General features: G+C 47.6%; 7 protein-coding genes, 2 non-coding genes and 1 pseudogene across 19 annotated transcripts; 4 read left to right on the forward strand and 6 right to left on the reverse strand.

The window, feature by feature from the left end:
• Window positions 1–11949: 11949 nt before the first annotated feature.
• TRNAK-CUU (transfer RNA lysine (anticodon CUU)) lies at window positions 11950–12022 on the reverse strand. The gene has a single exon. It is a non-coding gene; the product is annotated as a tRNA-Lys (tRNA).
• A 2191-nt stretch (window positions 12023–14213) lies between these two features.
• Window positions 14214–14285, reverse strand: TRNAE-CUC (transfer RNA glutamic acid (anticodon CUC)). The gene has a single exon. It is a non-coding gene; the product is annotated as a tRNA-Glu (tRNA).
• Window positions 14286–19360: 5075 nt separating this feature from the next.
• LOC102572610 (zinc finger protein RFP-like) lies at window positions 19361–33432 on the reverse strand. The gene is made up of 6 exons (XM_014594474.3): window positions 32922–33432; window positions 29596–29691; window positions 26842–27072; window positions 24535–24557; window positions 22728–22840; window positions 19361–21442 (listed from the first exon to the last, which is right to left on the reverse strand). The coding sequence occupies exons 1-6, from the start codon at window positions 33339–33341 to the stop codon at window positions 20928–20930; spliced, it is 1398 nt and encodes a 465-aa protein (XP_014449960.1). The 5' UTR covers window positions 33342–33432; the 3' UTR covers window positions 19361–20927.
• Window positions 33433–34388: 956 nt separating this feature from the next.
• Window positions 34389–54033, reverse strand: LOC102572377 (zinc finger protein RFP-like). 4 transcript variants are annotated; one of them, XM_059715004.1, is made up of 8 exons: window positions 53745–54033; window positions 51132–51576; window positions 48710–48805; window positions 46098–46283; window positions 43997–44019; window positions 42672–42787; window positions 41715–41789; window positions 34389–35475 (listed from the first exon to the last, which is right to left on the reverse strand). In XM_059715004.1, the coding sequence occupies exons 2-8, from the start codon at window positions 51546–51548 to the stop codon at window positions 34961–34963; spliced, it is 1428 nt and encodes a 475-aa protein (XP_059570987.1). In that variant the 5' UTR covers window positions 51549–51576; window positions 53745–54033; the 3' UTR covers window positions 34389–34960. The 4 variants fall into 4 exon arrangements, with proteins under 4 accessions (XP_059570987.1, XP_019351145.1, XP_006260906.1 ...); XM_006260844.4 differs by having other exon boundaries at window positions 34397–35475; window positions 46098–46328; XM_059715005.1 differs by having other exon boundaries at window positions 35333–35470; window positions 46098–46328.
• Window positions 54034–58368: 4335 nt separating this feature from the next.
• Window positions 58369–71164, reverse strand: LOC102571318 (zinc finger protein RFP-like). 3 transcript variants are annotated; one of them, XM_019495602.2, is made up of 8 exons: window positions 69506–71164; window positions 68336–68431; window positions 65229–65459; window positions 64268–64290; window positions 63639–63754; window positions 60505–60534; window positions 59258–59797; window positions 58369–58546 (listed from the first exon to the last, which is right to left on the reverse strand). In XM_019495602.2, the coding sequence occupies exons 1-7, from the start codon at window positions 69923–69925 to the stop codon at window positions 59283–59285; spliced, it is 1431 nt and encodes a 476-aa protein (XP_019351147.1). In that variant the 5' UTR covers window positions 69926–71164; the 3' UTR covers window positions 58369–58546; window positions 59258–59282. The 3 variants fall into 3 exon arrangements, with proteins under 3 accessions (XP_019351147.1, XP_019351146.1, XP_059570990.1); XM_019495601.2 differs by having other exon boundaries at window positions 58369–58603; XM_059715007.1 differs by lacking the exon at window positions 58369–58546 and having other exon boundaries at window positions 58681–59797.
• A 6855-nt stretch (window positions 71165–78019) lies between these two features.
• Window positions 78020–86953, reverse strand: LOC102572149 (zinc finger protein RFP-like; annotated as a pseudogene).
• A 73-nt stretch (window positions 86954–87026) lies between these two features.
• Window positions 87027–115022, forward strand: LOC109282846 (uncharacterized). Of its 2 annotated transcripts, XM_059715008.1 has the most exons (7): window positions 87027–87397; window positions 106315–106479; window positions 107343–107452; window positions 112740–112901; window positions 113340–113495; window positions 113859–113962; window positions 114599–115021. In XM_059715008.1, exons 2-7 carry the CDS (start codon window positions 106422–106424, stop codon window positions 114672–114674), a joined length of 666 nt encoding a protein of 221 aa, XP_059570991.1. In that variant the 5' UTR covers window positions 87027–87397; window positions 106315–106421; the 3' UTR covers window positions 114675–115021. The 2 variants fall into 2 exon arrangements, with proteins under 2 accessions (XP_059570991.1, XP_059570992.1); XM_059715009.1 differs by lacking the exons at window positions 87027–87397; window positions 106315–106479 and having other exon boundaries at window positions 106496–107452; window positions 114599–115022.
• Window positions 115023–116645: 1623 nt separating this feature from the next.
• LOC106739275 (E3 ubiquitin-protein ligase TRIM7) lies at window positions 116646–124877 on the forward strand. The gene is made up of 9 exons (XM_059715010.1): window positions 116646–117898; window positions 118535–118783; window positions 119019–119535; window positions 120081–120176; window positions 120996–121226; window positions 121433–121455; window positions 122166–122281; window positions 122504–122563; window positions 123078–124877. Exons 3-9 carry the CDS (start codon window positions 119089–119091, stop codon window positions 123590–123592), a joined length of 1488 nt encoding a protein of 495 aa, XP_059570993.1. The 5' UTR covers window positions 116646–117898; window positions 118535–118783; window positions 119019–119088; the 3' UTR covers window positions 123593–124877.
• An 8687-nt stretch (window positions 124878–133564) lies between these two features.
• LOC102561204 (butyrophilin subfamily 1 member A1) lies at window positions 133565–173964 on the forward strand. Its single transcript, XM_059715012.1, has 16 exons — window positions 133565–134344; window positions 144240–144391; window positions 145213–145560; window positions 147214–147495; window positions 153022–153126; window positions 153420–153440; window positions 156617–156637; window positions 157101–157121; window positions 159768–159788; window positions 160250–160270; window positions 162911–162931; window positions 163394–163414; window positions 166049–166069; window positions 170681–170701; window positions 171517–171543; window positions 173145–173964. Exons 2-16 carry the CDS (start codon window positions 144295–144297, stop codon window positions 173663–173665), a joined length of 1569 nt encoding a protein of 522 aa, XP_059570995.1. The 5' UTR covers window positions 133565–134344; window positions 144240–144294; the 3' UTR covers window positions 173666–173964.
• A 58287-nt stretch (window positions 173965–232251) lies between these two features.
• Window positions 232252–250011, forward strand: LOC102574474 (butyrophilin subfamily 1 member A1). 5 transcript variants are annotated; one of them, XM_059715017.1, is made up of 10 exons: window positions 232432–232949; window positions 236374–236525; window positions 237266–237613; window positions 239171–239265; window positions 239373–239452; window positions 241718–241822; window positions 243026–243046; window positions 244743–244769; window positions 246468–246500; window positions 248080–248218. In XM_059715017.1, the coding sequence occupies exons 2-10, from the start codon at window positions 236429–236431 to the stop codon at window positions 248129–248131; spliced, it is 858 nt and encodes a 285-aa protein (XP_059571000.1). In that variant the 5' UTR covers window positions 232432–232949; window positions 236374–236428; the 3' UTR covers window positions 248132–248218. The 5 variants fall into 5 exon arrangements, with proteins under 5 accessions (XP_059570997.1, XP_059571000.1, XP_059570999.1 ...); XM_059715016.1 differs by lacking the exon at window positions 248080–248218 and adding an exon at window positions 248951–249089 and having other exon boundaries at window positions 232433–232949; XM_059715015.1 differs by adding an exon at window positions 248951–249039 and having other exon boundaries at window positions 232433–232949; window positions 239171–239452; window positions 248080–248233.
• Window positions 250012–263038: the final 13027 nt, after the last annotated feature.

The following is a 263038-nucleotide window of genomic DNA, read 5'->3' on the forward strand; positions in this document are numbered from 1 at the left end:
CCATGAAAAGCACACAGTAGTATTGTTAAATGAATTACTGCTAAAATGTAGGTATAAACAAGGGCTCATTCATCACTAGCTGTCAATTCAGTTTAAGAGTTTGGGCCCTCATTCTGATCAGTTTTTAGCACTGATGTTTTTAAGCAGGGTGCAGCAGGGGTAGCACTTGACATGTAGAGCACGATGAAGAAGAGAATGAAGGCAATGGTCACCTCCCCCTACCTGATCTAACTATGGTCTTTTGATGGCCATAGCTCATGAATGCCCCATACCCCACCTTTGTTTCTCCTCTCCCCACCAAGGGCTGAAATGCAGCAGGGGGATGTGGCCTCATTCTGAGTAGAAAGAAATCCACATTTGAAAGCACAAGTTAGAACAGGTGATATGCCCAAGGTCACTCAGAGAGTCTGTAGAACTGCACTCCCTGGGCCAAGGTGTCCATCAGCCTTCTCATGGACCTCTCCAGGAATGGTCACCCACCTTCCTAAAACGGCTACTGTATCCCATTTCAGTCTCCTGCACTGTCTTCATTTCCACTCCCATGGGTTGCACCCCTGGGTGTAGGAGGTCTCTACTTGCTGGGACTCTAGTCTTTTGGATCCAGTGAAACTATGGCCTCAAGGAAAAGTTCAAATCCCTTCAAGGTGAGGTGGGTCTAGGAGCCCAGTTTCCCATGTCTCAGGCAAATGCTCTGACCACTAGGATATTGGGCCAAAGGCAGACAGCTTTATTTGGTGTTTGAGTCAACTTCAGCACTATCAGTGGGAGTTTCTTGTGGTTTTTGCCCACCAGCAGCTGGGTCTCTTGAAGACTGTTTGCAGTATGCATGTGTGTGTGTATGTGTGTGCGCATGTTTGACAATCAGTTTGAATAAAAAAATGAACTTAGGTTGGAGCAACACATTGCATTACCAGTGACTACTTTGAGTCATTTCTAAGCAGCAGCATAACTAGGGCAGGGCAATTGGGCAGCTGCCCTCAGGCACTAACATGTGGGAGAAGGGCAGAAAAAAACAGCTGCAGCCACAGCTGTGCAGTCATGCCAACTACATGGCAACACCTGGAGTGCATTGCTGCCCTTGGGTGTCACAGCTGCCCTTACTGCCCTTGCTGCCCTTGTGTCACAGCTGTGTTGTTATGCCCTTACTTCAAAGCATCCCTGTGAGCCTGAGTGGAGACACTGGACCCTAAGAGGACAGCACCAGCTGGATTTAGGTACATATTGAGTTTTTAGGGTGCCCATTTAGTTTGAATTGCTTAGAGCCCTGCTATGGGACTCCAGTGGCAAATTGGATCTGGCCCTATACCACTAATGGATGTTAGCAGTGTGCTATAGACATAAACCGTACGTGCTATATACGAGTATAAGCACAACAAAAAGTGTTATTGATAGTTAAAAGCAGCCTATCGACCTGTTGGAATCAACAATGATACAAGACAATTGGTTGAATCATTTATTAAAATATCTATTCATCCCTTTGATCAAGAAAATCTTACTATATAGTGTCATACTGAACCACACTGTCATTAATGGATATTTTACTCATAAGAACACATTGCAACAAGGTAGGGGAGGTTTATTATCCCCCTTTTTAAGGTTGGGGCATGAAGCATGAATTTGAATAGGTGATATGCCCAAGGTCACTCAGAGAGTCTGTGGCAGAGCCAAACAATTCATCAGGGGTCACCTGAATCACCATCCAAGGCCCCAGCCCTCGAGTAGCCTTTCCTCTGCTAGGGCAGACTTCTTTGCCAGTTAGGTCCACTTTGCGTGCATCTACATGAGACGCTAATTGCTCAGTAGCCTGATAACACTGTACAGCAGCATGCAGAGCAAAACCCATGCTAATACGCTACTGCACAGTAGTATTAGTCTACTATACAGTTAGCATTACTAAAATGCCATGCACTGGCACTACTGCGCAGTAGCACCTGTTACTGCACATGGATTTAGTACTTGCTTATGCAATTACTAAACTCAATGTGCAGTAACTACGGCACATTAATGAACATGTAGACGCACTCTTTGGAATGCACATACTAAGGTAAAAAAATGTGTACTAAAAAGTGGTTTCCAGCCTGCTGTATTTACCATCTTAATTTAGAAATGAGACACAACAAATAGATACAACCAACAGACAAGGACTGTCCAAGGTCACAAGTGACATGGCTGTGATCAGCATGATAAGTTTAGATGGCTATAAATAGGACCGTCTTGGAGGAGAAAATATAGACCCACGATCAAATTCTGTTGTTAGTAACATGTATACAGCTCCTTCTGCTCAAGGAAAGTAGGGGTACATAAAGGGCCAGTCACTATTTGACCCTAAGAAAACAACAGTGGGTGCAATAGAAAGTTGATGGAACTTAAGCCCCCAAGGCCCAGAATCACTAAGGTGCCCAGTTTCTATTTCAGCCTATAATGAGGGGCCTAAATAGAAATTATGCATATAAATACCATAGTCAATCTGGCCCTCATGACTGAAGCACCTGGGCCTCATCTCTGGGGCACAACCCCCTCTTTCAAAGGAAGAGAATGGCGGGTGTTTTCTTGGAGAAGTGAACACAGTGCTGGAGTATTTCCAGGTCTTTAACAAGGAAAAAATTGTGTGGATTTACAACAGAGCTGGCAGAAAAAGATCCATAATCTTCACCCTCCCCACCCCTTGCCCTAGCCCCTGCCCCTGCCCCATGCTCACTGAAGAATAGGAGCCAGAGACAGCTGGACTGTTTCCTTAGCCCCACTCCTTGCTCTTCCCTTCTCCCAGAGCCTTTAGTTGCAGAAGTCAGTCTCACAGCAGGTGTATTCAAAAGTAAGGTAAGACTCAGAATCCGCTGCCCTCATCTTGCCACAGTTCAGCTCTGATGTGCAACTTAACTCATCAAAGAGATACAGGTTACCTGAGGAGACAGAGAAAGCAGAGAGAAAACTCTCAGGCACAGATTGCAATGGTTACTTGGGCTCCCTGTGTTAGTGACTGTTGTAGGCAGGCAAAACCACCACGTTGCAAGGCTCCAAGGCCCACACACCATGTCTGCCCGCTCCCTATCTCTTCACGAACATGGTGTGAACATACCCAGCGATGTGCAATTCCATGCAAGTAGTGACTAGGATTTCCTATTCAAAGTGGACCCTCGACAAGAGTCGCAGGATTAATGACTGACCGATACCATTGGGTGCTCACGTGGCACTGCATTCAAGCATCCCCAAGGGATTAGAAACATCAGGCTGCATAAAGGTTTCTATCTGCACTTTATCCTATGTAAGGGAACTGGTTACAATTGACATTCTGTCATCTTTTAAGGTTGGAATTTTTCATTAAAATGTTTCAGATTTCGCAAACTTTCTCACGTTTTTAAGGATTTCAGAAAGAACTAAAAAAAACAGAAGAAAAGGTAGATTTATACAGTACAATGACATGAAGAATCCCGGGTTCAAAACTAGGCTGAAACACAAACTATTCTTGTTTCAGACAGAGGTGATTCTGGCTTGAGCAGCGGATTGGGCTAGATGACATCCCACAATCACTTCCAGCCCTATTCTAATATAATAAAAGGCTTAGTCTGTCTGTCTGTGTGTCTGTCGATAACACTTTTGCCCAACTGTGCATGCGCTGATTGACTGTGCGGACTGGATGGGTGGAGGTGGGGCGAGCTGAGTTAAAACGGGAGCCCCTCTATGGTCACCACCTCCTCCAGCAGCTTCCAGTGTGGCAGCTCCCTCCACCTCTCCTCCACATGTGGCAAAAACATAAATTGGCACAAGCATTTTACAAACAGTGGGGCCAGCTGAGGCAAAGCCGGAGCCCCTCTGTTGTAGTGGGGTGAGGCTCAATGGGAGGGGAAGGACAGGGAGCAGGGTCGGACTTGAAAGGCAGGGGCAGAGGGAAAGCGGGGTTGAATCCAAACCAAGGTGGAGGGGAGTGGGATAGGGTTGGACCCAAACTGGGCGGGAGGAGTGTGGGGAGGGATCAGACCCGACCCAGGGGGGAAGGGGGGAGAACAAGGTCAGACTTCAGGTCTGGGGGGGAGGGGGGGGGAACAGGGTTGGACCCAAATGGGGGGAGGGGGAGGCAGGGTCAGACTTTAATGGGGGGAAGTGGGGGAACAGGGTCAGACCCAAATGGAGGGAGGGGAGGTGGGCCACAGTCAGACCCGAAGGAAGGGGGGACGATGGGCAGGGTCAGACCCAAAGCTGGGGGGGAGGTGTGGAGTGAGGTCAGACCCAAACTGGAGCAAGGGGGAGGGGAGGCCGGGGGGGGGGGAAGTGGGGTTGGACCCGAAGGTGGGGAGGGGATGGAGCAGGGCTGGACCCAAACCGGAGGGGAGGGGGGCAGGGTCAGATCCAAAGTGGGGGTCACACCTGGGGGGGGGGCTAGAGCGGGGTCAGACTCGAATTGGTGGGGGGGAGGGAAGTGGGGGAGGATTGGACCTGAACCAGGCAGGGAGGGGGGTGGAGTGGGGTTAGACTCGAACCAGGGAGAGAGGTGGAGGGGGGAGTGGCGTCAGACCCAAAATGGGGGGGCTGTGGTCAGACCTGAACTGGGGGGTTGGGGGGTGGGGTTGGACCCAAAGTAGGAGGGGGGGCAGGGTCGGACCTAAACTGGGGTGAGAGGGGGAGGAGGGGTGGAGCAGGGTCAGACCCAAATGGGGGGGAGGGGGGGAGGCCAGACCCAAATGGGGAGTAGGAGGGGAAATGAGTTTGGACCTGAACCGGGAGGACAGGGGGCGGGGTTGGTCCCAAAGTGCGGGGGTGAAGGGAAGTGGTGTTGGACCAGAAGCAGTGCCGGGGTGGGGGGCAGACACAGGGCTCTGTCACCACCAGCCCCTTTCCCCCTGTCATTCTTGATGGGCAATTTGCTAGTTTTTCTATGAAAAGGAAAGGAAAGGAAAATTGTTTTGCAAAATATCTCCATTTTTTTGAAGTTTTAGTTTTGCAAACTTATTGTCAACTTTAGTCACATGGTTACAATATGTGCATATAGGTTTGTGTGCATGTATGTATGCATGTCTCTTAGATATATGAGTCATATACTTGCGAGAGGCAAACACAAACATATTACATACATACATACATATATATATATATATATATATATATATATATATATATATATATGCACACACAACTCTTTTGTTGGTGCTAAAATAGTGCAAATTTAAAAATACTATTAAATTTAGCAGTGGATCTGAAACTTGCCAAATTAATAAATAAATTACAGCACCATGAAACCATATTTTAAGTTCTGCTTTTTAAAAATAAGTATTTTTTGTCAGCTGTCCTACACACATGTACAGTAAAGCTCAGAAAGGTATCATCACTTACAAATGAGACAGCAAAATCTCAGTTCTACAAAAAGATCCTTATTTTATGCAAAAATGCTTTATGTCATGACCTATGAGTATTTCCACTGATTCTCTGCTTATGGGTTGAATTTGGAGCCATGTTTGAGAGGAAAACAAATGACACTTTGTCTCAACGAACCTCATTTTCACCATCAATCCCAGTCCTATTAATCTAAACAAAATTTCCCTTTAAAAAATGCTGTTGTGATAAGGACAAGCATCTACATAGACAGAACTACATATATAAATATTTATGTCTTTGCAGTACGCTTACCAAAAGAAGATTTAATGATAGCACATTTTTCTCTTTGTTCACACGTTGTTTTATTTTGGCCCAGAACGCAACCCAGGATAGCAACCTTGCGTTTGCAGATGTTGCACTGAAGTGCTTCCACTACATTGGATTACAAAAGGAACAACTCAGAGCTTGTTCTTACAACTAGTGAAGCCATCAGGTTTTATGGTTGGGGTCATAGCAGCTCCATAACACAGGGCTTGCACAACTGGAGAGAAAAACGCTGCAGCTGGTGACATACAGATTGCATTTCATACTCTGGCCACTAGGGGATCACAGACGGTGTCTTCATTTTCTTGGACCCCTTCCTATATTTCACATTTCTGTGTAGAATCACTGCACAAATCTAACTATCTAGATACTTTACATACTTTATATGCCCTCCCCCAGTACTGTCATTTTTGAATACCTCACTTCAAGTTTTAATCTCACAAAACCCATATGAAGCAGGGAAGTAGTATTTTACCAATGGGAAACTGAGGCAAAAAGAGATTTAGACCCAGCTCTATAAAGGTATTTAGGAACCTATTTCTGCAGGGTAGAAATAAGCACAAGCATAATGACAACATTCAGCTTTCACTTGTGTAGTCTGTTTTGCTCAGAGTGGTGGTGATTTTTCTATACCAGTATAATAAACTGGTAACCAGTATAATAAACTTTGCCTCGGTTAACTCTAGAGGTGCTTTGGCAGTAGAATATACCAGCATCCTTACACTGGTGCAGCTGTCCTAGTGCAGACATGTTAGGCCTTTTTCTATTTTGTTTTGTTTTGTGGAATGAGTATCATAGCCAAAGGTTTAGCCTAAAATTTAGCTACTCCTAGGGCATGTCCACACGTTCATTAACGCACCTTAGTTACTGCACATTTAGTTTAGTACTTGCTTAATGAAGTACTAATGAAATGCGCAGTAACTAGAGTTACTGTGCAGTGGCGATGGCATATGGTTATTTTGTGACACTTACTGCACATGAGCCAAATAACACTACGCAGTAAACTGTTAGCACGGTTTTTGACCACCACGCTACTGCCCAGTGTTATTAGGCAAATGCAGAGTAAGTGTCTCACGTAGATGCACCCCTGTTGCTACAAACCCCAAGCTACCATGGGAGCTTTTCTTCACTTCAATATAACTAACTTTTTAAAATAACTATAAGGAGGTACATGTTTTGTTGACATCAGCATAATTACTAAGCATCTTCACAATGCATTTGAATGATTAAAGCTCATATGCACTAACTGGGCAACACATTATCTAAGCTGAACAAACTTCAGTTTTGTAGTATCTAAAGATGAACTCCTGGGAAATAAACATTTACATTTGAATGCAAATTTGTTTCTAATGTCTGGAGCTTTTAATATTTCAATGACAGTGTTGTTGAAGTGATGCTGTTGCTGTGATGATCCAGGGAATATGCAAGAATTCTTGTGGGTGTTATCTTTTATTGCACCAGCTGCATGGTTGGGATAGATATAAACAAATTTTCAGGAATCACAGTACTCTTCCTCATGTCTAAGGGAGAGTAAGGTCTTCCTCGGGTCTCTGCTTTCTGCTTGTCTCCCAGAGACCTGAAAGAGGACACCTATAGCTGTCAAGATGTCTACTGTGGAGCTAATTAGGCAACTGCATGAAATATCTTGTGAAAGGACACCCTGTGATACCCAAAAGCTTGTCTATGTCTATCCCAAGCGTAGAGTTGTTCAAATAAAAGAGATCACCTGCAAGAATGCTTGCCTCTAACTATTTCAACTGCTGTGCTTGACTTACCTACTGCAAAGCACAAAACTGTGGCCAGTCCCAGGAAAATAATCTTCATTTCAGCAGAGGGATGATGAGTCAGGCGCCCTGAGAAGGTATAAGAAGAACAGCTCACAGGATCCCTCCGAAACCAGCCTAGGAAAGCAGAGCTTCAGTCCTGCTTTCTAGCACGCCACCAGCTCATGTGATGCTTGCCCTATAGTGGAAATGGGGGGGAAGGGGGGATATGAGACTGAAGAGAAAACTGCTCCACATATTTCAAAATACAAAATCACTGAGCCTAACTTATACGCTGGCATTAGGAAGCTCCTCAGGAAGAAATAAAACTGCACAAAAAGAAATCCTGCGTAAAACAGCCTGGTTCCACTGAAGTTAGTTGTCCAGAAGTCAGTTTACACAGACCAAGGATCTGGCCCTCTCAGCTCTGTTATGCACCCTGCTATGACTCAATAGCTCTATTGATTTGTGTTTTAAGATAAGCAGCTTCCTAATCACCTTTTCTGGCCTCAAACCCCACAATAAATATAGGCAAGCCAGACACACCCAGAAATGAAACCAGACAAGCAGATAGTGTATTCAATCATGATTCATTTAGCTTTGTGAAAATCAAGCAACTAGCTAGAACCCACCATTCTTCCTTCTCTACCTGCTAGCAAGGATTAGATTTTGAATAACCAGCAATTTTCTTCCTTGCACTTGTAGTACTGATAAGAGGCAATCTAGATTCACAGATTCAGGGCTAGAAGGGACCTTATGAGATCATTGGGTCCAGTTTCCCTGCTCTAGGCGGAAAAGTCTGCCGGGTCAAATAACCCTGGCAAGGTGTGTGTCCAGTCTCCTACTGAAGATCTCCAGGGTAGGCGTCTGCACCACCCGCAATGGGAATCTATTCCAGTCTGGTCACATGAACCAGGAAGAAGTTTTTCCTTATATCCAGTCTGAATCCTTCTAGGAGTGTATGACAATTGCTCCCAGTTTTCCTCTGAGGTGCTTTGGTGAATACTTGTTCACCTAGAACCTGGATTATCAGTAGGCAGCCACCAGTGTCCAGTCTATGAGCAAATACAGATCCATAACTCACAACTCTGCCCTATGCGGGGGCGACCCTGAGATTAAGTCTCATGCCCTACTGATTGAGCTAGCCAGGCACCTGCAGCTATACTCTATTTGCTGTGCTTAAGTAACTTTTCTTGAAGTGCTGCTTCTCCTGTTCCTACCTTGGTTTGCATGATGAAGGTGACAGTCAGATAAAGGTCCTCTCCTTGCTGTGACTGTATAGAAGTAACACTCTTTTAGCAGACCTGACATACAAACTCCAAGCATTACTTAGCTAGAACCCAACATAGGGGAAAAAAGCGCTTCAAGATAAATGAAAGACTAAAGAAAATAGAGAAATGTATTGATAGCTCATGACTTTCTCTTACCCTGCAACATCCAGTCAACGGCTCAGAGCACCTACCCTCTCTAGGTTTCTCATTGCCTTTATAGATGCCTTTCTTCAACGCCATTGAGCGTCACACATACAGCATGACCCCAAAATTATCAGGTCGTTCAGTCCCTGTGTGGGGAGGTTGTTGGGTTAGAACAATGCCTTTCCTGCACCTGTATAAACACCTGCCCTGGACTGCACATAGACATAGACAAATTGACTCTATTAACATAGACAAATTAACTCTATTATTGTGCCTTCACCACAGCAATAACTCTGTCTTATTCTGATGTTGCCCCTAATCCACCTCCTGTTCACATACAAACCCCTCTGCCTTTGGTTTGGTGGTATTCAAAGCCCAAGTCACTGACTTGGCTGTGGTATAAATTAAGACACGCGGGGCATGTCTACACAAGACGCTAAAAGCACAGTAGATTAATTCTACTGTGCATTAGTGCATCATGGCAGAAGCTGTGCCAATGTGCTAATATGTGGTAGAATTAGTCTACTGCACATTACTGTGGCTTTAAAAGATGTGCACTGGCATTACTGTGCAGTAGCACCAATTACCACACATTTAGTGCCTGTTATTACAGGCACTAAACTTAATGTCTAGTATGGCACATTAATGCACGTGCAGACATGCCCACATACTGTTTTTCACATAGGGCATGTCTACATTACAGACAGAAGTGGACTTCCCTGCCTGTAGACCTAACCCTATTCAATGGGTTATCAACAGAAGGCTGGTTGGCATCATGGGTTCAGCCTGGGACCCTGGTACTTTGTCTGGTTACCTGTATGGAGTTATCTGCCACAGCTATGCTGGCAGGGGTACTGAAGCTACCAAGGTTAATGCAAGCTCAGGTAGTCCTGCAGATGCTGCAATCCCGCTTGCATTTGCAGTGTAGACACCCCATCCCCTCACCCCCAGACTTGTCAGGAGCCTACTTCGCAGTATAGCTGGTCAGAAATTCTCCAGCCTCCAGAAGAGTGTTTTTTTTCCATCAGATATATATTTGTGTAGAGGTGTTTAGATGTCCAAGTTGACAGCAGAACCCAGTAAGGACTCAAAGCCTGCCTGGTGTCCCACTGTCTGGCTGTCTTCCCCACAGCCTGCCTGGCTAGCCCTTGGAGAACTTATTAGTGGTTCCATTTCTTTAGCAGCCCCTGGCTAAATGATGAGAACAAGATGCCAGAGGTTTCCAGGCTCTCAGTGCTTCTAGGGTTCATGTGGTGGGAGTGGAGAGCTCCCTGATTCCCTCAAGGCAGGAAGGTAGAGAGGGTTTTCCTTAACCTATGGCTCCATTCCCTTTCATAAGAACATTTATTTCAATTTTATTTCAGCATCACAATCATCCACAAAATGAAATTGCCCCTACTTCTCAGTGATGATCCAGCCAGAAAAGTCACAAGCGCACATGAGCCCTACTAGGGGGTGCCCAGTTAATATAGTTAAGGCACATCAGTTCTCTTTGCACGAGTTCTTTGATTATCCCAAAAGAACTACTGATTTGCATGGGTTCCTCTCTTGGAAGATTTCACCTTGCCTGCTTAGTAGGAAGTCACCTTTTGTCACAGGGGTGGGAATTCAAAATTAAGGCTGAAGGAGGTGAAAGTATACTGGGGAGGGTGGTAGCAGAGGCAAAGAGAATATGCATTGTCCACTGTGGAGTACTGCCAGAAAACACTAGAGGATTAACTGCATTAACTTCCAATTGACCATTATGTTCTAGAGAACCTCATCATTGAAACAATCCTTTTGTGAAGACAGATGAAGGAATTGAAGCCAGAATTGCAGACATAGGTTTTTTTCTGCAGGAAATGCTGGCTTCTTTCAGATGCCCTGGGGCCAGTGAGACTAATGAGAGACATGAAGTTACTTCTCAGGATAGAGAGGAGCCATTCGGGATGGGGAATGACAGACTACATCCCTACTACAGAATCATATCAGCTAGTGGGTCCTTGTGTGTTTTCCATTATGACCTTACCAATTCAACTTCTCCTTATCTGTTTCCTTTGGATAGTCATGGGAATGAAATTTGAGAAGAAGTTAAGACCACTTGGGTCTGCTCCTCCTTGCTATTCCAGTACATCCACACTATTCCTAGCCTTAACCCAGTTGTCCAGAGAAAGGCAAAATAACCCAAAGATCTCTGTCTCGAGTTGTGCTGGAGAATTTTATCCCCACTTCAACCATGGAGGTTTCTTCTTTCCCAGGTATCAAAGAAAGAAGCCCCATAGTGAAGTGTTTCTTCCTTCTGAAAAGTAGGGATATCATGTAATAAACAAACACTGGGTTTTTAAATGTCTCATAGGAATGCAGAAAGCAGTGGTGATATATATTTACTGGGCTAACTGTATGTGGGAGAGAAGTTAGACAAGATTTCAGGCACGAAGCACCCTTCCTCGGACTGTGTTTGGACAGGGAACGTTTTTATTTGCATGGGTTTTTTAAAATGTAAAAAAACCCCAATTTAATATTTAATTTCTTAATTTTCTTGCTGTTTATGGATTGAATACACTAATGAAACATCAAAATAATAACGCCCCTCCCCCCCCAAAACCCAAACAAACCCTACCTAAGGACTCCTCCTTGAAGCATGTGCCTCCTACTGTTGGGTTGCTGAAGCCAGTCTGTGCTGTGTAGATTGTCAGGGAGAGTTACCAAGGAATTAAAAAAAACCATCTTTCTTTCTTTCTCTCTTACTTTCTCTCTTGCTTTCTTTCTTCCCCCCTACCCCTCAAGAGGTTGAGCCCTGAGTTGATTCATCCTGCTGAAACGCTCTCCATGAAAATGAAAAAAGACCAGGTGTGTGGAGGTGTGGATAGTGAAGAAAGAAAGTAAAAGAGAGGCCATATATTAGTGCATATGTTATTGCTTCCCCTAGCTGGGGTAAAATACAAGTATCTCTGATTGCCCTGGGTGGAAATGTCAGTTCAGAAGATATGGGACTTTTACATCTTTCCCTTTCTTTTAAAGTACTGTGTAATACCACTGACACAGTCATTTTAATACCTCAGACACTAATTTTCTAAGCAGAAGAGCCATCACATGCCAAGGTGACTTTAATTTCTCAAGAGAGAATCAAGCCAGAAGAGTACATGCAGCAAGAAAACTGACGCCCAGCATAGGGCTCAAACCCACAGCCCTGAGATTAAGAGTCTCATGCTCTACCGACTGAGCTAGCTGGGCCCACCGCATGCACCTTTTTGCAGAGGCTCTCATGGGGCTTCCTAAATGTTGTTACAGATTTTTTTGAAGGTTTTTGTGCGTCTCCCCAGTGAAATACAATCTGAGCTGAGCACACTGCACCTCCCCCAACTTTCCTCTTCATTTGCCCAAATAAAAAACCCAGCATGCTCGGCTTCCCTCTACCCACACATCAGACCATCTCTGATCAGCTTCCAGCTCTTCTGGCTGCAGAAAGGCATGAATCTTGGAAGTGTTTATTTTATTTATGGAGTGATCTCAACTTGGACTCTTAAAAATGCCTGCTGAGCTAAAGCAGGCACAGCCCAAAGTTCAAGAGCATAAAGAAGGGCAGGATGTCTTGCTTGCTACTAGGGTGTGCTGCCAGCAACAGGCTGCAAGCAGCAAGCCAGGGGGTAGATAATAAATAGTACCAGCAGGAACCAGTGAGACTGAAAGATCCGGTGGGTGGGCTGGGAGCTGGGGGAAGTGCAGGGCTAAGTGCTATGAGCTGCTTATGCTGCCTCCAGGAGCAAGAGGACATGGGGGGGGAAAAAGCAAGGAGAGATCCTGAGTACCTGGATTCCAAGTCTGACAAGTTTAATGGGTGAATAACAACCCTGGTGGAGAGCTGAGATGAAGAAAATATTACTAGGACTTTTAGGCACAACAGCATGGATCAAAATGGACCAAAGTGGACAAAAATATGACCAAATATCTGTATTAAAAACTAAATCAAATAACAACCCCCAAGATTCATATGGGGGGGGGGGGAGGACTGGTGTGTGTGTATGCCTGTGGGTGGCAGTCTGTGTGTGTGTGTCTTTGTGGGTGTGGTGGGATCTTGGGGGGGGGGTGTATGGCTGGTGGTCTGTGTGTGTGTGTGTGGGGGGGTGTCTGTGTATGTATGGGGGGTGTTTGTGTGTCTGGGGGTGGGGTTGTTTGTGTGTCTGGGGTGGGGGAATGTGTGCGTCTATATATCTGGGGGGGATGTATGTCTATGGGTGGTGGTCTCTGTGTGTATCTGTGGCTGTGTGTCTGTATGCATCTGGGGGGGCGTGAGTTTGTGTGGGTGGGGAGGTGGGGATAGGGGTTTGTTTCTCTGTGTGTCTGGGTATCTGCATGCATCTGGGAGTGGGGGTGCATGTGTGTGTATCTGTGGGTGTGTTTTTGTGTCTGTTGGGGGTGTGTGTGTGTGTGTGTGTGTGTGTATCTGGGTGGGGTGCATTTGTGAGTGTATGTGTGTTTGCATCTGTTGGTGGTGGTCTGTGTGTGTGTGTGGGGGGGTGTGTAAAATGCTGACTAGCTGGCATGCATGAAGGATGTATGCGAGGGGCACAGATCAAAGCCCTCCAGAGCAGCAAATCCAAACCTCAGCATGGGTCAGAAATGCGCCAGTGCATTTGCACAATGCCCCTGACAGCTTGAAAAGCACAGGCCCAGCTTTTCACTGGTCATGCATGACACAGGCCTGACATTGTTGTGCTCTGGGAATCGCTCTTTCTATATAATGTAAGAACACAAAAGAGCTGCCATTTCCTGGATCAGCCCAGACTGTGACAAAGACATGCTCTGTGCTACCCGCTGTGGCCGGCTCTACTCCAGAACAGGCAGTAATTGAGTCACAGCTAAAGGGGAGAAAAAGCAGAGGCCCTGACAAGCCCTACTAGTCATGACAGTTTGGGAAACTCTTATGAAGTCTGTATTTTTCTGAATAAATTGCAAGCTGATTAGACAAATGTGGCCCCTGAGGTCTCGGAAACACGTGGCACTCCTAGGAACCAGGTCTGGCATAGGGACAGCCTGAGCATCCCAGAGATGCAGCGCTGAGCTGTCATCTGGTCCAGCCTCCTGCCTGAAAGGCAGGATCAGCCCTGTCCGAGCTAGCTAAAGCAACCACCAAATGTAAAAGTGGGGGGAAATTTTGATAATGATCACTTTTGGCAACCAGCCTGACATTTTCTTTAAACGGAGCCTACTTGTGGGGTTTTGGGAGGTGGGGTGGGTGGGTGGGTGGGTGGGGAGGTTGTTTTATTTTGGTTTATGGGGTGGGCTTGCCTTTGGATAACATGAGTGGGGAAAATAGCAACAGAATAGCTCTTGAAGAGGGGAGAGAAGTTCTCCCATTTCTGAATAGGAAAGCGATTCCTTACTGCTCCTAGTTCCCCCGTATGTGGGCAGGAAAAAACAACCCTTCCCTGACCGGGAATCGAACCCGGGCCGCGGCGGTGAGAGCACCGAATCCTAACCACTAGACCACCAGGGAGGCCGTAGTAGTGCCTTTTCACCTACTGCACTCAAGCCTCGATTGATCAATCCTTGCTGCTGAAGTCTTCCAACTTTTCCCCTTCAAAGTGGAGAGGAGACGGAAGAGTCAAGCCACAGGCTATTTGCTACAACACGAATTCAGCCTGATCTGTATTCAAGTTCTCATTTTGCTTCATAGTCACCCGTGGGTGATCACAAAATGAAGGCAAACATCTGCAAAATGCAACCTCTACTTCGTTTTGCATTGACCCATGGCAATGCTCTGATCTATAGGGGCACAAGAGATCCCTCCCTAAGCTCCACTGACCCTTGGCAATGTTTATGGGAAGGATCTCTTAGGGAAGACCAGCTGCAGGCTGATTTGTGTCCTAGGCACTGAGGCAGGTGTGTTTAATACCACACACTACCAGTTTCATCGGTAGAGAACCAAACGTGTCTTTTGCTACTCAAGAAGCAGCCCAATGTCATTACTTCTTTCCTAGGGGTGCAAGCGCATGTAAACCTGGACTTCCTCTCTTCCCCTCCTGGGGTGCCCCAGCCCTGCCTGAAACATGGGTTGAGGTGCAGCCAGCTCTGTCCTTGCAGTGTTTCCTCATCCTCTTCCAAAGACAAATACTAATGTCATCTTCTCTCTGTGCTGTAACGCTCCTTGCTTGCCTGTTTACTGGTCTGGTTTCCTGAGAAAATGTGAGAGGGGGTAAGGAGGGGGTTGGGTGAGGAGAAGGAATCTGCTTGGCTTGCTCCTTGGGGAGCTGCAAGACTTTCATATTGGGGACTATGTGAGAAGCAAAGATTTCTTAGAGAGAAACCTTGTATTTGAGCAACTGTGTAGTGGGGATACAGTTATACAAGCTTTGCAATGCAAGACATTCTTCATCAGGTGTGATCCTGACCCAGTCAGACCTGGTGAAGAATGTCTTGCATGGGAAAACTCATGCAAAACACAAGCTACCTAGCTGGTCCAATACCATATATCACCCTAAGAAATCCTTGCCTGTTCTAGATCACCAGGCCTACAACATCACTCTTACACTACTGCAGAGGGGATTAGTCAGACCACAGGGTCCCCTGGTGGAAGGGGAAAAACACTAGTAACAAGCATCCAGGAATTCATCTGCTTCTTGTCTGATGCAGGCATCAGAAGGCAAATTTCTAGGGGTGAGGTGGCGCTGCATAAATGAAATGAAATAGGACTACAGTAATTTGGACAATATTCTCCTTCTTCCCTTGGCCCTCACAGTCTGAGCAAGCACTGAGTCTCAGCAAGCACTGCTGAGAATGCCAGATGATATGATTGGTTATGACTTTCTGAAGTTGGGTGTCATGACATGGGGCAATGAAGGGAGACATTCAGCACCAGGCAAACCTTGCAAGACCTTATTCAAGTGAAAAACATTTCTATGAGCCAATGCACTGCTATGGCAAAACCTGTTCCCTGTGTGTTGCTCCAGTCATATCTGCATAGGAAGGGTTAAATGCCAGGTGAACCCAGGATGCTATGGGAGATATAGCCCCCCTCCTCATTCCCCCCCCCCCCCAGCGGCAGACATGCTGCAAAGGGTAGCAACTCTCTCTCTCTCTCCCAGCTAGAGTTGCCTTGCTCCTTCTCAGGTATTTCCTTCTTTGGGAGGGCAGGAGGTGGAGGAGAAGAGGGAAACCCCCTCCCCCTACCTCCTTCTGCTGTACCATATTTTATTCCCTGCTGGCCCATGAGCTCTAGGTGCAGGGGACTAAGCTCCAGGATGGTCCCTGCAGTCTTTCTCTACCCAGGGAGAGTCCCTGGTGACATGGGTTCTGCCCTGGGGTGTCATATAGGAGAATGGCAGGGATGTTGCTACCTCTGTACAATTTTGGGAAAGCCTTTGAGGCACCCTTAACATAAGGGGAGGAACATCCTATACCATGGTGGTGGTAGGAAAAGAAGATCAAGAACACCCAGATACTATCACACAGCTAAGCTTCTTAGGAGCACCTGGCCTCTTCTGCCAGGGGGGCTCCCAGTGACACATTCCCCCACAGCCCAGCTCTGCCATCACTTCCTTGCTCATCTCCCTGAGGTGTGGGCCACAGTAGGAAGTTTGGTCAACCAAAGTTGATGCCTTGCCATGGTTTTGTAGGCATCAACATGTATACTTGATACACTGTTAGGGACTAGGACATGTGCAGTTAGGGAAGGTCATCTGGTAATTTGGTGACTGACAAATTCAGTCACCTCAGTGATTTATCAAATTGGTTCAGATAAACAAGGTTGACCTATACTTGGGTGGCTTAACAGGAGGTATAACAGCTCCTGGACTTACAGGGAGGGAATGTGCTTCAGAAGGCAAATTGAATAGCCTGGAGATTTTATTGCAGAGACTTGACCAAACTTCCTTTCTTCAAGAGACCTCTATCTTATGCCTAAGAGATAACGGCAATGCAAGGTTTCAGAAGAAGAGGGTGGAGGAAATGGCAGAGATAGGATACTTGGTTGAATTTCCAGGTACATGGGTTTGTGTTCATTTCTTTACTTTTCATTGACTCTTCAGAACATGTGGGGGATTAATGTAGTTAAAATAATAAAAGTTGGTCCAATAACAGATATCATACAAAAAGCCTTGCCCCTTAGACATTTTCTGGATGGCTTCCACAACGCTGCAGCCCTGCTACAATAAACATAAATCAATGATCATTCATTGCCTCCCCTCCTAGTAACAAAATACATTGCCCCTGCTTTGACTTAGCAGCCAGACACAGGACAGGCTCTGAAACAAAGAGAACTTTATGATTTTTATCTCCACTTTAATGCTTAAGGTTTTTTGGGTCATGAGGGGGCTGTGTTGCAAGGAAGGTCACTTAGGTCCACTAGAGCTGCCAGGGTGGGAACCTGGGGGGATGGCTTATTCCATCAATGAAGAGAATTCCAGGACAGAAAATTCATGTATAGGGAGAGATAGCTAGCCACCTTAGCCTACAGTCAGGAAGAAGGCAGGAGAGAGTGGTATTTTAGAGAGGCAAGGTTCTTTGGGTAGGTGTGATATATTTTATTAGACCAAATGAGTAGCTGGAAAAAACTTCTTTGCAAGCTTTTGGGCACAATCACCCTTCTTCAGGCAGAGAGAGGCTCCCTATGCCTGAAGAAGGGTGATTGTGCCCAAAAGCTTGCAAATAAGTTTTTTCCAGCTACTCAGTTGGTCTAATAAAACATATCACACCTACCCAAAGAACATTGTCTGCCTATGTCCTTCAACCAACACAGCAACAACAAAAAACCCAGCATACTTTAGATTAACTCATTCAGAATCATTTGATTTTGTAGGCAATAGCCTACCTTGTCAGATGCTCTAAATGGACTTGCAAAGTCCTACATGAAGAAGGCATGAACACTGATTTGATATAATCTCCAGAAAAACACACAAGCCTATAGCAGAACACATTAACTTCCCTATATTTTCCACCACTGATCTCAGAATAGCTATTCCTGAACAACAAACCTCTGAAAACAAACTTGAATATGAAACTGCAGAACAAGAAATCATCCACAGACTGGACTGTGTAATGTATGGTCTCAGCAGACACTTGGGTTTGTATCCCATTAACTGGATTATTTCTAACAACCCCTATGTTTTTATTATCCTTAGCGTTTATAATCCCTCAATGGGTTAATTGCTTTAGTCCCTTTTTCTTTCTTCAACTCACATTCATCTCTCTGAAGTGTCCCCTCCCCTTATACTCTTCTCCCTCTTTCCTTTGCCTGCAAGTCCATTCATAGCATTTGATGAAGTAGAGTGTCTCCTAAAAAAGCTTATGCCACTCTGAATTAATCTGTAAAGGGTAAAGTTACACATTACACTTGGACCATACACAGGGTCCATGCATTAAATCTTGGTAACTCATGTTAAGTGAGTGTCTTAGTGTTATACCACTTAAGCAAAACTCTGGGCCATGTTACCTAGCTTGCGTTAGGGTAAATTCAGTTTGCTCCACAAATATAAGCAACTTGCAATCCTTTAGCATCCCAGGATGCCCTGTTCCCCATCCCCTGGTCCCCAGAGCAGGGACAGAGCCCATGTGTCCTGGCTCCTAGACACACCCCTGCTCTCCAGCCCTCTAGTGGCAAGTCAGAGTGGTGCAAGCAAGAAACGGTATTAACCCTTAAAGTGCGACTGTTCACAGCACATTCTTCCTTTAACATCGCCTAACTTTCCATAGATTTAGCACGGTCTAGGTGTAACATGTACTTCACCCTTAGACAGCATTACCAATCCATAGCGGTAAACACATTCTGATCTTTTGTCGTTTTCTGAGTTATTTGCAACAGAAGAATCCATCTATTATTTTAATAGTCAAAAAAGAAGTGCGAACAAAGAGCTGGCATTTCCTGAGGGGGAGGGGCGAGTCTAATGATGAGTGCATCAAGTTTAAAAAAGGTTGAGAAACACTATTTTACTGGGTGCTGAGATTTGTCACCTAATAGGCACCTAAATACCTTTAAAGAGCTGCTATTCCCAGGTATGGCTCAAAGATTGAAGTTTATGATTCACAGCTACTCCTCTCCATTGTGACCCTGCTGAGAACAGTGCCATCTCTGTGCCTATGCCCATGAAGAACTGTGAAGAAGTTCTTCCATTAGGAAGAACTTCTTCACAGTTCGAGTGGCCAAGGTCTGGAACGGGCTCCCAAGGGAGGTGGTGCTCTCCCCTACCCTGGGGGTCTTCAAGAGGAGGTTAGACGAGTATCTAGCTGGGGTCATTTAGACCCAGCACTCTTTCCTGCTTATGCAGGGGGTCGGACTTGATGATCTATTGAGGTCCCTTCCGACCCTAACATCTATGAATCTATGAATCTATGATTTGTTACATCTTCGCATAGTGAGGTTCCCTAGTTTTAAAATCTAGCTCTTCAAGCCAAGACCTTCAACTCCAGCAGCCTGCACACAAGAGTTATGCGAATGTAGTGCAACAGAAGCACTTTTATTCCTAATGAGAGAAAGTGGCTGCCGATATCACTGTGGTTCCCATTTGGTACAGCCTACCTGGATACCAATAAACACGCCAATCAAAAGCAACCCAGATACCACGAATGAAACCGGTATGATGGCTCGTGTGTTTATTGTTGTATTTTGCCTTCAACAGAAAAGACAAGGGAACATTTTTGCAACTCCAAAGACATTTTAAGACAATTTATTTTTTGTTTTGTATCATGAAACACAGGATTTATTTGCCTAAAAATGTAAAATTTTAGAAATAATAATAAAACAAAACTGCTCAAATCTAGAAATAATTCATTTTCTCCTTCCCTTCCAGCTTCTTCCTTTCAGTTCCAAATGAACATGAACCAAACTCCTTTGATACTTGGAGCTCTCTGATCCCTTCAAGCCCCTGCAACTTTGCTCTGGGCCGTGTTTGTTAATATTTCAGAGCCAAAGCCAGCAGATACAATCTTCTAGTTTCAGAGATGGCCCCAAGCCTACAGACTCCCTCCTATCTCCTGCCAGGCTGATCCTGGGCCTGGAGACTTGGGGCTTCCCATGAGAAGGTCTACCCTCTTGCAGTGTGGGTCTGGAGAGCAACACCATGGCCTAAATCTTTCAATTAATTTTTGCCCCTTTGTTGCTGATTCTTTTTTCTTTTTTGCTTTATCTTTACTAACTCTATCAAGCTAAAAAGTGTCTCATCTCCACTGGGCTTCACTTAGAGCGAGCTCTCTGGAGTTACACAGCCGGAAACAGAAAATAAAAAGGAGAAATACAATGTGATTATTGAATCCCAAGAAACACAGGAAAGAGGGGTGTACGAAAGACAATATAAAACTAAATGAAGAAGATTGAGAAAAATGAGTCAGGAAAAAGCAGGCCCTTTCTTTTATCTGAATATTTAATGTTTTCATTAAAAATCAAAATACCTTGCTGGCTGTCTTTCAGACGGCCAAATATTCCAGTTCAAAATTTCAGCAGCCATTTGTCTCACAGCTCATGCCTGCTTTTTTAGAGTGCATATTAGAGAAAGTCATTTTGGATGGAACCTTACGTCTTGTCTGTGTTACAAAGGCTTTGGTGGCACAGTCCTACCAAAAAAGATTTTCATTGGCAAAACCCCTTAGGGGAGACAGAGGAGAGGATTTGCTGGCATTGTTTAATCTCTTCTATGAGCAACATAAGCTGTACCAGAGTCTCTCAAATCAGGACGTGTGTATCCCTGGGGTTATGCAACATACTTCTGTAGGGCATGCAAGAAGGAGGAATGGGAAAGAAAAAGAAGGGGAAAAGGAAATGGAAGAAAAGGGAAAAAGAGAAAGAAAACGAACAGCTCTACATGATGTGGTTGGTTGTTGCAGAGCTCATGGTATCATTGTAATGACATAACTTTTTACTTTTTTTTTCTATCTGTGGCACAGAAGCTTAGGAGCATGCCGCAGTATATGAAACCTGAGAAGGGGTTACCCAGTCCCTTAGCATAGTCCTATAACGGGTTTGTTTTATTGGTATCAGTGATCCCTGCATGAGAGGTGAGCTGGCATTGTGATGTTGGTTACAACAGTGGTTTTTTTCTTGTTGATTTTTTTTTTTTTTTTTAACCATTCCTAGAAGACGTGTCAGAAAAGTCATGTGCTGTAGACTCACCCTAAACATATACCTTTCAGAACCATGCAGCCCTGTAATTTAGGGACACAGTCGGAAGTGGGTTTTCCTCCCCAGGCAGAGTAAAGGCAGGATTCTCTCACCCATGAAAAAGGCTGGAGGGTAAGTAAAGATAGGGGCCTCATAATTGCCATTAAAAAATACCACCTGCCCCTCTTCATAGTCCACATAAACCCCAACCACCCTGAGGCTCTCAACCAAGGGAAGCAGGGTTACAGGAGAGGTGAGAGCTTGGTAGCGGCTCTCACATTTCCCCACAGCCCAGATCCCCTCCTCAGGGTTAATGGTCATTCTCCCCTTCCTCCTAACAGATTCTTTTGCGACCCCGACAGCCCAGGCTCCTTCATCCAACACCTCCACCTCCCAGTAATATTTCCCAGAGGAGAAGCCCTCACAGCCCAACACACAGCGAGAGGAATCAAATCTTTTCGGGTTGTCAGGCACGTGCCGCCGAGTGTCTTCCCATCTTACGTCCTTCCCGTCCTCTGATAGAACTAGGCGGGGATGGGCTGTTTCTGGATCCAAAGTCAAGTTCACTAGGTAAAAAAAAAAAAGCAAGAACCAGAGCATCAGCAGCACAGCTCAGTCCTGGGACGGGTTGGGGCCATTCCTCACCCTCCCTAGCAGCCCAGTGCAGGCTGGGACACTCCCTGATCTCCTGCATCTCAGGGGCTAGATCCCAGGGAGCCGCTTCTCTGTTGGGGCTCCTTTCCTGTTGCAGCTCCCTGATCCTCCTGGTTGGGGCTACAGCACCAGGGAGAAGGAAAGGAGAGAGGGTACCAACAAAAAACTGCCTGCAGGTCTTGGTCATGGGGGCAGGGTAAATAGGGAATAACGTAATTCGGGGCAAAACGAGAGATCAGGGGTGGTTGGTGTTGGTGGCTGAGGAGGAGGGACTCTGCTGCTCATGGGGAAACAGAGAAAACAAAGCTAGTAACAATTGTGAAGTTTTTAAATGAAAGAGCTTAAAGATTTCTTTTTCATGAAAAAAAACAATTTTAAGTGGGTTGAAAATGTTATTTCATAGATTTCATAGACATTAGGGCTGGAAGGGACCTTGGAAGATCATCAAGTTCAGCTCCCTGCCCCAGGAGCAGGATGTTATCTAGAGTCAAGGGATCCCAGCAAGATAACTGTCCAAACATTTCTTAAAGGAGTCCAGAGTAGGTGCTTGCACCATCTCCGGTGGCAGTCTGTTCCAGGCCTTGGGAGCTCGGACAGTAAAGAAGTTTTTCCTTATGTCCAGCCTGAAATGGTCTTGGAGGAGTTTGTGACTGTTTGACCTTATCGTCCCTTGGGGTGCTCTGGTGAATAGACATTCCCCCAGATCCTGATGTACACCCCTTATATACTTATGGGAAGCCACCAGGTCCCCCCTGAGCCTGTGCTTTTCCAGGCTGAAGAGTCCCATGGCTCTCAGCCTCTCATCATAAGGCCTGTTCTCCTGCCCTCTGATCATGTGCATGACTCTCCTCTGCACTCTCTCAAGCTTTTCCATGTCCTTTTTAACTTGCAGAGCCCAAAACTGGATGCAGTACTCCAGCTGTGGCCTCACCAAGGCTGAGTACAGCAGGAGGATGACATCCCGAGATTTGCTTGAGAAGCATCTATGGATGCAAGGCAGAGTTTTGTTCACTTTATCAGCTGTGGCATCACATTGGTGGCTATTTATGAGGAAAGTTACCTAGTTCTTTGCATGATTCCGTACTTGTGCCCCAGTCCTTTACTGTTATTTAATGGGTTTCACATTCACTTGGAACTGGCCGGAGCACACCTCCTCTCACAGTCAGAGGCATCCCCTTCCTGCTCTCCTTTCCCTACCTTGGAAATCCCTCCGCACCTCTTCCAGGTCAATATTTGCCTGTGAAAAACTGTTGATTTTCTCTTCCAGCTCCAGGGAAGTCTCCAGTGGCTCTGGGATCTTCTCTTCCCACCTGGAAGGAAATAGGCTTTTTCAGTTAATTATTGTTCAGGCCCATAATTATTCTCTGTGCCTCACAGTATCTATCATCTCTCAACATGCATTTCGTATTAAGAAATGACTGTTGTTGAAATCCTGAATCCACTGAACTCCGTAGCAAATTCCCAGTGGCTTCAGTGGAGTTGAGCGTTCACCCAGGACTTTTGTGCATACAGACCTCAGTTGAAGCTTCACTCCAGGAGCATCACAAAGGGTGCAAGCGTGGGCCATGAACCCCAAACACTGCCTAAGGAAGGGTGCTGGAATTTAGTAGGGGTGGGTGGCCATATGCCTCATCCTCCTGCCCTTCCCCTCAGGCTTTGCACCTTCCATGCAGCAGCTCCAGCACTCAGGTGCAGCACTGGGCACACAGGGCGGGAAGGCAGAGCAACAGTGCTGGCCAGAGATTTGCTCCCAAGGGAAGCCACTGCCATTGGGGTATCAGTTAACCCTCTTGCCTCCTTTTTTTGGCTGCAGAATTTTGACTTTTAAATCACAATTCAGTATACATTTTGGTGGCAGCTTCCATGTCAACCCCTGTCGCAGCAACAACTTGCCCTGGCCACTGCCACTGCCCCATGAGCTGCCGCTATCCAAGGGGCAAAACTGCCCGGTTATGCCTCTGTTTTGCCCACTAACATTTCATTAGTATGTTTAAAATATATCCTGGTAGGACCCATCTGAACCAGAGGCAATAACAAGCAGAGCTTGCACCTTGGGCAAACCCTGCAGGACAGCAGAGTGGGGGTGGAAAGGTGAGGTGCTGGGAGTGGGGTGGGGAAGTCTTCCCCACTCTGTGGACTTAAAATAGGCCCCAGCTGCTGCTTCCACAGCATAGTCCGCACACCCGGGTTACCACTCTTACAGCAGCAGTGGAGTGTCCGTGCACCCGGCTGCTGCTGCAACTGCAGTGCCATGGGGCTGCTGCCAGACTGCAGGCTCCACAGGCATCATTTTAGTACCCCTACTAACGTTAGCACCCAGGGATACTGCTCCTCGTGCCCACCCCTTGTGATCCCAAGGCCAAATCCATCTCTGGCTTCCCCCAGAAGTTTATTCCTAAGTGGCCAGTTTCACAACAGTTTGTACTATGGACATCTGAGTGGTAGGAAGCGACATGAGAGATTTCCACAGTGGGTCATCCAGAAGTTACTGGATGGTAATGACTTCCCATCACAGCTAATCTGTGTATAAACCTAGACAACTGGAGACAATTTATTTTTCTTTATATTTTTAAAACAGCTCCTTTATTGAGAGGTCTGCCATGCATTTAGAGATCCATTGTTCCTTCCCTTCTGTCTTAGAGGAAGGGACACTCAATTTTCCTGATTAAGAAGGCCCTGAGAGGGGTTATCAAGTCCCAACCACCTACTTTTGTCTGGGTCAAAAGGGCTCAGGTAAGTGGCTTTGGTGGGCATCACACATGACAAAATTAAAAGACCAAGAAGGAATAGGAGTGGGGCCCCTTGGTAACAGTGATCCTGTCCCATGAGCAGCCTATTTAGATCAAAAGGTCTTCAGACCATGCATGGTTCTTTTGTTATGCGTTTATACAGCATGATGGAGCATTACAGACCTATGGTTTCAGGCCTCAAGGCATTACCGCAATACAACTAAATGCTATTCATAGCACAGTAAAATGACAGAGGGTAAGAAGGAGCCACATACCTGCTCAAAATGCTTCTGCAATCCTGCAAAGGCAAGTAAGAGAAGGAATTTTACTCCACGGTGAAATCAATGTGATTGCTTGCTTTGGTGTTAACTGAGCTTTTGAGCAGGACTGGGGAGAGCTGGATGCTGGTCCTTGCTGGGGAACTCAGTGTGGGGCTTACTTCACCTATTTGATCAACTATAAAACAGAGATTAGTAATACCAGCCTGTTTTGTAAAGTGCTTTGATTTACTGATGATGACAGCTGGAGGGTACTGTAAACTATGTAAACTCAGGGATATGCTTAGTAACTAATTGCTAAGTCATTTGTACTCCTTCATATCGCTGGCTCTTTTAATCATAGACATGTGATAATACAGCTGCTAAGTAGGCCTGTTTTTACATGTACATATTGCAGGGCTGGAATTTAGCCAGACTACCAATGCTGCTGTGCTGGTGATGTAGGAATTGGCACATTTGTGCTTCAGCTCTTATTCTTAATTTATTTCTCAGCCAACACAAAACGAGGCTGGAGACTACCAGAAGATTTCTAACCACTGGAGAATATATATTGCCTCTCTTGGGTTATGCCAAAAAAGAGATAGCATTACATCTTGAAGGAAGCGTGGAGTCAAACAAGGCAAAATGTTTAACAGAAACAAAAAGAACCATAGAATAGCTATGAATAGAAATCCTATGCTTAAAAAAATGGTATGGTATTAAGGTTGTATGACGACCACCTGATCAAGATAGTGGACACGACCCTAGAATGCTAAGGGAGGTCAGACGAGCAATAAAAGCAGGAAATATGGTAACAATGAGTGACTGCAGTTATCCACCTATAAAAATCTCTTCTGGGAGTGAGAATGACATCGAGCGTCTGGATACTGCTAATGATTGCTTTAAGAGCAACTAATCCTGGAACCTGCCAGAGAAGCAGCACCTCTTGATTTGGTCCTGAGCAGCGCATACAGCCTGGTTCAAGCATTACAACTGAGGGCAAGTGAAACTCGGGCATCCAAACCCCAAACCTCTGGGCTTGGGCCTGCACATAGGATGCCTGCCAAAGAATTTGGAAACATATGAAGCCCCAGGTGGAGGATGTTTGCCAGTAGCAGGGCCACTTATGGCTCTTGACTGACTCATGAATTTGGAATTGATTTGGCTGTTTTGGAACACGGAAAAAAAAAAAAAAAGGAAAAAAAAATCAAATCAAGCATTATCCATCGATGAGCTGTTCTGTTACAGTGACCACAATAGCATCAAATACAACTCCTCTGAAGGAGGGAACAAGCCAATAAATCCACCAGAGCAGTATTTAACATTAAAAAGAACTACTAAAAAATGAGGACATTTGCAGGAAATGAGTGTGGCAAAAGGCCTTGGACCAGAGTCTTCCACTCCCTCACCATCCTGCTGTTTGGCCAGATGTTCCTTGCCACTGGTTGTAGTTTTCTTGCGACAAACCTTTTTGGGACTAGTGCAGAGTTTACCTGCCTTTCCATGTGGACTGGGATCCCAATATAGGGTCAATGACCTGAGCAGATCTTTCCGAGCCCTGCCATGGGCAGGAGAGGGGCTTTAGATCCAGCTCAGGAGGACATGGCATTGCACAGGGGGAAGTGTAGGATGTACAAATCTGTACATGCGTCTCAAAATGCCATGAGCACAGCTAATTTTAGCCATGTCTGTGGTACTTCCCACCAAGAGGGGAGCTGGATTTGTACCTGTGAGCACATCTAAACCAGCCAGGATGCCCCCGAGCATGCCCTGACCACCCCTGCTTGCATGCTCAGAAACCCTCTGGTGAAACCTCTCTGAGGATCTCCCCATGGTTGCTCTCAAGACTTCAATCTGCGGTGTGTTTAAGGGCAACTCCTAGGGAGGAACCTAGGGTTTCTTCTTGGGTTATTCCAGATTTCATGTGTGCAGAGCCCATACCTAGGAGTGTGTGGGGCCCAGGGCATAATCAGCCCAGGCAGGGCCCAGTGTGGGGCGAGCAGAAGGAGCTTGGCAGCAGCGGTGGTACATGGCAGCACCTATGCAGCACTGACTGCAGGGCCCCCCAAAGCGTGGGGCCCGGGGTAGTCTCCCCAATTCATCTCCCACCTCCCGGGACAGTCCTACATGTGTGACATGGAGCAGGTGAGTGGGGTGTGCTCAGGCATGTCCCAGCTTGGTCACCCTGGCACTACGGTGTACATATGCCCTTATATGCTTAAGTACCTCTTGGAAGCCCAATGGGTGAAACCCAGGAGCCTTGGAGCCCATCTGACAGAATCTGACATCCCTTTCCTTAAACCTAACAAAGAACTCAGCCCTGACCTGCAGGAACTCAACTGCCGGCTGCTGACACTTCTCCACCACTTCAGTGATCAGGTCATCAAGATGGGCAATGTCCTCAGAGAACTGGGCAACTCTCTCATCCCTTCTCCTCACAATCTTCTCTTGCAGGGCATCCAGGCGGGCCACCAAGAGTCGCTCTTGTTCGTGCATGAAATGGTGCAGCTCTTCTATTTCACACACAATCTTCACTTTCTCCGTTTCTAACTCTTCCTGCAAGGAACAGGCATAGACAAGGAAGTAGTAGGAACTGGGGACATGAAGAGGATCAGGGGGACATGTGACTGAGCACTTTAAGCCCAAGTTTTTGGATGGTCTAATTCCACTGTTTTCTGCGTAGATGTCCCCACTCACACTAGTAGGAATCAGGCTGTGCATAAACAGAGAAAATGTATGTTAATTGTACATGGTTCATGCTCTACAGGAGCTTTTCTAATGCCAATCAAAAATGTATTTTCCTATAACTTCCCACTGGCTACAATGGGATTGGTGTACGTTGTGCCTGAAATAACAGAGATAGGCCTTTATCCAGATCCTTGAAAAAGGGTCTCTGAACTGATGAAGAGATGCTGGGGAAGGTAAAAATGAAACAAATTAGAAAAAAAAAAGAGCAGTAGATTAATCCTCCCCTTCCTTTATGTATTAATTATGACAATCCTGGAATCCACCCAGCTGACAGGGACGCTCAGATGTCCATGGGGCACACAAGAACATACAATATATGGATTTTTCAAAGGACAGCAAGGACACACATGTCCGGGTGTGCCACTATGCAGTACACTCCACACACTAGCCTGCACCCCCTGTGTGCAACTACAGGAACCAGGACAGTGTAGCAGCTCTGACAGTCCATTGCAGCACTGCTCTTAGGGGCTTGGTCCTGGCCATGCTCAGTGCTTTTCTAAGGTAGCTATAGACAGGATGGGCATCACAGTGGTAGGGAGGGGGTGTAGGCATGCTCACAAGCCAGGCCTTACTGTCACCACCCTGCATGCTAGACAGTGCAGAGTGAAAAGGGGATGAGGCGGATGTGGGGTGGGAAGGAACAGAGAACAAGGAGCCTCTCTTAAGGTCCTAAGACAAGTGACATTTTGTCATATGACTGGCCCCCTAAAGCACTCTACAGCCATGTCCTTACAGAAGAGCACTGCTTCAGAGCACTTTACAAGTACCCAAGCCCACAACAATCTGAGCCCTCATTACGTAAGGGCTCAGCTGGAGGCGCTCCAAAGCAGAGCAACTTCATTAATTTGTGTGTCAGCCTGCACCAGGAGCAGCCCAGTCCTGCTTCCAGTGGTGTCAAGGTGAAGGGGGCTGTAATCTATCTACCCCATTCTCCAGCAAAGTCTTGGCAAGCCTAGGTTATCATATTTCCAGTTGCAAAAAAGAGGACACCTGTCATGCAGGGAGAGGGGGATATATGATTTTGTGGGGGGCAGAAATATGGCAGTACCTTGCCCCTGCCTATTCTGTTGCCTCACTCCCAAGCCACAGCCCACAGCCCTGCCGGTGCCCCTCACTCCTGATTCTCCCCCACTCCCCCAAACCCTGCCCCTGCAAGCACAGGCACTGGCCCCAGTGCTACCAGGTCAGCTGCACAGCTCCCTGCTGCTCCCTGCCCACCCACTTCCCCTGCTGGAAGGGTATGCATACAGCACGCACCTCCCCTTCCCTGCTGCAGCTCCGGACCTGCCCCCCATACCACACGCATGCAGACACAGAAACACACAACCTCAGGCCCCCCACAGACTTACCTGTATCCAGCTGCCAGCCTGCTCCCACCCCCTGCCTGGCTACGTGACGGCCGTGTGTGTGCCCTGCCTCCAGTCACCCTGCCCCCAGCCTCAAGCAGCTCCTTGCTGGGGCAAGCCGGGCGCAGAGCAAAATCGTGAATGTTTGACGGTATTTTAAAAAAACACCCAGACAGATTGGAGGATCTAAAAAGAGGATGTCTGGGAAAACCTGGATGTATGGTAACCCTAGGTAAACCTCAGACCGAGCTCCCTCCGCTCCCTTCCTCCCTCCCATTCTGAAGATAGCGCCAGGGCTGGGAGGGGCAGGGCTAGGGCAGAGCAGCTGTGGACTCATAGCCATTCCAAACTGCAGCAAAATCCCCTAACCCCTGGGACCTAACAGCGAACATCTGTTGGGTCCAGGGGATGCTGTAACTCACAGTGCTTTCTACAAAGCACCATGAGTTACAGCGGGGAGCTGCATGTCTGTCAGCACCCTTAGGACTTCCTCAGTTAGGCCACTATTGTTGTCCTGTCACTGCCTCAGCAGATGCGTGGTCCCTAGCTAGTGCCCCTGGTGGGGAACAGAAAGGAGATCAGCTTGTGACCCTCCAGCCACTACATACTGCACTACAAGCTCCCCTCAGGCATCTATGGCTGTATTTTCCCAGTGGTGCTCAAAGCTCTTGGGAATTTGCCTGAGTCCCAGGGCAGGACAGGGAGTCGCTCCACCCACAGATGAGTGGGGGTGCCTTCAGAAGTGAACATGGGCAGACATTCATGGTCTTACCCAGTAACACATGGGCATAGAGTGAAACGGTCCCTCACCCCTTGATTCCCAGAATAGCAACTGCTTAAAGGTAGACTGAGAAAAACAAGGATTTTTTATGATCTCTCGCTTCTCACATTTCCCAGATCATTGTGGATACAACAACATCCCAGCCCTGCTACAGGCAGAGAGAGAGAGTACCCCCAAGTACTGAATATGAACACTGGCACCTACCAGAAAATCTTGGGTTCTTTCCTCTTCTGTTTGTCTTTCTCCCAGGAGCTTCTCTCTCTCATCTTTCAGAACCTGCAATCGGACCTGGATCTTTTCCTGAGCAAAGAAATAATGTGGGTATTGACCTCTGTGGGGTTCTCCCCCTTGGCTTGTGCTGGGTGGAAAATTTTGGCCCCACAAACAACAATTTGGTAGCAAATATGCAATGGAAGTTTTAAAACTGATTAAATTTGGCAGGGAAAAAAGTCCCCATATCGACAACAATTCTGTGACAAGGCTTCTCTCCAACAATTCACTGGAATCTTTCAGTAGTTACTGATAGCATAGCCCCGGTCTTTTATACTCCATAAAACTCTGGCCTCTGAGAAATCAAGATGTTTTTGAACAAAGAAATGAATCATTTAAATACATACCATGGACAAGAAACAAGTATGTTCCTTGCTCACTAAAGCATTTTGGCACATATTTTATTTTAAGCAAGTGAAAACACTCATTAACTTCATCTACAGTTAAACATCTGTTTATCACTGTGTTGAATTCGGTCTCTTTTTTTCAGCTGAGCCAGTTTGGCTCAATACACAGATTCTGAGGAACGTAGTTTTTAAGCAGAAATATTAGCATATCACCTTAATTTTGCTCCCAGACATTAATCAATAAGGCTGAGAGAGGAGATCAGTAATTTTTAGTGATTATACACATAAGCACCTAAAGTACCCCAGGAAATTATTTATTTACTAGCCAATTGCCCATCAAGAATGACAGAGGGGTGGGGGCAGGCGGGGATGGAGCGCTGCCACCCGCCACCCTGTGCCACTGTCACTTCCCAGGATTGGTGGGGAGCTTGCATCCCTCGTTCTGTGCTGCCACGGCTCCACGTCTGGACAAGTGCAATCCCCCCCCCCCTTCCACATCCGGCCCTGTGCACCCCCTGCCACTTTGTGTCCAACCCCATGCCAACCCCCGCGCCATGCTGCATCTGGCCCAACACTCCACCGTCCACCCGCCCACGTGTCCAGCCCTTGCCCAGAGGTGGATTAATGTGGACTGGAGCCCTGGGCAAACACAAAATTGGAGGCCCCCTCCCCCCATGGGAGTTGAGCAAGCGCATGCCCGCCTCTTCTCCCTGCCCCTCCGTCCCGCTATGGGCAAACATACACAAACACACCGACACACAGGCATGCACTCAGACAGACGCACACTACTTTTACTCAGTGCACATGGACACAAATACAAACATATACTCCCTGCCAGGAACACAGATGCACGCACACAGACACATCCATGCACACACACAGGTGGGCACGCATTCTACTCATCTCTCCATACATGGACACACAGAGACAAACACACTCTCCCTGCCTTGAACAGACATGTGTATGCACATGCACGCACGCATATAAGTGCACACACACACACACACACACACACACACACACACACACACACACACAGAAGCAGATGCATACAGATGCCCTGATGTGCATAGACAGATACACAGATGCATGCACACAGACACACACATGCACAGAGAGGTACACAGGCGCACTCATGCGCAGACAGACACTTGCATGCACACAGACACAGCCACATACCTTCTCCTCCCAGGACCTCCCCTCTCTCCATCACGCTGAGGTAGCCCCCTTCCCTTCCCCCCACCCCCACGGCTGTCTCGCTCCCCACCAGCCTCTGTTGCACTGAGTGGGAGGGAACTGCTGCCTGGCTGTGTCCCTGCAGCCGTGCATGTGTACAGGACCGGGCTGGCTCAGACTGGGAGCACCACACCGTGCCTCTCATATGGGTAGCAGCACTGGAGGGGCAGTTATAGGGGAATAAGGTGAATTTTGGGGCACTACCCCTCCCCCCCAGCACCACTGCCTGCCTTGCTGTGCAGCACAGGGCGGCACTCTTGGCCTGTCCACCCCCCGCGCTGCGCTGCATTGCCAGCCAGCTGGCTTGGCCCCTGCCTGCTCTGCCAGCCCCACTGGGGAAGGGGTCCCCTCCTGACTTCAGAAAAGCAACTACAAAAGCCGGGTTTTTAAATGTGGTGCCATTTTTGTCTCCCTGCTGGGAGACAGAAATGTGCCAAATTTGAAACTGCAGCTTTCACTTTCTTACGAATCAGGATCCCAGGACCCCAAACTGATGGACGTCCCTTAGCTCATGCCCAGCTGGCCTGTGTATTAATCTGCATGTGCCCCCCTGCCCAGCCTGCTCTGCTGCAGCAACGCCCTGCCCGTCTTTTTTAACTGGCACTCCCCCTCCAGCCTCTGGCGCGGCTGCTTCCTCCCCATCCACTGTTGTGGGGCGAGGGGGGCTCTCTCCCTGCCTGAGGAGGCAGAGCCTGCACAGCCAATTGCTGCCGGCCTTCTCAGCAGCACATACTCAGTTGCCCAAAAGCTTGACAGACAGACAGACGGACAAAGCCATTTATTATATTAGAATTGGTTCTACGCTGCCTTTCCAAAAAGAAGGCTCATGGCAGCTTACAATCAGGGTGGATAAAAAGCAATGATTTGAAAACAATTGGATTTCTTTTTATTTAAATCATATTTTTAAATTTAATCAAATTTTAATTTTTTTTAGGATACTTTAAAACAAACAAACCCCCAAACCTATATAAAGATAGTTTTAATTTAAGATATGTTAAAGCTCTAGTATCTCATCATGGGATAGGGATTATAACTTCTAATTATATACTATTTGAGACAATATATTCATGTAACCTTTTTGGAAAAGTTTTATAAATAGGTCACAACAGGCCATCGACCCAATCTTAAGGGGGGCCAATCTTAAGGGAGTTCCCAGAGGTTACTCTATAGATTAGTAAAGATTAAAGAAAACTACTCTATGCAGTGTGACTAAGCGCTCAGTCTAGAAGATCCCATGAAGCAGCTCTGTGATGCTTAGTTTTAGTTCTCAAACTATGGATTTATGTCTCCAGAAATAACAATCCTTGTTAACAGCAATATATGGAGATAAGAGACAACAGACCCACCCATTAGCCCTCTTGTCTCTCTGCAAGTTTGTGTACATGGAGTTCAGCCCTTACCTCTCTCTAAAAGTGCAAAGTTTCAAGAAATTAAATAAACAACAACAAGAATGCACTTTTTGTAGAACACAATGATTAAATCAAGGCTTCTGACCATGATTTAAATCTATTTTATTTAAATCATGGTTTGAATCGATTTAAATCAATTTGATCAAATCCACCCTGCTTACAAAAGACAAAATAACTTGCAAAACTAGAAGTTGACAGTGAATTTCCCATTCCATGCAAAATTGTAACTTCAGCCCCTTGCCTGTTACAAGAAACTGCAATATCCTACCTTGTAGTCCTGAGCAGCTTCCCCTATGGGAACCACAGCATGAGCTTTGTGAGCCTGAGACTCCCTGCAAATCAAGCAGATGGGGGTGTGATCTTCCTCGCAGAAGAGTTTCAGAGATTCCTGGTGTTTCTCGCACACTTTCTCTCCTCCTGTGGCCCCTCTTGCTGCCTGCAAACTCAGCTGTTTTGCTATTTCAATAATTTTTGCCAACTCTCTGTTTGGCCTGAAGTTTTTCTGCTGGGCAGTTTCTCTGCACCGAGGGCAGGAGAAATTTGCATCTGATTCCTCCCAGTTCTGAGTGATGCAGGCTCGGCAAAAATTGTGCCCACAGTGGATAGACACGGGGTCTTGGAAATACTGCAGGCAGATGGAGCAAGAAGCTTCATCTTGGAGACTGTCTACAACGGTTCCTGCATCCATGTCCTCTGGCAGAGAAAGAGATAGAACTGACCACCGGTAAGCTGTCGAGTCTGAAGTGAAAAGGCTTATTTTGAAAAGTTGTTATTAGATCAAGACCACATGAAGAACAGTCCTAGCTCTATTAAGTGCTAGCTGTTTTGAGACTTTCAGTTTTAATCAGTCCCTATTCTGGACGGAAATGATTTGCATAGCGGTGTAGTTTCTTTTGTTGCAAGCCTGAACATGGATAAGTTAGTTACTAACTTCTCGGGAGCAGTCTTTGAATCAAAGGGCCATTTTTTAGTAAACCTTTTCCGTTATATTATTTTCCAGTATAGAACTGAGCACTGATAGGCCTTTTTACACCTATTTAAAGTGCAGTTTGGTAGAGGAGTCTCTACTACTGTCTAAAATTAATATAAACATACCTAGAAGTCCTACCCTCAGCAGGGATAAATCAGGCCAGCTCCACTGGTGGCAGCCTTAAAAGTACAGGCCAGATGCCATCTTTTTTTACTGCTAACTGTATGGTTTCATGTTGCAATTAGCCCCAGCAATTTTACTGCATTAAGCACCAAAACTGGGCAGCTCATTCAACTCTGAGGTCTGTTTTCACGACGGAGTTTCCATCTCTGCAGCTGGGCATCCACTTTGGGGCTAACGTGTGTGTGCTGGGGCAGCAGCATGCTTCTGCACAGCTGGATGCAAGTTCACACTATGACCATCTGTACTTGCACCACTCCAAACCTGGGACTACACCAGTGAAGACACTCTGGTATTGTCTCCAACAACTGGGCTGAAGTACCCAGGAGACTGCAGTCCTGAGAGTGGCGACAAAGAGAGAGCCCAGACTAGCCTCCGTTGGCTACATATAGGGACTGCTCTGGATCTGAGTACAACATCACAGACATTGAGCCTCACTGGCACTGGTGCAATGTAAGATGTGATTTTATGATTTCTAGTGGGGTTTGTTTGCCATTTTATGCCAAACAAACCACACACACACGCCATCCTGTAGGTGTATAACGAATGCCCAGATGTAAGATACAGATGCACCCATTCAGACTTGTTTTTCACCATTATTTTATGAAAAACTCCAACTCCCAACACACCTTTGTCTAAAATACAGCCATATAAAAAGGTGCAATTTTACCTCTTTTCTGCTTACTTGCCATCAAAGTTACTAATAATCAGCTAGATAATTTCTATGTCTATTTAATTTTATCTAGAAAATAAAGTCCTTCATAAGCCACAAAAGCATTGCAATTCAAGGTCTTTATAGCTCTAAAAATATGAAGTTCATTCACAAAAAATTCCCAATCATTGTGAGAGTCACAAAAAGGAACATTTATTGGCTTAAGAAAACACTCAGATATAGAGACTAATTTTTTCCCCCCTGCCCCGACTAAAAGGTTCCTCTTCTCCATCTCCTACGCTCCCCCACTTCACCGCAGTATCTTTAGCGGCTTCCAGACTCTCAGAGAGAAGTAACGAAGAGTTTGGCCTTACCCTTATCTAGCCTCATCTCATTCTTCTCTCTTGTTCACAGGGGTCAGAAACACATTTCTGTCTCCAGGAACACAGAGCTGGCATCTCAGAGGTTACAGGAGACTATTTAAGGGTCTGAACTGGGATACTTACTAGGGGCAGAGGTCAAGCCGTGACCCCTTCCCCAGCCAGAACCAGGGGCAGATTCTCTCCCCAGTGAAAGGGGCTGGTGGGAAAGCAAGGATCAGGGCCTCGGTATCAGCATCAAAAAATGACACTTGGCCTCCTTCACAGTCTAGATAAACTCTGATCTTCTTGGGAAACCAGCTCAAGGGCAAGGAGGTGCGAGGAGAGGCAAGAGCAAAATATAGCCTTCCCCACTGTCCCACGGCCCAGATCCCTTCTTCAGGGTTAAAGTCGATTTCTCTCCTCCTGCTCACAGACTCTCGAGCCACACCAACAGCCCAGGATCCACATTCTCCGACCTCCACCTCCCAGCAGTATCTTCCGGAGGTGAAGACCTCGCAGCCCAGCACACAGTGAATGGGATAAAATCTCTCAGGATTGTAGGCCACAACTTGCCGTGTGGTTCCTCGTCTCACACTTCTGCGATCCTCAGACAGGATGAGGTTGGGATGAGCTGTGTCTGGATCTAGAGTCACCTTCACTAGGAAAAAGAACCAGAGCGTCAGGGGCAGAACTCAGCCCTGGGGGAGGCTGGGGCCATCCCTCACCCTCCCCAGCAGTCCCACGTGTTGGCTCGAACACTTCCCCTCCACCACTCTTCTCCCACAGAGTTGAGTCACGTCTCTGCCATACTAAACCAAGAATTTATTAAAACCCAAAGACTGCATATTCAAAGTTAATCCCCAGAGGACAATGAATATGTTAAAAGGTCTAAGAACTGGGAGCTGGAAAAAAACCCCAGAGTGAGAGTAGGAGGCAGGGGAAACCCTGAAGATTTTCTGCATTAGAAAGGAGGCCTGAGAGAGAAAGCCGTTTTAGGCAGGCAGGAAGCCATGGGCAGCAGGGGAAGTGGCTGAGCATGTTTTGTGAGCTGGGGGGATCTGGTGGAGCTGAAGGAACAGATCAAGGTTAGTAGAAACCAAACCACAAGTCATCTGCCTTCCTAAACACTGATAAGCATCCAAAGACTTCCCAGAGAGGGGCGAGTTAGGCTGGGGCATGCATCTCAGAAGCCTGCTGCTCTCCATTACTGCCCTACATGATTCATTTACACTTCCTTTAAAGAGAAAGCGCAAACAATAAGAGTGATGCTGCAGCCATGATGGCCCAGAAATTATGCAAAAGGCAAGGATTTCTTGGGGTGGTATCTTTTATTGAAACAACTATATAATTGGCATGAAGTTAGACAAGCTTTCAGATGCAAGACATTCTTCCTCAGATCACCGGAGGGAGGTCATCCGAGGAAGAATGTCTTGCATTCAAAAGTGTGTCTAACTTGATTCCAACTACATTGTTGGTCCAATAAAAGATAGTACCCTAAGAAATCCCTGTCTCTCTTTAAAGGAAAGAATTGTTGACCTTGTTGGAAAAGCTTGAAACCATTACATCAGGAAATCCTTGTGGAGAGATGGTACGCATGATTCATTGATTGGGGATGGGCTGTATCGTCACAGTAGGGGCAACCATTAGAACTAACTAACTAATTAGAACCAACTATTAGGACCATCACTACTCCAGGCTCCCCATATACTTCATAGCCATGTATCAGGATACGTGCCTGGGAAGTATTTGGGGGGGGGGGGGGGGTTAGAGTAGTGATGAGCCAGATTTACTTTATTTCTAATTTTTGGGCAGGATAACAGACCTATAAGAAACAGGCAAAATTATGGTTCATTGTGACTTAGGAGATCAAGCTGATGTAGGTACCATGCCAACTGGGTACTAAATGCATGATCAGGGAATGCACCTACATAGCTACCTATGTGTTAGTTAATACATTTTGGAAGACTCTGGACCTGCATACCTATGCATCTATCCCCTCTGTCAGCAACCTGATCTCCTGGCTGATGGCAAATAAAGCTCATCTGGTTATATTTATTGTGTTTGTCCACCTGAACCGTGTTGAAGTAGGAGCTGGGAGGCCCTTGGGAATGATAACATCAGAAACTCTTTGCAGTGCCTTTCTGTATTGGGAAAGTGTTTGCTTACATCTATCATACCTTCCTGGCAGGGGAAGCACAGTGACCATGTAGGCGGGTGACCCAGGGGAAGGTATGGGTCGTTTTGTTCAACCAAAAGTTTGCTCAGGGACCCTTGTCATTTGCCCCAGCATGCATACCTGGGGCAGGCACTTTTATTTTCCCTTTTTGGACTTCTGGTGTCTGAGAACACCAGAAGATCCAGATGGCGGCGAGCTACGCGGAAGCAGCCAGGAGGGCTGCGGCTTCTGGAGAAGTTGAAGCAAGGCAAGCAGCAACAAGACTGAGCAGTAGAGCATAATCTGTCCGATTCTGAACAACAGGCAGCCCAACGCACCCCACGAGCCTCCCCAGTGACATGCCCAGACAGGAATTTTCCAGGAAAGTGCTGCAAGACCTATTACAGGTAAACAAGGCTAATTTATTTTACATGATTTACCTAGGCTCCACCTTGGAGCGGAAGATTGGCTTCAGAAACCCCGCCCCCAGGGCAGATCTCTGGCACCACCTCTGGAAGCAGGAGGAGGATCCTGGGCTGGCTAATCTGTTTTTGGTTTTTTTGGTTTTTTTTGGTTTTTTTTTTGGGGGGGGGGGGGGGGGGGGGGGGGAAGTGCCCTGGGGAAGGCATAGAAGCAAAAGACTATAAAGCTGCAGTTTTTCACTGCAGAAATAGAGGAGGAGGACATTTGATCCTGGCTGAGTAGGCACTGTGAATAGGTGGGGTCTGTTGAGGAGGAAAAAGATGGAGAAAGAATCTGAATGGGAGCGTGGATAGCAATGGTCCAGCAGCTCTGACTCTCGGACACCACAAGGGCCTGATTTACTATTGGGAGCAACCCAAGTTATGCCACAGATGCGGGGAGGAGGGCCACATGAGGAAAGATTGTAAAGTGGAGATCTGTGCAATGTGCCAGGAGAAAGGACATAAAATGGGAGCCTGCAGGAAGGCATGGCACTACAACCTCTGCGGGGAGGAGGGACACCAACTTAGAAAATGTTCCAGGGCAAAAGCCAATGCAAGCTTTCAAGAAGAGGAAGAGGATGACACCCCCTCGATGCTCTCTGAAATGACATATCAGGGTGATATCGAAGAAGCTAGCTCCGGGGAAGCAGAGCAAGAGAGAAAGGAGAAGGAAGAAGGGGAAGAGGGCTTATCAGAGACAGAGACCCCCATGCTATCTCTAGAAGTGGGGGAAACCATCAGGCAGCTGAAGGAGCTAGCTAAAAAGGTGGGCTCCCGGCCAACCCTGGTAGAGGAGCAAAGCGCAGAGGAGGGAGAGACAGAAGAAGGAGCAATGGAGGCGACTAAAGAGACCCCCAAGGCAGGGATCCAGCTCCTGAGGGAGAGGTGGACGAGGAAGAGAAAGGTGAAAACTCCAAGCCTCAGACCCACCCCTGAGTCCGAGCAGGGAATCTGAATATAAGTGACTGGGAAATAATCTACAGTCAGAGGAAAGCACAAAAGAAAGCCAGACAGGGAAAAACCCACCACTCTCCTGAAAAGTAGCACAACAGGGCTTGGAAAAGCAGTCACCAAAGATATGAAAACAAGAGGCACAAGTTAGAGGTTCTGGTTGCAAAGGAGGAAGCAAAAGCAGGAAGCCTCCCCCCCTCCCCACTCCCTCCCTTTGAACAGCCAGCAAAATGAAGAGGCTCCACATCGTATCAGTTAATGTTCGAAGCTTTGCTGGGCAAAGGCAGTGGGACCAGATCTGCCAGCCCTTGGAACAAACAGAGACAGACTATCTGCCTGCAGGAACGTGGCTTGCCTAGTCAGATAGCCAGCTATTTGTGCTCCTAACACATGGAACAGCTGTGCGGTCGGGGGGCAGATGACAACAGGGCTACTGCTGTCCTAATCCTACTGAAGAGAGACACCATGTGTCCTCTGCAGCACAGCAAAATAGTTGCAGGCAGACTGATGCAAGTCACCATGGAAGCAACTGGGATAACTTTCAACGTGTTGTGCATGTACATACCAGCCCATAACACAGCAAGGCATGAGTTCTTAGAAAACACGGCCAAAACAATGCTGAGCGGCTGGTGGTAATAATAGCAGGGGACTTCAACTGCATCATCAGCGAGAGCGACAAAGTCAGCAGTGCCCAGAGGTTTGGCATGGACAGATCCTCTAGGCAACTGAACAGAATGGTCCAGGAGCAGAGCCTGGTAGATGCTGGTAAAGAAGCCCGAGGCCCCGGGGGGAACTTCATATGGGTGGACCCCACAGGGAAAAACAAGACCTGGATAGACTTTGTCTGACTCCTCAAGGAGTGGAGGGCAAAGGAAGCCCACTCCACACCTGGCTGTTTCTCGGACCACTGCCTCCTCACAATCCAGGCTGAGCTGGGAGGACAGCTGGAAAGGGGCAGAGGGGTGTGAAAGCTAAACACCAGTCTGTTGGAAGACAAGAAGACCCAGCATAGGTTCAGAGAGCAATATGCCAGCGGAGGACCCTAAAGGCCCTGTGCCCAAACCAAACAGTGGTGGACCAGCGTCAAAGGCAGGACCAAAGGCTGCTTCCAGCAGACCAGCAAGAGGCGAGCTTTCTTGCACAGAAGGCAGCACGAGCGCCTGACCCATAAGATGCAGGTCTTGCATAGGCAGGCAGTGGCGGGCTGGGGTGTGAGGGAGGACATGTAGGAGGCAAAGACCCAGATTGGTGCCTGGTACCAGAAGAAGGCCAGGAAAAAGATCTTCCAGGCCAGAGCCCGGGCCCAATGGGTAGAGGAGCAGGAGGAGTGGTCTGCTTACTTCGCCAGGCTAAAGATGAGCAAAGAGAAGCCCATAACGTGTGTGAAACAGGGCGCAGGAGCGGTGCACCGGTCGAAGAAGGGCATGCTGAACGTGGCAGCCGTCTTCTACCAGAAGCTGTATACCATACAACTGGAGGACCTGGGGGCCAGGCCGCTGGAGTGAGAGTGGACACTGGAGGAGGTTGAGAAGACCCTCCGGGGATTTAAGAGCAGTAAGACTCCTGGGTCGGACGGCCTGCCCAAGAAGTTTTATGTGACCTTCTGCGACTTGGTGGATCCCGACCTACTGGAGCTCTTTCAGGAATGAATGCAGGAGGGGCGCCTGGGGGCTGGGATGGACAGGGGCCTCGTGACCCTCCTGTATAAGAAGGGTCCGAGGGAGGATTTGAAGAATTGGAGGCCCATCACCCTCCTGAACTTCAACTATAAACTGCTGGCCAACATCTTGGCCAAGCAATTTAAATCTGTCCTAGGTGCCATCATCCACAAGGACTAGTGTGTAGTACCAGGATGCCAGATCCACAGAGCCCTGCTGCAACTGAGACATGTGCTCCAGCTGGAATAAGACTGCGGGCAGAAGATGACGGTGTTGAACCTGGACCTGGAAAAAGCCGATGACAGAGTGTCACACTGGTTCCTCTTCGAGAGCCTGCAGAAGATGGGCATCCCTGCGACTTTCAGCAGCTGGATAAGGACGCTGTACATGGATATAAGCAGCAAAGTGCTGGCAAACAGTTTCCTGAGCAAGGAGATCGCAATAGAGTCAGGGGTCCATCAGGGCTGCCCACTCTTCCCAATCTTCTTCATCTGCACCACTGAACCCCTGGCTCAGCGCATCAGGCAGGACCCTGGGATCCACGGAGTCCAGATCCCTGGGGGAAGTAAGAAACAAGCCAAAGTCCTGGCCTACATGGATGATTTGAACATCCTGTGCGGGAATAAGTGTGCAGTAGAAAGAGTCCTGTGGCACGCATGGATTTACAAAGTGGCAGTGGGGGCCAATCTCAGTGTGAGCAAAAGCACCTGCCTGGCCGTGGGTGAGCTCGGGGACCTGGAGTCCCTGGGGGTCTCGGGTCCCCGCGAGGGGGTTAAGATCCTTGGGGTGGAATTTGACCTGGTGCTGTGTGGAAGGACGGCCTGGGAGAAGGAGGCCAAAGTAAAGCAGAGGTTGAGTATCTGACCCCCAGGGCCTGAAATTTAGCAGTGGCATTGTTAAATGCTGCTGTTCATCCCACTTCCAAATCTGTCCACTGTGGGCAGCCCCCACGGGTCAGATGATGTGGCTTCATGCTCCAGATCCAGCCTGCAGGGCTTCCCACAGGCTCAGAAATTTGGCAATGGGATTAGTGGTAGCAGCATTACTTGCTGAGGCTCTGAGAGCCCAGGCAATTAATGCTACCACCCTCATCCTGCCACCAAATTTCCAGTCCCATGAGGGGCCAGATGATGTGGCTCTGCAGGCCAGATGTGGCCCACAGCCTGCGCCTCTGACACCCCTGAGCTAGTGTCTGCAGCACTTATTTAGGAATTGAGACACCCAGATTCTAGGGCAATGATTCTCAACCAGGGTGTCACAAGATAAACTCAGAGATTTCAAATAAAAATATATTGTTAAAAACACCCTGACCTTTTGTGGTCTTTCCAAGTTCTTTGCAACAGAAGAACTGCTCTATTATTTTCTGTATCATTTTTCTGTAGTCAAAAAACAAGCAAAAACTAAAGAACTGGCATTTTTTTGAGAGGGACCTTGAGTCTGAAAAGCTTGAAAGCCACTGTGCTAGGCTCTCCTCAATAAGAGAGGTTGAACCCACAGCTCCCACTTTCTAGCAAAGGGTCTTCCATAAATCACTAGGCTGCAGGGCCCAAGGTATTCCCCAGCCTTCCTGTTGAAGCTAGTTCTCTGGGCATCAAGAGGGAACAATATGTGGGAGCAGAAGGAGAGCAAGAAAGAGGAAGCTTAATTTGGTTGCCCAGTGAAAACTCACCCTTTCTATAGACTGGTTTTGTTTTCTTTTCCAGAGACCTACTCCAGTCTTTCTGTAGTTCTGATAGCAGAGTTTCTGGAGAGAAGGGAGAGAGAGATGATGTTTCCATGCTGCCATATTCATGACAAGTTTTAACTACCTGGCACAAGCAATTGCAGGAAACAAAAACTAATTACAGAAAATGAAGTGAAAGCTGTAGAGATGTAATATTTGGCAAGGCGATGTCTTTAGAAGCACAGGAAAGATTTCTAGGAAGGGCAAAGCATAAATAGAATCAAAAGCAATCTCTGAATTTCAATCACCAAAAGGAAGGGAACCTTTAAACAATTTGATACCTTAATTTGTCATGCTATTAAATAAACAGCAATAGCATTTCAAAACCCCTGTACAAAGTGTGTCTGCTTATACTTATTGCTTGGCCCTGAAGAAAAGTATTGCTCAGAATGCCTATGTGACTGGGGTCTGGGAGACAGCATGTTTAAGCTACTGTGGTATGGTAGGTATGGTTAGTCTCAGCACTGGTCCTGGTGACATGATGCATTTGGGGTGTAGGGCCTATTTCCTTGATAGGACAACAGATCTAAAGCCTACGTACCAGACTGGTGAAGGGAGGAAACAACAGTCTAACAAGACCCAAAGCAGGTTAGAGCTCATCGGGCCATGGTGATTAGACCCAGTGTAGTAGAAGGGGGCTGTGACCTCTCTATCCCCCATTACTTAGAAAAACATGAGTAAGAAAACAGATCACACTCGTGCAATTATTGATTCTGAATAATACTTTCCTTAGCCTTGGAAAATCCCCCCATTCCTGTCCCTGATTGAGGAATTACAACTTAGCATTTACTCTGACTTCACTTGTACATGAGCATCTAATCACAAGTAACTGGACAATTCCTATCAACTCTCACAGTCACATGTGCTCATCTCTTTTTCCTAAGCCAGAAGCCCTTTTGGTACCTGTGACTTTCCCCAGGATCTCCTTTACGGCAGTATTTTTCTGGCACCAAAAGTCAAGTTTGTTCTTTAGGTCAGGAGAAGTCACCTCTGGCTGCTGGCATTTCCCTTCTCCACATCTAGGCACAAAAAAAGGTTGTTCTAATTATGTGCATTTACAGAATGATTTCACTACTACACTCCTGAGAGGAAACCAATGTCATCTGATTTCTCATTTGTGCTGCCTTAAACTTCTTTAAAATGTGGATCAAACAGACATTCTTACCCTTTGTTGCACCACATGAAAAGAAAATCAGTGGTAAAACAAAAGGTAGTAACAGACTCCGCTGTTTTATTGTGGCAGGCATCTATTACCTTGCAGTGTTTTCCCCACTCAGACAACCCCGGGAGACTGGCTGGGTGAGGAAAATGCTATTTCCCCCACTGCCCCAGACCCACGCCATGGGGTTAAGGCAGTAGGGAAAAGTGTTGCCACTCAGCCAGCTGCGTGGGTCTGGGACAGCGGGGAAAGCAGGGAGATCACGTTGTTCCTTATCTTGCACCAAAGGTGGAACAATGGACAAGGTATGTTTTTTCACAGGGAAGCAAATCAATGGTGTGTGACACTGCAGCACCACTAAATTACTCCATTAAGTGAGGTCTATCTGTGTTTTACAGACAAAGAGCAATGATAGTTTGGCAGTGTCAACTGAAGCTTCCCTTATAGCGTTTCATTAAGGAGTTTCAATTGTGATCCACTGAGGGTTAAGAAGGGTGTTCAGACCCCCAGCAATAAATCACTGTTTGGCCTCCATGCTTTGCTGGCAGGGAGGGTCCCTCGGGTTCTTGCATTGTAAACTTCTGCCCCTGTGGACCTGGAGTGAGAGCTGGTCTCACAGCAGCTCGTTCCTCACAACTCTGCAAAAAACCTCCGGGTCTCAGAAGTTTAAACGTACAAGAAGGACTTAAAGTGTCAGGAAATCCTGCTTGTGCAAACAGACATGCAGCTGCAGCGCGTGAAAGGGGAAAAATTGTGATGTGTACATGAGCCCAGAGACTTCTGTCCACAACTGACCGCAGCCCTACCAAACCAATACTTTAGAGGTGAAAGGCCATTGCGCCATTCCCAGAATCCTGGAGCTGCAGCCAACTTTTGGAAGGAAGTGAAAATAACTTGAAGCTTGTAGGAAACACAGAAACCCTCTGTGCATGAAAAAGGGAGATTTCTACCCGAGACGTCACCTTTCCCAACTTTTCAGTTGTTCTCAAGAGGGATTTTTAAAACAAGGCGTCCCAACCTATTCCCAGAAAAGCTAAGGGAAAAGAGGGAGTGAGAAGAAATCACATACCTGCTCAAGGTACTTCTGATGTCCTAGAGGGGAAGACAGAAAAAGAAGCTCAGGCCCACATGCCAGACTTTAGTTTCTCCCATCTTCTGTCGCATTCTGAGCACTGTGCTAGAGCTACGTACATTTTCAGAGGTTTCATGTTAATCTCCAAAAAAAATATTCAGTTTTGGGGCACCTGAAACCATTCACAAGGTTGTCCTCAATTCACTGAAGTTTCAGCCAAAATGAAAAATATTTAAGGGGTGGGAGATGGGACAGTGAAGAGGGTGTTTCATCATTTACCAAATGAAACTTTGAATTTTTTTGGTTGGATTCACAAGGTGGATTCATATGGTGACAAACAAAGAACCCAGCCAAAGGAAGAGGGGAGGTATGCCCCCCACCTAAAGCCACATCTCCTTCCTAGATTGCCCAAACCACTGGACTATTGGCTATTACCTTTGTTCGACTTAGCATTGAAATATTTCAATGCTCTGGAACAAGAACTGCTTCATTGTAGACATGGAGAAAGACCCACTCCAGAATATCCTCTAGCCTTATGGAAAGTGTAGTTTCAAAACCCTTCTCTGCAGCAGGTAGTGAAGGGTTTTGAACTAGTCTACCCTCCTGAACAGCATGTGCCAGAGAATCGCATGCATTTCCCTTGCATTGAGCCCAATGACTTATTTGAATATAGCATCTTCTAGAAAAGAATCCAGTCTCAGTCTTCAAGAGATAGGGAATTCCTACTTCCCCTAGGAGCCTGTTATCCTTTTTGCTGCCCCTGCAGAAACAGTTTCGGTGGTACTTGCTCCCTCTAGTGAAACACAGTTAAAGTCACACTATAGGCCGGGCATATTTCCCATTTCTCTTCTGGAAGCTAAAATTAGCCACTCTCCAGTCTGGAAAGCTGAGAGGCATACAGGGGCAAGCAAACTGCACACAAAGTTATGGCATAACCAACACTATTTTGGACACAATACATTTGTGTGTGCACTTATCTGCATGTGTAAGTGTATGGGGTTTGGGCTGTAGGCACAAAAATTATAAGGAAGCCAACTAAGCCCTATTTCAAACTGACACAAAAAGAGAACTTTTCTTTTAATCTCCTTGTGGCTAAGATAGTTGAAGAGGATTCAGTCCCTACCTCTACCACAGAGTCCCCATGTGACTGTGGGCAACAACTGCATCTTTCTTTCCCTCCATCACCAATTTCCTTGGTTGGATTTTCAGGGCAGGGCCTGTATCATATGTTCAAAGTTGCACCTATTTAATTAATCCTGGGTGTTTTTTAGACTATGTCTTTACAGTGGGACATATCTATTGGTGTGGATGAACCTCAGCTGGCAGGAAGAGATTTTCTGCAGTCAGCGCTAAGCTAGGTCCCCTCCCCAAACCACAGGAACCATGTTTGGTCAGCCAGGGCTGCTTCTGCATCAGAGGTTTTGGTTGCAGAGTTGCATTGGTTGTGGGTTGTGAGTGCTAGCTCTTCACTGTTTGCTGACATAGCTGTGCTGGCAACTTATGTGCAAAGGCTCTCAGTTAAGCCAGGGAGATATTAATTTAGTTGCAATGTATTCCTTATGAAATTAGGTACAGTTAGCATAAGATAACCAGAGCAATAGCATTTCTGCTGTGCTCTTGTGCAGAGTTATCAAAGCTAAGTTAAAACTTAAACTAGTACAACAGGGAATAGACCAGAGCCATATAATACATGTATAATATTACACACACAAACATGAATATATACATTAAATCTGCCTATGTCCTTAGACCAACACAGTTGCAACAACCCTTAAACACAGACACACGCATGCAGTACAAATAACCATGAAGCCCTGAAGTCACATGTGTCTGCTAGTTGTTACTCAAACATACACTCTTTGATGTAGGCACCAATAATGTTATTGCTATTTTTCAGGGCGCTAGCTGAGCTCGGAGCTGTAGGGCTGCACCTTACAGGCTGTACACGGAGAATTCTTTCCAGATGTCAAAATGTGGGGAAAGGGAATGTGACCCTGGTAACATACCATCCAGCGTCTAAAGTAGGGGATGGGTCTTTTGCGGACGCCTCGAGTGACAGTTCAGGAAGGACTCTGGGATCTCTCCCCCACAGTCTTACCTGCAGGAGATCACTTGCTGTCTGCTGGCATTTCCCCTCCATCTCCCTGATCAATTCACCAAGCCGGGAAAACTCCTCTGAGATTTTAGTGATATTTTCCTTCTGCTTCTTCACAACCTCCTTGTCCAGCTCTTCCATCCGGGCCAATAGGAGTCGCTCTTGCTCATCCAGCAACTGGCACAGTTGCTGAAATTCAGACACAATCTTTTGCCTTTCACCATTTCTCTTTTCCTTCCGTGAGCAAACACAAAGAGTGAAAGAGTGAGTCTGCAGCCTGAAGAGACCCACAGCGTATTCTATAAAACCCTGATGGCACAAGGGGGGAATATTCCTCACAGTTTCTAATGTTCAACATCGTTCCTTGGAAATCTCCTTTATGGATGACAGAGAATTTTTCCTAGATGTCCCTGGAGGATGCCCACTGCCCCTCATGGCAGAAACATCATGGGGGCAAGGTCTGAGACCCACAACACCATCCCTACCAGGAAACTGCGGGTGCATCTACATATGCATTAACACGCTTTAGTTGATGCACATTAAATCTAGTACCTTTGGGCACCTATACACATACTTTTTTGTCCTGTGACATGCCGGAGAGCCACCACTTTGGAAAAGACTTGATTAATCAAGTCTGCTCCGCATGCGAGTTAATGCGCACCACGCTGCGCTGCGTGCAGTTGTATAAGTGGCGTGCAGAAAATGGTGGTGATGTGCTTTTGAACTAAAGCACCTCTAATGTGTTTTAGTTCAAAAGTGCACCACCACCACTTTCTCAGCACTGACGTGCATTTTGCCACTTATAAAAACTGTACATGTCACAGCGCCAGGTGATTTTCAAAGTGTCTGGGGCTGCTGTGCTTGCATATGTAAAACTGCCCTCTGTTATGAGGTACTAGGAGAATGTGCATTAGCATGTCTTAATGTACATTAACTAAAAAGCATGCTTTTTACAAGTGATGCTTAATGCACCTTAATTTATTTTAATGCACATTAAGTAAAGAGCATGGTTTTTAAGTGAAGTTTTAATGCACATTAAAATATATGTTATCACACATTAAAATGCATGTATAGACACACCCACATTCACTCCCTGCAGGTCCCACTCCTGGCTACAACCATTTTCTCTCTCTCAGCTGCACAGAGGGCCAGCTTCAAGTGTAAGTGTGGAAGGCATGCTTGCCAGTACCTAGCTCAACCTACAGGCTTCAGCACTTTGCTAAGAAGCAGGAGATGAAGGTTCAAACCTCATCTGGGTGAGAGGGGACTTGCACCTTGGTCTCCCATCCCCTGCATAAATGCTATAACCATTAGGTGATTGAGTTAATACCAGAAAGCTAGACACCTCCGGTATCAAGCAGTTGCTAATTGTGACTAATATTTCTAGGAATTCCCACACCTGCCTGAAGGAAATAGGATCATAACAGGGTACAAAGAGAAGAGCAGGTCCCTATGAGCTGAAGGACCTAGGGACTTGTGCAGGGAGCGGGAAGTAGGATCTAAAATTGACATAAGTGGCCCCAAATGTCACTTGTCTGGCTCAAGTGAGCTGCATAAGTGCTACTTGCCACCAAAAAGGAGCTGGGTTTGGGAGTGTCATGTCTCCACCAGAACTCAATGGTGGGACCCCAAACGAACATTAGTTATCCCCATTGCAAGAAACGTATACTTTTTTGGTTGCAAAGACACTTTTATTCACTACCATATGCTCCAAATCAACATAAATTATCTTGGGAAGAAGCAAAAGCCAGTGGTCAATAACTGTGGCTGTATTAAGGAGTTTGTTTTAGATAGATAGGCCTTATCCCTAAGAGATCTTCATACAGACAGGGGCAGAGGGAACAGCTATGCTGGCTGCCTCCCTGCATACAGGTAGACTTCTGGCAGCAGTAAGTACCTCAAAAGTACCTTTGCAATGTAGCAAGGCAAAGGAATTTGGGATGGCAGCCCTGCCCTGTTGTTTTCACAATGCAGGGCAGGCCATGCTCCCCACATCTGCTCTCCTTCACAGTTGCTGAGCACAGATCTGTTCATTTGTGTGCAGCTGTCACAAAGATATTTACTCTAAGCTTAAGCTGAAAATTTGCCTCTCACAGCTTAGCCCAGTGCTGTCCAAATGGCAGCCTTTGAGGGCAGTTAACATGCAGGCTGCAGGCCCTGGGGGCTGCCTCTCCAGCTGCCATGCAGTGAAGGAGAGCAGGGGAATTGCAAAGTGCTCGAAAAGCTTGTGTAGCAGGGGGCTGTGTGCTGACACTGCAGCCAATGTGGCATGTGTTGCTGTTGCAGCCTGCCTATAATGGGAGGGTAACCAAACCCCCACAGCATGTGGTTTGTGAGGCGTATGGCCTCTATCTGCATCAAGGCTGGGCAACCCTGGCTTAGCCTATTCATGCCTGTCATCTCAGAAACAGTTGTGAACCACAAAAAAAATTAACACCTGCAGAGAACCCAAGTATGCACATATAGGAAATACTTACAGAGTCATACATACACAGAGTCCCAGAGAGCCAGCCATAGGTATGGAGAGGACAGGAATAAAGAATCTCTACCATGAGATGCCCCACTGATCCCCACTCACTCCTAGTTTATACTGGTCAGTGACAGAAGACACTTACCAGGTACTCCTGGATTTTTCTCTCTTCAGCCAGTTTCAATCCCAGGAGCTTTTCTTTTTCTTTCTTCCTCTTCTGCAATAAGTTCTGGATTTGACCCTAAATGAAGAAAAATACTTTGTTTTTGTTTTTTTCCTGGCAGGCAAGGAGCTGGGTGGGTGGACCTCTTCCCATGAGGAAGAATCCCAGCGTGGATACAACACAGAATCATAGACAAAGAGGGTTGGAAGGGACCTCAGGAGGTCACCTGCTCAAAGCAGGAACATCCCAACTAGACCATCCCAGACAAAGCTTTGTCTACCTAGGTCTTAAAAACCCTCCAAGGATGGAGATTCCACAACTAGGCTAGCCATCATAGAGGACAGTCCAGTTGCCCTCTATTGATACGAAACCGGACGCCTTTATGTCTTCTATTTTTCTCTTGAAGAGAAAAATATAGGACACAAAGGCATCGGGTTTTGTATCAAGAGGACAGAGTAGCAGAAAGCTGGAATATCCTCTATGATGGCCACCCTATCCACAACCTCTCTAGGTAACCTGTTCCGGTGAGAAGGTTTTCCCTAATATCTAAGCTAATCTTCCCTTGCTGCAACTTGAGACCATTGCTCCTTGAGACGTCATGGATTAAATATTTGCTGGCACACTTCTACCAGCAGGAGGCAGCCATGTACCTGTGCGGAGCCCCTTGACAAAAGTAATTCAGCAGTAATTCATATGAACTCTTTCACTAAGCAGTCATATTGACAGCGGTAAGTCTGCTCAATGCACCGTATCACAAAGGACTGTGCACAAGCACTGCCCGGCCTCTGCGTAGTCCAGATGATTTGGTCCTAAGAAGGGCATTAATGCCTTACTGGAATTGAAGGGAATAACACAGACAAAATGGGGTTAATTTTGCATGGTATAAAGGGTGTACACACCATGAGGAAATCCCTAGTATATGGGGGAAATTGCTGGTGACATGGGGCCAACAAAAAGTCCGCCATCCCCATCACAGCATCCTGCACTATACTCGTTCTCAGCTGCTATAATTACAGGCAGAATCTGGGTGCAATCTAGAAGAGTCCCTGGAGTTGGGGACCATGTAGGCCCCTGGGGGAGCAGAGACCAAAAGGAGGTGGAAAGATATTGTATGGCCACTTCTACCCTCCTTCTCAGTGTTCAGCTCTGCTAGGATGGAGAGGATCTGTCTCTGTTTGGTTTAATACACAAAAATGGACACACCCTGAAGGGCATATTGCAGATGGAGGGAACTGTGGGGACCTCCTGCTCCAAGTCTGCTGTTGACCTACCCCGAGTTTATATCCATCTTTATAGACTGCAGTGTCTTCAGGGTAGGGACCTACATGCATGATAACACAACACAGGCTTGCTTGCTCTAATTACTCATGCTAGGAAATCATGAGGAATTCACTTGACCCCATCAGCATGGGTGTGATGCCAACATCCCTGTAATGCAGGCAAGCCAGTAGGGGCAAAGCAGGGCCCTCAGCTACTGGAGCAAGCATTGGACCCAAGTGTATGGTATTGCAAGAGTCGGGGTCCACTATGCTCTGCTCTTCCTGCCACACATTAAGCCCTCTTCTGGGGGCTACGGGGACTGCAGGGCAATGGGATTTGCAGCTGACACCTCAATGAGATGCAAAAGGCGGGTATTTGATTTATTAATTATTTTGCACATACTTGTTTTCAGGAACTAGACCCCTAAGTATTAGCCAGGGGGCTTGTTTTCCTCTCATCTTAGTCCAGCCACGCTCCTTGCATCAGGAATGCAAATGCCTTGCCTGGCAATTCCTGGGCTGTCAGGGATGCAGCACGAACAGCTTTAGGGTTGTTAGTTTTAGCCACATTAGTCTGAGGACATAAAACGACATGGTTCTTGGGGTAGATACTATATCTTTTCTTAGACCCACTAAATCACTGGAAAAATTGTTCTTTGCAAGCTTTCCAGGACAAACACCCTTCTTCTGGTGTAGGGAGAGTCTGCTGGAGTTTTACGTGCTCTCCTCGGTAGAATAGAAGCCAAATGCAAACAATTTTTCCAATGTTTTAGTTGGTCTAATAAAAAATATTACATTTACCCCAAGAACCTTGTCTATGTGAACAGCTTGTTTTTGGTTGCAGCACTAATCCTCTTCATTTCAGCACTGTTGGTGGAAAGGGTATCTTCCAACTAGTTCCCCAACAGCAAAGGCTATGCCAGGGAAAGGACTTTGGGCTTGCAGAACTGTGTCTACACTGGCAGAGCTATGTCATTTGGGGCTATGATATTTTTCCATACTCCTTCCTAACCACTGTAGCTAAGTTGGAAAGAGAGTTAAGTGTAGACCCAGGCTCAGAGATGTTCCAGTTCCCCTGGGAGGAAAGGGCATACTACACTAAGGGAAAAGAAATTAAATCTTTCAGGAGCAGGAATATTTCCTACTTTGTATTTCTGGGCAGCCTCCTCCATGAGAAGCACAGTGTGAGACCTGTGCTCTGGGGATCTCTCACAAACCACGCACACAGCTTTGCCATCCTCTTCACAAAATAGATCCAGGCTTTTCTGGTGTCTCAAACACAGCTTCCCTTTTCCTCCTTTCATACTCAGTTGTTTGATTTTTTCTAGGATATTTGCCAGGTCCCAGTTTGGCCGGAGATGGCTTTTCCAAAAGCAGGTCCGACAGCTAGGACACAACAAGGGCGTAGAGTCACCTTCTGCCATTTGCTCACAGTACTGAGTGATACAGGCACGGCAGAAGTTGTGCCCACACTCTATGCTCACTGGGTCTGTGAAATACTCCAAGCAGATAGGGCATTTGGTTTCCTCTTGAATGTCCCATTCGGGAATTGCTGATGCCATGGCTGCTGAGATCTCTGGAATGACAGACCTGACGAAGAAAGAGACAAGGTATGGTTGGGTTGGGCTAGGAGAAGAAAGAAACAAAAATGAAGGCTGGAAACAAAATCTAGAATGGCAAGAGAAAGGAAGGGTGCCCCTCACTGGAGGGCAGTAGCATGTCGAAAAGATGTGGTTGTGTTTGTCATTTGGCTCCTTCTTGTTTTACTATAAAAATCCCATAAGCTATCTCTGTTCCACTGCAAATTGCCTCCCTGATCGTTAACGTTCAGGCTGCCACAGTCCTCAGCTTGAGCATCTGGTAGAAGCCCTTGGGATCCAAGAAAGCAGTAGCTCGAGGGCACCAGAGGCTCTAGGGCCTCCGTAGAGCTTGCAGAGTAGCAGGCAGACCCTGGGGAGCTCAAGATTTCAGGGAGCTTTCTTTGTTCATTCTCTGGGCCCCGCATGCTCTGTGCAAGTTGGAATAAACTTCTGCAGTCGCGCCCTGAAGCCTGGGGCAGTGAGATTTCTACAGGATAATTTGATGAAGTAATATAATGGAGGATTTTGTTGGATCAATAGAAGGGTGGAAACGTTTAATATCAAGGCCATTTAAATCTTGATTGCAGTCATTTCTATGTTTTAAACCATTGCTTTAAATCAGATCGAGGCTTGGTAAATAGTCTGTGGAATTCTGCACCGTTACAAATTTAGATTAAACTGTGTGATAAACAAGATTATTAATGCTCTGTGTATGCATTTTCTTGCAGGGGGTAGGGGTATAAAGCTTATTTACATTTTAGAAAACTACTGTAGGCACAGAACAAAATCATGGCATTAAACCCCCATCCTACAAATATGCAAACAGGAGAACTTTTTACGCAAGGAGAGTTATACTACTCTTGCCAAAGTAATCATTTGTATGTGTGTTGGCAAAGGAGAAAGATGAAATGTTATGAAAAACGTTTCTATTTGAGCATACAGTCTATGCTTTTGAAATAAAATCATGTACGTCTAAGTACAACTTAGACATCTAACAAATGTATTGTGAATTTTTTCATATCCTGGACTGATATTTTTAAACATAGGACCTTAATTTCCTAAATCTGGTTTAGGAACCCATTGGGATGGGGTTTTTGAAACACCCAAGTGATTCAATTCTAGAACATGAATCCTATTGAATTGAAGCACTGGAGAACAGCCTGGTGAAAGCATGTCAGCTCTCCCCACTTGTGGAAGTTCAATCAATGGGAAGTTTCTGTTGGTTGCAAATAAAGCAGTGTCTGTTTGCTGATCAGTTTTGTGTTTGAGTTTGTGTAAGCATTTTGATGAAGCCCTGGTCGTCTCTCTATGGCAATTAAAATGTTGACTGAAAAGCTTCTTAGGAAAAAAACCCAAACACCACCCTCCATATAAAGTATGAAATTCTAATAGAATTTAGGAAACTAAAAAGAAAAGGATTAAAAATAATGTATCAGTATTTAAAAATCTAGAGCAGGTAGAAAATAAAGGAACAACAGGAAAAAAATTCTCATTTAAATCTGAATCTGAAAATTGCCTTTTCTTTTCCTTTCTATTATTAGTGAGTAAATATTCTTAAGTTAGGTCCTCTGTCCACAGGCAAGTCCCCTGATTGTGATGCCCCTGAGCTAGTTTATACTCAGCCCTGTTCAGTGCAACCTGCCCCAGTGATCTCCAGTTTCTTAGGAGGCTGCAGGTTTGTTTTCAGTGTACGGCATAGGGGTAGTTATAGGACTGGGGGAGGCTCAGGAGGGAAGTAGATTTCTTCCCCTAGGAGGAATGTACCTTTCCCCCTCCTCAGTACGGACAAAGCCAGAGGTGATTTTACATTGTAAAATCTTACAATGTTCTCCCTGTAATTGATCTGATTCCTTTATTATATAATCAACTATAGACTATAATAATGGAAGGAAATAAAATAATCCATTAAATTATGTATAACAAGAACCAGTAACACATGGTAGGGATTACTGTATACGGTATATCATTTCTTATAATATATGCATTTCTTATATAATGTATTCTCGCACTGCATTGACTATAGCAGTCCATGAAAACACAGGGCTCTAAATATGGTCAGTCTGACCCAAAATACTAGATAAGGAGACAGATTCAGAGATGCTAGTACCTCCCAGGAAAATAGGTGACAATTTTCAAATTTGGAGATAAAACACACAACACTAGAGCGTGAATTCCTACCTGGTAGCTCTGGGGTAGTGTCCTCGCTGGTAGCTGCAGTGGTCTGACTACCAAGTGGTCACACATCACAAGGCTGTAGGTTTGGTCACGCTCCCTCTGTTTTCCATACTCTTCCCCCTCCAGCTGGTCTGGTTCCTCTATGGTCAGCTGTTCGAACCTGTTCTAGGATGTTCCTCTGTTGCTGTTTCTGAGCCTGTGAGATTTATGCTTACAGGCCAGGTCAGGTCAGAGCCGGATTGTGCTCATCAAAAAGTCCCAGATCTCCTTTGTGTTACTTATCTTTTCTTCCTGCCTGTAAAATACAGCTATTAGTTCTATAATGTTTCCCAGTTACCTATTTGGCCAAAAGTTTCTATGCTCAGCAGTTCTGCTGCCCTCAGGACAGATGTTTTGCATCAGTCCTTCCCCAAGCTGGGTGATGCTGCCTTGACAGAAGCTTTGCACATAATCAATAATATTATATTTACCCAAATCCAGGACAACACCGAATTTAAGACGACCTCTCAATAATTAGATTCTATCCATGGAGAATTATAACAAATTTATAGTTGTCCATGTATAGAATTTTCTATATATAAAACATCCAATTTTTGGAGAGTCATCTGAAATTCAACCCCCACACCACCAATGGCCACTTTTCCCACACCAGTGTCTCTTCGCTCCCCACCCCATTGCTTTCCCTGCTGCAGCAGCAGTTCTGGGAGGGCAATTATATGGCAGACTATGTCAGCACCCTTTTCTTTGGATTTGGGGCATGTCCTACCTTTGTTTACCTTTCAAATAGCAAAGCCATTTGCCAACACAACTGGTAACTCACTCCATTGTTGGTCTAGCTTCTCCTCCCTCTCTCCCCTTCCTGTTAAACCAACCACTGCACACAACCCTGGATACAGCCCTAAGATAGGCGATTTTTTAAACTTTACATTATTTTGCTGATGTCTGCCCTGGTCAACAGGAAGCATCAACTAACACAAGAAACACTTTTGTTCTGCCCATGTCTTTGTCCTTTCTCTGGGCAGCTGCTTTTTGCTAAGGAACCGCTGCATGGGCGTTTCACCAGGATACAACACACTGCAATTTATTTTTACAGTTTTATAGCAGTCACCTTGAGAGCTCCTGCAGGGACCTGACCAGATTTCACTTGGGGAAGCAAGACTGAGAAAGGGGGATTTATTTTAGATGGGCCAAACCCACAAGGGTCAGGGATTTAGGTTTCTCTGCCTGTGCTATTCTGAGGGTGGCTGTATTTTCATTAAGGGGAGAAGCTTTTTGTATAAAGCTCAGCGTTGGTCAGGAGAATATGTAATTATTGAAGTCAGGGCCTGTGTTTAAATTACTGGGGGATCTCTTCCTTCTCCTGAAGTGTTTGGACCAGTGAGTACTGTGGTCTGGGTGGCAACTGGCTCTTACCTTCAAAAATGTAATTACACCCTTCTGGGTCCAAACTAGTGTTTCATTCATTATTACTGTTTTCATTCTACAACCACTTCATTACAGGGTAGAGATTTGGGTCAGGGTCCCATATACATTTTTTTGACTGTATGTATTAGGGTTGATACCGCTTTTAGTTGCTGTTGCAGCTTTGCAATTGGCACCTGGTATTCAGTATGATTATATTCCACATATTTTGGGGGTTCCAACACTACCTAAACAGCAGCCTGGGTTTTCTGGCACTCCCCACCCCTAGAGTTTACTTGCAAGGCCGTGTTCTCCCTCTAGCAAGCTAGTTCTGCTGGCAATCTGCCAATCATTATAACAAGTCAGCCATGTGTTGCTGAGTGTTAATTAGCTGTTGATCTAAATTAACCGATATTTGCTGAGAATTAGCCAGTTGCTGCTGAAAGTTTCAGAGTTTTCTTTTTAAAAGCAGGTCCCAGCTGCTTTATTTTTTTGTAGCCATTACAAACCTTGCAGTGCTACATTTTTTTTTTGGCTGTAGGTTTGGTTTTAGTCTGTTTTTCAGTCCCCTAGATTCATTTACTCCATCAATCATGTAGCTGACAAAATGCATTTGCGGTGTCAAAATCAATGCTTTTCCAAATTAAAGTAGGGCTTAGATTTTCCAGCTCCAACAATTTTAAATTCTTAGCTATTGAATCCACAGCCATTATAGCCCACCAAGGTAGTGACACCATCCCACACAGGAGCCACGCTTACAGATAAACTTCTGGAACCCAGGAAGAAAGGTTGTGACCCTTTAATTGCCTACTCACTATATAAACCTATGGCTCTCTCTCAAGCCCATCCAGGGTCAACAATTTGTTATTCCAAAATCTTGGATTGGGGAACTAGAGGGCTGCTGAGACAAAGAGTGCTGAAGAGACAGGAGGTTACACCCCACTAAGGTAGGTTTATTCAGCAGGTGGCACATATTCCCATACCTAGAAATGCAATAGTTACCTTACAGCAAGTCTTGCTCCCTGGCCTATTGATCAGGCAGTCCAGAGTCTCACTGGGACATTCAGGGGCATAGTCTAGTAGTCCAGCAGTCTATTTGTCCAACAACTCTTTTCCCCTAAACTTTTTTTTACTGCCTTTTGTTACTTGCATATTCATTATTTTTACCACAACTACTGCGACTGGTCCTTTATAGGTTATCTGATTCACTAAGTTTTTACTATCAGGTATTTTTCTAAAGCCTTATAAAAGCCTCATAAAAATTTGAAGGTCTGTTGAAGAAAGGAAGTTGGGCCAGGGCTTTTTTGTGAAATCTCCAGGCCATTCAATTTGCCCTTTGAAGCATATTCCCTTTCTAACCATCCAGGAGATTCTTCAGGTCCATTTAAGCCACCCAAGTACAGGACAGCCTTCGTTATCCAAAATGCTTTGGAAAGCCTTGGGGTGGCCGAATATATTTGGGTCCAACACGGAGCAGTGAGAGCCCAGACCTGATACCTTAAGTGCCTCGTAGCCCCAAATCCCCAGCCTGGGTTAGAACCGATCCATCTTTTCCTCCGTAGACCTTCTGATAACCCTCAGAGCCCAGTAACCTCCCACATCCCTCACCACCAGGTAACATCTCCCCAAGGTAAATCCCTCACAGCCAAACACACACAACAGCATCAGAGCTCAGTATTGCTGGGCAGATGCTGCATGGATCTGCTCATCTAGCACATTTTGATTCTCAGAAACAGCGTGCCACATCTGGATCGAGGCACATTCCCTAAAAGGGAAAGGAGGAAACTGGAGGATCAGGACAGAGCCCAGCCCTGCAAGAGGCTGAGGCCTTTTCTAACCTTCCCCCACAGCCCTATGTTAGTTGGGACACTCCCTGATCTCATGCCTCTAGGCTAAAGGATCATGCAGATTAAGTGGTTAATAATAACAGCTACAGCACATTCTGGAGCTGCAGTTCTCCTTATCCTTTTAAAACATACATTTGTCCCATCTCACTAGATGGGGTAACAGGTAGATAAGTCATCATGGTGTCTCCAGGTTTAAATTAAATGAATGTATAATACAGCCCCTGTTGTGCCCAGCTGTGCAGAGCTAGAACTGCAGGTCTCCGCTGCAGAGCAGGAATTTCCATGGACAGGGTGGATCTAAAGTGACAAATGTCTGAGACATAACAGATACTCCTGGCTAAGCCAGAGGAGAAATTATGTGGATTTGCTTGAAGAAATATGAGAAATGTTCATGCATTTTAGCTATTAATTCACTGCCTGTTCTGGGAAAAGCAACATGGCAATTGAGCCAGTGGCAGTTCAGATTTCAAGGGAGCTGTAGGAACATTGTCTTTCTTTCCAGAATATGCAAAGCTCTTGGATCCTGAGGTGGGTCATCAAGTACCAAGCAGCAGCTCTCCTAGGCTGGAGACAGGTGTTGCCTTTGCTTGCAATCAGCCATGTCATAATATGCTGTGGCACTACCGAGCCATTTTGGTCACTGCCAGCAGCCCACAGTCTCCAGACATCAACTGCAAAAAGGTGACAGGCACGTAGATTTCATAGATGTTTGGGTCGGAAGGGACCTTTTAGATCATCGAGTCCAACCCCCTGCCCTGGGCAGGAAAGGGTGCTGGGGTCAGATGACCCCAGCCAGGTTTTGTTCAATCTCCTCTTAAATCCCTCCAAGGAGGTATTGTTAACTACTAAGCAGTTGTGGTGCAACAAAGGGCACATGACTTCTGAGGAGAGGCTGAGGGAACTGGGCTTATTTAGTCTAGAGAAGATGGAGGAGATTTAATAGCAGCCTTCAACTACCCGAAAGGGGGGGGGGGGTATTAAAGAGGATGGAGCTGGACTGTTCTCAGTGGGGCAGATGACGAAACAAGGAGCAACAGTCTCAAGTTGCAGCAAGGGAATTTTAGGTTAGATATTAGGAAGAATATTGTCACTAGGAGGGTAGTAAAAACACTGGAACAAGCTAACCAGAGAGGTTGAGTACTGTCCATCCTTGAAGGCATTCAAGACCTGGCTAGATAAAGCCTTGTCTGGGATGATCTAGTTGGGGCAGGTCTTACTTTGAGCCGGAGGTTGGACTAGATAACTTCCTGATGTGCCTTCGAACCCTAATTTTCTGTGATTCTAGAGGGCTACCATTCTGTTCACTTGGCTTCTGTGCCACCATAAAAATTTATTATGGTGGCACAACATCTCTATCTGCAGCTCTAGATACTCGCCTTTAAACACAATTCTCTCCTCTCAGGTCCTCAGAACAAAGGTGTCCCATCAAAGGTTTCATGGCCCAAATACCATACAGAACTTGAACTCATAGAAGACCCTCCGACACCCTTTCCAGTGATATTAGCTCGTGGAATGATGCCAGTATTCTTTATGGGGATTTCCTGCAAGAGGGCTTCCCTGTACAGGAAAAGCAATTGTAGCAGTTGCTCAAGATTTACTCCACATGTGGCAATTCTGTTCGGAGTCCAAGCCAAGGCCAAAAGAAGTCCAAATAAATAAATTAAGACTAGCAGATTGCAGAGTACCCAAACTCGATTATAAAACTTCATACTTTAATAACCATAAACTGAGGCTCCCACAAAAACATGGGAGGACTCTTAAAATAAATAAATAAATAAATAAAGTAGCGTAAGTTGAGCTAAAGATTCATGTTTAAAGCATGGACACAGTTGCACCATTCAGGATCAAATGACGAACTCAAAAATTGTGCTAAATCATACTTTCACGTCATCATTTCCAAGGATCACGACAGACTGCCCTACTGCTCATTTCTTCTGTTCCATAGCTTTTCTCTATCGCTCTGCACCCTCCATCTCTGCCCCTGCTTCCCAAATATCCTCTTCTCCCAAAGTCTCCTCATTGGGCTCAACAGAACTGCAGCCTTCCAGGACCACAGAGGGGATGGAAAACAAGCACGCCCAAGACCACGCGAGGCAATTCTGAATATCTTGCCTGCTCTTTGTGATGTAATGGTGAGGAGCCATTGCAAGAATTTAGCCTCCAGGGTGATAGAGCAGGGAACCACAGATTAGATAAGAAATCTGATGATGAACAGAGGCTCTCCCAAGTCACAAATGGAAAGGACAGAAAATATAAAAATCTCATTACCTGGGCACTGAAGACAGTTGATCGCTCAGGGGTGGAGTCTGAGCCAGGATCCCCCAACCCAGAACCAGGGGAGCATTCTCTCCCCAGTGAATGAGGCAGGGGGAAAAGAGAAGATCCAGGCCTTGGTATCAGCATCAAAAAATGCCACCTGCCCCTCTTCACTGTTGAGATACACCCGGATCCTCTTGGGGATGCAGCGCAGGGACAGGAGGGTTGAATCAGGGGCAGTGAGAGCCCTGAGCTGATCCAGCGATCTCTGCACGGCCCAGATTCCATCATCAGGGTTAAGACTGATCCAGCCCTTCCTCCTCAAAGACTCTCTGGCAACCCCCAAAGCCCAGATACTTCCCGCCCCCACCTCCACCTCCCAGTAATGTCTCCCAGTGGCAAATCCTTCATGGCCCAGCACGCAGGGCACAGAGTCGAATCTCTGGGGGGTGTCAGGGAGATGATGCCGTGCGACTGCCCATCTCACGTTTTTCCGATCTTCAGAAATGACGAGGTGAGAGTGAGCAGTGTCTGGATTAAGAGTCACTTTCACTGCGGGGAGAGAGAGAGCATCAGGGTCAGAGCTGAGCCCTGGGGAAGGCTGGGGCCATTTGTCCCTACCAGCCCTGTGCTGGCTGGACACTCCTTGATCCCTGCCTCTTGGGGCCGGAGCCAGGCAGGGATGTCACTTCAGCCCCCTCTCCCATACCTCCCTCCCCTTCTGCATGTCCCCCCTGTTGGTACTGCCCCACTCTCAACAGCAGAGCTGGGGCAGAGGGGCAAGCAGGAGTTGGGCTGGAAACAAGGCAGCAAAGGTCAGGGGGCTGTTGGGGAGATACCCCGAATCAGAGGGAAGGAGGCAATAGTGCTGGGGACAGAACACCAGGCCAGGGCCAGGAACAGGCAGAGGAAGGGCTAGGATTAAATGAGAGGAGAGATCCTCTCCCTGCCTGTGGGGAAGGGGGAGAGAGGCACTGCAGGAGAGGACACACAGCCCATGAGGATCGGGAGAGGTGGAGGAGGCAGTAACTAAATGGACAACCCTTGCCCCCCACCTCGCCAGCAGAGCCATGCTGATGGGAAGCCTGGATAGGGACTCGGGGGGGAAACAAAACATAAGACTAGTGGAGGGAGAAAGGCAGGCTTGATCTCCCCACTGAGGTCATGAGGTCAGATCAAGATTTTTCTGATAGGATAGGTGACAACCAGAGAAATGTCAGCCCAGCCCCTCCCATCTCTCCTCCTGCAGAATGACTTACCTGCTTTCTGCTGCTTGTTCATCAAAACATCTAGAGACGAAAAAAGAAAATATTTCATCTTACCAGACTTTTGTCTAATACTCGACTTGAATAATTGATCAGTTCTTATTGTGGGAGACCAAAGGGAGGGGACGCAGATTGACAGAAATAAATTCTGAAGTATGCAACATGTGAAATTCTCCCATATGCAAGGGATCTAGCATGAGGCATCTGCTCCACTGCACTCAAGACAGACAAGTACATGTGCGTCCAAACAGGTATTTAGACTTGTTGGACTCTCTGCAAAGGAGAGTTTCAAGAATATTTTGACTGAAAATAAACATGACTAAGAAGAGGTCAGGAAACGCATGGCATCACCACGGAGCTTAAAATACATCCAAATTAGAGGGGACTTAGAACACACAACTGTGACAGAATTGGGCCCTGGCAGACATAACATTTGTGGTGGTCTATATGCCAATTTCCCCATCACAAAAAGCAACTGGTCAGATGTTCAAGCTGTTTGGGATAAAAAATAAATAAATAAATAAAATGGTGAATCTGACCCCCAAATGGCAGCTCTGCAATAAAAATGGCAACTTCTGTGTTGCAGCCAGATTTTCCACAAATGTAAGATTTGAGCAGGTTTCCTGTCCACCAATATCCCACAGCCCCCCACCAATTCTTCCTGTCCCAACTCCTCTGATCATTGGAGGTTTGTAGGGAGCCTTACACCATGGCTTCCTGGTAGCCAGGGTGATGAGCTGCCTGCAACCCTGGCACGCTAAAAGGGCTGCTGGTGCTTGAACACCTGGTGCCTAAAGAAGGGTGCTTGTTCCCAAAAGCTTGCAAAGAACATTTTCCCACCTATTTTACTTGGTCTAATAAAAGGATATCACATCTACCCAAAGAACCTTGCCTGCCTATGTCCTTAGACCAACACGGCTACAACCAACAACCTAGCAGCTCATTACTAATGAGAGTACTGGGCACTTTAAAGAGCTCCAAAGCAGCCCAGGAGCCAGGATCTCTTAAGGGCTTGCAAGCCTGCACAGCTCACTGGGCAGAGAGGGCTGCTTTACAGCTCTCCATTTGAAGAATGTGCCTTTGTGCCAACTCTGTTGCACTCCAGCCAGGGGAGTGTGGAACACTTGCTACCCATAGCGTCTTAATTTATTTTATGGTGCTACACAATTCATAGGCAGACAAAGTTCCTTGGGTGAATTTGGTATCTTTTATTAGACCAACCCAAATGGTTGGAGAATGGTTATTCATAGGCATTTGCAAAGTCAGCATGCCCATGTTGCAGTCTCGGCAGCACCCCATGGTAATCATGCAAGGCATTGCTAACCTTTGAAGAAGAATGAGCATGTCCTTCAGTAGGCCAGACTCAGGCTGGAGTCACAGGGGTAATTCCACATACAGTACATGACAGAGCCCTGTCAGATAATGTGCTCTCTCTTGCACCTCAGGCAACCCCAGCCAGAGTCTGGCCTGCTGAAGGACATGCTCGTTATTGTTCAGAGGCTAGCAATGCCTTGCAGGATTACCATGGAGAGTTGTCAAGACTGCAACACTGACACACTCACTTTGCAGATATGTCATTGGTAACCATGCAGTGAGCCCTGGACAGGACTGTGTCAATTTTCCAAGTATGGTTTCTTACTCAAACACTTACAAGGTCTTGAAAAATTTCTCATCCCTTCTCCTGTTCCAAAAGCACAGATGTATTTCTCATGCTTTTAACTTTGGCTATTTATCCTCTTCTAGTCATGGGTGCTTCTAAGGGCACCTTTCAGCTTAAATATGCTTTTCACCCAGGCCATAAATGTCAAAGGCCACCCACCACTGGCACTTGCTTGGTCTTCAGGAAGTAGTCAACTTTTCTTTGCAGCCAAAAGCAAGACACTAATTATGCAGGTGGTAGAACCACCTCTAAATTGCTAGTCCCCCCCATCACTTGAGCAGTGCAAATAGGGCAGCTGAAGCCAGACAAAATTACAATAAGGAGTGGACTTTTTACTTTCATTTGGTCTGAAGATTTATTACTTTTGTTTCCTGCCCAAAAGTAAGTTATTTCCCTCCATCTGAGCAGTCTGTTGCTTATTTATTTCTTCATTCTTACAGTTTCTAAAATTTACACCGATTATTTGTCTGGTGCTTAACCTGAAGTTTCAAACTCTGCTCTGTCTTTTCACCTTTCCTTCCAAACTCCCTCATTTGCCCATCTGCTTGTTTTTCCTCCCAAACCCTTGCACTGCACTGTCCAATTGAAAAAAAAAAAGTTCCCAGCTTAATAACAATTAATTCCCACAAAGCTGCCAACAGTCTGTGCCCAGGCTGCACATGTCTGAGGCCAAAGAGCTGTGGCCTGGAAGAAGGAAGGACAGAAGCCAACATACAAGGCCTCACATCTGAACCTTCTTACTTCCCCCACTTCCATCTAGGGGACACATGACTGACCTACACATACTATAAATTCCTTTCCTGCAGCTAGGACAAACCTGTTTTCTAATAGCTAGGTATCACTTGGCATGACTGATGTTACTTGCAAGTGGCTGGCATGTCCCTCTATGATATTAGGAACTGCCACTGTCACTGGACAGTTGATCAGCCAGTGCTAAACTGGTTGGTCACTGACCTATATTTGTCTGGGTTGCCATTGTGTAGCAACTTCCAGGGTTTCCTAGAATGGCTCTTCATTAGCACTAAAGGTGGGGAGCCAAAATGGGGAATCCCTGCCATACTAGGCTTTGGCCAAGAAAAAAAAAAAGTGAAGTATGGCAGACAACCAAAACGACTTCCTGGAGCACTAGGGAGGCCACAGCAGCACATAGTGGTGACAACATCAGCACGCAGGAACACTGAGCTTGCATGAGCCAAAACCAGACTGGTCTCCAGGATGTAAGGAACCATGAGATGCGTCTTGCAGTATGTGGGTGGGTTTAGCATGGCAGTATCAATAACTCAAAGGCAGGCAACTCCATCTGCAGCAGTTAGCAAGGAACAGGTCAGAGCATGGCACCCTCAGAAGGGGCACAACTGCTTTACAGTCAAATGTGTCCTGCATTAACTACTGAAGAGCCAGATCCCAGTTCCTTCCATGGATCACAGAGACAGGCCTTGGTTTCCTTCCCTGGACCCCTCTTTGGTACCTTGCATGATTCTCAGAGCCTTGTTTCCAACCACCTCTCTCTGAGACAGTTTCTGGAGTCTGCGTTCGAATTCAGGAGAAACTTCCACTGGCTGCTGAATTTTCCCCTTCTCACACCTAGAGAGAGGAAGAGGAGCACCTAATTAAAAGTGTTCTATTGCAAGTTATCACTTGTTACATCATTATCATTTCATAGGAGTGTCCCATTTGGGAAACCAACTGGTGGGAGGTGCCAGGATATGCAATATATCTAAACATCTCCAAGGGTAGAGTCCAGGCTAAGACAGTACAAGGTTCCTCAAATTGACACAGTAAATTAATTAATTCTATCTCCACTAATTTTTATTTTTTTTTTTTGAAAGAGAGACTGTATGTAGCAGACAGGGATTAGACAGAAAAGCCAAGTGACAGTGCTAGTGTCTGTGGAGGTAGAAACTTGTCTCCATCTATTTGTGATGAGAGAAGTCACAGGGAAGTCACTAGCTAGACTTCTCCACCCCTGCGTAGGGCCCAGGTGCGGACATTTAACAGAAGACACTGCCTCACACTGTGCTGTAGAGCTTGGGGAAGTAAGGATGTAACATGGTGTCCAAATCCCAACCCAGTGCATTGAAGTGTAAGGGCATGTACCTGCTCAAGGTGTTTCTGATGTCCTAGAGGAGAGAAAGAACAAGAAGTTCAGTGAAAAGTAGCAAGATGAGATGGCCATCTCTACAGTGCAAAGAGCTTGGAGTTTGGTCACAGCGTGGTCTCAGCTGGGAAAGCAACTCACAAACCTAGGGCGCCTGTAGACATGCTGGGAAGCTGTTCCAATGTGCTGTAATTACAGCACATCAGAACAGACTTGATTAATGATCAAGTCTGCTGGAGCATGCTAATTAGCATGCTCCAGTCAGCCTCTGTATCTTGTGCACCAGCATCTCCATGCTTCAAAATGGTGGTGGGGGCACTTTAACTAAAGCTCATTCAATGAGCTTTAGTTAAAAAGCTCTCCTGCTGCTGTTTTGAAATGCGAGGATGCCGATACAAGATGCTGCAGGCACTCAAATTAAAATACGCCCACCCTCACCGCACACGTAAAAGTGCCCCTAGATAACAGATAGCACTCAGCCAAACAAATCTGATCTATACTGAGGAAAGACTCTTCCCAAATACTGGGACTCTTGTCACTGCTAATGCTACAATTCATGAGCCTAAGATAAAAGGCCAATCTGAAGACTTAAAAAATAACATTCAATCTATGACTCATGGGCCAGAGCTAACCATTTCATTTGAGGCTCCCTTATCCATGACCGTTCCTGTTGCATGTATTGTGGCTACCCCGGCTGCAGAGCTGCCCTGCTACTGGGGAGTTCCCCAAGCCACATGACGTAGATCCAGCACACAGGTTTGGTCATCAGGTGTGATCCAGCTGTGTACTGATCCCATGCACTGGCCAAATGCAGCCCTCAAAACTAGATGGGCTGGGTTAAAGAAATGGAGAACTTGCATTTAAACCACACAAGAGTGAATTACTCTTCACTCAAGACACCCAAAGAGGGTGATTTTGAGTTTTGAATTCTGGGCTCCTCACCTTAAAATTATCTCCTACCTGCAGAAATTCACTTGCTGGGTGCTGGCATTTCTGCTCCACCTCCTTGATCAGGTTATTGAGGTGGGAAATCTCCTTGGAGAGTTTGGTGACATTTTCTTTCTGCAGTTTCTGAAGCTCCTTGTCCAGCTCTGTTAGTTGGGCCAGTAGGAACTGCTCTTGTTCCTGCAGAAACTTGTGAAAAGCCTCAAATTTGGATGCAATTCTCTTCTTCTGAGTTTCTATCTTCTCCTGAAAGAAACAGAAAGCCAGGGAAGAGGCAAGATGTCCTCTGTCTCTGTGGGCCCATTTCACAGAGTCCTGTGTGCAGGTGGGAAAATTCTGTTGCAACCCTAGAAAATTCAGCACTTGATATTTTGACAGAAATTTCCCCCACTCTGATGAGAAAGAAAGGTGTTATAGTAGGGGTGCAGCAATAGAGATTTTCTTGGCCGATGCACTGATTATTAGCCAACCACGTTGGCAAGGATGATCCAATAACCGATATTTAGTAACAATGCAAGGCATTTTAAACTACTATAAATACACCTTTTTTGGGTGCACTCCAGCAGCCTCCTGCACCTCATGTATCAGTGTTCCCATGCTTAAAAATGGTGGCCACCATTTTTAAGCGGGTGGACACTGACACGTGAGACATGGCAGCATTTTAATTAGAGTGACTTTTGGCACCAGTCTAATTAAAGCCCCCCCACCCCTGGAGGACATGCAGAAGTGCCTGTGCCAACAGCAGCAGGTGGGCTAGCTTAGCAGAGTTTGCGGCTGGCTGTGCAGAGCCCTTCAGCCTCTGTTCTTCCACATGATGACCATGAACCCCAAACGGTATGTAGCTGCCTGAGCCTGCCCAGCAGGGCTGAGGGGGAAGGTGTGAGCCTTCCTGCGTGCCCAGGGCTGGGTGGTCTCTGGGCCTGGCTCCCTGTTCTGCATGGGGCAGGGTCACGGGACCATTCCAGGCCTGGAGAAACCAGGCTGCACCTCCCCTGCAGCTGTGCCCCAGGTCCTGGGAGCTGAACTCCAGCAAGGGGAATGGCCCCTTCTCCTCCTGGTGCTGCCACTGCCAGGGGCAGGGGCAGGGCAAGCCCCTGTGCCCTTCAGGTGAGGCTGAATGGACCCAGCCCCGATCCTGGGAAGCGAAGAACCTGGCTGGGTTGAGGATTTGGGGGAGGACTCCCCCCCACTGCACACAGCAGGGAGGGGGGTGCTGCCTTGACCCCTGGGGCATGGACCCCTGGCACTGCAGGCTGAGCTACACTGGGCTAGGCTGGGCAACTCTACCCACCCCTCCCTGTCCCAGTCACATCTGTGCAGCGTTCACCACCTTTTACAGTGCCCATCCTGACCCCAACCCACACTCTGCACCATGCCAGCACCCAGGACACCACACCGGCTGCTGCATACCAATCCAGCCCAGCCCACTGGTGAGGGGATGGGGGTGAAGATGGAAAATGGTTCGGGCCCCTGTATCTGGATTGGGCCCTCCATGCTCACAGTCACCTCAGGAAATGGGAGGGAAACCAGGTGTCTCGAGGCCCCACCCCATGGGCAAAAGGGAACCCAGGCATGTAGGGTCCCGGCCAGAAGACACAATTAATCGGTAAACATTATCGGCTACAACAGCCAAAAGAAGCTAACAGCCAGTAATGTCATTTCCCTTTCATCAGCACCAATCTGATAGGCAACCAATATATTGGTGCAGCTCTGTTTCCTAAAGTTTGCCCATTACCCCCAGTTTTTCTAGCTGAGGCATCTTCCTTCCTCCGCCCTCCCAACATTTGTCTGTGATGTGACAATGAGCTATGGCAATCCCATCCTTTCCAATAGAAAAGGCACAACTCAGAGCTAAGGTGGCTGAAACTTTCTGAGCGACTGCAAGGTAGAAATAAAATGCAACCAAATACAATTAAAGTCTTAATACAATAAAGCCTTTAATGGTAAGGTCCTGAGGTTCACATAAGATGGGGAAGTGCCCTATGCACTATATTACACTGAACTGAAATCAGTCTCCTAAAGTATATGAAGTCCTCCTTTATGAGAGGAAGGTAGCTAGTCACCACCTCGCACCCTCCAAAATGTTCATCTTTGGACAGATTCAAACTATGAAAAATTAAATACAATTCAACTACAAGGAGCTGAAATCCTGGATAACAAGGCAATGCAGTACTGGGACCTTACCTCCCTCCCTGCCCAGCCACAATGCCTGAACGCTGCTCCCTTCCACTTGCAAGGCTGTTAGCATGCAGCTTCAGCTCTACAAGCTCCAGGTGCAGCATGGTCCTAGGGCATCCATTAGTATTTGTCCTGACACACAGACCTGGTGAGGGGTCAGAAAGGCCCTTTAGTAAATTGTAAAGTTTCATACAGATAGATCCCAGCCACTGGAAATCCAACTGGATAAAATGAGTTTGAGCCTGATCAATTCCACAGGTCGAATCCCAAGTGGGGGGAATAAAAAACAAAACAAGAGAGGAATTCCCTGTATTAGCATCCCCACCTAAAATTTCTTCTTCAAAGGGTCTAAAAGGTGCACCAGCAACCCTGTGGCAGGCCCTCATGCAATGCAGAAATTGAAAAACAATTGCTGTAAGATCCAAATTGGAGTCTGCAAGTGTGATAGTGACTCTCCGCAGACAAACACAGCTGATCAGCGATCATTGGTAGAGTGCAGGGCTCCTCCAAAAATATTCAGAAACAGGCAGCGTGGGCAGGTACAGACTGAGGGCAACAGTGAGCCCAGACCAAGGAGGCAATACCAGAGGCATTTGGGGAGGGTACAGAAGTCCCCACTTCTCCTAGCCAGGACCTGACCATGCCATTTCTGCAAGCCCCGAGCAAGAGAGAGACTGGGTATGCATCCCTGATGGAGGAGAGGAAGCAGAGCCACAAGCCCCCTTGCCCCACGCTTGTCAGAGGTGGCCAAGATGTTTCCCTGTAGTCCCCAGTACTGCTGAGAACTCTTTGGGGTTCTTCTCTGGGACACTGCAAGGAGACATGGGCTTGATCTAGGCCCCAGAGAGGCAAGCAAAGGCAAACAATCCTAGACACCCAGACCCTTTCCTCCACACTGCTTTCCCCTTTCTTCTTGACCCTGCTGAGGAAGGAGAGACACCTACCAGGTACCTCCAGAACTTCCCTTCTGTTGATGCTTGAATCCGCAGGAGTTTCTCTCTCTCTTCCTTCAGAGTCTGCAGTCGGTCCTGCACTTGTTCCTGTGCAAAGAGTAAGGAATTTCATTTGGGAGTTGAGGAGCAGCTGCACTGTCACAGGCTCAGAGCAGACACCTATCTGGTTCAGCGTGGGCTGAAACTCTTCCCAGCTGTCGCAACTCAGCAGGAGGTGATGACTGCACCTGCCTGAAGCCCAGTGTGCAAGCCTGCTGGGAGGTGCAATGTGAGGACAGGGGCTGGGAAGGGGAGGGTAGGTTTCTACTGTACCTGGGAGGGTCAGGAGGGCTAACACCTTTCAGACTGTTAAGAGACAGACTCTAGCCCAATGATTCTCAACCTGTTTAGACTCACAGCACCCTTTGGAAAATGCCAAGCTTTCACTCATTTTTGGACCCAGGACAAATAGAGCAATTTTTCAGTTGCAAGGAATTCAGAAAGTTCATAGCATTAAAAACATTTTGATCTCTGGTGAGCTCCTACATAAAACCTCTGGATTTATGTTGTGAATCACCTAACACTGCTAACCTTGTGACACACCACAGCACCTTGGAAAGGATCTCATGGCACCCTGCCAATCACTGCTCTAGCCCCTCAGCAGAAGCACCGTCCTCTCTGCAAGAGCACTGCCTGCTGCTGGGGTCATTGCCAAGGAGAGAAGGGGTCAGGTGTTGCTTGTGCATCTAAATCTGCCCCTGTACCTGCTCCTTGAGAAACATCTTGGTCAAGGTTGAAATTAATCCAGAGATAGCAGGGACAAAAGGGGAATAGTTTAATCAAAGACATGATTGGTTACTACTTTCTTGGCCACTTTCTGGTTTTTTTAATTGTGCAGTTGGTACAGCTAAAACAAAAACTATTAAGACAAGAAATGGCATCACCACATAACAAAAAAAAAAAGGGGGTCCCTCACTCTCCCATTAGATTGAAAGCAAAGACCTGCACCACTAGCATGACAATTCTTAAGGGGAAAAAGTAATTAAGAAAAATCTGAATGAAATGAGTTCAGGAAAAACAACCTCAAAGAGGTCACAGTCCAGAAATATGCAACAAACATCCAGGCTACAGCCCAATAGTTTGAAATTCAGCCTTAGAAATTCATGGCCAGCAGTGCCTTACCATGTACTCCTGCGCAGCCTCCTCAATAGGAACCACATTGTGAGCTCGGTGAGTCTTAGATCGATCGCACACCACGCAGATTGGAGCTTGATCCTCCTCACAGAAGAGTTTCAGGGGTTCCCCATGTTTTGTACACAGTGCCTCCCCACCTCCTGCTCCTTTTGCTGGCTGGGAACTCAGCTGTTTGGCAATTTCTGCCACTCTTGCCAGCTCCCGGTTGGGCCTGAAGTTTGTTTTTGGGGCAGCTTCTCTGCACTGAGGGCAAAAGAAGATGGTGTCTGATCCCTCCCAGCACTGGACAATGCAGGCTCTGCAAAAATTGTGCCCACAATGGATAGACACCGGGTCTTTGAAAAGATCCAGACAGATGGAACAGGAAAGTTCATCTTGCAGATTTGCTGCCAGGGTCTCTGCAGCCATGGCTCCCAGCAGCTGGCAAGTAGGGAATAGTTTTGTTTTTCTGTGCACTGGAGTAAGAAGGGGCCTTTCCCTTCCTGGTCCTTTTCTCACTGGTAGGAACTGAACTTGAGTCCCCGCCCCTGCCTAAGGCCCAGGTGTGACCCTTCCTGTGCAAGAATCAGAAATTACTCCATAGGGGAGGAGCTAGGATGCAACTGGGGGAAATCTAGGAATTTGTTCCTTTTTCTCTAAGTTCACACCAAAGCTTCTTGACCCTAAGACTGAGAAATCTCTGCAGAATTCAAAGTGCCAAGAGGATTTGGGAACATGCAGCAATGATTTGGGTGCTTCCTATCCCATTCAACCCAGGGAAGTGAAGGGAAATTCAGCCACATGAGGAAACAGCCTTGATTGGTGACAATGAGATGCAGCTGCAGGGGCTGTCTTATACCAGATCTCTGCTCCTTTCCAGTCTCTTTTTCTCAGTACTTCAAAGCAGATCCTGGTGTGTTAAGTCTTCTACTTAAAGCCATGGTCTGCCCTGCTCAGTGCTACCACATGGCTGCCTGGGTCTGCAGCATTGTACTGGCAATTTAGAGCAATGTAGGTTTCAACTCTCTCTGTGTACAAGTGTTCTAGAACTTGGGTCCTTACGTGAACACCCAAAATCCTAAGCTTTTGGTCTGAATCACAGATGCATCTTCCTTCTCCTGGTTTCTGATAGGCTGTTATTTTGGGACTAGCTTAAATCAGGGGGTCATTTTTTCTTTCCCTCTGTAGAATCATAGAAAACTAGGGTTGGGAGGGACCTTTGGAGGTCGTTTAGTCCAACCCCCATGCAGCTCTCCTGTATTTTTAGTGGGGAAGTTCCCTGTGGTGAAACTGAACTCAACTCATGGTGAGTATACAGCTCTCCCACTTATCCTGGGATTAGTGTCACTAGCTTTGAATGCTGGTCAACCACAGGTTGGGGGATTTGTGTTGCGCTCTGTACATAGCAGACTTTTATTATATTAAAATTTTGTCAATCAAAGTGTGAAGACTAGCCCTATGTCAAAAGGATGGACCTACAGGCCATGAAGAAGCTGGACAGGATGTATCCTACCCTGCACAGTGAAGCATGAGGGAGGAAGAGAAAAACCACCTGCCTGCTCAAGGTGCTGCTAATGCAGGGGTCGGCAATTATTTTGGGTGGAGAGCCATTTACTGAGTTTTGGCAAGCCATCAAAGGCCTCATGAATGGCAGCCAGAGGCAGATTAATATTTTCTATATTTTTAGGGGCCTCATGGGCCAGATAGTATGGCAGGCAGGCTGCGTCCGCATTTTCCCACCTCTGTGTTAATGTCTTAGAGAGGAGAGAAAGAACAGGAATCTCAGTGAGAACTGACAAGGAAGAGAAGAGAAGCTGGGGCCGAGCCACACCGGTTCTCATTTGGGTGGGCTGGAGGTGTTACAAGCAGACCTGTATAAAACAGGACTTGGACAATAAAATCTGATCTATGCTGAAGAAAACATCTCCCTGGATCCTGAAACCCTGCTAACACTGGAATTCGTGAGGGCAAAACAATGGCCACGGTGAAGAGTTAAAGACATGGATAAATCATGAAGTTAAACTGCACAAAATATAAACCACATCTAGTGAGGGCTCTCATGGAGTTTACTTCTGGGTCTCCAGGCCTCATGATTATCACCAGTGCCGCTGTGCCCGTCTCCCACTTTTTCCTTTTACCTGCAGAAAGACTGAGGCCAAGGAGTTCAGCTTTCTCCTAGGTACTGGTAACCAGCTCTCCTGAGCAGTTGAGCAATGGCCCCACAGTCCCATTTTTTTCTTCCTTCTGTTCCCTATGAACCTAAAGAAGGACTTCTTGTTCTTGATTCCCGTTGCTAATCTAAGTTTGGTCGCTGCTTTAGCCTGTCTTATCTGTTTCCTGCAAATGTGGGCCATTGTGGAATAGTCCTCCTCGTGGCCTGCCCCAAGCTTCCCTTACTTATAAGCCTCTTCTTTCTTCAGAGGACTGTGATTTCCCTGTTTAGCCAAGGGGGCTTCCCAGCCCTTCTCTTATCTTTTCTCCACATGGGAATAGACTTCCTTTCTGTTTCAAAGATTGTGTCCTTAAGGAACAACCACTCTTTGCCTTCAGTCCCAAGTCCTGCAGCACTTGCCCTACTAGATTACAATGCACACTGGAAAGTATGAGGGCTAGCTCCTCCTGCTTGTTCCCTGTGCTTCTGCTGTTAGTATATAGGCACCTGAGTCCCCCTGCTGAGGCCCTTGTCTTCCTCTCCCACTGAGGGAGAACTATTCCCTCAACTCCTGCATAAGTGAAGCTGAGGGAATAATTCAAGTCTTCCAGTGTCCGTAACTGCAGGGCTTACTTGTATGTTGGTCCCTGGACATGTTTGAGATTGTGTATCCCCATCCCCCAGCAATCTTAGTTTAAAGCCCTGTCCAGAAGATTGGCCATCCTGGCTGCAAACAGGGACTTACCTTTCCTTGTCAGGTAGATGTTGTCCCTTCCCAGGATTCCTCTCTCTCTGAAGTGCATGCAAGGCTCTGGGGGATGGGCTTAAGGGGCCCAGGTAGTCTGTTCTGTGCTCCCCTTTTCAGGTACATATGGAACAGGGGAAGGATGCATCAAGGAAGTGAACTGGCTGGTGCTGCTCAGAAGGCTTCAGATTCCTTGATTATCCATTAGGCCACATGGCCACTCTAAGCTAATCTGGATCAAACATTTGGAGAGACATAGACTTGTGGATCCTCCATGACCTGCTGCACCTGAAGTTTATAAAGATGTATCTGCATGGTAACAGCCCCAGAATGGAGGGGCATGGGGGTAGACTTCAGGTGTTGAGGCAGGATGAGGAAGCGGGTATTGCTTCATTGTCCAAAATTTCAGATCTTCTTCCTGACCTATTTATTCCATGACTTTCAAAGCTATGAAAATATGCTTGGAGCATTTTAGCCAAGGATTCAAGTTTTAAAATGTTATCAGAAGTGCATTAGATTGCAATTTATTTCTGCCCTTATGTCTCTCCAAATGTTTGATCCAGATTAGCTTAGAGTGGCCATGTGGCAATCAAGGAATCTGAAGCCTTCTGAGCAGCACCAGCCAGTTCACTTCCTTGATGCATCCTTCCCCTGTTCCATATGTACCTGGAAAGGGGAGCACAGAACAGACTACCTGGGCCCCTTAAGACCATCCCCCAGAGCCTTGTAGTCACTCCCGGCCATGTCTGGGGACTCTCTCTGCTACATCCTGGATGCAAAGCCAACCTCACAGGCTAAGGAATCTGGATGGCAGATGGCCCTGCAGGACAAAGCCCCTCACCATCACCTTATGCTTCCTCTTGGGGGGTGAAAAGGACTTCTGCAGAGGCAGAAGGCAATTTGTGACCATGGCAGGGCTTGACCCTGTAATCTTCTGATCCAAAGTCAGATGCCTTATGCATTAAGCCACATGGCCACTCTAAGCTAATCTCCCTCTAGAGTAATTGTTAAGGAAAGAAGTGGGGTCAGTTGTCGCTTCTGCATCTAAACCCACCGCTGTTCTCAAGGAGGAGGTAATTCCTTAGTCAAAATCAAAATTAATCTCAGACCCAGGAGGGACAAAGGAGCAGGGGCTGATCATTAAAGACATGATTTAGTCTTTTCAAAAACACATTAGGCTTCTCTTGGCTGTTCTCTGGGTTTTGAACATTTGTTGTTGTCAAAACAAAAGTTTTTGCAGCTCAAGAATGGAAATTTTAATCTGAGAACAACATCCTTAGGTAAGGAATATTTTTTTCCTACATTTTCCAAACTAGGAATTCAGGTAAAAGACCTAGGTGACTGAATCTCAAGAAACTCACAGGGTAAAGTCAGGCTACATGACATCTAGACTGACCTTCCGCCTCACAAGTGTATTATTCATGTCCCACAAGTGAGGGCATTGGCACAAGCCAGTGGTTCCTTACCATGTTCTCCTGGGCAGCCTCCTCAGTGCGCAGCGTGAGCTTGGTGAGCCTTGGATTAATCACACACCATGCAGATGGGGGTTTGATCCTCCTTACAGAAAAGTTTCAGGGACTCCTGCTGTTTGTCACATGCTCTCTTTCTGCCTGCTGTGCCTTTGGATGCCTGGGAAGTCAGACATTTGGCGATTTCTATCGCTCTTGCCAGTTCTCTACTGGATCTGATGTTTCTCTCTTGGGAAATTTCTCTGCACTGAGAGCAGAAGATGGTTTCTGATTTCTCCTGGCACTGGCTCGACAGAAATTGTGCCCACGATGGATAGACCCCAGGGCTTTGAAAAGCGCGGGGCAGATGAAACAAGAAGCTTAATCTCAGAGATTCCCTGGGGGGCTCAGCACCCATCACTCCTAGCAGTAGGTGTGTAGGTGACTCCCTTTTTGTATGCCCTGGAGCAGGAAGGGACCTGCTCCTCTCCTGGTCCTTTCTCACTGGCTGAGCAGCAAGGAGCTGTGTGCGAGTTCCTGCTCCTGCCTGGGACCTGCAGAGGGCATGCAGTTTTCCCATTCACTGCAGTGGGTAGCACTCACCTGGCGCCAGCGACAGGCCCTCCTATTCACAAGAGGCTCTTGTGACGGCTCTTCTTCCATTCCAGTGGGGAATCATAGCTTGTCCTAAGGGGTCTTGGTCTGCTTAAAATCCTACTTCCACCAAGTGCAAAAGGCCAAGGGGACTTATCAGGACTTTTGCTGATCTGTAGACACCAGAATAAGGGTCCTCCTGGTCTAATATACTAGGAGCTTGTGCACTTGGTAAGGACATGGGAGACCTTGGGTCTCGGCCTACTCAGCCCCAAGGACTTAAACCCACCTCTTATATATCCCCCAGAGTGTCCTAGCTACCAAGAAGTGGCATAGATCAGGCTGTAAAGACCTGGTCCACTGGCTGGCTAAGAGGGAAAGAGTCCTGAGGGCAGAACAAGGGTAAATAAGCAGTAGTTGGAGTCTGTGGCAGGGGGAGAAGGGGCTTTCTTTGCTCTTCCCTGAACAGACAGATCCCCAGGTTCTGGCCCCTACCGTCAAGGCTCTTTAACCATCTGCCCCAGTCAGACAGTTGGCTACATCCCCTACATGGTTATGTGCAGGCTGTGGAGTTTTCTTCTGAAGTTTTGCACAGAGAACCCCTGCACCATCCCAGAGCACAGGAGTATGCTGAAATGACCTATGCCATTGCATCCCTTTCCTTTTATTAGCCTTTACAGGCTTTCAGACCCCCTCCAGTGTGCACTGCTGTTGAAGCTCTCAGTTTCTCTGTCTGACACTGCAGGGCTGGCGCACACAGGTCTAGAAAGGGGGGCTTCTTTTCCCAGTGGTTCTGCCCCTCCACAGCTGATGCTCCACTGTATAGTGATCAAACCCTATCATCCCTTAGACATCTGGGGCAGAGTCCTCTTTTACCTCCACAAAGAAATGACAGATAGGCAGCTGTTCAATACACTTCAACTCTTTTTGATGCGTATTGAACATTTATGATTTTAGTCCATTGTGCAGCAGACATAATGGTTCACTTCTGGCCTGGTGACTAGAGCACTGGGCTGGCAAGTCAGAGTCACGCTGGCCCCAACCCCCTGCATGGGTGGGTGGCTAGAACCTGGGTCCCCACGTGACTGCTCTAAACTCTTGGCTTTTGGGCAAAGGAGGTGGGATCTCCTTCACCTTGTTTTTTGTGGGCCATAATTTCTGCACTTTCCAGAATCCAGGAGTCATTTCACTTCACCTGTGTAGGTACACAGCTCTTCTGTATTTTCAAGTGAGGAAGCTCATAGGTGCAATCTCTTCCCCACAGACCTCCAGAGGCCAACTCTGATGGACACAGGAGGCACTTGCTAGGGGGGTTGGGTCTAGTCTTTCAAGTGGTCCCATACTGCAGTGAGTACTTGCACTCAAAGCCTTTCCAGCCAGTGCAGTCTGGTCTCCAGTCTAGCTGCACAGAGAGATGCAGTCAGTGGAAGTAAAGGCTCACTTCCCTGCTGCTGGGGCAGCATCCACTTCCCTGAGCCATACAGGCAGCTTCCACCTCACTTGTCCCAGGAAACCTTTCCCTCTTGGCTGGCCAGTGACCTGGCCTCAACAGAAAGGTGGTTTCATATGTGCTGTGTCTGTGGCTTGATAATTAGGTTACTATCTTTGTGGGAGATTAGCCTTCAAATCCACCCCAGGGGAGGGGATACGAGAATTCGTCCAGCTGCTAAGAAAATTGTGGAAGTGTCATTATCTGTCCTAACAGGGCAAAAGATTTCTGCGCTAAGTCAGTACAGTGTCCCCATGCTTACTATAATCAAGGCATCAGATTGATTAATTTGCAAGTGCTTCTGCTGTGCCCAGTTCTGCAGGGCTGTCCGTAGCTTCTGTTTCATGAGGAACTTCCATTTGCCCTTGGCATAAATAGAGAAGCTGAAATGCCAAATACCAATTTCAGTTACCAACATCTATTTCAATACCAAAATGGCTGAACTTGGAGAGAAGCAACATGGGTTTGTCTGAAGAAACCAAAGGGAGTTTTCTTGCATATTAGCTGTCAGTCCACAGCCTGTTATGGGGGAGGGAACACAGCAATCGAGTCAGTGGCAGCGCAGATTTCAAGAGTACTGTAAGATCACTGATCTTCATCTCCAGACCTTGCAGGAGTTCTCATTACTGATATGGGAGGGTCATCATCTAGAAAGAAGCAGGTTTCTTGGATTCTCTCCTTTAAACATAGCTTCTCCTCCTAAGCTCCTGGACTTTTACCTGGGAACTCCTAGTGCAAAAAGACCCACCGAGGGCCACATGATCTCACAAGATGGCTTGATCATTTCCCCTCCTTCTGAGCAGCCATTGGGAATAACCAAGGAACCCCAGAAAAGGCTTGATAGTACATATACCATAGGGAACTTAAACCTCTGCAGACTCTGACACCAGTCTGGGCAAGGTCAGGGCATGGTAAGACATTCTTCCATGCAACATTCGTCATGGGGAGCTTTCTCCTGGGGGCGCCTCTGTACAGGGAAATTCATTGTGGTGACTGTTCAGTACTCACATGGCTGTTCTTCTTTGGGAGTCTGAGTCCTGGCTGCAGAAGCCCACATAGAGTGCAACAGACTCCAAAGTAGACAAACCAGATTGCAATTTTATACTTTATTAAACCATATATGTGAAGCCACACCACAGGAGCAATCAGTTAAGAAAGTAGCAAAAATATGAGTAACCCTGCCTATAATATTCAAGTTCATGGTAACTTTGTGTATTCCTTCTCTGCATACACTCATTTGTATGCAGGTTTGGAGTTTGCAGGCCTTTTTATTTTCACTCTCTCTCCCCATCCTATTCCCTTTACCCCATCCTCCCCATAGATTTATTTGCAAGGAGCTGCTCTCCATGCTACCCAGCTGTATTTCCCAGCTACATGCATGTGTGTAGGCGTGCAGATGTGTGGGTGTGCATGCAGCACCCCATGTCCCGCTCCCGGCAGACCCTTGCAGGCTGGAATGCTGCCTCCCGACAAAGGGAAACGCGCCTTTCCCAATCCTTGCAGATGCTGTGAACCTGGGACAAATGCTGTCCCAGAATCATGCAGCCTGGGATTGAGACTTCCAGTTCCCACTGTGGGACTGCCCTGCCCAATTAGGGATGGGTGGTCACCCTGTTTACAGGTAAAGATCTTTGCATTCCTGGTGCCCTTCCAAAATGGTGGAGTTTGCAGGCACACAAATGTTACAAAGGAAAGCTGCACAAAGGTCACTGAGGGGCCAGCACTCACTATGGACTCCCACTGCTAGAGTGGCCCCTCCGTTCCAACATAGACAGCATGCATGTGAGAAACAGATAGGAGTTACTCAGCAGATGATCTTGCATTTGATTATCAAATCCTCAGAAGGAAAGTGCTTACGTGTGTAAGTCCCTATAGCAGATTCAGATAAAGCTGGGGTTGCATAAACAACCTGAAGAGGCAAGCGGACCCCTAGCAATCGACTCCTGGTGCCTCCTAGCAGTGGTAAAGGTGGCAGACCTCCAGTGGCAGAGCAGCGATGACCTTCAGCAACAGAGTGGTGGCAAACCCCGGTGGTGGCAGGAAGCAGCACATCCCAGAAGCAGTGATGCGGATGAAGAAGCAGCCACCCCCAGCAGCATAATGGAAGCAAACTAGGGCTGGCCTCCCTGCCCAGCACTTGCCGCTTTGGCTGGGTACATGGCAGAGCTCCTGAATCACAGCAGTCCTAGACGAGTCTTCCTTCCTAGCAGACTGGGCTAGGTGTTAGCCCCTCTAGGATGGTCTGGCAACAACTGAGAGAGGCTGTTTGTTAATGGTTTGAGGTTTCGGTTAATATTTAAGAGTTAAGGTTTTGTTTAAGGTTATGCATTTGTTTCTTTCCCCCTTTCATAAACTCTGTTACAGTTAAATGGTGGTTGCAACTGGGGAAATTTGTCCACTTTCAGCCACCCAGTTAAAATTTATTTTCCCAGGTTCCTGGGTGGGAGCTCAAATCAAAATCATGTAAAACCTCCCAAATATGACCCCAGCTCTTGTTCTTCTTGTCCAATGCCTGGAAGAAGGGTTACATGTATAATGATTATTTTAAGGCACTTGGCACAGCTCCACTTTTCACAAATGAATGCAGGGACCTCATGATGACTGCACATCATGAATTTAAACCATCACTGCCAAGAGGTGTTATGAACTGCCCTGCTGCTCATTGTAGTCGCTCTTTCCTCTTCACAACCTTTCCCTTTTCCTCTGCCCTCATTCTCCCCTCCCGCGATCCCTCTTCTCTTCCTCGGGCTCAGCAGAGCTCGCCCTCTGGGATCACAGACAGGAGGAGCAAACAAGGCCCAGAACCCATTAAGCAATTCTGAAAGCCTCGTCTTGCCTGCTCTGTATGCACGGTGGTGCCCCAGTATGGTGAGGAACCATCAGGAGAATTTAGCTGTCAGTCGCAGAGCAGGGAACCACAGCTTAGACAAACCTATGTGTGCATTTGATGGACTGGAGTCCGTCAAGATCACAGAGGGATGGAGACCAGAGGCTAGATAATATCATTACTAAGATGAAGATGGTCGATCACTGGGTCTCGGGTGTGCAATCGAAGCTGGGATCCCTCCACCACCCAGAACCAGGGGTGGATTCTCTCTTGGGTGAACGAGGGCAGCGGGAAGGTGAAGATCAGGGCCTCAGTATCACCATCGTAAAATGCCACCTGCCCCACTTCGCAGTCCAGATATACCCGAAGCCTCCAGGGAAGTGAGGCTTCAGGGACAGAGAGAGCCTGGAACTGACCCCCCCACTGTCCCAGAGCCCAGATGCCTCCCTCGGGGTTAAGGATGATCCTACCCTTCCTGGTCACAGATTCTCTAGCAACCCCCACAGCCCAGTCCCTCCCATCACCCAACTGTACTTCCCAGTAATGTCTCCCTGAGGCAAATCCCTCGTAGCCCAGCACACAGTGCCACGTATCAAATCTCTTGGGATTGCTGGGCAGATTCTGCCCGATATCTGCTCGTCTCACGCTTTTCCCATCCTCAGAGGAGTTCAGGATGAGCTGTGTCTGGATCCAGAGTCACATTTGCTGCAGGAGAAACAAGAGTCACAGCATTGGGGCACAGCTTGACCCAGGGCAGAGGTTGGGGCCATTCCTCGCCATCCCCAGCAGCTCTGTGTTGGCCGGGACACTCTGATCTGCCAACCCCTGCCCCCAAAATGTGTGTACAAGTGCCCTGAGGGCCCGGGGGGGGAAAAAAGTGGGACTGAAGGAAGGAGTCAGTCAGACAGATACGTGCCACGGAGGCAGTCTGGGCTGGGTAAGATGAGCTCCCAGCACAGCAGCTCGTACACTGATATGCCTGAGGCCCTATCCCTTCTCAGCAAAGCTTAAACTTTATGAAAGTTTCTGGGTTTTTCCATCACAAAAGCATCTTCTGTAAGTGAATTTAGAGCCACTCCCTCTCATGTTGAATAAATTGCCACGCTGAATATAAATGGCCCCTTCCCCTTAGCCTTTATCACCCCTGCCCTCCTCCAGATACTGACATACTGGCTTCTTGCAGTTTAAACACCAGAGTGCCTGCAAAGGAAAGATGAGCAATAAAGAGAAAAGAAAAACAAGTGAGAGATCGCATGATGTCAGGTTTCTGTTTTAAGTATCATTCATATAATTAATTGGGAAATTCATCTCTATTTCCAGGAGACAAAAGAGAAGAGAGAGTTCGAGAGAGAGAGAATAATTCTGAAGTACGCCCTGGGACATGCTCTCATAAGCCAAAAACCTAGTGTGAGATATCTGCTGCGACTCACGCTAAATATACAAGTAGAAAAGTGGCTGCATTCAGGACTGCAGCAAAGGGGTTGGGGTTACTCCATGTCTAGCTGTGAGGTGTTAGTGCTGGGAGCTCTCCAAGATCACCAGCTAATTGACAAAGGCTCTGAAGCCTGGGGACAAGCACTTCTGCTGTTTGTGACCCTTTTGCAACCTTCCTCCTACCCACTATCCCTCCCTCTGCCAAATTCAGCCACAGGAGGAAAGAAGGGGTGAGCAGCTGTGTTGTCCCTGGGTTCTGGATAAGGTGCTCTGGCCAGAGACCTCATTGAGCAGGCACCACATAGCCAAAGGGGAGTGTGAATGCACCACTACCCTTCCTCTCCCCTCAGATCTAAATGGGATTTAGTGCTGAGAGAGCTTTGAGAAAGTTCTAGCAGAAAATAGTCGTGATCAGGAAGAGAACAGGAATTCTTGATATCATGATGGAGCTTAATTCCTCCAAGAGCTGTACAGCATTTGTGTTAAGTTCATTCAGCCCCATAGGCCACATGAGGGGTGTATAGCCAGTCTGGAGGCCGGATCAGGCCCACAGGACCAGTCTGATGCAGGCACCGCATGCAGCCTGTGCCCTGAACCATCTATATGTACTGCTTGCACCGTGTGCCAGCTCCAGCCCTACTCTCTGTATGCAGCAATCACCCACCTGGGTCCTGCCTATTGCATTTGGGGCTGGACTGGGCCAGGATGCATGGTTCATGCAGTGTGGGGCACTGGTCTGGGGTGTGTGCTGGTCTGTGCACTGGGTGCAACACAGGAGGCTTGTGTATGGACCTAATCTGAACTAACCCTGGATACAGCGTGCAGGGCCAGTCCATGCATGCAGCATGTTTCCCAGATTTGCCCTGAACTGTGTGTAGCTCATGTAGGCAGGATGATTCAGCTCCATGGCCTGGAGCCAGTCTGTGGGCAATATCTTTGACATCCTCGCTTTATAGGAATTAGAATGCATCACTGTGACAGAGCCAGGTGTGCTTATAACAGCTCTCTCTTGCTCCTTTCATGGCAATGATTCAAGTCTGGCCAGCTGCTAGAGGACAAGTTAATCGTACTTTATTGTTGAGGAATGCTTTGAAGTCTTGTCATGAAGCGCTATCAAAACTGCAATCTGGAGGCACTGACTTTGCAAAAGTCTCACTTGGTAGATAGAGTCTGGGGAGTCTCTCTTGTTAAACTCTCTCTAACTTCCCTATATGTCTCTCAAAATGTGGAGCCCAGAGTTACACACAATTACTGTGAGGCACTTCTCAGATTTTACAGCTAATGCTCCCATTGATGCAGCTCCAAATCAAATGAGCTTTTTTATTTATTTATTTTACGACTGCATCACATTGTTAACTCATGTTGAGTCTGTCATCCACTAAAACCTCACGAGCCCTTTCAGCAATGCTGCCACCAAACTATTGTCTCCCATTCTGTATTTGTGCTTTTGATTATGCTTCCCTAGATGTAGCACCTTGCATTTGCCCAAAATGAACTTTCTCCAGATGTCTCTAGCTCAGCTTCCCACTTACTCAAGATCCTTCTGAATTCTACTTGTATTTCAACTCTCCGCTCCACCATTCAACTAATTAAGAAAGAGGTTCTTCAGACCCAGAAGAAACCCTTGTGGAAATCCCCAAACAAAACCCTCTGTCATTCTCACACCGATCCATTTATAATCACCCTTTTCTTATGGTCATTAAGTCAGCTATCTATCCATCTTATATTGGTAGTGTTGGAATTATGTTGTAGCTGTGATGGTTCAAGGAATGTGAGGGGCAAGGCAACCCTTGCCTATCCATCTTGTAGTAATTTCATCTATTCCACATTTTTTCTTGGCAATGTCAATAGCTTAAGGGCAGGTAACAGTATGAGAGATGGACAGTAAGAGGTGGGTCCGTGTGGTGTTGTCTTCTCAGCACTAAATTCTATATTTGCACTCAGGGGTAGATCTGAGGGGAAGGGGAGGGTAGTGGTGCATTCACACTCCTCTTTGGCTATTTGGTGCCTGCTCAATGAGGTCTCTCTGGCCAGAGCACCTGCTTTCACGCAGCTCCAGAACCCAGGGATTGAACACAGCTGCCTTCAAGAGTGACCCTTTTTTTCCTCCTGTGGCTGAATTTGGTAGGGAAAAGGACAGTGGGTAGGATGAAGGTTGCAAGGGGGTCACGAACAGCACAAGTAGTTGTCCCTAGGTATCAGAGCCTCGCAAAAGCAGGGGCTCCAGACACAGCCTGGGGGTAGACCCATTCCTGGCATCTGCATTAAAAACTGAGGAACAAGATCCCAGTTCCTCCCACCATAACAGACAGGACTCACTTTCCCTCCCTGGATCTCTCTTTGGTACCTTGTATGTTCCTCAGAGTTTTCTTGAGAAAAATATCTTTCTTAGAGAATTCCTGGTGTCTCTTTTCCAGCTCAGGAGAAATTAGCACTGGCAGCTGGATCTTTCCCATCCCACACCTACAAAGGGAAAAAGGATTTTCTAATCATTTGTTCTTCTTGTATTTTCTCCTTTTCCTTTTCCCCTGGAAGTTATGACAGTTCCTGTGAGACTGACACCTCTCTCATCTCAAACGGATGGAGACAGGTTGCCAATATGTCACGCACTTGACACTCAACAACAGATCCTGCCCACGCTCTGGTGCAGGACATGGGGAGATGTGGGTCTAACATGACATCCAGGGAAATATGAGGGTGAGAAAGGAGGAGCTGCCTACCTGCTCAAAGTGTTTCTGATGTCCTAGAAGGGAGAGAAATGAGAGGAAGCTCAGACCGCGTCACCACTGGGCCAATAATGAGCATAACACCCGAAGTTCATTCATCAGCAACTCTATCAACAGTCATATACACCATTCCCTGCTGACAGTGCCCATCTGCTGTCTACATTGGACAGACAAGGTGATCTCTAGGTGTAAGAACGAATGAGCACTGATTTGACATCAGCTCCAGAAAGACACAAAAGCCTGTAGCAGAACCCTTCAACCTCCCTGGATGCTCCACTGCTGACCTCAGGATTGCTATTCTCAAGCAGAAAAATTTTAAAAGCCAGTTTGAATGGGAAACTGCAGAACAAGAAATCATACACAAGCCAGACTACGCTGAGTATGGATTTTTATCCCATTACCTGGATTAGCTTTTGTGTTCCCTTTGTTCCCATGGCATTTTTGCTCGTACACTTCTCACAGCACTCCCCCTCCTTCTCTCTTTCCCACCTACATGTATTCAAATCACTCACTCACTTTATACTCTGCTCTATGCTGTTTTTTCATAGCATCTGATAAAGTGAACTTGGGTTCACAAAAGCTTGTCATCTTTCTCTCTATGCATCTTATTTAGTTAGTCTATCAAGATGAATATTTACCCTGCCTTCTTAAGAATGAGGGGGTCATCTGCTCAATGCAAAGAGGTTGGGGTTTGGGTAGGCTTTAAGTCCTTGGTTGGGTGTGCTGGGGGTGTGTCATACAAAGCTGGATAACATACAACACTCACCCAACAAAACCTGAGCTATACTGAGACAAGAACTGCCGGCCCAGAGGAGTTTTCCATCTACTGACTCCTCTGTGAAATCCTATGATATATGAACTTTCATTTCTACCCAGGAGAACTTTTACAATCTTTTCTCTGATGCCTGATGAAGGGTGTTTGTGCCCCAAAGCTTGCAATTATATATTTGTGCAAAAATCTTATTGGTCTAATAAAAGATATCACCTCTACCATGAGCCCTGAAAGCTATAGGGAGGGAAGCCTCTCCCCAAATGCTAGGATTCTGATATCCTGCTAACACTGCAATTCTTGGCTGTAAAATAAAGGCCACACAATGGATAATTCCTCTTTACATAAAATACCTGCACTGAGGGCTTTAGTGGGATTTGATTTCAGGTGGGGACTATTATCATGTTTGGCTACATTTCCATCTCCACCATCTCCCTCACCTGCAGGAGGTCACTTGGTGGCTGCTGGCACTTCCCCTCCATCTCTCCGATCAGGTCACTGAGATGGGAAATCTCCTTAGACAGCTTGGTGGCATGTTCTGCCTGCATTGTCCTAAGCTCCCTGTTTAGCTCTCCCATTTGGGCCAGTAGGAGTTGCTCTTGTTCCTTCAGAAACTGGTAAAATTCCTGAAATTGGGATGTAATTTTCTCGCGCTCAGCTTCTACTTTTTCCTGTAATGAACAGACAGGACCAAGTAAAAGGCTGGCTGGAGCCATGGAAAGAGAGAGGGAAGAGAGAGTTGGAGGGAGAGACGTCATTTCAGAGTCCTGTACATGCAGGAGGGGAAAGTGATATCACATCCCTTGGAAATACAGCACCTAACATTTTGACAGCAGCTCTCCCCCTGTGGTTCATGTAAGATGTCCAAGGAGAAACATTTCAGTTCAGTTCAAATAAGTCCACTTCAAAATGGTTCAAGTTGCCAGGCAGTGCCTCACACCATCTATTGAGATCTTTAGCCTTGGGTACTTTCACAGCTCTGAAAGCCATGCATTAAATAGATGAGCACTACAGAGCGAAAGTCTTGGATAACGAGGCAATGCAGAGCTGTGACAATGCCTGCCTCCCCACGCTGCCCCACCACCTCAGCTCTGTCTCCTTGTAATTCTGGGTTGTTACTGTACAGTCCCAGCTCCCTGGCCTCCAAGTGCAGCAGCTACATGGAGATCACAGAGCATCCACACATCACTTCCTCTGGCGCACAGTCCAGGTGAGGAGCCAGAAAGACCCTTCAGTGACCTGCAGAGTATTACATCTCTGCCACAGGAAACCCAGTTGGAGAAACTCAGTGTATGGCAGAAAAAAAAGGGCAAAGACAGCAATGTAGTAGAGCAGGCTCTGCCCCACTAGGAACAAGGCTATAACACAGGACATCCTCTCCTCCAAGCCAGCAGCCTCCACACTGGAGCATACAACCTCTGGCTCATTCTCTTTCTGGCCCCATGTATCCCACGTACCTCCCTCCCACAGGGAGGGTGTTGGGGTGCAGTCAGGATGGGAACCTTGGCCTCTGGGGGTACCAGGATATGGCAAGTGCCATTGGCTACCTGCCTGGCTTTGAAGGAGGGGCCAAGCAGGCTTATTTCAACAGGATTGGGCCCTCAGCTCCTGCAGGCGGTTGTAGTGAAGGAGAACATGAAGTGGGATGCAACCCCACCACTTTACACCCCCTAGCAGTGCTCTGCCACTGTCTTTTGCCTGTCCAGGGGAACAGCCTCCAAAGGAGGGCCCAGCAAGGGCCTGAATAGTGGCCAGCTTGTGGTGTTGTGGTCAGAGCACTGCTCTAGGACTTCAGAAAGATGCACATTCAGACCTGATCTGGACAGTGGTGGGAAAAACTAAAGCCTGGATTTCTGACTTGCCAGACAAGTGGCCCTCTCAGGTCCTGGGGGACTGCCCTAGAGCAGGGAGAGATAAGGCAAGCATCTAGCTCACAGAGGGCAATAAGCAGGTGTAAAATCCCTCCCTTTTAGTGGCATGTGGTCACAGCCACAGACTCCTTCCCCCACATTCCCTGAGTGACACTCCCCAAGGGACAGACACCGTTTTTGCTGACCCTGATGGGTAAGAAGAGCAAGCACCTACCAGACACTCCTGGCTCCTCACTTCTTCTGTTGCTTGAAACTGCAGAAGCTTCTCTCTCTCTTCCTTCAGAGCCTGCAGTCAGTCCTGGATTTGGTCCTGATCCAAGAAAAGGGATTTCATTTGGAAGTGGAGGAGTGACCCCATCATAGCAGGGTCAAAACAGATGCTATCTATCTGGTTCAGGATTGACTAAAACTCTCCCCAGCTGCTTGAACTCAGCAAATTGTAATGAGTGCACCAGCCTGAAACCCCTTGGGAAAGCCCATAGGGAGGTGCAATGTGAGGGGTGGGTCTGGGGCTAGAGGATCTCTGGAAACTAGAGCCAAGGTTGAAAGCAAAGAGCTGTGATTTCAAGGTATTTTTTGTAGGAATATTGAAATTAACTAAAATAGTGCAAGAATGAAAACTATTGACTCCTCTGGGAAATCCTATGAAATATGAGCTTTCATTTCTACCCAGGAGAACTTTAAAAAATCTTTTCTCCAATGCCTGATTAAGAGTGGTTGTGCCCAGAGCTTGCATTTAAAGATTTTTTTATTTTTTTTTTGTTGCAAAAGTCTTGTTGGTCTAATAAAAGATATCATCTCTACTATAAGCATGAAACAAGGCACTTCAGAGTCCAGAAATACATAGTACAGAGCCAGGCTATCTGGCACCTTGTCAAACATTGGCCTTGGAAATGCATGCAGAAAGGGACACTAGCAGGTGATTTCCTACCTTGTACTCCTGGGCAGCCTCCTCAATGGGAACCACAGCATGAGCTCGGTGGGCCTTGGATCGATCGCACACCACGCAGATGGGGGTTTGATCCTCCTCACAGAAGAGCTTCAGGGGCTCCTGGTGTGTCTCACAAACCCTCTCCCCACCTCCTGCTCTTGTTTTGGCCTTGGAGAACTCAGCCTTTTGGCTATTTCTACCGCTCTTGCCAGCTCCCAGTTGGGCCTGAAATTTCCCTGCAGGGCACCTTCTCTGCACTGAGGACAGGAGAAGTTGACCCCCGATTCCTCCCAGCACTTAGTGATGCAGGCTTGGCAGAAATTGTGTCCACAGTGGATGGACACCGGGTCTTTGAAAAACTCCAGACAGATGTAACAGGAAAGTTCATCCTGCAGATTTTCTGCCAGGGCCTGTGTAGCCATGGCTTGCAGGAGGGTGTGTAGTGACAGTTTCCCTTTTCTGTGCCCTGAAGCAGGAAGAGGCCTTTCTCTTCCTGGTCCTTTCTCAGTGGCTGAACTGGAGGGAGCCGTGTCTGAGTCCCCGCCCTGCTTTGCTGACAACTGTGACTCTCCCTGTGCAGGTGACAGGATCCACTACAGAGGGGAAGAGCTAGGCTGACGTATCATTGCAGGGGCTGCAGAAAAACACAAGCTTCACACCTAGACAGATCTAAAACAGGAGCCAAGCAACTAACAGTTGTTATGATGATCAACGTTTCCCTTCCTGTTTGTTTGGACTCTAATTAGCCAACCACCAAGCAAAAGCGCTTTGAAGCTATACAGTTAACTAGTAGAAGAACTAGACAGAGCTGCCAGCAAAGTTTGTGCAGTCCAGACCAAGCCATCCTGCCTCCCAGCTGACAAGCGAAGATTCACGCTTTGAGGCTATACAAGAATGGCTTCCTGCCTGCACTGGGTAAGTCTCTGTGCAGCTAAGATAATATGAAGGGCTAATAGCTGATTTTATATTGGGAAAGAGTCTTTTCCTGTTGTGTAGTTTTATAGCTTGTTGGTAGTTATCAAAACAAACCCTTCTGCTGTGTACATGTAAGAAGTAAGTAGGTGGAGTCTCTGCTATTCTTATTTAATGACAAAGTGTAAATGACAATAAAAGCCCAAGGAATGACCTGAAGAGGGGCATATAGTGCCCAAAAGCTTGTCTAGCATCTCTTCCACCTATTCAATTGAACTGCTTCTGTTGTGTCAATTCATAAAGCACTAGGTTTAAAAACCCGCTTTCTAAGTGCAATAGCTATGTGCAAATTGCATGTGTAGATGCACCTACTAAGGACAAAAACAAAACACTGAATAGCTTATTAAGCAAGTTCTCCAGAGGATTTGTGGAAAGAACAGTGTGTAACCGTGAAGTTAGAGACTGTAATAAAGGTAAAGTTAAAAGCAATCTTAATTCTTGCAATTTCTAACTTAAGTACTTGACTTTGCAACCTCCAAAATGTTCCTTTATGGGTGTTTCTTTTTAAAATAGGCAGACAAGATTATTTGGGTAAATCTGATGTCTTTTATTAGAGCAACTCAAATAGTTGGAAAAATTCTTCTTAGCAAGCTTTCGGGTTTAAAAACCCTTCATCAGGCTGAGGAAGCATCTGCAGTTGGTGTGTGCGTTTCTTGGCTGGAACGACTAGCAAAGAAGCCAGAGGCTGGTCTGCATGCAAAAAAGACAGTCAGTAAGATGTAAATTGAGAAGTTGGTGGTTGAGAGACAGGCTGGGGCAGGGAGGGGGAGTGGGGAAGGGGAATGAATGTAGCTGGTAAATAGTGGAGAGGTACCTGGGGAGTCAGATGTCAGGCAGATTATAATGTGTCATAAATCTAATGTCTATATTTAGCCCGTGATTTGTTTGTATCCAGGAGGCTGATGAAGTGAAGTTCATAGGCTTGTCTGTGAAAAGTGTTTTGTAAGTTGCCTTTGAAGATTACAACTGAGAGATTGGAGAGAGAGTGGTTTTCTTGTGAAAAATGTGCCCCCACAGGTACCTGGATATTCTTGTCTTTGATAGATTTCCGGTGTGCGTTCATTTTGGTGCGCAGTTGCTGTTTGGTCTCTCCTACATATTTTCCCACAGGACATTTGGAGCATTTGATTAGATATATTCCATTTCTGGAGGTATATTTTTAAAATATAAACACCAAGGTGAACAACAACCCTTGTTTCATGTAAAAAAAACTTTGAAATCTTAACTACATAAGTAGATTATGTAGGTGCTTATCATTTTTCCTCCTGTGAAGATGGGAAATTATAGTAAAACTAGCCAAGTGCCCATCAAGAACGAGAGGGGGTGGTGCTGGGGTGGGACAAAAGCCCATGTTGGGCCCCTACCCTGCGCTTCAGGTCTGGCCCTGCTTTTATGTCTCTCTTCAGTTCCAGGGCCGGCACCGGCACCACTTCCCCACCCCCACACACCAGGTCCATGTGGTCTGTGCTCCGTTCCCACCCAGCTGCTGGCAGGGCCTGGTGGTGGTGACGGGGTGCCATCACCATGCCCCCTCTCCCCCTCCCTGGATGTTTTTGGTTGGGTGGGGAACTAGCACCGTGCTCCCCACTGTTATGGTGGGTGGGGATGGAGTCCTGTATCTGGCTCCACCTCGCTTCTCGTCCAATCAAGGAGGGGGGCGAACGGGCATGCTCCCCCCACCCTCGCTGCCCCCTGCTTGTCTTCAGGGCAGTTGTCGGGACATGGTAGTGGTGGGGCACCACCACTGTGCTCCCCTTTCTCCTCCTTGCCAGCTTGTGTCCGCGCCCCACCCCCTGCTTCTTGTCCAATCAGGCAAGCAGTTTCCCCACACCTTCCCCTGCACTGCTCTGGGGCTGGGCCTGGGCCTGGGCCTGGGCCTGGGGCCAGAGCCAGGCCGGGGGACCTATCTTCCCCTCCCACGCTGCTTCAGGGCCGGGCCTACTCTCCCCATCCTCCTCTGTCACCACTGCCTGTAGGGGAATAGGGACTGAGGCCTCAGGCCCTGTGTCCCTGCTGTCATGGCAGTTCTCCACTGCACCATCTTCTGGCTGAAGGCTCTTGGAGCACTCTGATTGGCTGCTTCTCAGCCAATAAGAGTGCGAATAAAGCGTTACAGACAGACAGACAAACAGACTAAGGCTTTTATAATATTAGAATAAACCTTATTTGGCTTGCAGCCAAGCAACCAAACTGACTAGAATTGGACACAGATGTCTTTAGCTCGAACTTACTTTGTTCAAGTAGTCTAGTGCCTCTCTTTATTAATAATAGACTCTTTCTGGCTTGGAATATGTGTGAGCATGACTAAACCCAGTTTCCCTCTGTGAGGTAGGAGGATATCATTCTCCTTTCACTTGGACTTTGCATTACTTTGGACAAATAGTTAATAATGATTTATTTTCTGATCAATTTCTTATCACCCCTCATACAATCCCATTGCTACTTCCTCTTCTCTACCAGAAATACCAACACCCTAGTTGCATCTGTCATTTTTCATACTCATGCCACACTGGTGACTCAATTCTCACAACTGACAGTACATCCAGATGTTTCTCATTCTCAGTCATTTGTAACTAATGAACTCCCAGCTTGCTACCGGTATTCTTGTTGTTAGTTCCTGGTGCATAGAGTTCATCTGGTGTTTCTGGATTCAGTTTCCCTAAAGGAAAGATGCAACAAGTATTGTAATCAACTAACCCGATGCTTCCAGGGCTTTCACTGTTTGCCTGGAGAGTCAAAAAGAACCTTCCCTCCCTTGAATGTATAACTTGACTATAATTTGGCTTCTTTCTGTGTTCTGCCTTAGTCTGAAGCATTGAAGAATATTGACTAAAGGTTTGGAAGGGAAACTGGCCTTCAGGGAAAGGGAGCCTACTTGTGCTCTAGGGATACTGAGTCCTCCAGCTTGGCTGGTGCATGTTGCTCACATCCTCAGAATCGAGTTAAACAAGAAAAAGTTTCTTCAAGTTCTGATAAGCAAGGACCATTTTTGCACTTCCTCAGTGGCAGGCAGGCGTGGTTCACTTCCTAGGATTATCTGGGTATATTTTACCTAACAAATCCCCCAGTAGTGATAAAGCCCACATCATGGTTGGCATCCTTGCTTCTCCCTGTAGCATGCTGCAGCTTAGCACAAAGACCAACAAAGGGATCAAATACCCGCAGTTTGTTATTGGGCAATAGTCATGTATTGTGGCTTGCAGTATGTAGGGAGGAAGGACCAGGACTGATGTCTCTGTGGACCCTGTTAGACTGTATAGTTGTTATATGGTTGCCGGTGAGTGCAAGGAGTGGCCTGGAGGACTGTAAAGAACCACCCGGGGTAGAATTATCTTTCTCTTTGTGCCTCTAAATGGTGGTTCCCTCATGTGCCTGGGTGTTTTGGCCCCAACTTTATGCTGGATAGCATCACACATGGACTAAGAACCCATACACAGCTGCGTGCATGTATGTGAGCATGAGCCCAAGAAAAAAACGATGATGGGGTGGATAGTCCTCCCATCTTCTGTGAAGCAGGTATACATGGATTTGTTTGGTGGTGGCTGAACATGATGATTCAGTAGCTCTCCTTCTACCGTCACGGTACTGTCACATTGGTCTAACAATATCTTACCCCAAAGAATTCATGTGTTGGCTGCTGGTGCATTTGCTGAAATTCAGACACATTTTCGTGCCCCTCAGCTTCTATCTTTTTCAGTGAGAAGATAGTAAAATCCAAGTAACACCTAAGTAAAACAGATAGGTTCAGGTCAGGGGCATGGGGTTAGATGATATTTTCATGCAGCATCTTTACACCTGCTCTATGCTCCGAGAATGCAGGTCCGAGAGCTGCTCTAATTAAAGTGCCCCCGGCGTCTTGTGTATTCAGTTTCCTGCTCTTCAAAATGGCAGTGGGGCGCTTTAACTAAAGCTCATTAATAAGCTTTAGTTAAAGTGCCTCCACCACCATTTTCAACCATGCTAATTAGCATGCTCCAGCAGACTTGATTGTCGAGTCTGCTCTGATGCACTGTATTTTACAGTATGTCATAGTAGCATCCCCTCACATCTACAGGCACCCAAGGAGCCCTGCACATTGCAAACACCAGGTGTCTGAGTCCCCTTTAGCCCTTCAGAAGAAAGAATTGCATTTTCCCTAGAGATCTCACTGAAGTAAACTGCTTTCTCACTTGCCTGGGAAGAAAGACAAGCCTTGGCATATGTCCCAAAGGTTGTAACATCTGATTCTAGGCTGTTAGACCGAGGGAGGAAAGTGAATTCCAGTGTCCAGGGACCCGAGAACACCCGACCATCAATTGTCATGGACTCCAGCTCAGCAGTGACTGCGAATCTTGGCTACAGTGCAGGGAGAGAAGTTGTAAGAAAGGAAAGTCCAAGCCATTTAGGAGCAAATGCTTTTACCTTAATCATCTACATGCAGCTAGAGTTGAACCTGGAGCAAAACCTAGTCGGTGGGGGCAAACCTGTTGGGCAGGCATGCCACAAATTTAACTGTTGATCAGGTTACACAGAAGCCAAAGTACTGTCAGTGTTGATACGTTTCACCTATGACGCTACTGTCACCACGTTACACCAGCAAACACACTCATATCTCTCAGCAGACTAATATTAGGCCCATACCGGATACACCCGGCTTCTACATACTTCAGTGAGTTTAGATTTGAGTAACACCTTTCTTCCTTCAGAGAGTTCATATGCATCTGAATTTCTTTCTGGGTAAATTAAAAAAAATGTGTGTGTGTGTGGGGCGGGCAGGGGGAGAGGTAGAATTGTTATTGGCTCCTGTGCTGCCTCCTGCCTTGCTTCCTACCTCTGGCCACCAAAAACCAAGAACATTGATCTCCCTGCAAGACATTTCTGCACTGGTCTGATCAACAGCTTATTTAAACTCCTCCGATAGATGGAGGTGTTGGTTTATGCAAGTCGTTCCAGGAATGCGAACGTGTCTGGTTTCCCCTCTGCATCCCTTGAGAACAGAACGAGGGAGATTTTCCTTTGAACGTCTAGCTTTTAATGTGGCTGGATTCTTTGTTTTCCCCATTATATTAAATGTCACGGCAGTAATGAAACACAACAACTTAGTGGGCTACAAGGTCCTTGTAAGGGTCCTGTGCTCTCAAACAGGAATGTTAAACCAGGGGCGGGTAATTATTTTGGGTGGAGAGCTGCTTCATGAGTTTTGGTGAGCTGTCGAGGGCTGCGTGGGTAGCTGTGCCCCTTGGCAGTTGGCCCATCTCCTGGTTCCCATCTTGGGACTGGAAGTCCCACCTCTCACCCCCAACCTTTGCCACCAGAAGTCTCTCCTTGTGTCCTCCCAAAATACTCTGATGGGGCAGGTGGAGCGGTTGCCATCTTAGAACCAGAAAAAACCAAATCATACGCTAGAAGTCAAACACCTGCTATAACCTATTTTAATTTGCATAAAAGAGGTGATTGTATAAAAACCCCAAAATAAATTCTTAGCCTTGTGTATTGTGGGGGAGGTGGATGGTGGGATGGGGGGGCGGGCTGTGTGAAATCCATCCAAGACAGAAACCCACATTTGCCTGTAGGGGCACATCTCCCCCAAAATGACCATTCTCTGACAGATCTCTCCGTGCTTATCCTCAATGGATGTTTACAAAACGCCTCCAAAAGACATGGCTGTGAATTCAACTTCATCACCGCTCTGGGCATGAAAAATCATGGGCTGAACAGAGACATGAGCTGTCTTCCTCACTACAGCCTGCCTAAACGCCAACCGTACCATAACCTACAACAACACTATTTTCCTCCCCCCCGCCCCGTGCAGAGTATACAACCAAACTCGGAGCAGTTCAGCTGCCACATGCCCTCACACAGGCGACTGACGGGCCCCGGTACCCGCAGAGGAGTCGCCTCATCTGCACGCCGCTTCGCTTGAAAAAGGATCCTGTGTTATCCGAAAGCTTGCTGGAAACATCAGCCCACCTCCAAGTTGGCCTAATCAAAGATATTATTTCATAGATTTCATAGACATTAGGGCTGGAAGGGACCTCGGAAGATCATCGAGTCCAGCCCTCTGCCCAAAGGGCAGGAAGTCAGCTGGGGTCATAGGATCCCAGCAAGATAAGCATCCAGTTTGCTCTTGAAGGTGTTCAATGTTGGCACTTGAACAACCTCCGGTGGCAGGCTGTTCCAAACCTTGGGGGCTCGGACAGTAAAGAAATTCTTCCTTATGTCCAGCTTGAAACGGTCTTGTAGTAGTTTGTGACCATTCGACCTCGTCATCCCTTGGGGCACTCTGGTGAACAAACGTTCCCTCAGATACTGGTGGTCACCCCTGATAAACTTGTAGGTGGCCATCAGATCACCCCTGAGCCTGCCCTTTTCCAGGCTAAAGAGCCCCAGGGCTCTCAGCCTGTCATCGTAGGATCTGCTTCCCTGACCTCTGATCATGCACATGGCTCTTCTCTGGACTCTCTCAAGCTTCTCCACATCCTTTTTGAATTGTGGAGCCCAAAACTGGACGCAGTACTCCAGCTGCAGCCTCACCAAGGCTGAGTACAGGGGGAGAATGACGTCCCAGGATTTGCTTGAGAAGCATCTATGGATGCAAGCCAGCGTTTTGGTCGCTTTACTAGCCGCAGCATCGCATTGCAGGCTCATGTTCATCTTGTGGTCAATGATGACCCCCAAGTCTTTTTCTTCCTTAGTGCTAGCCAGCATAGCACTGCTGAGCCTATAAGGATGCTGCGGGTTTTTCTTCCCAAGGTGGAGAACCTTGCATTTATCAGCGTTGAACACCAGATTCTCATCCGCCCACTTGCTGAGCCTGTCCAGGTCAGCCTGGATCACCCGCCTGTCTTCTGGTGTGGATGCTTTGCCCCAAAGTTTGGTGTCATCGGCGAACTTGGCCAGTCCTCTTCTGACTCCAGTGTCCACATCATTAATAAAGATGTTGAACAGTATGGGTCCAAGGACAGAGCCTTGGGGGACCCTTAGTTCAAAGCAAAAGACTCTGTCTTTCCTAATGGCAATGAGGGCAGTGAAGTGGGATGTAAAGAAGAACGTCCTAGCCCCTGGGGTGGTTCGGCGCCGCACCATCTCCCCGACGAGCACCCTGCGCTGGGCAATGGCTGCTGTGCAGGTCATGCAGCGCGCCAGCAGCTCCCTGCAGAGAGGGAAAGGGAAAAATAGTCATTGCAGCTGCCCCCTGCACCACCACCATGCCCTCTCCCGGCCCCCTGCTTGCTGGACCTCTGCAAGTGATCCCAGCGCCTGGATGGCGGCACCATGCTGACTCCTGGCTACAGCATGGAGACAAAAATCAGGTCCCTTCACGTCCTGCAGAGAGCCTGGGCCATGCCTGGCCTGAGGCCTGTTGGCCAGAGCCCTCCAAAATGGAGGCGCCTGGATAACTTAGGCCTCTAGAGGGTGCCGAGGCTCTCCACATGGAGATGCGGGCGCAGCCAAAGCCAGCTGAGATGCAGGGCACGGCGCTGTGCTAACGCAGGGTTGCCTGACTGGCGTGCCGCGGCATAGGAGTGTGCCATCAGAAATGAACCGGCGTGCCCTGTAATTGTGCCGTGGCAATGAGCTGCAGTAGGTACGAGGATGGGGAGTGCCTTAACACGCGTGCTGCGGAAAATGTTTGTTCATGTAAGTGTGCCTTGGGCTGGGAAAGGCTGGGAAGCGCGGTGCTAACACACGTGTGCTGCTTCGGGACCTGGCGTCGCTTCTTCAGAGCCAGCTCAGGCATCTCGCCTGCACGGCCCGGCACTGCCACGGAGACACGGCCTTCCAGCGCGTTCTGCCTGCCCTTCCCAAAATGGAGGGGCCAGAGAGCCTTGTCCAGGAGCGAGGGGCACTGCCAGGGCTGGGGTGGGCATGGGGCATATCACTGCCCCCTCTCCCACAAAATCATATTCCTCTTTCCCCTTCCCTCCTCCTCTCTCCCCCATGGCCATTCTCTTTTTTGAAACTGGAAATAAGGTAACCCTGAGTGCTTTCAGGCCTGGCTTTTCCTTCAGTTCCCAATGACATGGCATCTGTCTGCCAGAGAGTATCAAGCCCTGGGGGCCCTAACATGGAGAAAATGGCTGCTTTCCATAAGGAAGCGGTCACAACAGGGGTGACCATGAAACGATTCTGGAAAGTTCTTTTCTTTCCTCGTTCTTCCTGCCACAATAAAGCATGTTACTCAGGGCCATGTGGTAGGCGGGTAAAGGCAGTGTTTGCCCAGCTGCCCACATCCAGATTTCATGGATCGGTCTCACGAGACCTCACCAGGCCTTCGAGGAGCTGAGCGATCACGCTGGCTAATGGCAGAGGCCGTGCATTACTGTGGCACGTGCTGCAGAGCAACCTTCAAGCATCTTTTCATGCCACCTTTGCCCCCTCCGTTGCCATTCTGGCTTCAGGCTCCCTCCAGATGGTCTCCCCTGACACAGTACAAATGTCCAGACCCGCAGGGAGCCCCGCGGGTTGGGTTACACAATGCAGTCATCCTCCTGGTCCAAATACATGAGTAGAGCCAATCTTCAGACTTTGTCCAGGTGGCAGGAGAGGCCCTTTGGCTCCGGCCCTTCTTAGGGGGAGCCGCTTAGTCTGCTTCCTACCTCCAAACTCTTCCTTGCCCCAGCTCCAGCTCCTTGCTCTCTCACTGCTTGGGCTTTCAAGAGCTAGTGACTCGCTCACGGCTGGGCAGCTGCCGCAGGGCCGGCTGCCCTTCTTAAAGGCCAGGCTACCTGGCTACACCTGCCTGCACCTTTCTTATGGGGCTGCCCACCTGCCAGCTGCTCCCAGGGCATGCGAGGCCCAGGGCACCTGGGCAGCGGCTGGGCGTGCAGCTCAGGCTTTCTACCTAGTCACACAAACTGCAGCGTGGGCACTGGCTCTGTTCCCTCCCATCCTTTAGAAGATCTTTTCCTTCTCTCCCTGGACTTGGCTTGGCCCTGCCCAGAGTTTCGTGTGACCAAGAAAAGAGCACAACCGCAACCAAGTCACACTCGCTCCCCCTGCATCCCACCTTCCCCCCCTCCCAAACACGCCATGCAGGGGATTGAGTGACCGTCTCAGTCCTGTCATCAGAAATGCATTTCTCTGTCCATCCTTCTGAGACGGGAAGGTGCTGGGGCCCAGGAAGCTGCTCAATGCCTTGCCCAGAGCTGCAGGGCTTGTGCTAATGGATACCAGTAGGAAGGGGTAATGGAGGGGCAGAGTTGATTCTGGCTTTCAGCCTCAGGACAGCACCAGGGCCAGCTCAAGGCTCCTCGGTGCTGTCCCAGACCTGGGACTGACCATTAGTACTAAAACCAAAATAGTGGCTGCCCCAGGGTCACGTCAAGCCTTTGGATTTCAGTTCACACCTGAATATGCTTCCCCCTATCACTGCAGAAGCTCTTCCGACACAGTTGCCCTTTCGGGAAATGTGGGGCTGAACATGGACGCGAACCCAGGGGTTCAGCTTCAGTAGACAAGAGTCACCATCGGATCATCCTGCCCAGCAAAGGCACCAGACCCACAGACACTTGTGGGCCAGATGAGGCTTGAAGCAACTGTCTTTGGCTCCATCAAAGAAGGAGCACTAATAGCAACAACCTACAGAAATTGCATTAACAATGCAGAGAAGAGTTTTCTTACATTTTCTGAATTCACACGAATGACATGAACAAACCTTGGAGCCACTGCTGAGCGAATGCCACATCTGTTTACCTCTCCTTCTCCACTGCCCCCAAATTTGGCATGAAGGAAGAGGTGGGAGTATGCTACCCTTGGTACTCTCATCAAAGAGCACAGTCCCCAGGAAGACCGGTCCAGCAAAGATCTGTGCCAGTCCATGTGTCCATCAGTCCACTATTCTGGGATGAAGATTATCTTGGCTCCCGACCTGGTGACATTAAACAATTGGCTTTTCCCCACCTGAAAGGTAGCCGTTTCTACCCTTGTGTCCTCCTTCCCATGTGGTACCAACCAAGGTCACCAAAGACATCCTACATCTGGCTGAGTTTTGCATTATTTATTACATTTTGGAGTCAAACTAAAAGGGAGGTAACTTAGGTTTTGGGAACAGCAAAAGCCTGGTCCAGGACTGCAGACAAGGGAAGAAAAGGAAAAAATGTTAGCAACAGGCTGAAGCCCGCAGGGGTCAGAGCACCAATGGCTCCAGTTTGTGGTCTCTCTTGTGGCCGTGCTGGCTGCTCACTGAGGTGATCGGGGCTGAGCAGGCGCTGCCTGGCTTCAGCGGTCCCTCCCTGCCAGTGCTGGGCATGCTCCCCCATCCCACAGCTGTTCTGGCACTTTCCAGCTGTGCAGGCCGGTTCTGGTCTCCCTGCACAATAGCATGGAGACTCCTCCCTGTCCTGCAGGGTTTTGTCACCTTCACCCTGATGGGCCCAAACAGCTCATCCTCTCGGGCTCCAAGTGGAGCCTCAGTCCCAGACAAGGCCCTCTCTGGGGAAGGTGCTTGGGGTGGAGGGTATTGGGGGGCTCCAGGGATCTGTACGAGGAATGATTGTGGGGAAGGAGGAGGTGTCAGAGGCTGTAGAGGGGGTCAGTGAGGGAGGAGCCCTGGCCAGGAGAGGACTCAAGGCCCAAAGTGGCTCAGCTCCCTGCTGTCAGTGCTAGCCCTACTGACACCCTCCCTGGCTCCACGTGGGCAGACATTAATGTCCAGACCACACCCACATGTGCCTGTGAACAAGCCCTTCATCTTCCTCCTTCTCTTACCTGAGTCTCAGTCTCTGCCGTAGAAGCTGCTCCTCCTCCTCCCACTCCCACTCTTGTTGTCGCACCTGGAAGTGCTGCTCCACCTGGTGCTCCTTTTCCATCCACAACTGGAGGTTCAACAGGACACAGAACGGAACAAAGAAGGAGTCAGTGCAGACAGCAGCAAGCGACCCCACAGGACACATCCCCACAGACATGCCAGCCACCCCGCCTCACCCCAATGCAGGGACACGTGAGACACACTTAAGTGCCTGTCGATCAATGAATGTGACTGGGGGTGCACAATTATGCACATGGAGACCCTTCTCCAGTGCACAGGGATATGCATGTGTTTGCCACTACACCTTCACATATGGGCACAGACTCCCACAGTGCCAGCTCCTTTGTGTGTATGTACGTGTTTTTACACACCCAGCACCCACTGCCTAATAGCCCCACAAGCCACCTCTCAGCAGATGCACAGAAACATCTACCATTCAGAAGCACAGGGCTGTGTCCCAGGGCTTCACCTTTGTCCTCAGTACCACCAGCTTCTTAAGGCCATGGAGCAGGACAAGGGCTTTCTCCATTTCTACCAGCTGCTGGCTGCACTGGTCCCATTTCTGGATTGGCAGGAGCAGGAAATCCACCAGCTTTGAATGGGGTGGCAGGCATTGATATTATTGACCATCTGCCAGGAAGCAGAGCACAGTCCCTTAAGCACCTTGACATGGCCATGGGCTAGGGTTCCTTCTGCACACTCTGCGTGATCCCGAGGGGATGGGAGGCTGTGCCATCCTCAGCCCTGTCACCAGCAGCCCCAGGAATCAGAGAGCCATGGAAGGCAGCTCAGACTCTGTGCAGTGTTACCCAGGAGGGATGCTGCCTGACGGGTCTGAACTCAGCCTTTCCTGGGGCAAAAGCTGGCATGGGACACCATTAGCTTCTAGGCAGAAGACCAAGGCCACATGGGACTAGTGCCCAATGCAAGGGGCTCCCAGGCTGCATAGTCTACCAATGACTCCTTGCAGTCATCCGGATAGCCGTCATACACCCTGTGCCTCAGTTTCCCCATCTATATAAGCAGACCACAGGCACATGTTTGGAAATGCTCAGGTCATGCCACACTAACCTGGTTTCTGCTGCCAGGTGCCAAACATCTGCCCATTACCCTTGCCCAGTCATGGCGGGGGGAGCTGTTCCTGGACCCAGTGGGAGTGATCCGCGTCCTCCAGGTGGTGTTAGAGGAATGGGCTTCTGTTGCCTGCTGCCAGGGACCTGGAGCTCCGGGAACTGGAGGAAGGGAAGAGATGATTGGGAGAAGGCACTTTGGGGCCAGTCTCCCCAGGCGGAGATTAGCTACTGCTTTGCATTTTGTGGGAAGCAGTGGGAACACTTTCCCTTTTTAGTCGGGAACCCAAAGGTCCTGCGACCCTGGACCCTGCCAAGAACAATCATAGTCCCTGTTCTGCAAGGGAAATCTCTGCTCATTCTGTGTCCAGGTCCTTGGATAGGTAATATTGTAGGGCCTCAAGATACTGACATCTGCAGCAGCAGGAGCTGAAGGGAGAAGGTGAGGCTGAGGATGAGGTTATGGGTAGGCCACGTTTATATAGTTACTTGGGCCTGTATTGTTGAGATCCCACAAAGACAGCGTGGGTGAGCCTTGTCAAGCTGTTTGGTCAGATCTGACAGGAATGAATTAGCGTTAGAAAGTGTAGAGCAGGGCCAGAGGGCACCAACCCTGGGCAAAAGTTCCACTCTCCAGCCTTCAACAATACCTTTGCCCAGGGCACTAAGTTTCTTCTTACACTGAATTTCTCTGTGGGACAAGCCGGCCATTATTGTAGGTTGGCAGATGCCCAAAAATGAGATTAGACAGGGATTCCATTTCAGTAGCTCAAGCTACAGACCAAGAGGTTGCAAAGAACACCGAGCACATGAAATGGGAGAACTTGCACAGACCCAGTGTCCTGCATTGGAAAGCTGCAGGTGACAGAAAACCAGCTTGCAAGACTTTACAAACAGGAGCAAGAGCAACGAAGGAGAACCTGTAGCAAGCCGCTTAAATGTACTTGGCGAGATCCTTGTCTTCTATCCATTCTTTTTCTTTTCCTAACACTGCTCTTATAAACTATGGAAAATCCTATCAATAGGGGATATTAAGAATGACTTCAAAACTAATTGGTACCAATTCTAATATTAAGCTACTGACTACATGAATTCAGCTACTGCCTACATAAATTAACTCATATTAAGATACCAACTAAGCTACCAAAAATATAAATACTAATCACTAATAGTACAAATACCTAGACAACAATAAATAAAATGGAACAATTGAGAAACCTAGTAAACCGAAACACTCTCCTTATCTAGGTCTCTTGGTGGACACCAGCAGAGGTATGAGAGAAAATACTTGACAATGCCTTTTTCTCCCTGACATCACCAGTCTCCACAGGGCAGGGAGGAACTTCTGTCCCAATCTTTTCTCAAGGTTGTGTTGGGACCTCATGAGGCTGCAGCATGTCCTCTTTCCCCCCACCCCTCCCTGCCCGATATCTGATGTACCCTTTTGCACTCCTGTGTCCTCCTTTCTATGTGGTACCAACCAAGGTCAACAAGGACATCCTGAGTTCAACTAATTTTTGAATTATTTGTTCAAACTGGAGGTCAGACTAGATGGGAGGTAGCTTTGGCTTGGGGAAGAGCAAAGGCCTGGCCCGGGACTGCAGGTCCCTCCAACTCTTGTGCCTGCAAGCAAATGGAAGAACAGGGGAAATGTTAGGAAAACACTGAAGCTCCCAGGGCTCAGGGCACAACATCTCCTTTGTGGTCTCTGTGGTGCCCATGCTGGCTGGTCACGGAGGCAGTTCAGGCTGAGCAGGATGCTGCCTGACTTCACCTGTCCTCTCCTGCCAGTGCTGGGGATCCTCCCCTGTCCCACAGCTGTTCTGGTACTTTCCAGCTGTGTGGGATGGCTCTGGTGTCCCCACACAATAGCATGGAGCCCCTTCCCTGCCCTTCTGGGCTTTGTCACCCTCACCCTGATGGGCCCGAACAGCTCATCCTCTCTGGCTCCAAGCAGAGCCTCAGTCCCAGACAAGACCCTCCTTGGGGAAGGTGCTTGGGGTGGAGGGTATTGGGGACTCCAGGGGATCTGTAAGAGGGATGATTTGGAGGAAGGAGGAGGTGTCAGGGGCCGTAGAGGGGGTGAGTGTGGGACCGTCCCTGGCAGGGAGAGGACTCAAGGCCCAAAGCTGCTCAGCACCCTGCTGTTAGAGCCAGCACCATTGACGTCCTCCCTGGCTCCATATGGGCAGACATTAATGCCCAGGGACCTCCCACATGAACAAGCCCTTCTCCTTCTTCCTCCTCTCACCCGAACCTCCGCCATAGAAGATGCTGCTCCTCCTACTCCCACTCCTTCTACCTGACCTGAAAAAACCCCTGCTGCTCCTTCTTGGTCCAGAACTGGAGGTTCAGTGGGACGCCAAAGGGAACAAAGAAGGAGTCAGTGCAGACAGCAGCAAGCAACCCCCAGGACATCCCCACAGATACACCAGCTACCCCTCCTTATCCTAGTGTAGCAACACGTGACACATTTACATGCCTGTCGATCAATGAGTGTGACTGAGGCTTCACAATCATGCACATGGAGGCCCCACTATAGGGCTCAGTGACAGGTGTGTGCTTGCCAGGACACCCTCACATATACACACAGACTGCCAGAATGCAGGCTCCTTACTATGTGTATGTGTGTGTTTGTGTTTATGTTTGTATGCATCCAGCACCCACAGCCCAATAACCATATATGCCACCTTTCAGCAGCCTTTGCTTGGAGAGGGAAGTACCTAACCCGGTACTACCCGGGTTATACATGTATGTGTTACCCAGGACACCCTCAAATGTGTTCACAGACACCCAGAGTGTGGGCTCCATACTGTGTGTGTTTGTGTGTGTGTGTGTGCGTCTGCTTGTGTTTGTATGCATCCAGCACCCAAAGCCCAATAGCCCAATAGCCACTTCTCAGCACACGCACAAACACATCTACCCCTTGAGAGCACGGCCATGCCCTAGGACTTCACCGTTCTCCACAGTACCACCAGCTTCTCTATGCCATGCAGCCGGACAAGGGCCTTTTCCAGTTCCTCCAACTGTCGGTTCCATTGGTCCCATTTGTGGACTGGCAGGAAAGCCCGGCAGCTTTGAACTTTTAAGCAGTCATGGAGACTGCTGACATCCTGCCAGGAAGCTGAGCACAGTCCCTTAAGCACCTTGACATGGCCATGGGCTGAGGATCCTTCTGCAGGCTGTGTGGGATCCCAAGTTGGTGGGAGCCTGTGTCATCCTCCACACTGTCGACAGCAGCCCCAGGCATCACAGGGCCCTGGCAGGCAGCTGAGACTCTGTGCAGGGTTGCCCAAGAGGGCTCCTGCCCAACCTGGCTGAACACAGCCTTTCCTGGAACAACAGGAGGCCTGAGGCACTATTAGCTCCTAGGCACTGGAACAAGACCACAAGGGAGTAGTGCACAAAGCACAGGGCTCCCACGCCCCATCCATAGCTCTGCGAATGACTCCTGGCTGCCATCAACAAGTCCCTCATGCAGCCTGTGCCTTGGTTTCCCCATTTATACAAGCAGACTATAGGCACATGTTTGGACATGCTCAGGTCATGCCACACTCACCTGGTTGCTGCTGCCGGGTGCCAAATGTCTGCCCACTACTCTTGTCCGGTGCATGGGGGTGTGGAAGCTGTTCCTAGATCTGGTGGGAGCAGTTCGCTGGCTTCCAGGTGGCGTTAGTGCTATTGGCAGCTCTTGCCTGCAGTCATGGACCTGAGGCTGCGGGAACTGGAGGAAGAGAAGAGATGACTGGGAGAAGGCACTCTGGGGCCCAGGCTCGCCAGGCACAGATGACTTACTCCTTTGCAGTCTATGGGGAACCAGCAGGAGAGATTTCCCTACCTAGTTGTGAACCCCAAGGTCTAGCACCCATGGATCCTGCCAAGAACTATCATAATCCCTGCTCCTCAAGGGAAACCTCTGCTCATGCTGTGGCCTGGTGCTTGGATAGGTAATATTGCATTGTGACCATATTGTTCCATTCAGAGGCACAGGGCCATGCCCCAGGGCTTCACCTTTCTCCCCAGCACCCCCAGCTTCTTCAGCCCTTGCAGCTGGACAAGGGCATTTTCCATTTCTGCCAGTGGCTGGCTCCGCTGGTCCCACTTCTTGATTGGCAGGAATCCCCGGCAGCTTTGGATGCTTAAACACTCACTGAGACTATTGACATCCTGCCAAGAAACAGAGATAGTCCCTTAAGCACCTTGAAATGGCCTTGGGCTGGAGGTCCTTCTGCACACTCTGTGGGATCCTGAGGGGACAGGAGGCTGTGCTGTCCTCCACACTGTACCCAGTGGTCCCAGGAATCACAGTCCCCTGGCAGGCAGCTCAGGCTCTGTGCAGGGTTACCCGGGTGGCATCCTATCCAACCAGTCTGAACACAGCCTATCCTGGAGCAACATGTGGCATGGTTCACCATTAGCTCCTAGGCATACAACCAAGAGCATGTGGGACTAGTGCCGAATGCACATGGCTACCAGGATCTATGGTCTACCAATGACTCTTTGTAGCCATCAGGATGTCCCTCGTGCATCCTGTGTCACAGTTACCCCATCTCTGCAAGCAGACCATAGGCATATGGGTGGAAATGCTCAGGTCATGCCACACTCACCTGGTTGCTGCTGCTGGGTGCCAAACCTCTCTGCCTATTTCCCTTGTCCAGCTTTGGGGGGGTGCGAGTGCTGTTCCTTGACTGGCGGGAGTAGTGCTAAAGCTTCCCGGAGGTGTGAGCGGGATGGGCTTGTTGTGCCAGCTGTCCCGGACCTGGAGCTCCGGGAACTGGAGGAAGGGAAGAGAGGATTGGCAGTCTCCCCGGGTGGAGATAACCCACTCTTTTGCTGTTTGTGGGGATGCAGCAGGGGCACTGTCCCTATTTTATGGGGAAGCCCAGGGTCCTGAAGTCCTGGATCCTGCCAAAGACTATTACAGTCACTGGTCCCCGTGGGAAAGCTCTGCTCATTCTGTGGTCGGGTGCTTTGAAAGGTAATATTGTAGGGCGTAAATCTACTGAAATCTTCAGCAGCAGGAACTGAAGGGAGAAGGTGAGGGTGAGGATGAGGATAGGAATGATCCAGCATTTGGATGTCTAGAGCGGGGCCAGATGGCACCAATCTTGGGCAAGTGTTGCACTCTCCAGCCCTCAAGAACACATTTGCTCAGGGCACTAAATTTCTCCTCATGCCCCTGCAGACAGGCCGCTCATTATTGCAGGTTGGCAGATACCCAAAGTGTGATCAGACAGTGATTCCTTTTCAAGTGTCCAAGCTACAGAGCAGGAGCATAGAGGCCTACACTAAACACATGGAGAAGCAGGAGGAAAAAGGAAGACAGCGACATACTAGAAGAGTCAGAAGAGACTCACAAACAGCAAGAGGTTGCAAGGAACCCCAAACACACGAGATGGGAGAACATGCACAGACCCAGACAGTGTCCTGTATCAGAAAGCCTCAGGTGAGAAACAGAAACAGCGTGCAAGACTTCCCAACTGAGAGCAAAAGAAATGAAGGAGAAGCCCTAGCAAGCCATTTACACGCACTGGGCGGGATCCTGGTCTTCTGTCCATTCTTGTTTTTTCCTCATGCTATCCTTATAAACTATGGGGTGTCTTATCGATAGAGGATATTAATAATTTCTTAAAACTAATTTCCACTACAACTAATATGGAGCAATGGACTATATAAATTAACCTACAAACTATATAAACTAACTAATATTAAGTTACTAACTAAGGAACTAACAACATATATCCTAATCGCTAATACTATAAATAGACAGTGAACAATCGATATAATGCTACAGCTGGGAAACCTAGAAATACTAAACACTCGCTCTCGGGGGATACCATAGAGGTATGAGAAAAATGACTATGTCTTTTTCCCTCCCACATCACAAGTCTCCACGGTGCTGTGATGGCACGTGTCATAAAGTGGCACATGTCAAAAAGCAGCCCGTGTCAGGCCCTGTACCTGGGGTTTCCAACCAGGCTGCCTTGGATATCCATTTTATTTTTCGAGTGTACACATGCATCTGAATTTCTTGTGTGTAAATAAATAAAAAAGGCAGCAGGGCAGGGGGAAGGGATAGTTCTCATTTTGCTGCACCTCCTCCTCCCTTCTTGCCCACAACTGTCCCATAAGAAAGGAGAAAAATTATCTTCCTGAAAGACATTTTGCCTTTACATTTGATTTCATGGCTGTAAGGGCTTGCCAGGACTTCTCCTTTATTTCTCCTGATAGTGGTTGGAAAGTCTTGCACACTGATTCTCCTTCTCACCTGGAGCAGCTTTGCAGTTCAGGACAGTGTGTGCGTCTGTGCATCTTCTCCCATCTCATGCTTGGTGTTTCTTGCAATCTCCTGCTGCTGTGAATCTCTGCTGGCTGTCTTTTGGCCTTGTGTTGTGTTATTTTTCCTCTTGCTTCTCCATCTGTTTAGTGTAGGCCTCAATGCTCCTGGTCCTAGCTTGGGCTCTTGGAATAGAATCACTGTCTGGCCTCATCTTTGGGCAACTGCCAACCTGAAATAAGGACCAGCCTCTCTTGTAGAGGCATAAAGAGAACTGCAATGCCCTGGCATAGGTGTTGTTGAGGGCTGGAGAGTGCACACTTGCCCAGGGTGGGTGCCCTCTGGCCCAGCTCTAGTTATGCTACTGCTGAGTTATTCCAACCAGGTCAGACCAAACTCCTTTAGAAGGCTCCCCCTGTTTCCGCAGTCCCATGTGGGATTTCTGGATGATACAGGCCTGAGTAACTATATCAATGGGACCTCCCCTGGTGTTCATCCTCTCCCTCTCGCTTCAGTTCTTGCTGCTAAAGATGGCAGTTTCTTCAGGCCCTGAATTATGACTTATCCAAGCAGCCGGCCACTGAATGTGCAGAGCTTTCCCCTGCAGAGCAGGATTTATGATAGTTCTTGGCAAGAAACAGGGGTGCTAGACCCTGTGGTCCACAACTAAATAGGGAAAGTGCCCATACTGCTTCCCTACCCATTGCAAATGCGTAGATCATTCCCGCCTGGGGAGCCTGGGGTCCAGAGTGTCTTCTGCTAATCATTTCTTTTCTTCCTCCAGTTCCCTGGCTCCAGACCCATGGCGGCAGGTAGGGGCAAGCAATTTCAATAACATCCTCTGGAAGACTGCAGACCAGACTGATTGTGTCCAAGGACAGCTCCCTGCCTATGCACTGGAAAGGGGCACCAGGCATACATTTGATGCCCAGGAACAGCAACCAGATAAGTATGGCATGCCCTGTTTGTATAAAGGGGGAAACTGAGGCACAGGCTGCACGAGTGACTTGCTGATGGCTGCAAGGAGTCATTGGCAGAGGCATGGATGGGGCCCAGAAGCCCTGTGCTCTGAGCACTACTCCCATGTAGTCTTGATCCAGTGCCTACGTGCTAATGGTGCCTCAGGCTTTCTGTTGTGGTGCACCTGCTGCAAAAAGGCACTGCCATCACTGCTGGGAGTGCCTGCGGGGAGTCTGCCACCCACCTCACCACTGACACCGCTGGCAGCGACTGTTGGCGGTCCACAATTGCCATTGGCCACAACCGCGGCTGGCAGCATCTGCAGGCGGTTGCCGACCGGTGGTCAGTGCTTGCCTGCCCTCTCCTCCCCCATTCCTGACAGCACCACAGCTACCTGAGGGTGCTTGCCATGCCTCCTCAGCCTCCGGGGGCACGCAACGTTCATGGGTAAAGCCCTGGGACACGGCCCAGTGCTTTTAAGTGGTAGATGTGTTTGTATATCTGCAGAGAGGTGGCTCATGGGGTTGTTGAGCTGTGGATGTTGGATACATGTAAACACAAGCAAACACACACAGTAAGGAGCCCTCACTCCGGGAGTCTGTATGCACATGCAAAGGTGTCCTGGGAAACAGATGCATTTCTCTGTGCACTGCAGAAGGGTCTCTGTGTGCAGGATTGTGCTTCCTGGTCACATTCATTGATTGACAAGCACATAATAAGTGTCTCACGTGTCCCTGCAGTGGGCTGAGGCAGGGTAGCTGGCATGTCTGTGGGGATGTGTCCTGTGGGGTGCTTGCTGCTGCCTGCGCTGACTCCTGCTTTGTTCCCTTCTGTGTCTCATTGAACCTCCAGCTGTGGATGGAAAAGGAGCAGCAAATCGAGCACTATTTCCAGGAGCGGGAGCGGGAGCGGGAATGGGCGGAAGAGGAGGAGCGACTTCAAAGACAGAGACTGAGGCTCAGGTAAGAGGAGGAAGAAGGTGAAGGGCTTGTTCATAAGATCATGTGGGAGTTCCCTGGACATAAATGTCTGCCCTCATGGAGCGAGGGAGGGCGTCAGTGGGGCTAGCCCTGACAGCTGGGAGCTGAGCCACTTTGTGCCTTGAGTCCTCTTCTGCCAGGGACCCTCTCACACTCACCCCCTCTACGGCCTCTGACACCTCCTCCTTCCTCCCAGTCATCCCTCTTACAGATCCCCTGGAGTCTTCCAGTACTCTGCACCCCAGGCAGCTTACCCAAGGAGGGTCCTCTGTGGGACTGAGGCTCTGCTTGGAGCCCGAGATGATGAGATGTTTGGACCCAGCAAGGTGAGGGTGACAAAGCCCTGCAGGGCAGGGAGACGGCTCTGTACCATTGCACAGGGAGACCAGAGCCATCCCTCATGGCTGGACAGGTGAAGAACAGCTGCGGGATAAGGGAGCATCTCCAGCACTGGCAGGAAGGGCCAGCTGAAGGAAAGCAGTGACCTGCTCACCCCAGACTGCCACAGATAGCAGCCAGCATGGCCACAACGGTGACAATACGGGAGGTTTTTGCAGCATCAACCTGGGTAATTCAGCGTTGTCCTCACAGTTCCCCTCTTCTTCCCTTATCATGCAGGGACAGGAGTCAGAGGGACCCGTAGTCCCAGCCCGAACCTTCCCAATTTCCAAAATCAAGATTCCCTTCCCTTTAGTTTCACCCTGTAGTTTAATAAATAATTAGAAATTCAGTCAGACTCAGGATGTCTTTGCTGACCACGGTTGGCACCACATGGCAATGAGGAAACATGGGTGGAAAATGATATATGTGATGTTGTGGGGCAGGGGGAAAAGAGGACATACTGCAGCCTGTGGAGGTCCCAATACACCCTTGAGGACAGGTTGGATCAAACCTGTTTCTGTTCAGTGATAAAAACAGTACGGTCACAATAGAAGAGTACTGCAGCTTTTGCAGGGCTTTCTACCTAGAGGACACTCAAAAATGCTCACTTTTGTAGGCATGGGCTACCCCAGAGACTGGTTATTCTGCGATGTGTGCCAGGGCATGGCATGTCAGGCCATTTTACTCGGCATGGGACAGAGTGGGTAGGGGTGCATTGCCACCCCTCTGGCTTTACTTGATATGTGGAATGAGCTGTCTGTGCTCATCAGAGGATCAGCGCAGACTCTTGCTGAAGTCACTGCTTTTGTGCTGCTCCAAAGCCCAGAGGGTGAGCGCAGCCACCATTCATCACTCTATTTTCCTTTCCCCAAGATGTGTCATGCAGCAGGAAGTGGTAGGTGGGAAACGGTGGTGCTGCCTTTGACCCTCTCTCCTCACCAAGCACAATCCCAAGGAGGGGGCCAGTCCAACAGAGATTTAAATGCAAGATAGATAGATAGATAGATAGATAGATAGATAGATAGATAGATAGATAGATAGATATTCCTTCCTCTGGTTTATTGTATTAATAGGTTTGTATATAGTTAAGTTCACAGAGTGTCCTGGCTTGGCTCTGTTGGGGAAGAAGGGAAACTGCGTGCAGCCAGCAATTTCATCCCCCAGCACACCTGCCCTGCTTACCTTTGCCTTTGCTTGGAGAGGGAAGTACCTAACCCGGTTCTACCCGGGTTATACATGTATATGTTACCCAGGATGCCCTCAAATGTGTGCAGAGACACCCAGAGTGTGGGCTCCATACTCTGTGTGTGTGTGTGTGTGTGTGTGTGTGTGTGTGTGCTTGTGTTTGTACGCATCCAGAACCCAAAGCCCAATAGCCCAATAGCCACTTCTCAGCACATGCACAAACACATCTACCATTCAGAAGCACAGGGCCATGCCCCAGGACTTCAACTTTCTCCACAGTACCACCAGCTTCTCGATGCCATGGAGCTGGACAAGGGCCTTTTCCAGTTCCTCCAGCTGCCATTTCCATGGGTCCCATTGAGGGCTTGGAAGGAAAGCCCAACAGATTTGACTTTTTAAGCAGTCATTGATACTGCTGACATCCTACCAGGAAACAGAGCACAGTCCCTTAAGCACCTTGCCAAGGCCATGGGCTGGAGTTACTTCTGCATTCTCCGTGGGATCCCGAGGTGGTAGGAGGCTGTGCTCTCCTCCATAGTCAACAGCAGCCCCAGGCATCACAGGGCCCTGGCAGGCAGCTCAAACTCTGTCCAAGGTTGCATGTCCAAAAAGTCTCCTGCCCAACCTGTCTGAACACAGCCTTTCCTGGAGCAACAGGAGGCCTGAGATACCATTAGCTCCTAGGCACTGGACCAAGACTACATGGGACTAGAGCTCAGAGCACAGGGTGCCCAGGCCCCATCGACGGCTGTGCCAAAGACACCTTTCAGCCATCACCTAGTCCTTCATGCAGCCTATGCCTAAGTTTCTGCATCTATACAGGGAGGCCATAAGCAGATGGTTGGAAATGCTCAGGTCATGCTATGCTTACCTGGTGGGTGGGCATTAAATGTACGCTAGGTGCCCTCCTTCAGTGCAATGAGGATGGATGGGCAGTGGGGAGGGAGCTGTCCCCAGATCCTATCGGTGTGGTCCACAGGCTTCCAGATAGTGTTATTGAAATGGGTTGCCTTTGCCTGCTGCCACGGATGTGGAGCTGCAGGAACTGGAGGAAGAGAAGAGTTGGTTGGGAGAAGGCACTCTGGGGCCCATTCCCACCAGGCAGAGATGACCGAGTCCTCTGCAGTTTATGTGTTAACCAGCAGGGGCACTTTGTGTACCTAGTCGGGAAATCCAGGGCTCATCAGCCCTGGATCCTGCCAAGAACTGTCGTCATTCCTGCTCTGCAGGGGAAAGCTCTGCTCATGCTGTGGCCGGGTGCTTGGATAGGTAATAATGCAGGGCCTGAAGATACTGCCATCTTTAGCAGCAAGAACTGAAGCGAGAGGGAGAGGATGAACACCAGGGAAGGCCCCATCGATATAGTTACTCAGGCCCTTATGATTCAGAAATGCCACATGGGACTGCAGAAACAGGGGGAGCCTTCTAAAGGAGTTTGGTCTGACCTGGTAGAAATAACTCAACAGTAGCATAACTAGAGCTGGGCCAGAGGGCACCCACCCTGGGCAAGTGTGCTCTCTACAGCCCTCAACAACACCCATGCCAGGGCATTACATTTCTCCTTATGCGTCTACGAGAGAGGCTGGTCCTTATTTCAGGACCAGTTTATTGTTTATTGGCAGTTGCCCAAAGATGAGAGCAGAAAGTGATTCTATTCCAAGAGCCCAAGCTACCGACCAGGAGAACTGAGGCCTACATTAAACAGATGGAGAAGCAAGAGGAAAAAATAACACAAGACAAGGCTAAAAGACAGCCAGAAGGGATTCACAGCAGCAGGACATGGCAAGGACCACCAAGTATGAGATGGGAGAACATGCCAGAGGCACACACTGTCCTGAAGTGGAAAGCTGCTCAAGGTGAGAAGGAGAACCAGAGTGCAAGACTTTCCAACCTGTCTCAGGAGATATGAAGAAGCCCTGGCAAGCCATGGACTGGACCTGGGAAAACTATTTGCCCAGATGAGTTTAACATCACTTTTTTAGAGCACAGGATCCTTACAAAGACCTTGTTGTCCACTAAGTTTTGCTTTGTTTTGTTACAGCCATGAAATCAAATGTAAAGGCAAAAAGAAGTAATCCAGCCACGGGAAAACCTAGACATTGAAAGGAAAATCTCCGACATCCTGTTCTCATGGGGTCACAGGGAAAATCAGAAATGTTTTGATTCCTGATCCTATGATGGAGCCTAGGAAAATGAGATTTCATGAGCAAGCATCACTTTCTCCAATTATTTGGGAAGGATTTAAATAAATTATTGATCAGATCCAAAGCAAAATGTCTTTCAGGAAGATGTATTTTTTCCTTTTTAGGGGCCAGGCGCAGGCAAGAAAGGAGGAGGAGGAGGGGCAGCAAACTGAGAAATATCCCGTCCCCCTGCCCCGATGCCATTTATATTTATTTACACACAAATACATTCAGGAGCATGCGTACACTCAAAAAATAAAATGGATATCCAAGGCAGCCTGGTTGGAAACCCCAGGTACAGGGCCAGATACAGGCTGCTTTATGACACAGGCTCCTTTATGACATGTGCCCCTTTATGACACGTGCCATGATGTCACCGTGGAGACTTGTGATGTGGGATTGAAAAAGATACTGTCAAGTGTTTTTTCTCATACCTTTACTGGTGCCCCCTGAGAGTGAGCGTTTAGTACTTTTAGGTTTCTCAGTTGCAGCGTTACATTTATTGTTCTTCGTCTATATCTAGTATTAGTGACTAGGATTGATATTCTCTGTACCTTAGTTAGTAGCTTTATATTAGTTAGTTTATATAGTTTGCAGGTTAATTTATATAGTCCATTGCTCCATATTAGTTGTAGTAGAAATTAGTTTTTAAGAAATTATTAAAAGCCCCTATTGATAAGATACGCGATACTTTATAAGGAGAGTGTGTGGAAAAAACAAGAATGGACAAAAGACCGGGATCCCGCCCAGTGCCTGTAAGTGGCTTGCTAGGGCTTCTCTTTCATGTCTCTTGCTCTAGGTTGGGAAGTATTTCACGCTGGTTCTGTCTCTCACCTGCGGCTTTTCGATGCAGGACACTGTCTGGGTCTGTGCATGTTCTCCCATCTCGTGTGCTTGGGGCTCCTTGCAACCTATTACTGTTTAATTTGTGAGTCTCTTCTGATTCTTCTAGTGTCTCGCTGTCTTGCATTTTCCTGCTGCTTCTCCATGTGTTTAGTGTAGGCCTCTATGCTCCTGCTCTGTGTAGCTTGGACACTTGAAAAGGAATCACATTTTAGGCATCTGCCAACCTGCAATTATAAGCGGCCTGTGTCACAGGGGTGCAAGGAGAAATTTAGTGCCCTGAGCAACTGTGTTGTTGAGGGTTGGAGAGTGCAACACTTGCCCAAGGTTGATGCCTTCTGGCCCTGCTCTAAACATGCTAATGCTGGATCATTCCTATTCTCATCTTCACCCTCACCTTCTCCCATCAGCTCCTGCTGCTGCAGATTTCAGTAGCTTTACGCCCTACAATATTACCTTTCAAAGCACCCGACCACAGAACGAGCAGAGCTTTCCCATGGGGACCAGTGACTATAATAGTCTTTGGCAGGGCCCAGGACTTCAGGACCCTGGGGTTCCCCATAAATAGGGAAAGTGCCCCTGCTGCATCCCCACAAACTGCAAAAGAGTGGGTTATCTCCACCTGGGGAGACTGGGCCCCAGAGTCCCTCTGCCAATCCTCTCTTCCCTTCCTCCAGCTCCTGGAGCTCCAGGTCCCAGACAGCCGGCACAACAAGCCCATCCCGCTCACACCTCCGGGAAGCCTGAGGACCACTCCCGCCGGGTCAAGGAACAGCACCCCCCTGCAAAACTGGACAAGGGCGATGGGCAGAGGTTTGGCACCTGGCAGCAGCAACCAGGTGAGTGTGGCATGACCTGAGCATTTCCAACCATGTGGCTATGGTCTGCTTGCAGAGATGGGGTAATTGAGACAAAGGCTGCATGAGGGACATGCTGATGGCTGCAAAGCATTATTGGTAGACAAACGAGCCTCGTAGGCCTGTGAATTGGGCACTAGTCCGACGTGCTCTTGGTCATATGCATAGGATCTAATGGTGCACCACGCCACTTGTTGCTCCAGAAAAGGCTGAGTTCAGACTGGTTGGGTAGGAGTCCACCTGGGTAACCCCTCACATAGCCTGAGATGCCTGCCAGGGCCCTGTGATTCCTGGGAGCACTGGGGACAGTGTGGAGCATAGCACAGCCTCCTGTCCCCCTGGGATCCCACAGAGTGTGCACAAGGACCTCCAGCCCAGAGCCATTTCAAGGTGCTTAAGGGAGTCTCTGTTTCTTGGCAGGATGTCAATAGGCTCAGTGAGTGCTTAAGCATCCAAAGCTCCCGGGGATTTCTGCCAATCAAGAAATGGGACCAACGGAGCCAGCAACTGGCAGAAATGGAAAATGCCCTTGTCCAGCTGCATGGGTTGAAGAAGGTGGGGGTGCTGCGGAGAAAGGTGAAGCCCTGGGGCATGGCCCTGTGCCTCTGAATGGTAGTTGTGTCTGCTAAGAGATGGCTTAAGGGGCTATTCGCCTGTGGGTGCTGGATGTATACAAACACATACACTGTGCCCATCTGCAAGTTTCTTTTTGGAAACTCAGGCATGTCCCTGTGTACTGGAGAAGGGTCTCTGTGTGCATATTGTGCACCCCCAGTCACAGTCATCAATCAGCACGTGCACACGTGTGTCTCCCGTGTCCCTGCATTGGGGTGAGGAGAGGTGGCTGGCATGGGTGTGGAGATGTGTCCTGTGGAGTCGCTTGTTGCTGTCTGCAATAACGCCTGCTTTGTTCCCTTCTGTGTCTCATTGAACCTCCAGCTGTGGATGGAAAAGGAGCAGCAAGTCGAGCACTATTTCCAGGAGCGGGAGCACGAATGGGCAGAAGAGGAGGAGCGACTTCAAAGACAGAGACTGAGGCTCAGGTAAGAGGAGCAGGAAAGTGAAGAGCTTGTTCATAAGATCTTGTGGGAGTTCCCTGGACATAAATGTCTGCCCTCATGGAGCCAGGGAGGGCATCAGTGAGGCTGGTTCTGACAGCAGGGAGCTGAGCCACTTGGGGCCTTGAGTCCTCTTCTGCCAGGGACCCTCCCACACTCACCCCCTCTACGGCCTCTGACACCTCCTCCTTCCTCCCAGTTATCCATCTTACAGATCCCCTGGAGTCCCCCAATACCTTGCACCCCAGGCAGATTCCCCAAGGAGGGTCCTCTGTGGGACTGAGGCTCTGCTTGGAGCCCGAAAGGATGAGATGTTTGGACCCAGCAAGGTGAGGGTGACAAAGCCCTGCAGGGCAGGGAGGCGGCTCTGTACCATTGCACAGGGAGACCAGAGCCATCCCTCATGGCTGGACAGGTGAAGAACAGCTGCGGGATAAGGGAGCATCCCCAGCACTGGCAGGAAGGGATGGCTGAAGGCAGGCAGCGGCCTGCTCACCCCAGACTGCCACAGTTGGCAGCCAGCATGTCCACAAAGGCAACCATACGGGAGTTTTTTGCACCCTCAACCTGGGTAATTCAGCATTTTCCTAACATTTCACCTCTTCTCTCCTTACCTTGCAGGGACAGGAGTCAGAGGGACCCACAGTCCCGGCCCAGACCTTCCCAATTCCCGAAATCAAGATTCCCTCCCCTTTAGTTTCACTCTGTAGCTTAATAAATAATTAGAAATTTAGTCAGGCTCAGGATGTCCTTGCTGACCACGGTTGGCACCACATGGCAATGAGGAAACATGGGTGGAAAATGATATATGTGATGTTGTGGGGCAGGGGGAAAGGAGGAGATACTGCAGCCTGTGGAGGTCCCAGTACACCATGGAGGACAGGCTGATTCAAACCTGTTTGTGTTCAGTGATAAAAACAGTATGGTCACAGTGCAGCATTTTTGCAGGGTTTTCTACATAGAGGACCCTCAAAAAGGCTCACTTTGGTGGGGATGGCTTACCCCAGAGATCGGTAATTCTCTGGAGCGTGCCAGGGCATGGCATGCAAGGCGATTTTCCTCGGCACAGGACAGAGGGAACAGTGGTGCATTGCCACCCCCCTGGCTGTACTTGATATGTGGAATGAGCTGTCTGCGCTCATCAGAGGATCAGTGCAGACTCTTGCTGAAGTCACTGCTTTTGTGCTGCGCCAGAGGGTGAGCCCAGGGGGTGAATGCAGCCACCATTCATCACTCTATTTTCCCTTCGCCAAGATGTGTTATGCAGGAGGAAGTGGGAGGTGGGAAACGGTGGTGCTGCCTTTGGCCCCCTCCCCTCACCAGGCACAATCCCAAGAGATTTAAATGCAAGACAAGAGCTCAGCCTAGCCGAACTTGGTTCCGGGTCCTTGCTTTCACTCTCCAGAATGGATCTCCTTCCTTTTCTTCTCTCCCCACTGAGATCAGAAACGCTTTGCACCAGGATTTGGCTCCTTCTCATTCCCACTCCTATTTCTCTTGCTAGAGCAGGGCTTGGACACCGGTTCCCAGCTGCATCCCCACCAGGGCAACCAAGCACCATGCATTGCTCAGGGATGTTTGATTTCAAACCTTTGAGGAAGTTCCCCTCATGTCGCCGCCTTCTTTTAAAATCTGGAGTTACCCACATCATGAGAGAAATGCTGAGCTTGGATTACACTCCAGAGAAGTTGCATCCCTGCGGGCTGGCTGCCCGGTGGACTCTGAGGCTGGGATCTGGGCATTTCACTTCCAAGCCCCGATTACAGTTTGGGCAAGGTCAGCACTGAGCACAAATTTCTTCCACATGGAGCATGCCTGGAGGCCAGCGTGGAATGGCTGAGATGGGGAAATGGGGTCTCAGTGTCATCCCTGGGGAACATATGCCTCCTACTTCAAGATCAGCAACCATATAGGAAAAGCCCTGGCCTCCGAGCACTGGTGTGCAGACTCTGGTGACATGGTTTTTATTGAAATCCTGTCCAGAATCAGAGATAAACCTGACTGTGCTGGGCCAATACGGCAGGTCCCAGGGAGCAGACACCTGGCACAACTTTCCCTGTGATGAGGGGATGGTCATTAGAAGGGTCATTTATTAGGGTGGCCTAATTTAGTTGTTTGACTTGACCTCCCTCCTCCTCTGGCACTTGAGGACACCGGGAGGGAGATTTTCCTTTGAGGCTATGGACAGAAGTTACTCAGAAACTGATTTAAGCCTGTTACAGAAAGGGTTTATTTCCCACCTCCCCTCTCCCACCAGGGACCACAGCTGAGGTCTGCCTGGCTGGGGTGTAGCACCCCCCCAGGCATTCGCCCCTCTCCGCACCCCAGTGTCAGGGACTGGGCATGGCCGCAGCTCAGCTCTGGGCGGGCGCATGCAACTTTTAACCCTGTGGCTTCTGCCCGGTGTACAGAGCTCCGGTTCCAGCTCCAGCTACTTTCCCCCTCCCCTGTATGAGCTGCTCATCGTGCTGGGCTGGCAGAGTGGGTCGAAGGCAGCTGGAGCTGGAGCCAGGGCAGAAGCTGCTGGGCTGAAGCTCCCCATGGTGCAAGCAGCGCTGTGCAGCGGGGCAGGAGCAGGAGCTGCAGCTGGAGGTGAGGGGAACAGGACAGCCCTGCTGGGCCCAGGTGGAGCGCAGCTTCCTCTCACCTCCAGCGTCTCTTCCCACTCCTGCCCCTGCTGCACCGCTCCGGGCGGCGAGAGTTGAGGGGTAGAGGTAGCTTCAGCCCAGTGGCTTCACGTGCACGCATGCACACAAATACACACAGATGCACAAGCACACACATGAACACACACACACAAAGAGGAGCATATGCAACGATGCACACACACATGAATTCCCAGTCACAGCCGCACACAGATATGTGCACACACACAGATGCACGCACACAGAGACATGTGCACACAAACATACAGATGTGCACAGACACAGGCATGCACACACCACACAGACACAGGCATGTGCACATAGAGACAGACAGAGACAGATAGATATGCACGCCCAGCCACACATAGGAGGGGTAGCTACGGGGGACTAAGGTGAACTTGGGAGCGACTATGACCCCCCAGCGCCACCGCCTGTCTGCAGAGGCACAGTGCAGCAAGGCACTCCCAGCCCAACCCCCCCAAAGCTGATGTAAAGGGAAAAAGAAGGAATCCAGCCACATGAAAACCTAGACATTCAGGCTACGAACAGACATTCAAAAAGCCAGAGCCTGAATTGATTCAATCTTTGCAGGTTAGTGTAACCTGCCTAGATTGAACCAATTTGCAAGGGAATAACAGGAGAAACCAGTTAGCAAACACGATTTTTGGTAAGCTTTCCTTAGTTCAAGTTTCTGGCTAGGGCAGTGAACCAACGAGTACCTCCACATCTGAAGCAATTAGGGCTCGAAGTAGAGATGATTTCTTTTATTAGACCAACAAGATTTTTCCAAAAGAAAAATTCTTCAATTGCAAACTTTCAGGCACAAATACCCTTCATCAGGCATTGGAGAAAATATTCTCCAGGTAGAAATGAAAGTTCATATTTCATAGGATTTCACAGAGGCATCAATAGATAGAAAACTTCTCCGGGCAGGCAGTTCTCCCCACGTCTGAGGCATTCCCTGGCTAGAGCTTTGCCCCGGGCACTCCTATAAATAGGAATGATATTTCTCACTTGCTATTGCTGACCCGGTATGATCATTTCCTTTGCTCTCGCACAGCCTCGGTCACCCGTATACACAGCAGGGCCAAGCTGATGGTTAAAACTCACTGGCTTTTAAAAAATGAGGATAGACAGACATTGGCTGAGGAGACAATGTGTGCCTTTGAATAAAATCTGCAAAGAATTGCCTATCCTGGCACTTGTTGGATTCATTTGAACTCTGAGACCAGAGAAGCTCCAGGACCTGCTGCGAAGTGTGTCCTGGCCTCAGGAGGTGGGTGACGGGTTATTGCATTGTATTTGATCCCTTTTGGTTGGGGCGGAGACTTGGGCAGAAGCCTGTTACATCCAGGAGGTGTCCAGCTGCAGTGATCTTAGTGCATAGGGAACCAGATGTGGAGGGCGAACTCCTGGCCTTTCTCTCTCTCTCAGTCTGTTGAGGAAACCCATCTATGGCCTGGGAAGCCACTGCAAAATCTTCCAGACAACTTATTATTGCTGCAGCAGCTCTAAATAGGGGAAGCAGTTTTGAAGCATGGCCTTAGAGGGACAACAGCAAAGTTCCTTTGTAACACCACAGGGAGCAAGGGACTGGTGGCCCCACTGCACTTAGGGCAGTCGTGTATTGTGGGGGAGGAAGCTGTGCTGGATTCCCTGGGCCTTGACCTTGGTCCCTGAGGATTTCGCCTTCCATTTCCCTGAACAGAGTCAGGGAGGTGATGGTTGTGACTGGAAGGTGGGGTGCACTCTGGAGTTATAGGTTATAGCAACATCTTTGTGCTGGAGTTCCCACAAAATAAGATAATGAATCCTACTCCTCTGCTTCACTGAAGGCTTCTAGGTATTTAAATAGGTATTTTTTTACCACCATCTCAAGAGGCATTTTTAAATAATTAATTTGTTGTTACAGATCCTTCTGTCTGTCTGTCTGCCCACGTATCTGTCTACGGGTCCTCCCGTGTAGTGCTATATCTCCAGAGAGTTGCTATCATTGCCTTCCTCCTACAGAGCTGTAAATACCAGTGGGTACAGAAACTGCCCGGAGCTCTTCTTCTCTGCCAGAGGAGAGACTGAGGGCTCACAGGTACAAGGAGAGCTGCCCATCAAAGTCCAGCACAGCCCAAGCTGCTGCTGAATCCTCCAGGGTCTCACACAAAGGGTAAGGAATAAACTCGACTTGTGCCCAGGAACAAAGGTGGAGGACTGGGATGATGGGAAAGGCCTCATGAAATGGGGAAAGTGGTGGGGTGGAAGTGGAGAGGAGTGGGATGAAGAAGCAGAGCTTGCAGGAGGCAAAAACAGCAGGTTTTACACAGAAAAGCCCAACCTCCCCTCCACAAGCAAGGGGGCCCTTATCCTCGCTACCATTTCCCTCTGCTCTTTTCCATCCCCAGGCAGCTTTCTCCCTTTCCCTCTGTCCCCACCTGCGCAATTTGCCTTCACCCTCTCTCATGACAGAACAAAATGGAAAGGGAAAAGGGAGGTCAGAGACCATCAAATGAAAGAGCTGCCATGGCATCAGCCTCATCATCAGGAACAGAAGAAGGGCAAGAGGCAGATGCCCATCCTCCCTGCCAGGAGTCTCCAACAGAGCATGTGCCCATTACTGGTAGGCTCAACTCCTGCATCTCCCGAACCCGTGAGGACCGTTGCAGGCCTAGAAACGCAGACGTTCCCACCCACAAAGCCCAGATCCGGAAAGGGAATTTCCATCTCAAGTTACAAGTGGCAAACATAGTGGAAAAGATTCACTTGTTGGGTCTGGAAGGAACAGAGAACGTGTGTGTGAGACGAGAGGAGGCGCTCACCTGGCAGGATGGCAGAGAAAGCCCTGGTGTGACATCCGACCCATCCTGCGCTCCCCAACCTGGCCCTGCAGGTCCCATGGAGGAGGCTGCCCGGGAGTGCAAGGTATGGGACATACGTGACCTTGGTTCCTTGCAGCTCTTAAGGGCCCAGCTTCTCTCTAAACTAGCTTAACTTTTTTAATTCAGGAGAGCTGAATTTTCTAATATCACAGATCCATCAATTTTCCCTGCCAGAAAACTGTTTCTCTTAATGGTTTTGTATTACAGGCTTTTCCCTGTGGGTCAGGACTGGGAGCACTGGCCAGGAGAATAATCCTGTGCTTCATTTCAGGCCATAATAATACCAGACAGAGAGGCCCTGATTCCTCAAAGGCAGCCCATTGCCCTTTGCAGGACTGGAGAAAACCCCAATCTGGTGGAACGAAGCTTTCCGGCAATGCCAAAATATCAAGCTTCCCCCAACTCCAGATATAACACAAGGTCTACCATAAAAATCCTTGCACCAAGGTGGTTTTCTTTTGATATCAGCCCAAGCAGGGGATTTTCCCTAACTTGTAGCTAGGCAGCCATGGCATTTCTGAGAGGAAGGAACCTGTCTTCTTTGAAGGACCAAAGTAAAACCCACCCAAACCATTTTTCTTTCTCCAGGAAGAAATTCAGAGCCATTTGGAGGATCTCAAGAAACAAAGGGAAGAGCTTCTGGGATTGAAACGGGCAGGAAGGAGAAGGAGTCTGGAGTATCTGGTAGGTTCCCAGTTTATTATCAGCAGCAAACCCATGGGAGATGTTCCCCAGGGGCTTTGGTGGACGTGAATGCTTGCATGTGGCTGCATTAAAATGCTGTGATACAGGAAGTGAGCACTGATTGGCTGGAGTCTTAATATTTTCTAGCCTGTAAAAAAATAATTGTAACATAACACTCCCTATAAGAGGGCTCTCTGAAATGTGCTGATCACTGCATGTTACGTATCTTCACCCCTTGACGTGGTCTGAGGGTCTGAGATAGGATTGAGAGCCCTGTCCCAACAAACCAGGAATCCTAAAGGACTGTCTATAAGAAAACTGTAATAAAACTCTTACCCTGAAATTACATTAAGTACATACAGAGCTGTTCAATACTAGAATTCTTATTACCATTGCAATGGAAGGAGTTGTTATTACCATTTCATCCTTACCGAACCTGAAAAAATGGAAGTGGTCGATAATAAAACAGAACCTGAAAAAAGTTATGGACAATTAAACCAAAAACTTGAAAAATGATGGAATAAGAACAAATCTTAAAAGGGACAAATTATAAGGTGGTTATAAACTAGACAAATTATGAACAATAACATAGTTAGAAACCTAAGAGAGAAGGAGATTACAGTTCCTGAAATAAGACAGGTTTCTTAGTGTGTAATTTGACTGAATTCTGTAATATTAAACTCACTAAGAGACAGCCAGCCTGATAGGACAAAGTTGTTACCTAAGTTTTCAGAGGTGATAGATGGTTTGAAAGGGAAAGAGGTATGTAATACCTGCTTTCTTAAGTCTGCAACCTGCCCTATGCCCTGTCTGCCACAGAAACAGACGGATGCTGAGAGGAGGAAGATTGCATCTGAATTTCAGAGACTGCATCAGTTCCTGGAGGAACAAGAGCAACTCCTGCTGGCTCGACTGGGAGATGTGGACAGGCAGATTGCCAGGAGGCATAAGGAGCATGCCACCAAACTTGCTGGAGAGATTTCACTTCTGAATGTCCTGATCACTGACATGGAGAAGAAGTGCCAGCAGCCAGCAACTGAATTCCTGCAGGTAAGATGCATTATAAACCCCTTGGGTCCTGGCACCCATAAAGGACGGTTACTGAAACATGAGCCTGGGGAGCAAATGTATTCAAATTCTGGCAGCTGTACATGACACTCAGACTGAAATAGCAAAGTGAGTCTCTTTCAGTGCAGGAGGGTTCGCCAGGAGTGTCGTGTGGGACTGAACTCCCTCTCTTTCTCTCTCCTTTCTAGGATGTGAGAAATACCTGGAGCAGGTAGGTGGCTCCTCTGCACTCACTCTCAATCTGCATTACATTGGGAAGGGGCTGAGAGCCAGTGTCAAACCTATGTTTCCCATCTCCCATCAGGCTGGCATGTTCATCAAGATTACATGCACCCCAGATACAATTATCCTTTGTGGAACATCATCTGGGGACTGTCACCGCTTTATACAAGTCACTGGAAGTCTCCGTCTTAATAGAGAAAAGACTTAAACTATCACCTAAACAAGTGCATCCCCAGGGGGTCTGGCTGCCTTCAGACTCAGGGGCTAGAGCATGGACCTCTTATCTCTAGGTCACTGGTAACACTCATGCCCACGCCAGTCAGGCAAAACCTCTTCCCCCCACCCTGCACCAAGATGCCATAAGTGAGGTGAGCTGTGCAGGTAGGGAAGTCTCAGCCCAGTGTCGCATGGAGCAATACCCTGGGGCAAAGCTCCCCAGGACTAGATTGGCTGTCAGGGGAGGAAACCAAAATGAGATTGATCATGAAGGACTGACTTGACCTCCCCTCCCTCTTAGCCCTGGAGCTGGTCCTAACATACCAGAGGCCTTGGGTAGAAATGCAGCCTTTTTGACCGAAGCTAGTGAGGACATTGCTTCTGCTCTGAGGCAAGGATACCCAGAGGAACTAAACGCAGCCCACTTCACGTAGCGTCTGCCACTGGTGTGTCCCAGAAATAATCACAGTGTTTTGTTCCCAGGTGTAACAAGCTGCATTCACAGAAGCCGACAGAGACTTTTCTCGAACTGGAAAGGAAGCTCAGTGCTTTTTCTCATCACGCTGTCGCCCTCAGGGAGACTTTGAGGAAATGTCAAGGTACTGATGAGAAGTGAGAGGTGTCGTTATAACCGGAGGAGGAGGCAGGCTCAGGCCAGTTTTTCACCTCTCCTCACTGGGAAGACCTGAATCTGTTTTGGTCCTGTTTGCACTTGCTGTTTTATCATCATTAACAACATAACTATGGTAATTAAACAGTGGGAATATCACCATAAACATAACCCCATGAAATCAGACTTCTTTTCCTCTCCTCCCACACAGACACCCTGACATCGCAACTGGACAAAGATTGGGAAAAATCTCCAGGAACCGATGGGAAAAGTAAGTCTCTGTGTTGCTAGTTTTCTTACATTCAGAAAAAGCATCAGGCATTACATTTAAGAAAGAAAAGTGCACCTTCAGTAACATGCAGTTACAAGGAAAGAGTTTTTCACAGAAAAAGGGCTAAGGTCGGCCACACAATCCCAACACCAGCTTTTGTGTCTGGCTCCCCAGCAGACAGGGAAAATCGTCACTGCGCAGGTCAAAGATGTCCTTAACTCTGTCCCTGATTTCTGGCAGACATTTGCCTGCTGTTGTTTTTCCATTCGGAGAAGAGTATAGAGCAGTCCCTGCCCTCAGCTGTCTCCCTTCCCTCCCCACCTCGCTCCCCGGCCTCTTCCATCTCCTCGTCCCAGTTTCTTGGGCCAGTTTGCTTCTCTGCTTTCAGCGCTGCCCACCTCATCCTCGCTTTGGGGCTGGTGCCCTATTTGATGCCCCCATCTTCTCCCTCCTGTCTGGGCCACAGACCGAGCTGCTTCATCCCGTGACACTAACTCTCTGTTTGTCTTTGAAGCAAACGTGACTCTGGATCCAGACACCGCCAATCCGTGGCTCCTTTTGTCTGCAGACCAGAAGTGCGTGAGCTGGGCGGCCGCGCAGCAGGATCTGCCTGTCCGGCACCAGCGGTTTCACTCTTCTCGCTGTGTGCTGGGCTGTCAAGGCTTCACCTCGGGGAGACGCTCCTGGGAGGTGGAGCCAGGGCTTTCTGGGGCCTGGGCTGTGGGGGTCTCCAGAGCCTCTGTGGGCAGGAAGGGGTGGGTGAATTTTTGCCCAGAGGAGGGGATCTGGGCTGTGGGGCTCAGCGGGGATCAGTACCGGGCTTTCACCTCCCCTGTGGCTCCCCTGTCTCTGAACCATGTCCCCGAGAGGATCCGCATCTCAGTGGACTATGAAAAGGGCCTGGTGGCATTTTCCAGTGCTGATCACACAGACCCAATCTTCACTTTCCCAGAAGCTTATTTCAGTGGGGAGAAAATCTTCCCTTTCTTCTGGGTGGGGAGAGGATCCCAGCTCAGGTTGTGTCCCTGAGGCCTGGGGTAATAACCCTAAGGAAGTTTCTAAAATGGGATTTGCCTAATTGTATTTTGTTTGGGTGGATTTTAATTTGGTGGATGTAGCGTTAGCTCCATGCCGAGCACTTGTGAAAATGTGAAGCTGGTCTTTATTGCAGCAGAGGGCTCCCCTGTTCCCATATAGCAACTGGTCTAAACAGTGTAAAGGGTGTGTGAGCCCACGTGTCGCTGTAGTGAGGAATAGGAGAGAAAAGCCGATTGCCTGGCCTGAGGAAGGGTCTAATCTCTCCCAAACCAGTGCAGTGAGGCTGAAGGACTGGAGCAATGAGAAAAGGGAAAGGAAAGTGGTGGGCGGAGAGGAGGAATGTCAGAATGATGCTAAAAATCCCTTTTGTACTAGATTCCTCCCACCATCCATCCACCCTCAGTGATACAGTAACAGCAAGCAGGGACCAGCAGTGGTAGGGAGTCCCCACAGTCACAGGGACACTCACAGAAGATTGGAAAGGGAGTTCAAGTTCGTCCTGGTGAGTACCACAGAAAACACGCCCTGTGCCCATCACATCAAAGACCTTGCCACGAGAAAACTAATTTCAAAAGGAGCGCAGGAACCAGTTGTTTTCTATGTGGGTAGACACCTTCTTATTCTGTGTCTTAGCATTGTTAGGTCTCCTCCTAATGCTTTGTTGATTAGCATTATTCGTATATATGGCAGGTGGAGGTCCAGCCAAGTTAGGCCAGATGTACCTTGTGGTTTATGGCTGTCTAAAGGACAACTCTGCCCTAGGGAACTCATGGTCTAGTAGAAAAGTTTGGGATTACATATTTATTGCTATCCTTTGCTTTGCAGTTCCTGAACCTTTCCCTCTTTGCACCATTGTACATGAATTGTCCTACGTGGTCTGTTACAATAGCTTTTCCTGTTTATCAGCAGCAGCTCAAACATTTCCCTGGTTCTGCAATAAATAACGGCACCTCTTATTCACTTTTGTGTTTCCAGAGTCTTTCCCAGAGATGCTCCAGTAAAACACAGATACATTAGTCAGGTGTAGTTCACAGGCCAGACTTCCCTGAGGAGTCATTTGCAGAGGAACAAAACAAGGGTGAATGCATTATCCCTTGTGGTGACAAGGCTTATTTCCTATGGCTGACATTTTTACTTGCAAGATTCAGTTCACCTCCAGCTCCCTGAATAAAATAAGGCAGTGTTGCCCAAACTGCAGCTATGGAACAGCAAGGCTATGGTAAGAGGCCTGTGGGTTGGCGAACGCCTTTCCCATTTTATTCAAGCTTTCATGATAAAGGTGCCTGGCAGTTAGTCCATGAGAAATGTTCAGTACTTCCACAAGTCCATTGGCCCCCAAAATCTGGAAGCCACTGGGATAAGCTGTATTAACTAATGGAGTTTTTGACAGTGTCTATCCTACAGCTCAAGCAGGCTGTGACAGCGGTATGTGTGATTTTTGCATACACACTAACCAACAGAGCACCCCTGGGTATACGCGATGCATGGGGGGGAGGGGGGGGCACATGCCGCTCCCTGAAATTGGTCATCACCAATGTCCATGTCACAATCTGTGGGAGGTCACTATTTGCCACCCTCCCCCACCCCGCCGATGTCACTGGGGCCACCTGCAGGAGCTCACCGCTCACCAGCACTGTGGCCCCACCACCTACACTGCCGCTGCCACCTACGGGGCAAGTGATGTACTGAGGGGACGAAATGGGAATGAGGCCACAGGGAAGGGAAACTTCATTTCCTCCCTGAAATACAAGGAATGGGAGGGAGAGGGGGAAGAAGAGTTAACCCCCCTTATTTCTATTCACTCTTATTCAAAGCAGTCATTATCATTCCTCCTTCGTCTCTGTGTCCCCAATTTCTTCCCTTTCTTCTGTTTCTGGAGAGCCTGAGTACAGTGCTCATAGGGGTGTTCAGGTCTACTCCTGGTGCATCTTCACAGACAAAATCTCAGGTGTTTCTAATGGAACAGTGCTCTTTTGCACTAGTTGCTGCACAAACAGAGGGGAAAAGAGACAATTTGTTCCCCAGACAGCTTGTGACTGAGGTCTGGGATGAGAGAGGTTGGACACAGGTGTGTGAAGGGGTGGATGAACAGCACTGGGCACCATCATCATCAGCTGTTTGTACACACCGTGGGGGTTTACTTCAGTTTAATTCTCCCTAAACAGAAATGGTGGGTTTTTAAAAACACTGTTTCAAATTAAACCAAAGTAAAACCCTGTGGCACGTACACAAGGGTTGGGGCCAATCCAGGAGGGGCGGGAGGCGGGGCATGCCCTTTTCATCCTTGTTCCACATCCAGAAGTAAAGCAGTGAAGCCACTTTGTGGGTATGGAAGGAGAAACAAATACGAAGAATTATAGCAGGGAGGTGGGGGAAGGGGGGAGTGTGGCATCACTTTCTCATTTATAGGTTGGGGGCATGCAGGCAGGAGATAGGGTGCATTCAGCATCATGTGGGAACAGTACTGACATACTTTGAATGTTCTTGTCCAACCAGCTCAACACAGCTCACCCTGCAGAAAGAGAGGATAAATTGCAGGGTACCATATTTAACCTTAAGTCAAGAGTTTTGAAACTACTGTACTGGGGAGTTTGTACATGCCATGGCATTTGATCCTCATTAATTTACTGCACCTTAAAATTTTAACCCCTGTTATATTAGTGCATCGCGTTTGTGTTTACATGCCATGGGCTTTGAAATTACTTAAGTCATCTGTGTAATTCCCCGCAGATTCCAGCAGAGGGATCCAAATACCAATCTATGGTAGATCACCCACCCCCTGCTCCCACCAGCCGAGTAAAGCAAAATTCCTGACATTTGGTCAGGGCAGGGCTGGAGGGTAGGGCTGTGCAAAGCTTCAGGTGGTGATTCAATTCAGAGGAGATTTGGCCCAATTCGGTGGCCAAATCTCCAAATCCAAATTGAACCAGGGGACCAATTTAAAGTTTCAAATTGATTCAAAGCTGTCCGAATCTTTGGAAAAGATTCAGAGAGCTTTTATGATTTGGGCAGTGCCCGGTGGCTGCAGCTGTGAGCTGCAGCTGGACTCTGAGTTGGTAAATACTAGGGGTGGGGGAGCTGGGGCTGAGGGGGGAGGGGACCATGGGGGGATCCCTGCCAGCCCCCCCCCCCCAACCCCTACCCAATCCTCCAGCTCTTCCCCCATGGCTGACCCGCCCACCCCAGCTCCTAGTACTGTAAAGAAAAGCCCTGGTGCTCAATGGCTGCTGGTGGGCAGGGGGGGCTGCTGCTGGGCCGGGGGGGGTGATCCCAGATGCCCACCACTGCCCCATGCTGCATGGGGGGCTCTGAGTTGGATGGGTTGGGGGTGGAGGGGAGAAAATCTCTCAGCCTCTTGCTCCCAGGAGAAGAAAGTAGATGGATCCTGAAAAAGGGGAAAATTGCCCTCTGAAATGTAAAGGGGGCCTCCATTGCTTTTCTGGTCTTACAATGAACGACGATCATACTATACCACAGAGCATTACAGGCTCAAAACAATGTCACCTTTCTACTGAAGAACTAATACTTCAAAACAATGGTAAAGTGTTCAAGCAGATTTTCATTCCAGATATAGAATTCAATCCTGTTGCAAGGATGGATGCCATGCACAGTTACAAAATGCATGTTAGGCATAGTATACAATAGGGCTGTGTGAAATTTCTCTGGCTGTTTCATTTTGACTCATTTCGAGCTCAAAACAGCAAAATTGAAATGAAATGAATGTCTTTGAAACAGCCTCAAAACGGAACAAGGGCATTCAAAATGTTTTGAAAGTTCTGACGATGTTTAGAGTTTCAAAGTTGATGCTGGGCTTGCCTGCAGAGAAACAGAAAGTAAGGAGAAGAACGGGGAAGAGCGGTTAAGGACTACTCTGATATTGACTGTGTAGATGGCCAGTGAGTGTGATCCATCCCTGAGGTCCCCTCCAATCCCAGTGCTCTGGGGAAGGGACAGAAAAACAGCATAAAAGGCAGCAATGTTTGAACTGGCCGGCTTTCTGCCTTGGGGTCACTTACTGAGCTATCTTCCAGAAGTTCAGCAGTGTTAGACAACAGCGATGACTACGACTGATTTCCTACTTGATAGCCTGGCAAGTGGGATTCTACAATACATTTTGCTTTTATTTTATTATATTCATTGATTGATTCTTTTCAATTTTATAATGATATTGCATACTATCATATAGAATTTATATAGGAAAAAACATATATACATTTATATATTTATATATTTATATTTTATTTACTAGCCAATTGCCCGTCATGAATGATGGAGCATATCTGGGACAGCTTACATGCCCCTCACCACTCCTACGTTGGGGCCGGCCATGTAAACTAGAGGTGGGCAATTATTTTGGGTAGAGGGCCACTTCGCGAATTTTGGCAAGATGGTGAAGGCTGCATGGGTAGCTCCACCCCTTGGCAGGTGCCCCACCCCCAGTGCCATCATGTGACTGGAAGCCCTGCCCCCTAACTTCTGACTTTTGCTATCAGAAGTCCGTCCCTTTACCCCCAGAAGTACTCCTTTCAGCAAGGTGTTGTGCCATCTTGGAACCAGAAAAATACCAAAATGTATTCTAAAAAGGAAACACCTACAGCATTCATGAATCTAATTTCAAAAAATATTTTTGTCCTGATTTACATGTATTTGTGCAGTGTACATAGAGGTGACTTCACAATAGCTTAAAATGAAGTTTTACTCTTGTATATTGTGTGGGGTGGGTACAAGTTTGTGGGGGGCTGTGCGTGTGTGGGTTTGTGGGGTGAGGGAGCATGTGGATGTGTGAGTGTGGATATGTGGGATGTTGATGGGTATACGGTTTGTGGTGGGCTGTGTGTTGGGGGAAGTGCCTAGGATATGTGAAGGGGTGTGCATGTAGAGGTCAGCATGTCTGGCAGTGTGAGGGGAGTATGGGTGCCTGCGTATGATGGGGTGTGTTTGGGATTCATCCTATGAACACACACACACCCATGCACTATGTCCCTGGCTGCACAACCACACCTTCCCACCCAGTCTCCCCCTGGCTGCACACCCACCCACCCACCCACTGTGTCCCTGGATGTGCAACCACAACCACTCATCCTCCCACTCTGCCCCTGCCTACACAACCACACCCACCCACCCAGTCTGCCCCTGGCTGCACACCCACATCCACCCACACACTGTGCCCCTGGCTGCACACACAAGGCACACCTCACACATACCCACCCCACAAACCCACGCACTAACAGGCAGCTCCATGTTCCCCGCTCTGGCGATGAAGCCTGGCCATGTGGTACCAAGAGTGCTGCAGGTGGGGGTGCAGTTGTTGGGGGGTTGGGAGGGCTGGGCTGCTCAGTCCTGCTGTGGCTCCTCCTGGGTCCTTCTGCCCCTGTCTCCTATCAGCTTTGACAGGAGCCGGGGCAAGTCAATACAGTTTTAAAGCCTAAGGACTCCCTCTGCCTCTGACTTCCTGCCTGAGGGGGTAGGCCCATGCAGCCAATTGATGCCCACCTTCTCCGGGTTGCATACATAGTTAACCCCCAATGTTACAGACAGATGGATGGAAGTACCAAGCCTTTTATTATATGAGAATAACAAGCAATACGATTATAATCCAAAGATTATAGAGCTTTGGGGTGGGAAAAGATCTCATAATAAAGTTTTCCTTGTTGCCATCATCCATTCTTTATGGTACTTACATCCTAATGAAATACAGGCATGTGACATAGGAGAAAGGGAGAAAGTGAAACCTCTTTATCTTTACAGGAAGGACAACAAACTATCAGAGTGCTAGCAGTTGCTGAATATATGTGCACAGCTTTCCCAATCAATCATGTCCCTTTGTCCCAGCAGTAAAATTCACATATAAATAGTATAGTCCTTTAACTGCAGAGTTATCCAGCTTCTGGGTAGCTGGCAGCCACAAACCTGGGGTCCACCTGCTCCCTAATTTCTTCCTTTGCTTCATGGGGGAGGAATCTGTATCTGCCCTTTTTGGGCACTGTTTACTCCTCTCTCATTTATGCTACCTGCAGCACCAGTTGGGAACATTTTTCCATTGGCAGGATGGGATGACTCTGCTGTGCTCTAGCCCTCTCAGGCCTGAGGTCTCTCAGGTCCCAGGTAGAAGAGAGCTCCCCTACACCCCCAGGTTCCCCAAGCACCCCACTATCTGCCCGAATCCTGCCAATCATCCCCCCGACCCCGATGCTCCATCCTCCTTCCCACAGACCCCAATTGCTCCCCAAATCATGCTGATCCCTCCCTCCTACAAAGACCCAAGTTTCCTCTGGATCCCATCCAGGGTCTGCTTTCCCCCTTGATTACCCATATCCCTCTTTGTGGACCCAGAGTACCCACTCTTATCTCTCCCTCGACATTGCTTCACTTGCCCTCCTGATCTCACAGATTCCCCTTGTGGACCCCAGCTCCCATCTCTCAGACTCCCTGCAGACCCTGCCTACACCATGCCCAGTCCCTCCTGTGGACCCTAGCTGCCCCGCTGACTGCATATTGATGAGTACCCTTTTTCATCAGCTGACTAATATGTTACATAAGTGTGGATCCTTGGAAAAGACTTTGTGTGCTTACATTTATTTTGTGAGGAATTATTATTTATTTTATTATTATTATTTATTTTTCGTGAACTTCAAAAAAGTAAGGTATGCCTGATAAGGCTGTGTGAAGCTTCGGTTTCTGATTCGATTCAATGGAAATTTGGCTCAATTCGGTGGCCAAATCTCTGAATCCACATTTAATCAGAGGACCCTTTAATCTCTCTGAATTGATTTGTAACCCTCCAAGTAAATTTGGATAGATTTGGAACGATTCAGAGTTTTGGACTTTGACACAGCTTTAAATGTTTTTTTACATACCTCTAGGTAGCAGGCAGCTCATGCACGCTGCAATGCTGGGCCAGATGCAGCGCCCCACACAAGCGTGGGGGCTCCCCAGCAGTTTGGCATCAAACATGGAAATGGACCAGAAGCACTTCCAGTCCAGTTCTGGGCCTACTGGGGTGTGTGCTGGGGGCCTGGCTCATCAACTGGTGCCTCCTGGATCTGGGGGGGCACCTGGGGTCCCCTTGTGGGTGAGCACTGAGCCTCAAGGGCACGGGGGGGCAGCGTGCTCCCCAGTGGACCTGGAAGTACTTCTGGTCCTTTTCTGGTTCACTGCCAAGCACTTTGGAGAACCCCCCGTGCTCATGTGGGACGTATCATCTGCCCTAGCATCGCAGAAATCATGAGGCGTTTCTGCTACCTCAAGGTATGTAGAAAAAACTTGTAAAGCTGTGCGTGTGTCCGAATTGCTGATTCTCCAAATCAGCATTGGGTCTTCAGATTCAGATACAACTGCAGTGAACCTGGGATAATGATCCTAATCAATGAACTGAATCGCTATCCCCGATTCAGGCCGAATCTGAATCAAATGGGGCCTGTTCTGCATAGCCCTAATGCCGGACAGCCTAATGGGATGCAGATTAACATATACAAGGAAAGAGGAAAACTGAATCTTTCCATTTTTGTAGTAAAGGTATGAAACCCATCACAATTACACTCATTCTATAATCACTGCAAAACATTTCATATGTCAAGGACATCTCTCCAAACCAATGATTCTGTCATCTATAAATATTCACAAAATATACATGTTAATTTACTGATGATAGTTCAGTTTGTATGTAGGAAATGGGACATCAGAAACAAAAGAGTTTCTGATCTGTATCTTCTCAAAGGGTAATTTTTACCTTGTGAAGGAGGCATGAAAAAGTAGACCAGGGGTACTCAGTACTCCCTATACACAGCCAAGGCTCCAGTTTGTTAACGGTGCTTCCCATTTAATTCAAGTGGATAGTCGGTATTTAGGGTCATGTAGATTTGGTTCTATAAAAATGGGACTTCAGTGATATGAGTCATATATTTTTGGTTTAACATTGATTATTAAAGAAAATTTACTCCAAAAAGGAGTGAGCAGTTTCCTTGCTCAGAAATCCCATTCTGATCCTGGAAGCTGCATATCTGAGAAGTTCTGTCTCTCTGCTTCCTTTCTGAGTCACATATACAAGTCCCTCTCCAGGTTTCTCCTGGTTTCCTGCTTCCAGGTATATGAGTGTACACACACACACCTGCCACCAGTCTTATAACTACTGAGTTTTCAATCAGAGTAACCCCTGTTAGATTTAGTCAACATTACAAAATTCTGTGTCAGAGCTGTGCTGGTTAGGGGTATAAAGATTACACTAGGTAACTGATGTAGATTTGCCGACAAACTCATTGTGTGGTTACAACTCTTGCAGCTTCTGCCAGTGGAGCCTGTCATCTCTGAAAGCTGCTGTAGTTCTGACACAGAGCCACATCCATATCAGAAGGACCAGCATTTGTAAAACCGCCATTACCATTACCAAATGGTTGGACAATAATTATTCAGCAAACGTTCGGGTTCAAAAACCCTTCGTCAGGCTAAGGAAGTTTCAGTAGTTTGTGTGTGCTCTTCCTGGATGGAGTGAAAAGTAAAGAAGCCAGCGGCTGGGCTGGTATGCGTACAAGACAGGTAGTCAGTGAACATGTAGATTAAGGAATCAATGGGTGAGAGATCTCAGATTCACGCAAGGAACCTTGTCTGCCTATGTCCTTAGACCAACACGGCTACAACCTACGCCCCATTACCATTACGGCAGCCATCGATGTTTACAAATGGGTCCTGGTACAAAAAAGGTTGAGAACCACTGAGTTAGGTGACCTTCAAAGAGAACTTGGTGAGTATTTCTCTTTCCCTAATACAAATCCTTCCACAGTCTTCAGTTTCTTTCTCTCTGGGTGTGTCTACACATGGAAATAAGTGCGACTAAATTTAAGGTGCATTAAGCTAATCTTCATGAAGCGATTTTTGGCAAGTGTCTACATGTGAAACTTGGCACAAAACTTGGCACAAAAGTTAGTCCCACGTGCCTAGTAGCAGGGCAGACCCAGCACTAAACTTAGTAACAGATCATGTCTACACATTAACTAATCAAGCCTAAATTTGATACATGCATTTTGGATAATCAGCATTGGCAATGTGTAGAGGGTGCAAACAGGTGCATGTGCACCCCCTAAGATTAGTGGTGCACCCCCTGAGATTGTCTGCTACTGGTCTCTGCTCACCCCACTCCCCCGCCACCGACACCACCGCTACCGCCAATGCCTGCAGGTGGTCTCCGTGCCCCACGAGCCTTGGGAGGCACGAGGCATTCATGATATTCAGTATGCTATTCTCTGCAGTCTCTCCGATTCCTCTGCCAGTCCCCAGATCCCCACCCTACAGCCAAAATGTACAAAGTACGTGAGCTATTGAAATTACAGTACGGACACTGAACTGCGGCAAAGCAGGGGAAACAAGAAAGCCCTGGGTACAGAAAAACAATCCTCATTATTTTGTTCTGGGTTCATATAATTGTACTGGGTTTGAATGAGACAAGAATTGCTTAAATGTAAACATGTGTACTCATTCACGGACAGCCCAATGCCGTGACTCTTCCAAAAACTTTACTCAGAGTACACAGATATTATGTTTTTGATGGGATTCAGGAAGCACGAGCCTCCACTGAAATACATCAAGAGAGAACTTTGCCTAAAGCCACGTTTCTTATGTAATTTTAGTATTCATCTTTTCTGGCTCAGCTTGACTCTTATCGAACAGCAGAGCTGGGCTGGCCTGCAACCGTTGGACCCACAGCAATTTAAAAAAGCAATCAACACTATACACTTCTGTTATAAATGCAAAGATTATTCATTCCCCAGTCACTAATTGACATAAGGCTCCTGTGCTACAGCTTGGGTCAGCTCTGTAAAGCTCAGTTAGGTTCCTGACCTGCGCCCTTATATGTGTCTGACCCTTAGTGAGTGGTCAACCAACACCTAAAGATTTCACATCACTTTTATGGCTGAGGTCTGTATGGATTTAATGACATGAAAGGAGGGTGTCCCAACTAATCCTTCCACATGCTGCCCCATTTGTGTCCAGTATCACTCTGGTCTTTCCTGCCTTTTGCTGGAGCCAGGTGATTCTCACCCAAGAACCTTGTTGGAGCTGTATTTGCTAAGATAAATTCTCACCCTGATTTCTCTTTCTTTCAGAGTGGAGAAGAGATGTGATCTGTCCAGGCAATGAAAGCTCATATTGAATCAGTGGTCAATGCTCTCTTTCCCTGGGACTTCTGTTCCCTTTTTCCTTTCCAGTCAAATTCTTCGGTTCACTAACAGTTTGTGGCAGGAAGTGCTTTTTACTGAGGTCAATGGACTCAAAATCTCCTCTGGCCGCAATTTCTTGGACGAGCCTAAAACTCTCCACAACACACATGTGACACTCTATTTCCCCTTGTGAGTGCATATGGATTTTTTTAATCATAGAATTGCCAAAAATGTCCCTTTGGCATAGGTAGGAATTCTTTTTCCCTGGCAGCCTGGACAGGTAAGTGCACACGTGTAGTCTGAGCATGTGCAGCAGGGTGTGTGTTGGCCAGGAAGGTGCTGTTCCTTTCACTTTTCAGTGTGACAAATGCTGTCAGAAGAAAACGCACATATTCAGTTTGAAACAACAAGAATAATTTAAGAACTGGACAGAAAAGGCTACCATTAAACCCTATGGCTATTTTACTGCTGGACTTAGACATGGAATTGGACATTTGATATTCTGAAGAACTCTTTCCATCTTTCTTGACAAGACTGAAGATATCCTTGGAGGGCAGAACACAGCATAAAATGTCTCAGCAGAATTGCTCAGGTAGGTGAACTTTGGTTTCAACATTTATATGACCTTTTATGCCTTTGAAGAAACCCCATTTTATAGGTAAGTTAAAAATAAAAAGACTAGATGATTCTTTGACAATTTGTTTTATTATTTATTCAAATAATACATTTGTACATTCAAAATCAATTACGTTAAAAATAATTGAAATTTAGATGTCATAGCAATGACCTTCAAAACTCCAAAACCTCAAAATAGAACAAGCCCCTGCCCTCCCGAAACAGCCAAACTGAATAGAAAGAAAATGAACAAATGGACTGGATCTAAGTTATACAATGTTTTGGAAAAAATGCAGTACAGGAAAGAAAAGACTATCCCAATCTCAGCTGACATCATGTTCCATTTTTATTCTTTTCTTTTCATCTTTTCTCTCTACAGTTTTCATAGTCTGATGGTAGAGTTAAGTATTTTAATATTTTTCTTTAAGGCCAGGAGGAGAAAAATCTTTCCAGAATGAATCAAATTAGAAAACGATCTTTGACTAATTCTGAAATCAGTGGGAATTAGGCACATATTTAAATATTAATAAGTAGGGAAATACATATGTGCTGAATAAGGATCAGTATTTCCAAAGAGGTTACCATTTTGAATTGACTTAACAAATGTCCATGAAGATGTGGAGGGGCGGTTAGCAGGGAAGATTATGATGTAACTTCAGGGAAGATTTGCTGAACTAATGGCAGGATAAGTCATGTTACAAGTGTGATTTAGAGTAGTCTCTACTTTTTAAAAAAAAAGACAGAAGATTGTATTGGAGTATCTCAGGAAAGAGTAAAAAAAAATCCTTTTTCATAAGGGCTATTCAGCAAAATGGACTTTTCTTTATCTCAATTTTTTTTTTTTACAGACTTTTTCAGTTGATTTGGGAAGCAATTCACAACACATTTTTCTGTTGTCACAAGTTAAATGGCAGTTAAAAAACACAAAAATGTTTTTTCTATATTTCCTTGTTTTTGTTTCACCTTTAAGAATCAACTAGCAAATTGTCCATAGTGAATAGTTGGGGGGTGGGTAGGGAGGAGGGTGGTTGTTTCAGTAAGCATTGTGATTGGCTGCCGAGACAACCAGTCAGAGTGCTCATAAAGCATTTCGACTGGGCAGACAGACTAAGGCTTTTATTATATTAGGATAGAGAGGAACAAAGAGATTCCTAGCAGTGCATATTTCTTACTTCAAGAGAAAAGCTAGAAAATACAATTCCAGTGTAAACTGAAGTCTGAGGTGGCAGAATTCAAAACATATTTTTCACCCCAGGATTTTTAGGCAGGTCACAGGAGCTCTGGGGCCTGACTCATGCTGTTTTGAAGACTTGGTGTCAGGAGCCTGTAGGTCCACCTGGGAGGCGTCTCTTCCCCAGCTTCTTGCACTGAACCCGCAGCGCCTTGTGAAGGGCTTGGGCAGGGGGCAGGCAGCTCTGTGGGTTGGCCCTCCTGTGTGGTGGGGCAGAGATGCAGATCGGGCCCTGGGTATTATACAGTCTTTGGCTAAAAGAAGGCAGTTCCTGCACAGCACAGCACAGGAAAAAGCTGCTCAAAATTCAAGAGGCTGATGCAGTGATTGTGTCCCAGACTCACCTTGAATGTAAAACAACTCAGGGTATATCTACACCATAGTTTGTAATATAGGGTGAAGATACCAGATCTAGCTATAATTAAGCTAGCTTGAGTACTGGAAATACTGTAGTGACAGCAGTGTGCAGATGACTCTGCTACTTGGTTAGTCTGAAGAAAGACTGCTTCAGCCTTCAACTGACTCTCACCAATTATTTGTGTAGACTGTGGAGATGTTGCCCCTGCAGCTGTGAAGACACAGCTGTAGAGATAGCATGCATTAGTGGGGATGGTGGCAACTGAGTCTAACTGGTTGAGAGTGGCAGGAGTTTACACAGACAACAGTTTACTTCATTGGATGCTGTGAACAGACTGGCCAAGAGGGGCCTGGGACCAGAGTCCTCCCGTTCCCAGGAAAGGACTGGAGCCACTCAGATGTTGGGGTAAAATATAGGAGGCTGCTCCACCACTTTGTTCACGGTGCATGCAGCCAGGTATGCACGTACATGGGTGTCTACACGTGCAGCGTAGTTATCAAGGAACAGAATTTCCCCCATACAGCAGTTCCCTCTGCCCCACCACCCCAGAACGAAAAAGTCCCACTTGGGAAGAGCACTTTAAAAGCCACAAGGCCAAGGAGTGGGGCAGGGAGTCGGGGTGGGCGGTGATTCACTGCCAGGCGTGCTGCCTGCCCCAGGGCGTGCAGTGTGGGGTGAGGCCCCATGGCCATGTGCTTCCCTCTCTCCCGCTGCACCCACAGCGAGTTCCACTCTGTGTCGGTGCGTCCGTGTCTGTGTATGTGTGTGTGCAGGCATGCATCTGTGTTCATGGCAGGGAGAGTGTGTTTGTCTCTGTGTGTCCATGTGCAGAGAGTGAGTAGAGTGTACACTAGAGCTGTACAAAACATCGTCATTTCATTTCGACGTCTGTTTCACCATTCAAAGGGACAGTGCTTTGTTTTGTCATTTAATTTCATTTGGAAGCACTGTCCCGTTTCATTTTGTCGAAATTGTTTCGCTGTTTCGACTCGTTTCTAGATTTCGCCCATAGACTATAATGGGAAATCATGAAAATGCTTAAAATGTTGTAATTTGTTTGCTGATTAAGATGCAAATTGCCAGGTGGTAGCCTCTTCTGAGGACATGAAGACTGCCAAGTTTCAAGGAGATCGGTGCAGACGTTTCTTGGAAACTGCACCTCAAAGTCATGAAACCAAAATTTGCTGGGAGCAGCAACCTTCTATCATCTGGGCACAGATCCGGGGGCCCATACCTCCAGGAGGGCTGCGGGCTGTGCTGGACTCCTCCCGGGGGTGTGGGCTCCTGGATCTGTGCTGGAAGACAGGAGGCTGTCCCTGCCACCTGGGACCAGCACTGGGCGCAGCCTGCACCCAGCGCCAGGAAGACAGATGCTGCCACTGGCCCCAGGCAGCAGCAGCAGCCTCCTGTCATCTGAATGCAGATCCCATGGCCCGCAGCCCTGGGAGGGCTGTGGGGCTGTGCCAGACTCCTCCCGGGGGTGCAGGTCCCCGGATCTATGCCGGATGAGAGCAGGCTGCCACTGCGTCCTGGGACCAGTGTTGGGCGCAGCCTGCACCCAGCGCTGGGCTCCATGGAGCTCAGCCCAGAGGCTGGAGGCAGAGCCCAGCGCTACGTGCCATTGGGCTGCTGCAGCTGATCATAGCACAGCCCGGTGGCAGAAGGTGAGTAGAGCTGGCGCTGCGCTTCGTTCGGCTCCTCCAGCCCCATGGAGTGCAGCCTTGTGGTTGGCACTGGGCTGAGCTCCATGGGGCTGTGGAGTGACTCAGAGCACAGCCCTGGCTCTCCCTGGCCTCCCACCACCCGGCTGCTTTGAAAATCAAAACATTTCAAAACTTTTTTAATGTTTCGAGTGTCTTCATTTCATTTTGCAGCTGTTTCGATGCTTTTTGTTTCATTTTGATTTCACTGTTTCAAGCTCAAAATGCATGAAAACAGCTTCAAAACAAAACTCTCAGTGAAATTTCGCACAGCCCTAGTGTGCCCCTCTCTGCATGTGTATCTGCATGTGTCTGTGTTCATTTCTGTGCGTGAGTGTGTGTGTCTGTGTTCATGGCAGGGAGAGTGTGTTTGTGTCTGTGTGTCCTTGTGCAGAGAGTGTGTGAGAGAGTGGTGTGCATGCCCGTGTGCGTGTGCCTGTGTGTGTTGTTACCAGATTTGCCTGTCACATTGGGGTGTGATTATTTATTGCAGGTACATTTCTGGGGTCTCTGTAATTCTGTCAATGTGCTGCTTGTGTTACTTGTGTTTTTATACGAAGCTGTATCTCTCCCTTCTGCAAGTCTTTGCCCCCAATGGAGCTATTTTGCAGGACTCGGGTTCAATGGGGCTGGGTTCCTCCAACCACTAAATCAGTCAGACAAATGTACCCACATACACACACACAGATTAACAGAGCCCAGCTGAGTCAGGCCAGATTATTCAGCATTAACAGGCTGACACCCTCATGTGCCTTGAACACAGTTCATCCCTTATTTCATCAGGACAATAATAAATGCAGTTAGACACATGTGCTAACAGAGTATGTCTGAGCAGGCTGGGTCCAATCAGCACTTTCAGCTGATACCCGCATGGGCCTCAAAACTCAGCATATCCCCAATCTCTTGTCATAATGGTCCTAGTACTAACTCCCTTGATGAGCAGACCTCACCGTAGTTTTGGGCGTTACAAGGATCTTTGGCTTAGGTCAAAGAAGCGTTGCTGCAGAACAAATGGGGATGTCAAGGGGAAGGAAGAGTAAGCGAGGTTCAGAGAGAGAGTATAGTAACCATCTTGACCATAAAAGTTATTTATTGCCAGGTATATGCATTTATGATGATAACAGTAGTAACAGCCATACAAGAGAGACAAACAGTTACAATATTACATAGTTTCAATTAGGTATTTGAGGAAGTTTAGCTCCAGTCTGAGTAGCAAAAGTCAGGTTTAGAAAGCTGTGCTTGGAGTAAGAAAGCAAAAGTCATGTTCCTGGAGTCAAAGAGCGGGAGAGAGAGAGAGTTGGGGTCTCACCACTCAGCGAAGCTTGAACCAGTCCAGGTTCCCAGCTGTTTGTCGGAGCTTGCAGACAGGCAGAGTCCTGAGCATGACCTATGGAGGGATGCCGGGCAGAAACTAGGGCAGCTTTTGTATCCAAGGACCAGGACAGAAACTTGAGCTTGAGTAGGGAGTTTTGTAGAGAATGAACCATGGCTCGAGGGAGAACACTAGGGTTGTTCATGGTTAAATGATGGGTCATGTGCTGGATGATAGGAACTGATCACTCCTGGCTGTGGGTGGCATTACTCTGAGGGAGCTCACAATACAGACAGGCAGATTCAGTGTTTTGGGTGTCAATAAAGGCGTCATGACTAGAATTGGTCTGATAAATGCTGAGCTGGGTGTGTGTAGACATGGGTTGATTCACATTTGGAGCAGGGATCCCCCATCATGCAGTGCTCCCCTGGTTCCCTGGTCCCAGAATTCAGTGCGGTCCTCGCCTTGGAATCTCTGTTCTCCATCCTGAATGCTAATGAAGGTGCTTCCTGTCCCATCTCTTATGTAAATGAGACCGGGGAGTTGCTTCACTCTTATCTACCCTTGTCTGGAGGGCTTTAGATGTGTCTCCCACTGCATCGTCATTGTCTTCTGTAAGTCCTTCCTCCAATCAGCTCTTGTTCAGGCAGAGGTGAGGAGGGGGCGAGTCCTTTGGGAGACAGACAGGCTGCGTCCTGTGCCAGGGCTCCCCAAGACCCCCGAGCTGAGCGGTAACAGTGTGTGTATGTTTGGCCATAGTGGGGGAGGTGGGTGGTGAGCAGGGCAAAGAGGCACGCATGTGTCTCCTACCTCCACCCGACAGAGTCTCCCCAGGCTCCCAGCCAGCACCAGGAGGGGAAGAGGCCCCTCCCCCACCCGCCCCCTGTGGCCCAGCTCCCATGCGGGGAGGCGGCCCCTAATTTTGTGTTTGCCCCGGACCCCAGGACACATTAACCCACCCAGTGGGGGAATGGGTCTGGACCTGGAGCCCATCGTTCTTGACAGGCAATTTGCTAGTATTATTATAATTGTGATTCCATAATGGAGAAATAATGAAGCAGAATTACATTTAAATTCGTACTTTTAAAAGAAACACTTATGTATGTACCACTTACGGCCACATCCAGATGAGTGAGCACATGCCTGTTGTGCCGTCTCAAAGCAGTTTGAGATGCTGCGAGTGGCACGCTGGGAATGAAGCAATGTTCCCATACTGCAGATATGCAGCGCAGACTCTAAATGCAATACAGGAAAATCCCGGTATCAAAAAATTACACAGAAGAAAAAAGGTGGCACAGGGCACAGTCCTGGAGCCTGCCCTGAGGAAACCAGAGGCTGGGCCCCCCCGAGAGAAATGCTCTAGCACCCAGCCAGGGCATGTCTATTAGGCCTGTGTGAAGCGGCTAGCATTTGCTTTAGATTTGGATTCAGCTGATTCAGGGGACAGTGATTTGATTCGGTGATTTGAATCACTGTCCCGAACTGATTTGGCCAAATCTGATTTGGAGATTCAGTCACTGCTGATTTGGCTGAATCTCTGAATAAAACAGGCCCCATCCCCTGCCCATTCTCCCAGCCCCATCAATGGCTGCCCTGCCCAGCTCCAGCATCCCAGCTCTTTCTCACCGTGTCCTGCCAGGCAGGGAGGCGATCCCCACTGTCCCGTGCTGTGTGCAGGGCTCTGCCATGAGCCCCCAGAAGCAGCCAGTGAGTGCAAGCTTTTTTTTTTTTTTTAAAGAACTGAGATGCTGGGGCCAGGTGGGGCAACCATTGATGGAGGTGGGAGAGCAGGCAGTCAGGGGGTCTCAGGGGAGCAGGCAGGGGATGGGGCCTGGTGGGAGTTCTCCCATGTTCCTCTTCCCCTCTCTAGGCCCTCCCCGCCTTCCCCCTACTTATTGGCACAGTCTTGGCCCAGCTCCCTGCGGCAGTGAGTGGGGATGGCCCAAATCTCTGAAAAAATCTTTTCTGAATCAGTTTGGAGAGCTTCAAATCAATTTGGACCTTTTTATTGGTCTCCTGATTTGATTTGGATTCAGAGATTTGGCCGCCAAATCAGGATGAATCTCCTCCGAATTGAATCAGCAGCCAAAGCTTCACACAGCCAATATCTATGGCTTCCCCATTCCCCTGCTGCCCCAGCACGCTGCCTAAGCCTTCTGGGGGAAAAAGGAGTGGGACAAGGCTGCAGTAGATCGGACCCAAGCTCTGCCCAGGTAAGCAGGGATGTGGAGGTAGGGAGGACTGTGCGGGTGGAGGGAACTGTGTGTGTGTGTGGGTGGGGAGCACTGTTGTGGTTGGGGGTGCTGTGAGTGTGTGGGAGGGACTGTGCGGGGGTGGAGGGACTGTGGATGGTGGGGACTCCTGCGGAGGGATGGATCCCATGCCCACCCTTCCACATGTTGCACATTCCCCCTGAAGCAGGAGCAGCAGCCATCAGGGTCTTCATGCCCCCTGATGGCAGAGACTCTCAGTGGTGTGGCGCCACCTCAGGCCAATGGCTGCACATGGTGGTGGCACAGCCCGGCCCACTTCCCCTTGGCAGAATCAGGTCAGCTCCTGCTGTCAAGGAGGGCTTCTGGCACTGACAGCAGAAGATGGGACCTTCCTGCATGGAACCAGCCCATTCTGATGGTGCAGAGGGCACATGGAGACAGGACCCGGCCTGGCCTGAGAGCACACAGATTTGCATGCAGTGCCAGAAGCCTGACAGCAGGAAGTGACTGAGTTCTGCATGAGGGCACATGGGTTGGGAGGGGCCAGTGGCACGTGCAGCTGCTGACCTGAGGTGGGACCGTGCCACTGGGGGTCTCTTCCAGGAGTGCGCATGAGTGCCCTAACGACCACTGGTGCTGCTGCTGTAGGAGGCTGCATACCATGCAAGGTGGCGGGTATGGGACCCACCCCTGCCAAGCGGTCCACACGCCCACCGTCTCCCCACCCCCACACCATCCCCCACAATCCCCCCACAAGCTCCAAACCACCCCAAACCCCTGCACAAGCCTGACACTACACCCACAAACCTCATCCCCACAGACTCCCACAATTTCTCCCACAAAACCCACACCCACTCCCCACACCCTTTCCCTGCAAAACCCCACACCCACCCACAAATCTCACACCCTGTGTTTCCAGCCACCAGATAGGATGGGACAGGACCTGCTGTAGGATAGGGACAGGGGCAGCTGCTACACTGCAGTCATGCTCCATGCCAACACTGGTGTTTGGACATGCAGCCTTGGCCTGTGGGAGCACCTCATCCCAGGAATCACTTGGGTCTAATAGGCTGGGGGGAGGAGTGGAGGTGGCAGCAGGGGTGTGTGTAAGAGAGGGAGAGATGGAGGTTGGGGTGAGGGAGAGCTTCAGGTAGAAGAGGCCATTAGTGCTGGGCTTAATGTCCCTGTGCCACCTTAGAGCATCTTGTGCAGGGGGAGGGAAGGGGCTTGACCATCCCGGTCCCTGAGCCCCAGTCAAGGGCTTCCCAGAAACAGCACGGGGATTTCTGGGGCCTAGGCACAGGCATGGGGAGCAGGACAGCAAGGGCTGGCACTGCTCAGAGCCACAAAGCAGCAGGTGGAACAGCTGCAGCTGGACTCATATCCTGGTGCTGGGATGAAGCTGCTGCCAGGAGGGAGCTGGTGGGGGCAGGCAGGGGCTGTGGGTGAGGAGCGAGTGGCACTGGCGGAGCTGTGGGTTGAGAGTGAGGGGCAAGGACAGGGGCAGGGCACCAGCATATCAGTGTTGCTCAGCACCCCACATCCTGCCCTATTTACTGCTGTTCGGTAACGCCTATAAAAGTTGTGAAACAGCATTTTGAGTCAACATGAGACCAATACTAAAATAGCTATTGCCAAGGGCATGTCTCTGGAAGTGGGGAACCTGAAGTTTCCCAGCTTTCAAAGACCTGAGATCCTGGAAGCATATGTCTGCAAGCAGGGAAAGCCACGAAGGCAATCCTGAAGTTAGAGGCCTGATCCTGTGTGGGAAATCCTGGGGCACATGAGACTCAGACCTCCAAGCCCACAGACCTTCTGCCTGAGGTGACTGGAGAGGGTGGGAACCTCCAGGCTGCCTGTGCTCTCCTGCCATAAAGAAAATAGACACCCATCACAATAAAGCAGCACAAATTACTGCTACCCTTTGTAGCAACCACATTGCAGTGTGATAGAATATAGATGTCTATTTGGTTTTGTTTTGGGCCACCATAAAATGTTTGTGCCAGCACAAAGGCAAAAAAAGGGATGTCTGCATTACTGTGCAGGATTGAATGGACACCTAGCAAAAGCCTGTGATCAGTTTTGCACAGCAATGGACAGCCTTCACAACACATACATATCTTAAGTCAAGTCAACTGGTTTTCTCTTTTGGTTGACTGGAAGTTAAAACATTCAGGTTAGGACTTGTGCCAGGGGGAGTAATTGCAGAATAACTATTCCCAGTTAACTCTACATGTCAAAACACTTATTCTGAAGTAAGAATATCCACAGAGGAAATATTCAGGAACACTTTGAGTTTAAACGTTCCCTTATTCCATGTTAATTTCCATTCACTCCATTTTGTCAAAGCCATGACTTACTTTTCCGTTGCCAAGCTCAGTAACCAAATATTTCAGCAGCTTTGGCTGAAGAGTCTTTGTTTTGCAACATTTATCCCATCCGATTGTCTAACAGTAGGGCCCTGGGATAATTACATTATTGTTTGTCAGTTAGACTTCTTTAGGCTTCATGGCCTGCTGAAGATAGAGAAGGATTGTGAAACTATCTAAAACTCTCAGACATCCCAAAACACTATCTCCACAGTCCAAAGCATAAAGCTCATTATGCAGGACTGATCCACACTCACTACTTTTGCCAGAGCTTTTAACACAATACTCTGAAGATCTTGAAGAGGACAAATCTCATGGTGCCTTGAATAGTTATATTGGCATGCAACTGTATCTGGACCCCATGTTTTCTTTTTTAACAGTGCACAGTATTATGATTCTAGATCTCATTCATTTAATAAGGTCTAAAATGTAATGACAACTCTTCATCATCACAAGACTCAACACATGATTGTTCATTTAGGGTAAAAGAGAGAGGAATTATCAGGGATAACCCTGGACTTTCTCCTTCGCTGGCTGATTTTCTAAGGCATTTCTGTTTCGGCATAAGTCCACACTTTCATAAGTTTATTGAAACCATGGTTGTTCCCCTTGTATAGCTTGAACTATGCACTGTCTTCCTGCTATCTAATCCAATACACAAAGGTGATAATTAGCCCTCTGTTCTCCAGGCAAATTCTTTTCTGCATTCCCCTCGTGCTTCTGGATCAAGTTTCAGTGAAGACGATGGCTTCCTCGTTGTGCCAAATCTCCAGAGTCACCACATCACACACTGGTTTACTCACGTTCTGCATTATTCTTTGTATTTGCAAGGTGGAATCAGGTAGGTATCTGCTCCATATTAATGGGTGTTTTGCTGCTGCTGAAAAGTTTATTTAGATTGTTATCGACACAGAGAGTGTCTACACATGCATTTACACCAGTTTAAATTTAATGCGCAATAAGCAAGAATAGACCAGTATCTACACATGCAGGCATTAAAGCACATTAACACTGTGTGTGGACTGACTTGGAACTAAAGTTAGTCCCAAGCCAGTCCACAGACACACAGTTACTCCCCAGTAAGGTGTCTACACATATATTACTGCATAGTAACTAATCGGGCATAAATTTGAAACCTACATGATGCAGAGATGAATTTATGATCAATTTGGCATGTCACCATGTTTACTGCACAGCAAGGGTGTGCATGTGCAGACATATGCCTGTAATGCACAGTTACATACACGTGACATGAGTTTTGTTTTCAAGAATTTGGGGTGCGGTTCCCCATGAATCCCTATACCAATCTTCTTGAAACTTGGTAGGCTTCATGCTCTAAGCAGAGGCTACCACCCCTGCAAGTTTAATCCAAATAAGACAAAAAACAACAAAGTTATAGATATTTAATTGATTCCCCATTATATCCTATGGCCAGATCTTCGAGGTGGCTCCGAAGCTTCGGAGCCGCTTCAGCCGGATCGAAGTGGGACCCCGGTCCGGAGCTCTGGATCGGATCCCTGGCATCTGAAGTGGCCAAATCCAAAGCCAGATTGAATAGCTGCCTACTCGCACAGGCCTAGTATCCACCTTTTTGCTGAGAATCTTGAATTTCTCTTTTTACTTCTGAACTTATTTTGGGGTGTTTCTTGGTACCTTTTACAGCCCTGTTTACAGTTGTTGGACCTGATCAACCAATCACTGCCATTGTGGGGGAAGAGATTGTATTACCATGCCACCTGTCCCCCAGCATGAGCGCTAAGAACATGCAAGTGAGGTGGTTCCGGTCTGAGTTTACAAATTATGTTCATCTGTACCGTGATGGGAGAGATCAGTTTGGACAACAGTTGCCAGAATATGAAAGAAGGACAGCGTTTTGGAAAGACGGCATCACAGATGGAAATGTTTCCCTGACAATTCTCAATATGAGGCCTTCAGATGAGGGGCAATACAAATGCCTTGTTGAGGATGGTATTACTTATGAAGAAGCTGTAATAGAACTGAAGGTCGCAGGTCAGTGGCTTGTCTCAGTTTATCTCTGCATGGTTTTCAGGCTTTTTCTGTTTCCTAATATGCCAACTTCATGTAACTTGTATATCAAATATTTTACGATTAGAAACTATGGGCATTTATACATGTATCTTTTTGTCTCGCAATGTGCTGGAGATCTGCCACTTCACACCAGACTCGATTAATTGACTCTGCTCTGCATGTGAGCTGATGCGAACTGTGTTGTATACCGCATGCACTTGTATAAGGGGTGTCATTTTCATCAGCACGCAGAAGATGGTGGTGGCATGTTTTGGACCTAAAACACCTTCTGTGTGTTTTAGTTCAAAAGCATGTCACAGCCATTTTCTCAGTGCTGACGTGCATTTTGCCACTTATACAACTACAAAGGATGCTGCACCAGTCGCTTTTCAAAGCACCCAGTGCTGTGGCACTTGCATGTCTAAAAATGCCATGTATTTCAATTTTACCTCAGTTGACTTTAGCAACTAATTCATTTTGTTAAAATCAATTTTTGCTCCTTTGAAATCCCAAACCTCAGTTACAGTCCTGATTTTGTTTATTTTTCCATTTAATTTGAACCCTGTTAATTTGTAATCAGTCAGTTCCCAAGATTATTTTTCATGAGCGGCCCTTCTTAGAAAAACCTCAGAATTATTTGACCTCTCGAGTGACAAGATTTTAGCCTGTCTATGATTACGACCTATTTTGCAAGCTTAGACACGGAATTAATGTACAGCTACAATGCCTTTAAATATCAACACTCAGTTAAGGCGGGATGGAGGGCGTGGAGCTCTTCCTCCCCTTTTCCCTCTAGCCTTACCCTATATTTATAAATGGCTGCTTCTAATATCTATGAACTATTCTCTCATTTGTTTTTATTCAGTTTTCTTTGTTTCATGGAAACTTTTGGAAATGCACTGAACCAGTTGTCCTGTGGATTTGGAAGATATCAATTAGTTAGGATTTATGTTTCCATGAAATATACACTTCTGGGAGGGGAAGATTGCTTATCCCCTTCCTTTCACCTTGTTTAGAGTTTGTATTGGTGAGGCAGCTTTGTTTTTACATCTTAGAGACTTGAACACAAATATGTATTATAAAACAATGAATAAATCTGGTTACATTTATTATTACTATAAAATAAAGATATAATGTAATCTATTTGAAAAATAATCTTTAGTGGCAGAAAATTATCTTTCGTGGCAACAAATAATTATTCATTTCTGCCTTGCCATATTCAGGCAACAAAGAAGCACCTTGTCATGTAGTAGGATTCTAACTAGCTGCACTTTGATGGTGGCTAGAACACAAGCTTAATAACTTAGGCTTCTGCTGGGTCCAGAGTCTGCACTTCATACTGTGGTGTTTCAGTCCATGACCATGTTTGAAGCCTACAGTCTTTTATAATGCCCTCATTACCTACCAAAATCCGATCTGAATTACCATAATTTCTTTTTGGCTCAGTGACTTTTGATGATATAATCTTTCAGCTATCACATCCAGGAATATCTAGTTTCTGTAGTTGTTAATAGAAAGTATTCCTTGCTCTGCTATACCCAGGAAGTCTTTACAGCAGGAATAAGATTTCCACAGTCCTTTATAAAATTGGCTATTGGATTTAAGAAATATTAAAAATTACCAATTTTCTTCTAGGTTTAGGCTCTAATCCTATCATCTCTGTGGAGGATTACCAGAATGGAGGGATCCTGGTGATGTGTCAATCAGCTGGGTGGTACCCAGAGCCCCAAGTGCTGTGGAGAAATTCCCAGCGGCATCATATACCATCACTTTCTGAAATAAAATCCCAAAAAGAAAATGGCCTGTTTGAAACAAAAATTTCTGCTGTCATAAAGGAACAGTCAAACCAGAACTTGTCCTGTTGCATCAGGAACAGCCTCCTTGACCGAGAGAAGGAATCAGCAATTCATATATCAGGTCAGTTTCCATCCAAACCCTCTGTGAACCGCCTCCGCTGGAAACCAAGTGAAACATGAGATAAATACACACATGGCTAGCATTTCCACAGGGTCATGATAGAAATTCATTTAACTGTGTATATGCAGTTTATCAGAATCTTGATTTTATCTCAGTCAAACTTCTGAAATTTTACCTTAAAAAAACTCATTTTTTTCCTGGCAGAGACAGTCACTCAAAACATCAATGCAGAATATTTCTATAGTCTCAGGTTTGCCTCAGTGAATTTTTAATAGGTATTTTCACAGCATCTATCTACCCATATTGATTTATTTGTGAACTCTTTAAGGCTTTTTACTGCACTGAATCATTGTTCATTATTTGTCATAAAAAAATGAAAACTAAGTTGTGTGTTGTTGCTCCTCTTGTAAGAGTACTTTTACAAGAAGTAGTTTTTTAAATATAATTTAAAAATAGTTACAAGGGGAAGTAGTTTTTTAAATGGTCTTTTCAGTAGCAGTTGTGCTCCAGAGGCATTTTGCCCTTGCCTACACACTCATTGAGTTCACTGATTCAAGGCATAAATCTATATATTTGCCTTTGCTGGGGATTTTGACTGGGGCTCCAGCATTCCTGCTGGGGCTTAACCCCCCAAAATCCTGGGGTCTTGCCTAAGGTCAAACAAATTGATATATTTGGAGTCAAGGATTTTTATCCCCTGGTTAGATTGGTATGGACTGTTTGGGATCTATCTTCATCTGTAGTAGCAGGGCATGGCCCTCTTCCTTGGGTCTCTAAGCATAATTTAAATAAACCTCAGAGCAGTAAGACATTAGCTGTCACTCCTCTCCCCACCCCCTCCCCGGCCTGTTTTATCTAATGCAGTTTAGGGTGTTATGTCTTGTAGTTGAGTTAGGGTCAACACCGTAGCCAGGTGGGGGTGAGCCGGGAGATCACCCTGGGTGCTGAAGTGAAGGGGTGCCAACAGGTGCTGCCCTCCCAGGGTGCGGCATGGGACAGATCCATGAGCAGCTCATTTTGGGGGTGCAGGGATGGGGGAAGTGTGGCTCCTGCTGCTTTGTGCACTCACCGGCACACTTGTTGCTGTGGCACTGCTCAGGGTTGACTATAGGTTTTCTAACAGACTAGACAATAGGTTTGTACAGGACAATTTGGATATAGAAGATCCTACCTCAGGCAGGGGGCTGGGCTAGAGAATAGGGCTGTGCAAAATGTTGCTTCCAGTTTTGTTTTGATGCTGTTTCAACTCGTTTCAAGGTTGAAACAGAAAAATCAAAATGAAATAGATATGGTCAAAACAGCCTCGAAACAAAATGAGGCAATTCAAAACGTTTCGCCATTTCAACCATGTTTTGATGTTTTGCCGATAGGCTATAATGGGGAAAGATATAGTAGCCTATAACTTTGTCATTTCTGGCCTGATGTTGATGAAACCTGCAGGAATGGTAGCCCCTAGTAATGGCATGAAGTCTACCAAGTTTCAAGGAGATACATGCAGGGGGGTTGGGGAAACTGCACCCCAAATTCATGAAAGCAAAACTCATGTCACGTGTATGTGTTAAGGCACAGCGGGGTCAAAACTGCAGGCCTGCTAGCCCCTACTGAGGCCATGAATCCTGCCAGCTGTCAAGGAGATAGGTGCAGGGCGGTTCTGGGGCCCTGCACACCTAGCTGGTGACAGGCAAAACTTGTGACATGGGTGCTTGTGCAACTGACTGTTTCAGTGTTGGTGCAGAGGTGGGTGAAAACTGCAGGCCTGCTAGGCCCTGCTGCAGACAAGATGTTGGCTACAAAGGCCCAACTCGCACGATCATCATAAACTTCTAATTTATTACACAGATGTAAAAGTCAGATCATAAACCTTGGGGCTGATCCCCTCAAACACACACACACACACACACTCACAGTAGCTAGCTATGAATACTAAGCACCCGTGTCAAGATGCACCTATCCCCAAGTGCTGCAGTCTGCCGTCGATGGCCAGTCGAGGCTTCTTTCAGCGCGATGTCACTTCAGTAGGGGGCTGCAAGCTGGTCCTTCTGACTGGACAGGCAGGGTGCTGGTCAGGTCAAAGAAGGTGCCATTGGGGTTAATTCTTCACTGCCTTTTACCCCTCTCTGGCAGAATTTGGTGACTCCCCAATTCTCGGGCTTACCCAATCCAGGGGTTGTTGACCTCATGGGATGTCTTCCTTGGTGGCTGTGGGATGGCAGTTGTCAGCCCCAAGGGTCACGTCCATGAGTACATGCAGTCTTGGGAGTCGGTTGATGAATTTTGTTTAATTCACTGCTGTTATTAATAGGGCTCTGGGAGTGGTTGATCTGGGCGTATTCAGTCCCAAGAGTCGGTTTCCAGTGTTCATTAGTTCAAACCAGGGCTTCTGTACCTTTAACAATGAAATTTGAAGGAGATCCCAGCTCCGTATTGATTCTTTCCTCTCCTTAGTCTGTGGTTTCATAGGTGTTAATTCTTGCTCATTAACTTGTTATTGTAGTAACTAGCTACTGTGTTATGCAATCAGCTATGATTCACTCAGGGACTCCAGTGCTTGGGGATAGGTATATCTTGACACCAGTACTTAGTATTCATAGTTAGCTACTGTGAGTGTGTGAGTGTTTGTGGGGATCAGCCCCAAGGTTTATGATCTGACTTCTGCATCCATCTGATAAACTAGAATTTTATGATGTTCCTGGGAGTTGGTCCTTCGTAGCCAACATCGTGGCTGCAACAGGGGCTAGAAGGGCTGCAGTTTTCACCCCCCTCTGCCCCAAGACAGACACAGTCAGTTGCACAAGCACCCATGTCATGAGTTTTGCCTGTTAGCAGTTAGGCATGCAGGGCCCCAGAACCTCCCTGAACCGATCTTCTTGTCATGTGGCAGGCTTTGTGGCCTCAGCAGGGGCTAGCAGGCCTGCAGCTTTCACCCTACTACGCCTTACACACACACAGTCACTTAAGTCATGAGTTTTGCTTGTCCACATCTAGACATATAGTTTCCCCCAAAACCCTGCACCTATCTCCTTGACACTTGGCAGGATTTGTGGCCTCAGCAGGGGCTAGCATGTCTGCAGTTTTGACACCCCCCTGCCCTGCAGTATATGTAAAAATATCCTCTGACTGAATGATACATAGAAAAGTTGTACCACCTTGCCTTTAGCCTCCATGAGGTTTTGGTTTAAAGGTGCTTGGATTCATACTAGCAAATTGCCTGCCAAGAATAGCAATGGGGGCTGGCAGGGACGAAGCAGTACATCCAGCCTCGCACCTTCCTGTTCCCCCACTACGCTCATCTAACTCCTCCCTGCTGCCACCTCAGGTGTGACCCCACTTCCCCCTGCCCCACCGCTGCATTGGGTGCGATCCCACTGTCTCCCCACCCCCACCCCCCTGCCACATTGGATATGATCCTGCTGCCTGCCCCACCACCTCTCCACATCCTGTGTGACCCTAATGCCCCGCCTCAGCATGTTGAGTGCGACCTCGCTGCCCTTCCCACTCCGCCATGTCAGGTGTGACTTTCCTCCCCACGCCGCCCCCTGCCAGGTTGGGTGCAACCCCCAATTCTCTGTGCCACCCACTGCATCAGGTGCAACCACATCCTGTGTGACCCTACTGCCCCCCAACCACATCCGGTTTGACCCACCTGTCCCCTACCCCCAACTGCATCAGATGCAACCCCACTCCCCACTGCCCACTGCTCTGGGTCTGCCTGCCTCCCTGCTCCCTTCCTCCCCTCTCCTCTGGCTGCTCTGAGGGCTGGTGGGACTGGGTGGGAGGGGGTTGCCACCACCATGATCCCTCCCTTTCCCCTCAGGCAGGGAAGCAGGGGCAACCCCGCTGCTTGGGGCTGGGGCATGTTCACCACTGCCACAAACTTACCTAGCAGTGGCGAGAACTTAGGCCTTTGCAGCCTGGGCCGTGCAGGCAATTGCCGCCCACCCCCCTGGCGGCACATGCACAGTTGGCCCAGATCATTATGGACAGACAGACCCACAGACATGGCTTTTATTATATTAGAATAGTTATTCTCTGTGGGAATAAAAATCGTTTAATTACCCTTTAAACTTTTTGCACTGAAAAAATGCTTTCTTACAAATCTAATTCAAATTTGTGCATATCATTGTTTCCATCAGAGAGGTTCCAGGAGTGTGCTTTATAAATAATGCATTGAATTTCCCTGCAATATATTGCAACATGGTAATATTGCCACTCAAACCCCATCTCTAGACCTTCATCTTGCTGGTTAGGAACTGTTCTGAGTTGTCAGAGAGGAGGGTTTGAATCCAGACCAAGGTAGGTACAGAAACTCGGTCTCTCACTTCCTTGGTGAATGCTCTGAATATGGGGCTGGCATATAATAGGTGGGCTAGTCCTCTTGTGGCTCTTCCTGTAGTGGCCTGGCTTATTTCTTCCAAAGAATCCTTGCAGGCATCTATCCAAGTATCTGGGTGCTACTGCTCAATCATTCCTCTTGCTTGCAGTGCCCTGCTCAGCATGTGAGTTTTGGGATCCCATTCTGTGGTTGCTAAAATCCCTATGGATTGAAGGTGCTAGGAGTCTGTTTTGGATCGCACCCCATGGGCCAGTAGCCTAGAAGTTATGTGTTGCAGCACCTCTTTTGTAGGTTCCTAAGTCCTCTATTCTCTAGTGGATCTGGTCCTGTTTGCATTTTGGGATTCCTTCTGGACCCATCTGAAGAAGACATACACCTATGATAACTAAAAGCTATAGCAGGGTTGGTAGAAATAATGGTCCTAATAGTCTGGGAGAAGGACAGGGGGCTTTGGTGGTATCTTTTACTGAACCAACATGGGAAAGATGTTAGACAAGTGTTTAGGTACAAAGGTGCCTTGTTTATGTCTCCTGAAGAAGGTGACTGGAAAAACAGAACTTTTTTTAAGCAGTATACTTTATCTGGCTTTTGTGAATGGAGGACCACTCGGCACACAACTCCGGAGGTGTGATTTTTTGCATTTATGCACAGTGTAGATATATAATTGTGGTTGCTGTAGACTTTCCCTCTGAGTACGCTGTACTATGGCTGTATAGATACTGGAGCATATATGTAATTATAGATCCCATAACTTTACTCACAATAGAACTATATGTAGCAGTTCTTCAATGCTGTAAAAGACAGACAAGATTTAAGGTTTTATTTTATTTTGTTTCTAGCAGGTTTCTATAAAGGGTGATCCTCTTCCATTACAGATAGAACTAGAATCCAAATGCTGCACAAGTGCCAAATTTGCAGTGGCTTCTTTATGGCCACTTAGCCATGAGGTGAAACAGGATTTAAGTCTGGGAGACAATGTTTGCTGCTTATTCACAGATAAATCAGTGCCAAAGTCAGTTTCTTGGTTATTAAATCCAGTTTTTAATCTTTGTATGCTGCTCAGATTTATTACTGTCATTTGCATCTCAGGAAATTATAGTGGGAAGCTATTCATGTATTTCCTTGGAATAAATATATTTCATGCTGGTCACAAGTTACAATATAAAACATGCCCCTGGCACCTTGTTTTTCAGCTTTCTTTTTTCCAAGCGTGAATCCCTGGATGGTGGCACTGAGCGTGATCCTGGTGGTGTTGTTCAGCTTCCTAATCCTGACCATATATCTCTTCAGAGTAAAAGGTAAACACTGGAGGAATAAACTGTAGTTAGAAATAAATTTTATTATAACATAACAAAGAGTATAAGAATAAGATTTTCCTGCAGCAAACAAAAGCAGGCAGGTAGGCATGCTACCATACACCAAACTTTCAGCACAGCAAAGTGCAACTGGGACGTGTGCTAGCAGAAGCGTGTAGTTGACACAAGCCATTGCAGGTGAAGATGCAGCAGCACATATTTTATTGTATTCTGTTACATCTTCTGTAACAAAATATACTCTTCATAGTGATTTGTATTTGTCTTTATTTGTTTAGAGAAAAAGAATGCAGAAATCGGTAAGTCTCATTCCTCTTCTTCCAAAAGGACAATACTTTGGACAAAGTCAGTTCCCATAAGAGTGATTGCTTTCTTTAAGATGAGAAAATTCATCGGAAAGGGTAATATGAAGAAATGACAGGCAATAAAAATATAGAGGTTTGGGGTGGAAGAGATCTCACAGTGCAGTTTCCCTTTTTCCCATTCGCCTTTCTTTATAGTAGCCACATACTAATGAAATACAGACACATAATACATAGCAAACAGAGAAACCACAGCCTCTTGCTCTTTACATTAAGGATATGAAACTATCCAAGTGTCAGCAGTTGTAGAATATCTGCACACAGCTTTCCCAATCAATCACATCCTTTTCTTCCAGTTGTACATTTCATGCATAAAAGTCTAGTCCTTGAACTTCAGGTTGTCCATATTCTGGGTAGCTGGGAGCCACAAACCTGGGGCTACACATGTAATTTCTCCCTTTGCTTCAGAGGGGGGAATATCTACCTGCCTTTTTAGGACCTCTTTAGCCAGCAGCTCAGGAAGTAAGTCAGGATGTGCGCAGGGAGGGGGAAGGGCAGGGGTTGGCTCAATGGGAAGGCTGGTTTTCTGAGGGTGCGAGGAATCAGGGACCACTATAACCCTTGGTCTCAGAGGAGCAAAGAGCACCCAAACATCCCAAGCCTACCCGAACTCCCCACCTGCCACCCTGATTCTACCAAACGTGCCTGGATCCGCCCAAACCTCTTCTCGCAGACACTATTTGCCATGAAATCATTCTGATCTCCACCTTGAAGACCAAACTTGTTCCCCAACACACTCTGGGGATGTCACTCCTCCTTTTGATTTCCCAAATCTGCCCAGAGGGCCCTTTCTCCTCCCCTTCTGCCTCCTGAACCATGCTTTTCCTTATGATCCTAAAATCCCTCTGTGGACCTGCTTTCCCCCATAGTTTCCCAGACCTCCCGCAGACCTTGCCTGCCCCCTCCCCACAATACCCCGATAGACCCTGCTTGATCCCTGGAACCCTCCTCAAGACTCCCCTTCCCACCGACCCCGACAGTTCCTCCCACTTGCCTCCCCCATCCCCCACGACTGGCTTTAAATTGGATGGCTCAATGTCACTCCCCACAGCTGCATGCAGAGCTCCCTCATTTTCCTGGCTGCAGGCTGCCCCGTACTCCACGTGCAGATGACACACAATGGAAGCTCCCATCATGAAACACTTAATGCAAACAAGATCAATTCTATGGTATCATGGCGTATCATGGTGATAGCCATGCGATTACAATAATGCGCAGTAGCATTAGCTTTCTGCATGCTAGTATCACCCGTGCGCTGGCGATACTCTGCACTACTGACATTTTGGCTTTGGTTTAGCTCCTGTTTTTACATTTACTAAAGTAAATGGGCAGTAACTACATGGCAGTAATGAATGTGCAGACTCAGCCAGGGAGTGCAATATCAACTATGAAAAGTATACATCATTCCACTTAAGACATAATGTTGAGATTTTTATGCCATATGAATTTCTTTCCTGGCAAGCCAGAGTCTCCCTGCATGTGGCACTTTTAGGGCACACACAGACATTTGGGGAGGTTAAGGGAGGTTCGAGCATGTAAAAGAATGGGCACCAGATCTAGCTTAGCTTGCCCATGTGCAGACTGTCCACTTAGAGCCCTATTTCAGTCTGTCTAAGTGCAAAGTGTACAGAGGTTCAGGAAGCTTACACTTGTCTAAAAATGGCTGACCCCATCTAGCATTAGTGTATCTCTGAGGCAGTCTAGTCTAGATTGGTTCCCACAACACGGACCTAACTGGCCTGCTATACGGTTCCCAGCAGAGTCCAAGTACTGGCAAAAACAGCCCAGACCCCAGGCCCAGGGCTGTGCTTTTGTGACTAGCCCCCAGGCACCAGGCTATTTTTACTCCCTTGAGCTCTCACACCAGCCCTAAATAGACAAACCCACCTGTGGAAAAACCAACCCCCACCAAGCTGACCAAATCCCCAATCCCACCAGACACTTCTGCTTCCGGTTTTAAAGGTGTTCACTGGTGCCAGGAGCTTAGGAAGTAAGTCAGGATGAGCGGGAGGTGGAGGGTAGGCTCAGTGTGTGTGTGTGGGCGGGGGCTGGTTTCCTTGGGGTGTGAGGAATAAGGGGCCAAAATAATCCTTGGTCATAAAGAGCAGAGAGCACCCAAAAATCCCAAGCCTACCCGAACTCCCCACCTGCCACCCTGATTTTACCAACCCTCCTGGAGCCATTCAAACCCCTTACCGCAGATCTTGTTTGCCCCATGAACCCTCTGATCCCCAATCTGTAAACCAAATTTGCTCTCCAATCCACTCTAGGGAAGTCACTCCTCTTTTTAATCTCCCATATCCACCCATTGGACCCTGCGTCCCTCCCCTTCTCCTGCCTGGACCCCACTTTGTGTTACCATCTTGTAGATCCCTCTGTGGACCTGCGTTCCCCCATAGTCTCCCAGACCTCCCGCAGACCTTGCCTGCCCTCTCCCCACAGTACCCCTGTAGATGCTGTCTGCTCCCTGGAGCCCACCCAAAGGGGGCCCCTGCCCCATGACCCCAACAGGTCTTCCCACTAGTCTGCCCCATGCCCTGCAACCTGCTTTACATCAGATAGCCATTTTCAACTCGATCTTACCTGCCCCTAACCTCCCCATATGTGTATTTCTACCATGAAGGGAGGGTGGAGCGATCATTTTGATAAAACAACAAGAATCTTCAGTCCTGGAAATAGGTTACTGCCTTTTGACACATCACTTTAATCTCACGTGGGTAGTAAAACACTACAGAATATTTTGTTTAATTTATTCAGTAAACCAAATGGGTTTGTTCATTTTCATAATCCTGGCCATATATCTCTTCAGAATAACAGGAAATGCCTGGGGAATGAATATAGTGTAGTTACTAAGTATCTGTCATTTAATAAATCCATGATCAGAAGGATAAGACTTTACTACAGCCAAATAAAGGCTGGCAGGCAGGCACTCGGCCACACACCAATCCTCCAGCACAGCAAAGTGCTACGGCGACGTGTGCTAGCGGACTTGTATAGCTTGCACAAGCCATTGCAGGTGAAGATGCAGCGGCACAAGCCTTATGTATTCTGTTACATGTGCTATAACAAAGTTGGCCGTTAATAATGATTTCTATTTGTTTTTATTTGTTTAGAGAACAAGAATGCAGAAATTGGTAAGTGAAACGACCCTTATTCCAAAAGGTCGATTTTTTGTTAGAAGTTGTGTTCCCATACGAGTGATTGCTAAATTCATTACTGCGGATGCTCTCAGCATGTAATTTAGAAGGACGTGACAAAAGCTGAGAAAATTTGTAGGGAAGGGGGATATGGAAATGTGAAAAGAAATAGAAATAGAGAGCTTTGGGGTGGGAGAGATCTCACGGAGAAGTTTCCCTTTTTCCCATTAGCCCTTCTTTATAGTAGTTACGTACTAATGAAATACAGACGCATAATACATAAGAAACAGAGAAAGCACAACCTCGTGCTCTTCACATTAAGGACATGAAACTATGCAAGTGTCAGAAAACCTCCCACACATCTTCAAACCACTCATGAATTTAACCCATAAGAATTCATTGCTTTATTTGCTGTAACAGATAATCTTGTTAGTAATGATTTATATTTGATTTTGTTTAGTGAAACAGAAGTCTGAAATTGGTAAGTGCTATCTTTCTTCTTCCAAAAGGTCGGGTATTTTTCTGCTCGTAAAAAAGGGAATTTCCTATTTGCTTAATATTATTTTCTGGGTGATTCTTCCAATGTAGTTAAAAATGTTGTAACTAAACCTGAGAAAATGCACAGGGAAGGATGGCATGAAGATGTGAGAATCCATCAATAAATAGAGCTTTGGGTTGGAAATGATCTCACAATGCAGTTGCTCTTATGGCCATGAGTCATTATTTTGGTACTTACATCCTACAGGCATACTGACACAGAACATACAATAAAGGGAGAAAGCACAAGCTCTTGCTCTTCAGAGAGGGGCATGAACCTCTGAAAGTGTCATCAGTTGTACCATATCTGGGGCCAGGGGTCATATAATCCATCACAGCCCTTTGTCCCAGAAATATATTTCACTTCTAGAAAGTATGTTCCTATAACAGCAAGACTGTCCAACTTGCGGGCAGCTGAGGGATGCAGATCTAGGGGTGGCAGAGTTGGAGGTGGCACACTGTGCTGGGAAGCTTGCCCGCCTGCCCAAGCTCCGGTCCACCCTCTCAGCTGTTCAGCTCAATGTCACTCCCCACAGCTGCATGCAGAGCTCCCTCCTTTTCCTGGCTGTAGGCTGCCCCATACTCCCACTGCAGATGACACACAATGGAAAGCCACCCTCATGAAACACTAAATGCACACAAAACCAATTCTATGCTCCCTTAGCGTATCATGGTGATAGCCATGTGATTACAATAACGCGCAGTAGAATTAGTCTTGTGCATGCTGCTATCACCCATGCGCCGAGGCTACCCTGCGTTAGTGACAGTTCTTGCTTTGGTTTAGCTCCTGTTTTTACATTTACTAAAGTAAATGGGCAGTAACAACATGGCTCTAAAGAATGTGCAGACTCAGCCAGGGAGTGCAATATCAACTGTGAAAAGTATACATCAATCCACTTAAGACATAATGTTGACATTTTTATGCCCTTGAATTACTTTCCTGGCATTGCAGAATTTCCCTGGACGTGGCACTTTTATGGCATGTATAGACATTTGGGAAAGGTAAGGGAGGTTCGAGCCTGTAAACGAATGGGCACCAGATCTAGCTTAGCCTGCTCGTGTGAAGACCTTGCACTTAGAGCCCTATTTCAGTCTATCCAAGTGCAAAGTGTACAGAGGTTCAGGAAGACTAGATTGGTCTAAAAATGGTCGACCCCATCTAATGTTAGTGTATCTCAGAGGCAGCCTAGTCTAGATTGCGTCCCACAACACTGACCTAACTGGCCTGCTGTACAGTTCCCAGCAGAGTCCCAGGACTACCAAAACCAGCCCAGGCCCACGGCTGTGCTTTTGTGACTTGACCCCTGGCACCAGGCTGTTTTTAGCCCCTTTGGCCCTCACGCCAGCCCTAAATAGACAAACCCACCTGTGGAGAAACCAACCCCCACCAAGCTGACCAAATCCCCAATCCCACCAGACACTTCTGCTTCTGGTTTTAAAGGTGTTCACTGGTGCCAGCAGCTAAGGAAGCAAGTCAGGATGAGCAGAGGGTGGAGGGTTGGCTCAGTGTGTGTGGGGCGGGGGGCTGGTTTCCTTGTAGTGTGAGGAATCAGGGGCCAAAATAATCCTTGGTCATAAAGAGCAGAGAGCACCCAAACATCCAAGCCTACCCGAACTCCTCACCTGCCACCCTGATTTTACCAACCCTCCTGGAGCCATTCAAACCCCTTCCCACACACCCTGTTTGCCCCATGAACCCTCTGATCCCCAATCTGAAAACCAAATTTGCTCTCCAATCCACTCTAGACATGTCACTCCTCTTTTTAATCTCCCATATCCGCCCATTGTACCCTGCGTCCCTCCCCTTCTCATGCCTGGAACCCTGCTTTTTGTTACCATCTTGTAGATCCCTCTGTGGACCTGCGTTCCCCCATAGTCTCCCAGACCTCCCGCAGACCTTGCCTGTCCCCTCCCCACAGTACCCCTGTAGCTGCGGTCTGCTCCCTGGAGCCCACCCAAAGGCCCCCTGCCCCATGACCTCAACAGTGGTTCCCACTAGTCTCCCCCACCCCCCATGACCTGCTTTATATTTGAGGACCATTTTCAACTTTATCTAACCTGCCCCTAACCTCCCCACATGTGTACTTGTACCATTAAGGGAGGGTGGAGCAGTCCTTATGGTAAAACATCAAGAATCTTAAGTCCTGGAAATAAGTTTCTGCCTTTTGACACACAACTCTAATCTCACGTGGGTAGTAAAAAAACTACAAAATATTTTGTTTCATTTATTCAGTATACCAGATGAGTTTGTTAATTTTCATAATCCTAACCATAGATCTCTTCAGAATAAAAGGTCAATGCCTGTGGAATGAATATAGTGTAGTTAGTAAGTAAATGTCTACTAATAAATCCAAGATCAGAAGGATAAGATTGTACTACAGCCTAATAAAGGCTGGCAGGCAGGCACCTAGCCACACACCAAACCTCCAACACAGCAAAGTGCAATGGCTGTGTGTGCCAGCGGTCTTGCGAAGCTTGTACATGCCATTGCAGGTGAAGATGCAGCAGCACAAGCCTTACGTATTCAGCTACATGTGCTGTAACAAAGTAGGCCTTTAATAATGATTTCTATTTGTTTTTATTTGTTTAGAGAACAAGAATGCAGAAATCGGTAAGTGAAACGACCCTTATTCCAAAAGGTTGATTTTTTGTTAGAAGTTGTGTTCCCATACGAGTGATTGCTAAATTAATTACTGCGGACGCTATTACTAAGTAATTAAAAAGGACAGGACTAAAGCTGAGAAAATTTATAGGGAAGGGTGATATGAAGATGTGAAAAGCAATTGCAATAGAGAGCATTGGGGTGGAAGAGATCTCAGTGCAGTTTCCCTTTTTCCCATTAGCTATTCATTATAGTAGTTACATAGTAATGAAATACAGACACATAATATATAAGAAACAGCGAAAGCACAACCTCGTGCTCTTCACATTAAGGACGTGAAACTATACAAGTGTCAGAAAACCTCCTGCACATCTTCAAACCACCGGTGAATGTCACCCATAAGAATTCATTGCTTTATTTGCTGTCACAGATGATCTTGCTAGTAATGATTTATATTTGATTTTGTTTAGTGAAACAGAAGTCTGAAATTGGTAAGTGCTGTCTTTCTTCTTCCAAAAGGTCGGGTTATTTTCTTCTTGTAAAAGAAGGGATTTCCTACTTGATTAATATTATTTTCTGGGTGGTTTTTCCAATGCAGTTAAAAATGTTGTAACTAAACCTGAGAAAATGCACAGGAAAGGATGGCATGAAGATGTGATAATCCATCAATAAACAGAGCTTTGGGGTGGAAAAGATCTCGCAATGCAGTTTCTCTTACGGACATGAGTCTTTATTTTAGTACCTACATCCTACTGGCATCCTAACACAGAACATCCAAGTGAGGGAGAAAGCACAACCTCTTGCTCTTCAGAGAAGGGCATGAACCTATCAAAGTGTCATCAGTTGTACAATATCTGGGGCCAGGGGTCATATAATCAATCACAGCCCTTTGTCCCAGAAATATATTTCACTTCTAGAAAGTATGTTCCTATAACAGCAAGGCTGTCCAACTTGCGGGCAGCTGAGGGATGCAGATCCACCGGTGGCAGCGCTGGAGGTGGCACACTGTGCTGGGAAGCTCGCCCCCCTGCCCAAGCTCCCGTCCACTCTGTAAGCTGTTCAGTTCAATGTCACTCCCCACAGCTGCATGCAGAGCTCCCTTTTTCATGGCTGCAGGCTGCCCCTTACTCCCTGCAAGATGACACACAATGGAAAGCTCCCATCATGAAACACATAATGCACACAAAACCAATTCTATGGTCCCTTACCGTATCATAGTAATAGCTGTGCGATTACAATAATGTGCAGTAGCATCAGTCTTCTGCATGCTAGTATCACCCATGCACCGGTGCTACTCTGCCCTAGTGACAATTTTGGCTTTGGTTTAGCTCCTGTTTTTACATTAACTAAAGTAAATGGGCAGTAACTACATGGCACTAATGAATGTGTAGACTCAGCCAGGGAGTGTAATATCAACTATGAAAAGTATACATCATTCCACTTAAGACATAATGTTGAGATTTTTATGCCATATGAATTTCTTTCCTGGCAAGCCAGAGTCTCCCTGGATGTGGCACTTTTGGGGCGCACACAGACATTTGGGGAGGTTAAGGGAGGTTCAAGCATGTTAAAGAAGGGGCACCAGATCTAGCTTAGCTTGCCCATGCGCAGACCATCCACTTAGAGCCCTATTTCAGTCTGTCTAAATGCGAAGTGTACAGAGGTTCAGGAAGCTTAGACTTGTCTAAAAATAGCTGACCCCATTTAACGTTAGTGTACCTCTGAGGCAGTCTAGTCTAGATTGGTTCCCACAACACGGACCTAACTGGACTGCTGTACAGTTCCCAGCAGAGTCCAAGTACTGGCAAAAACAGCCCCGACCCCAGGCCCAGGGCTGTGCTTTTGTGACTAGCCCCCAGGCACCAGGCTATTTTTAGTCCCTTGGGCTCTCACGCCAGCCCTAAATAGACAAACCTGCCTGTGGAGAAACCAACCCCACCAAGCTGACCAAATCCCCAATCCCACCAGACACTTCTGCTTCCGGTTTTAAAGGTGTTCACTTGTGCCAAGAGCTAAGGAAGCAAGTCAGGATGAGCGGGAGGTGGGGGGTTGGTGCAGTGCGGGGGCTGGTTTCCTTGGGGTGTGAGGAATAAGGGGCCAAAATAATCCATGGTCTCAGAGGAACAGAGAGCACCCAAACATCCAAGCCTACCCGAACTCCCCACCTGCTACCCTGATTTCACCAACCCTCCGGGAGCCATTCAAACCCCTTCCTGCAGACCCTGTTTGCCCTGTGAACCCTCTGATCCCCAATTTGAAACCAAATTTGCTCCCCAATCCACAATAGGGAAGTCACTGCTCCTTTTAATCTCCCATATTTGCCCATTGGACCCTGCTTGCCTCCCCGTCTCCTGCTTGGACCCCACTTTGTGTTACCATCTTGTAGATCCCTCTGTGGACCTGCGTTCCCCCACCGTCTCCCAGACCTCCCGCAGACCTTGCCTGCCCTCTCCCCACTGTACCCCTGTAGATGCTGTCTGCTCCCTGGAGCCCGCCCAAAGAGGTCCCCTGCCCCATGACCCCAACAGGTCTTCCCACTAGTCTCCCCCTCGCCCTGCAACCTGCTTTATGTCAGATAGCCATTTTCAACTCGATCTTACCTGCCCCTAACCTCCACACACGTGTATTTCTACCATGAAGGGAGGGTGGAGCGATCATTTTAGTAAAACAACAAGAATCTTCAGTCTTGGAAACAGGTATCTGCCTTTTGACACAGAACTCTAATCTCACGTGGGTAGTAAAACACTGCAGAATATTTTGTTTCATTTATTCAGTAAACCAGATGGGTCTGTTAATTTTCATAATCCTGGCCATATATCTCTTCAGAATAAAAGTTCAATGCCTGGGGAATGAATATAGTGTAGTTACTAAGTATCTGTCATTTAATAAATCCATGATCAGAAGGATAAGACTGTACTACAGCCAAATAAAGGCTGGCAGGCAGGCACTCGGCCACACACCAATCCTCCAGCACAGCAAAGTGCAATGGCGACGTGTGCTAGCGGACTTGTGTAGCTTGCACAAGCCATTGCAGGTGAAGATGCAGCGGCACAAGCCTTATGTATTCTGTTACATGTGCTGTAACAAAGTTGGCCGTTAATAATGATTTCTATTTGTTTTTATTTGTTTAGAGAACAAGAATGCAGAAATTGGTAAGTGAAACGACCCTTATTCCAAAAGGTCAATTTTTTAAAAGAAGTTGTGTTCCCATACGAGTGATTGCGAAATTCATTTTTGCGGATGCTATTAATATCTAATTTAGAAGGACATGACAAAAGCTGAGAAAATTTGTAGGGAAGGGGGATATGGAGATGTGAAGAGAAATAGAAATAGAGAGCTTTGGGGTGGAAGAGATCTCATGGAGCAGTTTTCCTTTTTTCCATTAGCCATTCTTTATAGTAGTTACGTACTAATGAAATACAGACACATAATACATAAGAAACAGAGAAAGCACAACCTCGTGCTCTTCACATTAAGGACATGAAACTATGCAGGTGTCAAAAAACCTCCTGCACATCTTCAAACCACTTGTGAATTTCCCCGTAAGAATTCATTGCTTTATTTGCTGTAACAGATAATCTTGTTAGTAATGATTTATATTTGATTTTGTTTAGTGAAACAGAAGTCTGAAATTGGTAAGTGCTATCTTTCTTCTTCCAAAAGTTCGGGTATTTTTCTGCTTGTAAAATAAGAAATTTCCTACTCGCTTAATTTTATTTTCTGGGTCATTTTTCGAATGTAGTTAAAAATGTAACTAAACCTGAAAAATCCACAGGAAAGGATGGCATGAAGATGTGATAATCCATCAATACATACAGCTTTGGGGTGGAAAAGATCTCACAGTGCAGTTGCTCTTATGGCCATGAGTCATTATTTTGGTACTTACATCCTACTGGCATACTGACCCAGAACATCCAAGTAAGGGAGAAAGCAGCAGCTCTTCCTCTTCAGAGAAGGGCATGAAACTATCATAGCGTCAACAGTTGTACCATATCTGGGGCCAAGGGTCATATAATCAATCACATCCCTTTGTCCCAGAAATATATTTCATTTCTAGAAAGCATGTTCCTATAACAGCAAGGCTGTCCAACTTGCGGGCAGCTGAGGGAAGCAGGTCCAGGGGTGGCAGAGTTGGAGGTGGCACACTGGGCTGGGAAGCACGCCCCCCAGCCAAGCTCCCGTCCACCCTGTCAGCTGTTCAGCTCAATGTCACTCCCCACAGCTGCATGCAGAGCTCCCTCCTTTTCCTGGCTGTAGGCTGCCCTGCACTCCCCCTGCAGATGACACACAATGGAAAGCCACCCTCATGAAACACTAAATGCACACAAAACCAATTCTATGCTCCCTTAGTGTATCATGGTGATAGCCATGTGATTACAATAACGCGCAGTAGAATTAGTCTTGTGCATGCTGCTATCACCCGTGCGCCAACGCTACCCTGCGTTAGTGACAGTTTTGGCTTTGGTTTAGCTCCTCTTTTTACATTTACTGAAGTAAATGGGCAGTAACAACATGGCACTAATGAATGTGTAGACTCAGCCAGGGAGTGCAATATCAACTATGAAAAGTATACATCATTCCACTTTAGGCATAATGTTGAGATTTTTATGCCCTTGAATTACTTTCCTGGAATGTCAGAGTCTCCCTGGATGTGGCACTTTTAGGGCACGTATAGACATTTGGGGAGGTTAAGGGAGGTTCGAACATGTAAAAGAACGGGCACCAGATCTAGCTTAGCTTGCCCATGTGCAGACCGTCCACTTAGAGCCCTATTTCAGTCTATCTAAGTGCGAAGTGTACAGAGGTTCAGGAAGACTAGATTGGTCTAAAAATGGCCGACCCCATCTAATGTTAGTGTATCTCAGAGGCAGCCTAGTCTAGATTGCATCCCACAACACTGACCTAACTGGCCTGCTGTACGGTTCCCAGCAAAGTCCCAGGACTTTCAAAACCAGCCCAGGCCCACGGCTGTGCTTTTGTGATTTGACCCCTGGCACCAGGCTATTTTTAGTCCCTTGGGCTCTCATGCCAGCCCTAAATAGACAAACCCACCTGTGGAGAAACCAACCCCACCAAGCTGACCAAATCCCCAATCCCACCAGACACTTCTGCTTCCGGTTTTAAAAGTGTTCACTTGTGCCAGGAGCTAAGGAAGCAAGTCAGGATGAGCGGCGGATGGGGGGTTGGCACAGTGGGGTGGGTGGGGGGGTTGGTTTCCTTGGAGTGTGAGGAATCAGGGGCCAAAATAATCCTTGGTCTGAGAGAAGCAGAGAGCACCCAAGCATCCCAATCCTACCCGAACTCCCCACCTGACCCTGATTCTACCAAACCCTCCTGGAGCCATTCAAACCCCTTCCCGCACACCCTGTTTGCCCCGTGAACCCTCTGATCCCCAATCTGCAAATCAGATTTGCTCCCCGATCCACTCTAGACATGTCACTCCTCTTTTTATTCTCCCATATCCGCCCAGAGACCCTGTGTCCCTCCCCTTCTCCTGCCTGGACCCCGCTTTTTGTTACCAACTTGTAGATCCCTGTGTGGACCTGCGTTCCCCCACAGTCTCCCAGACCTCCCGCAGACCTTGCCTGCCCCCTCCCCACAACACCCCTGTAGCTGCTGTCTGCTCCCTGAAGCCCACCCAAAGGCCCCTTGCCCCATGACCCCAACAGTTGTTCCCACTAGTGTCCCTTCACCCCCCACAACCTGCTTTATAATTAAGGACCATTTTCCACTTGATCTAACCTGCCCCTAACCTCCCCACATGTGTACTTGTACTATTAAGGGAGGGTGGAGCAGTCATTTTGGTAAAACATCAAAAATCTTCCTGGAAATAGGTTTCTGCCTTTTGACACACAACTCTAATCTCATGTGGGTAGTAAAACACTACAGAATATTTTGTTTAATTTATTCAGTACACCAGATAGGTTTGTTAATTTTCATAATCCTGACCATATATCTCTTCAGAATAAAAGGTAAATGCCTGGGGAATTAATATACTGTAGTTAGTAAGTAACTGTCTTCTAATAAATCCAACATCAGAAGGGTAAGATTGTACTACAGCCAAATAAAAGCTGACAGGCAGGCACCTAGCCACACACCAATCCTCCAGCACAGCAAAGTGCAATGGCTGTGTGTGCCAGCGGTCTTGCGTAGCTTGCACAAGCCATTGCAGGTGAAGATGCAGCAGCACAAGGCTTACATATTCTGTGACATGTGCTGTAACAAAGTAGGCCTTTAATAATGATTTCTATTTGTTTTTATTTGTTTAGAGAACAAGAATGTAGAAATTGGTAAGTGAAACGACCCTTGTTCCAAAAGGTCGATTTTTTGTAAGAAGTTGTGTTCTCATATGAGTGATTGCTTAATTTCATTATTGGGTCTGCTATTAACATGTAATTAAGAAGAACATGACTAAAGCTGAGGAAATCCGTAGGGAAGGGTGATATGAAGACATGAGAAGCAATAGCAATAATGAGCTTTGGGGCGGAAGACATCTCACGAAGCAGTTTCCCTTTTTCCCATTAGCCATTCTTTATAGCAGTTACGTACTAATGAAACACAGACACATAATACATAAGAAACAGAGACAGCACAAGCCTCATGCTCTTCACATTTAGGACATGAAACTTTTCAAGTGTCAGCAGTTTTACGATATCTGCGCACAGCCTTCCCAACCAATCACACCCTTTGTTTCAGCAGTAAAATTTGTGTCTAAAAATTCTAGTCCTTGAACTACCCAGCTATCCAGCTTCTGGGTAGCTGATGGCCACAAACCTGGGGTTACACACTCCTGAATTTCTCCCTTTACCTCACTTGGGAGGAATCGGTATCAGCCTATTTTAGGCACTCTTGACTTCTCATGTTTAGGCTACCGACAGCAGTGGTTGGGAACATTTTTCCAGGGGCAGGATGCAGTGAGTCAGCTATGTTGTAGCCCTGCCTGAGTCTGAGGTGGGCCAATGCTAGGACCCAGCTGCTGCCACTGCCACCACTTTTCCCTCCTACGTGGCCACAGCGTGGCTTGGGGAAGCTCCCCGCTGCCTGGCTGTGGTGTAGCAAAGGCAAAGCTCCCACCCCACTGTGCTGCTGAAGCCCTCTGACTCTGAGCCAGATCCAATCCCTGCACAGGCTGTGGATTGCAGACATCTGGCTTACAGCATGGGAGAGGTGGAGGAACAGTCCAAACTATTCTCACTCACCATGGTTCCCGTCCCCACGTGAAGGTCTTCCCTCCTTAGTCCCAAGAGGCACTGGATATGAGCGAGTGTCTTTTTCTCTCATCTGATAATTTTTTTGTCAAAAAGTTAGTTCCTCTCACTGGTCTTTGTGTGTTAAGGTTTTTTTGAGGCAAATTGTTAGTTCTTCCATTAACTTTAAAAATGTAGGGTTTAGGGTAATTTTGTGCCTCACCGTCTAATGCAATGCAATCATTTCACAAAAGAGAAAGGGGAGAATTTGATGCCTTTCATCTTGATTTTCAAGTCAAGAAACCCATCCAAATCTCAATTCATTCTATCTGTGAGGCAAACTGGTAAAAACCTCAGACTTTATTTGCTGTAACAGCACCCCTCCACCCCCCCGCCCAAGCTCCCTTCTATCCTGTCAGCCGCTCAGCTCAGTGTCACTCCCACCAGCTGCTTTTACTGGCTGTAGGCTGCCAGGTACTCCCCATGCATATGACAAATGATGGACGGCCCCCCTCATGAAACGCTTAATGTGCACAAGACTAATTCTACGATCCATTAGTGTGTCATGGTAATAGCTATTCGATTACAATAATGCACAGTAGAGTTATTGTATTGTATGCTAGCGTCAGCTATAATGTGTGCGCTGGAAGTACTCTGCACTAGTGACACTTCTATGCTTTGGTTTAGTTCCTGTTTTTACACTGACTAAAGTAAATGGGCAGTAACTACAGGGCACTAACGAATGTGTAGATGCAGCCAGGGAGTGCAATATCAACTATTAACCGTATACATCATTCCACTTAAGACATAATGTTGAAAATGTTATGCCCTTGAATTACTGTCCTGGCATGCCCAAGCCTCCCTGGATGTGATGCATTTAGGGTACACACACATATTTAGGGAAGTAAACGGAGGTTAGAACATGTTAAACAATTGCCACCCAATCTAGCTTAAGTTTCTTGCCCCCCTGGCACCAGGCTATTTTTTTACCCCACTGGGCTATGCCACCCCTAATGGACAATCCCAACTGTGGAGAAATCAATCCCTCCCAACCCCACCAAATCCTCAATCCCACCAGATGCTTCTCATTGCAGTTTTAAAGGTGTTCACTCATGCCCAGAGCTGAGGAAGTAAGTCAGGATATGGTTTGGGGTCAATGCAACAGGAAGGCTGGTTTCCTGGGGGTGTGGGGAATCAGGGGCCAAAGTAACCCTTGGTCTTGGAGGGGCAGAGAGCTCTCAAACATCCCAAGCCTCCCCAAACACTCCAGCTTCCCCCCTGACTCTATCAAATCCTCCTGCCCCCACAACCCGCTTTGTGCAGACCCTGTTTTCTTCCCCTATCCCTTTGATCCCCCTTGAAGACCTATCTTGCTCCCCAATTCACTCTATGGATCCCACTCTCCCATCTAATATCCCATATACACCCAAAGGACAATGCCTCCCTCGTTTTATACCCCTTATAATCCACTAACCTCGCAATCATATGGATCTCCCTGTGGACCATGGTTTCATCCCCAGTCTCCCAGGCCTCCAGCACATCCTACCTCCCCCTTCCACCGCAACCCCTGTAGAGCATGCTTGCTGCCTGGAACTCACCCCTGAGCCTGCCTGTCCCCTGAACCCCATAATGATGCCCACTAGTTCCCCCGCTGCCCAACTTGCTTTACATTGGGTGGCTATTTTTAACTTTAATTAACCTGGCCCTAACTTTCCCTTGTGTAGATGTACCATTAAGGGAGGATGGAGCTGTAATTCTATTAAACTATCAAGAATGTTAAGCCCTGGAAGTAGAAGGGTTAATGCTAGTAGTCTGCTGCTGCCAGTCCTATCACTTCTCCCAACTATCTAATCTTCCCAGTAATCTTTGTAAGTAAACAGCTGCTCACCACTAGTGGGGTGGGCAAGGGGTGCTGCTCCACTGCTCCATTTTGATTTCAGAAGCACTGAGCTCTTCTAGACCTCCAGCAAACAAGGGTCTTTGAGTAGATGAAGCCTCTTAAGGCTCAGATCAAGTGCAGTGCCTGTTCTTCACCTGGCTGGGGAGAAACATGTATCTGTGTCCATGACAGCAGTGCTCCCAAAGCGCACCCGGGGAGAACTGCTCTTCTGCAATGGGCCAGTGCCGCCGAGGTGTAGCGGCTTTAAGCTCACTTTATGGAAATGATATTCTTCTCCCTAGCTTGCTTTGAGGGCCTTATAGATGAGTTCAAGCAAAACTTGGGGGCATCTCAACCCGAAGGCTCTGGGCTTGGGCCTGAAAGTAAGATGCCTGTCAAAGGATTTGGAAACATCTGAAGCCCCAGGGGTGGCCAATGGATTTTGGCATCCTTCCAATGGATTTTCGAGTATCTGAAGTCCTGGCCTAAAGACACTGGGGTGGAGGGTGGTTACTAGTAGTAGTGCCACATGATTCCTTTTGAACAGCTGAGTCAGAACTGATTTAGCGAGTTTAACTTGCAGCACAAATAATTTCCACAAAAAAAAGCAAACCAAAAAAAAAAAAATCTCAACTCTTTTGACTCTAGGCAGTACAGGTTTATATCTGACCTACTAGTATTTGAGGCATGTCAGTTGTTTGGAGACAAGTGGGTACTAGATCCCAGCCTGAAACCACTACAGGGATCTATGAATCATTAAAACTTCTCTCTGCACAGAGAGATGGTAAAGTACAATGCCATCCCCTGACACAACTCCTGCTTGGAGCTTGCCCGTTCTACCCTGGAGCTCTTGAGCTGAGGGCTCCTCCACCATAGGCTGTCATACCAGTCACACTAAGCCTGGACTACTCAGCAACCTGTGACTCACTTTTCTTTTATGGCATCAAAGCTCTTATAAATTTCACAAGTTCGAAAGGCAGGGCCCATGCATAGAAACTTGTTTAACCTGGTCTCTTGAAATGAAACTGTTAAAAAGCAGATAAAACTAAGTTAGAACAGTCAAATAAACACAAAAGAGATCCCACTTCTCTTAGCCATGCACATGAATGGGGATAGGCAGAAAAAGGATGCAATCCTAAGCAGTCAGACCTGCATACTAGTAGTGGTACGCAGCTAAGCACCACAGAGAGGTTGTCATGCAGAACACAAAGAACCAGAGTTACACTCATGAAGTGATTAGGTGTTATTTAATTATTTATATTCATAAAGGGACAACATCAGCTTGGAAATCCCATGAAATACCAGTGTTAATTTCTTGACTGTAATTCTGTGTACAGGTACTGGGAGATGATACAATATCAAAAATGTATCTTGGCAAAGGGTATAATTCATCCGGTGATATAGGTTCCACAGAAAGGGACACCAAGGGGCATTTGTGCTTCCTGTAAAAGGAAAGGAAGGTCTTCATGTGAGTTTGTTAGCAGTGCTTCCTCTTTGTTTAAAGTTGTTTGTAAGTTTTCCCGTCTCTTAATTAGTTTATCCTAAAACAGGAAATCAGTGGACATACGCCAGTTAGATTCATGGTACAGTCTTGTTAAAAATGTTCCTTATCCTCCTTCTCTGAAGGCAGTAGAAACAAGGTTCCTTGCTCAGAAATCCCTGCATTTGACTCTGCAAAGACCCTCCCATGGGCTGGAAAAAGAACCAGCATCTCATTAGTTCCTCTGTAGCCTGGATAAATGGGATCTGTAATACTTTGCACAAAAGGAAGGCTGGGATTGCTAATCTTCTGTATGAGAAGCACTTAATTTATGTATTTTTTTTTTTCAATCCAGGAGACCTTCAACAAGAACTTGGTGAGTTTTTGTCTGTGTACAATATAACTTTTTCCATGGTGTAAAATGTATCCATCTAGCTGGAAAAGCTGGAAAAACTGGAAAAGGCCTGTTGGAATATAAAACTGGAAATAACACGAAGATGCCTTTGGCTAGGGGTGTTTTGTTCATAGCTCTCAGACACTTTTTTCTGGACTTTGTGATGTTCGTATCCAATGGCCTTACAGCAGTTATAGTGGATCACAGAGTGAAATTTGAACATTATGGTAACTGGAGGTGCATGGGTTAATTAGTTGGAAGATTAGGAACAAGGATGTAAGGTGGCATCATAAGATGGCTGGGAATCATTTGAGGGACCTAAATATGTGCTTCATGTACAAGGTGCCCTAAAGTATGGAGTAAATCAGCAGCTGTATTCTGGACCAACCAGAAACTTCTTAAACAGTTCAGAGAGAGTGACTACCAGTGATCCAGCCTAGATGGCAATAATGGGAGTATCTCTGGAGCCAGGCCTTCTCCCAGGAAATGGTACAGCAGCTCCAAATCAGTGGTGTCTTTGGATACTGAGGCTCCCTGGTCACTGCAACTTAGCAAGTGGTCAAACAGCATCTAGACATTCGATATCACCCTGTTGGATGAGAGATTTAATGGATTTATGGATTTAATGACATGAAAGTTTAGTGTCCCACCTAGTCTTTCCACATGTTGCCTCATTTATGTCCAGCATTGCTTTTGTCTTTCTGGCATTTCCTTGAGCCAGATGCTCCTCATCCAAGACTCCTTTTACAGCTGCATTTGCTCAGATAAGTTCTCACCACTATTTCTCTTTGTTTCAGAGTGGAGAAGAGCTGTGGCCTGTCGAGGTAATGAAAGCTCATATTGAATCAATGGTCAACGCTCTCCTTTGCTGTGATTTCCGTTCCCTTCTTCCTTTCTGGTCAAATTTTTAGGCCTCCCTAACAGTTTGTGGCATGAAGAGCTTTTTACTTAGGTGAAAGGATTCAAAACCTCCTATGGCCACATTTTTTGGAGGAACCTAGCAGTCCCCACTGCACACACAGCAATTTCTATTTCCCCTTGTGAGTGTAAATGGCTGATTTTTAATCACTTGAGTGCCAAAAGGGTCCCTTTTGCATAGATGACATTGTATTTCCCCTGGCAGTCTGGACAGGTACATGTACATGTGCAGTCTAAGCCTGTGAAGCAAGCTATGTTGGCTAAAACGGTGCACTGCTACATATACGTGTTCCTTCTGGATGTGTATGGTGTTAAAAGCTTGAAAATGTAGATGGCCAGGAATGTGCGACTAGCAAGTGTTAAACTTCACAAGAGGGGTTGGCGTTCTTGTATTTTAGCTCCAACATTTGAGTGCTTAGGACAGTTGTTCAGGAAACTGGAAATCTGGGTTCTCGGTGCCCTTTGCCCCAACAGGATTTGAACCTCTTTTCATAGCACAGTTCTTGCATTACCCCACATTGTTGTGGGCACTCCTTCTGAAACTGGGCGCTGAACAGCCAAGAGAGATAGAGATGTGGGGCTAGGAGGCAGAGCACAAGCTAGCTGGGTCTGGCTGGGTGAGGTGGCTGCAGCTGCGCAGGAAGGGATAGGGCCCTGTGTTCTAGCCTAGACCCTTGTCCGTAATGAGTCTAAAATATCTCTGTTACATGGCTCTCCAGGAGATGGGTACATGGCAAGAATACATTAAATCACTCACACATTGAAATCTCCTCTGTTTTTGGCTTTTGCAAAGAATTACACACCTAGAAGAAGCATCTATCCTGTCTTTGACAGCCTGGCAGGTGCAAGTAGAGGTTGGTCAAAAATGGTAATAGGAACCTGACAGAGAGGCCTGTAGGCCAGTAATGATACGGGCACAATTTGATGGGAGGCTTTTGTTTGGTCTTAGATTCGTACATGCCTAAGTCACTTGGATAGATCTGAACATTGTACCCAAAGCCAACAATTAACTTTCTCTTTACATTAGTCACTTATGGCTTCCTCACTTCCACTTCCCCACACATTATCTCTCCATTTTCACCTTAAACCCTTCCTATTTGTGCATATATTTTACTTCCTCCCATTTGCTATGCCTTTGGCTGTTCCTTCTGGGTAAGCTCTGGAAACTTGGGAAATTGGACCTGCATTTGAAATCTGGGATATAACAAATGTTTGTGACGTGTGGGCTGATCAGGGTCTCTCATCCCTGCCTGTGACCAGCAGGTGCAGGAGGGGAACGATCCCGTGTCCCAGCCCTGGCCCAGCCGGTGTGTTTCTGTCCCCGGCCCGTCTCTTCCTGCCAGGGGGGAATCGGCCCTGCCCTTTGCTGAGGTCTCCGGGCTCCTTCCTGCTTGGGTCAATCCCGGCTTCACCTCCAGCTGCAGCCAAAGCTGCCCCTGCCTTGATCACAGCCTGTCCTCGGGCTGAGCACTGCTCCTCACGCTCCTGTTGTCTCCTTTCCCCGCAGAGGACGTGACTCTGGATCCAGACACGGCTCATCCCTACCTCGTCCTGTCTGAGGATGGGAAAAGTGTGAGATGGACACACACATGGCAGGATCTGCCCGGCAATCCTAAGAGATTTGACACTCAGTCCTGTGTGCTGGGCCGTGAAGGATTCACCTCCGGGAGACACTGGTGGGAGGTGGAGGTGGGAGAGCAGGGATGGTGGGCCGTGGGGGTGGCCAGAGACTCTGTGAAGAGGAAGGGAGAGATCAGCTTCAGCCCTGAGGAGGGGGTCTGGGCTATGCAGCGCTGGGGGGGTCACTACGATGCTCTCACTGCCCCTGATCGTACCCCACTGTCCCTGCACTGGGTGCCCAGCAGGGTCAGGGTCTGTCTGGACTGCACATTGGGGCGGGTGTCATTTCTCGATGCTGACACCGAGGCCCCGATCTTCACCTTCCCGCCGGCCTCATTTGCAGGGGGCAGGATCCGGCCCTGGCTTTGGGTGTGGGATGGTGAAATCAATCTGAGACATTGCCAGTGAGAGGGAAAGGAAACGTGCAGGACGGGACCTGTTCATTGTACCCTGTAGCCTCAGTCATGCTCATGTCTGTGACCCTGGAGGACTCCTCTCGCTGCAGACGATCAGCTGTGCCGTGTCCGTGGCCCTGGACATGCAGGCTGGGTTTCTTCATCCTCCGACCACGGTGAGCAGGACGTGGCTGAGCTGGACGGTCGTCTCTGCCCGTGTGTCATTTGGTGCATGACCGAGGGGCCCTCGGGGGCCTGTGAGGTCCGGCACTGGGGGGTGCATCTGCGGGGGGGCGGGGGAGGGGCGGTGAAGAGGAGGCACCAAAACCCAGGGCCGGTTGTGTTGGGAAATGCAGTTGAACCTGGCCCTGACGTTCATTGCACACTCCTTGTCCAGAGCCTCCGGTCCTGAGAAGTGGAGCCGCTGCAGCTGCTTAAAAAGTGATTTGTGCAAATTTTGGCCCTTTTCCCTCATTCTGATTATTGAAAAGTCACTGCTAAGTGATAAATTGGACTCACAATTGCAGTCAATAAAGGTGGTGCTAATAAATATCAAAGTATCTTTTGCTTGGTGATTGATTTATTTATTTCACATCTTGTTTCCTTGTCATAAATGTTGTGTAGCGAGCAAGTTTCTTTAAGAGATTTGATTCCTCATGAGCAAAACCAATTGCGTTCCCTGTCAAGTTCCCATGTCAGTCTGGTGGGACTGTAGCATCACTTCCTGTGTTGCCCGTGAGCCAGAAACTCATAAACCTTTTCTATAGTTGTGGCCAAATCCCATTGCGCCAGTTGTCAGTTTGGATACAGGCAAACCTGGCTCAGGCAGGGGGTTGGACTAGATGACCTCTGGAGGTCCCTGCCAGTTGTACTCCAGCACAGCAGAGTGCAATTTCAACATGTAAAGGAGATGCCCGCAGGGACTGTCATTCATACTTTGCTACAGGTATCCTCACTTTCTACGTCTATGAAGGCAGCAAGAAGAAGGAGGAGCTATGTTTCAGGTCAGTGGGAAAAAAGTGGAGAACTACTTTTCAGCAGAAGAGTGGAAGGAAAGGCTGTCATCCAGCTCCTGGGCTCTGGCTCGAATTTGCTGTGGACAGAGGCCACACCTCCAACTGCGGGGCAGTGCCTAGGGTGGGCTGATCCTCCTGCTGATATGTAGACACCTCCAAAGTTCACCATAACCCTGCTCTGCTCTTCTGCTTAGTATCAAACCAATTGTCAAATCAGGGATCAGGATCCCTCCAATTTTTCCCTTACATTAGGGTGGCAGGGACAGCGGGAGGTATGTTCCTCTTCTTTGGATCCTCTTTGCATGTATTTAATAACTTCTCTCTCCTTGCAGTGTTGGTGCCCTCATGTCCCCTTCTTTTACCTGTGCCATTTTCTAGGGTGTTCCTCTTTGGTCTGGCTCTTGTACTTGTTCCATATGCAAGTTTGCAGTAGGTCATTGTGGGGAAACTTTGGGGAAAGGGGTGTTTGGGAATGGACCTAACTGGATGGCCTTAGATGCGAAACCTGGCACTACATCTTCACCCCCCCGCAAATGTCTATACCAGAAAACAAACCATCACCATCCATGGATCTTATACCTGCACATCAAATAACATGATATACTTCATCCAATGCACAAAATGCTCAGACGGTAGGGACATGGGAAGAGACAAGCTACAACGTGCAGTCACGGATGAGTGCACACAGAAAATCCATCAAAGACAGAAACCCACATTTGCCTGTAAGGGCACATTTCTCCCAAAATGACCGCTCTCTGTCAGATCTCTCAGTGCTTATCCTCAAAGGATATTTACAAAACACCTTCAAAAGACGCCTGTGAACTCAACTTCATCACCGCTCTGGACATGAAAAATCATGGACTGAACAGACATGAGCTATCTTCCTCACTAGTCTGCCTAAACCCCAACCATACCAGGTACCCATACCATGACCCACATTTGTTTTCCTTTCTCCTCCATGACAAATGTATGATCAGCCTCAGAGCAGCTCAATTGCCACATCCCCTTGCACAGACGACTGACGGGTTTCCCAGTAGACACGGGGGAGTCACCCCTCCTGCACTCCGCTTAGCTGGAAAAAGGATCCTGTGTCATCCGAAAGCTTGCTAGAAACATCAGCCCACCTCCAAGTTGGCCTAATAAAGGATATCCACTTGAACCAAAAGACTCTATCATACAGCCCTTGCTGTGGTAATAAAGATTCTGGAAAAAATCTTTTCTTTCCTTGTTCTTCCTTCCCACAACAAAGTGCTTGTATTACTCGAGGCATGTAAATGCAGTATTTGCCCAGATGCCCACATCCAAATTCATGTGGATCGGTCCCATGACACCACATCAGGCCTTCAAGGGCCTGAGCAATCAGCTCTGCATCCCATCACATTGGCTAATGGCAATATCTTTTCACATCAAGTTTTCCCCCTCAGTTGCCATTCTGGTTTCAAGCTCCTTCTACAAGTCTTTCCTCACACACACAAATTTCCAGACCCACAGGGAGCCCCATGGATTGGGTCTTGCCCACAGGCCAGGGGTTGAGTGCCCTGCCTTAGGACACTTGTTCCACAATCCTTGGGCTGAATTTAGGCAGAAATGTTCCAGCAGATCCAGAAAGGGGAGATTCAAATGTGGCACTATGCTCAGTTCAGGCACAGTGATGAATTCAGCCTTCATCACCCAGGTTTCTGGGAGAAGCACCATTGCAATTTCAGCACCAGGTCAGAGTCATTAGGAGTGACTTGATTTTCTCACTGAAAGGGGAGGAGATTGGATGTAGCAGGTGTAAATGGTTTGGGGCGACTGCTGCCCTGCAAATGGGCTTTGTCCACTTAGGAGCACCTGAGAAAGTCACAACCTTAGTTTGCAGCAAGAAGGCTTGCTACCTACCCCTCTTAAAGGCCAGACTACCTGGCTATACCCTCCTACACCTTCCTTATGGGGCTGCCTGCCTGCCAGTTGCTCCCAGGTCATGCAAGTCCCAGGGCACTTGGGCCGCTGCTGCGTGTAAGGGTGAAACTTGCTGCCTAGTCACTCAGACGGCATCATGGGCTCTGGCTCTGTTCCCTCCCATCCTTTAGAAGATCTTTCACTTCTGTCCATGGACTCAGCTCGGACTTGCCCAGAGGTGACAAAGAGAAGAGCACAACTCCAACCAAACCAGCCACTCTCCCCCTGCACGCCACCTTCCTGCCACCCCAAAAACTCCATGCAGAAGATTGAGTGTCCTCTATACTTATACTTAAGCAAAATCATGGTATATGTATAACATAAGCAAAGCTATAGCATACGTACAACATATTTTAAACACCAATAGCATATTCTAAAACATATTCCAGCACAGCTACTGGGAAATTTTTTCCTTACCTGTGCCTTCACACTCCCTAATCCCACATAGCCCTGACCCTCCCCAGCTCTTCTTTTGTCAGTCTCTGACCTGGAGCCTGCCACAGTCCTGATCTGTGGGATCCCAAGGCAGTGGGAGGCTGTGCCATCCTCTGCACTGTTGTCAGCAGCCTCAGCAATCACAGGGCCCTGGCAGGCAGCTCAGACTCTTTCCAGGGTTGCCCAGGAGGGATCCAGGCCTGTCTGACTACAGCCCTTCCTGGGGCAACAGGCGACCAGGGCAAACATTAGCACCTCGGCACTGGACCATGATCACATGGGTCTGGTGCTCAAAGCACAGGGCTCCCAGGCCCCCTCCATGGCTCTGCCAATGACTCCTTCCAGACATCAGCAAGTTCTTCATGAAGCGTGTGCCTGAATTTCCCATTATATATAAGCAGACAGTAAGCACATAGTTTGAAATGCTCAGGTCATGCCCCACTCACCTGGTTGCTGCTCCCAGGCACCACATGTCTACTCTTGTCCTTGTGCAATGCTGGGGGTGGGAAGCAGTCCCTGGACGCGGCTGGCGTGGTCTGCAGCCTGCCGGGTAGTGCTGTTGGAGTGGGCTGCCCTGGCCTGCTGCCATGGACCCGGAGCTGAGGGAACAGGAGAAACAGAAGAAATGATTAGCAAAAGCTAATTGACAGATAGGCCCTGGGAGCAGTGAGAGATGTGTGAGTGAAAGCCCGCTGCGCCCCCGCCCCACCAAAGCCCCCTGCGACCCCCCAGCAGCCGCGGAGCCCCGGGCCGACCCCAGCACAGCCGGAGGTAAGCGGGGCCGGTGGTGGGAGGGGGCTAACCCCTAGAGTGGGAGGAGGGGGCTGAGTGGAGCCGGACCGGTCTCGCCTCGCCCAGGCCCCTACTTCGCCCAGCCCCCCAGGGAGCCACGCGACTGGAGCCGCGCGACCTGGCTGCGAAAACAGGCGCGCCTGTCTGCCGGCACGCGAGTTAGTGCGGAGTTCGTGCAGGAGGGTGCGCGGGAGGCCCCGAGGCCCTGCCTGTCAGCCCCCAGGGTAGGCAGACTCAGGCCCAGCCCGCCTACCAGCGGCATGCTGTGGATGGGCACTTGTCACACCCTAAGGGTCCCCTCGGGGTCTGCGGCCCCCCCCCGGCACCTCGGAGACGGCCACCCAGACGGAAACCACGGTCCCGGGCTGCACGCGGACGGAGCCCCTGGCTCTGGGCTGCGGGGGCTGCCCGTCCCTTTTTCAGGCTGTGGGGCCCGGGGGCGTGGCCACCTCCCCTTGCGGGGTCTGCTCCCTTTTGGGGTCTCTGGCACACCAGCTGGAGGAGCTCCAGGCTGCAGTCCAGAGACTGCGCGCCATCAGGGACTGCGAGCAGGAAGTCGACTCCTACTGCCAGGCCCTTCTCCCCCGGGAGGCGGAGAGTAGACCACGGTCTCCCTCCAGGACAAGGGAGGACTCTGGGACCTCCCTTAATTACTGTCCAGTCGGGGAGATGGACCAAGGTGCTCACGGGCCCCAAGGCCCCTGCCCTGCCGGAGCTCAGCAACAGGTATGAACCTCTCGCAGCCCCAGCAGAGCTCCCGCAGGCAGCACTGGCCCAACCGCAGCTACCGCCCCGCTCTCCCCAGACAAAACGTAGTGTTTGTTGTTGCGGAGAGCGGCCATTCCCCTGGGGATTGTGTTGTCTTCAGGTGTGGATGCTTTGCCCCAAAGTTTCGTGTTTAATGCCAAAAAAATGCAACTTTCTCCACCTTGGGAGGAAAAACCTGCAGCATCCTTAAAGGCTCAGCAGTTTCAGGCTGGACATAAGGAAGAATTTCTTTACTGTCCGAGCCCCAAGGTCTGGAACAGCCTGTCATTGGAGGTGGTTCAAGCACCTACATTGAACACCTTTATGAAAAAATTGGATGCTTATCTTGCTGGGATGCTATGACCCCAGCTGACTTCCTGCCCCTGGGGCAGGGGGCTGGACTCGATGATCTTCCGAGGTCCCTTCCAGCCCTGATGTCTATGAAAACTATGAAAAGCTGCCGTGAGGGTCAGTCTCCCCAGCCAGAGACCTGCACTTCCATATAAAAAATATCGGTGTCCTCCCCTACTGTGTGTTTCTGGCTTCATTTCTGTTGGGGTTGTTGCAGCACAGGGACACCAGATGCTTCTGTCTCCCAGAGCCCAGGCAACTGGCCCCTATGCCGGGCTCTTCCCCTGTCCTGTGTGCTGCTTCTCCGCCTGCCGCACTGGAGCCTGGGGACTACATGTCTCTGAGCACATGGAGCTTCCTGGTATCGCCCTCCCTCCCAGTCATGCCCACTGCAGCTTGTGCTCCAGCCCTGGGGAACCTGCAAGTTGTTACAGGGACCTGCCAACATCTATAGCTCATACTTTGGGATCAGCTCCTGTCCTTTGGTCCCCAGACCCAATGAGAGCCCCGAGGGCCAGGCTGCAGTGCCTGAGGACCGCTCTCTACCCAGACGATAGTCTTCCCTCACAATCCACTGTTGTTTTCCCAAAAGCAACATTTCTCAAAGGGGTTAATGCTGCGACCATTCGTTGCTCCTTTTTCTCTCCAAGGTATGACAGGGAAGAGGAAGTGGGAGGTGGGAAATAGTGTTATTGTTATTATATTTGGTCCTCTCTCCTCATGGAGCGCAATCCCCAGGGGAACCACTCAATCTACATCCTAGACAAGAGCCCACCTTGGCCAAAACTTCTTCCAGCCCTTGCTCCCCGTCTCCAGAAAGGAGCTCCTTCCTTTTCTTCTCCCCTGGGTTCAACATCGGAAGCACTTTACACCAAGATTTGGCTCCTTCTCATTCCCACTCCTATTCCTCTTGCTAGAGCAGGGGTTGGACACCGGTTCCCAGCTGCATCCCCACCAGGGCAACCAAGCACCATTCATGGCTCAGGGATGTTTGATTTCAAACCTTTGAGGAAGTTCCCCTCATGTTGCCCTCTTCATTTAAACTCTGGAGTTACCCACATCATGAGAGAAATGCTGTGCTTGTATTACACTCCAGAGAAGTTGCATCCCCGAGGGCTGGCTGTCTGGTGGACTCTGGGGCTGGGATCTGAGCATTTCACTTCCAAGCCCTGATTACAGTTTGGGTAAAGCCAGCAGTTAGGAGAAAATTCTTCCACATGGGGCATGCCTGGAGGCCAACGTGGAATGGCTGAGATGGGGAAATGGGGTCTCAGTGTCAGCCCTGGTGAACCTATGCCTGCTACTTCAAGATCAGCAACCACATGGGAAAAGTCCTGGCCTCCAATCACAGAGAAGACTGATGTGCAGACTCTGGTGACATGGTTTTTATTTAAATCCTGCACAGAATCAGGGATAAACCTGACTTTGCCAGGCCAACGCAGCAGGTCCCAGGGAGCAGACACCTGGCACAACATCTCTGTGACGAGGGGATGGTCATTAGAAGGGTCATTTCCTAGGGTGGCCTAATTTAGCTGTCTGACTTGACCTCCCTCCTCCTCTGGCCCAGAAGCAGAACTGCCAGACCAGGCCCGGAGCTGTTAGGCATCCACAGCTGCAGCTGGAGGCATTAGAGCTACAGATGCCTAGATACACTGAATATGAGCTGTGGAAGCCTAAATGCTGATGTTCCCAAACTTCAGCCCACAAGACATGCATGAGTCACTAAGAGTGTCTGTGCAGGTGTGTAACAGCAGTATGGAGTTCTCCTGTATGGGCAGCCTGTCACAACTTGATGTCTTATTTGTTGAAAAAATATATTGTGGGGACGCTGCCTCATATGTGTGGGCTAGGGTTGAGGCCTAAGTACAAGGTCCCAGCATCCCATGTCTGTCTCCAGCCTCTGCTCTTAATAGCACCTGGTGAGTAATTGGATCTTGTAGTTAGGGCTGGTGAGGATTTAGATTGCCCTGGGGATGTAGATTTTCACTCAAAGACAATTATGAGTTTCTGAAGCTTTTTCTCTGGCTTTATTAAGCTGCCAACGGAGGTAGTGAACTAAAATCAAGAGTTATCATCACTCAGTGTAACATTGAACTGAAGAAGCCATGCACCATGCAGGGTCAGTACCCTTCCTTCCCTCAATCATCCTTGTCTTAGGATTCCCTCTGAGGAGGAGAACCCTTTTCCCTTCTCTTATAACATTGAGAAATGCCTTTGGTACATTGTGTGCAGTTATACACCGCATACTCCTGGGCACACTCAGTCACCAGGCGGTTCCTCCTTTCTGTGGCATTACTGTCCCTTCAGTGTGTCCCTTCCCTGCTTTTTTTGCTCACAACAGGAATAAATCCTGACTTCCACCAGCTATTACCCCACCACCTTACCTGCATGTTGCTGCTTTTTGCAAGTACTGTCTTACCCCAGCCGGGGTTCCTATCAGCTGGGCCTCATCTTCTCATACCACAAGTTTGCTTCTTACTCGTGGCTTCTTCCTGAAACTGCTACTTTCATTTTCTTCCCATCTCTTTCTTTTGCAGGTCTGGAGAACCTGGAGCTGCCATGTCCTGGGAAGTCCCCAGATGCCATCCCCATTTGGTAGCCTCTGGTCACAGCTGCTGTTCTGGCATGCCCTGCCCAGTGTCTCCTCCCCGGCGCTGGTAAGTCTCTTACCCACTGTTCAGGGATCTGTCCACCAGCCCCTGCAGCTGGGTACTCTACTCCCTGCTTGGAGTCTTGGCGTCTCCCTTCTAATGTTGTTTGCCCCTAACATCATCTGCCGGCATCCATTTGAAATGCACATGTTCATGTTCCTCTTGGCTCTGCTACTTCCTTCTCAGTGTCAACTCACCAACATGGTAAGTGGAGCAGGGGCAGATTCTGGCACCCTGCTATAAGGTGCAAAGGGATTTTTCATGATGGGTATCACCATTTCCTTTATTGGACATGAAGGCATTGCACTCTGGATTCATTTTCTCATGCACCCCCAACACAACAATCCATTATTTAAGTAGCTCTTTATGAATAAAGTCATTGGAGGCCCTGGCTGAACAAATGCACTCAAGAACTGAGATACAAAATCATAGGTGGGGCTTTCGCATTCGAGCTGCTCACTCATCCTTGGCTTGGGAAGAGGCTCTCTCTCCATAGCAGGCCACTCCTTGCTCTACCCCTTTTGACACAATCTACTAAGGGAGTGTTTCTATCCCTGGGTGGGCAATTTTTTGGCTTGGAGGGCCACTTAAGGACTTATAGTGAGCTGTTGGGGCCTGGAGATGGTGCAAGATGTATTAATAGGTTTGTATATAGTTCAGTTCACAGAGTGTCCTGGCTTGGCTCTACAGGGGAAGAAGGGAAACTGCGTGCAGCCAGCAGTTTCATCTCCCAGCGCACCTGCCCTGCTTACCTTTACCTTTGCTTGGAGAGGGAAGTACCTAACCCGGTACTACCCGGGTTATACATGTATGTGTTACCCAGGATGCCCTCAAATGTGTGCACAGACACCCAGAGTGTGGTCTACATACTGTGTGTGTGTATGTGTGTGTGTGTGTGTGTGTGCGTGCGCTTGTGTTTGTATGCATCCAGCACCAAAATCCCAATAGCCCCATAATCCAATTCTCGGGAGATGCTCAAACACATCTGCCATTTAGAAGCACAGGGTCATGCCCCAGGACCTCACCTTTCTTCACAGTACCACAAGCTTCTCGATGCCATGGAGCTGGACAAGGACCCTTTCCAGTTCCTTCAGCTGCCATTTCTGCTGGTCCCATTTATGGCCTGGAAGGAAAGCCCGACAGATTTGAACTTTTAAGAAGTCATTGATACTGCTGACATCCTGCCAGGAAACAAAGCACAGTCCCTTAATCACCTTGACATGGCCATGGGCTGGAGTTACTTCTGCATGCTCCATGCGACCCTGAGGTGGTAGGAGGCTGTGCTCTCCTCCATAGTCAACAGCAGCCCCAGGCATCACAGGGCCCTGGCAGGCAGCTCAAACTCTGTCCAAGGTTGCATGTCCAAAAGGGCTGCCGCCCAACCTGTCTGAACACAGCCTTTCCTGGAGCAACAGGAGGCCTGAGGCACCATTAGCTCCTAGGCACTGGGCCAAGACTACATGGGACTAGAGCTCAGAGCACAGGGCGCCCAGGCCCCATTGATGTCTCTGCCAAAGACTCATTTCAGCCATCACCAAGTCCCTTGTGCAGCCCGTGCCTAAGTTTCCACATCTATACAAGGAGGCCATAGGCAGATGGTTGGAAATGCTCAGGTCATGCCATGCTTACCTGGTGGGTGGGCATTAAATGTACGCTAGGTGCCCTCCTTCAGTGCAATGAGGATGGATGGGCAGTGGGGAGGGAGCTGTGCCCAGATCCTATCGGTGTGGTCCACAGGCTTCCAGATAGTGTTATTGAAATGGGTTGCCTTTGCCTGCTGCCATGATGTGGAGCTGCGGGAACTGGAGGAAGACAAGAGTTGGTTGGGAGAAGGCACTCTGGGGCCCATTCCCACCAGGCAGAGATGACCGAGTCCTCTGCAGTTTATGTGTTAACCAGCAGGGGCACTTTGTATACCTAGTCGGGAAACCCAGGGCTCATCAGCCCTGGATCCTGCCAAGAACTGTTGTCATTCCTGCTCTTCAGGGGAAAGCTCTGCTCATGCTGTGGCCGGGTGCTTGGATAGGTAATAATGCAGGGCCTGAAGATACTGCCATCTTTAGCAGCAAGAACTGAAGCGAGAGGGAGAGGATGAACACCAGGGGAGGCCCCATTGATATAGCTACTCAGGCCCTTATGATTCAGAAATGCCACATGGGACTGCAGAAACAGGGGGAGCCTTCTAAAGGAGTTTGGTCTGACCTGGTTGAAATAACTCAACAGTAGCATAACTAGAGCTGGGCCAGAGGGCACCCACCCTGGGCAAGTGTGCTCTCTCCAGCCCTCAACAACACCTATGCCAGGGCATTACATTTCTCCTTATGCGTCTACGAGAGAGTCTGGTCCTTATTTCAGGACCAGTTTATTGTTTATTGGCAGTTGCCCAAAGATGAGACCAGAAAGTGATTCTATTCCAAGAGCCCAAGCTACCGACCAGGAGAACTGAGGCCTACATTAAACAGATGGAGAAGCAAGAGGAAAAAATAACACAACACAAGGCTAAAAGACAGCCAGAAGGGATTCACAGCAGCAGGACATGGCAAGGACCACCAAGTATGAGATGGGAGAACATGCCAGAGGCACACACTGTCCTGAAGTGGAAAGCTGCTCCAGGTGAGAAGGAGAACCAGAGTGCAAGACTTTCCAACCTGTCTCAGGAGATATGAAGAAGCCCTGGCAAGCCATGGACTGGACCTGGGAAAACTGTCTGCCCAGATGAGTTTAACATCACTTTTTTAGAGCACAGGATCCTTACAAAGACCTTGTTGTCCACTAAGTTTTGCTTTGTTTTGTTACAGCCATGAAATCAAATGTAAAGGCAAAAAGAAGTAATCCAGCCATGGGAAAACCTAGACATTGAAAGGAAAATCTCCAACATCCTGTTCTCATGGGGTCACAGGGAAAATCAGACATGTTTTGATTCCTGATCCTATGATGGAGCCTAGGAAAATGAGATTTCATGAGCAAGCATCACTTTCTCCAATTATTTGGGAAGGATTTAAATAAATTATTGATCAGATCCAAAGCAAAATGTCTTTCAGGAAGATGTATTTTTTCCTTTTTAGGGGCCAGGCGCAGGCAAGAAAGGAGGAGGAGGAGGGGCAGCAAACTGAGAAATATCCCGTCCCCCTGTCCCGATGCCATTTATATTTATTTACACACAAATACATTCAGGAGCATGCGTACACTCGAAAAATAAAATGGATATCCAAGGCAGCCTGGTTGGAAACCCCAGGTACAGGGCCTGACACAGGCTGCTTTATGACACAGGCTCCTTTATGACATGTGCCCCTTTATGACACGTGCTATGATGTCACCGTGGAGACTTGTGATGTGGGATTGAAAAAGATACTGTCAAGTGTTTTTTCTCATACCTTTACTGGTGCCCCCTGAGAGTGAGCGTTTAGTACTTTTAGGTTTCTCAGTTGCAGCGTTACATTTATTGTTCTTCGTCTATATCTAGTATTAGTGACTAGGATTGATATTCTCTGTACCTTAGTTAGTAGCTTTATATTAGTTAGTTTATATAGTTTGCAGGTTAATTTATATAGTCCATTGCTCCATATTAGTTGTAGTAGAAATTAGTTTTTAAGAAATTATTAAAAGCCCCTATTGATAAGATACGCGATACTTTATAAGGAGAGTGTGTGGAAAAAACAAGAATGGACAAAAGACCGGGATCCCGCCCAGTGCGTGTAAGTGGCTTGCTAGGGCTTCTCCTCCATTTCTCTTGCTCTAGGTTGGGAAGTATTTCACGCTGCTTCTGTCTCTCACCTGCGGCTTTTCGATGCAGGACACTGTCTGGGTCTGTGCATGTTCTCCCATCTCGTGTGCTTGGGGCTCCTTGCAACCTATTACTGTTTAATTTGTGAGTCTCTTCTGATTCTTCTAGTGTCTCACTGTCTTGCATTTTCCTGCTGCTTCTCCATGTGTTTAGTGTAGGCCTCTATGCTCCTGCTCTGTGTAGCTTGGACGCTTGAAAAGGAATCACATTTTGGGCATCTGCCAACCTGCAATAATGAGCGGCCTGTCTCACAGGGGCGGGAGGAGAAATTTAGTGCCCTGAGCAAATGTGTTGTTGAGGGTTGGAGAGTGCAACACTTGCCCAAGGTTGATGCCTTCTGGCCCTGCTCTAAACATGCTAATGCTGGATCATTCCTATCCTCATCTTCACCCTCACCTTTTCCCATCAGTTCCTGCTGCTGCAGATTTCAGTAGCTTTACGCCCTACAATATTACCTTTCAAAGCACCCGACCACAGAACGAGCAGAGCTTTCCCATGGGGACCAGTGACTATAATAGTCTTTGGCAGGGCCCAGGACTTCAGGACCCTGGGGTTCCCCATAAATAGGGAAAGTGCCCCTGCTGCATCCCCACAAACTGCAAAAGAGTGGGTTATCTCCACCCAGGGAGACTGGGCCCCAGAGTCCCTCTGCCAATCCTCTCTTCCCTTCCTCCAGCTCCTGGAGCTCCAGGTCCCAGACAGCCGGCACAACAAGCCCATCTCGCTCACACCTCCGGGAAGCCTGAGGACCAATCCCGCCGGGTCAAGGAACAGCACCCCCCTGCAAAACTGGATAAGGGCAATGGGCAGAGGTTTGGCGCCTGGCAGCAGCAACCAGGTGAGTGTGGCATGACCTGAGCATTTCCAACCATGTGGCTATGGTCTGCTTGCAGAGATGGGGTAATTGAGACAAAGGCTGCATGAGGGACATGGTGATGGCTGCAAAGCATTATTGGTAGACCAAAGAGCCTGGTAGGCCTGTGAATTGGGCACTAGTCTGACGTGCTCTTGGTCGTATGCATAGGAGCTAATGGTGCACCACGCCACTTGTTGCTCCAGGAAAGGCTGAGTTCAGACTGGTTGGGTAGGATGCCACCTGTGTAACCCCTCACATAGCCTGAGATGCCTGCCAGGGCCCTGTGATTGCTGGGACCACTGGGGATAGTGTGGAGCATAGCACAGCCTCCTGTGCCCTTGGGATCTCACAGAGTGTGCCGAAGGACCTCCAGCCCAGAGCCATTTCAAGGTGCTTAAGGGACTGTCTCTGTTTCTTGGCAGGATGTCAATAGGCTCAGTGAGTGCTTAAGCATCCAAAGCTGCCGGGGATTTCTGCCAATCAAGAAATGGGACCAACGGAGCCAGCAACTGGCAGAAATGGAAAATGCCCTTGTCCAGCTGCATGGGCTGAAGAAGGTGGGGGTGCTGCGGAGAAAGGTGAAGCCCTGGGGCATGTCCCTGTGCCTCTAAATGGTAGATGTGTCTGCTAAGAGTTGGCTTAAGGGGCTAATCGCCTGTGGGTGCTGGATGTATACAAACACATACACTGTGCCCATCTGCAAGTTTCTTGTTGGAAACTCAGGCATGTCCCTGTGTACTGGAGAAGGGTCTCTGTATGCATATTGTGCACCCCCAGCCACAGTCATCGATCGGCAGGTGCACACGTGTGTCTCCCGTGTCCCTGCATTGGGGCGACGCAGGGTGGCTGGCATGGGTGTGGAGATGTGTCCTGTAGAGCCGCTTGCTGCTGTCTGCACTGACTCCTTCTTTGTTCCCTTCTGTGTCTCATTGAACCTCCAGCTGTGGATGGAAAAGGAGCAGCAGGTCGAGCACTATTTCCAGGAGCGGGAGCGGGAATGGGCGGAAGAGGAGGAGCGACTTCAAAGACAGAAACTGAGGCTCAGGTAAGAGGAGCAGGAAAGTGAAGAGCTTGTTCATAAGATCTTGTGGGAGTTCCCTGGACATAAATGTCTGCCCTCATGGAGCCAGGGAGGGCATCAGTGAGGCTGGTTCTGACAGCAGGGAGCTGAGCCACTTGGGGCCTTGAGTCCTCTTCTGCCAGGGACCCTCCCACACTCACCCCCTCTACGGCCTCTGACACCTCCTCCTTCCTCCCAGTTATCCATCTTACAGATCCCCTGGAGTCAGTCCTCCAATACCCTGTGCCCCGGGCAGATTTCCCAGGGAAGATCCTCTGTGGGACTGAGGCTCTGCTTGGAGCCCGAGACGATGAGATGTTTGGACCCAGAAAGGTGAGGGTGACAAAGCCCTGCAGGGCAGGGAGGAGGCTCTGTACCATTGCACAGGGAGACCAGAGCCATCCCTCATGGCTGGACAGGTGAAGAACAGCTGTGGGACAGGGGAGCATCCCCAGCACTGGCAGGAAGGGACGGCTGAAGGCAGGCAGCGGCCTGCTCACCCCAGACTGCCACAGTTGGCAGCCAGCATGGCTACAACGGCGACAATACGGGAGTTTTTTGCACCCTCAACCTGGGTAATTCAGCATTTTCCTAACATTTCACCTCTTCTCTCCTTACCTTGCAGGGACAGGAGTCAGAGGGACCCACAGTCCCAGCCCAGACCTTCCCAATTCCCGAAATCAAGATTCCCTCCCCTTTAGTTTCACTCTGTAGCTTCATAAATAATTAGAAATTTAGTCAGGCTCAAGATGTCCTTGCTGACCATGGTTGGCACCACATGGCAATGAGGAAACATGGGTGGAAAATGATATATGTGATGTTGTGGGGCAGGGGGAAAGCAGGAGATACTGCAGCCTGTGAAGGTCCCAATACACCCTTGAGGACAGGTTGGGTCAAACCTGTTTGTGTTCAGTGATAAAAACAGCATGGTCACAATGGAAGAGTACAGCATTTTTGCAGGGTTTTCTACCTAGAGGACCCTCAAAAAGGCTCACTTTGGTGGGGATGGCTTACCCTAGAGATCGGTAACTCTCTGGAGCGTGCCAGGGCGTGGCACGCGAGGCGATTTTCCTCGGCACAGGACAGAGGGAACAGTGGTGCATTGCCACCCGTCTGGCTGTACTTGGTATGTGGAATGAACTGTCTGTGCTCATCAGAGGATCAGTGCAGACTCTTGCTGAAGTCACTGCTTTTGTGCTGCGCCAGAGCCCAGAGGGTGAGTGCAGCCACCATTCATCACTCTATTTTCCCTTTGCCAAGATGTGTTATGTAGGAGGAAGTGGTAGGTGGGAAACGGTGGTGCTGCCTTTGGCCCCCTTTCCTCACCAGGCACAATCCCGAAGAGACTTAAATTCAAGACAAGAGCCCAGCCTAGCGAAACTTGCTTCCAGTCCTTCCTTTTGCTCTCCAGAATGGATCTCCTTCCTTTTCTTGTCTCCCTGCTATGAGATCAGAAGCACTTTGCACCAGGATTTGGCTCCTTCTCATTCCCACTCCTATGTCTCTTGCTACAGCAGGGCTTGGACACCGGTTCCCAGCTGCATCCCCACCAGGGCAACCAAGCACCATGCATTGCTCAGGGATGTTTGATTTCAAACCTTTGAGGAAGTTCCCCTCATGTCGCCGCCTTCTTTTAAAATCTGGAGTTACCCACATCATGAGAGAAATGCTGAGCTTGGATTACACTCCAGAGAAGTTGCATCCCTGAGGGCTGACTGTTTGGTGAACTCTGGGGCTGGGATCTGGGCATTTCACTTCCAAGCCCTGCTTACAGTTTGGGCAAGGTCAGCACTGAGCAGAAATGTCTTGCACATGGAGCATGCCTGGAGGCCAACGTGGAATGGCTGAGATGGGGAAATGGGGTCTCAGTGTCGTCCCTGGTGAACATATGCCTCCTACTTCAAGATCAGCAACCATATGGGGAAAGTCCTGACCCCCAAGCACTGGTGTGCAGACTCTGGTGACATGGTTTTTATTGAAATCCTGTCCAGAATCAGAGATAAACCTGACTGTGCTGGGCCAACGCAGCAGGTCCCAGGGAGCAGAACCCCTGGCACAACCTTCCCTGTGATGAGGGGATGGTCATTACAAGGGTCATTTATTAGGGTGGCCTAATTTTGTTGTTTGACTTGAACTCCCTCCTCCTCTGGCCCTTGAGGACACCGGGAGGGAGATTTTCCTTTGAGGCTATGGACACAAGTTACTCAGAAGCGGGTTTAAGCCTGTCACAGAAAAGGTTTATTTCCCACCTCCCCTCTCCCACCAGGGACCACAGCTGAGGTCTGCCTGGCTGGGGTGTAGCACCCCCTCAGGCATTCGCCCCTCTCCGCACCCTAGTGTCAGGGACTGGGCATGGCCGCAGCTCAGCTCTGGGCAGGCGCATGCAACCTTTAACCCCGTGGCTTCTGCCCGGTGTACAGAGCTCCGGTTCCAGCTCCAGCTCCTTTCCCCCTCCCCTGTATGAGCTGCTCATCGTGCTGGGCTGACAGAGTGGGTTGAAGGCAGCTGGAGCTGGAGCCAGGGCAGAAGCTGCTGGCCTGAAGCTCCCCATGGTGCAAGCAGCGCTGTGCAGCGGGGCAGGAGCAGGAGCTGCAGCTGGAGGTGAGGGGAGCAGGACAGCCCTGCCGGGCCCAGGTGGAGCGCAGCTTCCTCTCACCTCCAGCGTCTCTTCCCACTCCTGCCCCTGCTGCACCGCTCCGGGCGGAGAGGGGTGAGGGGTAGAGGTAGCTTTAGCCCAGTGGCTTCTGCTCACAGCATGAAGATCTGGCTCCAGCTCCAGCTGCTTTCCACCCGCAGGGGCTGCTCATCGGGTGGGGTGGACGGGGGAAGGGAGCTGGAGCCAGAGCTGCATGGTCTGGGCTAAAGCGACTCCCTGCCCCTCGCCGCCCAGAGCAGCGCAGCAGGGGCAGGAGTGGGGGGGCGAGGAGCTGCCGTGGCAAGGGGAAGCTGTGCGCCGGCTGGGCCCGGCAGGCCTGTTCTGCTTCCCTCACCTCCAGCTGCAGCTCCCGCTCCTGCCCCATGGCACAGCGCTGCTTGGAGCAGGGAGAGCTTCAGCCCGGCAGCTCTGGCTCCAGCTCCGCCTGAAGCTCTCCCCGGAAAGCAGCCGGAGCTGGAGCCAGAGCAACCTGCGCTGCGCAGAAGCTGCTGGCCTAAATTGTCCATCCACGCAGCTTTGCCCCCCAACCCTGGTCCCACCCCATCCCCACAGCTCAGCCCCCCACCAGGGGAAGAGGCTTCAGCTCCTGGGACACCACGAGCGAGGCTGCTGTCCCCGTTACGGTCCCTGCTCCCTCGCAGCTCCAGCGGCAGGATGGGGGCATGGCCGGAGACCCCCTTACAGGAGGGGGCCGGGAGCGGGGTTAATTCCCCCCTCGTCCAGTGTCTGGCGGAGCGGGCAGGGAAGAAGTTTGTCCCACCGCTCGCCCAGCGCAGGGAGCGATTGGTCGCGTTGGGGCAGGCAGACCACCCAGGCTAATCCAGGCACACCTCTGAATCAAGGCCCTGCCACTGACGGGGCCTCCGAGCTGGTTGGTCCTGTGGCCTCTCTTGCTCTCCCTGTGGCGCACATTTAGTTTCCTGAGAGAAGAAATATTTGAGTCCATCTAAAGCCACTGGGGTCAATTCTGGGCTAAAGGTAATGGCCAGGAGCATACAGGAGGTCAGACTTGATGATCTCATGGTCCCTCTTTGCTCTGAACTCCTTGAAATCTCCAAGCTTCTTCATGATAGAGCGTCTACTTCTGAACCGCTAGGCTGTTATGGTCTGTCCAACTTCACCTCTTGTCTGGCATCTCATCCAGAAATGGAAAGCTCTGTGGCCCACACGAGTGGGCACTTTGCTCCATGTTTGTGCAGTACCAAAACCTAGGCCATCCTAGGAGCCTGTAGGACCCGGAGAAACATGCAGACTAAGCACAGGAAACAGTAAGTAGCCTTTCAGATATAAAACGCCAGAGACGGGGCAGTTTGCAATGTTGATAAAGAACAATTTGCACATGCATGCAAAGACACATGCACACACAGAGATGTGCATGCACAGAGATGCACATGCAGAAATGCACACACATAAACTCACAAACATACACAGATGCACAAGCACACACAAAGAGGGGTATATGCAGTGATGCACACACACATGAACTCCCATGCACACCCGCACACAGATATATGCACACACACAGATGCACCGCATACACAGACATGTGCACACAAACATACAGATGTGCATAGACACAGGCATGCACACACACAGACATGCACATAGAGACAGACAGAGACAGACAGATATGCACACCCAGCCACACATGGGAAGGGTAGCTATGGGGGACTAAGGTGAATTTGGGAGGGACTATGACCCCCCAGCGCCACCGCCTGCCTGCAGAAGCACAGTGCAGCGTGGCACTCCCAGCCCAACCCCCACAATCTGATGTAAAGGGAAAAAGAAGGAATCCAGCCACATGAAAAACTAGACATTCAGGCTGGGAACAGACATTCAGAAAGCCAGAGCCTGAATTGATTCAATCTTTGCAGGTTAGTATAACCTGCCTAGATTGAACCAATTTGCAAGGGAACAGACATTCAGGAAATGCAGGCACATGCCTGTTTGCTAACAGGAGAAACCAGGTAGCAAACACCATTTTCGGTAAGCTTTCCTTCCTTAGTTCAAGTTTTTGGCTAGGGCAGTGAACCAACGAGTATCTCCACATCTGAAGCAATTAGGGCTCGAAGTAGAGATGATTTCTTTTATTAGACCAACAAGTCTTTTCCAAAAAAAAAAAAAATTCTTCAATTGAAAGCTTTCAGGCACAAATACCCTTCATCAGGCACTGGAGAAAAAATTCTCTGGGTAGAAATGAAGGTTCATATTTCATTGGATTTCACAGAGGCATCAGTAGATGGAAAACTCCTCTGGGCAGGCAGTTCTCCCCACGTCTGAGGCATTCCCTGGCACAGAGCTTTGCCCCGGGCGCTCCTATAAATAGGAATGATATTTCCCACTTGCTATTGCTGACCCGGTATGATCATTCCCTTTGCTCTCGCACAGCCTTGGTCACCCGCATACACAGCAGGGCCAAGCTGCTGGTTAAAACTCACTGGCTTTTTAAAAATGAGGATAGACAGACATTGGCTGAGGAGATGATGTGTGCCTTTGAATAAAATCTGTAAAGAATTGCCTATCCTGGCACTTGTTGGATTTATTTGAACTCTGAGACAAGGGAAGCTCCAGGACCTGCTGCAAAGTGTGTCCTGGCCTCAGGAGGTGGGTGACGGGTTATTGCATTGTATTTGATCCCTTTTGGTGGGGCTGAGACTTGGGCAGAAGCCTGTTACATCCAGGAGGTGTCCAGCTGCAGGGATCTTAGTACATAGGGAATGAGATTTCCTGGAGGGCGAACTCCTGGCCTTTCTCCCTCTCTCAGTCAGTTGAGGAAAACCCATCTATGGCCTGGAAAGCCACTGCAAAATCTTCCAGACAACTTAACATTGCTGCAGCAGTTCTAAATAGGGGAAGCAGTTTTGAAGCATGGCCTTAGAGGGACAACAGCAAAGTACCTTTGTAACACCACAGGGAGCAAGGGACTGGTGGCCGCACTGCAATTAGGGCAGTTATGTATTGTGGGGGAGGAAGCTGTGCTGGATTCCCTGGGCCTTAATCTTGGTCCCTGAGGATTTCACCTTCTCTTTCCCTGAACAGAGCCAGGGAGGGGATGGTTGTGACTGGAAGGTGGGGCGCACTCTGGAGTTATAGCAACATCTTTGTGCTGGAGTTCCCACAAAATAAGATAATGAATCCTACTCCTCTGCTTCACTGAGGACTTCTAGTTATTTAAATGGGTATTTTTTTTTACCACCAGCTCAAGATGCATTTTTAAATAATTAATTTGTTGTTACAGATCCTTCTGTCTGTCTGTCTGCCTACGTGTTTGTCTACGGGTCCTCCTGTGTAGTGCTATATCTCCAGAGAGTTGCTATCACTGCCTTCCTCCTACAGAGCTGTAAATACCAGTGGGTACAGAAACTGCCGTGAGCTCTTGTTCTCTGCCAGAGGAGAGTCTGAGGGCTCACAGGTACAAGGAGAGCTGCCCATCAAAGTCCAGCACAGCCCAAGCTGCTGCTGAATCCTCCAGTGTCTCACATAAAGAGTAAGGAATAAAGAAACAAGGGGTTACAAGAAACAATGGCCACAAGCTAGCAGAAAGCAGATTTAGATTGGACATTAGGAAGAACTTCTTCACAGATTTAGATTGGCCAAGGTCTGGAACGGGCTCCCAAGAGAGGTGGTGCTCTCCCCTCCCCTGGGGGTTTTCAAGAGGAGTTTAGATGAGCATCTAGCTGGGGTCATCTAGACCCAGCACTCTTTCCTGCTTATGCAGGGGGTCGGACTCGATGATCTATTGAGGTCCCTTCTGACCCTAACATCTATGAATCTATAAACTCGACTTGTGCTCAGCAACAAAGTTGGAGGACTGGGATGATGGGAAAGGCCTCATGAAAAGGGAAATGTGGTGGGGTGGAGGTGGAGAGGAAAGGGATGAGGAAGCAGAGCTTGCAGGAGGCAAAAACAGTGGAATTTACACAGAAAAGCCCAACCTCCCTTCCACAAGCAAGGGGGCCTCTATCCTCGCTACCATTTCCCTCTGCTCTTTTCCATCCCCAGGCAGCTTTCTCCCTTTCCCTCTGTCCCCACCTGCGCAATTCGCCTTCACCCTCTCTCATGACAGAATGAAATGGAAAGGGAAAAGGGAGGTCAGAGACCATCAAATGAAGGAGCTGCCATGGCATCAGCCTCATCATCAGGAACAGAAGAAGGGCAAGAGGCAGATGCCCATCCTCCCTGCCAGGAGTCTCCAGCAGAGCATGTGCCCATTACTGGTAGGCTCAACTCCTGCATCTCCCGAACCCATGAGGACCGTGGCAAGCCTAGAAACGCAGACGTTCCCACCCACAAAGCCCAGATCCGGAAAGGGAATTTCCAGCTCAAGTTACAAGTGGCAAACATAGAGGAAAAGATTCGCTTGTTGGGTCTGGAAGGAACAGAGAACGTGTGTGTGAGACGAGAGGAGGCGCTCACATGGAAGGACAGCAGAGAAAGCCCTGTTGTGACATCTGACCCATCCTGCACTCCCCAACCTGGCCCTGCAGGTCCCATGGAGGAGGCTGCCCGGGAGTGCAAGGTGCGGGACATACGTGACCATGGTTCCTTGCAGCTCTTAAGGGCCCAGCTTCTTTCTAAACTAGCTTAACTTCTTTATTTCAGGAGAGCTGAATTTTCTAATATCACAGATCCATCAATTTTCCCTGCCAGAAAACTGTTTCTCTTAACAGTTCTGTATTACAGAGCTTCTCCCTGTGGGTCGGGACTGGGAGCACTGGCCAGGAGAGTAATCCCGTGTTTCATTTCAGGCCAGAATAATACCAGACAGAGAGGCCCTGATTCCTCAAAGGCATCCCATTGCCCTTTGCAGGACTGGAGAAAACCCCAATCTGGTGGAACGAAGCTTTCCAGTAAAGCCAAAATATCAAGCTTCCCCCAACTCCAGATATAACACAAGGTCTACCATAAAAATCCTTGCACCAAGGTGGTTTTCTTTTGATATCAGCCCAACCAGGGATTTTCCCTAACTTGTAGCTAGGCAGCCATGGTATTTCTGAGAGGGAGGAAGCGGTCTTCTTTGAAGGACCAAAGTAAAACCCATCCAAACCATTTTTCTTTCTCCAGGAAGAAATTCAGAGCCATTTGGAGGATCTCAAGAAACAAAGGGAAGAGCTTCTGGGATTGAAATGGGCAGGAAGGAGAAGGAGTCTGGAGTATCTGGTAGGTTCCCAGTTTGTTATCAGCAGCAAACCCATGGGAGACGTTCCCCAGGGGCTTTGGTGGACGTGGGTACTTGCATGCGGCTGCATTAAAATGTTGTGATACAGGAAGTGATCACTGATTGGCTGGAGTCTTAATATTTTCTAGCCTGTAAAAAAATAATGGTAACATAACGCTCCCTATAAGAGGGCTCTCTGAAATGTGCTGATCACTGCATGTTACGTATCTTCACCCCTTGACGTGGTCTGAGGTAGGGTTGAGAGCCCTGTCCCAACAAAACCAGGAATCCTGAAGGACTGTCTATAAGAAAATCGTAATAAAACTCTTACCCTGAAATTACATTAAGTACATACAGAGCTGTTCAATACTAGAATTCTTATTACCATTGCAATGGAAGGAGTTGTTATTACCATTTCATCCTTACTGAACCTGAAAAAAATGGAAGTGGTCGATAATAAAACAGAACCTGAAAAAAGTTATGGCTAATTTAACCAAAAACTTGAAAAATGATAGAATAGGAACAAATCTTAAAAGGGACACATTATAAACTGGTGGTTATAAACTGGACGAGTTATGAACAGTAACATAGTTAGAAACCTAAGAGAGAAGGAGATTACAGTTCCTGAAATAAGAAAGTTTTCTTAGTGTGTAATTTGACTGAATTCTGTAATATTAAACTCACTAAGAGACAGCCAGCCTGATAGGACAAAGATGTTACCTAAGTCTTCAGAGATGATGGTCTGAAAGGGAAAGAGGTATGTAATACCTGCTTTCTTAAGTCTGCAACCTGCCCTATTCCCTGTCTTCCACAGAAACAGACAGATGCTGAGAGACGGAAGATTGCATCTGAATTTCAGAAACTGCATTAGTTCCTGGAGGAACAAGAGCAACTCCTGCTGGCTCGACTGGGAGATTTGGACAGGCAGATTGCCAGGAGGCATAAGGAACATGCCACCAAACTTGCTGGAGAGATTTCACTTCTGAATGTCCTAATCAGTGACACGGAGAGGAAGTGCCAGCAGCCAGCGACTGAGTTTCTGCAGGTAAGATGCATTATAAACCCCTTGGGTCCCGGCCTTCATAGAAGACAGTTCCTGAAATGTGAGCCCGGGGAGCAAATGTATCCGAATTCTGGCAGCTGCACATGGCACTCAGACCGAAATAGCAAAGTGAGCCTCTTTCAGTGCAGGAGGGTTCACCAGGAGTGTCGTGTGGGACTGAACTCCCCCTCTTCTCTCTCTCTTCCCTTTCTAGGATGTGAGAATTACCTGGAGCAGGTAGGTGGCTCCTCTGCACTCACTCTCAATCTGCATTACATTGGGAAGGGGATGAAAGCCAGTGTCAAACCTAGGCAGACAAGGTTCCTTGGGTGAATTTGATATCTTATATTAGACCAACCCAAATGGTTGGAGAATAGTTATTAAGCAAGCTTTCGGGTTCAAAAACCCTTCGTCAGGCTAAGGAAGCTTCAGCAGTTGGTGTGTGCTCTTCCTGAATGGAATGAAAAGTCAAACCTATGTTTCCCATCTCCCATCAGACTGGCATGTTCATCAAGATTACATGCACCCCAGATACAATTATCCTTTGTGGAACATCATCCGGGGACTATCACCACTTTATACAAGTCACTGGAAGTCTGTCTAAATAGAGAAAAGACTTAAACTATCACCTAAAATAGGTGCATCCCCAGGGGGTCTGGCTGCCTTCAGACTCAGGGGCTAGAGCATGGACCTCTTATCTCTAGGTCACTGGTGACACTCATGCCTATGCCAGTCGGGCAAAACCTCTTTCTCCCACGCCCCACCAAGATGCCATAAGTGAGGTGAGCTGTGCAGGTAGTGAAGCCTCAGCTCAGTGCCTGACGGAGCAATACCCTGGGGCAAAGCTCCCCAGGAATATATTGGCTGTCAGTGGAGGAAACCAAAATGAGATTGATCATGAAGGACTGACTTGACCTCCCCTCCCTCTTAGCCCTGGAGCTGGTCCTAATCTGTCAGAGGCCCTGGGTAGAAATGCAGCCTTTTTGACCGAAGCTAGTGAGGGCATTGCTTCTGCTCTGAGGCAAGGATACCCAGAGGAACTCAGTGCAGCCCACTTCACGTAGTGTCTGCCACTGGTGTGTCCCAGAAATAATCACAATGTTTTGTTCCCAGGTGTAACAAGCTGCATTCACAGAAGCCGACAGAGCCTTTTCTCGAACTGGAAAGGAAGCTCAGTGCTTTTTCTCATCACACTGTCGCCCTCAGGGAGACTTTGAGGAAATGTCAAGGTACTGATGAGAAGTGAGAGGTGTCGTTATAACCGGAGGAGGAGGCAGGCTCAGGCCAGTTTTTCACCTCTCCTCACTGGGAAGACCTGAATCTGTTTTGGTCCCGTTTGCACTTGCTGTTTTATCATCATTAACGACATAACTATGGTAATTAAACAGTGGGAATATCACCATAAACATAACCCCATGAAATCAGACTTCTTTTCCTCTCCTCCCACACAGACACCCTGACATCGCAACTGGACAAAGATTGGGAAAAATCTCCAGGAACTGATGGGAAAAGTAAGTCTCTGTGTTGCTAGTTTTCTTATATTCAGAAAAAGCATCAGGCATTACATATAAGAAAGAAAAATGCACCTTCAGTAATATGCAGTTACAAAGAAGGAGTTTTTCACAGAAAAAGGGCTAAGGTCAGCCACACAATCCCAACACCAGCTTTTGTGTCTGGCTCCCCAGCAGACAGAGAAAACCATCATGGCACAAGTCAAAGATATCCTTAACTCTGTCCCTGATTTCTGGCAGACATTTGCCTGCTGTTGTTTTTCCATTCGGAGAAGAGTATAGAGCAGTCCCTGCCCTCGGCCGTCTCCCTTCCCTCCCCACCTCGCTCCCCGGCCTCTTCCATCTCCTCGTCCCAGTTTCTTGGGCCAGTTTGCTTCTCTGCTTTCAGCGCTGCCCACCTCATCCTCGCTTTGGGGCTGGTGCCCTATTTGATGCCCCCATCTTCTCCCTCCTGTCTGGGCCGTGGACCAAGCTGCTTCATCCCATGACACTAACTCTCTGTTTGTCCTTGAAGCAAACGTGACCCTGGATCCAGACACCGCCAATCCGTGGCTCCTTTTGTCTGCAGACCAGAAGTGCGTGAGCTGGGCGGCCGCGCAGCAGGATCTGCCTGTCCGGCACCAGCGGTTTCACTCTTCTCGCTGTGTGCTGGGCTGTCAAGGCTTCACCTCGGGGAGACGCTCCTGGGAGGTGGAGCCAGGGCTTTCTGGGGCCTGGGCTGTGGGGGTCTCCAGAGCCTCTGTGGGCAGGAAGGGGTGGGTGAATTTTTGCCCAGAGGAGGGGATCTGGGCTGTGGGGCTCAGCGGGGATCAGTACTGGGCTTTCACCTCCCCTGTGGCTTCCCTGTCTCTGAACCATGTCCCCGAGAGGATCCGCATCTCAGTGGACTATGAAAAGGGCCTGGTGGCATTTTCCAGTGCTGATCACACAGACCCAATCTTCACTTTCCCAGAAGCTTATTTCAGTGGGGAGAAAATCTTCCCTTTCTTCTGGGTGGAGAGAGGATCCCAGCTCAGGTTGTGTCCCTGAGGCCCTGGGGTAATAACCCTAAGGAAGTTTCTAAAATGGGATTTGCCTAATTGTATTTTGTTTGGGTGGATTTTAAATTGGTGGATGTAGCGTTAGCTCCATGCCGAGCACTTGTGAAAATGTGAAGCTGGTCTTTATTGCAGCAGAGGGCTCCCCTGTTCCCATATAGCAACTGGTCTAAACAGTGTAAAAGGGTGTGTGAGCCCACGTGTCGCTGTAGTGAGGAATAGGAGAGAAAAGCCGATTGCCTGGCCTGAGGAAGGGTCTAATCTCTCCCAAACCAGCCCAGTGAGGCTGAAGGACTGGAGCAAGGAGAAAAGGGAAAGGAAGGTGGTGGGCGGAGAGGAGGAATGTCAAAGTGATGCTAAAAATCCCTTTTGTACTAGATTCCTCCCACCATCCATCCACCCTCAGTGATACAGTAAAAGCAAGCAGGGACCAGCAGTGGTAGGGATTCCCCACAGTCACAGGGACACTCAGAAGATTGGAAAGGGAGTTCAAGTTCATCCCAGTGAGTGGCACAGAAAACACGCCCTGTGCCCATCACATCAAAGACCTTCCCACGACACAACTTATTTCAAAAGGAGCACAGGAACCAGTTGTTTTCTATGTGGGTAGACACCTTCTTATTCTGTGTCTTAGCATTGTTAGGTCTCCTCCTAATGCTTTGTTGATTAGCATTATTCGTATATATGGCAGGTGGAGGTCCAGCCAAGTTAGGCCAGATGTACCTTGTGGTTTATGGCTGTCTAAAGGACAACTCTGCCCTAGGGAACTCATGATCTAGTAGAAACATCCCCAAATGGTTAGGATTACATAATTATTGTTATCCTTTGCTTTGCAGTTCCTGAACCTTTCCCTCCTTGCACTGTTGTACATGAATTGTCCTACGTGGTCTGTTACAATAGCTTTTCCTGTTTATCAGCAGCAGCTCAAACATTTCCCTGGTTCTGCAATAAATAACGGCACCTCTTATTCACTTTTGTGTTTCCAGAGTCTTTCCCAGAGATGCTCCAGTAAAACACGGATACTTTAGTCAGGTGTAGTTCACAGGCCAGACTTCCCTGAGGAGTCATTTGCAGAGGAACAAAACAAGGGTGAATGCATCACTCCTTGTGGTGACAAGGCTTATTAACTACCACTGACGTTTTTACTTCCAAGATTCAATTCACCTCCAGCTCCTTGAATAAAATGAGGAAGAGTTGCCCAAAGTGCGACTATGGAACAGCAAGGCTATGGTAAGTGGCCTGTGGGTTGGTGAACCCCTTTCCCATTTTATTCAAGGTTTCATGATAAAGGTGCCTGGCAGTTGGTCCATGAGAAACATTCAGGGCTTCCACAGGTCCATTGGCCCTAAAAATCTGGAAACCACTGGGATAAGCTGTATTAACTAATGGAGTTGTTGACAGTGTCTATCCTACAGCTCATGAAGGCTGTGACAGTGGTATGTGTGATTTTTGCATACACACTAACCAACAGAGCACCCGTGGACATAGGCAATGCATTGGGGGGGGGGGGGGGGCACATGCCCCTCCCTGAAATTGGTCACCATCGATGTCCATGTCACCACGTGTGGGTGGTTGCTTTCTGCCACCCTACCCCACCCCGCCGATGTCACCGGAGCCACCTGCAGGAGCTCATGGCTCGCCAGCACTGTGTCCCAACCACTGACACTGCCGCTGCCACCTGCTGGGCAAGTGATGTACTGAGGGGACGAAATGGGAGCGAGGCCACAGGGAAGGGAAACTTCATTTCCTCCCTGAAATACAAGGAATGGGAGGGAGAGGGGGAAGAAGAGTTAGCCCCCCTTATTTCTATTCACTCTTATTCAAAGCAGTCATTATCATTCCTCCTTTGTCTCTGTCTCCCCAATTTCTTCCCTTTCTTCTGTTTCTGGAGAGCCTGAGTACAGTGCTCATAGGGGTGTTCAGGTCTACTCCTGTCACATCTTCACAGACAACATCTCAGTGGCTTCTAATGGGACAGTGCTCTTTTGCACTACTTGCTGCATAAACATATGGGAAGAGACAGTCTGTTCCCCAGACAGACTGTAACTGAGGTCTGGGATGAGAGAGGTTAGACACAGGTGAGTGAAGGGGTGGATGAACAACACTGGGCCCCATTATCATCAGCCGCTTGTACACACCATGGGAGTTTACTTCAGTTTAATTTTCCCTAAACTGAAACAGTGGGTTTTTAAAAACACTGTTTCAGATTAAACCAAAGTAAACCCCTGTGGCACGTACACAAGTGTTGGGCCCAATCCAGGAGGGGCGGGAGGCAGGGCAGTGCTTCTTCTGTGGCAGTGGCGGTGCTCTCCAGAAGGCATCCACCCACAGGCACCCACCTGGAAACATCACCCCACTCCCTCCTCCCACAGCCAAAGAGGGGAAGCACCAGGCCCCCACACAGCTCAGGCAGGCAGGCTCCAGGGAGGAAAAAAAGAAAAAAAATAAGATCGGGCTCACTGCTTTTCCTTTTCTACCACTGGAGCCTGCTTGCACAAGCTGCCACTGGGCTGCCTGCATGGGCTGCCTGCACACCTCCTGAGCTGCACAAGGCCCAGTGCTTCTTTCTGCAGCTGTAAGGTAGCAAACTAAAGCACCTTGGACATGTTTTATTTTGCTATGTCCCAAAGTCATTTAATGCACAATATGCCACCAACAGTGTAAACAACAGCACCATTAATGCACAATATAATCACTGAGTGTAAACAGCCGCATCATTAAAGCAGTACAAAAGGGCATTTAAGCCACTTTAAAGGCCAAGTTTGTGGCATGTACAGAGGCCCACTATGGTTAATGCTCTTGGCACTGCCCAACCATAGGCAAGATGGTTTTAGTCATCCCTTCAGTGGAGGACTTTGGGATAGTACTTCAAGGAGGTGTCCCTTTGCTATGAGTGAGGAGTAGAATGAAGCCATCAGCAAATCAGCATGAGATGGTGTCTTAGCCATGTCAGGTCCTTACAGAAGAGTGGAGCTTCATCACACTGTTAAAACCCCCATATTTCAGTGTAACTCCAGTGTCAGATCATATGGTGGGCTGCACTCCAGTTTCCCTCAACAATAAATAATCTCCCCAGTATCAGTATATGCCCTTTGCATCCATGTTCCACATCCAGAAGTAAAGCAGTGAAGCCACTTTGTGGGTATGGAAGGAGAAACAAATATGAAGAATTATAGGAGGGAGCTTTTATGATTTGGGCAGTGCCCGGTGGCTGCAGCTGTGAGCTGCAGCTGGACTCTATGCTGGTAAATACTAGGGGCGGGGGAGCTGAGGCTGAGGGGGGAGGGGACCATGGTGGGATCCCTGCAAGCTCCCCCCCCAACCCCTACCCAATCCTCCAACCCTTCCCCCATGGCTGCCCCACCTACCCCAGCCCCTGGTACTTTAAAGAAAAGCCCTGGTGCTCAATGGGTGCTGCCGGGCGGGGGGGGGGGGGTGATCCCTGGTGCCCCCCACTCCCCCACGCTGCATGGGGAGCTCTGAGTGGGATGGGTTGGGGAGTGGAGGGGAGAAAATCTCTCAGCCTCTTGTTCCCAGGAGAAGAAAATAGGTGGATCCTGAGAAAGGTGAAAATTGCCCTCTGAAATGTAAAGGGTGCCTCCATTGCTTTTCTGGTCTTACAATGAACGACGATCATACTATACCACAGAGCATTACAGGCTCACAACAATGTCACCTTTCTACTGAAGAACTAATACTTCACAACAATGGTAAAGTGTTCAAGCAGATTTTGATTCCAGATATAGAATTCAATCCTGTTGCAAGGATGGATGCCATGCAGTCACAAAATACATGTTAGACATAGTATACTAAGGGTGTGGGAAATTTCTCTGGCTTTTTCATTTTGAGCTCAAAACAGCAAAATCAAAATGAAATGAGTGGCTTTAAAACAGCCTCGAAACAGAACAAGGTCATTCGAAGTGTTTAGAAAGTTTTGACAACGTTTCGAGTTTCAAAGCTGATGCTGGGCTTGCCTGCAGAGAAACAGAAAGTAAGGAGAAGGACAGGGAACAGCGGGGAAGGACTGCTCTGATACTGGCTGTGTAGCTGGCCAGTGAGTGTAGTCCTTCCCTGAGGTCCCTTCCAATCCCAGTGCTCTGGGGAAGGGACGGAAAAACAGCATAAAAGGCAGCAATGTTTGAACTGGCCGGCTTTCTGCCTTGGGGTCAGTTACTGAGCTATCTTCCAGAAGTTCAGCAGTGTTAGACAACAAAGATGACTACAACTGATTTCCTATTCGATAGCCTAGCAAGTGGGATTCCACAATACATTTTGCTTTTATTTTATTATATTCATTGATTGATTCTTTTCAATTTTATAATGATATTGCATACTATCATATAGAATTTATGTAGGAAAACAAATATATACATTTATATATTTATATTTAATTTACTAGCTGTCACGGCGGGGTCCTCGCGGAGGGCCGTGATCTCCTTGAGGCCCTCTCACCACGCTACTCCGGCCTGAGGGCACCCTCCATTCTCGCCTGCCACGTCTTGATCGAATATGTAATAGGGAGGCTGCCTTGTGTTTCCTCGGGCCTGTCAGCTCCTGGACCCCTCGTGGGTCTCCCCGTACAATGGGCGCTACCCAAGCGCCCTAGCCTTATGGGCTATGCGTGGCTCCTACCTCCCCTGATACCACGCCCCAAGCCTCACAGATGTAAAGGACGTTGACCGGTCTGTCTCTCTACTGTGGCCCACCCTGGGCTCCCTCTCTCATGCGCAGCCTCTTGCTGGGACTCTTGTCTGGCCCACTCTGGGCCTCCCCTGCCGGTGTGGTTCCGCTCCGGGACTTTCCAGCGGGCCTCCGGTCCTATGGGCCAACCGCACAGATACCCTCCCTGACTCTGGCTCCCTGCGCTGCTACTCCCTGCCTTCTCAGGGGCAACCGCAGATCCCTGCCTTGGTCTGAGGGGGATTGCCGCGCTAGCCTGCAGCTGGGCTCGCTATGCCCGTGCGCCCACACTGGGCTACTCAACAAAGCACAATGGCGTTCCCCCTTTCTGGGGCTCGCCACGCCCACACTGGGCTACTCAATAACGTACCAGGGCGTTCCCCCTCTCTGGGGGCTCGCCGCGCCCACACTGGGCTACTCAGTACTACCGCCCCTTTCCTGGGGCCGGGGGCTATGTTCCCCCACACGCAATCCGGGGTCTCAGTCCCCGTTCGCAACCTACGGGCTGCGCCCGCGACCCACTGGCCGCGCTCCTCGCCGCCCGCTGCTCGCGCAGTGGCGTGCGAGCTGCGCCTTCCCTGGCGCTATACAGGGGCTATGCTCCCCCACACACAATCCGGGGTCTAGGTCCCCGTCCACAACCTACGGGCTGCGCCCACGACCCACTGGCCACGCTCCTCGCCGCCAGCTGCTCCCGCACTGGCGTGCGAGTAATTGAGGCCTCCTCCAACCCCTACAGCCTTACCCAAGCCTCCGGGTGTAATAACACAACGCAAAACCACAAGCCCCTAGGCTGTAACACAAATGCAAGCCGCATGGCCATAACTCATCATCATAGCTCAAGCCTCCAGGGCTATCATGAGCTGTACTTGCTATTTAGGCTCCTTCCCATCTCTCGGCCGAAGGAGCTCCTGCCTCTCTGGCTGCTGGCAGAGAACTGCCAGCTTGGCTTCGGCCCTGGGCTTTATAAGGGCCAGGCCCTGCCCCCTGCAGGCAGCTGGCTCCGCTTAGTTGCTCCGGCAACCCACAGCTGTGCTCACTTGGTTCTGCCAGGGCTCTCTCCCTGGCAGTTTCTCCTCTCTCAGGAGCAGGCACTAAGGTGCCCTGCGACACTAGCCAATTGCCCGTCATGAATGATGGAGCGTATCTGGGACAGCTTACATGCCCCTCACCACTCCTACTTTGGGGCCAGCCACGTAAACCAGAGGTGGGCAATTATTTTGGGTAGAGGGTCACTTCGTGAATTTTGGCAAGATGTTAAAGGCTGCATGGGTAGCTCCACCCCTTGGCAGGTGCCCCACCCCCAGTGCCATCATGTGACTGGAAGTCCTGCCCCCTAACTCCTGACCTTTGCTATCAGAAGTCCGTCCCTTTACCCCCAGAAGTACTCCTTTCAGCAAGGTGTTGTGCCATCTTGGAACCAGAAAAATACCAAAATGTATTCTAAAAAGGAAACATCTACAGCATTCATGAATCTAATTTCAAAAAATATTTTTGTCCTGATTTACATGTGTTTGTGCAGTGTGCATAGAGGTGACTTCACAACAGCTTAAAATGAAGTTTTACTCTTGTATATTGTGTGGGGTGGGTACAGGTTTGTGGGGGGCTGTGCGTGTGTGGGTTTGTGGGGTGAGGGAGCATGTGGGTGTGTGAGTGTGGATATGTGGGATGTTGGTGGGTATACGGTTTGTGGGGGGCTGTGTGTGGGGGGAAGCATAACAAGCAATACGATTATAATCCAAAGATTATAGAGCTTTGGGGTAGGAAAAGATCTCATAATGAAATTTTCCTTGTTGCCATCATCCATTCTTTATGGTACTTATATCCTAATAAAATAGAGGCGTGTGACACAGGAGAAAGGGAGAAAGTGAAACCTCTTTATCTTTACAGTAAGGACAACAAACTATCAGAGTGCTAGCAGGTGTAGAATATATGTGCACAGCTTTCTCAATCAATCACGTCCCTTTGTTCCAGCATTAAAATTCACATATAAATAGTATAGTCCTTTAACTGCAGAGTTGTCCAGCTTCTGGGTAGCTGGCAGCCACAGACCTGGGGTCCACCTGCTCCCTAATTTCTTCCTTTGCTTCATGGGGGAGGAATCTGTATCTGCCCTTTTTGGGCAATGTTTACTCCTCTCTCATTTATGCTACCTGCAGCACCAGTTGGGAACATTTTTCCAGAGGCAGGATAGGATGATTCTGCTGTGCTGTAGCCCTCTCAGGTCTGAGGTCTCTCAGGTCCCAGGGAGAAGAGAGCTCCCCTACACCCCCAGGCTCCCCAAGCACCCCACTATCTGCCCTGATCCTGCCAATCCCCCCCCCCCCGATTCTCCATCCTCCTTCCCACAAACACCAATTGCTCCCCAAATCATGCTGATCCCTCCCTTCCACAAAGACCCAAGTTTCCTCTGGATCCCATCCACAGGCTCTTCTTGCCCCCTTGATTTATCATATGCCTCTTCATGGACCCAGAGTACCCACCCTTATCTCTCCCTAGACTTGCCCTCCTGATCTCACAGATTCCCCTTGTAGACCCCAACCCTGCATCTCTCAGACTCCCTGCAGACCCTGCCTACACCATGCCCAGGTCCTCCTGTGGACCCTAGATGCCCCCCTGACTGCATATTGATGAGTGCCCTTTTTCATCGGCTGACTATTATGTTACACAAGTGTGGATCCTTGGAAAAGACATTGTGTGCTTACATTTATTTTGTGAGGAATTCATTATTTTTTGTGAACTTCAAAAAAGTAAGGTATGCCTGATAAGGCTGTGTGAAGCTTCGGTTTCTGATTCGATTCAGTGGAGATTTGGCTCAATTCGGTGGCCAAATCTCTGAATCTGAATCAAATCAGAGGACCATTTAATCTCTCTGAATTGATCTGTAAACCCTCCAAATAAATTCGGAGCGATTTGGAAAGATTCGGAGTTTTGGACATCGACAAAGCTTTAAATGTTTTTTTACATACCTCTAGGTAGCAGGCAGCTCATGCACGCTGCAATGCTGGGCCAGATGCAGCGCCCCACACAAGCGTGGGGGGCTCCCCAGCAGCTTGGCATCAAACATGGAAATGGACCAGAAGCACTTCCAGTCCAGTTCTGGGCCTACTGGGGTGCATGCTGGGGGGCCTGGCTCAGCAACTGGTGCTTCCTGGATATCTGGGGGGGGACCTGGGGTCCCCTTGTGGGTGAGCACTGAGCCTTGAGGGCATGGGGGTGGGGGGGGCAGCATGCTCCCCAGTGGACCCAGAAGTACTTCTGGTCCACTTCCGGTTTGCTGCCAAGCATGCTGGAGAGCCCCCCGCGCTCCTGTGGGACGTATTATCTGCCCCAGCATCGCAGAAATCATGAGCCGTACCTGCTACCTCAAGGTATGTAGAAAAAACTTTTAAAGCTGTGCCTGTGTCTGAATTGCTGATTCTCCAAATCAGGATTGGATCTTCAGATTCAGATTCGACTGAAGCGAACCTGGGATAGTGATCCAAATCAATGAACTGAATCGCTATCCCTGATTCAGGCTGAATCTGAATCAAATAGGGCCTGTTCTGCACAGCACTAATACTGGTAAACCTCATGGGATGCAGATTAACATATACAAGGAAAGAGGAAAACTGAACCTGTCCATTTTTGTAGTAAAGGTATGAAACCCATCACAATTACACTCATTCTATAATCACTGCAAAGCATTTCATATGTCAAGGACATCTCTCCAAACCAATGATTCTGTCATCTATAAATATTCACAAAATATACATGTTAATTTACTGATGATAGTTCAGTTTGTATGTAGGAAATGGGATTTCAGAACCAAAAAAGTTTCTGATCTGTATCTCCTCAAAGGGTAATTTTTACCTTGTGAAGGAGGCATGACAAAGCAGGAGACCAGGGGTACTCAGTGCTCCCTATACACAGCCAAGGCTCCAGCTTGTTAACAGTGCTTCCCATGTCATTCAAGTGGATAGTCGGTATTTAGGGTCATGTAGATTTGTTTCTATAAAAACGGGACATTAGTGATATGAGTCAGATACACTTTTGGTTTAACATTGTTTATTAAAGAAAATTTACTCCAAACAAGAGTGAGCAGTTTCCTTGCTCAGAAATTCCATTCTGATCCTGGAAGCTGCATATCTGAGAAGCTCTGTCTCTCCATTCAGAGTCACATATACAACTCCCTCTCCAGGTTTCTCCTGGTTTCCTGCTTCCGTGTATATGAGTGTACACACACACACCTGCCACCAATCTTATAACTACTGAGTTTTCAATCAGAGTAACCCCTGTTAGATTTAGTCAACATTACAAAATTCTGTGTCAGAGCTGTGCTGGTTAGGGGTATAAAGATTACACTAGGTAGCTGATGTAGATTTGCTGACAAACTCATTGTGTGGTTACAACTCTTGCAGCTTCTGCCAGTGGAGCCTGTCATCTCTGAAAGCTGCCATAGTTCTGACATCAGAGCCACATCCATATCAGAAGGACCAGCATTTGTAAAATTGCCTTTATGATTATGGCAGCCATCAATGTTTACAAATAGATCCTGGTACAAAAAAGGTTGAGAACCACAGATTTAGGTGACCTTCAAAGAGAACTTGGTGAGTATTTCTCTTTCCCTAATACAGATCCTTCCACAGTCTTCAATCTCTTTCTCTCTGGGTGTGTCTACACATGGAAATAAGTGCGGCTAAATTTAAGGTGCATTAACCTAATCTGCATGAAGCAATTTTTGGCAGGTGTCTACATGTGAAACTTGGCACAAAAGTTGGCACAAAAGTTAGTCCCAAGTGCCTAGTAGCAATGCAAACCCAGCACTAAACTTAGTACCAGATTGTGTCTACACATGCATTAATGCACATTAACTAATCAAGCCTAAATCTGATAAATGCATTTTGGATAATCAGCACTGGCGAAATGTAAGGGGTGCACACAGGTGCATGTGCACCCCCTAAGATTCGTGGTACACCCCCTGAGATTGGCTGCCACTGGTCTCTGCTCACCCCCCTCCACCACCACCGACACCACCGCTACCGCCAATGCCTACAGGTGGTCTCCGTGCCCCACAAGCCTTGGGAGGCATGAGCCATTCATGATATTCAGTATGCTATTCTCTGCAGTCTCTCCAATTCCTCTGTCAGTCCCTAGATCCCCACCCTACAGTCAAAATGTACAAAGTATGTGAGCTATTGAAATTAGAGTACGGACACTGAACTGCAGCAAGGCAGGAGGAACAAGAAAGCCCTGGGTGCAGAAAAACAATCCTCATTATTTTGTTCTGGGTTCATATAATTGTTCTGGGTTTGAATGAGACAAGAATTGCTTAAATGTAAACATGTGTACTTATTCATGGACAGCCCAATGCCGTGACTCTTCCAAAGACTTTACTCAGAGTACATAGATATTATGTTTTTGACAGGATTCAGGAAGCATGAGCCTCCATTGAAATACGTCAAGAGAGAACTTTGCCTAATACCACGTTTCTTATGTCATTTTAGCATTCATCTTTTATGGCTCAGCTTGACTCTTATCTAACAAATCTGGGCTGGCTTGCAACCGTTGGACCCACAGCGATTTAAAAAAGCAATCAACACTATACACTCCTGTTATTACTTCAAAGATTATTCATTCCCCAGTCAATAGTTGACATAAGGCTCCTGTGCTACAGCTTGGGTCAGCTCTGTAAAGCTCAGTTAGGTTCCTGACCTGCGCCCTTATATGTGTCTGACCCTTAGTGAGTGGTCAACCAGCACCTAAAGATTTTACATCACTTTATGGCTGAGGTCTGTATGGATTTAATGACATGAAAGGAGGGTGTCCCAACTAATCCTTCCACATGCTGCCCCATTTGTGTCCAGCATCACTCTGGTCTTTCCTGCCTTTTGCTGGAGCCAGGTGATTCTCACCCAAGAACCTTGTTGGAGCTGTGTTCGCTAAGATAAGTTCTCACCCCGATTTCTCTTTCTTTCAGAGCAGAGAAAGAATCTGTCCAGGCAATGAAAGCTCATATTGAATCAGTGGTCAATGCTCTCTTTCCCTGGGACTCCTGTTCCCTTTTGCCTTTCCAGTCAAATTCTTCGGTTCACTAACAGTTGCTGGCAGGAAGTGCTTTTTACTGAAGTCAATGGACTCAAAATCTCCTCTGGCCACAATTTCTTGGAGGAGCTTAAAACTCTCCACAACACATATATCACACTCTTTCCACCCTTGTTAGTGCATATGGATGGTTTTAATCATAGAAGTGCCAAAAATGTCCCTTTGGCATAGGTAGAAATTCTTTTTCCCTGGCAGCCTGGACAGGTAAGTGCACATGTGTAGTCTGAGCATGTGCAGCAGGGTGTGTGTTGGCCAGGAAGGTGCTGTTCCTTTCACTTTTCAGTGTGACAAATGCTGTCAGAAGAAAACGCACATATTCAGTTTGAAACAACTAGAATCATTTAAGAAGTGGACAGAAAAGGCTACCATTAAACCCTATGGCTATTTTGCTGCTGGACTTAGACATGGAATTAGACATTTGACATTCTGAACAACTATTTCCATCTTTCTTGACAAAACTGAAGATGTCCTTGAAGGGCAGAACACAGCATAGAACTTCTCAGCGGGATCACTCAGGTAGGTGAACTTTGGTTTCAGCATTTACATGAACTTTTATGCCTTTGAATAAACCCCATTTTATAGGTAAGTTAAAAATAAAAAGACTAAATGATTCTTTGATGATTTGTTTTATCATTTATTCAAATAATACATTATTTGTACATTCAAAATCAATTACGTTAAAAATAATTGAAATATAGATGTCATAGCAATGACCTTCAAAACTCCAAAACCTCAAAATAGAACAAGCCCCTGTCCTCCCGAAACAGCCAAACTAAATGGAAAGAAAATGAACAAATGGACTGGATCTAAGTTATACAAAGTTTTGCAAAAAATGCAGTACAGGAAAGAAAAGACTATTTCAATCTCAACTGACATCATGTTCCATTTTTATTCTTTTCTTTCATCTTTTCTCTCTCCAGTTTTCATAGTCTGATGGTAGAGTTAAATATTTTAATATTTTTCTTTAAGGCCAGGAGGAAAAAAATCTTTCCAGAATGAATCAAATTAGAAAACAATCTTTGTCTAATTCTGAAATCAGTGGGAATTAGGCACATATTTAAATATTAATAAGTAGGGAAATACATCTATGCTGAATAAGGATCAATATTTCCGAAGAGGTTACCGTTTTGAATTGACTTAACAACTGTCCATGAAGATGTGGAGGGGCGGTTAGCAGGGATGATTATGATGTAACTTCAGGGAAGATTTGCTGAACTAATGGCAGGATAAGTCATGGTACAAGTGTGATTTAGAGTAGTCTCCACTCTTTTAAAAAAATGACAGAAGATTGTATTAGAGTATCACAAGAAAAAGTAAAAAAAAAAAAATCCTTTTTCTTAAGGGCTATTCAGCAAAATGGACTTTTCTTTAATTTTTTTTACAGACTTTTTCAATTGTTTTGGAAAGCAATTCACAACATATTTTTGTGTTGTCACAAATTAAATGGCAGTTAAATACACTAAAAAGTTTTTTCTATATTTCCTTGTTTTCTTGTCACCTTTAAGAATAAACTAGCAAATTGTCCATCATGAATGGTCGGGGGGTGGGCAGGGAGGAGGTTGGTTGTTTCAGTAAGCATTGTGATTGGCTGCCAAGACATCCAATCAGAGTGCTCATAAAGCATTATGAATGGACAAACAGACTAAGGCTTTTATTATATTAGGATGGAGGGGAAACAAAGAGATTCCCAGCAGTGCGTATTTCTTACTTCAAGAGAAAAGCTAGAAAATACAATTCCAGTGTAAACTGAAGTCTAAGGTGGCAGAATTCAAAATGTATTTTTTACCCCATGATTTTTAGGCAGGTCACAGGAGCTCTGGGGCCTGACTCATGCTTTTCTGAAGACTTGGTGTTAGGAGCCTGCAGGTCCATGTGGGAGGCATCTCTTCCCCAGCTTCTTGCACTGAACCCGCAGCAGCTTGTGAAGGGCCTGGGCAGAGGGCAGGCAGCTGTGTGGGTTGCCCCTCCTGTGTGGTGGGGCAGAGATGCAGATCGGGCCCTGGGTATTATACAGTCTTTGGCTAAAAGAAGGCAGTTCCTGCACAGCACAGGAAAAAGCTGCTCAAAATTCAAGAGTCTGATGCAGTGATTGTTTCCCAGACTCACCTTGAACGTAAAACAACTCAGGGTATATCTACACCATAGTTTGTAATATAGGGTGAAGATACCAGATCTAGCTATAATTAAGCTAGCTTGAGTACTGGGAATAGTGTAGTCACAGCAGTGTGCCCATGACTCTGCTACTTGGTTAGCCTGAAGAAAGACTGCTTCAGCCTTCAACTGACTCTCACCAATTATTTGTGTACACTGTGGAGCTGTTGCCCCTGCAGCTGTGAAGACACAGCTGTAGAGATAGCACTCACTAGTGGAGATGGTGGCAACTGAGAGTAACTAGTTCAGAGTGGCAGGAGTTTACATAGGCAACAGCTTACTTCATTGGATGCTGTGAACAGACTGGCCAAGAGGGGCCTGGGACCAGAGTCCTCCCGTTCCCAGGAAAGGACTGGAGCCACTCAGGTGTTGGGGTAAAATACAGGGGGCTGCTCCTCCACTTTGTTCATGGTGCATGCAGCCAGGTATGCACATACATGGGTGTCTTCACGTGCAGCGTAGGTATCAAGGAACAGAATCTCCCCCGTACAGGAGCTCCCTCTGCCCCACCGCCCCAGAGGCCAAAAAAAAAGAAGTTGCCACGGGTACTTTACAAACGTCCGGGCCACCTGAGGAAAGGTGGGAGCCCCTCTCAGCAGTCCAGCCTCCTCGTCCACCCTCTGCTGTGGCAGCTCCCTCTGCCCCACCTCCACAGAACGAAAAAAAACCCACTTGGGAAGAGCACTTTAAAAGCCACAAGGCCAGGGAGTGGGGCAGGGAGTCGGGGTGGGGGGTGATTCACTGCCAGGGTGCTGCCTGCCCCAGAGTGCGCAGTTTGGGGCGAGGCCCCATGGCCACGTGCTTCCCTTCCTCCTGCCATGCCCTGCACTGCACCACACCCGACACCCCTCCCACTGTGCCCTGCAGTGCACTCCACACCGTACCCTGTGGCCATGCCTATTCCTCTCTCCCTCCCACCATGTCCTGCAGCATGCTCTGCACCACACCCCCGGATGTGCTTCTCCCTCTCTCCCTTCCACCACACCCCACAGCACGCTCCACACCATGCCTCATGGCTACAAGCCTCCCACCATGCCCTGCAGCATGACCCATGCTGCGCCCCACAGCTGTGCCCCTCCCTCCCTCCTTTCTGCTGCTTCCCGCTCCCTGCCACTGCTGTGGGGGTTGCTGGGTGATAGCTGTGCTGCTACATGCAAGCTCCATGCCACCTTCCTGGGAGGTGGCATGGGCTGGAGCAGTGGGAGGTGGTGGGGGGGACCCATGGGGTGAGACACGGAGCAGGTGGGGGGCAGCAAGGCAAGACTGGGGGGAGAGGGGTGAGTGGGCTTAGACCCGGAGTGGTGATGGGAGGGAGGTAGTGGGTCAGGACCTGGAGCGGCGATGGGGAGAGTGGGACCAGACTCAGAACAGCAGGGGGAGGGGTTAGTGCAGGGCCAGACCTGGAGCAGTGTGGGGTGATTGGGGCTGGATCCAGAGTATGGGTTGTGGGCAGGGGGGAAAATGGGGCTGGACCCATGGGTGCAGCTGGGGGGTCAGGGGAGGGGCGGTGACGAGGATGCACCAAAAGCTGGGGCTGGTTGTGTTGGGAAATGCAGTTGATCCTGGCCCTGGTGTTCATTGCAGCGCTCCTTGTCCAGAGCCTCCGGTCCTGAGATGTCGAGATGCTACAGCTGCGGAAAAAGTGACTTGTGCAAATTGTGGCCCTTTTCTCCCTTTCTGATTATTGAAAAGTCACTCCGAAGTGATTAGTTGGACTCATGATTGCAGTCAATAAAGCTGTTGCTGATACATATCAAAGTATCTTCTGCTTGGTGATGATTTATTTCACATCTCATTTCCTTGTCACAAACGCTGTGGAGCGAGCAGGTTTCTTTAAGAGATTTGATTCCTCGTGAACAAAACCGATCGCCTTCCCTGGCAAGTTCCCATGTCAGTCTGGTGGGACTGTAGCATCACTGCTTGTGTTGCCCGTGAGCCAGACACACATAAACCTCTTCTGTGGTTGCAGCCAAATCCCACTGCCCCAGTCGTCAGGTTGCCCTTCCTGCTAATTTCAAACCCTAAAGTTCAGATTTTGGAAAACGAAGAAAATGTGAAATAAAGCTCCTGCCCACTCTCCTTACAGGGACTATGACGGTAGGAAATATGAATGTCATGTCTGCTCATAGTGATGTATAATCTGTGTGGAAAATACTTATTTCTACCTAATTATATTGTCCATATACCAAGTTAAAGTGACCCATGCAGTAAGAGATGTCATTGTCTCCCTTGATTCAGGGATGATCTCTGCCATCATCACTCTCTGATGGGTCTTGAGGTGAGTTAAGAGTCCAATCCTTGAGCCATCTGCAGCAGTTACAGGTCTTTCCTCAGGGGAAAGTAGGCTGTGGGCAGTGATTCCTTTGCTTGTCCTTTCTCTGTCCTCTCTTCTCTGCTTTGAGGGCAGTATGCTTCACCTTGCAATGGACGGCCATTGGTTGAGCCTGCTTCATCCCTGGAGTCAGCTGGTAGCCAGCTCTTCCTAGCTCTTCAAGTCGGCATCCATTTCTAGATGTATGCCTTCAATATGCCCTGGCAGCATTTCCTCTGGAGACTGTGAGAGCTCAGACCAAGCCTAGACTGGGAGCTGAGCAGTTGTTTTGGGAGTCAAGAGTCAGGCATCCCCACACGATGTCTGGTCTAGTGAAGTTAGTGCTTGAGGATCACTGACTCACTGCTGGTAACATTGGCTTCAGCCAGGATGCTGGCGTTTGTGTGACAATCTTCCCTTTGATGTGGAGTGGAGGATCTTCCTAGGACCTAGGTAGTGATCCCTGTACAGGCAGTTGAGATGACCATGGTAGGTCATCCACATCTCACACTTGTAGAGGAGAGTGGGGATGATCACTGCTTTGTAGATCTGGATCTTGGTGTCTCTCCAGAGACCTTGATGAATAAAGACACCAGGAAGCAATTTCCCAACTGCGGTACCTGTGCACTGGATCCTATACTGGTATGTATGTCGGTAGCAAGAGGTGGATTAGGGAAAGTGTGCGCTCCTTAGTGACTGAAGGAGGCAACCTTGTAACAGCGGATGCAGAAAAAGCTGAAGTGCTCATTGCCTTTTTCATCTCGGTCTTCACAGACAAGGTCAGCTCCCAGACTACTGTACTGGGCAGCACCATTTGGGGAGGAGCTGAGCAGCTCTCAGTGGTGAAAGAGCAGGTTAGGGACTACTTAGAAAAGCTGGATGTGTACAAGTCTATGGGGCCAGATGGGATGCACCTGAGGGTGCTGAGGAAGTTGGCTGATGAGACTGAAGAGCCACTGACTATTATCTTACAAAACTCTTGGTGATCAAGAGAGGTCCCAGAGGATTGGAAAAGGGCAAACATAGGGCCCATATTTAAGAAAGGGAAGGAGGAGAATCCAGGGGACTACAGACCAGTCAACCTCACCTCAGTGCTTGGAAAAATCATGGAGCAGATCCTCAAGTGATCCATTTCTAAGCACTTGGAGGAGAAGAAGGTGATTAGGAGCAGTCAGCATGGATTCACCAGAGGCAAGTCATGCCTGACCAACATGATTGCCTTCTCTGATGAGGTGACTGGCTCTGTGGATTTGGGGAGACTGGTGGCTGTGGTGTACCTTGATTTTAGCAAGGCTTTTGATACAGTCTCCCACAACATTCCCGCAGGCAAGCTAAGGAAGAAGTACAGGCTGGGTGAGTGGACTGTAAGGTGGATAGAAAACTGCTTGGAGAATTGGGCGCAGAGAGTAGTAATTAATGGCTCAATGTCTAGTTGTCAGCCAGTATCAAGTGGAGTGCCCCAGGGGTCAGTCCTGGGGCCCATTTTGTTCATTGTCTACATCTGTGACCTGGAAGATGGCATAGAGTACACCCTGAGCAAGATGGCAGATGAAACCAAGCTGGGATGGGATAACAGATATACTGGAGGGTAGGGCTAGGATTCAAACTGACCCCATAGATTATAGTTTGTATAAGACAGTTTGGATAGAGGTAAACCTTCTCAGGCAGGAGGTGGACTAGATGCCCTCTGGAGGTCCCTTCCAGCTGTACTCCAGCACAGAAAAGTGCAGCTGCAACATCTATAGGAGATGACCTCAGGCAGTCATTCATACTTTGCTACAGGTATCCTCACTTTCTACCTCTACAAAGGCAGGAGGAAGAAGGAGGAGCTATGTTGCAGGTCAGTGTAAAAAGTTAAGAACTACTTTTCAGCAGAAGAGTGGAAGGAAACACTGTCATCCAGCTCCTGGGCTCTGGCTGTAATTTGCTGTGGACAGAGGCCACACCTTCCCTTCAGAGGTCCCTTCCAACCCTAACATCTCTGAATCTATGAATCTATGAACCTCCAACTGGATGGCAGTGCCTGGGATGGGCTGATCCTTCTGCTGATACGAAGACATCATAATGCTGCTCAGCTCTTCTGCTCAGTGTCAACCTAATTGTCAAATTGGGGATCAGGATTTTTCCCTTATATTAGAGTGGCAAGGACAGCGGGAGGTATGTTCCTCTTCTTTGGATCCTTTGTGCATCTATTCAGAAACTTCTCTCTCATTGCAATGACGGCTATGCTAGATTTGTCCTGGGCCCCACACCCTGCTATAGTTGTCTGTGTGTGTGTGTTTCATATTGATGAGATAACATGGGAAAAGTTTCTGTCACACTGGGCAGCAAGAATGAGATCTCCTTCCCTGCGAGGGAGTGTCTGTCTAAGCCACAAACCATCTGACTTACATTTTTTTTCTGGCCCCACATATGACCCCTTCTTTGCTGCCTACTTGGGGGAACTCCAGGAGCAGGGGTCTCGTTCATTGCTAAGCTGTGACCTGACGGCTAGAGTATTTTTCTGGGATTAAGGATCTGCAGTTCAACCCTTCGTTTAGGAGACATGGAACCTGGAAGCTCAGTCTCCCACTTCTTGGGTAAATGAGCTAAACACCAATCTATTGAACAAATGCATGTAAAAGCTACTCTTTTCCTACTCCTTCACCTCCCCCTAGCAGATATATAGGCAGAGTGATTCTGTTTTGCTGAAAGGTGAAGTAGTATCTTAAATTGTTCTTAAATGCCTACAACTGTAGGTGTGCTCTATATGTGCTTATTAATCAAGTAGAATGAACTTGGATTGAGCTGCGAGTGTGCACTGTGAAATTCCTTGGAGAAAACTGGGCAAAAGGAGAAGATAGGAGGGCACCAGATATGAAAGAAAATAGGAGGCAGATTTCAGAATCTAAGAGCCATGACACGTTTCTTTGAGGGGTGCGTTTGACCCAACCATCGGTGGAGAAACTGGTGCAAGGGGGTGAGGGTGTGGATGAGGGTGAGGCAAGGGAAGGAGAAGATATGAATGGTGCTAAGAAGCTGACAGATTTTTTGCATCAAGCACTAGCAGAGACTGAGCTACCCAGAGAAGACATGCCAGTGAAATTGGATGGCTTCTGTGGAAGCCAGTCACCTAAGATGGCTCCGGAGACCATTAACTCCGAGTGAACTTGTTACGTAGACACAGAAGTGAGCGGGAAGTATAAGGAAAGTGGAAAAGTACTGGGCTGTATCAGCATTTAGTTCCATTTCCTGATTGACCATATATGGTACCGTAGCTTGCACGCGCAATTTGTTTCCATTGTTGTATGAAAGTTGGAGCCCAGGCAGAGTTGCTTGAGCTTCTCTCACTGCTAGCAGTTAATAAACTGAGTGTTCGGACAAAATTTCAGTGTGGCATTTTTACCACAACACCTCATAAAGTAAAAAGGCAACAGGCAAAAGTGGCATCACCCAAGTGTTATGGAAAAGCTTCAGTTGGAAGTGGTCAGGGTTGGCTGTGTTGGGTGGGAAACAGTGCGTCTATATTTCAAGTGGGGACTAAGGGATATCAAGGAAATAACATATGTGGTGGGAGAAAATTCCCTGGAGTTCGTTGTCTAGCTGCATAGAAACCAGGCAAAGCGGGTAAAGAATTGACTGCAGTTTATTTGCTCGAGCAATGACCATTAAGCCAGCAAAAAGGCAAAATGGCCCTGCCTAAAGGGTGGGGCGTTCTTTTATACTTTTTACAATAAGGCAAGACTACGGGGTTAACAAAAGCAATACTTGGGCGGTGCTTTACAAATCTTCATAACAGCATATTTCTATTAAGCTGAACTAGCACTTTCTAAAAGCTAAAAGTTAAGTAACAGTAACATTATGATACCTTAGCAAAAACTTGCACAGTAGTAGATACTTAAGGACATGATCACTGTACTTAGAACAATGGCTTCTCTGTAATATCTTGTTCCTTGTTGTATCTGGTTTACAGCACATAGACACAGATTCACTTGCTGCATTTTACTCAGAAAATGGTTAACACAGTTAAAATGATTACTTGACACAAGCAAAGTCTTAGCTATCATTCTGCCTTGTGGTCAGCGGCATTGCTAGGCCACAGGTCATGCCTTGTATTCAGCTGCAAAGCTAATACTTCTTAATAATCTAAATTATTGTTAACCTAACAGTACGCTATCAGAAAACTATTTTATTTCAGGGTAATAACAAACATGCTCACCACGTATAGCTGTGGGTTTTACACCTGCATGGGGTAGATTGGCACAAAAGATAATACAGGAGAGATGCACAAAATATCTGGAAGATTCTGATCTGAATGTGTCCAAGTAGCCCCATTTCAACCAAGGAGAGTTATATCTCTCTAATCTTGAAGGATTTTTTTTTAACATGGTTAGAAAGAGCTTCAGAAAGAAAAAAAAAGACAACAAAAAACTAGGCTAGGTGAATGGGGTTCATGATGGCAAATGAAGTTTGTTCTTAATTAATGAAATCCACATGGCAAGGAAAGTTCTGAGCCTCTGAACTGGCATCTACCAGTTTTTCCAGTCACTAGTCAATGCAAGGGGTAGTGGATAAGATTCACAAGGACTGCCAGAAATAGGTCTGGGGAATCCCTGACTTATGGTGGTTAGACCATGGTGCTGCAAAATGAGATAAAAATATATGTTCAAAGCTTCTCTGTACAAGAAAAACCTGGAAACCAGACCTCCAGCTTCCCATGCCAGTGGTCTAACCACTTAGGTACAAGAGCTAAAAATGGGAGAATCAGTATCATCCGCAATCTTGCTTTTGGGACTTAGGTGCTACACGGTCATCTACACATTCAGTAACAAAACCCTGCATAGACATCTAAGACTCCGAGACTGAATCCCTAACACAACTGTTATCTCCAAGTAAGTGGCATTTTTGGCACTTAAGTAACTAAAAACAGCCACTTAAGGAAATGGCACCACCAGTTTATTACCCTTATGTAGCCACAGTTGTCTTTTCTCCTTAGGAGCAGAAGGAGAAAGTCAGTCACTTCTTGTGTCTTACGAACATGCAGACAATCTACTGCCTTATTGCTACTTGCCATTTGTGTATACCGTTTTTTCTCTCCCCTTTCAGCATAGAACAAGGCTCCTCCTTTCTGTTGGGCACCTGGGACTTGAGAAATTGTACCTGCTTTTTAGGAGTAAAATCTGGGATGTGACAAGACCTTGTATCGAATGGACTGTTCCTCTACCTGAGTTTCCAATCCCTCTAGCTGTGGCCTCCTAGAGCGGGGATGTTTTCAGGAGAAGGAACCCCCCAGTCTGGTGGGAGAAGGGAGAAGTGTGTCACAAACCCCCGCCATGTCAGGCACCGTCACTACACCCAGTGAGGGATTTACTTTATATCAAGTGTCCTAGGGATTAGAGTCACAGGCCAACAGGCCAATGGCAAGAGACAAATACAGGTACATAGGCATCCACAGTATAACAACATACACTTGGGGGCAAGTAAACAGGTAGTGGTCAGTACCGCTGGGGTACATACACTCAGCATGTAGAGTCCCATGCCCACCTCTGGGGATGTCCCCAAGAACCAGCATTTAGTCCAGAGTTGCTCTGTGCAGGGCTGCAGGTCGGGGATCCTGTGCACTCGGTCTGGGGTTCATCTGTGCTGTGCAGGGGCTTCTCTCCCTTTCGGTTCAGCTCAGGGCAGCACCATCAGCTCCAGCCGTTCTGGCACGTCGCCAGCCCGGGCTCAGAGAGATCCCCGACCTCTTCCTGCAGCCCCCAAGGTTTTCTGGCATGTGCAGTCCAGCAGCAGGGCTCTGCAGGGTTTCTTCTCACTTCACTTCCTACTTCCAGATTCCTCTGTGGTTTGTAGTCCATGGCTGGTCAGCAAGTCTGCACAAGATTTAGATGCCTAAGTTATACTTTGTCAGTTTTTAGATGTCTAAATCAGGGCTGTCCAACTTCCACATGGCTGGGGGTGCAGGATACACAGTCCCTGGACAACATGCTGCACTGCAGCACATGGGCTACCCCTTGCCACACCAAGCCAATGCCCCAATGCTGTGCTGCTTGGTCCTTACCCACTGTGGCATGCCAGCATCCCAGGACCCACTCAATGCAATGGGTGTGGGATCCCCTGGCCCTGTAGGCCATGCCAGGGCAGAGACAGGCAGTGGAAGCTGGAGGAGAGGCCAAGAAATAATTCTGCTGCCCAGCATCGAGTTCTCTCTTCCCAAAGCTTTTCCATTTGTGTGTCTGCACTTCTTGTCCATCATCCTGCTTTAGGAGGTGTTACAAGTATACACTCAAGCTCTATGACAGCTCTCTTTCTCATGGCAGTTATTACTCCTTGTGTATAAAAAATACTTGTAAGAGCAGGATTGTTAACGGAAAAAAAACTTACAAGGACTCAGGAAAGTGGAAAAGCTGGAGATTCAAATCAAACACCCTTTAGCTGAAACCTATCACCATTTGCAATTGTTTATATTGCTTGCTAGTATAATATAGTTCCAGGATGAACATGGAGCCCCAACCTGACACATTGAACGCAAGATGTCACATACAAGAAATCATCTTCTTTTCCTTGAATAAGCATAAACAGAATAAGCTATATTCATTGTACTGGGACTGATCATTATCTTCTTCTCTGCTTTACCCACCAGGTTTATACTCTTCCTCATGCTCCTTTTACTTCTGTATTTGGCTCACTATGAAGAAGAAGGCCTCCTCATTTCAATGTTTCAGTGTGAGCATGTCTCTTCCTGGTGCGATCGTTCTCTTCATGTCTTTTCATATCTGCAAGCCAACATCAGGTAGGAGGAATCCCCTCATCAATTCATGTCCCTTTGCTTCTTCTGGGAATTATTTAGTTATTTGATATAGTGATTGTATCATATTAAGGAATTTGTGAAAACTGAGCAGAAACTGGCATACACGCATGCACACCTCTCTAGGCATACAGAAAGTGTTTTTCTTCCACCAAGCTCCTCAGAGGTATACTACTTGTTCTGCCCCCAACAATATTTCTTTTTCTATGTTGGTACGGATATGGTCCTTAACACCATTCTGTTGAACAAACGTCACCATCACCCCACTGCACACCTGCAAGCACAGCGGTCAAGAAAAGCAAGCTCTTGAGAAAAACATTTCCCAATATACCAATCTGTTCTCATTGCAAAGTAAGCGGACAATTCAAAATAATCATAATTTTTGTGGAGCATATGTTTCAGAAAATTATCAAAGAAAAACACTGACACTTTTAAATGAAAAAATGCATTCAGTATTGCACACAAACTGCCAGGTGCAGGCACTGAATAGCTCCAGGTAACATTAGCTAAGGGTGCAGGTGTCAGCTACAGCTGTAGTTAAGTTTACCTGTGATGGCGCGGGGCGGGGGCGGGGAGCAGATGCAATGACTGAAACATTTCAAATGCCTTTGAACTCTCCCCGTGCTCTGTGAATGGGGTAGAGAGCCTGACACTTGTTCAGCTCCCAGGTTCTCCCTGGGTTTCGCGCTGTTGCTGTGTCCCCACGGGGAGCCCCAGACTCGCACTGAGAGCCAGCACCCTCCCCAGCAGACGCTTGCTTACTGCCCACTGCTGATGCCAGAGCTGGACTCTCTGGACCCCAATCTCCACTCTACCTTTGTGCTCCAGTAAAGTGAGGAAAAGGAGAGATTTGGGGCATGGGGGCTGGAGAGGTGGAAGCCTGGTGGCAAGACATTCCCACCACCATTACACAGCCCTACATCACCATGAAAAACTTCTGACCTCAGCTGCTGCCACCGCCAGAGCTGTGCTTCCCTGCCCCAGTCCGCAGTCCCTTTCTTCCCTGCTGCGATGGTTAGAGAAGAGGTTGGGAGGATTTGGGGCTGGAGTGTCAAAATCCTGCACTTTTTTGCTCTCTGCCCCAGACAACCCTACAGCCCCTCTCTGCAGCGGGTGGAGAGTGGGGCCACAAGTCTGTGCAGCCTCCTGCAGCTGCTCTTGGCTGCGGAGAGAGGTGCCACAGGTGCTGCACAGATGCACTGCAGCGGAAAAGCCCATTACACTTGAAATATTTTGAAAGGTACTTGTGTCTGCACCATGATGCTTTCCATGGTACGACTGTTTCAGTTGCTTGTACTTTTACCAGTTCTGGCTGATTTCCTCCAAGGTGGGTATCTGCCTCCTGGTGATTCATGTGGAAAATCTCCTTTTCCTTCTGCCCTTGAGTTATTGCTTCATACATTTCACAGCCCAATTTAGGGTCATTGGACCTGATCAGCCAGTTACTGCCATTGTGGGGCAGGAAACCGTGTTGCCTTGTCCCTCAACACGTGTGCAGAGAACATGGAAGTGAGGTGGTTTCAACATGAGCCTCAGACTTTTGTGCACCTCTACCCCAATGGGAAAGATCAGTACAGACAGCAGATGCCAAAGTATCATGGAAGAACAGAGCTGCTGAAAGATGGCCTCATGGACGGACATGTTTCCTTGAAGATTGTCAATACTCGACCGTCGGATGAGGGGCCATGTCACTGCTCTGCTATAGATGGGATTTCTTATGCAGAAGCCATACTGGGACTGAGGGTAGCAGGTCAGTGACTGTATCTGTGCCATTTTTGTATGACCTGCAGATATTTCTTTCATAATATGACAACTAAAAAGTGGCCACTTAGATAACCAGTAGAAAGACAATGTTACCCATGGGGTACTGGTCATTCAGCAGCCTTCCTGCACCTGGGGCCAATAAAAGAAGGATGCACGTGGCCATGGGCACCTGTTGCGGAAGGAGACAGCTGGCTTTGGTCACCTCTAGCATAGGAGAGGCAGAGGAGAGGCAGGCCTAGGATCCATGTCTCTTTCTTTCCAGGCAAGTGACCTGACCTCTCAACTACTGGGTCCTAAACACAGGACAAGCCTCCTTCTTCTCTGTCAAAATCTGACAGCCAGAGAATTTTTGAGGGATGTACTTTTGTGACTTATTAATACACATTGTATGCACACTCATTGCCATGTACCGGCCTGGCCAGAATGCAGCCTACTGAGCATGTGCAGTTGCTATGTGGATGTGTGTGCATCCACACCACACCACTGCTAACACTTCAAATGAAGCATAAGTACCAGAAATGGCTGTTATGAGTCTGGAAAACTCTTTTGGCCATGTAAAGTGACCTGGGATTTGGTTCTAGGATTTTGCCGCTAGACATAATAAGAACTGTCTAAGTGATGCAGGCACTCAAAATGAGACGTTCTTCTGCCCTTTTCACCTTAAGCCCAATCTAGGCGACTTTCCAGACCAGGCCCAAAACTAAGTTGACCATTTAGCAAGTAGCATTTATGGATCATGTTCCTAGGTGCCTGACTCTCCCTATCCTGTGGGAAGGGAGCTGAAGCACCTAGCTTGGGCTCTGGGCTCCATGGGCATTTTTACATGTGCTCCACGAGGTGTGGGGGGGCACTTCAATTAGCAAGCTGAGTTAATTAAAAGCACCCATGTGTCACATGTATCAGTGTCCCCCAAGCTGAAAAATGGCAGCAGGGTGCTTTGAACTAAAGTTCATCAAATGGGCTTTCTTTCAAAACACCTCACCACCATTTCTCAGGGTGCGGGATGCTGATTCATGTGACACTAGAGTCCGATGAAGTGCGTTAATGTCCATGCGCCTGCAGAGTTGATTAATTGAGTCTGCTCCAACACACTGGATTTCCAGCTCATCATGCCAGCTCCCTGCACATCTATAGGAGCCCCATGAGGTGACAAGGAGAATAGCCGTTAGATACTGAAATACCAATGCTCTTCAGTGCATAACTTCACAACTGACAGTAGTCGATCCTCTTGAGTGCAAAGGCTCTCAATGCCATGCCTTACAATTCACAAAATTGAATCATAAATTTTGCAGAAATGCCCCTAATTTTTCTCTAGGCTTAGGCTCTGCTCCTCAAATTACTTTTGAGAATTACCAGGATGGAGGGATACGAATGGTTTGTCGATCAGCAGGGTGGTTCCCTGAGCCCAGAGTGCTGCGGAGAGACCAAAGTGGACAGAATTTAACAGCACTTTCTGGAACCAGATCCAAGAGGGAGGATGGCCTGTTTGAAATAGAAATCTCTATCATTATATACGAACATTCGCACCAGAACTTGTCCTGTTGGATCAGAAATAACTTACTCAATCAAGTGAAGGAATCGGTAGATTTTACATCAGGTTGGTTGCCAACCATAGCCCCTAATCACCCCCTTCAGAAGCAAGTGAAGTATTAACAGAAGTTATAGGGGGAAGATGGGTGGTTAATCCATATTTGGACTAATTTGATTACCTTGATTATAGTCTGACTTTTTTGAATAATAATGAACAAATTGATTGCTAGTGTAACTCTCTGAAATCATTTCAGTCACATAGTCTGATAATTTTAATTATTTAGTCGTTCAAAAAGCACTTCATCAGACAAATCCTGTTGTTTCACTGATAAGTTCATATTAAAACTGTAAGTAGGCATGTCTACATGAGATGATAAATGTGCAGTAGATTAATTCTACTGCACATAACACATCCTGGTAAAACCTGAGCTTATGTGCAGATGAATTAATCTACTGCACATTAGCATCACTAAAAGACTGTGTGTTGGCACTACTGTGCACTAGCACTGGTTACTACACATTGAGTTAGTACCTGGTATTTCAGGGCATTTTTACATGTGCTCCAGGGGTAATTGGGGGGCGGTGCTACAAAGTGCCACCGAGCCTTTTGTCAGCACCCTCATACTTAAAAAGGTTGGTAGGGGTACTTTAACTAATGCTTAATTGATTTAATTCAAGTGTCCCCACCAACATTTTTAAGTGCAGGGACACTGATACACACGACGCAGGAGGCTGCTGGAGAGTGGCAATCACCAGGCTCCAGCAAACTCAATTACTCGAGTCTGCTCCGACACACGGGATCCCAGCACATTGAAGAAGCCTCCACATTCGTGTACAGGCACCCACAGATACTTAATGTAATGCGCAGTAATTTTGGCACATTCATGAATGTGCAGACATGCTCAGCATATTTGGAATCAGTTTCTGGTTTTTGAGGAGTGCCCTACTTTTATTTTACTGGGTACAAAAGGAACTGACGGAGATGAAGCTTATATTTTTTTAAAACTAGAGAAAAAAACTCTTAGAGAATAGTTTTGACAACTTTTCAATGGTAAGTTAAAATTTCTGGTTTTACCATGGCTGCACAAGAACCGTGGCTGCATAGAAATCAAAGCTTTAAAAGTTAGAAAGAACAACTAACAGTTTGGGATCTAACAATATTTTTACCAAGATGGAAGGAGTCAAAACCATTTGTGCCCAGACTGAGTATTTTGGGATCTCTCACTGTCCCTATCCCACTGGGGTCCATACAATTCTCAAAGTGGTGGTAAAAGTGGAGAACCTGGGAAGGGGAAGTACCAGAGGGGTGGGAAAGAGCCTAGGGAAGGACTAGGTTGCTCAGTTATAATTTTCAGATTCTTGAATTGGCACCTGTGGTTGCCAGTTTCTTCATTTTCCCCTCCAATTTTCATTAGCATGAGTGCCCTACTTTTATCTTACTGGTGTCACAACCAAATTAAGTAGTGCCCATGTCACAAACAAATAAAACCATTCAAAACAGTTTTTTTCTACACTAGGTTAACTAAGGGTTAACAATAATAATAATAACCGCTTTTTTTTTGCTGCGCATGTCAAAAAAAAATTTATAACTGCGACACTAACATAAAATAAAACTTAGCCTTCTGTGCTATACATAAATCATTATAATTGGTCGAAATGACAGGGGAGTGTCCGGAAGTGTCCCTATGATAACACCCTAGCGAAGACCGCTAGATAATTGGCGATTCTAATTAAATTTATGATGTGACAAAAACCAATTAACTAATACACAAATAAAACCCGTCTTCACGTCCGCGCACACACCTAAAAAACCTCTAAATGAATGCGTGAGAATAACTGACAAATTGATCACTTGTCAGTCTCCCCCATCTCGACCTAATCAGACATAAATCAACGACCTGCCGGCCCGATTTTTTTCTCCATTTATCTGCCCAACCGACGAACTCTTATACAGACAGACCTATGACCTACGAACCTTAAGCTATAACTAACCAAATATCTCTGACCTCCGCTATTCACCACCTTGACGGCGTAAATAAATAATCTTGCTTTACAACCGATAAGTGTCCGCCTAATTAATTCCACTCCAAGCGTCACAAATACCCGCCTGACGGCCTTCTAAGGCCCCGGACCCTTATCTGCCCGGGTGGGAGTCAAGAAGAGCTGCTGGCCGGCTGCCCTGGGTCCCGACAACTGGGTACAAAAGGAACTGACTCAGATGAAGCTTATATTTTTTAAACGTAGAGAAAAAAACTCTTAGAGAATATGTTTGACATTTTCAATGGTAAGATAAAATTTCTGGTTTTACCACGGCTGCACAGGAACCATGGCTGCATAGAAATCAAAGCTGTCAAAGTTAGAAGGAACAACAAATTAACAAAATAAGATCACCAGCTGAAAGTCCTGGCCTGGAGAAAATAGAGTGTGCAGATGGAGGAACTGAAAGTCAGTGGAGTAGTGAGGGTGGGTCAGTGGAGAGCTCAGTTCTGTGAGTTCCCATGTTCATACTCATATATACAGGGCCAATTTTCTCTAATCTTCCTCTTTCTGGAGCCGATTCCCTGCCCTCCTGTCATCATTCAGGGCTCTGAAATCTTCTTCCACCCACAGTCATCAACACTACCTGCTGGGAGCAGATTTGGGAAAGTGTCTGCTCCTCCATTCAGCCACCATGACCATGATCTTTCTCCTATGTCATTGACTTGAGGCATCAATATTTCCTCTCTGTTTTTACTACAACTGACTTCTTCATTTGGTCAATCCTTAACCCTTTTCCCTAATGCGCACACACATCACACCACACCCATACTCTACTCCTCTTCACCACATGCACACACACACACTCCTCCCCTGCCATTTGGGTATATATTTTTGTCATTCCTCTTTACCATAAGGGGAGACTCTTCCTTTCTGTTAGCCACTCAGGGCTTGAGAAAAAGGACCCATTCATGAGCAGTACAAAAGCTAAAAGCAAACATATCTTGCGTCCTAGTGCTCTAGGTTGTCTCTGCCATGGACTGCACAACTGGGGATGTCTCTGAGGGAGACCGAGTCCTGGATTGGGGCAAGTGGAGCAGGGTGAGATTTTAAAATAACTAGAAACTGTAAGGGACAGTGAGCTGTGTGCATGCTTGCCCCATAATATCCTGCTGGGACTCCCTGTGCCACCGGGGCCTCTAACCCCCACCTCCTGTGACAGACAGGGGCAGGAGGGAAACAATACTGAGTCCCAGCCTGGACCCAGCCAAGTGTCTGTCTATCAATAACCCATCTCTGCAACCTGCCTTGCCCTATGCTAAGGGCCCAAAACTCCTTCCATTCAGGGCTGTGTAAATCTGGAGGGCAGGAAACTCTCTAATTCACCCTCACATTGGGGCTGGTTCTGTCACTGAAATGATCAAACTCTCCCCCAGGACTGAGCTCTGCCCCAATGCCCTGATTCTCTTTTCTCCTGTGCAGAGAAAGTGATTCTGGATCCAGACACAGCTCATCCCTACATCATCTTGTCTGAGGATGGGAAAGTTGTAGAAAGAGGCCCCAGATGGCAGAATTGGCCTGACACCCCTAAGAGATTTACTACACTTCCCTGTGTGCTGGGCTCTGAGGGATTCACTTCAGGGAGGCATTGCTGGGAGGTGGAGGTGGGGGACGTGGGAGATGTGTGGGCTCTCGGGGTCTCTAGAGAATCGATGAAGAGGAAGGGAGGCAGTAGCCATGATGCTGACGATGGGATCTGGGCTGTGGAGCAGTACTTGCGTAAGTGCCGGGCTATGACCACCTCGAAGTGGGTCCCCTTGGGCCAGGTCCCCAAGAGGATCTGGGTCGTCCTAGACTGTGATGAGGCATGGGTAGCGTTTGTCAATGGTGATACGGATACCCGGATGTACACCTTTTCACAATCCTCGATTGCTGGGGAGAAAATCTACCCTTAGTTCTGGCTGGAGTATATTACTAAGGAACCCCAACTCCGACTCTGCCATTGAGACACAAGAAAAGTGTGGCAGAGAGGACCTTTAAATACTCATTTCATCCTCAGATTATTCAGTGTAATCTCTATGTCCCTGGAGTGGCAGGGTTGGACTGTCGCACTACAGAGAGCAGGAAGTGGTTGAAGCAGAAAGCCTAATCTCTTAGCCTATCTGTCAGATCCTTTATGCACTGTAGGATCAGAAACTGCTAGATGGGAACCCGTGGAGGGTGGGATGTTGGGTATTGGAGAGAAATGACCCCAAACTAGGAAACTTTGGGATTTGTAAATGTCACTGAAACTGGAAATGACCTGCATTGCACTGTTGCTTTACTTAAAGCCTTAGCTAATTTCAAGTGGAGACATTGCAAGGATTTATATAATTGATTTGGATAAACTTTTGTTTTTTCCCTTTTTCCTTGTTATTGTTTAATCTTTCCCCAGTGATTGGATGTCCTCACAATTACAGAATATAAAGCTATTTTTGCTCAATGCAAAATTTGTTTCCTCTTGGTTTGTGTTTTCCCCAACTCTGTTTTGATACTCGGTCCCTTGATGAGAATTTGTTAGCAGAAGCAGGTAGGCTGAAAGATTTAGGCTCCTCACTGACCATATCCCTGTTCCTGACTGGAGGGTCTTGTTCTCAAGATCTGCACATGCAGGATCAGGAAGGACTTTTTCCTTAGGTCAGGTAGAAGGGCTGTCAGAAAGAAAGTCAGCAGGGCATAATAATGGGAGCTTGCACTTTCTGATAATTAAAAGCCTAGTACCCATATGTAGAAAAACCAGGAAAATGTGCAGCTAGTATCCTGCCTGCAGTCCTTACAGAGGCTCCTAATGCCACTGTCATGTGTGTTCGAAGGAAAGCCCATGAGGAAGCTGCTTCCTGGCAATAGGGCAGTGATGCTTCACCTGAAGGTTATCCAGTGGAGAGTGACTTTGGGCGGCTTGAGGCCTCTTCTGGTCAAGGAAAGGGACTAGAGCCTGTTCGAGGAGGGGAAAAGGGCACGTGCTTTTCTGGCTGTCCCTGAACTCTGCAGAAATAATTGTCCCTCATGTACTTTTAGATTAAAGATGGTCAAAGCACTTGCATTTTCAAAGTTTCTTCTAAGAAAGAGAATTTGTGGGGGGAAACTTGTGCCTTTCCATGTTGTCAACCAACTGTAAGTGAAAATCACCTTCCCTAGTGCAATCAGGCAGTCAACCAAGAGAAGTGCTCGGTGATGCTCACTTGCAGCAGAATTACACATTTATGGGGTACCTCTCCAATAATGTATTTAATCACACGATGAGTAAATGGGAGACACCTCCTTTCCAATTAAAGCTGAGAGCATAAAATTAGCCTAATTTATAGCAGCTTCCATTGTGTTAACAATTTTATCTGTCTTTCTTTCATCCCAAGTGGTCATTGCTCAGACTCTCTGAGCCCCTTCCTATCTGTCACCAAATCCCCCCCTGCAGCTAGAATAAATGCATGGCCTAGCTATCACCCTCCAAATGGGAAGGGTGAACAGCAAGGAAAAGCAGAAAGAGCAAGAAAATGTGAAGGCACAAGGAACGCTAAGGTATGGACAGCCCAGTGCTGTGAGCAGAGAGGAGGCTTTATTGGCAGTAATAGACATTGTATCTGTGCTGGGATTTTGCAGGTAAGAACTTTTCCAGCCGGTGGTGACCTACAGCACAAAAACTCTCATGAGTCTTATGTTTAGCAGAGCCCTGGGTGTCCTTGACCTGTTGAAGCATTTGTTTAAACATAAACATTACTATATGTCAGTCTGACACTTGACGGAGAGTAGAGCACAGAAGACCTGGGCTGGGCTGGGCTGGGCTTCAACCTTTGGACCTTGCAGTAATACATAAATGAATTTTATTAATCAGAAGGTTACTAGTGACTCAGCTGTTTGGTGAAGTTATTCCAGTCTGACAATGAAATGAAATGTCCTTTGTATTTAACCAGTCTCCTCTCCAACAGCATGGAGAACAGACTTCTCAGCATTGCTCTTGCCTCCATCTAAAATGGAGCATGTGCAAAACAGTCTGCAATCACCAGTGCTGCCAGTACAGCCAGTCTGTGATGGCTTCTTTGAAGGATTCTTATCTCCCAGTCCTAAAGGAGATGCCTTCAGGGACTGCCATTCAGACTTTGCTACAGGTATCCTCGCTTGCTACCTCTATGAAGGCAGCAAGAAGGAGAAATAGGTATGTTTCAGGTCAGTGTCAAAAAAGTTAAGAACTACTTTTCAGTAGAAGAATGGAAGGAAAACTGTCATCCAGCTCCCGGGCTTTGGCCGTAACTTGCTTTGGACAGCGGCCACACCTACAACCGGGGGCAGTGCATGGGATGGGCTGATCCTCATGCTCATGGGTAGACACCTCAAAGGTTCATCTTAAGGCTACTCTGCTCTTCTGCTCAATGTCAAGCCAATTGTCAAAGTAGGGATCAAGCTTTTTCACTTATGTCAGACTGGCAAGGACAGCAGGAGATATATTCCTCTTCCTTGGATCCTCTGAGCATATATTCAATAACTTCTCTCTCCTTGCAGTCTCAGTGCCTGCATGTCCCTTTCTTTTACCTGTGCCATTTTCTGAGGGGTTGCTCTTTAGTCAGGTTGTTGTACTTGTTCTATATAAAAGTTTGCAGTGGGTCATTGTTAGGAAATTTTGGGGAAGGGGGTGCCTGGAAATACAGAGGAATGAACTGGATGACCTTAGAGGCCCTTCCAGAGCTTTGTTCCTAGGCAGGGCTGCCCAGAGTAAGGGGAAACTGCTGCAATTTGCCCTGAGACTCTGCATAGCAAGGGCCCCACAGCGTAGAGGGCATGCTGTCTCTGAGCTGGTTACTTTCTGTCGCCAAATCCGCACTCTGCAGCCAGAATGGATGCAAGGCCTAGTTATCAACCTCAGTGTGGGAAGAGTGAACAGCAAGGAAAAGCAAAAAGAGCAAGAAAATGTGAAGGGACAACGAAAACTAAGGTATGGATAGACCAGCACTGCGAGCGGAGAGGAGGCTTTATTGGCAGTAATGGACATTGGATCTGTGGTGGGATTTTGCAAGTAAGAACTTTTCCAGCCAGTGGTGAACTACAGCACAAAAGCTCTTACGAGTCTTATGTTGAGCAGAGCCCTGGGTGTCTTTGACCTGTTGAAGCATTTGTCTCAGTCTGACACTTGCCTGAGAGGAGAGCACAGAAGAACTGGGCTGGGCTTGGCTGTCTGGATAGAGGCAAACCCAACTCAGGTAGGAGATCGAACTAGATGACCTCTGGAGGTCCCTTCTAGCTGTACTCCAGCACAAGAAAGTACAATCACTACATCTAAAGGAGAAGGCCTCGGGGACTGTCTCTCATACTTTGCTACAGGTATGCTCACTTTGTACATCTAGGAAGGCAGCAAGAAGAAGGAGGTCTGTTTCAGGTCAGTGTGAAAAGAGTTAAGAACAACTTTTCAATAGAAGACTGGACTAAACTGGATGGCCTTTCAGGCCCTTCTAGACCTCTGTTCCTAGGTGCCTCTACTTGCATTTTATTGGAAGTGTGGCTGTTTCTTTAAGAGTGGACTCCATTCTCACTTGATTGGATTTGAAATTGCTCCAACATCCTGTATGCGATCCCTTCACTTTCCAGCCAGGGAGCACTGCAAGAGGAAATCTCATATATCAGTTTGGAAGGAAAAGAAGGACTGTTTAATCCTGGAAGGAATGGCTGAGGATAAACCCTGCATCTAGTTTATAATGGCAGTTAGTTGTGCAACTTAATATTTTACACCGTGAACGGGGCCCCAGCCAGGTCGGAGCATGGGGCAGTCAGATCCCAGCTGCTCCTCCAGGGGCGCGGCGCGGGGGAGCAAGCAGGGGAATGCACTCCCCCCAGCAGCCCTTCGTGACCCCCGGCCCCTCACCTGCAAACTTTCCCCGGGGGGGGCGGTAGGGTGAGGGTACGCATGCACACTCAGCCTCCCGCGAATACATTTTTCTCCCTCTGCCTATACTTAGGGATTTGACATGACTTTACTGGATGAGGTCTGTATGGATTTAATGCCATGAAAGGACAGTGTCCCAGCGAGTCCTTCCACATGTTGCCCCATTTGTGTCCAGCATCACTCTGGTCTTCCCTGGCTTCTGCTTGAGCCAGATGCTCCTCATCCAGGAATCCTTTACAGCTGCATTTGCTCAGATACGTTCTCACCCCGATTTCTCTTTCAGTGGAGAAGAGCTGTGATCTACCCAGGTAATGCAAGCTCATACTGTAGTGTATGCATTGTGTAATGTAATGTATTGTGTGCCTAGGACATGTAATGTTAGTATATAGCAGAAGGGGAGCAACCCTGCAGGGTGTTGCAGGCTGTGTTGCTGAACTACAAATCCCAGAGGCATCTGGAAGCAGGAAGAGGAAGTGATGAGCGGTGATGAGCAACCCTGCAGAGTCCTGAACTTTCTTTATAAAAGTAAGAAAACCCCTTTTGGCTGTGGTGCTCCTGCCTGAGTATGTGTATTGGTGCTATATTGAATGGATGGTCAATGCTCTCTTTCCCTGGGACTTCTGTTCCCTTTTTCCTTTCCAGACAAGTTCTTAGGCTCCCTAAGAGTTAGTGGCAGGAAATGCTTGTTACTAGCATCAAAGCACTCAAAAGCTCTTAGGGCCAGACTTTTTTGGAGGCATCTAAAAGTCCCCACCACTTTCACAACACTTCCGGACATGTAAGTGCTGGTGTCTGCGCATGTGCAGCCGGCTGCGCCCTGCCCAGGAACCTGCTCTTCCTTTGTCTTTCCCATGTAACAACTGCTGCAAGATGAAAACGCATAGAGAAGTTTGAAATTTTAAAAACTGGATAGAAAAGCTACAATTAAACACCATAGCTCATTTACTGCGAGAATTAGATGTGGATGTTGCTATTTGACATTTTGAAAGGCTTCTTCCAACTTGGGAAAACTGAAGACATGTTTCGGAGGCAGAACACAGCACAGCACTGCTCAGCAGGACCAGCCAGGTAGGGGACCTTCGCTTGACCGAGAAACATTCAGGAGACCTTTTATACCCTCTAAAACACCCCATTTTAGGTTATGTAATAATACAGAGATCAGATGATCCTTCAACATTTTGTTTTATTATTTAGGCAAAAACTAAATTATTTGTACATTCACAAATCATTTCATTAAAAATACTTTTCAGCAAAAACAAAACAAAAACCTCAAAAAAGAACAAAAATCCCCCACAAATCATGCAAATGAAACGGGAATCAAACAAACAGAGAAATCTTGCTCTAAGTTAAGACACACTTTTGTAAAAGAGAACCTCTTCTGTTTGGGGACCAGAAAAGAAAAGACTATTCCAATCTCAACTTGCATCATTTTCTTTTTTCATTATTTTCTCTTGGCCTTTTCTTTCTGCTGTTTTCATGCTCTGATTGTACAGTTGTTTTAATATTTTTCTTTGAAAGAAGCAGGAGAATAGTATTTCCAATATTAATCAAAATGGAAAATTGTATCTTTTACTAATTCTGGAATCAGTGGGAATTAAGCACGTAATTAAATATCAATAAGTATGGAAACAAATATATGCTGAAATCGGACCAATATATCCAAAGATACTATAATTTTGCATTGACTTAACAAATGTCCCTGTAGTATATGTGGAGCGCTGGTTCGCAGAGATAATTATGATATAGAGTCAGGGAAGATTTGATGACCTATTGGTGGGATAAGTCATGTTACGAGTGGTGAATTAAGACTATTCTTCACAGTTTTTAAAACAGGACAGAAAGTTTTATTGGAGTGTGTTAGGGGAGAGTAAAATTTTTAACAATTTTTCAAGAAAGCTTTTCAACATAATGGACTTTTCTTTATTTTAATTTTTGATGAACTTTTTTCCAGTTGTTTAAGAAAGCAGTTCACAACACATATTTGTGTGTTATCACAAATTAAATGGAAATTAAAACAAAACGAAACAAAAATGTTCCTAAGGGTTTTTTTCTTTTTTTTTTTCTCCTTGAAGAATCAATAGAGAGTAAACAGTGAAAATCTATAGATTCCCGGCAATGCATATTTTTCACTTTGAAACTATTCGAAACAAGAACTTGTTTGACATCATTGCATGACAAAATTAGGGGGGAAATTGCAGGAATACTTGAAACAATTTTAGAATTGTTTTAATTGCCATCTTCTATGAATCTGTATTGTAATGCTGTCCACTTCCACTGCTACATCACTAATGTAGAAATAGATATTGCTTTTCTTAAAGCCTAAGCTCCCTGAGTCCTGCTATTAAATTGTATTTACTGCTCTTTTTCTTGTGTTTTGTTTTTTAAAGAAATTTCCCATCCCCATTATACCAGAGAAAAGCATGTTCATATTCTTTTATACTCTACAGAATATGATCCCAGGGTTAATGAAGGTCTGAAGTGGCAGAATTCAAAATGAATTTTACACCCCATTATTTTTAGGCAAGTCCTATCAGTTCTGGGGCCCTGACTCATGCATTTGTGAAGACTTGGTGTTAGCAGGTCCACGTGGGAGGTGTCTCTCCCCGAGCTTCTCTCACTGAACCCGCAGCAGCTTGGGCAGGGCTTGGGCAGAGGGCAGGCAGCTCTGTGGGTTGCCCCTTATGTGCGGGGACAGAGATCCAGACTTGCCCCTGGGCGTTATATCGTCTCCAGCTAAAAGAAGGCAGTTCCTGCACAGCACAGGAAAAAGCTGCTCAAAATTCAAGAGCCTGATGCAGTGATTGTTTCCCAGACTCACTTGAAATGTGAAACAACTCAAGGTGTGTCTACACCATAGTTTGTAGTAGAGCATGAAGATACCCGGTCTACCTGTAAATAAGTTACCTTGAGTACAGGAATAGTGTAGCCACATCAGTGTGCAGATTGCTCTAATACTTGGTTAGCTTGAAGAAACACTGCTTTGGGCTTCAACTGACTTTCACCAATTATTTGTCTACACTCGGGAGCTGTCATGACCACAGCTGTGAAGACATAGGTATAGCGATAGCACCTGTGTGTGGAGATGGTGGCAACTGAATCTGCCTGGTCTACTAATCTAACTGCATCAAATTCAGTTGCCAGGTAGATGTAGTTCGCCTGCAGTTTATCTATATTCAGAGTTGTCATATAGTGGATTTAAGTATTATTATAATTGTGATTGTATAATGGAAAAAGTGACGTAGAATGACATTTAGATTTATATCGGGACCCAAAACCCAAAGACCTCCTGCCTGAGGTGGCTGGAGAGTGTGGGAAGCCCCAGGCTGCCTGGGCTTTTCTGCCATAAAGAAAATAGACATCCACCACAGTAAAGCAGCACAAATTACTGCTACCTTTTCTAGCAAACACGTTGTAGTGTGACATAGAGTACAGATATCTATTTGCTTTTGCTTTGTGCCACCATAAAAATGTGTATGGCATCACAAGGCAACAAAAGCTGATGTCTGTATTGCTGTGCAGGATTGAATGGACACCTAGCAGGCGCCTGTGCCCAGTGTTACACAGCAGTGGAAAGCCTTCTCATAACATATACGTCAAAGCCAAATTAAATGGGTTTCTCTTTTGATTGACTGGAAGTTAAAACACTCAATGTAGGTCTTCTGTCCAGGGGGAGTAATTCCAGAATAACCATTCCCAATTAACTCTACATGTCAAAACACTTACTGTGAAGTAAGAATATCCACAGAGGAAACGATCAGGAACACTTTGGATTTATACTCTTATTCTATATTAATTTCCACTCATTTCCATTTTCAAAACCACAACTTCCCTTTCCATGGCCGAGCTAAGAAACCAAATATCTCAGCAGCTTTTTCTGATGAGTCTTTGTTTTCATAAGTTATCCCATGAGACTGTCCAACACTAGGCCCCTGGGAGAATTGCATCATTGTCTGTAAGTGAAACTCCTTTAGGCTTCTTGGCCTGTTGGAAATAGTGAAGGATTGTGAAAGTGTCTGAAACTCTCAGGCATTAGAAAACACCATCTCCACACTGCAGATCATACAGCTCATTATGCAGTACTGATCAACACTCACAACATTTGACACAGCCATGGACGTAGTACTCTGAAGAGCTTGAAGAGGATAAATCTCATGTTGCCTTGAACAGCTATATTGGCATTATCTGGACCCCATGTTTCCTTTTTACCAGTACACAGTATTATGATTCTAGATCTCATTCATTTAACATAGTCTAAAATCTAATGAAAACTCTTTATCGTCACCTGACTCAATGCATGGTTTTTCAGTGAGGGAAAAGAGGGAGGGAGATATCAGGGATAACCTTGGAATTTCTGTTTCAGCAGCTGTTTTAATTGTGCACTTTCATAAGTTTATTCAAACCACGGTTGTTCCCCTTGAATACTTGTACGTGCTGTCCTCCTCCTATCTCATCCAATACACAAAGGTGGTAACCAGCGCTCTCTGTTCTCCAGGTGAATACTTTTCTGCCTTCCCCTTGTGCTTTTGGATCAAGTTTCAGTGAAGAAGATGCCTTCCTCGTTGTGCCAAATCTCCAGAGTCTCCACATCGCTGCCTGGTTTTCTCACATTCTTCATTACTTTTCATATTTGCAAGGTGGAATCGGGTAGGTATCTGCTCCATATTAATGTGTGTTCTCCTGCTGCTGAAAGGTTTATTTAGTTTTCTGTTGACACATTGCACCAATTCTAGTCTTTCCTGGCAAATGGAAAAGAATTTGTGAGAAGTTCCAGACTGCATCAGCATCATTGTGTGGGAAGAAACAATAACTACATCTGAAATAAAAAAGTTTTCCTCTCTCTCTCCAAGCATACAGAAGGAGGATAGCTCTTTATCTATCACCCAATCATATTTTCATATTTCTGTGTGCTCCTATGTTCCTCACTCCCACAGTATCCTCACATCCTCCTTCTCATCACTCCACTGGCATTTCAAAACCAACATTGAGGAGGAAAATTCTCTTTTACAGTACATTTCAATGATTTGATATTTGTATCTAATCACAAAATGTGATTAAATCATCAAAGCACCAAAATTTTTTTTGGGATACAGTGTTCAGAAAATATCTAATTAAACACGTTGACATTTCTATGACAAGGAAATATGTATGTTGTATTTATTCAGGATATTCTATCATTTCACAGACACTAAATACCTTATGTTTGGCACCAGCTGCAGTTAAAGTTGCTCAGCCCTTTCTATTTTAAACCTGTGCTTTCAGTTATTTGTCACTTTACCAGTCCAGGCTGGAACTCTGCCAGGTGGTTATCCATCTCATGTTGAGTATCTTGGATTTCTCTTTTTACTTCTGAGCTTACTTTGGGGTGTTTTTGGTACATCTTACAGCCCTGTTTACAGTTGTTGGACCTGATCAGCCAATCACTGCTATTGTGGGGGAGGAGATCGTATTGCCATGCCGCCTGTCCCCCAGCATGAGCGCTGCGAACATGGAAGTGAGGTGGTTCCGACCTGGGTCTACAAATGATGTTCATCTGTACCGAGATGGGAGAGATCAGTTTGGAGGACAGATGCCTGAATACGAGAGAAGGACAGAGTTTTGGAAAGACGGCATCACAGATGGAAATGTTTCCTTGAGGATTCTCAATATTGGGCCTTCAGATGAAGGGCTATACATCTGCCTTGTTGAAGATGATATTACTTATAAAGAAGCTGTAATAGAACTGAAGGTAGCAGGTCAGTGGCTTGTGTCAGTTTGTCTGCACGGCTTTCAGGTTTTTTCTCTTAGTTAATATGCCAACTTCATGGAACCTGTGTATGAATTATATTACAATTAGACACTGTATTTCAGTTGTATCCAGCCATTTTCACATTTCAGACGTATTTCAATTTTTATCTATATTTTAATAATTTGAAGCAACATTTCAAAAGCAGTTAGTTTTTCTTTGCTCTTGATTTCTCAGTCCTTAGGACCTTTTAATTTCACATCCAAGTTATATCCATTTTTTTTTTTGGACCAACATTGTCTTTTAGCCTAAATAGTGCTTTTTTGTTCATCATATTTACTCCTCCAATATAGTTACACATAGCAAACATATCCCTCTCTGCCTGTGTTTTCCTAGGTTGTACAAGCCCAGATTTTCTCCTAAAATAAACCTTTCTCCTTTGAAATCCCAAACCTCAGTTACAGGCCTAGTTTGCTTCTTTTTCCATTTAATTTGAATCCTGTCAGTCTGTAGTGAGTCAATTCCCAGGATAAGTTTCTACAACCAGCCCTTCTTAGTAAAACCTTGTAACCATTTCCCTGTAGAGAGACAAGATTTTAGCCTATGATCTCGACCTTTTTTGCAAGTTTAGACATGGAATTAACATACACCTACAATCCCCTTAATTACCACCACTCGGTTATGGGGGGCGACCCCCTCCCCTTTTCCCTCCAGCCTCTACCCTATCTTTGTAGATGGCTTTTTCTAATAATCTACTAACTTTTCTCTGATTGCCTTTGTTCAAATGTCATTGTTTAATGGAAACTTCTGAAGCTGAACTGAACCAGTTCTGTTGTGGACTTGAATGATGTCAATTGGTTGGGATTTATGTTCCTATGAAATGTACACTTCTGGGAAGGGAGGATTTCTTATCCCCTTCCTTTCACCTAATTTAGAGTTTTCACTGATGAGGCTGCTTTGTTTTCACATCTAGGAGGCTTGAACACAAATATCTATTATAAAACGATATTCAATACATTTAGTTACATTAATCATTACTATAAGATAAAGCAGTAATATAATTTCATAGATATCACAGAGTGTAGGGTCGGAAGGGACCTATCAGATCATTGAGTCTGACTCCCTGCCCTGGACGGGAAAGGGTGCTGGGGTCAGATGACCGCAGCAGGTGTTTGTCCAGTCTCCTCATAAATACCTCCAAGAAAGGGGACAGCACCACCTCCCTTGGAATCGTATTCCATATTATGGCAACCTTCACTGTGAAGGATTTTTTCCTGATGTCTAATCTAAATTTGCTCTCCTGCAATTTGTGCCCATTGTTTCTCGTTTCCCTGATGGCCGTCCTGGTAAAAATTGTATCCCCTATTTCCTGCTGCCCGCTTCTGATTACCTGCTTTAAGACCTCCTGCTCTGTTTAATCTGATCTGCTTCAGCTTCATTTGCTTTCTTTCCTTTGCTAGATGTCATGTCTGCAAAGGTTCATTCTGTGGTTACTCAGAAACAGGCTTTTGGGACTTTTGCTAAATTGACTCACAGGTTTAAGAAATATAATTTCTTTCTTTTCTAGCTTTAGGCTCTAATCCTATCATCTCTGTGGAGGATTACCAGAAGGGAGGGATCCGCGTGACGTGTCAATCAGCTGAGTGGTACCCAGAGCCCCAGGTGCTGTGGAGAAATGGCCAGGGGCATCATATAGCATCACTTTCTGAAATCAAATCCCCAAAGGTGAATGGCCTGTTTGAAACAGAAATTTCTGTTGTCATAAACAGACATTCAAACCAGAACTTGTCCTGTTGGATCAGAAACAGCCTCCTCGACCGAGAGAAGGAATCAGCAATTCATATATCAGGTCAGTTTCTATCCAAACCCTCCAGTGAACCGCCTCCGCTGGAAACCAAGTGAAACATGAAGCAAACACAAACATGGCTAGCATTTCCACGGGGTCATAATAGAAATCCATTGAACCGTGTGTTTGCAGTTTATCTGAATCTGGATTTTATCTCACTCTGACTTCTGAAATTTTACCTTAAAGAAACTGGCAGACACAGTCACTCAAACTATCGTCGAGTCCAGCCCCCTGCCCCAGGGGCAGGAAGTCACCAGGGATCATAGGATCCCAGCAAGATAAACGTCCAATTGTCTGTTGAAGGCATACAAAGTAGGTGCTTGAACCACCTCCAGCACCAGTCTATTCCAAACCTGGGGGCTCGGACGGTAAAGAAGTTCTTCCTTATGTCCAGCCTGAAACGGCCATGGAGGAGTTTGTGACCGTTTGACCTTGTCATCTCTTGGGGCGCTCTGGTGATTCCCACCAATCCTGGTGAGCGCCCCTGAGAAACTTACAGGTGGCCACCAGATCGCCCCTGAGCCTGCGCATTTCCAGGCGGAAGAGTCCCATAGCTCTTAGCCTGTCATCATAGGGTCAGGAAAACAGACCTTCTCCCCCACTTTCCCCGTTTCAGGTCTGACCCGACCCTCAGCCCCCTCTCCTGCTTCAGGTCTGAACCCACTCCCCACCTACCCCCCTTCAGATCCAACGCCACCCCCCCAGTATGGGTCCGACCCTGCCCCCCTCCCCCATTTCAGTTATGAACCAGCTTTCCCCGCCCTGCTTTGGGTCTGACCCTGTTTCCCACCCCTGCTTTGGTTCTGACTCCACATGCCCCCTCCGCCCTGTTTGGGTTTGACCCTGCTTCCCCCTTCCCTTCCCCCCTGCTTTATGTCCAACCCTGCCTCCACCCTCCCCACTGCTTTGGGTCTGACCCTGACTCCATGGTTCGGGTCTGATCCCACCTGCCTTTTGGCCCCCCCACCCCACCTTCCCACTGGTTCTTGTCCGAACTTGCTCCCCCCTCCCCTAAGGCTCCTACTCCACCCCCCCATTCAGATCCAACCCAGCTCCCTCTCTCTCCAGTTTGGGTATGACCCCACCCCCCCAGTTCAGGTCCAGCCCCACCCCTCTTCCTCCCCAGTTTGGATCCAACCCCGTCCCCCCTGCTTCGGTCCCACCGCCGGGTCAGTCCAGGACCGACCCCATTTCCCACCGCTCCCCCCTCACTTCAGGTCCAACCCTACCCCCTTCCCTCCCTTTGGGTCTGACCCTGCTATACCCTTCCACCCCACTTCAGGTCTGACACCACTCCCCCCAGTTCACGTCTGATCCCAGCACCCCACTCCACCACTTCAGGTCCGATCCCACTTCCCCCCTGCTTTGGGTCTGACCCCTCTTCCCCCCAGTCTCCCCACTTCTGCTCCAACTTTACTCCCTACCCCCAGTTTTGGTCTGACCACCTCCTGCTCCCCGGTTGTGTCTAACCCCGCTCCCTGTTCCCTCTCCCCCGCTGAGGGTCTTGCCCCACCCTCCTCCCCCACACCGTTCGCATCTGATAGAGCTCCCTTACTGCAGCTCAGGTCTGACCTCACTTTGCCCCTCTTCCCCACTTCAGGTCTGAACCCACACACCCCCTCCCCCCATTTGGGTCCGACCCTGGCTTTTCTGAATGGAGGACCCCTTAGCATATAGTTCTGTAAGTGTGATATTTTTGGTTTTTATGCACTGTTTAGATATATAATAGTGCTTGGCCTAGACCTTCCTTCTGAGCATGCTCAGTCCCCTGTACTATGGCTGCGTAGATAGTGGAGCATGTATGTAATTCCACATAGATCCCAAAGCTTTACTCAGAAAAAAAAAAAGACCTATGGCTACCAGTTGTATGATGATGGAAAGCATGGAGGAGGATTTAAAGTATTTCTGGATTTTGTTTCTAGCAGGTTCACATAAAGATAGATCCTCTTCCATCACAGATAGAAAAACTATCCAAACACGGCATAATTGCCAAAACTTGCAGTTATATGGCTAAATAGTTTCCACTTACTCATGTAAAGGTGAGATAGCATGTTTCCTGTTTATTCATGATAAATCATTATGGAAAGCCAGGTTGGTGGTTATTAAAGCATATTTCTGATTTTTTTGCAACCCTAGGAGTTGCTGCTCTTGTTCATATCTCAGGCAACTCCTGAGAGGAAGTATTAATGGATGGCCTTGGAGTAAATACATTTGATATTTTTTCACCAATAACAAACTAAAGCAAGCCCTGGGCATCTTGTTTTTCAGCTCTCTTTTTTCCCAGTATGAATCCCTGGGTGGTGGTGCTGAGCATGATCCTCGTGGTTTTGTTAAGTTTCACAATCCTGAATGTATATCTCTTCAAAATAAAAGGTAAATACAGTGGGGGATATATAGTGTATTAGTGAATAATTTTATTCTAATAAATCAAAGAGTGTAGGAATAAGGTTTTACAGCAGCCAACCAAAGGGAGGCAGGTAGGCACTGTGCCACACACCAAACCTCCAGCACAGCAAAGTGCAATTGGCAGGGGGTGTTGCTTGTCTGCGGGTTGCGGGGAATCAGGGGCTAAAAGAAGCCTACTCCCCACAGCCCCCAGTGTACACTTACCCCTCCCATCCGATCCAGTGGCCATTTTTAACTCTAACTGCCCCCTAACTTCCCCAAATGTCTATACATACCATTAAGAAAAAGTGGAGCTGTTGTTGTGTTAAAACTTCTATAACTTTATTTCCTTGAAATAGGTATATGCCTTTTATCACACATCTCTACACTCATATGGTTAGTCAAACACTACAGAATATTTAATATCATGCCCCTAGTAATCTATGTAAGTAAAAAGCTGGTCAGCAAGACTGGGGTAGGTGGGGGCTACTTTTCCACTGCTTTCTTTTGGTTTCAGAAGCAAATGAGCTTTTCTAGACCTTGAGAAAACTTAATAATCTCAAGTCTTTAGACTCTAGCATGTACAGGTGTTTATCTGACCTACCAGCACTCCAGAGATGCCCCTTGTTTAGAGACAAGTGGTTACTAGATCCCATCCTGAAACCACTAGAGGGATTTATGTACCACCAAAACATCTCCCTACACAGCTAGATGGAAAAGTGCAGTACCATCCCCTGACACAACTCCTACCTGGAGCTCACCCCTTCTACCCTGGAGCTCTTGAGCACAGGCTTCATCCACCTTAGGCTGTCATACCAGTCATGCTACCGTACAGGACACCTCAGTAACCTTTTACCCACTTTTCTCTTACAGCATCAAAACTCTTAGAAATTTAACGATTTTAGGAGGCAGTGAATATGCACACAATCTTGATTCACCCTCTCCCATATATTCAAATTCTTAAAAAGCAGATAAAAGCAAGTTAGCACAGTCGAAGTAAGCACAAAAGAGTTTCCCACTTCTCTCACCCATGCACACCAATGAGGATAGGCAGAAAAGGACACAGTTGTCAGCAACTGGACCCTGGATAATACTGGCGGTATACAGATAAGCACCACAGAGAGTAGGCTTAAATTTATGAAGTTGTAGTGAAGCACTTAATCAACATATCTTCTTTTTTTTTCATTCCAGGAAACCTCCAACGAGAACTTGGTAAGTTTTTCTGTGTCCAACACAACTTTTTCCACAGTATTCAGTGTAGCTAGAGCTAGCTGTTAGATTCATACTCTCCATGCAAGAAAGAACAGAACACTGGCAGCAACACTAAGATGCCCTTTTTTGGGAGAGCTTTGCTCATAGCTCTCAAGCACTCGTTCCTGGCGTTTCTCATCGTTATTAGCCCAGAGCACTGCAGCAGTTGCAGCAGTTCATGGAGTGAAATTGGAACATGAATGTAACTGGAGATGCAGCTGTTAATTAGTTTGAACCAAAGCTTAAGGTGGCATCACAGTGTGTTTGGGAATCATTGAAGGTACTTCAACATGTGTCTCTTATATACAAGGTACCCCAAGCCATGGAGAGTATAGGCATCTTTATTCTGTACCTTCTAGAAACTTCTTGGTCAGTTCAGAGAGAATGACTAATGGCAATCCAGCCTAGATGGCAATAATGGGAGTATCTCTGAAGCCAGCCCCTCTCCCAGGAAATGGTACAGCAGGTCCAAGTCAGTGGTGTCTTTGAATACTAAGGCTCCCTGGTAGGGCTGTGTGAAATTTCGCCACCAGTTTTGTTTCAATGCTGTTTCAACCTGTTTGGAGGTGGAAACAGAAAAATTGAAATGAAACAGATATGGTCAAAACAGCCTTGAAACAAAACGAGGCAAGTCAAAACATTTTGACGTTTCGCCCATAGGCTATAATGGGGAATGATGAAACAGCTTATAACTTTGTCATTTCTGGCCACATTTGGATAATACTTGCAGCAATGGTAGCCACTTCTGAGGGCATAAAGTGTGCCAAGCTTCAAGAAGATAGGTGGAGGGGATTCAGAGAAACTGCACTTCAATATCGTGAGAGCCAAACTTGTGTCATGTGTAAGTGTTAAACCACAGCAGGGTCAAAACTGCAGGTATACTAGTTCCTGCTGAGGAACAAAAGTTTTGACCCCACTGTGGCTTAACACATACTTGTGTCATGGGTTTTACTTTCAAAATTTTGGGGTACAGTTTTCCTGAACTCTCTGCACCTATCTCCTTGAAACGTGGCAGGCTTTGTTGCCTCAGCAGGGGCTACCATTCCCGTAGCTTTGACCCTGCTGCAGCTTAACACATTCACGTGACATGAGTTTTGCTCGGAAGATTTTGGGGTGCAGTTTCTCTAAATCCTCGGCATCTATCTTCTTAAATCTTGACACGCTTCATGCCCTCAGAAGGGGCTACCTGCAAGTTTCATTGAAATCAGGCCAGAAATGACACAGTTAGAGCCTGTCGACCTGCCCCATTATATCCTATGGGTGAAACGTCAAAACAGGGTCGAAACAGCAAAAGATTTCGACGGAAAGGAATGGAACAGCCGTTTGACTTGAAACAAAAGTCAAAATGAAACACTTTTCTGTCAAAATGTCCAAACACCGGTCGAAACAGAGCGCTTCCATTTCGCACAGCCCTACTCCCTGGTCACCACAATTTAGAGAGTGACCTAGAGATCTGACATCCCTTTAATGGATGATGTCTGTATGGATTTATTGACATGAAAGGACAGTGTCCCAGTTAGTCCAGTTACCCCATTTGTGTCCATCATCACTCTGTTCATTCCTGGCTTTTGCTTGGGCCAGAAGCTCATCATCCAAGAATCCTTTTACAGCTGCATTTGTTCAGATAAATGCTCACCGCTATTTCTCTTTGTTTCAGGGTGGAAAAGAGCTGTGATCTGTCCAGGTAATGAAAGTTCATGTTGAATCAGTGGTCTCTTCCTGTTATTTCCATTCCCCTTTTTTCCTTTCCAGTTATTCCTAGGCTCACTAATAGTTTCTGGCAAGAAGTGCTTTTTATTAAGGTCAAAAAACTCAAAATCTCCTATGGCCAGATTTTTTTTGAAGGAACCTAAAAGTCGTCGTGTCTCTCCCCCTCCCCCACTTTCTGTTTCCCTTTGTTAGTGTAAATGGCAGGTTTTAATCACGTAAGTGCCAATTCCTCTTTTGCACAGGTAGAAATACTATTTCCCCTGGCAGCCTGGATATGTAACTATACCTGTGTCCTCTGAGCATGTGCAGCAGGCTGTGTATTGGCCAGGGAGGTGCACTGTTACATTTGTGTATCCCTTCTGGATGTGTATTGGTGTTTAAACCCTGAAAATGAGAGATGGCCAGGAATATGTGATTAGCAGGCATCAAACTGCACAAGATGAGGCAGTACTCTTGTATTTTAACTCCTACATTTGCCTGCTTAGGACACTTGTTCAGGAAACCAGAGATCTGGGTGCTAGGTGCCCTTTACCCCAAAAGGATTTGAACCTCTTTCTCTCTCTCTCTGATTTCCAAGTACAGTGCTTTAATTGTCATAGCACCATTCATGCACTACCTCAGGTTGTCTTAGTCGCTTCTGAAACCAGCCTCCGTACAGTCAGGAGAGCTAGAGATGTGGAGCCAGGAGAGAGAGCAAACTAGCTGTGTCTGGCTGGGTGAGGTGGCTGCAGCTGCCCAGGAAGGGATAGGGCCCTGCGTTCTAGCCTGGACCCTTGTCCCAATCTAAAATCTCTCTGCTATGTGGCTCTCCAGGAGAAGGGTGAATAATAAGAATATGTTAAATCACTCACACATTGAAAATATCCTCAATTTTTTGGCTCCTGCAAAGAACTCGTCACCTACAAGCAGCATCTGTCCTGTCTTGGACAGCTTGTCTGGACCAAGTAGATGCTGGTTGGAAGAGGTAAATAGGAACTTGACAAAGAGGCCTGTAGGTCTGTAATGATATGGACACAATTTTGATGAGAGGCTTTTGTTTAGTCTTGGACGCATACATGCCTAAGTCACTTGGATAGTTCTGAACATTGTACCCACAGCCCATAATTTCTTGTCTGTTCTCTGTTGCTGTTTAAGCACATTGACCCCCTTTCCTCACAGTGGTGCCCTGTCTGCACGGACAAACACTTGCCAGAGCAGGCAACTCTGAAGAAAAATGTCCAGATCCCCTCCTATGTGACAGTTCCCCCAGAAGGTTTATATCTTACTACCTGGAAGTAGAAGAAAACACTCTTCTACCGCCTGCCATGATTACTCGATAAGCCTACCCCTTCCTGGCTTTAACTCAAGGTGTGATTTTCCATTATATGAAAGGCAGCAGGAGCTGGTCTTCATCAGTAATCTTGTCATGCTTCTAGAGAGTGTCTGTAGGGACAGTTTTCTTTAGTATCAACAACGGTGTCATCAATAGTGATCTAAGAAATAATCAAAGACCGATATGTGTGTTGTCCTCTGACAGAAAACCTGTCATGGAGTCTGTGTCTTGGTTATTAATTCTGGCACACTGAAGTTTTAGCTCTATTTTGTCCCAATGTGACATTGCAGGCAATAATGCATTGTTTTTGCATCTCTTCTAATAATGAGTTCTCATGTCTGATTCTGTGGTTGCTTTCAGGGCTGGGACAAACTGCACCAACTTTGGAAAAAGGTACAATGTTCAGATTGTATCAATTGCCAAGTCTCTCGAGCACTGGGAACCTATTAATTTAGATCCTTTAATAGATTAATACTATTGAGATTAATATAGGAGTTAATTGTTATTTAAGATCAATATATGTGTTAATAGCTGATGAACAGAATGAATGGAGATGTGTCCTCTGGCATTTCTAGACCAGTGGTGGATGGCAGGGTGGGTAATGAATGTAGGAATCAGGAAAAGGTCACTGTAGATATATTTAGGGTTTAAGGCTCCCCTCCTATAGCATTAATTTAGTCCTCTGTTGGAGATAGGATACTGGACTACATGTATCATTGGTCTGACTCGGTATGTCAGTTTTTATGTTCATATGGGGTGTGCAGACACATAACAATTGAACACTTCCAAAATGTCACGGATTGGGGACCGGTTCACAACTGTTGTTTGTCAGATGTGCCCGCACGTACAGTGCCCTAGCATTCAAGGTAAGATGGTTATCCTTTAAGCACTGAAGTGTAGTGGTTCTGACAACCAGCCCAGGATGTCTCACAGTGTGTGGGTTCAAAGGAGCTAATCAGTGAAGGAGGGAAAAAAGAGGGGGACAGTAGTATTCTGGCCATATACCACAGTAGTCCGTTACAGCAGTGGGCAGCAGGGAGGAGGTGGGAGAAGCAATGCGTTGTGGGATATCTGGAGAACTGACTAGACCCATGTCACAGACCATTTGGTGTCTACTAAACCAAAGTACAGCGAACTGGTTCAGAACAACACTTGATTTTCTACTGGCACAATTAATCACTTCCAGAACATTTTAAAACCACGTTAACAGGCTGTTTTAAATTCAGTAAGATGTATTTAGCCTAGTCCTGTGCCCCACTACACTGGGACTCACACTGATCTGTTCTTCTGCATGGGCCAGTGCAGGATCCAGCACAGGTCCTAGGGTGGAGGCCCCAGGTCACACAAATCCAGGAGTAAAGGCACAAAGCACACAGTATTTCCTGAGTCCTGTGCCTCCATACTGGGACACACACTAGTTTCACCACTTACAGGGATGTGCCCCAGGCCTCCCTATATGTGGAGAAAACCAGGCGGGTCCCTCAGAGGCCTGACGGGATCAGGATTGGGCCAGTGAAGCCCCCTCAAGCTGCCAGAGCACCTGCCCAGGGTGAGGAATGTGTCTGTTCACTCTCCCGTAGCTTTTGCTTCTTTTCTCCTGCTTTTTCCTCCCCAAAGTTTGCTTGTCATCACAATGAGTGGTGATGAGGGAGAGAAAGAATCCAGCTTTTCACTCTCACAGTCATCAACCCTGTCCATGAGGGGATGTGACTCTCCTTTTATTTCCATTGCTCTTGGCTGGGGACACAGCAGTTCTTGAAACAGTCACTGACTTGTGGGGACTGTTTGGGGACTGCTCCTCTAGATGATACTTGCTACAGGCCCAGACAGATGGAGCAGACCTTTCCATAAGGGGATCTCTTACTGTTAGTTGGAAGATGAGGCGAGCTGCTATAATTTCAGTAATTTGTGATTGCTTTTCTTTTCCATCCAACCATCATGATATAATCTTTCATCTTTCCTTATTTATTAGAGGACGGGCACTTGATGCCCAAAAGTTTATCCAACAGCTCTTCCAAATATAGAGTCAAACTAATAAGAGATACCAAAGAACATCTTTGCCTCCTGGACATTCATGGACCGGCAGAGCTCCAACAATACTCCAACTCTCTTTATTAAGACACCAGGTACTTTCCTGGCTTTTAACACAATTACCTTCCATTTACATAAGTCACTTATGGCTTCCTCACTCCCACTTCCCCACACATTATCTCTCCAGTTTTGCCTTAAGACCTCCTTATTTGTGTATACATTTCACTCCCTCCCATCTGCTATGTCTTATGCTGGCCTTTTGGGTAATCTTTGAAAAGTTTGGAAATTGGACCTGCACTTGAAGCCTGGGACACAACTAATCTTTGTGACATGTGGACTGTTCTGCTCCAAATTTTATATTTCTTTTGCTGTGACTTGCTGGAGTGGGAATGTCTCTCTGGGAAATGGCCCCAAAATATGAGAGCAAAGAAGGTTTACCATACTGAGACTGAAGACAGGCAGTGAACAGTGCAGAGGGAGATGAGCTGTATCCATGCTCTCCCCTTCACACCCTCTGCTGGGCTCTCCTGAGCCCCCAGGGTCTCTCATCCCTGCCTGTGACCAGCAGGTGCAGGAGGGGATCGATCCCGTGTCCCAGCCCGGGCCCAGCTGGTGTGTTTCTGTCCCTGGCCCGTCTCTTCCTGCCAGGGGGGAATCGGTGCTGCCCTTTGCTGAGGTCTCCGGGCTCCTTCCTGCTCAGGTCAATCCTGGCTTCACCTCCAGCTGCAGCCAAAGCTGCCCCTGCCTTGATCACAGCCTGTCCTCGGGCTGAGCGCTGCTCCTCACGCTCCTGTTATCTCCTTTCCCTGCAGAGGATGTGATTGTGGATCCAGACACGGCTTATCACTACCTCATCCTGTCTGAGGATGGGAAAAATGTGAGATGGACAGACACACCGCTGGATCTGCCCGACAATCCTGAGAGATTTGACACTGAGCGCTGTGTGCTGGGCCGTGAGGGATTCACCTCCGGGAGACACTGGTGGGAGGTGGAGGTGGGGGAGGGGATGTATTGGGCCGTGGGGGTGGCCAGAGAGTCTGTGAGGAGGAAGGGACAGATCAGCTTTAGCCCTGAGGAGGGGGTCTGTGCTGTGCTGCGCTATTGGGGTGAGTACGAGGCTCTCACTGCCCATCGTCGCACCCCCCTGCCCCTGCACCAGGTGCCCAGCAGGGTGGGGGTGTATCTGGACTGCACATTGGGGCAGGTGTCGTTTCTTGATGCTGACACCGGGGCCCCAATCTTCACCTGTCCACCGGCCTCCTTTGTGGGGGACAGGATCCGGCCCTGTTTCTGGGTGCAGTTTGGTGAAATCAATCTGAGACATCATCCATGAGAGGGAAAGGAAACGTGCAAGACGGGACCTGCTCGTTGTCCCCTCCGGCCTCAGTCGTGCTCGTGTCCGTGACCCTGGAGGACTCCTCTTGCTGCAGACGATCAGCTGTGCCGTGTCCGTGGCCCTGGATGCGCAGGCTGGGTTTCTTCATCCCCCAACCATGGCGAGCAGGACGTGGCCGAGCTGGACGGTCGTCTCTGCCCGGGTGTCATTTCCTGCATGACCGAGGGGCCCTCGGGGGCCTGTGGGGTCCGGCACCCACGGGTGCAGCTGGGGGGTCGGGGGAGGGGTGGCAAAGAGGAGGCACCAAAACCTGGGGCCGGTTGAGTTGGGAAATGCAGTTGAACCTGGCCCTGGTGTTCATTGCAGCGCTGCTTGTCCAGAGCCTCCGGTCCTAGGAAGTGGAGCTGCTGTGGCTGCTTAAAACGTGATTTGTGCAAATTTTTGGCCCTGTTCCCTCATTGTAATTATTGCAAAAACAACTCCCGAGTGATTTATTCTCCTCACAATTGCAGTCAATAAAGGTGTTCTTGATACATATCCAAGTATCTTCTGCTTGGTGATTGATTGATTTATTTCACATCTCATTTCCTTGTCATAAACGCTGTGGAGCGAGCAGGTTTCTTTAAGAGATTTGATTCCTCATGAACAAAACCAATTGCCTTCCCTGGGAAGTTCCCATGTCAGTCTGGTGGGACTGTAGCATCACTGCTTGTGTTGCCCGTGAGCCAGACACACACAAACATTTCTGTGGCTGTGGCCATATCCCACGGGACCAGTTAAAAGTTTTCCCTGCCTGGTAATTTAAAAACCTGAAGTTCAGATGTTGGAAAATCAAGAAAACATGACAAAGCTCCTGCTCACTCTCCTTTCAGGGATTATCATAGCAAGAAGTATCAGTGGCATGTCTGCTCTGAGTTATTAATGTATTAACTGAAGGGAAAAAACATCTAAAGAATTAAGTTGTCTGCATACAGAGTTAAAGTGACCCATGCAGTAAGAGATGTCATTGTCTCCCTTGATTCAGGGATGATCTCTGCCATCACTCACTGATGGGTCTTGAGGTGAGTTAAGAGTCCAGTCCTTGAGCCATCTGCAGCAGTTACAGGTCTTTCCTCAGGGGAAAGCAGGCTGTGGGCAGTGATTCCTGCGCTTGTCTTTTCTCTATCCTCTCTTCTGTGTTTTCTTGGCAGTATGCTCCACCTTGCAATGGACAGGATTGGTTGAGCCTGAGTCATCACTGCAGACAGCTGGTAGCCAGTACTTTCTAGCTCTTCAAGTCGGCATCTGTTTTCCTGTTGTATGCCTTCAATATGCCTTGGCAGCATTTCCTCTGGCCACTTTGAGATCTCAGGCCAAACCTAGACTGGGCCTTAAGCAGTTGTTTTAAGAGTCAAGCATCCCCACACAACGTCTGGTCTACTGAAGTTGGTGCTTGAGGATCACTGACTCCATGCTGGTAACATTGGCTTCAGCCAGGATGCTGGCATTTGTGTGACAAACTTCCCTTTGATGTGGAGTGGAGGATCTTCCTAGGACATAGGTAATGATACCTGTACAGGCTATTGAGATGACCATGGTAGGTCATCCACATTTCACACTTGTAGTGGAGAGTGGGGATGATCACTGCATTGTAGATCTGGATTGTGGTGTCTTTCCAGAGACCTTAATGAATAAAGACAAGCATTTTCTCAAATGAGGCATCTGTGCACTGGATCCTATACGGGTACGTATGTCAATAGCCAGAGGAGGATCAAGGAAAGTGTGGGTCCCTTACTGAATAACAGAGGCAACCTCGTGACAGAGAATGCAAAAAAAAAAATTATGTGCTCAATGCCTTTTTCACCTCAGTCTTCACAGCCAAAGTAAGATCCCAGACTACTGCACTGGACGGCACAGTTGGGAGTGGAGGTGAGCAGCTCTCAGTGGTGAAAGGACAGGTTAGGGACTACTTAGAAAAGTTGGGTATGTACAAATGTATGGGGCCAGATGGGAAGCAATTGAGGGTGGTGAGGGAGTTTGCTGATGAGACTAAAGAGCTGCTGGCCTTCATCTTTGAAAACTCATGGTGATCAAGAGAGGTCCAGGATGATTGGAAAAGGTCAAACATTATGTGCATATTTAAGAAAGGAAAGGAGGAGGATCCAGGGAACTACAGACTAGTCCACATCAACTCAGTGCTTGGAAAAATCATGGAGCAGATCCTCAAGGAATCCATGTCTAAGCACTTGGAGGAGAAGAAAGTGATTAGGAGCAGTCAGCATGGATTCGCCAAAGGCAAGTCATGCCTGACCAACCTGACTGCCTTCTCTGATGAGGTGACTGGCTCTGTGGATGTGGAGAGACCAGTGGATGTGGCATAATTTGATTTTAGCTAGGCTTTTGATATGGTCTCCCACAGTACTCTTGCAGGCAAGCTAAGGAAGTACAGGCTGGATGAATGGACTGTAAGGTGGATAGAAAAGTGGCTGGAGCATCAGGGTCACAGAGTAGCAATCAATGGCTCGATGTCTATTTGGTAGCTGGTAACAAGTGGAGTGCCCCAGAGGTTGGTCCTGGGGCCAGTTTCATTCACTGTCTTCATCACTGACCCTAGGATACGGCACAGCATGCACCCTCAGCAAGTATGCAGATGCCACCAAGCTGGTGGGGGGGATAGTAGATATACTGGAGGGTAGGGCTAGTATGCAGAGTGATGCCATAGATAATCATTTGTATAGGATAGTTTAGATAGAGGCAAAGCTGCCTCGGGTAGGAGGTTGGACTAGATGACCTCTGGAGGTCCCTGCCAGCTGTACTCCAGCACAGCAAAGTGCAATTGCAACATCTAAAGGAGATGCCCTCAGGAACTGTCATTCATATTTTACTACAGGTACGCTCACTTTCTACCTCTACAAAGGCAGCAAGAAGAAGGAGGTCTGTTTCAGGTCAGTGTGGAAGAAGTGAAGAACTACTTTTCAGCAGAAGAGTGTAAGGAAAAGCTGTCATCCAGCTCCTGGGCTCTGGCTCGAATTTGCTTTGGACAGTGGCCACATCTACAACTGTGGGGCAGTGCCTGGGATGGGCTGATCCTTTTAGTGATGTGTAGACACCTTAAAGGTCCATCATAACGCTGCTCAGCTCTTCTGCTCAGTGTCAAACCAATTGTCATATTGGGGATCAGGATTTTTCCCTTGCATTAGAGTGGCAAGGACAGCAGGAGGTACGTTCCTCTTCCTTGGATCCTCTGTGTGTATATTCAATAACTCCTCTCTCCTTGCAGTGTCAATGCCCTCATGTCCCCTTCTTTTACATCTGCCATTTTCTAGAGTGTTCCTCCTTGGTCTGGTTCTTGTACTTGTTGTATATGAAAGTTTGTAGTGGGTCATTGTAAGATAACTTTTGGGAAAGGGATGCCTGGGATGAGACTAAATGGGATGCTCATTTTCTTCTCGTCTCTTTTAACTGCAGTTCTCAAGCTCTGATTTCAAGCTAAATACTGTGATACATGTCCCTGAAAGTAGCAGAAGAAAACATATCTTCACAATGAATCAAACTAGAAACCTCGTATTTTACTAGTTGTGAACTCCATGAGAATTCAGTACATTTTAATGTATTAATGAATAGGAAAAGACCTATCTGCTGAATTGGCACCACAGTGCGTTTATAGATGACGCAAGGTTTTCCATTTGCATTCGTGTGTGCACCATTGGGATTTCCTGCTGCTCTAAAAGTCTTTTAAGTGCATTAATCACTATTCAGATATGTTTTATTTTGCGACACTCCCCGTTTACGTCGCTGTATCTATGAACTTGTGTCTTTCAAACGAATCGACTCAAACACTTGTAGTTACCAACTTTTGCCACCAGGCGGCACTGCGCTATTCTGCAGTTCAGGCCTCTGGCCACTGGGTGCCGCTGGGATTCGCTGCTGGTAGCTTTATTTCTTTTTGTCTCCAGCTCCCCCCCCCCCCAGCGCCCAGCGGGGCCGGAGGCCGGGGCTGCTGCAGGGCAGGAGGGGCAGGGGCTGCCTCTGGGGGCAGCACAGGGGCCGGTGCCTGCGCTCGTGGGGGCTGAGCGGGTAGGAGATGCTGCCTGGGGGAAAGGAGGGGGAAGGGGAGCTGTGGTCAACCCCATCACTGTGCTGCGTCCAGGCGGGTTTTTAAATGCAAGCCAAATGTCTGGATTTCCTCCCTGGATCTGTTTTCAACGTGGCCACCGCTAGTCAGATCTCCAGACCCCAGACTACCTGGCGCAGCACCTGAGCCATGGGGAGCTGAGCTTGAGATGTGCTTTGCTCGGCGGGGGGAGCCGGGGCGCCTCCGGACACCGTCATCCGGCAGGGCGGGGCGGGGGGCGGGGTGTGGGTCAGGAGTGCGGGGCGCTGCGGGATGATGCGGGGCAGGGGCTGCAGATCAGGGTTGTGCGCATGGTGCTAGAAATACCTCCAGTGCAGTAGAGTTGCTTGTTGGTCTGGGCGAGAGAAGGAAAGGGATGGGGCCCTGCCTGAGAAAGGATGATAATTGGTGTCTTTGAAATGTAAAAACTTTCTACAAAGCCAAGGCTTTTAGTGAATGACAAACTGAAGGACGTTCAAGGTAGCTAGTCTGACTGGTTAGGCAAACCAGTTTTTCTTCAGTTCAGAAAAGTTCACCGACACTTGAGAAAGTTAGCGTTAAATCGTATTTCACTTTTCACATGGAAGCTAAATATTAACCAACCGGTTGATGTAACATTGAAGTCCGAAGGCTAAAACCACAGGCTAAATGCACCGTTCCATGAGTGCAGTTTAGGGCATTCACGCACAGTTGGCAGTTCATCCCTGGGTGTCCAAGCTTGCAAGTGTCCGTGGAGCGTGTCCAGGGGAGCTGTTCCCTGGCTGGGCAGCTGAGCAGTGAAATAGGATCGGTCAGGTGTGTGTGCGGGGCCGTCCCTGGTGGTGGGGGGGGGCGGGCAATTTGGGTGACTGCCCCAGGCCCTGTGCTTTGTGGGGCCCTGCAGACCTGAGCTGGCTTCATGTCCAGTTGCTGACCACTGCCACCACCATGTTTAGGGCCCACATTGGCTGATTCGCCTAGGCTGGCCATAGAGAAAAATAGAGGACATAAATGTGTTGGGTCTCATATCAACACAGGACAGAGGACAGAGTAGCAAAAAACTGAAATGTCCTCTACGACAGCCACCCTAGATTTGCCCCGGGCCACACAACCTGCTACAGTCGTCTGTGTGTGTGTGTTTCATATTTATGAGATAAAATTGTAAAAGTTTCTATCACACTGGGAAGCAAAGGTGCGATCTCCTTCCCTGGTAGGGAGTGTCTGTCTAAGCCACAAACCATCTGCCTTGCACTCTTTCTTCTAGCCCCACATACCTAGTTGCGGGAAATTCAAGAGCAAAGGATCTAGTTAACTGCTACGCTGTGACCTGATGGTTACAGTATTTTTATGGGATTAAGGATCTGCAGTTCAACCCTACATTTAGGAGACATGGAGCCTAGACCCCAGGTCTCCCACTTCTTGGATAAATTAGCTAAACACCAATCTTTTGGACTAATGCATGCTACTCTTCTCCTCCTTCACCTCTACTCCTAGCAGACATCTAGGCTGAATGAGTCTATCTTGTTGCAAGGTGAAGTAGAATCTTAAATTGTTCTCAGTGCAAACAACAGTAGATATGTATATGTGCCAATTAAGCAAGGAGAATGAAACAGGGTTTAGCTGTGAACGTGCACTGTGAAATTCCTTGGAGAAGACTGGGCAAAAGAAGATAGGAGGGCACCAGATCTGAAAGAAAATAGGAGGCAGATTTCTAAGTTCAGAATGTAAGAGCCATGAGACGTTTCTTTGAGGGGTGCATTTGACCCAGCCATCAGTGGAGAAACTGGTGCAAGTGGGTGAGGGTGTGGATGAGGGTGAGAGCAAGGGAAGGGGAAGATATGAATGGTGCTAAGAAGCTGACCTATTTTTTGCATCAAGCACTAGCAGAGACTGAGCTACCCAGAGAAGAGATGCCAGTGAAATTGGATGGAAAGTAAAAAGGCAACAGGCCAAAGTGGCATCGCCCAAGTGTTATGGAAAAGCTTCAGTTGGAAGTGGTCAGGGTTGGCTGTGTTGGGTGGGAAACAGTGCATCTATATTTGAAGTGGGGACTAAGGGAGATCAAGGAAATAATATAGCTGTGGGTTTTACTCCTTCATAGAGTAGATTGGCACAATAGATAATTCAGGAGAGATGCACAAAATATCTGGAAGATCATGATCTGAATGTGTCCAAGTAGCCCCATTTCTACAAAGGAGAGTTATATCTCCCTAATCTTAAAGGATTGTTTGAACGCAGCTGTAAAAAGCTTTGGAGAGAACCCCCCCCCCGAATTACATGAATGGGGTTCATGATGGCAAATGCAGTTCGTTCTTAATTAATGAAATCCACGTAGCAAGGAAAGTTCTGAGCCTCTGAACTGTCCTCTACCAGTTTTTCCAGTCACTAGTAAATGCAAGGCATAGTGGATACGATTCAAAAGTAGTGTCAGAAATAGGTCTCGGGAATCCCTGACTTATGGTGGTTAGACCATGGTGCTGCAAAATGAGAGAAAAATATAGGTTCAAAGCTTCTCTGTACAAGAAGATCATGGAAACCAGACCTCCAGCTTCCCATGCCAGTGGTCTAACCACTTGGGTACGGGAGCTAAAAATGGGAGAATCGCTTTCATCTGCGATCTTGCTTTTGGGACTTATGTGCTACGCGGTCATCTACACATTCAGTAACAAAACCCCTGTATAGTCATCTAAGACTCTGAGACTGAATCCCTAACACAACTGTTATCTCCATGTAAGTGGCATTTTTGTCACTTAAAGACCTAAAACCAGCCGCTTAAGGAAATGTCAGTAACAGTTTACTACCCTTATTTAGCTCAGTTGTCTTTCCTCCTTACAAGAAGAAGGAGAAAGTTAGTCACTTTTCGCGTCTTCCAAAACATGCACACACTTTACTTCCTTATTACCACTTGCCATTTGTATATACCATTTTTTCTCTCCTCTTTCAGCCAGTGAGGGATTTACTTTATATCAAGTGTCTTTGGGGTTGGGGTCACAGGACAACAGGCCAATGGGAAGAGACAAATATAAGTACATAGGCATCCACAGTATAACAACATACACTTAGGGGTCAAGTAAACAGGTAGGGTCAGAACCGCTGGAATACATACACTCAGCACGTAGAGTCCCATGCCCAACTCAGGGGATGTCAACAAGAACCACCCTTTAGCCCAGAGTTGCTCTGTGCAGGTCAGGGGTTCTGGGGTTCATCTGTGCTGTGCAGGGGCTTCTCTCCCTCTCAGTTCAGCTCAGGGCAGCACCATCAGCTCCAGCAGTTCTGGCACGTCGCCAGCCCAGGCTCAGAGAGATCCCCGACCTCTTCCTGCAGCCCCCAAGGTCTTCTGGCATTTGCAGTCCAGCAGCAGGGCTCTGCAGGGTTTCTTCTCACTTCACTTCCTGCTTCCAGGTGCCTCTGGGGTTTGCAGGCCATGGTCGGTCAGCAAATCTCCATAAGGTTTAGATGCCTAAGGGTGGCCAGAATCTGGAATGGGCTCCAAGAGAGGTAGTACTATCACCTAACTTGGAGGTCTTCAAGAGGAGGCTTGACAGTCACCTGGCTGGGGTCATCTGACCTCGATCGCCTTTCCTTTTTCTTGACACAATGATCTATTGTGGTCCCTTCCGACTCTACAATCTATGAAAGTTATACTTCAGCAGTTTTTAGATGTCTAAATCATGGCTGTCCAACATCCAACTGGCTGGGGGTGCAGGATGTACAGTCCATGGGCCGCATGCTGTACCGCAGCACATGGACTACCCCTTGCCACACCATATGGTGGGTTGGGCAACCAATGTTGCACCATGCCAATGCCCCAACACTGTGATGCTGGGCCCTTGCCCACTGTGGCATGCCAGCATCCCAGGTTCCCCTGAATGCAATGGCAATGGGATCCCTTGGCCCTGTGGGCCATACCATGGCAGAGACCAGCTTAGGCACATGCATACCTATCAACAATTCAAGCACATAGGTCCAAGGAGGTGATACTTCCCCTCTATAGGGCGCTGGTCAGACCGCAGTTGGAGTACTGCGTGCAATTCTGGGCGCCACACTTCAAAAAGGATGCAGATAACCTGGAGAGGGTCCAGAGAAGGGCAACTCGTATGGTCAAGGGCCTGCAGACCAAGCCCTACGAGGAGAGACTAGAGAAACTGGACCTTTTCAGCCTCCGCAAGAGAAGGTTGAGAGGCGACCTTGTGGCTGCCTATAAGTTCATCACGGGGGCACAGAAGGGAATTGGTGAGGTTTTATTCACCAAGGCGCCCCCGGGGGTTACAAGAAACAATGGCCACAAGCTAGCAGAGAGCAGATTTAGATTGGACATTAGGAAGAACTTCTTCACAGTTCGAGTGGCCAAGGTCTGGAACGGGCTCCCAAGGGAGGTGGTGCTCTCCCCTACCCTGGGGGTCTTCAAGAGGAGGTTAGATGAGTATCTAGCTGGGGTCATCTAGACCCAGCACTCTTTCCTGCTTATGCAGGGGGTCGGACTCGATGATCTATTGAGGTCCCTTCCGACCCTAACATCTATGAATCTATGAATCACATACACACACCAAAAATTAGACAACAATCTGTTGTCATTACCCACACACTCAGAATACAGACATGGATCATCACTAATTTGTATATCACGCATACGATGACATACATACATACATACGTACATATATATATATATATTCATCAGTTCACACACATGCCACCCACCTACACATGTGCACAGGTGAGTTCCTAACTTGGATGGTATTGTGTGTGTATTTATGTGTGTGTGGTACTTGAGATACCTGGGGGGAAGGTTAAGGTGAGAGAGTGAATGTTGCTGGGACCGGCATTAGATCCGGTAGACGAGAGAGAAGCTGGCTGAGGAACTGAGGCTTGGGGTTACTTAAGGTCAAGTGGACCTAGGGCTACTCAAGCTCACTGGGGAGAAATGAAGGGAAAAAGCCCAGCCACAAGAAGGAGACAGCCAGGAAAGAGAGAGGCAGAAGGCTGAAAGATTGAGGCTGGAAACTGAGGAAGAAAGCTGGGAGGTCAGGGCAGGTAAGTGGTCGCAGGGAGGAAACAGTCAGGAAACAGACAAAAACCAAACTTGGGGATTCAAAATAACAGGTTTATTAAACAGACAACACACTACACGGGCCCATGAAGTTATTGGTTCCTACACGCACACACATACACACACACACACACACACACAAGCACTCATAATGGTATCAGGAGAAAGACTCAGTGGAAGGGTTGGAGTCCAGGTAGGGAAGAGAAGCAGAGTCCAAGTCCTTTGCTTGGGGAAGGAATGTGGGTGATAGGTATCTATTCTGGGCTGTGAGTTGATCCTCAATGGCCAGTCGGGGTCTTCTCCAGTAAGGTGTTGTCCAGAGGGGGTCGCTGGCAGGGCCTCTGGGTGGATAGGTGGTGTGGCATGGGGATGGTCCAGATGAAGAGGGCATCCCACTGGGTTTGTCTTCACTGCCTCCTTTTACAGGGGCAGACCTCCTATGACCCTCGTGGTAGGGGCATGCCCAGGCAAGAGTCAGCCCCTGGTGTACTGAGCATGTGTACTTCTAGGTAAGGACATGCAGTTTCAGGTGTCTGTAATTATGGGTTGACTGATTTCTGCAGCAGTCTTTGTCTTCCAAGTCTTGAGCCAGGGAGGGTCAATGCAGCATGATGGTTGGGTCATCAAGTTGATGGTTCGGTCATTCAGAGGGAGCTATTTTTAGACCTACTGCCATTGTCCCTCAAGCACCCTCAGTCATCCCCATTCAGGATCCAATTTACACAGGAGGGATAGGTGCGAGTCATAGGTTACAAAAGCTTACACAACAGGGCATGGGAACAAGATGAGAACCTGACACAAAATGGATACTTAACATTACTCATGTCAACCCACATGGCAGGCCTAAATCTTACAATGTTACTATGAAACAACAAAAATCAATGCACAAATGATAGAATACAATATAATACAATATAAAACAGTAAAAATCAATACAAACATAACAGAACACTATTTACAATATAAAAAGGGGCTTATTACAATAATAACATACAAGAACTTAGCTTAGGTTTCCTAGTATTATTTGTAATCACTGATAAGGGATAGAGAGGGCAGAGAAAAAGTCAGAAATGGTTAGGGGAAGGGGAGGGAATGTATTTTCAAATAATAATAAAAAGAACCTGGGGGTTTTACTACATACCCACCAGGTTCATACTCTTCCTTGTGTTCCTTTTACGTTTGTATTTGGCTCACTATGAAGAAGAAGGCCTCCTCACTTCAGTGCTTCAGTGTGAGCATGTCTCTTCCTAGCGTGGTTTCCTTCATGACTTTTCCTATCTGCAAGCCGACATCGGGTAGGAGGAATCCCCTCATCAGTGCATGTCCCTTTGCTTCTTCTGAGAATTATTTCGTTATTTGATGAAGAGATTGTATCGTATTATGGAATTTGTGAAAACTGAACAGAAACTGGCATGCACACATGCACGCCTCTCTAGACATACAGAAAATGCTTTTCCTCTAAGCTTCTCAGTGGATTTCTACCTGTTCTGCCACCGTACTATATTTCTTTTTCTATACTGGTACGGATATGGTCCTTAACACCATTCTGTTGAACACACATCACGATCACCCCACTGCACACCTGGAAGCATAGCCTTCAAGAAAAATGAGTCTTTGAGAAAACATTTCCCAATATATCAATATGTTCCCGTTGCAGACTAAGTCGACAATTCAAAATATTCATAATTTTAGTGGAGCAAACGTTTCAGAAAATTTCCAAAGAAAAACACTGACACTTTTAAATGAAACAATGCACTCAGTATTCCACACAAACTGCCAGTGCAGGCACTGAATAGCTCCATGTAATATTAGCTAAGGGTGGAGCTGTCAGCTACAGCTGTAGTTAAGTTTACGGGGGGGGGGGGGGGGGGGGGCGGGGGAGGGGAGAAAATGTAATGACTTAAACCTTTCAAATGCCTTTGAACACTCCCAGCACCCTCCCCAGCAGATGCTTGCTTAGTGCCCACTACTGATGCCAGAGCTGGACTCTCTGGACCCCAATACCCGCTCTACATTTCTCTACTTTACGTTTCACAGTAAAGTGAAGAAAGGGAGAGATTTGGGGCATGGAGACTGGAGAGGTGGAAGCCTGGTGGCAGGACATTCCCACCACCATTGCACACCCTTACACCACCACTAAAAACTTCTGACCTCATCTGCTGCCACTGCCAGAGCTGTGCTTTTCTGCCCCAGTCCTCAGTCCCTCTCTTCCCTGCTGAGAGGGGAAGAGAAGAGATTGGGAGGATTTGGGGCTGGAGTGTCAAAATCCTGCACTCTTTTGCTCTCTGCCCCAGACAACCCTATATCCCCTCTCCGTAGTGGGTGGAAAGTGGAGCCACAAGTCTGTGCAGCCTCCTGTAGCTGCTCTTGGCTGTGGAGAGAGATGCTACAGGTGCTGCACAGATGCACCATGATGCTTTCCATGGTAAAACTGTTTCAGGTACTTGTACTTTTACCAGTTCTGGCTGATTTCCTCCAAGGTGGGTATCTGCCACCTGGTGATTCACGTGGAAAATTTCCTTTTCCTTCTCCCCTTGAGCTATTGCTTCATACATTTCACATCCCAAATTAGGGTTATTGGACCAGAATAGCCACTTACTGCCATTGTGGGGCAGGAAACCATGTTGCCTTGTCACTTGTCTCTCAACATGAGTGCAGAGAACATGGAAGTGAGGTGGTCCCGATATGAGCCTCAGACTTTTGTGCACCTCTACCACAATGGGAAAGATCAGTACGGACAGCAGATGCCAGAATATCACGGAAGGACAGAGCTGTTGAAAGATGGCCTCATGGACGGACGAGTTTCCTTGAAGATCCTCAATACTAGACCGTCGGATGAGGGGCCATATCACTGCTCTGTTACAGACAGGATTTCTTATGCAGAAGCCATACTGGGACTGAGGGTAGCAGGTCAGTGCCTGTCTCTGTGCCATTTTTGTATGACCTACAGATTTTTCTTTCATAATGTAACAGCTAAAAGTGGCCACTTATGTGACTAGTAAAAAGACAATGTTACCCATGAGGTACTAGTCATTCAGCAGGTTTCCTGCACCTGGGGCCAATCAAAGAAGGATGCAGGTGGCCATGGGCACCTGTGGGGAAGGAAACAGTTGGCTTTGGTCACCTCTAGCATAGGAATCCAGGCCATCTATAAGCAAGAGGCAGGTAGCTATAGGTGAAGCAGGTATGAGAGGCTGATGGAGCAGAGAGGACCCTGGACAACTAGCTACCATTAATATTACAGCACTTATTTTAGTTTTGGCGAATGGGGGCTGGGGAGGTTGAAGCCTAGTGGCAGGACATTCCCACCACCACTACACCCCTACACCACCACTAAAAACTTTTGACCTCTAGTCCAGCTTTCCCACTACTTTCCATGTCTTCTAGCCAGTGAATTGTAAACACAAAGTAGAATGGCTCAGCTTCCAAAGGAGGTCTCGATCAGTACATGACTTGCCGCATTATGGTTAAATATTATGCTAGGAGGTCACAGACATGTAGTTTCAAACCCGATCTGGAGAGGCAGGCCTAGGATCCATGTCTCTTTCTTTCCAGGCAAGTGACCTGACCTCTCAACTATTGGGTCTTAAACACAGGATAACCCTTCTTATTCTCTGTCAAAAGATGCCAGTCATAGAATTTGGGGGGGGGGGGGGGGAGGGGGGCATAATTTTGTGGCTTACAAATACACATTTTATGCATGTACATTGCCATGTACTGGCCTGGCCACAATACAGCCTACTGACCATGTGCATGTGCACTTTAAAGCGCTGCCCCTTCAGCAGAAAATTTGTGAGTTTTTTCTCTTTCTCTAGTCCAATATTTCTATGTTCTCATATATTTCCATCTCCTGCAGTTATTCTGCTGCCCCTTGGCTGACTGTCTGCTCGTTATGCATAAATGCTAGATAATTGTGACACTTGTGGACTTCATAAAGTATCTTCTTCTTCCTCTTCTATGGGTAAAACCTCCCCTGAAATAAGACAGAGTGTTGTTACTTCTTTCTCTTTGAGGAGGAGGTGTTAGCAATCTGAGTCCAGGTCCTCCTGTACTGAAAAGGTTTTCTGGGCAGCAAGGTTTTATAGACCTTTCTAGGGATGACCAAGGCTCTAAGTTCACTTTCAATTTTTTTTAGAGCAAGATTACCTTAACCACATTGCCTCTGCCCACAGCTGTCATCAATTTGTTTCTGGGATTGGTGCTAACCATCTGTTGAGTTCGCTCACAACTGAAATATGGTCATTAATGTAGTTGGTGTTTGATTAAGGTCTAAAACCTAAACTGGCATTGGAAGCCAACTCTGAATTGTCATAGAGACCTGAGCATGTCTTTTGTGCTGATCATAGCCTGAGCAATGAAAAGAGAGTGGTGATGGCATTGTGTACTACTCAAGAGACTTAATTATCATCTCTGATATAGGGGATTAAGGTAATCCAACTGGA

Source organism: Alligator mississippiensis, chromosome 11 (assembly GCF_030867095.1).
Source record: "Alligator mississippiensis isolate rAllMis1 chromosome 11, rAllMis1, whole genome shotgun sequence".
Classification (NCBI taxonomy): Eukaryota; Metazoa; Chordata; order Crocodylia; family Alligatoridae; genus Alligator; species Alligator mississippiensis.

Bases quoted from the DNA above. Each gene is read 5' to 3' on its own strand.
- LOC102572610 (XM_014594474.3), bottom strand. From the start codon at position 33,341: ATGGATGCAGGAACCGTTGTAGACAGTCTCCAAGATGAAGCTTCTTGC. The intron at 29,692-32,921 runs GTAGGATATTGC...TTCTTTGCTCAG, and splicing joins AAGCTGCTCAGGACTACAAG to GAAAAGATCCAGGTCCGATT. The intron at 24,558-26,841 runs GTCAGGGCTGAG...TTGCCTTTGCAG, and splicing joins CGGCAGTTGAGTTCCTGCAG to GATTGCAGAAGCATTTTGAG.
- LOC102572377 (XM_006260844.4), bottom strand. From the start codon at position 51,548: ATGGCATCAGCAATTCCCGAATGGGACATTCAAGAGGAAACCAAATGC. The intron at 46,329-48,709 runs GTAAGTGTCTTC...TGCTCACGGAAG, and splicing joins GAAAAATCCAGGAGTACCTG to GAAAAGAGAAATGGTGAAAG. The intron at 44,020-46,097 runs GTAAGACTGTGG...CTTCCCCTCTAG, and splicing joins CAGCAAGTGATCTCCTGCAG to GACATCAGAAGTACCTTGAG.
- LOC102571318 (XM_019495602.2), bottom strand. From the start codon at position 69,925: ATGGCTGCAGAGACCCTGGCAGCAAATCTGCAAGATGAACTTTCCTGT. The intron at 63,755-64,267 runs GTACATGCCCTT...TCCTCTCTCTAG, and splicing joins ATCAGAAACACCTTGAGCAG to GTGTGAGAAGGGGAAAATTC. The intron at 59,798-60,504 runs GTAAGTCATTCT...CTCTCCCCGCAG, and splicing joins GAACAAGCAGCAGAAAGCAG to TGAAAGTGACTCTTAATCCA.
- LOC109282846 (XM_059715008.1), top strand. From the start codon at position 106,422: ATGCACTGGAAAGGGGCACCAGGCATACATTTGATGCCCAGGAACAGC. The intron at 107,453-112,739 runs GTAAGAGGAGGA...CCCTTCCTCCAG, and splicing joins AGACAGAGACTGAGGCTCAG to CTCCTGGAGCTCCAGGTCCC. The intron at 112,902-113,339 runs GTGAGTGTGGCA...GTTTCTTGGCAG, and splicing joins CACCTGGCAGCAGCAACCAG to GATGTCAATAGGCTCAGTGA.
- LOC106739275 (XM_059715010.1), top strand. From the start codon at position 119,089: ATGGAAAGGGAAAAGGGAGGTCAGAGACCATCAAATGAAAGAGCTGCC. The intron at 120,177-120,995 runs GTAGGTTCCCAG...TGTCTGCCACAG, and splicing joins GAAGGAGTCTGGAGTATCTG to AAACAGACGGATGCTGAGAG. The intron at 121,227-121,432 runs GTAAGATGCATT...TCTCCTTTCTAG, and splicing joins CAGCAACTGAATTCCTGCAG to GATGTGAGAAATACCTGGAG.
- LOC102561204 (XM_059715012.1), top strand. From the start codon at position 144,295: ATGGCTTCCTCGTTGTGCCAAATCTCCAGAGTCACCACATCACACACT. The intron at 159,789-160,249 runs GTAAGTGAAACG...GATTTTGTTTAG, and splicing joins GAACAAGAATGCAGAAATCG to TGAAACAGAAGTCTGAAATT. The intron at 163,415-166,048 runs GTAAGTGCTATC...TTATTTGTTTAG, and splicing joins GAAACAGAAGTCTGAAATTG to AGAACAAGAATGTAGAAATT.
- LOC102574474 (XM_059715014.1), top strand. From the start codon at position 236,429: ATGCCTTCCTCGTTGTGCCAAATCTCCAGAGTCTCCACATCGCTGCCT. The intron at 237,614-239,170 runs GTCAGTGGCTTG...TTTCTTTTCTAG, and splicing joins AATAGAACTGAAGGTAGCAG to CTTTAGGCTCTAATCCTATC. The intron at 241,823-243,025 runs GTAAATACAGTG...TTTTCATTCCAG, and splicing joins ATATCTCTTCAAAATAAAAG to GAAACCTCCAACGAGAACTT.